The 288,358-nt window shown below is 43.2% G+C and overlaps 9 protein-coding genes across 15 annotated transcripts; 5 read left to right on the plus strand and 4 right to left on the minus strand.

The window, feature by feature from the left end:
* The first annotated feature begins 9,061 nt into the window (after window positions 1-9,061).
* kmt2cb (lysine (K)-specific methyltransferase 2Cb) lies at window positions 9,062-74,369 on the plus strand. 2 transcript variants are annotated; one of them, XM_078287447.1, is made up of 61 exons: window positions 9,062-9,590; window positions 13,019-13,207; window positions 19,812-19,900; window positions 21,759-21,909; window positions 22,718-22,924; window positions 24,437-24,543; window positions 24,745-24,854; window positions 25,500-25,662; window positions 25,815-25,986; window positions 28,632-28,746; window positions 30,322-30,497; window positions 30,816-31,168; window positions 34,203-34,283; window positions 35,600-36,336; window positions 37,843-37,965; window positions 39,591-39,707; window positions 40,143-40,247; window positions 41,390-41,494; window positions 41,615-41,796; window positions 42,671-42,835; window positions 42,963-43,069; window positions 43,227-43,298; window positions 43,477-43,689; window positions 44,268-44,387; window positions 44,755-44,880; window positions 45,070-45,203; window positions 46,505-46,697; window positions 48,288-48,380; window positions 48,694-48,741; window positions 49,979-50,119; window positions 50,249-50,281; window positions 50,792-50,935; window positions 51,043-51,184; window positions 51,313-51,548; window positions 51,938-52,011; window positions 52,480-52,677; window positions 52,887-54,863; window positions 57,189-57,502; window positions 57,659-59,265; window positions 59,403-59,514; window positions 59,831-59,897; window positions 60,006-60,066; window positions 60,194-60,426; window positions 60,758-62,398; window positions 62,679-62,870; window positions 64,685-64,888; window positions 65,008-65,137; window positions 65,409-65,556; window positions 66,000-66,184; window positions 66,405-66,541; window positions 66,959-67,241; window positions 67,887-68,026; window positions 68,877-68,990; window positions 69,199-70,321; window positions 70,414-70,550; window positions 70,640-70,782; window positions 71,043-71,217; window positions 71,813-71,929; window positions 72,084-72,157; window positions 72,361-72,469; window positions 72,576-74,369. In XM_078287447.1, the coding sequence occupies exons 2-61, from the start codon at window positions 13,020-13,022 to the stop codon at window positions 72,666-72,668; spliced, it is 15,036 nt and encodes a 5,011-aa protein (XP_078143573.1). In that variant the 5' UTR covers window positions 9,062-9,590; window position 13,019; the 3' UTR covers window positions 72,669-74,369. The 2 variants fall into 2 exon arrangements, with proteins under 2 accessions (XP_078143573.1, XP_078143574.1); XM_078287448.1 differs by having other exon boundaries at window positions 21,762-21,909; window positions 64,685-64,849.
* A 2,693-nt stretch (window positions 74,370-77,062) lies between these two features.
* On the plus strand, window positions 77,063-100,989 carry LOC139912914 (5'-AMP-activated protein kinase subunit gamma-2-like). 4 transcript variants are annotated; one of them, XR_013507101.1, is made up of 16 exons: window positions 77,063-77,229; window positions 78,852-78,923; window positions 80,555-80,816; window positions 90,160-90,386; window positions 93,018-93,069; window positions 94,019-94,125; window positions 94,763-94,844; window positions 95,560-95,618; window positions 95,724-95,769; window positions 95,876-95,930; window positions 96,081-96,207; window positions 96,497-96,662; window positions 96,767-96,804; window positions 96,932-97,078; window positions 97,183-97,360; window positions 99,306-100,989. XR_013507101.1 is itself a non-coding variant. In XM_071900838.2 (16 exons), the coding sequence occupies exons 1-16, from the start codon at window positions 77,146-77,148 to the stop codon at window positions 99,335-99,337; spliced, it is 1,650 nt and encodes a 549-aa protein (XP_071756939.1). In that variant the 5' UTR covers window positions 77,063-77,145; the 3' UTR covers window positions 99,338-100,989. The 4 variants fall into 4 exon arrangements, 3 of the variants coding, with proteins under 3 accessions (XP_071756939.1, XP_078143612.1, XP_078143611.1); XM_071900838.2 differs by having other exon boundaries at window positions 97,183-97,276; XM_078287485.1 differs by lacking the exons at window positions 77,063-77,229; window positions 78,852-78,923; window positions 80,555-80,816 and adding an exon at window positions 84,285-84,738 and having other exon boundaries at window positions 97,183-97,276.
* Window positions 100,990-103,507: 2,518 nt separating this feature from the next.
* bcl2b (BCL2 apoptosis regulator b) lies at window positions 103,508-125,613 on the minus strand. The gene is made up of 2 exons (XM_071900840.2): window positions 124,556-125,613; window positions 103,508-106,116 (listed from the first exon to the last, which is right to left on the minus strand). The coding sequence occupies exons 1-2, from the start codon at window positions 125,105-125,107 to the stop codon at window positions 105,979-105,981; spliced, it is 690 nt and encodes a 229-aa protein (XP_071756941.1). The 5' UTR covers window positions 125,108-125,613; the 3' UTR covers window positions 103,508-105,978.
* Window positions 125,614-128,084: 2,471 nt separating this feature from the next.
* kdsr (3-ketodihydrosphingosine reductase) lies at window positions 128,085-134,271 on the minus strand. The gene is made up of 10 exons (XM_071900843.2): window positions 133,872-134,271; window positions 133,250-133,339; window positions 132,605-132,661; window positions 132,383-132,448; window positions 132,188-132,283; window positions 131,079-131,270; window positions 130,619-130,702; window positions 130,447-130,530; window positions 130,207-130,308; window positions 128,085-129,422 (listed from the first exon to the last, which is right to left on the minus strand). Exons 1-10 carry the CDS (start codon window positions 134,058-134,060, stop codon window positions 129,303-129,305), a joined length of 1,080 nt encoding a protein of 359 aa, XP_071756944.1. The 5' UTR covers window positions 134,061-134,271; the 3' UTR covers window positions 128,085-129,302.
* A 728-nt stretch (window positions 134,272-134,999) lies between these two features.
* vps4b (vacuolar protein sorting 4 homolog B) lies at window positions 135,000-144,375 on the minus strand. 2 transcript variants are annotated; one of them, XM_071900841.2, is made up of 13 exons: window positions 144,224-144,375; window positions 143,276-143,387; window positions 142,821-142,921; window positions 140,996-141,107; window positions 140,356-140,506; window positions 140,133-140,191; window positions 139,867-139,986; window positions 139,510-139,666; window positions 139,249-139,397; window positions 137,364-137,445; window positions 137,061-137,280; window positions 136,793-136,933; window positions 135,000-136,683 (listed from the first exon to the last, which is right to left on the minus strand). In XM_071900841.2, exons 1-13 carry the CDS (start codon window positions 144,242-144,244, stop codon window positions 136,582-136,584), a joined length of 1,527 nt encoding a protein of 508 aa, XP_071756942.1. In that variant the 5' UTR covers window positions 144,245-144,375; the 3' UTR covers window positions 135,000-136,581. The 2 variants fall into 2 exon arrangements, with proteins under 2 accessions (XP_071756942.1, XP_071756943.1); XM_071900842.2 differs by lacking the exons at window positions 142,821-142,921; window positions 143,276-143,387; window positions 144,224-144,375 and adding an exon at window positions 142,226-142,422.
* A 1,652-nt stretch (window positions 144,376-146,027) lies between these two features.
* On the plus strand, window positions 146,028-205,170 carry LOC139912913 (laminin subunit alpha-3-like). Its single transcript, XM_071900837.2, has 77 exons — window positions 146,028-146,306; window positions 146,928-147,080; window positions 156,481-156,598; window positions 159,696-159,814; window positions 159,935-160,105; window positions 160,842-160,939; window positions 161,758-161,873; window positions 162,648-162,766; window positions 163,252-163,342; window positions 164,431-164,562; window positions 166,787-166,837; window positions 166,975-167,022; window positions 168,196-168,330; window positions 169,069-169,203; window positions 170,749-170,886; window positions 171,248-171,300; window positions 171,883-171,982; window positions 173,415-173,467; window positions 173,723-173,828; window positions 174,111-174,210; window positions 174,346-174,502; window positions 175,161-175,296; window positions 175,674-175,816; window positions 176,056-176,159; window positions 176,358-176,514; window positions 177,113-177,276; window positions 177,430-177,538; window positions 177,621-177,718; window positions 178,747-178,945; window positions 179,623-179,749; window positions 180,094-180,242; window positions 181,178-181,293; window positions 181,639-181,850; window positions 182,035-182,239; window positions 184,099-184,243; window positions 184,361-184,501; window positions 184,918-185,079; window positions 185,323-185,424; window positions 185,525-185,608; window positions 186,581-186,811; window positions 189,710-189,823; window positions 190,909-191,027; window positions 191,127-191,207; window positions 191,370-191,470; window positions 191,618-191,671; window positions 191,757-191,908; window positions 192,488-192,598; window positions 192,694-192,805; window positions 193,048-193,221; window positions 193,324-193,520; window positions 193,722-193,838; window positions 194,144-194,298; window positions 194,710-194,851; window positions 194,979-195,078; window positions 195,159-195,275; window positions 195,420-195,590; window positions 195,722-195,873; window positions 196,018-196,227; window positions 196,342-196,490; window positions 196,688-196,850; window positions 196,991-197,118; window positions 197,388-197,535; window positions 197,661-197,759; window positions 197,910-198,073; window positions 198,204-198,321; window positions 198,441-198,581; window positions 198,754-198,884; window positions 199,085-199,219; window positions 199,368-199,488; window positions 202,044-202,177; window positions 202,354-202,534; window positions 202,694-202,849; window positions 202,946-203,111; window positions 203,420-203,571; window positions 203,963-204,056; window positions 204,176-204,295; window positions 204,702-205,170. The coding sequence occupies exons 1-77, from the start codon at window positions 146,043-146,045 to the stop codon at window positions 204,845-204,847; spliced, it is 10,266 nt and encodes a 3,421-aa protein (XP_071756938.2). The 5' UTR covers window positions 146,028-146,042; the 3' UTR covers window positions 204,848-205,170.
* Window positions 205,171-207,372: 2,202 nt separating this feature from the next.
* On the plus strand, window positions 207,373-216,392 carry LOC139912915 (tetratricopeptide repeat protein 39C-like). Of its 2 annotated transcripts, XM_078287914.1 has the most exons (14): window positions 207,373-207,769; window positions 209,292-209,340; window positions 210,530-210,658; window positions 211,639-211,753; window positions 211,946-212,351; window positions 213,749-213,917; window positions 214,037-214,130; window positions 214,211-214,318; window positions 214,418-214,527; window positions 214,819-214,942; window positions 215,089-215,186; window positions 215,308-215,412; window positions 215,502-215,540; window positions 215,674-216,392. In XM_078287914.1, exons 1-14 carry the CDS (start codon window positions 207,624-207,626, stop codon window positions 215,761-215,763), a joined length of 1,782 nt encoding a protein of 593 aa, XP_078144040.1. In that variant the 5' UTR covers window positions 207,373-207,623; the 3' UTR covers window positions 215,764-216,392. The 2 variants fall into 2 exon arrangements, 1 of the variants encoding a protein (XP_078144040.1); XR_013507124.1 differs by lacking the exons at window positions 215,502-215,540; window positions 215,674-216,392 and having other exon boundaries at window positions 215,064-215,186.
* A 24,489-nt stretch (window positions 216,393-240,881) lies between these two features.
* Window positions 240,882-243,248, minus strand: LOC144542155 (NLR family CARD domain-containing protein 3). The gene is made up of 3 exons (XM_078287872.1): window positions 242,659-243,248; window positions 242,371-242,544; window positions 240,882-241,564 (listed from the first exon to the last, which is right to left on the minus strand). The coding sequence occupies exons 1-3, from the start codon at window positions 243,246-243,248 to the stop codon at window positions 241,552-241,554; spliced, it is 777 nt and encodes a 258-aa protein (XP_078143998.1). The 3' UTR covers window positions 240,882-241,551.
* A 14,983-nt stretch (window positions 243,249-258,231) lies between these two features.
* LOC144542156 (uncharacterized) lies at window positions 258,232-260,313 on the plus strand. The gene is made up of 2 exons (XM_078287873.1): window positions 258,232-258,718; window positions 258,878-260,313. The coding sequence occupies exons 1-2, from the start codon at window positions 258,232-258,234 to the stop codon at window positions 260,311-260,313; spliced, it is 1,923 nt and encodes a 640-aa protein (XP_078143999.1).
* The last annotated feature ends 28,045 nt before the right edge of the window (window positions 260,314-288,358 follow it).

Raw genomic sequence — 288,358 nt, forward strand, 5'->3', positions numbered from 1 at the left:
GATTTGATCAAAATACTGTCACTGATAGCTAACTTGGTTCATCAAGTTATTTGCTTTACCTTTTCATATAGACCACTTCCTGATCAGTAGTCCCACTATGTTTCTGTCTTCACTCTAAAAAAAATGTGTGAGAGGCGGGGGCATTTCAACCCAAACAGTGGTGACAACTGAGCTGAAAGGATAGGAAACTCTAATGTTGGGACGTATAAAAAAAAATGTCCCAAAACTCTCCCTGGTAATGGTTTTTGTGACACATTAATGGTGCATGGAGATGCTATGAACATAAAAAAACAATACATAAAATAATATGTGGTGTTTAGAAATACCACATTATGTGTTTCAAAATCCTTGACAGAGCTATGGTGTTTTTGATCATCTCTAGTTACAACATATGCACTGTATGCTCCATGAGACAGGTTACTGGTCTGTTGCAGGGCCATGTTGCCATTTTATGATACCAAGGGTGATGACAAGCTATCTATCTACTCTGTGGATTGATAGCCTAGTCTTGCAAGACTACTGAGTTATTACTAGGCTAACATAAGTATTAGTTCGCAAGGCTCCTGAGGTGGGTGAACTCTAGCTTGCATATTCCCAAGACAGTGAGGTGGATTGGAGTCTCTAAACTGCCAATAGGTATTAATGTGTCCATCAACAGCTTTGTTTCCTGTCTCCTATCTCCTGTCTTCCTATCTGCTCACTTATTATAAGTCACTCTGGATAAGATCATCAGCTAAATGCCTAAACTCATAGGAATGTGTTAAATTTAGTGCATCAACACCTACACATCTATCTATCTAGCTGGCTAGCTATAGCTATCATGTTCACTGAAACATCATACAGAAAGAGTTGCCACATCTTGTGGTTAATAAATTCTCAGTTAAACATTGCTGCTCAAATGCAGGTTATAGAGAATTTATGGTGTATAACAGGATTCACCCCCTCACACACACACACACACACGCCCCTCCATCCCCCTCTCCCCCCAAACATAGGACTGGGATCTCAGAGCAAAGCCTGCCTTAATCTTCAGTGTCACATTCACTTCACTGCTCGATATGGCTGGAGGACAGAGCATCAGTTCTGGTGTCTCACGGCCTACTACCCGCTCTCCGGGGTTTATATGGGAACTTGAGCCGTATGAATTCATCTACTCTATAGCTGCAGCGGGCTTGAAAAATTCCATAAGGCATCATCTGTGTCAGACAACTGATTTCTGCAGCAACGGGCTGCCTTATGGTGCGGTACAGCTGAGTGAATTTTTCTACAGGAGATGCAGGAGAAAATGCAGACAAAAGGATGGTCTTTGTTGCAGCGTTTCATGAGAAAACAAACAACTTGACATGACAAATAACAACGCTGAAGGCCCACCTGGGACTGTAATCAAAGCTGTGTGGCCCTCTGTATCAAAAACGCAGGTGTAAAATGAAAAAAACAACCTAATATCATATGATGATGCGCAATAATCTCTAAAAACCCGAGTCAGGCGAGTTTGAGGTGTCCTACTGTTCTTCTTTCCCCAGGGTATTCTGGGTAAAAACACGCACCTCACCTTGGCTCATTGTAACCCGCAATTGATTTATTCTAAATGTAAGGATTAATGTACCACTCCTGTACAGTCTGCTTGGTGTCCTGGAGGAGTAAGACTCGAATATCTGCAGCAGAGAATGCTGGATATTAGAGAACGCTCTGAATAGCGGTAGGAAGAGGGAGATAGAGAGGGGAGGGATATAACCTTGGCTTTAATAAGGCCTCCAGGGTGTGCCATGAGGGGAGCCCACTGTCTCCCACTTTTTCAACCCCTTTTCCAAAAGAGGGAGCGGAGAGCGGCCGTGCTCCTCCTCGGTGGAACATAGCATCCGGCGGAGAGTTTGGATGAGGAAGAGAAAAGAAGACAGCGCTAGGAAGATGGGAACGGTGAAGAGCCCGTGTTTAATCAAAAAAACTGACAACAGACAAAAATGTCACATTCCATATTCAGTCGGGATGTTTGTATCCTGTCACATGAATGAGTGACGGCCTGACGTTCCTTCAGTAGAGCAAATTCAAGATATTACATCTGGATCAGAGGCTATTCGAGTTTGTATTATTTTTGAATCCCTGCCTTTAAGTAAATACATTACTGGTTGAGCGGAGGGATGGATGCACTATTTTATCTGAGCTTATGTGACATAAACAACCCCCACTGACGATAATTGAAGTGTAGTGTATTGACCCTCCTGCTCATGCTTGTGTCCTACTTTGTCTGCGTCCCATGCGATTGGATAGTTTTAGTGATTCACAACAAGTCCAGTCTGACCATTTATGCGCAGGGGATGATGGGTTGTCTATATTGACTCGTTGGTGTGCGTCTGCAGTATCATATAATTACATAAACACGAGCGGTTGGCTAATCATTCACATGGGACTGTCACTCTCTGTGCTGATACAGAGTGCTGACAGTATGGTCATGTTTTTGTACAAAGCAGAGAAGAAGAGCCTGTTCTAGGTTGGCAGCTTTGATGATGTAACCGCTGAGTGCAAATCAAGGTTAGACAGAAAGCTGAACGGAACAGAACAGAATTACAATCTTGGGTTTCGTTTTTTTTATATGTGAAAGTATCTTGACATTATCTTATCAAGTGAGTTGGGAGAGTTTGATCATTAAGGGGGCCGGCAAGCTTTACTTCTTCACTTTGTCTTTTTCTCGTCCTCATGAGGAGGGCCTCTCCGCGCGACCCCATGAGAGCTTTACATAAGACTCGACTACTGAACGCTGCTATGAAAACTTCCTGAAACTCGTAGCTTTAAAGTGGTTGCGGAGCTCCTCTCTATCAGTTTGAGTATGCCCTTGTGTTTCTCAAGGGTGGCACGTAAAAAAAAAAAAAAATTTTCCTCCGTCTGCGTGAACTTGTTAATTTTGGTGTTGTCTGGGTCCTTGGACGTGAACATAAGTGATTCTGGTGTTTCTTGGTTGCCATAGTGTGTAGACTGATTTCATGACTACCCCGCACCCCCACCCCCCCCACCCCCACCCCCCTTTACCCCCCTCTCTCTTTCTCTATCCTCTCACTCTCTTAGCTCTTTGGATATATTCCCCCTATGATTATAAATAGTTTCTAATTAGCTCCTCCAGCCATGGGCAACAGAATTGTTCATCAAGTAGGGACTGCACTCAGACGCCTTTACACAGCGAAGCTTGTGTAAAAGTCAGAAGAATTGCAAATCCCCTTGGCCTCGATTTAATTTTTTTTTTTTTTTTTACAAAGAAGGGATTCATTTTCCTATATTTTATCAGTTCAAAAATAATTCTGCTGTGGAATCAATTTACCCTCGTGGTTCAATGGGACTAGGGAAGTGTAACTTGACCTTACCCTATTGCTAAAAGTCAAACAAAATGGGAAAACATTGATGTGGTACAGAGTAATGAAAAACAATTTACAGCTTTAAAAAAATCTATCTAATCAATCAATAAAAAATCAATTGCAGGACTTTTGGGTTGCTTTGCCCCACTGATGACATAACCTTGGCTGTGATATACCTTGGTCCACCCATTGTCTGTTCATGGATTGATGATTGACTGATTGATTGATTTCATCATCTTTCACAGCACATTTGCTGACTTACAATCATACAGAGTTCTACAATCCCTGTTAATACAGCTAAAAGATTCTTTCATGACACATTGGCTGCATTTTCTAATTTCTGTGTGAGCTAAAATTCTCAATTTTCTCTTTTTTTCCCCCGGTAGGAAAACTAAAAGCATGTCATGACAAAAGACTGAGTCCATTTTAATTTTTTCAGAAATGGGCAGAAAAAGAGACGGCGAGAGGTGAATGAAATGCACACTACTCACTCTCTCTCTCTCTCTCTCTCTCACACACACACACACACACACACACAAACACACAGAGAGAGAGAGAATGCAAGATAGGAATGGAGAGAAAACAGCACCTTGTCTACTTTTCTAGTCTACATATAGACTAACCACACATGTACAATTTGGATGAACACACACACACACACACACACACACACACACACACACACACACACACACACACACACACAAGATATTTGGCAATACTAATATTTAGATGAGAAACCCCCTGTATTCAGAGGTAAGGAGCATTCAATCCACAGCCAGAGTGATTTTTAAACTCCCAGCTGTCAAATGAAATGATGACGCAAATGCAGCTCTGTGGAATAATTGAACATTTTATCTCTTTGAAATTAAAGATAAAAGCAGATTGCCTATCCTGAAGCTTTTTGAAGTTAGTGTAGGCCTATACTCTCTGTGGTTTTCAACACATTTCAACATTATTGAGCTTAGCAGATAAGAGTTCTAGTTTTGAAATGTGATCTGCATGTACCTGTGGACAATAATTCTCTGGCTGTGTTGACTTAATTTGAGCTAAATTATATGATACCCATTCTTGAGCACACACAGAGCCCAGCCAGCATCCGGTTTCATGTTTATTCTCCCCTCTATCATATTACTAACTATGATCCATCTGTTCACCTGGCAGTAGTCTGTCTATTATGCATTCAGAAACGCAACTGCCTCTTGTCCTGCCTTCAGCGTCAATGCTTAGTCATATATGCTTAATAGAATATAAAGAATATCCATTCAAGCTGAAAAGTAAGGTAGTTGTTACCCGGCAACTCTGACATTATCAGCAATTATTAATATAGTTTTGTTCTTGTTGCAGCAACAGAATAACGATCTGATCTCTCTTCAGATTCTTACAAATCCGACTAGATGGGCTATATCACATTGCAGTCATGATCGCTTTTATATCTTCTCCAAACTTAGGGTACGGATTGTCCTGCAAAACACATTTCTAAATGTTTTTATAACTCTTGCCCTGTAAATGCATCACATAACTACATTAAGAATTATGTAGTGATAAATAAAATTGTGGGTGTGGCATCAACATAAACAAAAGGCTACTAAGGCACTTCAGCTGTGGACTGACACCCTCATGAAGGCCTGTGTGACCCGCAATGTGTATGTAGCCTTAAAAAAAAAAAAGCCTGTTTTATCTGCAATTTAGAGACTTGGTGTCCTTCTCCTGAAAAGCAGTTCTTAGTCCTGATAGCCAAAAGGCACAGATTAAGTGTAACAGCCAGAAAAGTGTTCCTTGAGCATTTACCCATTCAGCATTTAACTATGTTTTATTTTCTTGAAAAGACAGATTGTCTTGAAACTTCCAGTTATCTTATAATACCTACAAAGATGTATGCTACAATATGAATTTATATGAAGGACTTAGATATCATATCATGTATCATAAGACTTAAATGCACATAAAATGATGCAAGTCTCACATATAAATGAGTAAATAAACTCAGCTCAAGTGAGTTTACCCTCCACTAAATCCCTGAACATAACCAACAAAAGCAATACTCAGTGGGAAATAGTGAGTCTTTGTTAGTTTAATAGGAGGCAGCGTCTGCTCAATAGAGAGATCTTAATACCCTTTGAATTTTTATCCTTTCAGAGGGTTCATTGTTGCACCATTGACATTTACAACCCCGAGATTTCATCAGACTGATTCCTTCGCAGCACCTGTCCTCCTGGTCTTCTGAGGACTGCCTGTCTCGTCTCTGATAGTCACTTGGAGAGTGATAAAAAGTCAAGGGATGATCAGCACCGTGAAGTGGAGGAGAAGCACAGGAGAGATTGTTTTGCTCGCTGACAGGATGGATCTCAGAAGTGAGAGAAACAACACCAACTGGGCACTGTTTTTCATTTTTTGGATGAACAATTCTCCATTTGTGGGCACGGTGCAGAATGGCAAGTTGTAGATATATTTTGTTTTGTGGGTGTGTGTGTGTGTGTGTGTGTGTGAGAGAGAGAGAGAGAGAGAGAGAGAGAGAGAGAGAGAGAGACAGACAGACAGACAGACAGACAGACAGACAGACAGACTGTATTTCCCATGTTGAATAGAAACATCAATTACATCTGATTATTATTCTGTGTTGTACTACCGTATGTAGAGTCATACTGCCCTCTGTCTGTAAAATTCCAAAATAGTTTTTTTTATTCTTCCCTATAAAAAATGGAAGCAAAACTGAACCAGAGAAAATTCACTAACCAATGGTAAATTTTCAGTTTGCTTCCATTTTTTAGTTGTATGGATTAAAGCAGATGGATATATACATTTATTTCATTTGGTAGTAAAACAAGTTCCTTATGAACTATGTAAAAGATGACTCTCTCAATCTACAGTATCAGTAAATACAAAAACAAAGGACTTTTTGTAACATGAAACAAAAAGCATTTACCTATTTCAGGACACATTCATTTAAAGATACAATCAGATTTTTTTTTAACATCAAATGTTCTTGAGACTGACTTCAAGATGGAAAATAAGCTTTTTGTAACTTTCAGGACTCATAACAGAGAAACCATGTCTGTTTTACTCCAGTGCATGCAAACATTACACATTAACAAAGCTTTTACAATATCAAATACATATAAAATTAACTTTTAGCTGTAACATACATGTGTATACAAGAAGCACAGATGACAAATGCCAGAATGAAAAAAAAGTCTTAAATCCAATAAATCACAATGTTAAAAAGCCAATGGTGGCAAAAGTGTTTCAACAATGGGTTTCCTACTGGGGCTTCAGGAGACATTTGGCTCACAAGAATATCCTTGATACACAACTCAACAGTAGCATCACATGTTTCAAGGTAATTAGGGCAATGGTGCCTGGTGGTGTAACTGTACACCAGTTCAAAGGTCATAATTTAGAAAGTGACACCTAGACGCCTGGTGTCTCACACTTCAATGATGTCATGCAACTCTGCTGACCAAGAAACTGGACTTTAGACAAGAGGAATCATTCAACACACAGTCAGGGTTTGGGAGTAACAGATTACACAAAACGAGACTGCAATGATCTCGTAACACAAAAAGGCATCTGTAACTGATTATTCTTACCAACAAAGACACAGTAATTAGATTAAACACACTATATGGATTTTGAGGAAATAAGTGATTTAGCATTTGTGGGATTACTCACATACATATTTGAAGAAGTGAAAGTGCAGAACATATTTGAAGAAGTGAAAGTGCAGAACATATTTGAAGAAGTGAAGAAATGAAATAAACAGCAGACACCAACATATTTTTTTACACAACATGAAATAATGGCTAATGGTTGCTGTAGGTGATGGTAACACCATTCAAACTAAATTGCAATAAACCATTTAAGTGCATATTCTAAGGATTTTTGAGGCAAAGTAACTAGAGAGAATAAATTTAGTTTAATCAGGTGTTCAGTTCACTTTGAAGGGGTAACTTCCCCAACTCTGCATTTAGTATAGACCTATAGCACTGCTTGATTACAAAACACTCAGTTAACCCAACAATAAGGGATTAGTCTTAGTGCCACTTGATGACATCAAAAATCTGAAATCTTGGTTAAAGCTGTTCATGTTAGAGTCCCAAGGCAGAAAATAACAGGATTTCTGTTTGTTTTAGGGTGGATTTTTAACCAGTAAATTTCACTGACTGTTGTTCCTATTAAAATGGAGAACTATTTCACAAAGCAGGATTAGAAAGTTAGCCAGGCAACTGTGAAAAAAAGATTATGCTATTTCCTGGTGATACTGATTTGGATCTGTAACACAAAACCTGAATATTAGGTTTAGGAATATGATTCATGCATGTTGATGACAGCCATCAACATGCATGGCTGCCAATAATAAACATAATTGCAGAAGATGTTTCGTAACACTTTTTAAAGTTATCTGGCTAACTTGCTAATCCTGCTTTGTAAAATACCCTGGGGAGAAGAACTGTTTCTTTTTTTATGGCTTAGAAAGAAAAAAAACCTTTGTGTGTCATGGCTCGTATGGGCCAGCAGAGGGTGCTCATAGTCTGGGAAAGAGCTGTCCTGGTTTACCATTTACAGGAATAGGGCTGCGTTTGTTTTCACAGAATTTTCTGGCTGCTATGCTCATAGAAACCCAGTGAGTTGGGACTAGGGAGCCCAACATATAATTAAAAAGAGATGCACATAGATGTGTAGCACCCACTGGCTCTTGGACCTAATGTATAGCAGCTAGAATGAGACCCCTGGGGGCTCTCCCAAATTTAACCCCTGCATGTACAGTATGTCCGCCACTTTGCTGCCTACGTAACACCCAACCGATGCAATGACGCCTGCATCAGTGTGTGTGTGTGTGTGTGTGTGTGTGTGTGTGTGTGTGTGTGTGTGTTTGTGTGTAAGAGTGAGAGAGAGAGAGAGAGAGAGAGAGAGAGAGAGAGAGAGAGAGAGAGAGAGAGAGAGAGAGAGACGCTGCCCTGGGGTAGCCAGTGGAAATCCATTCGGTCGTGGTCTGTTTGGACGCCGTAGTTAGTTGGCCGAAAATAAAACCACCACAGCGGATATTCAAGTTAATTTATCTTTGTGTTTTCCCCTGCACTGGAGCAGGCTGATGGCTGGTGATGACTGGTGGAGCCACTGCTGCTGCTGCTGGCGAGGATTTGCATGAGCTTGAGCACAAACGGCTGGCAGTCCGCTCCAGTCCAGTGTCACTCCAGGCGCCACAGTTTTGAGCCTTCCCAAGCCATTATTTTATTTACTAAATGCCCATATCCCTCCGCAGGGTCAGAGAGTATTTTGAAGAAATTGCCAAAGGGGTTGTGTATTATTTCTGTCGTTATTTTTCTCCGACGTTATTAAACATTTGTGGCACATTCGAATCATCTACAGCTCGATGAGCCATACCAATTCCCAGAGATTTGTGTGCGGCACTTTTGGTAGGGGAGGTGGGTCTATGTTTTTTGAGGAGCCTAGAGGGTTGTGCGTCGGTGCCACTTAACATTAGATATGGCCACCGTTATAGAGTACACCGAAGCGTTATCTTCAACTTAATTTTTTAATATTCCATAGCCGTTTCGTCGCTCGGCCATTGTGCGCGGACGGAACGTTATTTTTGGCATGCTCCTGTTTGTTTTTACAAGTCTTGGGTGGCGATTGTTGCTGCGTGGCAGGCTGGCTGCGAGAGTCTCGTAACTGGCCGCTTGGTCCCGCAGCTTGTCGCAGCTGAAGAAAATAGAACCAGTTGGCAACCGAGCGATCGAGACCTAACGTTTGCTTGAGCATCTCTACTTTTGCTGAAGATCAAATATAATATTTCATTTTAAGAGAGTGTTGAGTTTGTATCCGCTTGGATTTGGCATTCAAACAATTGGCTACCCGTTAATGGTAAATTTGTTGACCGCAGACTTGGGTGGCTAACGCCAACTAGCTAGATAACCTGAACTGGTTGAAACTAACATTCGTGCGACGACAGCTGTCATTGGAGAAAGGAAAGTGATCCATCAAATGCGTGTCCCAATGAAGCTGTTTTCTGCTGGATTTACATCATCTGTCTTTCCATCAAATGGGCGAAGTTAGGAATAACCTTACAACATTGGATTACTATGTTATGCGTTATGCATTTTTGAGAACTGCGGTGTTCCTTCATTGGAGAGAGGCTAGCTAGCTCAATTAGCTTGCTAGCTAGCTAAGTGATAAAAGTGCGACGTTTCACCCCCCAGTATTTTGGACATGAAGAGAATAATTCGCTATTCATAGGGTTGGAAGGTAAGATATATTGGGAAGTTAATAGAATTTTATTGTAAACTAGATTTGTTTGCTTTGCAGCTTTTTAGTGAAGCTGAGCCAACATTATCCAGCTCTAGTCTAATGTTGGGGTTTTGTCGCCGCCTTGGTTTTCAGGACTCCGACTATTCAACGGAACGGAACATTCAATAGAATGGTTCATGGGCACAATATAATCAGCATTATGTGGGTGTTTGGACACTACTTATGATACTATATCCAGTCTAAATTCACCATTAAACCACAATCGTGGAACCAAAAATCAGAAATCGAAACTGGCCTTAATGAGTAACGTATTATTTTTTACTTTGTGTGTAACGTTATATTTCCACAAAACAGTTCCGTTTCAGTAAATAGGCTGAGCCTTCCTGTGTGTTTGGCCCAAATGATTTTCATTGCCTTGTACCCAGTTGTGAGTTGGCTAACAGATAGCGCAGTTTCCATTGACATTAGTCAATGAGTTTGCCATTATGATTAGGTTATTCTGTTTAACGTTAGCTGCCTGGCATATCAGTCAAGAGGTGGAAAAATGAATGTTTGCCGTTGTTTGTCGTAGGCGTACTAGCAGGCTGAGTTGGCCAACTAACTGCAACCATTGCTAACCTGTTTGCTATCTGAACCAGTTTCAAAGTTGCCTTGCTGGCTAATGTGGCTCAAAGCCGAAACTAATCTACTTTTGCAAGTTAGCAAAAGAGATCGAGAAATATCATCTTTTTACATCTTATGCCACATTCAGCCGATCTCACTGATACTCTCGACTCTGGTTGTTGAGGAAAGACGACATGAGTTCTACACAACAGGCTAGCTATCGTTAGCTGCTCGTAGAGCATGCAATTGCTTTGTGCTCCAGCTTGAGTAACAAAAGCTAACGTTAGCATCTATCCAATTGTACCCTTGACTGTTAGACTGTCCAAGAGTTTCCAAATCGTAACGTTAGAAGTGTAGCATAACCTTAAATGCCAAAACGAGTGCCCTTGTCGGTTTCAGTTGAGGTTTATCTGGTTATTAGGTTGTCTAAACACAGTAAATGTTTGTTACCCCACCACTACCAGAGCTTTGAGGACCAACATAAGCTCCTGTTTCTTACTTGATATTTATGTCCAAGGAACAAATTGTTATCTGAATCAAAAATTGCTCAACTGAATCATTTCAAATGAATTGTACTACTAATCTAACCATTTTGATGACTTTTCATAAGTTACACTGTTGCCTTTCCTGTTAAAAAATATTTCCTGTGGAATAATCTGCTCTCACTGGATCTCCACCTGTCTGACTAAAAGCTTGGAAGAGGCTAATGTAGATGAGGGAGAGAGAGGGAGTAGAATCCCACAAATCAGCAAAAAAAAACATGGTGTCTGTCCAGCACCATCTGATGACAGTACAGAGTGAGACACCTCCAAGAGCACTGATGCAGAATGCGTGATTAATTCATTGTTTTATTGTTGGATCAAAATAGGCCACAGCTACCTCTGCCTCTTACAAGCCACAGCACATAATTGGCTCACAATAGCATTGATTTCACGCAACCAGTTAGCACAACTAAAAGCAATTGTAGTTGAATAACATATAGAGCATGTATACAGTCCATGTGCTACAAGTAAATGTGGTGCCTAATCAACTTATAGTGCAAGTGTTGTGTATTCTCATTATATAAATTGAAAATTGCAATGGCTTCTTGTGGTCCACTTGCAATAACCACATTGTACTACAAAAACTAGCCAATGTGGAAGGCAATTGGTAAACTTTGAATGTGAATATAAGGTGCAAGTACAATATTATTAAGCAGGTACGATAGCTACTTTACATATCTGTGGCAAAATGGACTATTCCTGGTGGCTAAGCAAATTAAGGTGCATGCCATGTACATGAGTCTTCGTGCGTCAGCCTACATTCTGCCGAACAACCTCAGTTGCTTGTCATTCCCTCTCTTTTTATGTTTGATGATGTCTTACAATCACAAACTATTCTAACATGTTACAGTCTCATTAACTGTTCAGACCTACTATGCACAATCAGTTATTAAAATACTTTTATAACAAAGATTGACCCACGCAACTACTCAAGCACGCGTTATCAACCATCCACATTTTTTATCAAGCTTATTTGCAGTAATCATTTCAATGGCATGACATTAGATGAGAATATCAAGCACTAAGCTAGTTTTCACTTGTTCTCGCCAATCTTTCCCATCACTCAATTGTAAATTACAATAAAGATATGTAGAACCACATATCTTTGGCCCTTTTTGTTGTTTGGTGGTGTATTGTTCTTATTCCTATTGATAACTGGCCAAACATAGACAATGTGACATCACGTTGATATTTCCAGCACAGCTACAATGGAGATTGATAGCAGAAAAAACTTCAGCTATCTAAAACATCAATGGTAAACGTCAGGTTTACCTCAGAATCAAAGAGCAAGAGGTTCTTTGTAGACTCACCATTTTGCCCCTAAATTCAACAATCATACACGGAGAAGTCTATTGTAGAAGAGGAAGAGATACCAATTTATGTGTTGCGTTTTGATTAAGTGTTTTGACTCTTCTCGATCCTAAAAACACGTTTTCTTGGTCTTAATATCACTATTGCTCTTTCCACCTGTATGTAAAACCAATGGCTGGATGCAACAAGTTCACGCATGTTCTCTGGGGTTTCTCCAAAGGCATTTTGGGAAATGTAGGAAATCACTAACTGAAATTGACGAGGCAGGCTGAGGGAAAGTGGGTACACCAAAAAAAGTAAATTACAACACTTCATCACAAAATGTTTCCTGGAATGCATCGAACATCGCAAATTGATGATATATAACCATGTAAGAGTATCAGAGGGTGGAATTTTCCTTGTAAACACCTTTTCTTGCAATAGCTTTTGACATTGATTTGGGAGCACCCAATGAACTTGAACATCAGGAAAAACTATGAGCAGGGTGCAGATTTGTGAACAGTTGAGTCTCATTCAGATAGACCTCATTACAAACAATAAGCCATTGAATAAGCTGTATTCCTGAAATGTAATAGCATGCATGGATGTGTTATGGGAAAACCTGACAACTCATTTCATGTAAAAACTGCAATTTGTATCACAAGTCTGTCAGAATGCTTAAAAAATAAATGGGCACCAGGATGGCCTGGTGTCTGTGAGCCAAGGTGCACAGTCACGCCATGTTCTGGCGACGTGGGCTTGAATTTGGCTCATGGCATATATCATCCCCTCCCTCCCATCTTGCCTGTGAAAGCCTATTAATAATCTAAAATTAGATGAGGTGAAAATGAGCACCTCTATGGAAAAGAATCAGATTTTCCCCTATAGTTTCCTAAATGTTGACTCAATTAGACACATTTTTCCGAGTCTGGGTTAGCTGCCATTTAACACCTCATGATTGTCTGTACCTTCCTCTCTCCGTTTGTTCAGAATGTCATCAGAGGATAAGACTGTGGAACCCTCTGAACAGGGACCCTCGCCGCCCTCCAGCAGCGTAGGGGCCACGTCCACAGGAAGCCCAGCCCATGCAGACAAGCGCCCCCGTGGCAGGCCGCGCAAGGATGCTGCTACCATCCCACCCCAGGCGCCACCCTCATCCACATCCAAGACCAGGAAGAAGTACGTTTAATCATTCATGCAATATGGCCTAAATAATCATGGTGTCAGTTTGACATGCGATCATGCTTTTGTTTTAAGACAGGAAAATTCATTCCTTCATTCTCATACTAAAAAATGATGGAGCAATTCACTCATATTTTGAATGCTGAGGCTTATTTCGATTAGATGTAACCTGGTGGTGCTACTAAAGAAAGTCGGGATTAAACCAAGTTTGTTATGAAGACTAATTTTGCAATGATTGCTGGTGCCAGTTCCATTGTACTTCCTCCCCTCAATTAGCCTAGAGTCTACATTTGATGTAAGAGTAGCCAGCGAGATGGAAAAATGCAGCTGACCAGTAGAGATGGCACATTCATGTAGGAGGTCCTTTGAATGATCCCCTGGGAAAGAGATTTGTTTTTAAAAATCTGCATGTATTTTTAAGGGCCTCCATCATAGGAATTGAAATTTTCCTGTATTTATGAACATATGCTTAAATATGTGTAATGAAGACATTGTTAAAATTTACATTTTGTTTGAGCAGTTAAATTTACATTTTGTTGCAGGGAAAGCTTGTCCAGGTAACCTTGATTAGAAGTCCTTTTCATACGGGGTTTTGTAATAGTCATACTCAACAGCAGCATGAATTCAGGTAAAGCCAGCACAAAATATTTCAATCTCTTTCTGTACAAAGTGCCTGGCTTCTTTGTGACTTCCATAGCAACACATAATGCAGCTTAGAGCTGCTGTGTAATATAATGCCCGCAAGGTTCTTAACTCTCTCCTTAGTCTGTCCTCTCAATCAATCTTAATACCCTGTTCCCAATGGATCATTTAATCTGCAAGCATCCAGGCAATGTGTTAATGCCATGGCCTTTGGATGACCTGGGGCAGTCTTGGATTACTTCATGTTGATGTGCTGGTGAAGAAGAATCAGCAATACATTTACCAGAAATATGCCCTTCTGCGTTATCTGTGCTGTAATCGGTTAACGGCCAGTGTTGTCATGGTCAGAATCAGAAACAGTTGCTTGTATTACAAATCAGTTTGTGATACCAAATGTTGGCTGTAGCAAAGGATTGATAATTTTTTTTTATCACATTTACTGTTATGAAGAGAAACATCAGTTTTTATTTACTTAAGAAACTGGAGTTGTTGTATTATTATGTTTTTTTTTTGTTTTTTTTTACATTGCTAGGGCATTTAAAAATTCACAGGATCTGATGTAATTATCTTGTGCTATTTGGGTGAGCACCCATGTGGAAACCTAGCTTGGTGTTAAGAGGAAAGAGGGGTTGGGTGAGCGAGGGTATGTCATTGGAGTTATCAAGTTGGCACCTCCCATGACAGAGGTTTCATTGAATTAGGGCCAGGGCGCCTCCAGAAGGCCCAGCAGTAAGTTCTCGTGTCCCAGAACCACCCCCTCCACCCAACTCTCACTCTACCTGTTTCTACACTTAGTTTACAGCTAGTTCACAACATTACGCCCATTAGTTTCTGGTCTCTACAACAATAGGCTAATGGGGCCGCTGACGCTTTCTGGCTTGAAACGACCCGCTCAGCAGTTCAGAAACCGAGTTGTATAGGCTCATAAATGTGACGCTTCTCTCAATCGCATACCCATTATTGTGCAACAAGTTCACCAAGCTCTGAATCAATCTAGGATCCCAAATTAATCCTGTGTTTAGATTGACTGCATTTCTCTTCTAATGGATATCAACAGTGATAGTGTAAATGATAAAATTGCTGTTTTTAGATGTTAAAAAGCCTATTTGTTTGTGACAAAGGCGGACATATCTGCAATCGCTCGCTCTTGTAGACCTGGTTGTTGGAATTTACTAGATTTGCCCACGCTCCATCTGCTATTCAGTCCATTCCCAAACGGCATAATCCTTGACAGGTTTTCCAGTCTGCTCCCTTAGAGCTGGGACTACTTACCACAGCATTATTTTCACCTTTTCCTTTTTTTCTCTCTCTCCCTGTGGTGGGACTGTGGGGGGGGGGGGGGGGGGGGGGGGATAAGTTGTGCAGGGTATGGGGGTTGGATGTTAGTCTTGAGTGTTTGTCAGTGAAATAAATGGCTGTCTCAACGCTGAAATTCGATACCTTTCCGTGTAGTTATATATAATTACAGTACATGTTCTGCGTAGCAACCTATGTAAATAAGTCACCAACAGCTACTTTGTGTGTGCACATAGGATTGTGCTAGTAGATGAAAATGTCACACACGGCTGATTTCTGCATTTGTGTTTGCCTCAGAGAACTAAGAACCAGCTGAATGACATTGGCTATAGAGCGAAAAAAGTTATGCATTGAGCCTATAAAGTGAAGACTAATGAGGCAGCTGGTGTGGTCATCTGCAGGGGTCTTAAGGCATTTTCTAGTATCAGGTCTTCCCTGATACTAGAAAATGTCCTTTCTTTCTCTCGGACAGCTGGAGAGGTCTGAGGATGAACATTTTTTTTCATTCAGATGTCTGTCTGCGCTCCCCTTTTGTTAAAACAGCTTATTCCCATGGTGGGAGGAGGGTTTGCCCATTTTCTAAGTACAAGCTAGAGCCTCTTAGGCCATACAGTCCATCCCTTTTACTAAGATGAAATGGTTTGTTATTCTGCTGTCATTGTAAACATTTTTAGTAAGCTCCTGGAGTTTAGATGTTTGTAGTTTTAGCATGCCACTGATTACCTCCTTATGCCCAATGCTGATGAAGGGAACAACTAACTCAAACATCCTCTTGTCCAGCTGCAGACTGACAGGGTCCTTCCTGATCATTTCAGTCATGTTTGATGTTAAGGATTGGAATCTGTACAAGCTCCTTGTCTGAAATGATCAGCAGCACATTGAACAAAGACCTTCAATAGTCAATGAGAGTTTATATTAGAAGATTTAGGCCTACGCTCAGCAAATTCATGAATTGGGATAATACCAAATTTGCAAGCTACCATGGCATTAAAACTTTATTATACTGTAACTGTATATTGAATAGTGGCCCTCTGATTCTTTGGTTTGTCAGTATAGGTGCTGAGCATAAGCAAGTTGTTACTGTTGGCCTAACTGATCCTAGATTTCCTAGGTTTTAATTCTGTGCTCTCACATTCTATCACCAATTATTGTGAAAGAGGTATTTTGCCTGATGATAACAGAATTGTATAATTTCAGGCTGTCGTAGATCCCAATGTGTCCGTGTGATCCAATGACAGTCAGATGCCCTATGTTTGCCTCAGCGGTTACTGTGCACACCATTACAACTGCATAAAAATTGTGCGAAATGACCTTTGTTGTTGCAGTCTGTTGAGACTTCAAGTGTCTGGTGGTTTGTTTCCAGCTGAACGTATTCACGTTTGATTCAAGCCTGCAGTTAATTGTCTCTGTAACGGAGGTTTACTAGTGCAGAGGTCTTCACTTTTTTGTCATTCTTAGGTTTTTAGGCTTGTTCCTTATCTTGACATGGAAGTCATTTGGAGGGAGGGGTTGATTTGGCATCCAGCCGATTGTGATTTTTCTCTCCAGTGGCACCGAAAATTACCCCCACCCCCACTCCCCATCTCCTCCCCCACTTCCCACCCCCTGCATCCTCCCGAGTACCCCTGAGACATGCTGCTCTCATTTGGGCTGTGTTTGCTCTCCCCACTTAGCATGCTCACAATGGATGTTGCTGTTTAATTTGTATCCATGACAATTATCCCCTCCACATGGCGCTCCCAGGATTGGGTTAACAGAGCTCCCATTGGAGGAAGCTGACACTAACAGATCTTTCCATACATGAAGGAGGGGTGCGTGCTTGTGTGTGTGCATGTGTAGGAGTTGGCACACTGCCGTATGGTTGCATACATAGATGTGCTCGTTTGATCTGCTGACAGAGCAGATTCAGTAAGATATGCAAAGGGTTACACTGCCTTGGTAATGGCTAGAAGTTTTTTTTGCTTTGGTGCCAGCTAGTGCCAGGGATGCCATCTTCAAAGAGATGGGGAGAGGGGGAGGTGAAGAAAAGGCCAAGATGGCGTGTAAGATGGCACTACAGGGAGAAAATGTTGAGATAGAGAAGAGGTGAGGTGGTTTTGATAGCTCAACAGGAGGGTCATTGCTTAGTCTTACTGTAGCTCAGAACAATTAGGAGTAGATGAGGCAAGAGCCCCTTGTTGACGGTCAAAATGCTCCAGTTGGTTGTGATGATTTTTATCCCTAGACTCTTTGTATTAAATAAAGGGACACTTGGGGTGTGTTTTAAAAATGATGATCAACTGTTTAGTTAGGCAAAAGAAACATTCAAAACAAACAACAGACTCCCTTTCCTGTAGATATGGTAGTGTAGGTGGGATATAAGGCAGAGTAATCAATGCTAATGTCTTTTTTTCATCAGAGGGGGTGATGTCATGTAGTTGTTGATAGTGGATACTAGGGATGGAACGGTATATGTCCAAAAAAATAAAATATCCCAGTCGGCCCAGTCAGAATAATGAATCAATAATAATTACTCTGCAAGCTGTATGCTACATAGCCATCTTAAGTTGATAGGTTGCAGCCAGCTTGGTGGTAGCTAAGCTAACAACCAATGCTAGCCCTCTGCAAGAATTCCATTTCAGAAACAACATCTCAATCAGCTCTGTGAATAGGTGGAAATTAATAAATTACTAAACTAGCAGTTGTGTTAAAAGATATATCGTTTTTACACTCTGATTTATTGCGGGGCTGTGCCGTCGAGTAGCAATGGAGTAACAATTTCCATCATACGCCCGTGCTAGTGGTGTAAAGAGGAAGTAGGCTCCTCTGGTACACTACTGTCTGCATGAAGTCCTTGTATTATCGTCCTCTGGTGGTTGCATTCAAAACTCAGGAGACAAAGACCTTGATGTCCGGGGAATCTTATATTACATTGTTTTTCTATGGAAATAATCTTCCCTTATTGATTGTAATTCATTGTGAGCTGCTACAGACAAAATTTAGTTTTCACTATGTTGTAAGGCAATAAGCTAGTTGGGGTTACAACCCAAGTTAGCGATTTAAAAATGATGGTTAAGGTCATACAGTTAATTTTTCTGGAGGAATTATTTTGTATTTGTCAATGGGGAAAATGAAAAGGGATTTTTTTTTTTCCAGGAATGAACACAACCAGCAGGTATTGACCCTTTTCCCCTGTTTTTCTGAAAACATACCGAACTGTGACCTCAGTACTGATGTAGGCTACATACCCAACTTTATGAATTATTCCGCTAGAGAAGACAAAACAAGGCTTATGTTAGAGGCTCAAAGTGCTTTGTTCTAAGCACAACTTTGCTGCAGTAGCCTTGCTGCCAACAGGTGGCTATTGGCTGCATATGGTAATAAGAGGTTATAGCTGTAGTTAGGCTGACGTGTCCAAATGTGTTGAGAAATTTGTCTAATAGTATGGTCGAACCTTGCTAATCCTATCCCCTTGGGAATGAAGGTTGTTTTTAATACAGTAGAACCTTATTTGTCCCATACTTGGATTTCCTTTAAATGTATGTATTTATCAACTATATAATGTATGTATAAATGTCAAAGTAGAAATCTACAGATTAATTAGCGAATTCTATTGATTTAATTAGTTGTTGTGCATAGCTGTGGGAATTTACTTATTGTTACATTAATAATTTTCTAACGTGGTGAAAAGGTTGGGTGACTGGAAAGTAAGGAAATGCTGGGCTAAAACTTATTCATAGTTTGACACATGCGTGTACACAATAGAAGCTGATTTGCAGTTGCAATGCTTTACATTAGATATACCAGGAAATTTCATGGAAAGGAAATTTCAACAATTGCGCGAAATGTTTTGAATCTTGGTTGTATTGCGCATTCTCTGCGTCATTTTAACTGATGGGTTTGGGCCGAAGCTTCATCGAATAAGGCCCTTTTTATTGGGATGTCATGTACATTACAGATCATAATTAATGCACAATCAACCCTAAGGTTATGTCAGTTCAAGATTCCAGATGTGACTCATTCATATTCATGATTAGATGTTTGTTTGTGGTGTTTAAATTACCAAGTTGTTCTCACTTAATAAGCTAGGCCTGTATTCTGGTTTGAAATTCGGCTAGCGCATGTTCAGCGCTTGCACCTCAATTAGGTTGTAATGAGTCGTCATCCCACTGGGGACTGTAAATGATGAGGCATTGGTTTCCATGTTGTACTGAAGATAAACATGCATCTCAATTTTGATATACAGTAAATTTTGATCTGAGACATCCCAACAAAGGCATACAGTAGATTGGTTATAGCCACGTAGTCCTATATTTATTTGTAGATATGGTTACTTGAGTGCCACAATGCCCAGGCTTTGTCTCTGTATTTTAATTCTCAGTCTTCATATCTGACTTATCAAAGCAGAGCTATCTAGATTCGTCTGGCTCCATCCCTGGACTCCAACACAAGCCCACCACTACTACCACGGCTGTATTGTACACCCCCCCACTACCAGCCCTTCCACCCTGCCGCCCTTCCGCCTTGCCCAGCGGCCTGAGTGCCTCCATTAAAATCAGTGACAGCTGTGACTATATTTAACTAATTCATGACCCCCACCCCCCACCCCCCTCTTGAGGCAAACCCAGTCTCGTTCTCTTTCACTGTCTCTCCTTTATTTGTTTCTGTCTCTTCCTCCCCCTAGGGGTCGCACCAGAGGGAGGGTTGTTGTGGATGAGGAGGACAGCATGGATGGGACCGAGATAACAGAGTCCATAGGCCCTCAGGACACAGGTGAGTCTCTGCGATTCCCTTTTTGATCCATTATGTACGTGGTGGTGCTGTTGAGGGAGTGATATAAAACTTGAACTTGCACATCCAGGCAGCCTCATGCAGAGAGTGCTTCAGAGGATATTTCAGTAGAGGTAGAGGAGACTCCCCTCTCCTGGAGAGGGATGGATGAGAGCTTTTTCTTGGCACCCCATGCTTCTACTTCAGGGCTATAATTGAAAGGGTTTAGCTTGAGCTGTGAAGCTGCAGTGGGGTGTATATTTTTTTTTTCTCCCTTCTCGCTGCTTCCATCTCTCCTCTTCTCCTGCGCCGAGATTGGCATTGAGGTGCAGTGGGAAAGAGCCCAAGGCTAATGCCCTCTAAAAGCTTTTTAAAATCCCATCAGTCTCTCCAGACCCATTTATGTGCTTTTTTATGTGTGTACATCACGTCACGTGACGCGCCTCCCATTCCCATAGATCTCAGTGCTGTCCTGTTGCTGTGGTGGGGATATTGGGGAATGGGATTCTGCCAGTGGGCAGCTTTTCTTGTCTTAGCTCTAGTTTACCTTGTAGCAACACCGGGCAATTTTTAGGCATGTAAAAAAAAAAATCTAACAATAGACGTTTGTTGTTTCTATTTCCAAAGAACAGGTCACACAGTCGGCTTTTTCTTTCAGTCTACTCCCTTGTCCACCAAAGCCCCAATGGTTCCAGCTCTCTCTGTCTCCAGGCTTTTGGCAAAATGGAATTCACAACCATTCTATACAGTCTTGCTCCTAAAGTGCTGTGTGTGCAGCTGAGGTCAAGCACAGTGGATCTGTGCTTTAGAAAGGTCAACACACGGGTTTCAACATGCCCTGTGCTAATCTTGTGTTTAACCCTTGTGCCCTGACAATTGTCTGCCTTGACATGACTGACTTTTTTTCATGCACACCACTATAAAAACTTCTTTAATATATTTGAGAACTTCTCCAACCAAACCCCTTAAAACATTTTGAGAAGAACTTTGTTAATTTTGACACTAAAATGGCTAGCATAGTGACATGCTAAATGCTCATCAGAATAACAAATGCCAAATAGCTTAAAAAAATCAAAGGTGATTTGCAGTTTCCCACATCTCCCTCATATCTCTACACTGTAAATAGTTGTGCACGGGTGTATTTGGTTTGAGAATTAATAGGAGGTAATGAGCTTGGATTCGTCCTTGTGTAATTCCATTGGATGACACTGAATCATTGCGGTATTAGCCTAATTACAGCTCAGTGAAATGTTAATAAAAATTTGCATGGCCCAAAGTCTCAGTGAGGAGTACTGTTGGGAGTTGTTTTATACAGTATGCTTAGCATAGTGAATTGAGCTTTTTTTAGTAATTCAAATCAAAAAACTTTCATGGAAATGACAAAATGGAGTTCAGTTGTATTTCAGGTATAATGCCCCATTTATATTAAACCCCCCTTCTTTAGAAGTTATTTTGGTCTGTGATGGCTTCTGTATGATGTGAGATGTTATGTTTTTTTCCCCTGCCTCCATTGTTATTACTGTTGTGTACGAGGGCCTCTGTGTTCCCTGTGGGTTTACTATAATCAGTGCTTGAGCATATGGTCCCCATATTTTACCATCTATCTCGCTAACAAAGGCTGTGTTTTTGACCTGAAGCAAACTGCCTGGAACACAATCAACCTGCGCTATGACAGCTTGTATCTGTCAGAAGCTTCATGCTGCTTTTACCATCGCAACTGACGCTGAGTTGAAGAGCTCCTAAGGGCGTATAGGCTGTTGTTCAAAGGGCTACGATGCTCACAAATGCACTGGTGGGATTTTATGCTTAGTCATTTCTTACTTCTAACTGATGAACTGATACATTTATTTTTTGTTACCAGCAGAAACGCAAACCCAGCCGGTGGAGACTGTAGAAGTGGTGACCACTGAGGGGCCAGAGGAGGACAAGCCTTCTTCCCCTCTGGCCCAGAGCCCTCCACCCGAGGAATCAGCAGGACCATCTGTCCCAGCGAGTAGAGAAGTCAAAAGCAGGTTAGAGACGCTCTGAACTTCTCCTGAACCAGAGCTGTTGGAGAAATGAAGATCCTTATGTTGTAGAAACTGTTTGTGCATGTGTGTACATGTGCATGCGTTGGTATGTAATTGTGCATCTGTGAGAGTCTGTCTGCCTTGCCTTGTGCAAATGCATGGTGCAGTCTGTTTGTGTCAACAAAATGGAGCCATCAGCTGGTAGCGGCAGCACTCCCTTCCCAGGTGCCACTCTGTTAAAGGTTGTAATCAATCTTCCGGCCTGACTGTGCTATCGATGGTGGTGATGGAGGGCAGGCCAGCAGCATCTCCAGGGATCTTATTAACAGGGCCATCTCCTCCCTTAGAAACCTGATAAATATTTACTGCCTGCTTTATTTCTCTCAACTTTCCAGCTTCTCGGCTTCTCTCTCTCTCTCTCTCTCTCTCTCTCTCTCTCTCTCTCTCTCTCTCTCTCTCTCTCTCTCTCTCTCTCTCTCTCTCTCTCTCTCTCTCTCTCCCTCTCATTCACTGGCCTGCTCCACAGCAAGCCCTATTGGGTTGGTTGGAATGGGTGCAAATTGATTGACATATGTGCTGAGGCCGCTACCTTGTTTACCGTTATGGATTCCACAAGTGATTGTTGCACAACGGCGCAAACAGTGTTTTGTGTGCCTGCCTCACAAATGCAGGCATTATGTATATATGTATGGCTGCGCAGACAATCCCGTTGCAACGAGGAGGCGGCCTTAATTCACGGTGACATGCGTGGCACTGTAACAAGTCACAGTAGGTATGTATAATTAAACACCCCCCTCTCTCTTTGTTTCAGTGAGCGTCTCTGTGCCTTCTGTTACTGTGGTGGCCGTAGCCTGCTGGGTCAGGGGGATCTGCAAGTGTTCAGCACCACGCCTGAGCTTGACACACTCCTCAGCCACAAGGGCAGAGGAGGTTCGATGAGCGACAGCAATGACGGTGACAAAACCACTCAGCCAAATGCGGCCGGAGAGACCACCTCAGGACAGAGGGGCAAGATGAAGTAAGTGGGCCTGGCTGACACCGCTGTCACAAAGGGTTTGGTCGTCAGTGTTGGTCAGGACAGTGAAATCATCTGTGATGGGCCCCTGTAGTCGGTTAATGAGCTGCATGAAATCAAACTCATTGGCTTGCTTTGATGTCACTACCCTCTGTTGGCCTGGTTCCCTGTACAGGCTGGACACTGGTTGAGGAAATAACCAATGTGATGCTGAAATCTAAATGACACAGGAAGTATTACCCTGGTCTAAGTTGGAAACTCTCAAAAGCTAAATTTATAACCCTTATAGAAACTTGTACGATGAATTAATGCCCCACACACTCCCATGCACCTGCGCGTACACACACCTGCATTTTCACTCCTCACAAGCTAAATGGCTTCCCTCAGTTGGCAGGTTGTGGTTGTGTTCTACGCTTGAAGGCTAAATTATCACTTTGCCTTAGCAGCATTTATGTCTGTGTTGGTCCCCAGGCCCAGGGATGCCACATTGGGCAGAGGGTACACGTGAGCCTCTCCTGTGTGTGTGCGTGTGTGTGTGCGTGTGTGTGTGCGTGCGTGCGTATGCATGTGTGCACATGTTTGTGCGTGTGTGTGTGCACACTGTGCCAACAAAGGACCCTCCCTGGACTACTTTGGACAGCTGCCTAATTTGTTTCGGTTCTTTGGAACCAATAGAGCGTCTCTCTGGGGTCCCGGTGACGTAATGTGCAGTGAGAGCAGTACAGGTCTGGCAGCATGCCAAGCCAACCAATCGTTGTTGTGTTGGAGCTGTGTGATTGGTCATCGGGACCAGCCCTCGTTTGTGCCACACAGAGACAGAGGAAGGACCACAGGGTGTAGGGGGGGAAGGAGTGGAAGAGATTATATTGATTTGTGAGAGAAGCAGAGACGATGGACAAAGGAGAAAAAAATGGAAATGTAAGGTGGGAGAAGATGATTACATAATATTGCTGGTGAAACCTAGGCTCTAAACGGTAACCATGTCAAGGCTGTATGTCATGAGTGTGCCATCATGCTCCCAGAAACCAGTTTCTTGGTTTTGGCCGTTGGTTTGTTTACTGGAACTGGGGTCCTTTTTAAATGCTAATTCTCCCTCTCCACATTTTCCGCATGCTCTGCAGCTCAGTAGTTCAAGCCAGGGACTCAGAGAAACACTTCCTTTTCAGCAGATTTTATGAGACAGAACAGCCAGCCTCTTGTGCACATGCCAAATAAGATGGCCCTCTTCCTCCTCCTCCTCCTCCTCCTCTCCCTCCTCCCCCGCAGCTTCTTTGCTCTCTAACATTTTTCCCCCTGCTCATTCCTTCTGTCTTCATCTCTCTGCCTTTGTAAAAATTGCACACCGTCCTCTACGTTAACGTCTCTACTCTTGATTCACTCCCAATTTGCTCCAGACTTTCTTCCCATCTCATGTTTTCTAACTCTTCCATGATATATTTTTTAGTCGTCCTCTTTTTTTTAAAACCTACGTTAACCTCTTGCTTTCTCTCCATTCCTCTTCCTTTGTTCAAGTAGGTCTGAGAGCCACGGGGAAGAACCAGACCCAGCCAGTCGATTTTGGGATGAGCTTTCTCATGTCGGCCTCCCTCAAGATCTTGACGTCCAGTCTCTCTTTGAGTCAGGTAAGAGCAGTGGATATTCAAACCTTTTTCCCCCTTTTGACTAAGCATGGACCTTGTCACATAGAGTTCAGATTTAGTAGTGAATGCACCATCTGTAAATGCAGCATATGCTGATGCCTGTATCTAATATATAATGAAGAATCTGCTTTTTATATTTAATTCCTTCGCTATCTTAACCTATTTTTTGTCTTGAAATTACAGGGCAATGCTGGGCGCATCAGAGTTGTGTCTTGTGGTCCGAGGGTGTTTGCAGGGGCGAGGGACAATCTCTGCTTAATGTGGACAGAGCCATTGACTCAGGGAGCACAAAGGTGAGTCAGGGGAGGACATCCATGGACTAATAGGTGTTAACACTGTCTTAATGTGTTGGGGCAGCAGGGAGGGTCTGCTTCAGTGAGGCACAGCAAAGCTGATGGATCAGGCTGGCTGGTAAAGGTCGGCCTGGCAGCGTGGATCTCTCAGCTGTGAAATGGAAAAGGTCACGCCACTCAACAGGGCTGAGCTCTCATGGCAGCTTAGCTCCTAGCGTTAGCAGTGGCACAGCTCACAGCTCCCTGATTGCGTTTGCACCCCCCCTGGTCCAGTAAACCATCAGCAAGTCTTCCACTTAATCTCCAGAGTGGCTATTAGCTTGCGCTTGTAGAACTGAGAGAGAAAGTGCCTGAACGAGGTGCTAGGAGGAGTGTTATCGTCAGGGGGCTAAAACATGTTGTAATAAAGGGAGCTGAATTTAAACAGGGGGTTTGATCCTGCACTGAGAACTAAGATGAATCTTCTCCAAAGAGACATTAAAGGATACAGGCAATGACTGACTTTGCATAAGCAGCGTTTGTTATGGACATGTTTTGGACTTTGTCCTTGCTTTGGCTTTTGAACTAAAGTTATTCATTTTAGCTGTGGACGAAGACTCAATAGAAGCCATATTTCATTTTTAATCTCTCCCTCTCTTTCTGTAGCACTGTGCATACTGTAAGCGCCTTGGAGCATCCATTAAGTGCTGTGCTGAAGGATGTGCTCAACTCTACCATTACCCTTGTGCGGGGGCAGCTGGGACTTTTCAGGAGATCAGGAGTCTCTCCCTCCTTTGTCCAGAACACATTGAATCGGCCATCCACAGATGTAAGTCCAATTGGATACAATTCATTATATTTGAAGGCTACAATAAAAAAAATGATGATAACTTCAGCGGAAAGCAAAAAATCAGAGTTAATGTCATTGTATTGGCTAAACTGTCTCATTTAAGTCTGTCTCTTTAATTTTCCTTTCCATAGTTGTAGATGATGTGAACTGTGCGCTGTGCGATAGCCCAGGGGACCTGCTGGACCAGCTCTTCTGCACCAGTTGTGGTCAGCACTACCATGGGATATGCCTGGATATGGCTGTGACCCCTCTAAGGAGGGCAGGTTGGCAGTGCCCTGAGTGCAAAATCTGCCAGACGTGCAAGTGAGTCACCTTGCCGCCCACCTACGCAACGTACCCCGATACTGAAAGTTTTTGTCCTCTCTTACCTTTTCTTTCACTTTTCTTCTTGCTAATTTTCTCCATGGCTACCAGGCATGGTGCAGACTTGCTGGTTTGTTTACCTCTGTGGTTTGTGAGGAGCTAACTGGATGTTGTACCCTGAAGCTCGGTCTTCTAACCCCTGACCTTATTTAAGCAGCACATGGGTACTGTTAGCAACCTGGCCTATCTTTGCCTGAAAGCACACATTAGCCGTGTTGAAACTACAAGGCCAAATAGGACGAGCAAAGCCTTACTCATTGTTAACATTGCACATTTTCCCTAGAATAACATCTGTATTTTTTAATTGCATCTTGTTGCCAAAAGTGAACATTATCCACTGAGCTTTTTATTTCATATTTACTTTGAAAACCCAATAATATACCATTACAGCAATATAACGCAATGCAACTAAGTTAACCCAACAGCACTACTAACTGCTAACAGCTATTGTTTTGTTGATCTCAACAAGGCGCAGACTCAAGTATGCACTACTGTGCCTCTGAAAATATCTGGATTAGTAACAGCTAATAGCTGTCCCTATGGATGCAATTTTCAGTGGCAATGATTTTACAGTTTTCATACAAACATAGGTGTGTAAAAATACACTCCGTTTGAAACAATAAATGGCACAGTTCATGATATATTATCACAATATGTGTTCTATAATTGTGTCAGTACAAATTTAACATTACGCCACAATTTCTGACTATTTCCCAAAACTGTTACTGTAGCAGTCACCTTTGGGTTTACGTGGACCTTGGCCCTGCCCAGAGAACCTGAGCGACCCCACAGTGCTATGAAGGCACAACAACTAAGTGACAAGTGTGAGGCTAACCAGGCAATGTGTTGTAGGTGATCAGAAGAATTATAAAATCAATTCTATACTTGACTGATAGCTAAAGAAGGGAGAACGGTATATGCCCATGTGGGATCATCCATCATAAGGAGTGGGATCTTATGTGGGATCTAAATCATTAAAAGACAAAATGGACGTGGAAGAAGCCAGACTAATTTGAAGTTAACTTGTTGCTGGAAATGCATATATGGGTCAAAAATGATCCCTAGATTTTCAGAGGAGGGCTTGATAGTGGATGTACTGGACCAATACTCTACCGATTCTTGCTTGCTGCAGTATGTGGTCTGGGCCAGTGACAAGAATTTATTTTTATTAGAGTTAATTTGGAGGAAATTTTTGTGACATTAGGCACAAATGGCTTGCTGAGATCATTTGGCGTCAGTTGACAGATAAAGCTGTGCATCATCTGCATAGCAACAGTTAAAAAAAACTTGTTGTAAAAAGCTTGCACAATGAAAATAGAATAGCTTAGAATTATCAAATGTCTGGAATTGAGTCACTTAAAATAATTCAACAGCATATTTGGTATACAGTTTAGCACAGATTAGTCAATCAGGTCAAATCATTAATAAATGGTGACAGTGAGACTAAGGTGGCCCTGTGTGTTTAAGTGTGCTGAGCATTGCACAGACACTGTCAGGGTTAGTGTTTCAGAGCTACTTGTAATAAAAATAAATGCGGCCATGGTATTGTAAATTGTTTTGGATTAAAGTGTCCCATAAGTGGCTATTTCCTATCACTCACGTGGGTATTTTTTAGTCATGATAATCTCAAAAAGAGTCAATCACACACAAACAACTAGATTAAAAATAAAAGATAAAGGAGAAAATTTGCCAAAACAGCTATAACTGACAATTAACTCGAAGACCTTTGTCTACCAACTAATATTAACCTGATTTTCAGTCTTGCCTGGATGAACAAATGTCTTTTATAAATTATGACCATCGTAATCATAGTTGCACCTGAGCAGCTGTTTCTATTATTTAGTGCCCAGTCTTATATTGTACGTTAATGCACAATGCTTGTGATGCTATGACGCCCTGTTAATGCACAGCAGGCCAGCCAGGGATTGGAGCCAATAGGCAGAACATTAGTTATGTCCTGATTTTGTAGTGTGGGCATTTTGGAGATAATACAGACAGATTACACAGTAGTATTTAAATTATAGGGCTGGATCAAAAAAAAAAAAACATTCTCCTATGCATCACGATTTTATTTTGTCATATTCAGGATCAGTTTTTCAAATCCTTGCATCAATACTTTTATTGCTGTATAATAATTTTATTATACAGCAATAAAACGAAAGCACATTTAATTTTTTTTTTTTGCTTTGATCTTCGATTCCAGTCCTTTGGTGGCACTATAGCTAAGCTTTGATTAGTACTGTAGCTGTGCAGAAGATGTCTGGGTGCATTTCAGATTTCATAACAAAACGGAGAGAATTGAACTTGATTACAGCCACAGTCAGATTTTGAAGTACTCCCGTGACGCAACAAACTTGCACGCTCACCTGACCAGACGCTACCCAGATGTTGCTGAATGTGTGAAGCAGTCACAACTGGATAAGGCACCTGTAAGCTGCCATCTACTTCAGTCCATGCACAGAAAATGTAGGGACTTGGTGGCGGTGTTTATCTTACTACATGCCCTCATGCAGTAAGAGAAGTATGATATCAAAATCCTTGACTGTTCCATGTCATACACTCATGTCTTCTCTCTCTATGTGCAGAAACCCAGGAGAGGACACTAAGATGTTGGTGTGTGACATGTGTGACAAAGGCTACCACACCTTCTGCCTACAACCTGCCATGGACTCTATTCCCACCAACGGATGGAGATGTAAGGTAGGAAAGGCATCACATGCTGCTGGTTGGCTCATACAATGCAAGATCAAATCAAGTGTTTCCTCGGAGGTCAGAACATAAATTTGGGGCATTCTGGCTGGTTTGCAAACATATATAATATAATATTGGGTTGCGACTTCATGGTTGAGGTACCAGCCTATTGTATGTATTGCCCATGTTATATTTTGTCACCAGCCTTAAGTATGGTTTGAAAAGAAAACGTAAAAAGATTCTGACTGAGTTTTTCCCACTTGTACTGCTAAATTTTCCCATAGACTCTATTGTCTTTCTTTCCTTTTGCACAACAGATTCTTCAGCGTTTGTCGAGACATTCATATTAGCTGTAGCACAGAGCAAAATGTCTACCACCCATGAGAATATGACCTTTTTTGGTGGTTTGCGTCTGCGCTTCCTGTGGTTAAGAAATGACTCACACTGGCTGATCTGTTGTAGGCTGCAGTTCAACCTCGGTGCCATAAGATAAGACTGTGTCCCCCGAGTTTGTGCGCGGGCACACGTATGTTAATCACACGCATCACTCCACTGCTGCCCCGCCCCTCTTCCTCCAGCTGCGCAAGTGGTATGCTTGTCACCCAGGCGGCTGGTTAACGCAACACCCAATCAGCTGCAGCGGTCAGAGGGGACCGCAGCAGCAGAGGCACCAGGTGGTGGAAGGTCTTAACACATAGCTTCTCTATCTGACTCAGCACAGCAGGAACGCAGCCTACACGCGTCCCTCGTGCTCACTTTCGCTTCACCCCCCCCAGCCCCTGTCCCCACTCGCACGGCAGTTTTGTTGCAGCCATCTTGATGACTTGGAAATGAATGAAAAATGAGTCATTGCTCCAGTTTCAGTGCTCTATCATGTGCCCCTAGCCAGCTGGATTGTCGGATCCTCTTTCTTGCAGACATTTCAGTGTTTGTTTACAATGTCTGTGGGTGGAGTCAGAGGGACTGCACTTCATCAGCACAGTATTTTTAAGAGATTGTAGCCTAGCCTTAGCGAAGGGAAGGTGTGCATGGTGTTTGACACTGATATCCTCTACCACACATGAGCATCAGGAAATGGTAGTGTGTGCTTGAGGAAAACCAGCTAAGCTAACGTGAGGTGACTGGCTAGCTATTCTGCTAATCTTTTACGTCACTATTATTACTATTGCTGTGAGAAAGGCAGTGTTGGGTATGATTTTCAGGAACAAAATTTGGGACCATGACCTGTGGAAAATAATTGAAATTGTCCATCACTACACTGAATCTCAACTCATCGATTCTCATATGTGTTCCTTTTACAGTTTTCTAGGCAGCATAAATTTATTTTCATCACACTCCAAAAACGGTCGCACTGGAACCCTGATGTGTTTTTTATTACTTTCTGTGTTGTTGAGCTGCTCTGTCTCTTTGTCTCGTCGGCTAACTGCTAGGCAGCTATGTAGCAGTGGTTTATTTATTTATGGCTGTACTGCTAAATCTGTATAGCAGAATCACTGTATCCATACTGCATTGGTGGGGAAATACTGCGTGGGTCTCAATCACTTTGAATTTCATGCCACTAACAAGGCCTCCCTTCCTCCGCAGAACTGCAGAGTATGCCTCCAGTGTGGAACGCGAACCGGCGGGCAGTGGCACCACACCAGCCTGCTGTGTGAGAACTGTGTCCAAAATCAGGACCCTACTCTGTGCTGTCCTCTGTGTGCCTGCATCCTGGACCCTGAGCACCACAAAGACTTGCTCTCCTGCCACAGCTGCAAGAGGTAATGAACATCTGTTTATCAGGGTGGCAAGAATCGGCACGTGGATTTATTTATTTAGTTATGTATTTATTTATTGCTTTCTTTTATGTGGAACCTTAGCAACTAACCACTGTTATTACAAGCCTACCTAAAAAGGCAACTCCCCATTTTTTTTCCTTTGGGGGAAGTCTCGTTTTTCCTTGCCACTGTATTGAATTCCTGTGGCAAATTGATGTTCTCTGGTAACACTGGGGAAACACTAGGGAAACCACTGTAATAAATAAGTCACATTTTGGGATTGCATTAAAATCCCTTGAATCCTTTTTTGCCTCCTTTCAGATGGCTACACCTGGAGTGCGAGCGTCAGAACTCAGGCCAAGCAGACATCCACCCCAGGGAGGACTATGTTTGTTCCAACTGCAGGTCTCCTGCTGCAGAGCAGGCCTTACAGGCGGAGGATATGGACACCGGCCCAGAGCTCAGCCTGCAGCCAGCCTCAATGCACACGGACTCTGAGGCTGGCCTACAGCTGGCTCAAAAGCACACGGACCTAGAACCTGGCACTCAGCTGCCTCCTGAAATGCACAATGACCCCGAACCGGAATTACTCGCTGTTCCATTGCACTCAGATCCAGAGCCTGTCCAGGCCGCCGTCCAGGAGGAGAGACTGGCCACGTCAGCCCAGAAGCCTGGTGAGTCTTTGTTCCAAGAGGGTTAGATTGTACACAGGAAGATAACTGCTGTGACTCCTTTGCCTTGCCTAGGATAGCTGTGTTTTTTTTTTCTTGAAGTCTTTATTTCCCTGCATGCTCAAGTGTCCCTACTGAGTATTGACAAGTGGATTCGTTGGAGCATGAGCAATTTGTTTTTCAGCTGGCTTATTACCTCTAATTATTACAACATCACAGACAAGTCAAGGAGCGTCACTTTTTTTCCATCATCCAAAATCACACACACACCAGGCCTTGTGATTGACATTGGAAGAGAAACTCTGTAGCTGAGGATTCTCTCTCTGTCACTCACACCTGCATCTGCATGGCTGCTGCGCAACCTGAGGTTGAGCAGTAGTGACAGCGGTGATGAAGTTTTGAAAGTCCCTGTTGTGGCAGATGAAGGGATTGGGGAGAGGGTTGTTTGGACTAAGACCAGAGAGAAGCGCTCTCTCTCATTCTTTGGTAGGACTTTGAGGTCTCACCAATAACCAGATGGTGTCCTACTAGCAGCAGATTAAAGCAATTCCATTGTCTTTGTAATTCTGTGCTTTGAAAATTAAAAGCACTTTGTTTCTCCCTCCTGTCTCCTGGGGAGGTAGTGTTTGCTGCCAGTCTGTGTGAAGAGGATTGATCCTCTGTTTAACCTGAGAGAACACTTATCTTTTAGATTTTTCTGTAGAGCATACCAAAGTTAAACTATACAGCGCAGCTCTGGGCTATTTGGGAGCAGCACGATCCCCCTAGTGTACCCCATCCTTCACAATGCCTATCTGTTATTTCACATTGGTGACAAAGCTTCCTTGCCTCATTGCCATGCATGCTTTGTCAACAGTGTGAATTACATGACCCTGCTCTCGGCTTGTATGAAGCTCAGACCTACATCTCCACTCTGCTCTATGGAAGTCTGCCAGCAGTGGAGCGCAGGATCAGGGAAACGAACGGTGGGCTCGGGACGCTGAGGCTAGCTACCCTGCCCACTCTCTGTCTAGACAGCAGACTCCACAGGCAGGAGAGAATGGATTGGAGTAGCATGATGGTGATGATAACGGATCCCCTGTCTGTGACCTGCCTCGGAGCTACGCTGGCTCATTCATGACTGCTCACAGCAGCTTGCTTGCGCACACATGCTCACATTTGCTCTCACTTTGCTAGCTTAGGTGTGAGGCCTATAATGATAAGTGGATGTGTTGGGACTCATTTTTGTTTTTTAGGTAGTGTTTTGTTTTTTCTGTGGTCATGAGCTGCTCTATCATGGATTTGCCCAACAAGGTTATACCTCCCCCGCTGTGGTTGTAAAGAACTGTTGAGTGTTGGTCTACCACCCGTGATCTGTGTGTTGATTTAAGGGGGGCTTTAGGAGGTTTATGTCAAGCACCTCAGAATACAATTGGGCTGAGCTTACCCATCTTGCCAATACATGAATCATGATGCTCTCTGACCCTCTTAAGTATTGATTGGGATTTTGAGTTGAAGCTTCTTGAATCAGACAGACAGGTGCTATTTTTTGCTGTATGTTTGGTATTCCTGTCCAAACTAAGAAGAGGGAATTCATATTCATTATGTGCAATTTAGATATTAGTCCATATTTTTCTGCTACCTTTCTCATCATGGATATAATATTTTGGCTTGGCTATGTGAGATCATGACACTGCTACCGACCGCCTGCTTGTGTAATGTAATTATAGTCATTAACCAGAGCTGTTGTCACCTGCCAGGATCCTCCTCCGGTCAGGGTTTAACAGCAGGCTTATCATGACTCAACTGACAGACGCTGTTAGCTCCATTTTGGGAGCGCAAATTGGACCTGACATTAGGCCTTAGCTGCATTAATCAAAGCCCTGTGTTTATCTTTACCATCACTGTATTCACTGTGGAAGATATAGGAAGTAGGATGTTGATGTGAATGAGAATGTGTGTTCAGCTTGGTCAATAGTTGAAGGCTGGAGATGGTTTGAGACCCATCTCCTAATTGACTTTCTGGCATCAGCACCGGATGTGCACCTGCAAGCTGCACAGTCATGAGCCCAGAGCGCACAGACCCTGGGATGTTGGTTGTCATGGTTACTCCCTTCCCTGGCAGAGATGCTTAGCAGGTGCATGTGTGTGTCAGGACCAGGGTGACATGGGAACTTGTGGATTGAAATGGTGGGTGCCTCATTAAGACTAGGCTATCTGTACTGTCAGAGGCTGTCTGGCAGAATATTGGCTCGATGTGAGGATGCCTGATAGCCAGGAATGACTAGTGCTATTCATACCAGACCAGTCAAATGCATAGATGGCTTTGATACAGCACCAAATGGAGAGAAGGTAGAAAAAATGGCAGTAGATTAACACCAAAATGTAGCCTATGATTATAGGCTTGGCTCATCTACTTGTTATACATTGTGACTTATTTCGTTGCTCAAATGCCACCCATTTGCAGGAACAGCTCTCAATCATTTGGTTTTCTTGGCTTATGTAACAACTCATCAAACTGGAACAGTAAAATTAATGTTACACCTAAATCTATTGAATAACTGCTGAGCAGGTTTTTCAACCTATGCTAATATTGAACCATATAACCTCCTTTTCCACTGTTGGGTTTAAGAAATGGTTGGAACTTAAGGGTTTATATGATAAATTATTGAGTTCATAATAGATTATTGACTATTTGCACCATTTGGCTAGAAAAATCCCATCAGTGGTTTTATAAAAGTGAAAGGCAATCACAAATTTGCTAAGATTTAGGACTTCAAATCATGACATAACCATGTTTCTTTTGCCATTAGATTTAAGCTATCTGGTGGTTTGGAACTAGCCTAATGCAAGCAGAAAAGTCCCTTTTCTCTCAGCCAGTTAGACTGCAGGGCATCCAGGCCTAACTAGGCCTAATTTCCCCACAGTCTTCTTCCTTTATTACCTTACCACATTCTCTCATAGTGTTCACAGTCTCCCCAGACTTACAGTCTCTTTATATACAAATACAAATATCTATATGTATATAGATGATCAAGTGTTTCTTTTTTTCCCCCAGAAGTCTCAGTGGGAGCTGACATTGTCGAGAGGCAGGTTACTGAACCGTCTGTCAACAAAAACCTGACAGAATTCAAACCAGGTTTGTCCTCAGTTTATTAATTCAGTGCTTGATCAACATTATGCTACCTCCTTTTGATTTGCATAAACATAGCTGTTAACATAGCATGTAACGCTGCTCTTCCATGTCCAGTAGTTGTTGTTATAAGGTTTTGCTATAGAACGCTTAGTGTCTTCACATTGTTTGAAAGTAGCGCAAGTACGCATTGCTTTCAGTCATTATTACACAAGTTTGTTTGTTGTGTCATTGTGCTATTGTGGTTATTGTCATTTCTGTTTCCAATAAATTCTAAATTAAAAAAAATATATATATTACACAAGCCCACTGACATGGAGTTTCCATACCGATATCATGTGAATTTTCGCTATGTGATACTGGTAACGGACCAGGTGCATAAAAGAGGTCTGCTGTTCCCAGTTTGATATACTACCACTGCACAGTTAGCAGTGGTAGTATATCAGCAGTGGGCTAAGTAGCTGGCTGGAGAGTTTGCTATGTATATTACTAGTGTCAAAAGATGCTGAGGGGAAGAGCTAATGTGAAACCAGCTTTGAGATTCTTGACACCGACTAATCGCATCAGAACTAGATATTCATTTCGCCTAGCTCGCTATTTAGCTTGCTGTTGTTATGAAGCCATGCAATTCTTTGTGACACAGGTCTGGAGGACTGATGTCAAATCAGATGGTAGAGATCAAAATGCACATCTGTTTTATAAAGGACTGCAGTTACCTAGGAACATATACATTTTTCTTTTTTAAAGCTGTTTACTGGTGCATATGATTAGAACTAGCAGCAATCAATCCTGAGGTAATGTCATTCAGAATATGCAGATCAAAGACACGATATCCATCTTCATCTTCATACAGAACTTGTTCTTTCACACATTTCTGAACTCCTTGTCAATATCAGAGGCTACATCAATCTCCAACATCCCACTTACTCAGTAAGCTGATGAGCACTATGTTTTCATTCAAGTTAACTTAAGTTTCATGGAAAGAAGTGCAAACTTGTTTTTTTTTTTAAACTCGCTCAAGGTCCTTTGTTCCCTCTGAACTGTTAATTTTGTTTAACAATGTGGCTAAGTAGTAAGTTTCAGTTTCCATGAGCAGTGGATGTTATTGCTAGTTCTGTTTTGATTGTAGGCAAAGCTACTGAGTTGCAAGTACTCTTTTATGTTTCATACAGTATTTACAAGATCCATTTACTTGTTAAAAAAGTGCCCCATCGGCATCATATTGTAGCTTTTCCCACCACTAGCTATTATCATCTGTTCATGATCATGAAGTATAGATATCCATATGTGTTATTGATACACCTGTCTGTTTCCTCTTACAGAAATAAAACCAGCAGCGAGGACCCCTGTAACCCAGCTTACATCTACAGAGAGTCTTGCGTCTCCTGGGTTTACCAGCCAGGAGTCTGAGTCTTTCCCTTCCCAAGTTTCTATGGAGGCACAACAGGCACAGGATACTACATTACCCACCAAGCCAGCAAAGGCAGAGGCCTGCTCTGAGAAGGGCACGGTCAAACCCAGCACAAAGGATTTTAAGGCCATCATCTCACCCACCAAAGAACCAAGTACTGCATCGAAAGCTGTCAAGGACGAACCAATGGAAGTCTCACCATCCCACCCTTCGGGTAGGGATGAAGTTGGGGCTGTTGCCCTGGAAACTGCTCCAAAAGAACTTAGCAAGGAGAGGAAGGAGGGGAATGTTCACAGGCACCCGGCAGAGGCTGTTGAGTCTTCAGCATCTGGCACATTGGAGGAGATGGACACTACCCCAGAGAGCAAGCCTAATCTCTCATTCCTCTGTCCATCCTCAGAAGAGAAGCCTCACAAGGCATCCCTAGACAGACTGGCTGAGATAGTTGTCTCTCCTTCCCACTCCTCCCCTCTGGCACGAGGGACGTCTCCCAGAGAAGCTCCCCAGACCCACACCCTGCCTCCCCTGGGCGACCACAACAGCGTGGTGCCCACCACCACCCTTATACCACTCACCCCTAAGATCGGCATGGGAAAGCCAGCTATCTCCAAGAGGAAGTTCTCCCCTGGGAGGCCACGGGTGAAGCAGGTAGGGATCTGGGCATCACGTCACTGAAGACCGCTGATAGTTTTCAGGACAATATGGCTGGTTCTGCCTTATTCACTGTCTCAGTCTAAGTGATAAATCCCTGGAGTGCAGGCTAATTTTTGGTGATCATATGTAGTGTACTCTTATGTCAAATATGGATTAGTGTCCTGTGGGCCCTGCTCTTGGAAGGTGGATTAGGTTTTCTGGTGCTATTTGGTTGTTTGAAGCAGCTTGCAGGGTTTAGGATATGCTTCTTCCCTAATTCAGTCATGTTGTAGCTTGCAGTAGACTATACGAATATAGTGGGAAGACAGCATGGCGATTGAAGCTCGCTCTCCCACTCCCCTCCCCCTCTGCACACGTTTGTGTTCCACATGACTAGTTAGTCGCAGTGTTCATGTAGAGCTCAGTCGAAGTATGAATTATTACCCCATAGGAATTGCATTTCTTTGGCGTAAATACCTTTTACAAAGAGTCCTCACCATACCCCATCTCAGTGGCATTCCCCATATCATCAATCACTCTGTTCATTTCACGTCCACATTGCAAACATACGATACCTTCTAGTCCTGTAGAGGATGAACTTTCACTACACACAAATAACAGTGGCCATTATCAAGTCCTAGTTATCTCCATATTACTCCATGAACACTTTGACCTCAAGGAAAAAAGGAAAGAACAAAAAACCTTTTAATCTCCTCATTCCAGTGTCCTAGTCTCCTTAAAACACTCTTCATGAATTATAATAGAGACTATCATAGACACTGTATGTAGGCTATCTCAGACAAATAAGAAAGGGAATTGAATCACACCCATGGCTATAATATATTATGAATGATGCTGGTGAGGGTAGACTAATTTAGTTTGCAAAATGTTTTTTTTCTTCCCCAGATATATCCTATTGCTTAAATAAACATTACAAGGCTCAAACTAATTTGTTAGACTAGGCCTGGGGAAATGTATTCCAGAAATTTGAATGTGGCTCCCTTTTAGTCCAGCGCGCTTTTGTCTGATACAGTCATGTGCTGCCGTGCTGACGCAATTCCCCTTGTTTTGTCAACATGCCAGACAGACACACAGTTGCCATGGCGAGAGGTTGCAGGGCCTCTTTCCTGCTGCATGGTGCTGTGATGCCCTGGCAAATGCTGCTGTGTGAAGTGCAACTAACACAATTCTGCTCTCTATTCTTGCCTGTGCAAATAATCTGTAGTTAGGAACATGCCTCTTCAACTCATATGCATGGAAAAGCCTAAGGATTGGCTTTAACATAAAAAGAAACCTATCTTCATATTTTAGTATATGAGAATTATACTCTCTCTTAGCTCCCCTTAGACGGCTGTGTTTTGAATCATTCGCAAATGGCTACATTAGAAACTCACTGCATCTCTCTAACATCTGTCTTTATATGTTTTGTTCCTTCGCTGGCTTTGTTTTTAAGTTGCTGCATTTTGTCGCCCTTCCTCCCTCCCTCTCTCTCACTCTCTCACCCGCCCCTCCTTACCTTAGGGCGCATGGAGCCCCCATAGCAGTGTGAGCTCCCCCTTGTCCTGGTCGCCAGACCAGCCAGAGGGGTGGGACGTCCCAAAGACCAGGCAGTCCTCTGGCAGCCCCGGCTGGAGCATCAGAGTGGTAAATACCGTGGCTCACCAGAGACGCCAGGGCAGCAGCTGCCCTCTGTCAGCCCTCTGTTTACTCTAGGCCTAGTGACGCGCACTGCCAGAGTGTTCCTGAATGTCACTGTGATATATGGTAGCCTACACTAACAATTACTACCACCTTACTACCAAAAGGGGAGATTCAGAGACCCATGGATAAACAGTAGTGACTTCACAGTAGGGGAACGATAAGGATGGCTAAATAGACAACGAATTTTGCTGACTTTGCTGTTGAATTATGAGAAAAAGGGTATGGTGTAATAATGCATCCCACAGAGTATACAAATAATTGGCTAATCATTAACACTAATGAATGAATGTGTCCTGTGTCTGTGTGCTCATTTGCAGCCAGGCGCTGTTGTGGTGCCTTGTCCTCCGTCTTATTTAACTAAGTGTTTATCGGCTTGACTCGTGTTTTTTTGTTTGTTTGTTTTTTCCTGAGTGGGTGGAGGGTTGGGATTTTGAGGGTAAAATACAGGCACTTAGTGAAATGTCTGTGGCAATCTGTTGCCATGGTGACATTTTCGTCACACTTGGCATAGCTGGGTGAGGGTTAATTGGTGCACTGTGGCAGGGGTCCAGCCCAGGTTAACCAGCATCATACTGTATGTCAATCAGGAGGAACACAGGATGGGAGGGGGGCAGGATTTTGGACTAGGGCCAAATGTGGGGTAAATGGGAAGGGATTTTGGGGCAGGTGCTGGGGGGGGGTTCTTGGAAGTGTAGACTTCAGTTAGACAGTCACGATTAGGCAGAGGCCTCTCACGGGAAATGTGCCGACTGCACAGTGGAACTCAAACCGCAAGAACAACAACTGAGAGGCCTTTTATCAGCAGATAACCCTGTCACTTGCTTAATGTCAGAAGGACTGACTGACAGAATCGGTAGGGTACCTCTAAAATTACAGTCATTACCAAGATCTATCAAAATGTCAAGAAAGGGATGATGGGATTGTTTTTGTTTTCTCCCTGTTGAGCATCTGCATACTCTTCAGATAACAGGGATTAGTTTAGCATGAAGTAAGAAATATTTTAAGCCCCTCTTGGAGTTGACCGTTTTCAGTTAGTTTGCTTTTCAAAGCCATAGCAATGGCAACATTTCAATGTGTTTTGTTTTTTTTGTTTTTTTGAAACAGTTGAATGTGTTAAGTTAATCACTTACTTATCATGCAGGCTTTGCTTGCAGCGGCAGCTCGCTTCCATACAAACACCGCCACAGGGAAGTGACATTACCTTTCTAGAACTAGATGAGCACTGCTGTTCCTGTTGTACAGCCTTATCTCACTCATGAGGAGATACCAGCCTAAAAGATCCACAGTGGGTGTGTTGAAAGGTCCCCCATGGCAAACTTTTAAATGAAGCTGACTTCATCTGTCTGTTTAGCAAGCACCGACTTGAATGACTCAGCGTGTGCAAGTGCGCATTTGGGAGAGAGGGAGAGAATTGCAAAGAAAGGAGTTTATGTCTGGCCATTTGCCTATTTAAGATGGTGATAGCGTTTGTTGTCCGTGTGTGTGTGTGTCCCTACAATGTGTCCGTGGGTGCCGCTGAGGTGTGCGGGTCTGTAATTTTTTTTCTTTGTTGTGTCTTGCTTCCACAGGGTCGAGGCTCAGGCTTCCCAGGCCGGAGGAGGCCCCGAGGTGCTGGGCTGTCAGGTAGAGGGGGGCGCGGCAGGGCCAGGGGCAAGAATGGAGCTAGTCCCTGCATCAACCCTGGGGTATGTGTCACTAACTAGATCACATCTTCACACGTCTTCACCAAATACCATACTAACTGATATGCAAAGCAGTGTTTGTTTTTCCCTCCAGCTAAAGTCTTGGACGAATGTGTTGTAGGCAGTAATTATGTTAATGATAGATTAAGCTGTTTGTTGGTTTTGTTGTATGATGCGCATTCCTGAGGGCTAGTTCCTAGATATTTCCTAAGGATGACTCGGCAGTTATGAATGACAAATAGTGATAACTAATGATAGCTAATCCACTATAGTATGTGTAACATGCTAAAAGTCTTATCACTACAGGGTGGTTGTTTATAGTGAAAGACCCAAGGAGGTGTATTAAGTACAGTATTGTTTTGAAGGACAGATGTTTCTGTATATGGCATCACGTAACACTATGTTTGTATTTTTCTTGTATTTTTTCCTAATATGTAGCTCACCACAATCGAAACACCATACCCAGTCAAGGAGGAGGAGGAGAATGCCATGCATAACACAGTGGTCATATTCTCCAGCAATGACAGTTTCACATTGAAACAGGTATGTGTTGTTTGTTTGTTTGTTTGATTGGTTGATCGTGTGTTTGTTTATTTTTACAATATTGTCAGTATACAATATTTCTGTGGCATTTATTTCTAAACTTTCATACAGTAGGCTACTCTTCATTTAGATGCTGAAATTAAATCTCAGCTGAAAGCATTATAGATTCCAATGGAAATAGTGCCAACTGCCAGCAGGAAATGCAGTTCATTTTAGACAGGATCATATTGAAATTTAAAAATTTCTGTTCTTATTTTCTGCCTGTTCGTCAACTGAATAACCTTTTTTCTATGAACAATAAATGGTCAAATTGAAAGCTGTTGACAGCCTTTGTCAAACATTAATCAAGATTTTAGGGACAGTAGTAACCTAGAGGTTAGCAGTACGGGTTTGAGATTGGAAGGTTACTGGATTGAATCCCGGACTGGCTGGGAATATCTGGGTATGGAAAATGAGTGAAAAATGTTCTCTGCTTTCTTAAACAATACATATGGCGTGCTGCTGAGCAAGGCACCTAACCCTCAGTTGCTCCAGTGGAGTTGATCAGTGTCCAACAGTAGAAGACTGTTTGTGCTGGGCAGCTCTCAGTTGTGAGTGTGAAGCAGGGTGTTGCTGAAAAAGAGCTCACTCAACCATCCTAGGTAAATAAAGGTTAAAAAAAAAGGCCAATCCTTGTTGCTTATATGTACATCTGTATTTGAGGATAGAGGAGAAATGCACTAGTCTGTCTTATTTAGGCAGCAGGTTTGGGCTCAGGAAAGGATTTTGTTCCCTTCAGAGCTTCACATAGCAGGCAACCACATAGATAAATGATTGCTATTTACAGCGCCAATGACATTGAAGTAATATGCTGAACCTATGTGATTGGCTGCTGACAAGCAATGTTGGCCAAAAGTTCAGCAGTGGTCAACTTTTCCTTCCTGGCAAACTAGAACTGACATCAGCCAACTTGTTTTTTGGTTTCTCGACACAGAAAATCAATGGTCTTTCAGAAGTTGAACTAGGAAAATAAGAATAGTAGAAATAGGATTCTGTGGGCTTGGTGTTCTTGGTGTTCCAGCTCCGGCCTTAGAATTTCAGAGCGTCTCAGGTGAACTGCCTCAATGAGATGGGGTATCTCATGATGTCCTACTTCCTTTCAGGACATGTGTGTGGTGTGTGGGAGTTTTGGTCTGGGTGCAGAGGGCCGTCTTCTGGCCTGTGCTCAGTGTGGCCAATGCTACCATCCCTTCTGCGTTGGCATAAAGGTAAGCTCATTCTTACGTTTCTTGCGTCTTGTGTTAACAGTACTAAATTACTCTTGTATGCTCACAATATTGGGGCACACAGACACTAGCTACATATAAACTTCTTGTTATTTTCCCCAGATCACCAAGGTGGTGCTGAGTAAAGGCTGGCGCTGTCTGGAGTGTACAGTGTGCGAGGCCTGTGGCCAGGCCACAGACCCTGGGCGCTTGCTGCTGTGTGATGACTGTGACATCAGCTATCACACCTACTGCCTGGACCCTCCACTGCAGAATGTACCCAAGGACAGCTGGAAGTGCAAATGGTGAGTAACTGCCTCTTATTGATTCTTTCTTTCTGTCTTTCTGACTTGAGTTCTTCTATGCAAAAAGTAACGTCTGCTCAGTTTACACATCCTCCATTTGATGTGATTTGATTTTGGTTGTTTTAGATACAATGCCGTTATTTTCATCTCGCAGCTCGGTCAGTGTTGTCAATTTTTCATGTTGCATGGACTGTAACGTAGACCCTCAGTTTTGTGAACATAACATGGGGAAGTAGCCTGCTTCAAGCACTAGTTTTCAAGTTCTCTTCTGCTGTCTTTGTACTCCTGTGATTGTTGTTCAAATGGATTCCTGAAAGAGCCAAAAACACTTTGCTTGATGTGATTTGGACTGGTAGTTTTTGAGAAAATGTTAAACTTCATCTCACTCCTTGCAATCTCACTCTTTGTTGTGAACAGACAATCATTCAAATGGGGCCAGCTGCCCTAACTGAGCTGTTCTATTGTCAAATTCAGAATTCTTGTGTTTATTTCACTCCAAACACCTAATCATTACGTCATTCACTAAGTCATTTAACATCGTAACTGCTTTTTGTTGGGTATTTTTTAATACATAATCAACAAGTTCGAGGCATTTTTAACACATTACAAGTCTGCCAATTCAATATACATTTTACTAGGTGAACGCTTCTCCACCCACCTTGGTTTGAAAATCACTGCAGTAGTAGTAGGAGTAAATTGAACTTAACACACCTATAAAAATTACAGATGAACACATAAGTAATTAATTTCTTATTTGCAATAGAAGGGAACATGTTGACAACATTGTGAGTAGGCTGGGTGTTGGCAACACAGTGAGTGTTGCCCTCTAAAGTAACGAGGGGAGTGTGACCTCTGTCCTCTGTGCCTCCTGCAGGTGTGTGTCCTGTACCCAGTGCGGTGCCACCTCCCCTGGCCTGAGGTGTGAGTGGCAGAATAATTACACCCAGTGTGCCCCCTGTGCCAGTATGGCAACATGCCCCATCTGCCTGCTGGACTACAGTGAAGGCGCCATCATCGTGCAGTGCCGCCAATGCGACAGGTGTGCACTGTTTCTAATGAGACAAACATTTCTGCATATTCACAAAACCTGTCAGCCCAGGAGGACCAGTCTCTGTTACTGTTTTTTTTACATAATTGTCTATTATCTAAATGTTCTTTATCCACAGATGGCTTCATGCCTCCTGTCAGGGTCTCCATTCAGAGGAGGATGTAGAGAAAGCCGCAGACAGCAGCTTTGACTGCACAATGTGCCGAGCTTTCAAGACCACTAAGGGTGGGGAACAAGTGTTGATTCCTCTATATCTGCTTTTTACACAGTGTTTTTTTTTTGTGTCTGCTGTGGAGTGAATAGACTTACTATGATATTTGGCCCTCCTGTTTTCTCCCTTCTGTGTTATTCAATGCCTGTTTTGTATCCTGTGCTGCTGCAGTGGCAGCCAAGGCCAGAGACTCCATTGAGCCTGCAGTTATGACGCAGATTGTTACAAAGGCTAAAGAAATGGGTAAGTCCACAATTTCAAGCCTGATAAATAACCACAGATAGAGAAGATGTTTTTTCACATTAGGTGGTGATTAGTTCTTAGCTCATACATACTTCTGACATTTTTGATAACCCATTACCAGTGCAGTTCATTTAACTTGGTCTAGCCCTTACCATTTTTTTGTGTTTTTGGTTCTCAGACCTGGCAAGGACCTACACCCAGGACGGTGTGTGCCTGACAGAGTCAGGCCTGTGCCAGCTCCAGAGCCTGTCTGCTACTGCGTCACGGCGCAGGAAGCCCAAGCCCAAGCTGAAGCTGAAGATCATCAACCAGAACAGTGTGGCAGTGCTCCAGGCCCCGGTGGACCCCCTCTCAGAGCACTCTCGCGATGAAGACATGGAGGAAAACAGAGGTGCCTGCCTTCACACAGGCTTCTTAGAAACCACTTTAGGGCTCTTGCTTTCATCTCACACTGGTTAATATAGGCCTTCAGTGTAATGGTTGCTTAATGGGGGTTGGGGGGAAGTAAGGGGAGCATTGATATTGATGTCCCCCCCCCCCCTCCACCCTCCTCATTTTAAGCCAAGAGCACAGCTTGGTCAGCTTTTTGAAGAGCAACATCATTAGAAGGCTCTACTGGACACTCTTGTTTTGAACTCTTGGTTGAGGTTTTTATATTGATCTCTTAAAGTTATTAGTTCCTCCCAATCCAAAACTGTTTCGCTGAGTGGGAGATGAGGAGAAATGAGGTAACTGGTATTTCAAAAATGAAATGAAGTAAATCTACAAAAAAAATGGAAAAGTCACACTGGAAATGAAGGTCCTTAATAATGGAACTCATGAACTTAATTTCAATCAGGCTAATGTCCTGCCGCTGAGTGGAGTTGAGATGGAATTGACCCTGGCGCTGTGTGGAGGGAGGGGGGCCGGGGCAGGGTGTTCTGTGCCGCAGGGCTGTCACTCATCATCAATGCTCTCTCCCTCTTGCAGAGGCGGAGCTCCTGGATTGTGAGGGGAAGTCTGACTCGAGCCTGGAGCGAGAGCCAGCAGAAGACGACTCTAAGGGGGCCGACGGCAGCAAGAAGAGGAAGAGGAAGCCGTACCGGCCGGGTAGGGCACCTGATTGAAGGAGACAGCTCCTCTGAAGCGTAAAATGGTGCAGTACGTGCCCGGCGCTGTAGCTGCAGCCAAGCACAGCCATCTCAGGGCCGCTGATGTACAGAGGGCTCTATCTAGTGTTTCCAAAGGGTGTTTTCTAAAAGATGCCTCCATGCTGAAAGGAATACTCCATTAATGCAACCATAAACTCATTAATCTGTCTCTCTTAAATCATATCACCACCGAGACGGTAATCAAAATAGTGTTGTTTAAAAGGTGTAGCCACAGTAGTCAAAATATTCAACCAAAAAAAAGGTTTGAATTGAACCTTGAGTACATTGATTGGTTGATAATTAAATAAATAACCTCTCCCTCCCAGGCATTGGAGGGTTCATGGTGCGCCAGAGGAGCCGTCCAGGACAAGGCCCAGGCAAGGCCAAACGATCCCTCTGCAGGAAGGATTCCTCCGGCTCAGTGTCAGAGAATCCCATTGGAAAAGAGGAAGGTCTGTACACACATCTACATTATAATAGCTTACATTTTCCTCTAATTTTCATGCTTCTGTAATGTTTCCCAGAAAGTATCTTTTTTACTATTAAGCTGTTAGCTTAGGTTTTCATGTCAAATCACAGATAGCTTGAAGACACAGCACAACTAGAGGAGATGAATCTGATGTTATTTTCGAACCCTACAGCAGGATGGACGGAGGCACTACCTGATACCCCTGTGGATGAGACACCCCCTGGACCAGAGGTCCCAGAAAAAATAAAGAAACGCTACCGGAAGAAGAAAACCAAATTAGAGGAGGCCTTTCCTACCTACCTGCAGGTGAGTCACCTTTAATACTACAGCACCTGGTACCCCAAACTCCTAGTTTTTAACATGTCCAGTGAAATAATAAATTTAAAAAAAAGAGAGAGGGGTACAGTATGACATTGTATATGAATGGCTTCATTTCAAAACACTATATATGCATTTTCTAAGGTGAAAAAAAAAACCTAATGTTGAAAAATATAACTGACTTAAGCAGCAATACTGTCTCTATTGTGTATGCTAAGATCTAAAGATAAATAATAACTTGAATAATAATAGTGAATTCTCTTTTGTGTCAGCAATCATTTTGCCATTTTGGAATGAAACATAAGGTGATGGTGAGCAAGGGTGAAATTATTGCATTAGTCAAAACAACTTCTTTTAGTTCTCTGCACACATGTCATCAGTAGTTAATTGGAAAAGTCATTAGCCTAATTGTCTGTTTTTGTTTTATTGTTAATGTGAGCCTCCCATTCCTATGCACTGATTGTCTGGTCATGTCATGCCATATCTTCATAAAAAGCGTTTTACCCTACCCATGGGAAGGTTGAGAATGCAGAGTACATTGCCTGGAAACCACTTACAGATAGACCTTCGGTGCATGGAGCCCCTTCTGTGAGCTGTTTTAAAAGAGGAATAGCCTTAAGGAACTCTCCGTAGAGGATACTCTACTCTGATCATCCTCTCCAAATGGCTCCTGTCTGGGTTGTGAATTGACGTACGAAAGCTTAACTGGAGATGACTTCAAGGCTCCTGTTCTCCAGCCTGTATCTCAGTGTCACCTTGTGTTGGCCAAAACATAGATATGTGATGTGCATTAAGCCACAGGCAGCTGTCAGTACTGCTCTTTATCCCACCACAGTAGGTGGAAGAGGGAGATGTTCAGTCTAACCTAAAGGGTCCAACACAGAGAAGCACATTTGATTAATTATTGAAACAGCAATGCGTTGGGCTTTTAATGTCTTGGCGCAGCGGGGAGCTGCATTCACGTGTCTGGGTTGAGGATGGTAGACGACTTGTGGGTACATGTGGTTGGGTGGGGGGGGGGGGGTGGGGGGGGGGGGTGCTGAGGGGGGGGTAGCTGACACAAGTGCGGACAGCGGCAGCACCACTGTTAGTCTCAATGCTTCTCCCTGTCACTTCGGTCAATTCTCATGGGCCCTTGCTGTGCGTCTGAACAATTCTTATACCTGACAGGGTGGTGTGCTTCCCAAGAAAAGTCTCCTAGGGGTGATGTTGGAAAAGATGGGTTGACAGTTCCTGAAGAACGGTGTCAATACAGAGAAGTGACCCATGTTGTGTGTTGTCATGTTCAGGAGGCATTCTTTGGGAAGGACTTACTGGACAAAAGCAAGCAGAGCAGGCAGCAGGGGGTGGAATCAGGCTTACTGGAGGAGGGGCAAGGCCAGGCGGAGAGGAAGCACCCCACCACCAGCTTCCTGGACCCGTCGTCAGACCCTCTCCTCAGCGCATCAGCCTCTTCCCTCCCGACCAGACCAGCAGGAGCACGTACGTACACACACATCACTGCATTACTGGGGTAAAATGGAGATACCACCAAGTCAGACACGGTCTTATTTTTTTTTTTAGTGTTTGTGGAGTGTTTCTGACTGCAAGTGTACAGTGGAGTTTCATGAGTGGTACTTAACAGTGATTGACAGGACAGAAATTTCTTAAGTACAGATCTCTGATTCTACTCCAAGCAGAATGCTTGACTTTGGCAGATACAAAAGGGAAATGAAAACTTAACCAAACATTTTCTGATTACTTAAGGCAGCAATTTCAGGTCAGCCCATTAGAAAAGCGTTGATTTTACAGATCAGAAAGCGCTGCCTTTTGAATGATGAAGAGACAGCAAATGAAACCTCAGCATAATATTTTAGCATGGAACCTGTGACCTAAACAAATGTGACCTATAGACGGTAATGTAATTTTCAACCAAATAAAGTCCTATTCGAACTGGATTAGTTTTACTGGAGGAGGTCCTGTGAATGTAATTATTGCCAACGGCATCTATATAATAATAATAAAACAATTACCAACCTACTATGTCTGTAATTTTTATAAGTCCGGGAAAGTAAATTTGGAGCATCTTGCATACTATTTTTTGGGGTCACCTGATAATAGCAATCCAGTTTGAATTGGCATCTCCATAATGTAATATTGTGTGATATTTTTGGCCACTGGCATATTGTCATAATACATGTAGACTACTAGCACAAACAGACTGATGGAGTCTGTAACGCAGGAGATTTTTTACCTCTGTGCGAATGTATGAGTTACTAACACAACACTGAGTGCGTTTACGTACACACCGATACCCTGATTACTGGGAGTAATCAGCTTAAGCCAATATTTCATTTACAACATTTACATGGTTCAAAGTAACACGATTTCTCTAATAACCTGGTTTAAATGGATTCATTTAAAAATTGTCCATTGCTTGTCACTGCACTACGGAAGCTGAGAGTGGCCGTGGTTGCCCATATATATTTTTTAATCCTGTTATCTCCAGAACACAACTTATCTTCAGATATCATACTTTATGTGATTACAATTGAATTATGTCAAGGTTTACCGCATATCACTGACAAACTCTTTATACAGAGACAAAGAAGCACCTCACACCTCTACTGGATGAACCACGGCCCAAAGGCATCATGGGTACTGGCTGGTGCATGTGTGTTTCAAAGCACTTAACAGAGATCCCTTTATTGTATTCGAATGGTCCTGTGGAATTACACACATGGATATTACAGAACCTCCGCTAATAGAACTACTCCAGTTTGAATAGTGCTTAAGTTAAGCTAAAAAACAACATTAAAAAAATAAGATATTTGTAATTCTCTAAGCTGTATGGAATATGGATGTCATATGAAAGTTGCATATGTGTATAATTACTCCTGATTGAAGATTTATGGTCTTTCCACCAAGGGCAGTCTCCTCTTTACATTGCTCAAGACCAAGTCCTACATACACATGCGGACATTTGTGTGGCGACCAAAGGAGTGGCACCAAATCCTAGCCTCATGTCCATTTACCATCACCATCTATTATGATTTGTGACGATTTCATTTTCTTTTTTTTTCCCATCTACAGAGACCTCTGAGGAACCATTAGTTGATCTATCTGATGTTCTGAACACTGATGCAGACATCTTGGGAATGCTCGGGAAGCCAAGCAGTGACTCTGGTGCGTCATATATCTCACAGACAGTCACAGCGGCAAGAATTTATAGTCTCGACACCTTTAGCTCTGCGTTTTTTAAAATCTTTTCTTCCCGGGTTGGGAATTTCCTCAGACAGCACATTTCTTTTACTTTCACCACATTGGTAATTTGTTAATGTCACATTCTTTCCACAATGATTTTTTTTTTTTTGGTTCATCTTTGGTGTTTTATTTATTTTATTTTATTTATTTGTTTTTGCATTGTCTGAAGCGTGTTGTGCTTGTTCTGTCTTCACTATTTTTTCACTCATTTTTATCTGGTTTTGGGTTCTTGTAGGTCTTGATTTTTGCCCCTTCCAGGTTGACAGCTCACCTCCTCCTTTTGGTAAGGGTGCCATGGCCTACTAATCCCTTGCTTTAGTGCATTCTTCCTCTCTTATGGTGTGTGTGCAGTTGAGTGTGCATGTATATGAGCTGCTTCCTACTAGTCTTTGCACATATTCACCTCGTGTCCTTCCTAAACCATTTCAGATTGTTTTTAACAGTCATTTAAAACTGCGTAGTTCTTACCTAACCCACTGCACAGTATGTATTCAAATGGGTATGGCGTGTCAATCTTTTCTTGTTGGGGTTTTCTTGGTGACATTTTCAAATAGACTTTGGGCACATATTCAGAGCTAACCAACCAGAGATGTCTTCAAGATGCCACAGAAACAGACTGGCAAGGACATTCTCCCATTCAAACTCCAAAGAAATGATCAATTTAGAAGCAAGCAATTTAGAGAACTGGAGGCCTTGGTGAATGGCCTTCCAGTTTCTGATGCGGTGAAGGTCTTTCGTTTCTCAGCCCAGTAGTTGGATGAAGAAAAGCTCTGCAATTCTACTGAGCTCTGTAATACATGTCCTTCGTTCTTTGTAACTACTACTTTGTTCAATTTAAATGTACTTTGGGCTGATATGTTTTTGTCCTAATACAGGTCTTGCCAACTCACGGTTGCAGCCATCCTCATGTTGGTAGAGAAGTGTTTTGTTTAAGCATGGAAGTAATGGAAAGCAGATTAGAGTGGGAAGAGAATCGTTTCCGATGATAGCCATCTTGTTGCATTTTCCTAAGCTTGCTTCATTGCTCATCATCTTCATTTAATCTGCTGGCAGTGCAGTTACCCAGGTTATTCAAATGGGTTTTGTTTCTTATTAGCTGAATAAATGATTCCAAAAGGTGCTGAAGGTTGCACATTTTAGTCTTCCTTATAAGGAGAGTAATGGATGTTTAGTAAGGAAGACCAATTTAATTGAGGGGTCAGAACAATATTTTCCTGTACAAACATGCAAGTGTTTATGTATCTTTGCTGAGAATTGGTATGGCCTGTCTGCCTCTTCATTGTTCCCAAAGCACTTGTATTACACAACACAGGAACCCCAAAGGAGCTGTGATTTTAGACTGTGCTGTTATGATTGCATTCCACAGGCTGTTTAGACAATAAACATGTTCTCACTTTAAGTCTATTTTTATGCTCATATTTTTGGTTCAGTATTTTGTTTATGTTGCCTTACGTGTACGTGTGTGTGTGTGTGTATGTGTGTTGTGATTTGTTTTTGTACGTCTGTGTGTGTTTCTACAGCTGGTCTGGACATTGGGCCCCTGACAGACAGCTCCCCAGTGGTACCTCAGTCCCAGTCTGGCCGGCGGACACCTCGTGCCCTCCCAGAGGAACCTCTGGACGGCATCCTCAGCCCGGAGCTTGACAAGATGGTCACTGATGGTCAGTGTGAAAGACCAGACATGCAGATCTACCTTGAAGCCCCTTTCATTTTTTTTTAACACTTGTCCTCTGACGACTGAATACAAGTTGGATAATGATCTGTTCTCTCCCACTCTTCCCTTGTTTCAGAATCAATTCTTAGCAAACTCTACAAAATTCCAGGTTTGTAATTTAATCCTTTCTCTCAAAATTGTGAGCTTTGATCCAGTGTCTTTCTATGTGTACTCTCACTACAACATTGTTACAGCTTTTGGGCCATGGTATAATATTTAATATAATATTTATGAAATAATATTTCACTAAAGAATGTTTGGCAATTCAGTGAGATAAATTATTAGGCTATATGATCTACATTTAACGACAGTAAAAAGTTCATGTTCCCTTAAGCAGTAAAATGTCAAAATTATACCTACAATTAAAAAGCCATGAATCAGTTGCTATATGAAATTGCAGACCATTCATACTTTAAAGCACTCTTTAATGAATTGTGCTCATTCACTAATAGACTTGAAATGCTATTTAAACAAAAATCAATAGTTGGCATCAGCATATCAATAGCCTACAGGGGGGAATGAATTCTGATTATTCACTGTGTTAATTTTTCCCACCTTTGCCCCTATCCTAAAAGGTATTATCCCACATTGTACTGACTAGTGTCACATTGTCTTACAGAGCTGGAGGGTAAGGATGTAGAGGATCTCTTCACAGCAGTCCTCAGCCCCAGCACCAGCCAACCACCACCACAGGTGCCTCACCCCCAGGGCCCAGGGCCCCTCCCTGCCACGCCAGGCACCAGTATGCCTCACCCCAACGCAGGTACCTCATCAATCAGTATGTCACTGTCACGTATAGCATTTGATTCTAATGTTTTTGATGATCCAAGCACCACATTCAGCCCTAAAATCTTGTTTTATGCCCTGTAGGGAATCCCATGTTTCCAAGGATGCCGATGATGAATGGCATGATGGGACCAAACCAACGCTTCCCTACAAATCCAGGAGCAGGGCCCTGCATCCCAGAAAATTTCTCCCCCCTCCACCGTATGCCTTTCACTGACAATCCAAGGTAATGTACTGCTACCTTCTTGTAAGATATGAAGTATTAGAAGTTACGTTGTTATTGTTTTTCAACACAGTGACATGGTCGTCGTGATTTCAGCGTAACTAAAGAGTTGCTTTTCTATGTTGCCGCAGGGATAGGAAGTTCAATCAGATCCCTAGAGAGGCGGTAGGCCCATGGCCCTCTCCTGCCCATGGCCCGGGCCCTACCCCTCCTGGATCTCTGCCTGAGGGGGAGACTGAAGCCATGTCCAACGCTCAAAGGAGTACACTCAAATGGGAGAAGGAGGAGACTCTTGGAGAGCTAGCCACTGTAGCGCCCGTCCTCTACACTAATGTCAACTTCCCCAACCTCAAAGAAGAATTCCCAGGTTAGTTTATGTGTCTAAAACTAGAGTACACCAAAAATGAATATATATATGTGTGTGTGTGTGTGTGTGTGTGTATATATATATATGTATGTGTGTGTATATGTACTGTATATATATATTATTTTATTTATTTTATTTTTTTATTCTACGTGTTTTTTCTTTTACCCAGATCTGATTGTTTTTTTCATGTTCAGCCATTGGTTTTTGTGTGTGCCTATTTGTTTTGTTTTGCTGTTATTTTGTTGGTGCTTTGTAATTCCTGCCTTTGTCCGATTATTATTTGGAGCACACCCTCTGCACTGCTTCTGTACAGCACAGTATAAATACATACTTTTGAATGTCCTTCAAGAAGACTGTTGGCATGACAACTCCCCTTATTCTTTCAACAGACTGGTCTACAAGAGTCAAGCAAATTGCAAAACTATGGAGGAAAGCTAGTTCACAAGACAGGGCCCCATATGTGGTAAGATCACTAATATTTCTGAATTTGCCATCATTTCTCCAACTATCTCAAAGCCTGAAACACTTTGAAACATGGCAGACATCAAACTGTGACTATTATTCGCACTGACGTTGTATTAGTATGCAGAAGGCAGACTCCTGTATCGCATCTGGCCCCCTGCCTCTTGCCAATGCAATTTGAAATCCGGCCAGTCACAGATGAACTAATTAACAGAGGAAGCACTGCTCAGTGTTAGAACTCACTATGGTCTCTGTAATTAAGTTCACAAGAAGTAATTTTATCTGGCAGAGGCCAGTTTTAAAGACCTGGTCTTGATTAAAACTAGTCAAATTCACCCTACATTAGTAGTTCCTACGGTTACTTTGGCACTGGTTACAGGTATTTGTCTGCCTTCTCTTATGTTTATGAGGTGTGTATGTCTGATATGTTTTTGTCTTTGTGTGCGTTTGTGATCGATTCGATCTTCAGCAAAAGGCAAGGGATAACCGAGCTGCCCTGCGCATCAACAAAGTCCAGATGTCCAACGAGACAGTCAAGAGGCACCAACCACAGCAGCAGCCCCCTGAGGTGTTTGATCCCAACATACCACTAGACACAGAACTGCTCTTTAAAGACCCTTTGAAACCCAAAGAGTCAGAGCATGAACAAGAATGGAAGTTTAGACAGGTAAGAGTGTATATACTGAAGTCAGGGAATGCAGCGGCAGGTCCACTTATGTTAAGACAACTGAGAGGTGGTTTAGAAAGGCTCCCTAAACAACTGCGCTATCCTCCACATAGAGTCTGTCCGGTTCATCTGATTGTGATATGAGACTGACAATATTTGATTTGTCTCCTTTGAAGTCTAATCTCTCTTTTCATCTGCTCCTACAACAGCAAATGAGGCAGAAAAGCAAACAGCAAGCCAAGATTGAAGCCACTCAGAAACTGGAGCAAGTTAAGAATGAGCAACTCCAGCAGCAGCAACAGCAACAGCAGACTAACAGCCAGTCTGAGGGAGACGGCAACAACAGTGGAAACCAGAGCCCTGCCTCCCAGCCCAGCAATGGCAGCATGTCCCCATTGCAGCAGCTCAACCCTAAAGAGGGCTTTGCCAGGCCACAGCTGCCAGGGACGCCCACCTCGGGGCCACCTGAGGATGTGTTCCTGCGACCCCCTCCTCCCCCTCCATCAGGCCCTTCTTCCCAGCCTCAGTCCCCTCAGGTCTTCTCACCTGGCTCTTCTGGTTCCAGACCTTCTTCTCCATGGGACCCATATGCCAAGATGGTGGGGACCCCAAGACCACCGACTCTAGGACCAAATGCATGTCGCAGAATGTCTATGGAGTCTGGTAAATCCCCCACCTCCTTGATGGAGCAGCAGGACCGAGGGAGGCCCTCTCCTGCTCATGAGTCTTTTGGCTCTCCTACATCCATGAGCAATGACCCTTATGCCAAGCCTCCTGACACCCCAAGGCCAGCTGGGGAAATGGACCCTTTCCTGAAGCCCATGGGTCCCCCCAGGACCAGCCAGGCTGCCCAAGGGAGGCCCCCAATGGGTTCTCCAGGCAGAGACCCATATTCAAGACCTATGATCAGAAATGAGGCCTATCAGCGCATGGCCCAGAACAGGATGATCCTGTCTGACCCTTACTCACGACCTTTACTAGCTCCTATCCCTGGAAGTAATGAGTCTGGTTCAGTCTCTCTGTTCAAAACGCCTATGCCCCCTCCCCAGGCTCAGGACCTATTCAACCGACCAGGGCCACATCCTAATGACAGGTTCTCCCAGAATGACCCCTATGCTCAGCCCCCCCACACTCCAAGACCCTCTGGGAATGACAACTTCACTAGTCCTCCTAGAATGAGCCAGCATCACCCTCAGGTCCACTCGTTTGCTCAGCCAGGACCAATGACACAAATGTCCAGAAATCCTTATGCTCATGCACCCTCCACTCCAAGGCCTGACCACTTTACGTATGACCCCTTTGCCCAACCCTCTGGTCCCACCAAGCCAGCCGCTGACCCTTATGCTCAGTCCCCAGGCACTCCTCGACCCATCAATGAACCCAGTGCCCAACCTCGCCCATTCTTCGAGCCCTATGCTCGACCTCCTGGCACCCCACGCCCACATGACAACTACGGCCAGCCATCAAACACCCCTAGCCCGTCCTCAGACCCTTACGCCCAGGCTCCTGCTACTCCTCGCCCCAGTGGGATGAACCAGTTCATTCACCAGTCGCACCCTGCACAGAGGATGTCTCCTTCCCACTCAGTGGATCCCTATGCCCAGCCGCCTAATACTCCACGGCCCTCTATGGGAGAGAGGTTTTCCAAGTCACCAGGTAGCCAGAGGGTACCTATGGATCCATACGCTAACGCCCCTGGGACACCGAGGCCAGTGAGTGGTGATATGTTTTCTCAGCCAGGAGCCAGACCAATGCTTAATGACCCCTACGCCCAGCCTCCAGGGACCCCACGGCCTGGTCCTGATGTGCTCAGCAGACAGGTGCCAAGGCCAGGACCAATGGGGAACCAGGACCCCTTCTCCCCACCTCAAGGCAGGCTGCAGGAACCCTTCCCTCATCCGGGCTCACAAACACCAAAACACCCGAGTATGCCCGACGATGGATTCACTCAGTCACCCTCCAGAAGACCCAATCAGACGCCTATCCATGACCCTTTTGAGCAGGCCCCCATAACCCCTCGTCCACAGCCAACAGAGAAAATGGAAATGAAGGATCAGTCAAGCGTGGGTAACGGTGGAACTGCCCCCCAAGACCCTGGCCAACTGTCTAACAACCCACAGATGCCTGGTGCTTCCTCTGAGGCTCAGAGTGTTCCTCTCGCTGACAGCGAGGAAAGACTCAGACAGGTACATGTACATTGATGTTTCTGTTCTATTCTAGATCTCACTTAAACATCGCCATTGAATCTAATTTTTGCTCTTGTCTCAACTTCATTTATTGTCATTTCTTACCATCTGGTATTAATTCCTAATATTCATTTGTATCACATCACCAGTAATTTAATAGATTCAAGGCCTGGCAAAAAAAATATTTTTTCTATTTTAAATCTGTTTGGTGAAGCTCTATCAAAACAGGGACCACAATTAAAATTCTGCTATATCTATTATCAGGTGTAAAAGATTATCCTCATCTTTGTTCTGAAAACAGATTAACATAATTTGGCTACTTTTTTATTCGTTTTCTTTTAAATTTGGTTGTACGTTTATATTTACTCAACTCAGTCGTTGTAAAAGCCTCCACTTAAGTCCATTTCTCTCTATGTCATCTTGCCACTAGTCAATTAATGACAAGAACAATTAGGCTTACCCCATCCTCGCTAATCATCTAGTGTATGCATATTTACGACTGAAAGATGCAAAATCTGTGAAATACATTTTGTGTGTAATGAAATATGTACTCAAAATCGGTTAGGATTTTAAAGGTCTTCTAGTGTGGTCCCAGCCTAAGGTGATCCTGAGCCATAATAGGAGGAGCAAGAATTTTCACTTGAAATATCAAAAGAAAAACTTCAGTGTTAAATTTACATAAGGTTTGAAACATTAGTAGAAAATAGCCCATTGAATGTGCAGTTGTGCATTTTATTTCACTTAGCACTTCAAAATAAAATTGAGCACTAGGGATGCACAATTAAAAAGAAAAATCTTGATCGATTTGCACTCAAGTTAATGATCAAATATCGATGTTTGTTAGGCCCAAATATGTTACAACCCCCCCCCCCCAACACACACACACACACAAACGCACACAAAAAAAAAACACACACCCACGCGCCACCACGCTACACTTCTAATCAAAGCATTATCCAGACAACTTGACTCACAATAAGCATACTGAAGCTGAATGGAGGCTATAATCATAAAGAACAAAATAAGAATATTATTATGTTATGTTAAGAGTTATGGCTCGTAAAATCCTGCCGCATTCTCATCTCGCATTCTCATATTTCCATATTAGCCCAACTGAAAGAACTTTTCCAAACTCCAAAGGAAATTAAAAAGGCCTATTGTTGAACAAATCGGCTGGGGTTAACTGTTTTAGGCCTGTTGCCTAAACATTTTATTTATAAAGATCAACATGTCCAAACGCTCCAGAGTAACGCACCACATACGCACCTGTTCACCGTCAGCCCAGCGGCAGAGAAGACGCACTCTGACGGGACAGAGGTCCCAGGATGCAGAGGCTCCGCTGCGTTAGTGTCGTCAACCTCGGGAATCCTACTAGGTTGGCTTTCCACCAGTCCAGCGTAGCCCTTGGGTTTCATGGTCATTTGCGCGGTTGGACCGGCTGCAACAAGGTTAATTGACGTGATACAAAACAAACAATAAATCGATCATCGAGAGCACAAATGTGACAGAGATGGGTCCATGCAGGGATCGTTTGGTGCAGACTTTACAAACTTTTTTCTAAGTTCGGATCATTTTGACAGGTGTGAACAGGCCATGTGAACTATATATATAATATATATATTTTAAGCCTTGAAATCTCACTAGCTAGAGAAAAAACCTACCCAGAGCGGAAATACGTCTGATGCATCACAGAGGACTACATCATCAAATTACTAGAGGGTCGCTCAGTGAAAAGATGTAGCATTATAATGTGAAAACGCTCTCTGAATGACATTCTAATTTGTTTGTTTTTTGTTTGTTTGGGGTTTTTTTGTACTCCACAAAAATATCTGTCCGGTCTGTATTGGTTTGAAACAAACCAAACCAATACAATGTAACAATCTAGCAAACTCTGGTTCAGACTTTAAAAGGTCTATTATAATGTGAAAACGCCCATAAAGCATCTCAAAATTGGGTCACTTGAAAGTGAAAGTTGTCCAAAATAAGATACAGCTGTGGAATAAATACTAGTACCCCCTCCAATGGTCCACGAGTGGCTTATGAGTTGTTGTTTTATTTATTTATTTATTTTTACTACCAGTACAACACTATAGGTGAGACAAGGAGAGAGAATGCTTTGTTTTGCAGAATTAGGAGTATGCACTGGCGAACAATGAAGGAGAGGAACCTTTGACTTGTCTTGTGGAGACTTAGTGGGCCAAAGTGAATTGACAACTAGAATCAGTTTGTGGTCCAGCTGAAAATATATGGCAGGCCATATGTGGCCCGTGGGCCTTGTGTTTAAAAAGTATGACTTAAATATTGATGGCTTGTTGTGTTTTGTAGCGGCAACGAATCAGAGAACTAATCCTCAAGCAGCAGCAACAGAGAAGTGCCATTCGACAGGAGAGGGGCCCCCAGGAGCCTGCTGGCAACATGACCCCAGGAACTCCACGACCCTGGCCCCAGGAGGGCCCTGGGCAGCAGGGCGAAATGTTCAGTAGGCCTCCTCCACCCTATCCTGGACAAGGACCCATGAGAGGGCCTATGAGGTTCCCTGGACCTTTCCCAGGGGATCAGCGTGGCCCTTTCCCTAACGAGGGGCAGATCCCTAGGGGTCAACATCCTGGAGATCATAATCTGAGACATCAGGGACCAAGGTATGTGTTGTCTTTATTATTGCGCTTTTCATTAGTACTTAGAACTATATAAGCTACCGTTTTCAATATTAGGAAATTGATTAAAAAAAAACATGCCGCTGTACTAAGAATATCCTTCATATCTGTTCATATACGTATGTTTTCATCCAATTTCAGGTTTGCATTTCCGCCTGGTGGTCCGGGACCTCATGGAGGCCAGGAATTCTTTCCCCGAGGTCCACACCCAATGCAGGATGTCCCCCCTCAAATGAGACGGTCTATATCTGCAGACATGGCAAAGTCTATGGGTAGCAACCCTATGGGGCTACCCCAGCACTTCCCTCCACGTGGCATGCCAGTGCAGCAGCACAACATAATGGGCCAGCCTTTCATTGAGCTGCGACACAGAGCAGCGGAGAACAGGCTCCGTTTGCCATTTCCCCCTGGTGCCATGCAAGGGAACAACATAGACCCCAACATGCAGGCTCAGAGGCCTCCAAGCTTTCTGGGAGCACCTGAGTTCAGGTTCCCTTCCAACCAGGGACCCAGGATGCTGGACCCCATGGGCAACCAGACTGGCCAAGTCCAGCTATCTGCCAGCATGGACAATCTGAATCAGCAAACCCAGATGCCAGGGAACAACATGCCTAGACAATCTCCTTTGATGAGATCCATGAGCCAACCTGCTTCAAATGAGACCCAGAACATGGCAGCATCGATGATGCTGGCTGCGCCCTCTGCTGGGCAGACTGAGACAGTCTCAGTGGCCAGCAATGAAGCCGTGGAGGAGAAATTGGATGCAGAGGAGTCAGCCGTCAAAGATCTTGAAGATGTGGAGGTGAAAGACTTGGTGGATGCTGATTTGGAGAACCTGAATTTGGATCCAGAAGATGGCAAAGACCTAGACCTAGAGACAAATGACCTACACCTTGATGACTTCCTGAGATCTGGGAAATTTGACATCATTGCTTATACAGATCCTGACCTAGATGACATCAAGAAAGATATGTTCAATGAGGAATTGGACCTCAATGACCCTATGGATGATAATACTGACACCACAGACATCCAGAGGGTTCTGTCTGAGAAAAGAAATTCAAACGCTGGTGTAACTGAGGCCTCGTCCAGTTCAACATCTGTACTGGCAAAGGCCTCAGGTAAGCAGTCTCCTGCTGAAGTCAAACAGGAAGGCACTGGGAGTCAGGGCTCTGCTTCTTTGGCACCTGGGCAGGAGATCAAAACAGAGGTCAAAGACTGTCAGAAGCCCGCTGAGATGATAGACCAGCAAGCCGATGGAAACACCATAACCCCAAACCAGCAGGGTGTGCTCTCTGATTCCACCCCGGTCCTCTCTAGTTTACTCATTAAGCAGCAGCCTGAGGAGCAGCCATTAAACCCAATGGTTGAATCTGTCAATCAAGGCAGCAACCTCATGCCCCAGCCAAACCAAGTCACTGACACTCAGCATACCTCCGGACTTACAATGAGTCAAACAATACCCGACGCCACCGCCGCAGGAGAAGCTTCCATGTCTGGTTTTGGGGCAGATAACCAGGTGGGGCTGACTCCTGGAATAGACCAGAGCAGTCTGACCCAGGCCCAGCAGGCCATGCTGAACCAGGCAATGGGTCAGCAGGGCCAGCAGCACCGTCCTCTGCTGCTGGAGGAACAGCCACTCCTTCTGCAGGACCTCCTGGACCAGGAGAGGCAGGAGCAGCAGCAGCAGAGGCAGATGCAGGCCATGATACGACAGCGCTCCAGTGACTCTTTCTTCCCCAACATTGGTAAATAATTTAGGCTGTAGTTTGATGCCAGTTCAGAAGATTCATGTGATTATTTCAGAGAGGCTGTTAATAGGGTTATCTCAAACTTTCTTTTACAAAGAGATTATTTCTGACAGTACAATATTTGTCATTTGCAGATTTTGATGCCATCACTGATCCTATTATGAAGGCTAAGATGGTTGCCCTGAAAGGCATCAACAAAGTCATGGTTCAGAACAACATGGGAATGACTCCGATGGTCATGAACAGGTAAAAGGCCCACTTTGTCCCCCTCCTCCCCCCCAAATACTCAAATACAGGTTTTCAGCTTAATTGAATAATTGTAAAACTACACAAAATGTTTTGTGTCTTATAATTGGCCATGTTTATTTATTGGTATTTAAAATGTAATACTGATGTTATCAGTCACAAGCAGTACTTGTGGAGCTGTTTTGATGGGTTTGGGTTTGGGTTTGAAAGCAAAATGAATGTCAATTTCATAACCCAACCACTTGGCAGTTGTTTTATTAAACAGTAGGAGGGGTACTGTAATAAATAAATGTTGCATGGCATTGCTCTGTCACAGATTTCCTCCTGGTCCTGTTCCACCTTGTCCTGAAAGCACACCACTTCCTCCACAAGTTGTTGGACAGGTAATTGAACCATTAATCTGCCTAGATGTTTTTTGAAAATTCATGTGCACAAATTGCAAGGAAAATGTAAATATCTAACAATGACCTGTTTGTCAACTTTAACATCAGGACGGCAAATTGACACAAGTAGCAAGGCCTAATCCTCCAAACTTTGGACCAGGTTTTGTCAGTAAGTTCTCAATTTATATGCATCTTCAACTTTTTAGTTTGAAGGTCTGTCAGGCCTGGGAATGTTAAGATGTTTGTTTTTTATGCTGTCAAGATTGATAACAAAGGAGCCTTTTTCTCCTTTTCAGACAACGCTAAGAGAGCTCAGTATGAGGAGTGGCTCCAGGAGACACAGCAACTACTTCAGATGCAGCAGAAGTTTCTGGAAGAGAAGATTGGAGCTCATAGGAAGTCTAAGAAAGCCCTGTCTGCCAAGCAGAGAACGGCTAAGAAGGCAGGGAGAGAGTTCCCTGAGGAGGACGCTGAGCAGCTCAAACATGTCACAGAGCAGCAGGGTGTAGTGCAGAAACAACTGGAGCAGGTAAATGCTCAGCCTGTCAAACTCCACCACAGATTTCTAAACCTGCCCTGCTCTGAACCATGGCTGCCCTAAGCTATTTCCTCTTCATTTGTCCTCTGAGCAAAGTTTCAACAGGACAGATTTTTCACACTTTGGCTTTGAACTTTTAGTTAATACTTGAAAGAGAAATCATTCACTTCTTCCCTCTGATAAATGTGTTTTCATAACTTTGTCTTGTGAATTTGACAAAACAATTTGAAAATAAAGACAGTATGTCATATCCTTGTCAGTTTCTGCAACTAATGGAATCTCAATTACATTGTTTGTGTTTATGCCTCATGTCCTGTTTCAGATCCGTAAGCAGCAGAAGGAACATGCTGAACTGATAGAGGAGTATAGAGTGAAACAGCAACAAAACAACATGCCACCTATAATGCCACCAATGCCACCAATGCCAGGTCCTGCTGGCATGGTACCCAGTGGACCACCAGTTGTCCAGCCTCCTATGAACCCCATGATGCAGATGCAGCTTCATCCAGGCCAGCCAAATGCACCTCCACGCATGCCCAGCGCACCTCCTGGCTGGCATTCCGGTGCTCCCATGCCCATGGGTGGACCTGGCATGCCACCTGTCATGCCCCCCCAGGTGCCTATGGGAAATCCAGGCCAGCCTCATCAGATGCCAATGGGTAACCTACCTCAGCACCCGCAGATGCCTGTGGAGCCCCAACCACCGCTGGCTCCACCGGGCGGGGTAAAGCCTGTGCAGAAGTTTGATGACAACAACCCATTCAGTGAGGGCTTCCAGGAGCGGGAGAGGAGGGAGAGGCTGAGGGAACAGCAGGAGAGGCAGCGGGTGCAGCTCATGCAGGAGGTGGAGCGACAGAGAGCCCTGAAACAACGTATGGAGATGGAGCAGCAAGGCATGATGGGGCCAGATGGGAACATGGCACCGCTTGCTCAGATGCCTTTTTTCAACGCTGAGCTGCCACAGGACTTCATGCAACCTCAGAGGCCTCCACCACAACAACAGCAACAACTTGGACCAATGTTCCCCCAGCAGCAGGGCATGCAGCCTGGTATGGGCTCTCCGCCTGGGGTGTTCATGCAAGGTGACAGGAGGGCCATGATGGGCAATGGGATGATGCCCCAGGACATGGGGCCTGGTTTGGGGCCTGATAATCTTGCCCTACAAGCTGCTGGCTTTCCCCAAGGTCAGCCCAGACCCCGTCGGTTCAGTGGACCAGGAATGATGCCTCAGATGCCAGGTGAAGGTCCACCATTTGGTGCTGACTCGGCTACACCTCTGCCCTCCAATTTCCCAGGCTCAGGCCAATCTCTAATCCAACTCTACTCCAACATCATCCCAGATGAGAAAGGGAAAAAGAAGAGGAACCGCAAGAAGAAGAAAGATGACGACGCAGATTCAGTCAAGACGCCCTCAACTCCACACTCTGACCTCACAGCCCCTCTCACACCCTGTGTCTCAGACACCTCCTCCACTCCAACCAGGAACACACATCTCTTCGGAGACCAGGATCTGTCCAGGTCCCCCTTGCTGGGGTCTTCTACTCCTAGTCACTCTGAGCTGGAGAGGCAGCTGTCTGGAGGGCTAGCTGGACAACCCAGTCTCCCCTCAGACGCAGCAAGGGCCCAGGCTCAGGAGCAAGACAGGATCCTCAACAACATTAAGCTGGAGCAGACTGATGCCAGTGAGTGTCATGGGCCCCCAAGGGAAGGGCCCATCGGCTCAGAAATGGGCTCTGTGAAGGAAGAGGGTAGTAAAGGGGGCATGTCCCCCTTTCCTGCAGGGCAGAGTCCGTCCAACAAGGGCGAGGCTGGCAATGAACTACTGAAACACCTCCTGAAGAACAAGAGTACGCCTCCACCAGGTCTGCCCCACCAGAGATCAGAGGAGAGCCTGCGCTCAGAGGAGGAGGAGCACACAGACTGCAAAGCCCTGCTCAGGCAAAGCTCCATGGACAGCAATGGGGTGAGTTTGTTGTTTGATGAATCACGTGGCTATAGAGCACTGTGGGGGTGATCGACGTAGTGAGTCATAGATGCGCTAAGTGATTCAGATGGGAGGCGCGTCACAGAGTTAAATTGGTATGAGTCATAGCTGTCAGTTTTTGAATGAGTCACTGTTATGTCTTCGAAAATGCCTGTTTTCTCCTGAAAATGAAGCCATAATACTGCTCAAATTTGAGGTTTATTTTATGAGATTACATTGTTTTACTTTTTATACAATAGCATCTTTCTCTCATCTCCAGGCATATTCAGATGGCACCCCTGACTTCCCTGGACCTCTGCTCCCTGAACAGCAGAAGAAGAAAGGGAGGAACAAGAGGGCTCCTAAAGGTGGGGAGAAACCTGCCTCTCGCTACAAGAAGAGGAAGAAGGAAGGGGACGAGAAGAAGCTGCTGCACTCTGGCCCTGACACTGTAATGACCCAAATTAAACAGGTAAGACATGGATCCTAGCACAGTATCACCTGGTCTTCATAAAATAGGAAGAAGCTGCACCAGTGAATTTCTTTGGAAACAACAGAAGAGGCTAATAAGATGCTGTAGATAGGAAAATGTAGCTTGAAATCAGAATGCTTTATTCAGAGTTTTACAGTACTAATTACAGCCAAAATAGAAAAGTGTTTCCACTGAGTGCACAGGCACCATTTCATGTATCATAAGCATATTACTGTAATTATGTACTTGCTGGGTGACAGTTATACACCCAGGCATTAGTAGCTGTTATTATTCAGGAGAATGGAAGGGGAATTATGATTATGTTGTAACCCCCTCTGTGCTGCTTATTGATTTAAACTTTATGGAGCTGCCTCACTTCCTAGAGATGTATTGCAATATAATCCACATCACATTATACAGTTTAACAAAAAATGCTTAATTGAAATACTGTAGTTTACTTGGTTCTCACAAGAATAGCATGGATATATCTAAATTACTGTTATAGATAATTGCTGAATTTTTTTCCGGAAAAAATATGTTAAAGTGAATTTTTAACAAGTCCTGAAATGAGATTTACTTATGTGAGTCCAGTGATCTGAGATAGTCCAGTCAACATTTCTGAACCAAAGTTAGAAAAAACAAAGAACTAGTACATGTGGTTTCATCAATAGACATTTTCTGGAGCTGCTTCATTGACTAAAGCTTTTCAGATGGGATTGGTTTTCAGGACAATGTGCGTAAAGTAATAGTTAACATTTATACGTTGTCATCACACCAAAAATGTACCATGTGTCATACGTAACTTCCGCAATTGACATTGACGTGCTCATCAGTAGCGATACAGCATGGCTGCTAGAGCAAAGAAAAGTGAGGGGGTCGTCACTGCAGTCTGCGTAATGATGATGTATCAAATGTGGGTGGCGCCAAACGTTGACTCGGCAAGAGGCAAATGGTCAATTAATCAAGAACCTTCCCCTTGAGGGTACATCCAAATATTGTAATGGGTATAGGGGATTGTAGAGTAGAATAACTATTATCCCCAAAGGGGAATTTGTCTTCCAGTCAGTAGCCACAGGGTGAAAAACAGCACATACTTAAGTGCCATTATTTAAAGACTGATAATGTATTTTTACAGACATGGCAAGAGGTTTACACATTTCTCCAAGCAGGTAATAGCCCCCTTGTTGGGGACTGTCACCTGTTTTTCAAGTGCAACAAAAGAGGAAATTTGAAGAAATTGACATAGTGAGAATCATGTATAGAAAACATATGCATAGTAATTTATGATTCCTCAGAACATAAGATATAACACCAGAGAAGAACCTGGTACTATACTATACTAGTTTTACTTGAGCTTGTTTTTACTGGGTATTTTACAGGAGGTAAAAGGGCTGGGATTTTTTACTGCCGTGGGCGCATGCAGTCCGTAAAAATTACTGACATGGCAGATTCGGACAGGACTAAAATTAGACATGCTCCAGTAATGATAACATTACCCTACCTCCCCTTGTAAAACTAATCCCATCTGAGTAGAGCTTTAGACATTGACTTTTTGAACTGATAAATGTTTTGTTTGATCTTGTAAATCAAATTGAGTGTCACTGTAATTACTATACAGTTATTAAGAAAGAACATATGAGTAATCCCTCAAGTATGTTTCTTTTTAAGGTATTGTGAAATTTCCATCCACAGATTTAATGATGATTAACTTGCCAGGCAGTTTGTGCTGGAGCATTCATTACACTTAAGGGTACTCTTTCTTGTCATTCTAGCCTCATCCCTTCCTCTCGTTCTGTCTTTCTCTCCCGCCACAGCAGCTCTCCTTGTTGCCCCTGATGGAGCCACTGATTGGAGTCAACTTTGCCCATTTTGCTCCCTACGGCAGCGGCCAGATCAATGGGGAGAACCTCCTGTCTGGGACCTTCGGCAGCGCCTCGCTGGATGGAGTCTCTGACTATTATTCCCAACTGGCCTACAAGGTGAGGCCTGCTTACCTTGCTAAGTTACTGGCTCTCAAGGTAACAGATGAGATGAGCTGAATTTTATTGATCCCCACAGGGTGATTAACAGAGGGTGATGTGTATTAGAATGCCTGCAGTGTGGTGTGATGACATTGCATTGGTCTTGATTCCCAAAGCAGAGTAACCTGAGCAACCCACCAACACCGCCCGCGTCTCTTCCTCCCACCCCACCACCTGTGAACCGACAGAAAATGATCAACGGCTTTGCCACAACAGAGGAGCTGGCCAGCAAAGCTGCAGTCATGGGTAAGCATTCAGGGATGGAGCTTATACCTTATTAACACACTTCAGAAGCCATATACTCTCGTGAATTTTGTTGCCCCATAAAACTTTAGAACATCCGGGTCACGGTGAAAACCCTGCATATCCAATTTCTCCCTCTATCCTGATCTTAAAAAATTAGTTCAGGAAATTGAATTCTAACAGTGTTTTTCCACCATTAGTGCCAAGTATAGTGTGCACTTCCATTATGAGAAAAACATGTATTCTCGTTTCAATGTGCCTATATTTCATACAGTGTCCAAAGGCCTGGTCCCAAAGCCGCTTCACGTCCCATTCAGGACCGAGGAGGATCTGCTGGCCCGGGCCATCGCTCAGGGACCCAAAACCGTGGATGTCCCAGCCTCCCTCCCCACCCCACCCCACAACAACCAGGAGGAGCTCAGGTAACAGACAGATGGTGCAAGACAGTACTGCTTCCCAACTGTCTTTTAGAGTGGCTGTCACACCATGTATGGCTGTCAGCTCTTGTTGTTAGCATTGATGCTTTTATTCATGCAGTGGTATACCAACTAGGGCTGCACAGTAATGACAGAAAGTGGGTCATGTTTAGTTTTTTTTTCTCCCTTGAAAATGGTGATTGTGAAATTGTAATGCTTGTGTGGTTTTTCTACATAATTTCATTTTCAGCACTTTAAAAGGTGCTCAAAGGATGAGATGTTTAAGATTTGAAACACCTTTCCCTCATAGAAAAATCAGTCTCTTATCTCTCTCTATCTAGTCGATATTGCGATATCCTTTTATTTGTTTTTTCTTTTTTCCCCTCAGTTAATTATGAATCCCCGATGCAGACACTAACAGGTCTCTCTTGGCTTCTTCTCTTAAACAGTAACAGAGGACAGGAGCCTTGCAAGGACAGGGACACACCAGACAGTTTTGTTCCGTCCTCGTCTCCTGAGAGCGTGGTTGGCATGGAGATCAGTCGCTACCCAGACCTCTCCCTGGTGAAGGAAGAGCCCCCCTCCCCTTGTCTGTCTCCTGTCCTCCCCATGCTCCCTCCACCTGATGGGAAAGGTAAATGTACACAACTGCAACATAATCAACCCACTTTTAATATTTATTCCTGTGATTACAATCAATAATAATTACATGTCGTTCTATACAATTCTATTTAAATACACAACTCCAGCAGACCTAACCTACTTGTAATTGTAACGACCACATGTTTACTTTGGGAAACAATGTGACTTTTTCTCACTACTGTCTTCCATTTGTCTTACTTTTTATCCTATAGGATCAGAGATCAAGCTGCAGGAGATCAAGACGGAGCCTTCAGGAATGTTCTTTGGCTCACCCTTTGGCCCCATGGCTAACGATTCCAAACAAGGGCTGGTGTCTGTGGCTATCACACTGAGACCAGCCGCAGCAGAGGTGAGAGTACTTCTACTTTTTCAGTTTCTATTTTCATAATCTGTGGCAGTTTTTTTTTTTATTTTCATGGCGCCGTGGTCAACAAGGGGGAGGTCAGTCAGTAAGGGGTGAAATTTGTACTCCTTTAAACCTGTGTGCCGTCAAACTTTATCATAGTTTACAGCACAGAAAATCATTTTATACAAATCACGTGAAAAAAGTCGTAGTGTGAAAATTTAACTTCAGCTACCATAATCCTCTTGTCATATTCAGAAAGACCTGTTCATTATTGCCACAAATGCATCGTGGTACTGCACAGATTATGTTCTTCTTTTCTTTCGCAACAAAATAATGTGATCTCCCTACACCACTGCTGGTGAGATTTTTTTTTTAAATGAAACCTTGTTAACTAGACTGTTGATGTGTTTTTCGTCTCAGAACATCACGGGTGTAGTGGCAGCCATTTCAGACCTCCTGTGTGTGAAGATCCCTAGCAGCTATGAGGTCAGCAGCACCCCAGAGAGGGCGCCCCTGTCTATGCTCAGTGGTCTGAGAGTGGGCCCCCATGGCCTAGAGCCTCGGCCTCCCATGCTCTTCCAGGGACGTGGAGACAGCGGAGGCCCTCAGGGGGTCCCGGGCCAGATGATGAGGCCCGGTGGAGCACAGGGGATGATGCAACAGCAACAGACGCATCACCTCCGCTTCCCACCCGACAGCCCAGGTGAGGGAATAAAACCAAAATTAAACAAGAATATCGCCCACTCCCGCAAGTGCTGTACTGCAGCTTTAATTGAAATGAGTCATGTCTGATTTCACTTAAACTTAATGACACCCTGTGAAAAAGCACAAAGCAGCAGAGCAATCTCAATATGTAATGGGTTCCCCTTTAATGTCCTCAGGTGCAATTAGTTCTCGCTTAACAGTGTTTACAAATGGCCATTTTGTCTTGCACATCATTATTCGTCTGGGGCTGAGGGCAGCGTCTGGCCCAGGTGCTGACGGGCATCCTTATTGATTTCAGACAGCGATTCTCTCAGCTAATGAAACAGAGTAATGATCTTTGGTGAGACCACAGTGGCACACAAAGTCCTGCTTATTGCTGTCAAACCATCAGGCACAAGCCTAATGAATGTTGTCAGTTAGCACAGAAACCTTTGGATAAGAAAGTGGACACTTCATCAAGAGTCCAAGGCTATGGGCATTTGCCTCAAGTGTGTAATTTCCTGTACTTCTGTAATTATGTGTCTATCTTCCAGACTAATGTTTATTTAATCATAAAATCGTGCATCATACCTCAGTAAGGTCATGGTCAGAGGACCTGCTCTGGAATGTATTTCATTTTTTAAAAACATGCTTTGTGCTTCAGGCTCAGCTGTAGCTAGAGGACCTGACCAGAAGAATCCTGGGAGTCCTGGAGCCAAGCCTCAGTGGTGCTGCCACTGCAAGGTGGTGGTTCTGGGAAATGGAGTGCAGAAATCCATCAAAGACCTCCTTGCCCACAAACAGGTACCGAATCATTTAGGCCTATCCACTTTTCGGGGATGCAGGGTGGCGTAGTGTGTTGGCAGACTGCTATTCAACTGGAGCACCTGGGTCCAAGCACCCCATGTCGGCAAGCATTCACCCTGCTGACGTGTTGTTGAGCAAGACACTGAATCCCTCCTAGCTGCAGGGCGTGTTCTGTAGCTCATCCTGCGCTCTGACCTCACTGTAGAGGGGAGGAGGGGCTAAAAGATAATTCCTCTACACTGATCAATATCACGTCACTTTTTTCATGAGGTTGAAATAATTAACTATCCTTAGCTAAGCATTGACATTTTTGTCCACAGCCCCATATAACATAAATGTCCCCAGTTGGCTAGCTAATGGTCCATAGTCTATGTGCTTAAATATATATGACACAATCACGATAGGCCCATTAAAAGTATTTTCTGTCAGACAACCATGAATCATTCTAGTGTTGATTTTCCCAGGAGGCACTGTATAGACGGGTCATGACCGGAGGCCCAGACCTCACTTCACAGAATATATTAATCCACATTCAGCCTGAAGCCCCACTCACTCACATATGCCCACACACACGCATTGCACCATGGTCATGCTACACATATACTCTGATTATGTAAATCCTGCCTGTTGGAGTGAAATCCATCTCGGAGCAATTAGTGGGTTAAGCAGTGTGCCCTATGACTTCAGTCTTTGGGGAGTTTTGGTTATTTAAATATTGTAGCTTTTTGATGTTTATTTCATAAATCCTGTTAATATCAATTAAGCTTGAGCAATTCACATTGGTGAGCCTTTGATTTATTACTTCATTTCTTATTCAGTCTATTAATACTTTGATTTCTCTCATTAGGAGTCTGAAGGGCAGTTGAGGTCTGAGAGAGACTTGGTCTTCTGCAGTCACAGCTGCTTTCTTCTCTATTCTTCCTCCTCATCCTCGCAATCCAGATCAGCCACAGAGACTAAGGTTTGTCCCACAACCCATGCATAAACACCATCATCAATCTTAAGAGTAGATCACTAAGAGCCAGAATAGGTGTGTGTACAGTTTAACACAACAAAAACACTGCATTTCTGACTCTTAGTGATCCATTATATGACCTGGGTTACACAATTCACATGATATTTCTTGTTTTTGCTAGACATCATATTCTGGTCTGATTTCATCCTTTCAGGAATCAGTGGCCCTTCTCCCAGACTCTGAGCAAAAGGAGAGCCTTTCTAAAGCCCAGCACCAGTACAGCAACAACATGTCCTCACTGGATGTTCATTGCCTGGCCCAGCTCCAGCCCAAGCAGTCTCCCCCCTCCACCCCTCCCATCCCCTTCCCCATGGCAAACGAGACACCTAAAACAGAGGCCAAGTCTGATACCATCAAAGTGACAGTGAAGCTGAAGGCCCGGCCAAGAGCCTACCACCATGACGGCTGGCACCAGGGAAAGAGACAGAAGGGCCTCCGCTGGAGGAAGTGGACAGTCCAGGTGGTGGTGCCCAGGGGGAACTCCCAGCTCCCAGATGAGGATAAGATCGATGACCTCCTGAGGAAGTTGGGCGCCTCCTTGCGCCCCCCTGTCTTGCTCCGGGACCAGAGGCGTTGCTGTTTTTGCCACCAGCTTGGAGACGGGATCACCGACGGCCCTGCCAGGCTGCTTAACCTAGATCTCGATGTATGGGTCCACCTCAACTGCGCCCTCTGGTCCACCGAGGTGTATGAGACTCAGGCCGGTGCCCTCATCAACGTGGAGCTGGCACTGCGTCGCGGCCAGTCGGTCCGCTGCGCCTACTGCCAGCAGACAGGTGCCACCAGCGGCTGCCACCGACTGCGCTGCACCAACGTCTACCACTTCACCTGTGCTCTGCAAGCTCACTGCACCTTCTTCAAAGACAAGACCATGCTCTGTCACGCCCACAGGCCCCGGGGCACGGCTGGACAGGCGCTGGAGCACGAGCTGCGCTGCTTCGCCGTCTTCCGACGCGTCTACGTCCAGAGGGACGAAGTGCGGCAGATTGCCACTGCTGTGCGGCAGCCTGAGCTGGGCTACACCTTTCGCGTGGGCAGCCTGGTGTTACATGCCATGGGCCAACTAACCCCCCAGCAAATGGCAGCCTTCCATTCCCCTACGGCCATCTTCCCAGTTGGCTACGAGGCTTGCCGCATCTACTGGAGCATGCGCCATGGCAACCGGCGCTGCCGCTACGTCTGTTCTGTTGAGGAGAGAGAGGAGCAGCCAGAGTTTTCCATCCGAGTCATCGAACAGGGCTACCAGGACCTGGTCCTGACTGACAACACTGCTAAAGGTTTGCCCCCATGTCCTCGCTTGTTCCCAGCCCTGTCAGGAGTACAATATGGTTTGTAACCATCTTGAGTGCTTGTGTTGCTGTTTCTTTAGGAGTGTGGGACAAGGTCCTGGGTCCCGTTGCTGAGAGAAGAACTGAATCAGGCACTCTGAAACTCTTCCCTGTCTACCTGAAAGGAGAGGACCTGTTTGGGCTTACAGTCTCTGCAGTCACCAAAATCTCTGAATCGGTTTGTAGCTGCTTTCAGCGATTTAAAACAAATGAATGTAATGTTCCATACAGGCTGCAGAATATCAACCTGTTTTACTCTTATTTCAGCTCCCAGGAGTGGAGGCTTGTGAGAGGTACTCGTTCCGTTACGGACGCAACCCTCTAGTGGAGTTGCCTCTCATCTTCAACCCTGCTGGTACCGCCCGCGCCCAGCCAAGAACCAACACGCCCTCCGCTGCACTGGTGATAAGGTAACTTTGGGTGAAGTTGACACTACTTCATCCTTGTGGGCGACGGTTATCACAAGACGTATTTGTTTGATATGGGTGGCAGGGTGGCTGAGGGGTTAGAGACACTGTCATTCAAGGCTCTACCAGCTACTGAGGTGTTATTCTGTCGCCTGCTCTGCTCTGACTTCCCTGTACAGACGCAAGCGAAAAGAGAATTCCCCAATGGGCATTAGTAAAGTTTATTATTATTTTTGTTATGTCTGCCACCTCTCAACATACAGGCCACAGCCACAGACTGTATCCAGCAGCAGTGCCAGGTCCAACCAGAATGTGGCTCAAGGAGAGGGTGGCGCCCCCCATAGCAAGCCACCAGTAGTGCACCCCAGGTCCTCTCAGTACCGCTGGATGAAGAGTGAGTGGAGAGCCAATGTCTATCTGGCCCGCTCTCGCATCCAGGTGAGTCTTGAACTAGATATAAGACTTATTTCTCAGCTATGATGGGATAAAATTGATGCTCTTGCCTTCAGTGGTATGGTGGCGCAGTGGTAGCGCTGTCACCTCACAGCAAGAGGGTTCTGGGTTCGATTCCCGCCTGGGTTGCTGTTGGCACTGGGGGTATGTTCTCCCCATGCCTTCGGTGCCTAGTGCCCAGGTGGGTTATCTCGTGAAAAGGGGCCTGTGTGGAGTTTGCATGTTCTCCCCGTGCTCACCTGGTGTTTCCTCCATACGATAAGAACCCCCCACTAAAAACATGCAAGAAGATCGTTGCCTGACCAGCGATGGTCGAAGAAGTTGGTACCCGGGCGCCGCGCTGCAGGCTGCCCACCGCTCCTGGCCTGCCCGAGGAGGAGGACGAGCCAGGATGGGATAAAAGCGGAGAATAAATTTCACGGCGCCATTTCAGCATGTGTGTGTGTGCCGCCGCCGAACACGTGTGTGCATGCGGTAAAGACGGGTTTGTCCGTCCCTGTTTGTTTTTTTTGTTTGTTTTCTGTTTGTTTTCTGTTTCCTGTGGACAGAATGATTCGCTAATTGTTAAATGTATTCACAGGGCCTGGGGCTGTTTGCTGCCAGAGACGTTGAAAAACAAACTATGCTGATTGAGTACAATGGAACAATCCTCCGCAATGAGGTTGCCATCAGAAAAGAGAAGATCTACAGATCTCAGGTATACAGTCTCCTGTTTTTTCTAAACATTCAGTTGATGTTAAATGAAAAATTACATGGCTGCTTTTGATGTATTTGACCTGAAAATTCCTTTTTAGTCTAAAGTTGCTTTTATCAAAAGTTACAGCTGGTAATTTTTCTTCACTCCCTTACAGAACCGAGGAGTGTTCATGTTCCGCATTGACAGTGAACATGTTGTCGATGCCACTCGAACCGGAGGGCTAGCAAGGTAGTGTAGGATTGTATTAGTCATTTTTACATTTTTAGAGAATGTGAACTTGAAATTTTTTTTTTTTACATTGCAAGATGGGACTGATATTGTAGCATATTGTAAACATGTCAAATGTAGTATATTGTAGCTGTGATGTTGTACCTTATAAATGTCATGTGATTTGTAATAATGCCTTTCTCATTTTCTGTTTCGTTATAAAGATATATCAACCACTCTTGTGCCCCGAACTGTGTTGCTGAGGTGGTAACATTCGAAAGGGGTTACAAAATCATCATCAGCTGCAATCGCAGAATTGAGAAAGGAGAGGAGGTGAGTTTTCGTTTTTTGCTTTTTTCTAGACTATTTATCTATTCAGTTGTTTGGATGTTTGTGTGCAACCTTTATCCTCACACGTGTTTATTGCCCTGTTTTTCAGCTGTGCTTTGACTACCAGTTTGACACTGCGGACGGTCAGCACAAGATCGCTTGCCACTGTGGAGCTCCTGAATGCAGGAAGTGGATTAACTGAGCAAAATGAAAACGACAAACACAAATGCATTCCTTGCTATCGAGTGTGGATGCCCTGATCTCTGTACAGAGAAGACTGCTTCACACTAAAGTCATTTTATGAATGAGCAGAAGGCCTGAACCCTTAGAGAGGTGTATGAAGTTCCGTTTTTGGCGAGTCGAGCGCAAGAAAGAATGGGTGGAGGAAGGGAAATGCAAGGCAGTAGCAGGATGTGACTTGTGCCATATGTGAGAGGCTCTGTTTTACTAGATGTCCTCTGTCTGTCTGTGTGTATCTGTGTGTTTGGTGTACATGGGGCGCAAAATCCACCAGCGAATGAGAGAGCACTGTGCGGGGTGCGGCCTTATTGCTTACTAAGGGCAGGCCCTTTTGTTTCATACTGTTAATGTATACCGTATGACTAAATGTAGACATCACTGAATGAGGAATGTACAGCAATGAATACCGCGAAGGGAATATTAACTTGCACTAAAAAAAAAGAAAAAAAAAACACACACACAAAAACTTTTAAGATACTTGATTCCATGAGTCAGTTTTATCATAGGTTTCTGTCATGTGATTTGTGTGGAATTCGAGAGGTTTTGTATTTATTACTGAGTGAATGAATTTTATTCTCAAAATGATGAGATTGATGAGTTAAAGAAGGCTAGACTGCTATTGTTTTTGAAGATTGAAGAAGACATGCTGTTACTTTTGTATAAATGTACATAAAGAAAACTATAGGAATAACCGACCAAATACTACCTTAACCTTCTTGATGTTTGGGTGTTTTTAAATTGTTTTTTGTTCTGTTTGTCGTTGAAATTTATTTAAGATGGACGTTATGATTTCAGTTTGAGAGTATATATTATGATTATTCTGTACAGAATTTGTAATATAACCACAATAATTCACAAAGTATTTTTGTTGTATTAAAAGTAAGGTATTGTAGCGTAGTGTTTTGTGACTTACACGTACTTTGACCACTCGAAAAGAAATATTTTTGTTGACTAACGTGGTAACGAGTTATCAGTTACAGAATCAAAAGAACTCTTCAAATCGTAAGAGATCATTCTGATCTGTTTGCTGTTAATCAGGTTTGATTTTAAAGAACTGTGAATTAGGTTTTAAACTACCCAAAAACAACTTTTAACTTTTTAACACGAATAGGCATAGGAACACCACCATGTTTTCACCTGTTTTTATTTGTTTGTTTTTACATTTGCATTTACAAAAAAAATAGGTGCAAACGTCTAATGATACTGCAAGTTAGACGAAACTAGTCTGTAACAGAAAGAATCATGTGGGGAAACCTTGTTTGGAAAACAGAGATGGCATTCTCCTTAATCAGAAATGTTTCTTATACTGACACTTCACATGTCACATGCTTAGAAATGGAAGAGTTTTGCGTGCACAATTTCAAGTTGACTGTAAAATTTTGGAGACAGTCTTAGAACTTGTAATGTATATGGCATGTATTTTTTTAACTTTCCGAAGACTCAATTGTATATATTTTCTCAATGAATGGTTGTAACAAAATTGTTTCTTGGATATTTTTCTTCTCTTGTATGATATTACATCATCCTGCCAGTGTGTTTGTGCTACATTTTTCTTGGTCCTGTAAAGTAGTCTGAAATGTTTTTTTGAAAAATGCCTTTTGAAGTGTACAGAGTAATATGAGGTTTGGAGTTTGTGGAATTGAATTTAGAAACATTTACAAAAATAAACTATTTTACATCTTAATATCTTGTGTGTATGTGTCATCAATAATTTACAGATTTCAACTGGTAAATATGGACAACGAAGGCTTATTACATATTTTATTAGTGTTGTCAGGGAGGCCTAGTGGTTAAAGAGACTCTTTAAAGTCACACTGACATTTAAAAAAAATACTTTTTTGCTTTTTAGCTCATTCTAACAATCATACCATACACCTATTTGAGAATTTATGTCAAAAATTATTTGATTGTGTTTTTATATCAAAATCTCATTACTTTTAACATAATCTTTAGTGGTGACTTCATTGCCTACCAGGAGGCGTACATAAAAATCCCAACCAATAAAACCATCAGATTTTTCAACAATCCCACCCCTCTATCCCTCTCATCAAATAAAACTGCCTTTCTCTCCGTAACTGATCTCCCATTGGTTTACACTTTTGAATGATCCCTCCCCACATTGTGTCCCGCCCCAACATCCTGTTCCAACAGGAAAATACATCACATTAAGGAAGCAAGATGCTCTCAAAATGCAGTTTCATTGTGACTTTAAACGACCCAGGTTCAAGTCCCATGTTGGCAAAACTCTGCCCAGCTCAGTGTCTTTAAAGAAAAACATTGACTCCCTCCCAGCTGTAGGGGCGCTGCTCTGTAGCTGAGCCTGCACTCTGACCTCTATGGAGGGGGCAAGCGAAAAGAGAATTTCCCCAATAAAGTATAACATTTATTATCAACAGGAAAATGGTAGATAAACTGACTAGAGTGGCCTGATACAATTTAGGGGTAGAGTTTTATTGAGAATAATTATTAAGGACACCTACTAGTACATGGTCAATTCAGAGTTATTTCCTAAACTGAATTGAATCTGTCAAGAAACTGTCCCTGGTGGGAGCTGGCACCTTACTCTGTGTCCTGCACCGGACTGCTGTGTCCTGCACCGGACTGTGAGCATCAGAGGGCAGGGCAGGGTGTGAGCTGGCTGACAGGCATGGGGCATCCTGCTGGAGGAAGACTCTCTCTCACTGGAGACACCTACAGACCAAACACCAGTACTGCAGTTTATTGTGATGAATATGAGTGGGGTCTCCAATGTCTTTCTTTGACATCAGGGCTAGTTCTGTCTTGAAGAGGATTTTTTTTTGGATGATCTTAAAATGAATTACACCCAAAAAAAAAAAGAAGATGCTGCTAAGCCTGACTTTATAAAACCAATGTCCAGTATACAGGCTATTAATGGTCCCATGTCATATGCAAGAAGTGAAGATTTCCCCCAGCAGCCTGATGCTAGATAAAGCCACAAGGGAGAATAAAGCCACTGTTAATGGATGGAGGAGGAGAGACCGAAGTGAGGCAGGGAAGGATGACTCATAAAAAACCCAGCATCATCTGCCTGTAGGCCTACATGATATAAATAAGGCAATGAAGCGAAAAGAAATGCCTTGGTGCCTCAATGAAGGCATTTTGCAATTACACAGAAAAAGAGAGAACCCTCTCCTCTTTACTGAAAGATATATTCCTGTCCTCTCATTGTAATGCTCTATAAATCCCCTCTATTCCTCTCCTTCCCCCTGACTCTTATTTCCCTGCTTCCTTTGCACTCATTATTGGTTGCTTGCAGTTTTGGGTGATCTAGGAATTTAAGCGTATTCTACTGTTTCACTCATTTAAAGTCCTTCTGGACAACTATATCACTTAAAGAAAAACAACATAAACACATATTTTACAGAATTTACTATAGCATAAGTTCAAATAGCCCAAATAATTAATTATGTGGGGAAAGTAATTGATTTGGTTGAAAAAAAAAAAAAAAAAAAAAAAAAAAGAATAGTTAAAACTCAAGTCAAACGTGTTTGCAGTAAGCATATTGCATTAAAATACTACTTACCATCCAAACCAGACTTCCTTACCAAGGCACAACAGTCCAGTCGTATTTCTACTCAACTCCTTCACTGATGCCCAGCCAACCTTTCCAGTGGGCTGGATAGCTAAAAAGCTTGTTTACACTGAGCAGGGGTTACAAATGTCACACTTCATTCATGGTCTCACCCAGTTCATTTCTTAGGAAAATGAAAGGGAGTCGTACTGACATCTGTTGGTGAAGCTGTGCGCATCACGCGTGCTGCCGGTGTTGTGTAAAAATCTGTATCTCCTATCAAATGTTTCCCTGGCGGCGTGTCGTCGTTTTTTCCTCGGTGTGTCTTGTTTTGCCAGTATACAAGGACATTATCATGGGATAAATGTGCTTAATAAATGACAAGTAAAGTAATTCATAGCCCGAGTTCCTTGTAGAATCAGTGTGGTTTGAAATAATAAGATCATTGTTCATTATAGGGCAGCTATAGGCAGGTTACTACTTTAATTTTGTGTGTGAAATGTTTTTAAAACGTTGTTTTACCGTAAAAACCCATCTAAAAAAATATCTATAGAATACTAGCATACCGCAGTATTTTTTCATATGGTATAATCCACACAAAAAATGAAATGATTTTGTTGCTTTCCTTCTTGACGTGAATCGAGGCGACTACACGCGAGGGGAAACACATTTTTCAGGGTGTACCAACCGCGGCACAACACCTGTCCATACTATCAGTGTTGTTGAAATTAATTTGAAGATGCGTGTCCCGTCCTGGCTCTGTCGGAGCCAAGCCTACTTCCTGGTGGATGGGGCAGCGCCTCAGTTGTCGTAGAGCCGAAGTGGAGGTGGGTGTCGCTGGTGTGGATTTAACGCCCCTGGTACAGCAGCTGCACGTTTTCGCTGTTTTGAAGACTAAAGGAAGAAAATGGGAAGTACGGTGATGGAGTCTAGCAAGGACGGCTCAAAGAAAATGCCTAAGAAAAGGAGATGTCTGCGGATAAACATGCCCGTGAGTCGGTGAAGTAACGTTACTTGGCTTGTTACCATGTTTGTTATAAAACACCAACTCGGCGTGCGCCTTGTTATGGCTCACACGTGTTGTAGTTTTCGTGTAAACAGGCTTGTTGCAAGAGACGTTACAACTTTTAGGCATAGGCCATTTTTGTTACATCTCCTTCCCTAGTAGTAAAAAGCGACGTAGAGGAGCGTACGCGTGCATGATTGACAGCTGTCACTGGGTTAGGGTTTCAGTTCATCAGTCTATCATGTGTAATTAATTACTGCAACCACGAGTCTAACTGCAAAAAAATATATTTCATATGTAGTTAAAGGACATGTTTACATATATGTTTCATTTTATACGAAGATTTGCCAAAAAACGTAGCTATTTGTACATGTAAATTACATTCCAAATATACTTTGGACACTGGAAATACATTATCGTCCTATGCTGTTGACAATAAGCAAGCATATCCAACATAAGTATTTCAAATTAGTGTCTCAAATACATACATACCGTTACACAAACATATTTTCAACCAATTTCTGTCTTGATTTGTATGGGATGTGTGAGATAAAGCTCTTTCCATCTTTTGGTTTTGAAAAGTGCTCAGTGAAAAAGAGCTTGTCTTTACTCCTCACTGACAGATCACTATCGACTGTTACAGTCAACTCCCCTGCAGTAACAACAGATTTGTTCATCTGAATGTCTGAAGAAAAGAAAAGTCAAAGAAACATTTGGGAGGAACCGACCAGCTCCAAACCACTGAGTCATGACTCATTATAGTCACTATACTGAAGGCCTTCATTTGCTTAATTTCATTTCACTAGTCGGGCCTCCTTCACAATTCCCTCCATTCACTAATCTTGATGATCTGTGTCTGGAATAGGGTGTTTCTTTCCTTTTAAAGACCAAAAATAGACTGGTTAACTGAACAATATTTGTCTAGGCTCTCATGCTTTATTCAAGCTCTTGGCTTTCAAGGTCAGAAGTATCCCTTGAACAGCGGTGAGCGCAGTTCAGTGACAATGAATTTATTTTGTCTTCTTAGCATAGATAACAACCATGCTACTGGAGCTCAGAGGCATGTTTTTTTTGGACGACCTCCATCAGATCCAGCTACGGCATGCTTTTCCAATTTGGAGTAGTGCATGGACTGTTGTGTCCATACAGCCATGCGAGAGATGTTGGTACAGGTCTGCATGGGCAACCAGTTTTGTCTGCGTAGTTGTACTGCCTTTACTACGGACTGCTAAGTTTTACTTTGTCTCATCATCCATCTACTTGAGTGGAATGTAAAACCCAATCCTTGGTATGAGGAAGGATCATGTCAAGTGTTGCGTCTCTCTGCACAGGCTTCAGTGGTGGTTAAACATGTTTCTCCTCTTTTGGAGGTTACAAACTTTCACTTTTGCTCTAGTGAATTGTCCGTTTTGTTTTAACCCTGGCTGAAGCACTTGGCTGGTGATTCAGCATGCGATTGGCCAAGAACAAGGCATTCATCACATCCCCAGCAGGCCTGTTACCTGTCATAACATGCCACTTTGTTTTTCTGCAGTATTTCCTGGAAGTTGAGCCATTATTTTTAGCAGTAGTGCATCCTTGATGCCAAGATCTCTTGTTATGTGCAGGACTTCAGTGCATTTACTTCCCCGCAAGTGGATTCTGGGACCAGCAGCTCAACCAAAGATGCCACTCAGAAGGTATTTGAATGATGTCATGTATTTTTATCTTTTGTTTTTCCTGAGCTTGCCAAACGTTTGCTTTCCCAAGTTTACTTTGACCAGCACATGATTCCTGATGTCGCCTATTTGGCACTGTTTGCTTAGTTTTCAACACATTTGAACGTGGATTTGGGTGAGCAAAATATTACAATATTACTATTCTGCCAACCCTCACTGGCTTACAGTAACACTCCGCCCACTGTGTCCAGGCATCATATACAGGAAATTGATCCCTCTAAAAGAGAGCGTCCTCTTCCTACTATCTGCGCTAATTGAGTTCAATAGGAATAATCCCTCACCATAAATCAGCAGCTCATGTTGGCCAGAAAATGAATTAAAAAGCTTTAAATTGTTCAAGTTTTTGGCTTAATAATGTAGGTGCGCTGTTTATAAGTTTCATTGTCATGTGTTTTTGAAAGAGCTGATTGATATCTAGACAGAACTCTCTTAGCTGGTTCACTTGCCTTGACACGCTCTTGCACAACGAGAGAGCGAGCGAGAGAGACAGAGTTATTGGCAAACAGAGGAGATGGGTGTGTGCTCTCGCTCCCCCAGATTTGTCACAGGATTGGCTCAAAAGAAATGTGCGTATGGAGTATGGCCAGCCTTAAGCAAATACTGTCCTGAACCATTTGCTAAAGGAGACTAGACAAAAACATCTTTCCCCTTTTGACTTGTTACACATTTAGAGATAAAGACTCTGCTGTCCTTTTTCGTAGCTCTTATTCTTATAGAGCAGTTCTCTTTGCACTCCATATCATCATGCAGCTGATCTGTTTTGCTCAGACTGGTTATTATACAGGCTTTTATCCCCAAATTATGTTATCAAAACTCTCCCGTTGCATTTTACTGTGTTTTCTGTAAATACAACTGGTTGTATATATATATGGTTAAAGGATTTGGTGTTGGCACATCCAGGCAGGCACCAGGCAGTGGTGGGAGGAGGCTCACTCTGTCTCCAGTTAGATTGGCTGGGAAAGAGGGGGGTTTCTCAGTATGTTTACATGATACTGACTATGTGAAGGCAGACTGGTAAACACAGTTCTAGTCATGATGAAAAATATTGTGTCACTGTTCTTTAACTGAGAGAAGTGCTGATTGTGTAATGGTGAGCTTGATGGTGCTGTTATTAACTTCTGAGTTTTACAAGAGTTTTACAGTTTACAAATTGTAGTAGTCAGTATTGCAGTTTTGATATTTTTCAGTTGATTGTGCAGCCCTACTTCATCTAGTCCCATTAACCACTAGGTCCTGAACATCATTGCTTTGCCTCATTGGACTGTGTACTTGATACTCACTTTTGGAGTGCGGCTGTTGTTTGCATGAAGTAAGTAATATGATGAGGCTGACTAAACATGGTTTCATATCTGAGAAAAGGAGAAGTGACTAAAATAGTAAGGTCCCAGAGAAAGTGCAATCAGTGGCTGTCTGTCATTTCACAATAAATCTCTTCTCCTCTTTCAGTGTGGCCATTTGTTTTGGATCTTCTTATGTACAGTTTATTTCACAGCTTTTCTCTTCAACCTCTCATAATCTCATATGACACTATGGGAAAACATTGTACATAAACCAGTGCGGGAAAATAAAACTGCCTGTTTCTTCTCTCTCAGGGAGAACGCCGCGTCCGTTCAGCCAGCCCAACCAAAGGAGTGTTTGTGAGGGGCTCTGCCAGTGCCAGCCTACCCCCTTGTCCCATGTCTGCCCCAGTGCAAACTAAGACCAGCTCAGGTTCACCCAAAACCATCTTCCCCTACCCCTCCCACCAGAACTCCCCACCCAAGTCCCCCCGCCGCCTGAGCTTCAGTGGTATCTTCCGCTCCTCGTCCAACTCGGCACCTGCGAGCATCAAGCTCTTCTCCAGAACCAGGAAAGGTAAGTCCTGACTCTGCCAGCTAAACGCTAACATGACACTGACTGCCCACTCATAGATTCAATAGATTGAATGTATTTCTAGCTCTCAGAATATGAACACTCAACATGTTGATGATGGAAATTGGAAAGGTGGCTGATGTAAAGTCAAGGAGTGGAAGGATCACAACTGTATTTTAATAGTTTTACCAAAGAAAAGAAAGAACATTGTAGAAAAGAAAGAAAACACAATGCATTGTGTAGAGAATGTGTAGAGAAATAGAGTCATGAATGTTTTTCTGTCTTGCCAAGGTTAGTCTATCTTGTCCTTCCGTTCTGTGACTCTTTTGTTTGATGCTAAAACAAAAATCTTTAGGATGCATGTCTGCCTTAAGAAGTTGTCGTGGCGATCAGAAGGACCAGAGATATGCTTACTTGCTTACTTACTTACAATCCTACTAAATTAGTGTGACCTAATCATAACCCAGATCGATACCGAAGTGTTTCTTTTTAGTATTGCTCTTGCATAAAGTAACAAGTGTAAAGGAAGTAAGACACAATAGATGAGGCCGCAATATAAAGACAACTATCTCAAAGGTTATTTGGGTTTCCTGCTCTATGTATGAGCTGAAGCCACATACAGGAACCCGTGTCAGGTTTATCTGATTGAGTCCAGATTCTTGGCAGCTTGTGATAGAACTGATATGAAAACAAGCCATGCAGCATTTTCTCAGTAATGTTTTACTTGGGCATTATTGTGTTGATAGGGAAGTAAAATCCTGGCTTTGCTAATGCAAAAAAAAAAAATCCACTGCTTTATTTCGTGATGCCCTAGTAACATAGGTATGAGCCTTGTCATGTGTGTGGACAGATGTTCCTTCGTAATTACTGACCCTCTTATTAATGTCAGCAACTTCCTCTAGGAAAAGAAAAAAGCGGCATTTTCATAAACAAAGAAAAGTTTTTGTAGCTCACAATTTCTGGCTTTGAGTATTGCACTGCAAAGCCTGTTTGTCAGATTGAGTTACTTGGTTGGCATCTCAGAGGCAGGGAGTCCAGCCATAGCACATTCTCCATAACACCATAAAAATCTCATTATCTCTCAAAAATGACGATAATAATGATAATACCGCTATGCACAACGTTGAGAGGAAATGAGATAGACTAAGCACATCTAATGAAAAAGCTCTTTTTTAAAAACAAGGCTTTACGTTATGAAGAACAGAACTAACAGGCAGAATCTCAGCTCTCATGTCTACGTGTGTTTGGGTGGCTGCTGATTATTATGTAAGAAAAAAAACAGCCTGTTTTGCATGGAAACAGTCTTGCTGGAAGCAGGATCAAACGGCAAAAAGATGAGTCATATTTCTTGGCTCGCACATGCCCATTCTTCTCTGTTTCCTCGCAGAGGGTCAGTTTGGCAGCTGCTGGTGGAATAGCCCGGCTTGGGCCAGACCTCAAGAGTCGGCATGCTCAGTTTCCTAAGGAGATTGTTATTGATGGTAACCAAGCTAAAATACACCAAAACACATCGACTGCTGTGGCCGCCTCTTGCCAGCTGCTCAAGATTCCTAGCGTTTGACGTGTTTTGAGACGTAACAGGCGTCCTCTCTATCGGTTTACAGACTAATGGTGTGGTATTAAACGATCGTCGGCCAGTATAATAATAGGACTGAAGTATTCCTCAAAAAAATGTATCACAGTGTGACAGAGTAGGTACACCAGCTTTTCTTTTTCAGTATGAGTCAGTTGTTTTTGTAGACACCCTAGTTTCGCCACAAGGGGGTGCTGAAGGCCTGATGTTCTCCTGCTCTAGCTGTTCTGCCTCTGACACCAGTGTTGATTTATAGTACAGGTGTCAAATGGCAAATACAGTGTAACAGGAACTTCTTTTTTCATATTACAAGCTGTCATTGTTTACAACCTCTACATTATTATTTTATAGTATTTACAGTAGAGGTACTGGATAATCGGATAATATCTTCTGTATGTCATGTCATTCGTATGTCCTTCATTTGGTAACAGAGTTTGCTCTGATGCATTTCTATCCATATTTGCTGTAAGTATGATCAGAATGTCTTCTCATTCTCAGCTATTCTAAATATGTGTGTTCCCATTGCCTGGACACTGTCAGTCTCTCACTGCTGGAGACAACTGTAGTGCTTTCATAGCCTTATCTGGAAGTGACCAGAGGGGCTCCTCACACTACCAGGCAGTCTCTCTTTTTTCCTCTCTCTCTCTTTCTCCCTCCCTCCCTCTCCCTTTTCTCTGTTGCTACTGTAAGCTGTATGTTGCCAGTAAATAAAGGAACTGGGCAGTTTTGATTTCCCAAATTCACAGAGAGCAAATCCTTACAAGGGAAGGATATTTTTTTGAGTGGGGGCTGAGGGTGAGCTGCACAAAATACACCTAAATGTAAGTGTGTCACCAGATGATACTAGATTAGCAGTTTTATAATGTTTGAGAGCCCCACTGGTTAGTGAGTTAGCTTAAATAGAAACCTCATTGCGCCTTGAACAATACAAATTCCTGTAAATTAATTTTACTAGGATTTAATGAAGGAGCGAAAAGGTATCACAGTTAGTTTTACAGGGTGTTTGAGGTGACTGATCTCATAACAGATACCTCACCCCTAACTTTCATATTGGCCATTAGCCCTTTTGGCTGGAGTGGAGCAGTTGCATAACATGCTAATTGAGATCTGCAGTGGAGAGAGGCAGCAGATAGTGTGAACTGCAAACACTGAGTGGGCCATCTGTTAAGGGGAAGGGTAGTGGTATTGAATGGAAGCTTTCTGATCAGCTGACAGAACATGGGATGTCCCCCTGCTGTCAGCTGATGGGGTCTGGCATCAGCAGTCTTAAAAGGTCAGACCCCCAAAGTTACAGGCTACCGACTGTACACACGGCAATGCTAGAGACTCGCAGCTGAAAGCCACAACCTTTATGTCTATATTTGTAGTCAGAGTGTTACTACCAGTTCAGAGGGATTTATGGTTGAGTTTTGATTGTGTGACCCTGAATATACAGTATATTATACTGTGTGAAGACAGATGTGCCTGTGCTGATTTTACTCTGTGGGAAGGGGGGAGGGCCGTGAAAGGGGGCGGGGAGATGCAGAGGCTGAGCCAATCACTGGTGCATCCCTCACAGCCTGGCCTCCTTTTACAGGCTGCTGACACGCGTGCTATATTAAAGAGACACCACCCACAGCTGCACCTGACAATTTACAGCACTGACGCCACTGCTGCGAGAGCGACACTCTGAGAGGCGGGGGAAGAGGCGCTCCGGTCCCGGTTGCTATTTGCATCACTTGTGAGAGGGACCTTTCTCAGAGGCTGTGTGGAATTTCATGCTCCTCTTGTCTGGATAAGAAAAGTTAGCCTGTATCTGCGACGTGCTGTCGTTATCATTTTCTGCTCCTAACTAGGATATCTGGCTTCAAGAAGGACAGCATCTGAATGAACAGGAATGCACAACTTCATGGAATAGACAAAATTAATTATTTTTCTCTTGAAGATTTACATGAAGTCAGAAGAAAGCCATCGACTATCTTCTTTGTCCATTGACTAAAGGGGACCAGTCTCCTCATCTATGGAATAGAGGACCATCTCTCTGCAAAAAGACGAACCGGAGACTTTCCAAAGACTGATCACAGTCTAAATCTGTGGACTCACATTGGCTAGGATATACCTTTCAACTTAGTTGCTGCACAACTCAGGTTTCTTTACTTGCCTTGTTATTTAACCATATAACAAATGGAGTAACTCTCACTTGGGACTGTTTCGGGCCATCGCTGTGCCCCTGTTGTGACCCGGATGGTCATGGTCAAATTTGGTTTTGAACCCACAACCCACTGCGTTCTATGAAGAGGTTTGGCAGCCTGAGGAGGAGCAAGAAGCGTAAGGAGCAAGATGGGATAGGAGGGAGACATCAGTCCGAGCCTGGTAATGTCCTGTGCTCTTCACCTGAAGCATTACTATCTGTAAATTGTCCTGTAGCTACTGCACAAGGTCCATGATCCAACCCCCAGTAACCCAGTGTCCTTTGATACAGATGTATTATGTTTCCAGTCATACGGCAGCTATAATATCTATTATGTACATCCAGTGAAGGCAGTTACATGCTACTACACTTCCTAAGGATATTCCTGGTTGATAAAATGCATATTAATTACATGGAGGGATTAGGCTGACTGACAGATAATCAATAGATTCAGAATAATTGATTCTAGCCTTTGTGAATGCTGAACAAATATTTTTAAAATTGAGGTTTGTGTTGTAGAAACTGCATACACATCGATCAGCGACAGAAAGATCTTGTGAAAACGGAGCATCTATTTTTTAATTGGTATAAATCTGTTGTCAGCCTGTATTTTTAGTTGCTGAGTGTTGTTGCCTATGGCCTCAGGTGCCACTTGGTTGGTCTCTAGTTTCACAAGTGCACGCAATGCATCCACATACAGGACTGAAGCCAAAGTGGAAAAGCTATGCGTGAGGAGCTGACGTGTGGCCAGAGGTAGAAAATTCATACAAGCAGATGCATCATAATCACTGCACATACAGAGGTGCTATAGGCTTTTTACTTGATTAAAATGACTCCAACAATTTAAAGTGATTACTAAAACGTCTACTACTTGAAGTATGAGAAATACTACAGAGGCTATTTGAAATGATTGATTACATACTGCAGTGTTAGAATGAAGTAGGGCAGCAAAAATGTTTTTACTCTAATTTTATTTGATTTTGGAGTACTGCTGTCATTATGATAAAGTAATTTATAGCCACGCTGCCTCATATAGTGTTAATCCAATGGCTTTATTTCCGTCCCACTTCACTGAGTCCCTTTGGAATAGCTGCTCTATTTTGAAAACGTCAAACTTTATTAAAGTAGACAGAAAGCATTTGAGCTTAACCAAGGATGGTCAGAACAGGCTAAGTTACATTTTTTGGGGCTTGTTCTTACGTGTCGGGGTCAGTCGTTCCTCGTTCAGTATTCCATCAGTTTTTTATGGCAGGAGCCGATGAAGAGTGACAGAAAAGAGAGAGGTGGATGCAAACGAAGAACATGGGCCACCATTACAAACATATGTAGTTCCTGTACAGTGTTACACCAGCTCAGAACGATAGATGATGAACCACTGCGGCACATTTTGCGTGGCCTTCAAGTGGCACTTTATCATGAACTTCACAGCTCCTGATTTAGACCCAGTCTGACCTCAGTGGAGATGGGAGGACAAGGGTCCTGTCATGATGATGTATATCCCCATATGTGGTTGCAGTGGCTCTGTTCATCTGTTCCATCATAAATACATGGTACGGTATATGATGTGGTGACACCTCAGCCTAACCATAAGTCCTGTGATCCTGAGCCCCTCCTCCATGCCGGTTACAATAAAGTTATCACAGTGCGTCACTTTTGACTCACAGCAGCACATAAATCCTTCTGTATTCTTTGGTAAACTGACGTCCACATGAGAAATCACAGCGGCGGTCAATTAGAGGAAGCTTGTGTGCCTCTCAGAAACACTTTGTATGTCGGTTTAAATTGCCACTGCTCATTTACATTTTTTTGCCATGGTGCAGTTTGCACACTGATGTGAGGTAGTGAACTTTCTATTAATGGAGCTGCTGGGAAGTCGCTTTCTTTGTACGGGAAGTCAGTATTATAATCTACCTAGAAGATTGGCTTGAAGCTCTGGTTGCTAATTGGGGTGACTGTATGTTATATGCTTCATAGCGACAAAACACAGCCAGACCAGTACACTATATATGCAAACATAGCCATTCACACACAGAGTCCCTTGGGGCCTGTGGTGGCCCCCATTATTGCTCTGACGTCAACCAGCAGGGATCACGTTGCTCCCGGAGTCGTCTCAGCCCCACGTGGCTGATGACGCCCTCGCCCCCGAGACTCTTCATCAGACTCCTCACACACAGAGACTAGACTGTGAAGATCTGCTTTTATGGGTTTGAGATGAACACTGCATTGTGTTACATTGCAATAGAGCAGTGGTTCTCAACCTGGGGGTCGGGACCCGCCCAGTGGGTCGCAAGATAATTTTGGAGGGTCGCAAGATGATTTATGGGATAGAAAAATAGTATATTTCTACTATACGTATGTATTTTTGTATTTTTTCAGATTTTTCTCTAATTTCTACTTTTTGTTCTTGTGAAATACTAAATAGTTTTCAGCCTCTCAGCCTCCTCTCATAATTAATCAAATGAAACAACCTGAAAAGGGAAAATCATTCTTTGGTTGAACTTGTAACAGGGGTTGCAAGTAGACATTGCTTTGTTTTAAGAGGTCATGGGGAAAAAAGGTCAAGAACCACTGCAATAGAGCAACGGAGAGAGTCGCAGCACGCAATTCAGTGTTGCTTTTTTACCGTTGGACCTGCATAGACAGAGAAGCATTTATTGCATCACTGCATCTTCTCTATTTATATCGGTATGATCGGATATCTTCACTTCATAATATTATATAGGGTACTCGGTGAGGACTTTTTATACACAAATAGTAATGGTCATTAATAAATCAAGCTAATACGACTCGGCATCCATTTCCTGTTTCCCCGATGGTGTCCAGCCTGCCCCCTGTTAACCAGCAGAGGAGGGGGCTCCCAGCCCCTCTGTTATCTGCTCCTGTGGAATGTGCCACAACAGCGGGGCTAAAATAAGAAGGCAACGCGGCGGAAGCGGGGCAGGCCAAAGAGGGCTGGTACAAGCCAGCTAAATGTCAGGAGATAGTGGAGAGTGCACTTGTACGGGTTTGCTTCGCAGACAGGGCCTCGTTTATGAAAAATACTCTTTTGACTTAATCCAAGATTCCATTGTAACACGCATTTCAGAGAATATGTGTGAATAACAGAGAAGAGGCAATGAAGATGATAGTGTCAAGAAGATATCTGTAGTTCTAGTTTTTCATATCACAGGAAATTGGGTAAAATCACTGTAAACTGCAGTTTTTACAACAAGATTAGTTAGGCCCAGTAGACTAGTCCACCTTGCAGAAGGGCAAATTGAGTCTCACTTGCGGCACAGCCAGTGAATTGTGTCCCAGTTGGCATATTTTGATCTAACCACAGTAAGGAGAATTCTATAAATCCTGAGTCATTTAGGAGTTGAACTCTCTAAATGATGATCGTAAAAAGGCTTTATTTCACAGACTCCCTGAGAGTCATTGTATGTTCCTATATAAATGCTTAAAAATGATCAGTGTGTTCAAGCTTGTTTCATCACAGTATACAAGGGACCAATCTAAACAAGTGTGATCATTTACTGAAAACAATTCATGTACTTTTGCATGTCTGTGAATGAATGTGCGACATTTGCATGCTGTTGGCATTGCTTGGCGAGCTCACTCCGCATCCTGAAAAGACAGTCACACTGTAGTCACCAGTGTTGGATGTGTCAACGAGATAAAAGTGAAATGGAAGTCTCATGGTAGAGGCCTTGAAATGCAAACCGTTTTGTCCGCATCACCCGTGTCACTCATAGCCTGGACTTAGAAATATGTCAGCGGGGGCGGAGCCGGGGCAGCGTGAGTGTCGCATGTCACCCTGCGCAAGTCTGAGACGCCTGATGCTTGAGAGCATGTGAGGGCTGTCATGTGACTGACGCCCTCAACCTGACACTGCCAGAAGAGGAGCCTGCTTCACAGACAGCTGACCGCTAAACTGCAGCTCGTTGGTTTTTATGACGTTAATGTTGCCATTCATGCTCTTAGTTGTAATAGAATGGGCCTAGTTATCATGGAGGCATGGAATGGACAACAAACAACCAGCGTGATTCACTGTATTGCCCTCTCCAATAAATCATTGTTGGTCACTTTTCAGCCTGCTCATTTAGTTTAGTTGAGTTCTGGAGTGGGATCAAGGGATTTAAAACTAGTGAGGTGAACACAGTCAGCAAAAGAGTGATGCATGAGTCAGTTCACCACAATGTGTTCACCAAGTAATGACAAAAGGCAAGTTATGATGGAGGGTTTTAGCTCTTTTAGCTGAGTCACTCTGTCGGTCGGTTGGTCCCAAAACCTTTATTGCGCATGTGTCATTGCAAGACTTTAGAGCCTGATGGCTGCATCACTTTGAGTTTAGCTCAGTCGGTAAAGCATAGGTTTGCCACACCAGAGATCTCTGGTTCTATGTCTGAGTGAGTCAATTTAGCACTACCATTTTCTTCATGCATGCTGGCCTCCACCAAGACATGTAGGCCTACACTCTTTTCAACAGTTGCAGCCTAATTCTCTAATGTGCGTGCCGGGGGTGGTGCTGTACAGAGAAGGCATGCCAATTTATAAAATGACCGCCCATTGTTGGGCATTCATCATCATGAAAATGAATACTTGTCAAAACTGAACTGAATAAACTGAATTCTCTTTCTTCTCTTCTCTCTCTGTTCTCTCTCTCTCTCTCCCCCTCTCTCTCTCTCCCTCTCTCTCTCCCTCTGTCTCTCTCTCTCCCTCTCTCTCTCTGTCTCTCTCCCTCTCTTTGTCTCTCTCTCTGTCTCTCTCTCCCTCTCTCTGTCTCTCTCTCCCTCTCTTTGTCTCTCTCTCTGTCTCTCTCTCCCTCTCTCTGTCTCTCCCTCTCTCTCTCTCTCTCTCTCTCTCCCTCTCTCTCTCTCTCCCTCTCTCTCTCTGTCTCTCTCTCCCTCTCTCTGTCTCTCCCTCTCTCTCTCTCTCTGTCTCTCTCTCCCTCTCTCTCTCTCTGTCTCTCTCTCTCTCTCTCTGTCTCTCTCTCTCTCTCTCTGTCTCTCTCTCCCTCTCTCTGTGTCCCTCTCTCTGTCTCTCTGTCTCTCTGTCTCTCTCTCTCTCTCTCTCTCTCTCTCTCTCTCTCTCTCTCTCTCTCTCTCTCTCTCTCTCTCTCTCTCTCTCTCTCTCTCTCTCTCTGTGTATGCGACCAACTGAATAGGAGTTCCTTTCATAAGCACCCCGCCCCCCACCTGATCTGGATTTCCCCTCCAAACGTCCTGGCTGGCCCGGTCCTTCTCAAACCGCCAAGCCGGTCGCAGCTTATCGCAAATTAACGTGCTTGTTTTCCATTCCGCTTACCTTGAGAGAAGTTTAAAAGTTTCTCGTTCTTCTGCACCATCCCCTTGTGTCAGCGACCGGACTGTGGCTGTATCTCTGGTATCTGTGTTTCTCAGTACCCGGGACTCGCTCAGGCCCCGTTGGATCAGATATGCATTCCTTCTCTGTTTCAGTAGCATGCGAAAGCCACGATAGCATCTACAGCAGTAGTCATGACTGCAGCGTCCGGGTCTAGCCAGCCCAGCCTATCAAACGATGTCAATCCATTCTGCATTTCAGTGTCACATTTAGAAACGAGAGATAACTTTTGCTATCTATTCACCTTCATCTGTCCACAGCCTCCGGACTGTCGTCTCCACCCACCACCCCAACCCAGGCGCCCAGCCAGCCTCTGTTCCCCCAGGAGGCCCAGCAGAGCGCCGCCGGCCCCGAGCGCCTGGACTCCTGCTCCCGCTCCCGCTCCCGCTCCTCACCTCCGGACACAGGACAGCGCCTCAGCCTCCCGTCTGCTAAACCCCCCATCCCTTCCTCGAGCCCTGTGCCATCCAACACTACCTCACAACAAGTGAGTCACACTGCAACAACAAAAAGTTATCCAGCTTAAGAAGTCACAAGGAAATGGCATTTCAATGGTGTTTTGCTTCTGTAATTTGCCATGTTTCCAGTTGAGGCAGCCGTTTTCCAAAAAGTAAAAGTAATGACATTTGATTTGCATTTATTGTTAAATATTTGTACATTATGATATGGAAAAGTAGCCAACAAGGTGAAAGTCATTTTTCATTTCGTTGTGACTTTAATCTGATATTGAGTCTTAAAAAGCTGAAAGTGTAAGATAATTTCCCTTGTTATCTAATGCAAAACAACTTATTTCAAGGATTTTTTTAGCCAGGTGTCATTTTCTTGATGCTAGTGGAGTGACCTGCCTTATTCTGCATTGTTTCAAAATAGTGACACCTGCTTTCAGCAAATTCCTGAAACAAGTGAAACTATATTGCAAACATGTATTTATCGGTGGAATGTTTCACTCGTTTTAAGAAAAACAAGACTGCATAGAGACTAAATGCCTTGTTAAGATTTTGCAGCGCAGATGCTGTATCTTTTAAACTACTAATGCATATTTCTTGAAAATACAGATAATATGGATCATGGGACCCTGAAATTGCTAACTATATTTCCTTTGTGGCTATATATTAGTGGCCTGACGCAGCTTCTGTTCATGTCATGCGCTACCTTCCTCAAAGTTATAAGGGTTTTCCATGGAAATTACTGACCAAATAAGCACTTGGGCAACAGCGAACAGAAGCTCAGATGATGGTAATCCATTTGATTCAAGCTCTGATGCTTTCACACGGTGTGTGTCAACAAGACTGTGTTTACACTATCTGCTCTGAGCATCAGTGTCAGAACAAAAGGTGTAAATATTGTTTCTGGAGTGAAGCAATATCTCAAACAGCATTAGGCGTCGGAATAGAGGGGGCTGCCCAATTGACTGATGCAGCGATAACAGCCGAGAACTGGTTTAGGTTTTTGAAGCGAGGCTTTTCATTAGGGATTTTGTTCAGAATTCACCATAATTCACTTACATTCTCGGGTCAGGATGTGATACCAGTATGTCTGATGCTCGGCGAGGAATTGGTTCATGATGCGCTGTACCATTATGATGAATGATTGTCTCAAGCTCTGTCTCAGCCTGTCTGCTCTGAGCGATTGTGGATTCTAGCCAGTGAGGGTAAATCAATATTTCATCACCAGCCTTGTATATCGTTGATGCTAACACCCAAGGCCTCATGATTGTGGTTGGGTAAGAATCCTGAGTCAATGCCTCACTTCGTCTCTCTCTCTCTCTCTCTCTCTCTCTCTCTCTCTCTCTCTCTCTGTCTGTCTGTCTGTCTGTCTCTACATTTCTTGGCGGCTTTCTCTGTGTTCGTTTGTTGTGTCCCCCTCCACACAAAATAATCTTCTGAGGTAGTAGTTTTTGTTTTTGCCAAGTCCAATTTTTTTTTAAAATGATTAATTTAATGGCCCTCCTCTCTGGGGTTATGTGTGTCTGCTTCGTTGGTGTTGTGCTGCGATACCAGCAGCAGGATGCATTCCCACTGTGATGCAGCAGGGCTAGATTTATGAAAGTGCAGAAGTAGTTTTGGCTAGAGAAGCGCTGTGTCACCGTTATAGGGCGAGTCGGGGGATTGTTTGGCATCCCGGAGGAGACATACCAGGGCTTTTTCATACTGCTGCAGTGGGTTGCTGTGCATACTTGCAAATTAGAGACCAGGAAAAAATCATTCATCAACAAAAAGGCTTCGAGTATGCATAATACCTCAGTATGACACAGCATATTTCATATTGGAAGCTTTGTGTATGCCATGAGGCAGATGCAAATAACATCATTTGCAAGCCATTTTCTGGTGAGGTCTAAAGAGTTGTTTTTGTATAACCTGTGCATTAGTTTATCACAAATTGGCATATCGCGTGTTGTTTTCCATTTTGTAAGACTGAATTAGCATTGAGGATGTGACAAGGCATCCTTAGCTTGATGCTGCTAGGCAACATGAGGGATTTCCTAATATGGTGAAGCACCGTGGTTGCTCTGCATGGAGGGGTGTGTCCACAGAGCGTGATGGTGCCTGCATTCTCTCCCCCCCCTCCAAATAATGTGAATGACTTCCCCCGTGGTGAGCAGCACACGGAATTGTTTGGGAGATGCATGTAACAATGAATTTAGCTGTCTCGTGTTGTTTTTAAAGCGGGTGTAATGTGCTATACGGAGTCGCGCGCGCCCGTGTAGTAGTGGTTACTTTGACCAGTCTGTAGGCATTGGTTCCCCCTTACTGCAGCAAATGGATTAGGACTGTTCCACTTTGAGTTTTAAGGGGTGTGCTTAGTCTAATAATAATGTACCAATAAAGTTGCAGCGCAAGGCGCAATGTTTTTGCCATGTATTTGTGTTCCATACAGCGGACCGAGGAGAAGACAGTTTAATTAATCAGCTAATGCCGGTGGCACACGACGTTGTTTCATTCCTCGGGGGTTCCGCGCACTACACGCAGTCTGAATATAGATTATTGGGGCCGGTGGGGAAAGTCGCTTCACCCTGCCTCACTTTAAATTTACAGCAAAGTTTGTCGTGCGCGCCCGTGTCGCGAGGATTTGCTGCCCTCTTCACCGCAAACTTCTGCCTTTTTTTTCTTCCTCTTAGGTCTACGGTTTATTCGAAGGCATGCTGGAGAAACTTGAACTAGATGATGATGGTAAGTGTCCCACTGCTGTGTTTCTCGACCCGGTGTTGTTTTCACTCCCCTCCACGCATACAGTCCACGCTGTGTAATGTAAAGATGACTCCATCATACCAGGATAGCATGTGGCAGTTGTCTTGCGGCATTGCCAACTTAAAATACATATTTAGACGAGGCTCATTAGATCTATTTTAAAGAACCCAATCACAATGCGCCGTATGCAGCGCACGTCTGCACAATCCTATCCAGTGACATCGGGCGATCCATCCGCTCTGCAAGCCTTATGTCAGAAATTGAGGGATTCCCTCTACAGGGTGGTGACTTCATCGCTTCATTATCATAACATAGTTTTTTCAAATGTCTCAGCCCTCAGTAATTTTATTTTTTCTATTTCTTATGAGCGAATTTTACCCATTGCTCTTCATGGATGGTGATAGCTGTCAAGTCTGTGCAATGCTGCAGAAGCTACTTTGCATTTAATGGAGATATTCAACAGGCAATCCACTTAAATTGCATCACTGCGATTAAAGCTTTTGAACATTTTGTTTTAGCAACATGTTGGATGAAATGACAGTCTTCCACATTGGATGATTTGTGTTTTTGCTGGATCTGATAGGCATTGCTACATTTCCCCACTTCTGTAGAATTAAGATTGTGATTTCATGATGAAACGTGACATTTTTCAGCTCTTAGATTTGTTGATGTCAGTCCTAATTCAAGCTCCTACACTGCCTTGGTGTCCATATGTGCTGTTTTCTGTGCTTCTTCTCCATCCTGGTGCTCTGTGGACCAACCCAGAGCTTTAATTGTCAGTCAGCTGGAGCGGAGCAGTAAGTGGTCCTAAGTGGTCCAGACCTGTAATGGTTATTTAGGCTGAGTATCCGCTGTTCTTGAGCTCTCAGTGTTAGTTGCCTGTGAGATCTCTCCTTCCTCTAAATGTATTTTTTCCTGCTGTTCCTTATAGCTGCTGAACCAGAGAGTGATATTTACATGCGCTTTATGAAATCCCACAAGTGCTACGACATTGTCCCCACCAGTTCCAAGCTGGTTGTGTTCGACACGGCGCTCCAAGTAAGCATTGATCCTCTCCATAACACACACACACACACTGATAACACACACACACACACACACACACAGTGTAGTGTGAGTTCACCAAGTCAGAGACACAACAATTAGCCACAGAGGCAAGCTGCTGAAGAATTTGTATATGTATTAAGAACAAACAGTTTTGCCTGCAGAACATTCCTACGATGCTGAAGCGTCCACTTAGCCTGGAGAGCCGAAAGAGAACTGCAAGCTGAGTTAATGTTCCATAAGGGGAAGCAGAAGTATATTTGCCTGGGGCAGTTTCTATGAGAGAGTTGTGAAATTGTCATAAAGCTGTTAAACAATAATCCTGGGGAAGTCTAAGCTCTTTGATGTGTAGAATTTCAACCACTGAATCCACTGAAGCCAACCCTTATCTGAACGAAATGGGAATGCTCAAACCAGAGCAAATCCATTAGCAGTTTAGATTTTTACTTTTTAACACGTCACACAATTTTACTTCATGTCTTTGCCAGCTGATGAGAATTGGGTGGAAAATTCAACAAATGATTAGTGGATTTCTCACTTTTTCTTGTTTGATGAAAAAATTGTTACATATTATTGTAAAGAGAATAGTAAGAGGTGTTTTGCTTTTTAATTTCCAACTGTTCTTTCACAGGTTAAGAAAGCATTCTTTGCCTTGGTGGCGAACGGTGTGCGTGCAGCTCCACTATGGGACACGGAGAAGCAGAGCTTTGTGGGTAAGCATCATGACACCCAGGAAAATGAAATAAATGCCTGCATGCATTAATGAATGACTGAAATCATCATCATGCCTATGGTGTGTAGAATCAGGAATGATAGTTGTCAGTGGTTTCCTTCTCTGAAATACGCTTGGACGTGTTGAGAAACAGCCAGGTGTAAGAATAGGTGTATTAATGCCCCTGGTCATGGCTAGTGGAGCATGATGCTATATCGAGCAGAAGTCGTTTAGAGCTGTCAGAGACCATTAAGCACAGCAATGACTCTTCTGTATTGACCACTGTTTAGATAGCTCAAAGATAATGTTGCAAAGCGGGAAAAAAAAAAATCAATAAGTCGCAGCGTGCAATTATGTAACCTCTGGGTTTGCAAAGTATAAAAGTGTCTATAACCCCAACCACCAGTGGATTGGCTGAGTCATGATGCTTTATACTGCATAGAGTTGATTGCAAGTCAGCCTTTGATGAATAATGAATGCCCAGGCGGCATTAGGATGAAGCTGTACTTAGACATGAGCGCATCCAGTAATGTGTTGTATTGAACCACACCCTTGTTAATGTGTAAGCTCTGTCTCATCTACCCAATGCACAATACCTGCAGGTACAGCGTTGTGTGTTGTTTATGGACTTCAAGAACTGGACATAGGGCAAAAGCACTATGCTGTTCTCAAATCAATGTGTTTACTTTGTGTTTCGATGCTTGTTTGCATTCCAGGAATGCTGACAATCACAGATTTCATCATCATACTACACAGATACTACAAGTCACCAATGGTAGGTCTGCCTGAGTGATGCTGGGTTTGCATGAGGTTTGCTTGTCCCATGGAGGATTTCTCTGTTTTCTTTACACCGATACTGTATCTCTTATTGTGTTTTCAGGTGCAAATATATGAATTAGAGGAACATAAGCTTGAGACGTGGAGAGGTTAGCATCATGTTTATAATGTTATGTTCTTATAGCATGCATTAGGTATTAATTTGATGAACAGAATAGAATCCATTATAATCACCCTTTATTCTTTGCTACACAGAGGTTTACCTGCAAGCGACATTTAAGCCTCTAGTGAACATATCACCTGATGCAAGGTACATTGTTTGACCATAAATAATTAATGAGCCTTTCTGTTTTGATAGTTTCAATACAATTGTGTGTGTGTGTGCGTGCGTGCGTGTGAGCAGATTTCGTTGTGCTTCCTGTAGCTCGTTGTCATTTTAACCACATTGTTGTGTTTGCAGCCTATTTGATGCAGTGTACACCCTCATCAAAAACAAAATTCACCGGCTGCCTGTCATCGACCCTGTAACGGGGAATGCACTTTACATTCTGACACACAAGAGGATCCTCAAGTTCCTCCAGCTCTTTGTGAGTCCAAGACAATCACTGTCGGTCTGTTGGTGAAGGAGTGTTTCGGTTGCATATCCTTTGATGCTGTGATAGATGACTAATGCAATACCTTCTGCTCTGAAACTTCAAAGTCCTTGTCATCTCCTGCCCCACTTTCACTTGTCTGCTGCCCCCTAGTGATCAGCCGTAAAATGAATCTTTCACTGTCTATTAATTCATTAACTGGGTTGAAAGTGATTGCATTGAACGTGTGCCTCCCACCTTCTGTGTGTGTGTGTGTGTGTGTGTGTGTGTGTGTGTTTCCCAGGTGTGTGAAATGCCAAAGCCAGCTTTCATGAAGCAGACCCTTGGGGAGCTGGGCATTGGTACGTACCATGAGATTGCTTTCATCCACCCCGACACGCCCATCATTAAAGCCCTCAACATCTTCGTGGAGAGAAGGGTGTCTGCCTTGCCTGTGGTGGATGAGTCAGGTACGATCACAAACTCCTCATCACAGACTGTTGAAGATGCATGTGTGGTACAATAAGACTGAATGCACTTATTTCCTGGAGTCCTCTGTATTCTCTTCTTGCAGGCAAAGTTGTGGATATTTACTCCAAGTTTGACGTCATAGTAAGTTGGAATTATCTACATTTTTTGTTTATACACAGGCTAAATATAAAATCTCAGGGGCTAAACTCTCCTGTGAATTGAGTTACATTAGACAACAGTATTGCCACGTTTGTGTGTGTTTGTGTAGAACTTGGCTGCTGAGAAGACCTACAACAACCTGGACATCACAGTGACTCAGGCTCTGAAGCATCGCTCCCAGTACTTTGAAGGCGTCATGAAGTGCCATAAGCTGGAAACACTGGAGACCATAGTGGACCGGATAGTTAAAGCTGAAGTGAGATTCTAAATGCATCAAGACCCACTCACTCCGCACATAAAAATAGCTACTCGACTGATGTAATCGTGTGTGTTGGGGTCTATGCTTGTGTGTCTAACCAGGTCCATCGGTTGGTAGTGGTGGACGAGCGCTCCAGCATTGAGGGCATCATCTCCCTGTCAGACATCCTCCAGGCCCTGGTGCTCAGCCCAGCAGGTATAGATGCTCAGCATCGCTAGCCCCAACTCCCCTTCTCTCCTGGACCCCGAGCTCCCTCCCCACCCTGTAACCCTGTCCCAGGTAGGAAGCACACTCACTGTGCCCCCCTGGCTGGCTGTCACCCATAGGAGGCATGGTGCCAGGCTGCCTGTTTGCCCTGCTGGATGCCAGTGTTGCGGCAGTGTGGTGTGTATCAGGATGAAGAAGCTATCATCCTCTGTCAGGATAAAGGCTTCATTAACATAAACCAACACTCTGTCTGCTCTGTCGACATCACTCTGATAAAGTACATGTCTGGTAGTTATTTTACATTATCGTGTTAATATAGATTAGCAAATTGGTATACTGTGTTCCTATTTGATTATGTCAAAGATGGATACAATGAGGGAAATTCAATTCCGCAGCAGCAACAGGCACTTGAGAAACAATAACAACATAACAAACACTATAATGAATCAAATTAAAAATAAAAATACAGTATTTTTAGATTGAATTGCCAATCTGTGTCTTCTCCCCATTACATCAATCAAGAAAGGTATTCCACAAATCTGTATCCACATATTGACATACTGTATACAGCAAGTCAACATCTTGATTTCCCTTATCCAGTTAGCATGTTGACACACTGCTCATATTGACATGTTACACATGACACACTGATATATTGCACATGAACATATAGGGAAAGATAGCATGTTGATTTATCAGCCACCACCTTAAGTGTATTGACAGTTGCCTTCACATGTAGTCAAAAGAGTTAAGGGAAGCGTTTTTAAACATCCTTCTAGTTGGCTAAGAGCGCGTTCACACCAAGCATGTTTGGAGCGGTTTATTCGAACTCTGATGCATTTATTCCTTTTAGTTTGGTTTGTTTGAACATGTGAGAACAATGGTGTTACTGCACCGAGACGCATGAAGGCGCAGGTCTCTGTCCTCTCCCTGTGAACTGCGGTGCGGTGTGTTAGGAGTGAGAATGTAATCTGAACCAAAGGGTTTGTGGCTATAAGGAGACGGATGTTGACATCTGATTGCCAGCAGATACTCGTGCTTAGGAAGCCTCACATAACAAAATGAACCGAGGGCAAACTTGGAGTCAAGATCAGGTGGAATTCTTTGGTTCCCTTTGAATGAAGTCAAGACAGGAGTGACTGGAGTTTGATTTGTTTTGACTCCTCCCCGCCGCAAAGTCTGTCAACCTTATGGGATTTATGACTTAATTTAACTTTTGTTGGTTTGCTAAACGAACCAAATGCAACAAAGTAAACTTTTCCATTATGGTTTGGACCAAAGAAAACCAACTGTAGGTGTGATGGAACCATAAGCCTTATACAGTATATTCTGATGGCAGTGGGGACAGGAACGCCTGGAACGCTCCTTGGCACACCGTGCTGCTACGAGCCAGTTAGGATTAGTTATGACTGGCTTGTAAAAACTGCAATTGCATTTTGCCAGTAGCAACCTGTATTATGTGTTTGCAGTGATGTGAAGGTGTTGAAAAGGTGATTGCAATGTTGTGTTTGTTAAGCAAATAACAGACGCCTGCTCAGTTTCACTGTCAGAAATTGCTGTGTGCCTGGGCCATAACTCCTTCAGATGAGCAAAGTGATGTGAAAGAAACATGACACACACACATACCTCTCCATCTTAACAAGTCCTTTAGTCTATTATTGAGTCTTAAAATCATAATTTTCATAATAAAGTGAAAAAATCTGCCAGTGGGTTGAGATGATTTCACTTGTTTCAAGAATTTTGTAGAATCAAGTTTCACTTTCTTGATAGTAGTGCAGTGATTTTGCCTTGTTCTGACTTGTTTCAAGATAGTGACACTCATTTCTAGAAAATTCCTGAAACAAGTGAAACTGCACTGGAAACAAGTGGAGTTATCTCACCTCACTGGCGGAATTTTTCTCTTGGTTTACGAAAAATACGATTTGAAGGCTCCATATGAGACTAAATGACTCGAAATGGACGTTTTGTCCTCGTTGTTTCCTAATTTGCTCTCATTCCCCCCCCCCCCCCCCCCCAGATGCCTGTAGAGAGGAGACCCTGGCGGAGTGAGAGCATGGAGCGCCACCTGAAGCGGAGACGTGGTGGGAGTAACTGAGGTTGAAGGCTGAGGTAGGGAGCGCGAGGCTGAGCAGAGCCGGTCTGAGGGTCCCGGAGTCGCCTGCAACTCATGCACTATAGAGGCTTGGAAACCAAAGAGCTAGACTGCTTAGTGGAAGTGGAGCTCCTGCACTGGAGGATCAGCTGTCTGAATAGAACTGTTTTTCATTTGAACACTGATCAGATGCGCACACATGTATACACACACACACACACACACACACACACACACACACACACACACACACACACACACACACACACACACACACACACAGATGCATTGGGGTCCTCTGCCCCGGAGAGATGGGAATGTTGAGACGGGTTCTAATGAATTAGGGCTTCAGTGTTTTGGGTTGTGTAGTTTTTATCATGCTGCTCTGTTGTTTAGCAGTTGTTTTAGCCAAGTCACATTTTGTTGTGTGACACCTACCAAGGCGAACATTCTACGCAGAATGGCCACCTATCATCACCTCAAGGAAAACAGACTCTTTCTTAATATTTGGTGTAGAAAGGTGAACATTCACAGATGCAACCTTTTTGTTTTTTTGGTAGCAAAACTACACATCACACGCAATGTGGCCATTTTATGACTGTTGCTGTTAAAAATGCCAATATGGAGGAATTGATGCCCAATCTTTTTTTGTGCCTTTTGCTTGCCCTGGCCACACCACTGAAAAAGGTACAGTATTTGCCTCCTCTGACTTTTTGTTGTGCCACAAAATGAGTGCATTTATTTAGAATTTTTCAAATTGCAGAAATGTGAATGTATAAAATTGAAATAGTTGACAAAGTTCACCTTCTACTTTGAGTTAGTTTTAAATTGCCCTTTCTTCAGTTGTATTTTCTATCATTAAAATTTTGACCTCTCAGAAGTTTCAATAATTTTTGTTCCACTTTTAATACATTTAATTCTGACAAAGAAGTCCCAAATAAATGCATCTTGAAATCATTTTTGGCACAATAACATGCAAATGTCAAGGTGAATACTTACTAAACAACTGTACAGTACAGTAATAAGGTCTCTATCAGCCAAGAACTAAGAGGAGTGAGTTACTTTTCACTCGTTTTACATTGTTAGTGATTCAGAGTCACACGCAGGGGATGCAATTTTTGTAATGGTATGACAAGACCGAAAAGGAAAATGTCATTTTTAGACGTGTAAAAGCGTTTTCCATTTATTTTCAGTGGTGTCCTATTTGGTTTTTTTTCCTGCGTTTATGTATGTGAGCAACACACATCAGATATCTGATACTCCGTTCACAAACATGCAAAACAACATGGCATCTCAGCCGGAGTCGTATGCTGTAGCTTGACAGGACTCATCTCCATCTTTCACTGTAAATAGGATCATTTTCGGGAAACGTGCCAGAGAAAGCTTTATTTTTATGAATGTTTCAGAAGATCATGTTTAAAGAGACTGCAGTTTTAATATTATTTTTGTAAATATATTGTGGCAATATGTTCAATTCAAAGAAACTTTGTATCTGATCAACATGTACTGTAAATGTGCAAGCATGAGAAATTACACTTCAGCAGTTATGAATGTTCTTTGTTTTACTTTTTTCTATTTTTCTGGCTGCAGAAAAATAAATGGACACTGAATGTACTTTAAAGATGTGTTCTAGCTCATTTTTTACTCCATAACCTGGAATAATGCAACGTTTCATTATTATTTTTCATTATGTATAATTAAGTAGTTACTAAAGTGGTTTCACTTGGAGTCGTTTGGTGTTAGGGCTCGCCCAAATTCACCAAACTGGCCTCCTCTGGCTCACCCTGCACTCTGACTCCTCTTAAGAAACATATACATTTACATGTCAAGGAAAAAAATACTATAATTACACAGTGTGTAATGGGGCAAATCCGTGCTCTACATTACTAAATTCCGAACATTTGGTGAACCAGATTTAGACATCAATTTTTGGCAGGCACCCTATTGGCTAATGAAGTCTTTTACCTTGCTTTTTATAGCTTTGAACCTTTTTTATGTTTCTCTATGGTTTTAATACTTGATCACTGACATCATTTGTAGCTGGCGGTTATTTGCTGTGTCTGCTCTCCAGCTGATAACCGCATTATGTGGGGTTGAGATGTTTATGTCTTATGCATTGCTTTTTCGACTTCTTCAAAATTCACTTCCATAGCAAATTGAAGTTGATTTCACAGCAGAGAAATTGATTGGGTTTTTTTTTTTACATTTCTGAGAGAACTAATGCTTCTCCGGGCCGCAGACAGCCGAGCAACCATCATCAAAGCTCTGAGCTGCTGAACTCTCAGCCCTCCAGCGCTGTTTCTCCATGGCGCGCTGCCCTGAGGATATTTTAGACCAGGAATGAGCAACCATGTGCCACGGAGTATCAAGAGTCTGCAGGTTTTCAGCTCAACCACAGACTGCAGCAGCTGATTTCACTGAGTACTTCCTCCTCTCCGGTTGAAAGTGGGCTGTTCAGTGAAATCAGCTGCTGCAGTCTTTGGTTGAAATGAAAACCGGCACACGCTCTCTCCCCTCCACATGGTTTCCTACTCCCGCTTATTGCTGGAACATTGTGCAGCAGCCACAAGGTGACACTATAGTACACAGTTCAGGCAGCACTAACCAAAATGAGTTTCTACAGCAGACAGGCATCCCATCGTAGTCTAATAAATCACGAGCTGTTTCTCATTTCATATTTAGGTTGCAGTAAGAAATGAATGATTTTTGTTTCAGTGCTTTTTTTTTTCTTTCTTAAATCTCTTTGGAGGAAATAGCTGGAGTGCAGTAGGAAGTTTTTGATGCACTTAAGGTTGCCTTTAAATGAGGCAAAGGTACCATCACTGGATCTGATGGACTTCCAAATGAGGGGTAAAGCCGGACCAGACTGACTCCAGACAATCTGCTTTGATCTCCCAATCTCCCCTGTGATATTCAGCACTGGGAAAGCCTCCTCTACACCTTGTAGCCCTACAGCAGGAGAAGCAGGAGGGCTCGGCTGCCCATCTCTCTCTCTCCCTCTCTCTCATTTTTTTTTTACACACATACACATTCACCATCCACACCCACACTGGACTTTCTTTTGAAAGTCTAGGGGCTGATTTAAAATTCTCCTTCTTCAGAGCGTGTCATGCATTTTATATGCATGGTGAGTGAGAGAGAAGGGATTGCGAGGAGCTCCAGCCCAAATGAACTTCCCTCCTCTGTTGCTCTCCTCAGGGACACATCCTCATACACACCACCACTTTCTTTCGCTCTCTTCCCTCATTTTCTTGCACCCACTCACTCTTTCAACATTAGTTTTACTGCATCATGCTTTTCACAAATTCTACGGAGCAGCGGAGGACCGTTGCCTTTGAAGACAAGTGTGATCAGAACAGAGGCAGGCGGTGTAAAAACCTGGCCTCGGGGCATTTGGGTTTTTTACACTCATGTTTAGCAGCACACGGAGCAGAAGAGGGAGGCTGACAAGTGCTGTGTTTGGGGACAGCTTTGATGTCTGATGGGGTGCGGCTGCTCTGTTTCTGCACAGGCCTTCAGAACTAGCTCCTTCGTATCGCAGGCCGTCATGTTGACACAGCCAGCTTTACACACATAGCACTGGATAGATGACACCAAATGGACAGGAGAGCGTTGTTGTAGATATTTGTTCTTAATTGACCTGTCTGGTTAAATAAAGGTTAAATAAAAAATACAAAAAAAAAGATATATTTATATATCTAAAAGTCTCCATCTCTCTCTCTCTCTCTCTCTCTCTCTCTCTCTCACATGCTCAAGAGATCAGGCTGAGAGTGAATTTAAAGCTGATTGACACGTTGTTTTCTGTCTTGAGGCTTACACACAGCAAGGACCTGGACTCAGATTGCTGGAGAAATCTGGTTTATTAGGAACAATATGATCCCGCTAGCTTATCGTGGATATAGCAGTAAACAACAGAAACACAATTCACTTTTTAAGTGCTACAGGTTTGAGATTATAGACATAAAACAGTACAGCAACCATAGTGCCTACATTCATATATGCACAGGGAATATGAAAATTACAGTATATTGCTGTTACACTGTTATTCCTGTTGACGAATTAACCTCTGTATCTCTCTTACATACACATCATTGGGAATATCACACACCATGTGCCATTTTAATGGGACTTGTGTGGTTTGTAATGATAATTGACAGACAAGGCTGAAGTCTGGCAGGTCTATATTTTACAGGTAAGCACTGTGTATCATTGGAGCACAAGGTTGACAAAACTTAAGTTGATATAGTACAGTAACACCAGACAAACCCTTCACAGAGAGGTCGCAAAATCTCACTGAATAGACTTTCACTGAAGTCAAAATGAAGCGACATGTATTCTCTTTAAGCTACTTTAATTAAAAAGATTAATACAAGTTAACTTTGGTTTCCAGCTCTCTAGGACTATACTGTAACTTTGTGGCAGTTTAAGCTGTAAGTGAAAGTTAAATCAGGACTTGACAGTATAGCAGCCTTAAGCCAATATTAATACAACACAGAGATTCACTTTTAAACATTTTTCTTGATACAATAGCAGCCAGAAAATAATGTAGTTACAGTGTGATTCCATAGAATAGAAAAAAGTGAAACACAATTGATTTTCCATCAAAGTATTGTTAAAAATCTGTGATCTGGTACCTCTCAATAAATAGAAAATGCAACTCCTTTGTTGTTATTTGTAACATCTTCTACCCTATTCTATTATAAATATGGTTATACATAGTGAGTATTCATTGTGTGAAGACAATAGTTTTCATCCATGCAACAAAGAAGTTGAAGATTTTCAATGAGAGAAAACAAAAAATCACTTTTCCATGACCAACTTGCTAAGTGTACAACAAAATCTGTTTTGTAGCCGAAGCTTTTCCGAATTTCCTATCAGACTGTAACACAAGACAAACATCAATAAAACAGCCTGAAAATAACAAATCGATGTTGCATTTGCAGACTGGATGCATTGCAGCGAGGGAGAAGGGACATCTCAGGTTCCAGCACACAGGACACAGTGTCTCGGCTGCGAGGTCCAGACAGCTGAAATTCTTGTGCCTCGGTTTTCCACTTACAGTAATCTGTGGCCAGAGAACCAAACTAGGTTTCTGCAGCCCGTGTCAACGACGGTCTTTGTCAGTACGGATTCTAGTGTTACCAAGAGGCTGTGGGGCCTCTTTGTCCCCTCGGCAGCTGGAGGACACATGTTGACAGGGTTTGGCAGGTCGGCTCTGAAACCTGGGTGAGGCAAAAAACACTCTGACCAGAAATGGAGTGAAGGAAGAGAGAGTCCAGCGGAGGTAGAGAATAGAAAAGAAGTGATGCCGTTGAGAATCGGTGGAAAATGCTGTCCCTGGGTGCTGTAGTGAGCCGGTACCGGAGTATTTCTGTCTCCAGATGAAGAATTTTAGCTGTGGAGAGGCCTTGTTCACTTCACTTCACTTCGCCTGAGGAATGCGCACTTAAAGCTCGTCCATTTATGTTGCATGGGCCCACTCCCTTCTTTCCTCACTCTGCTAAATGCAACGCTTTCTTTATTTTACCTCTACCTTACTCTTACCTTACGCTTCTTCCAGAATATTCAGCAAGATGGAACATTTTCCTCACATCTCTGTCAGTAACAACAGGTTTCTCGGTCTACCCTGCATGCTTTTCACTCCTTAAAAAAAATCCATTCTCCTTCTCTCTGGCTATGGTAAAACCACAGGTTCCATGGTTTGGTGTGTCGCAAAAATAAACCAACTTAACATGACAATCAAGGAGCTTTGAAAACTCTGCAAAAGCAAGCTCAGTCAAGCTCAGTCTTCCACTGGCCCTCCCTCTATTGAAGGCCACTGAGAGTATAATGGTGCTGTGTGTTCCAGCTTCATTGGAGCTCTCGGTATTTGAGGAGTGAAAGCAGTCGACACACATCGTGCTGGTTGTAGCGAGCTGTTTCCATTATACATTCTGAGCAGCTGTTATGCGGAGGAAGTCCTTTGAAGGACGGCTGGAGGGGGGTAACCAGAGTCCACAGTTCAAACGGGGTTCTTCACCCTAACAAGCGGGGGGGGGGGGGCTGTGGCCGCTTCCTCTCCGGCGCGGGCGTAGTGATCATCATCGTCCTTCCACCCCCCACCCCCCCCCCTCACTATCAAGTCCTCCAGGGAGGTCCAGTCTCGGATGAGCTTTCTGTAGCCACACCGACACATGCAACGTCTACACTAACACTCAAGGTTCATGCTATAACTAGTACAGGAGCAGGCAGAACAAAAACAAGACGCATGCCATCGAACCTTCCTCCTTTTTTTTTCCTCAAAGTCCCCAGCTGCCCTCAACTTTGTGTGATTACGCTGAAGCTGCCTCTTTTCAAGGCATCCTCTGCTCTGTGCGGGCAGCGCCTCTGCTTCCCTCTGTGATTTCGACTCGTGTCTTTGTTTTTTCACGTGGAGGGGTGAGGAAGAGGGGAGAAGGCTTTGAAGAGAGCCAGGCTTGGGAGAGTGTGAAGGGCGTCTCTGAGGGGGTCAGGGGCGTCTTGTAAAGGAAACCAAAAAAAGGAGAGAGAAACAAGAGGGAGAGCAGGAGGAGGGAGAGAAATACGGTCGAGGAGATAAAAAAAAAAAAAGAGGACTCATTCACTTCTGTGTAAGGTACGCTCCGATGGTGAGGCTGGCCGCCCCGAGCGCAGCCAGGCCGAAGACCGCCTTAATGGAGGGCCAGGAGCAGCTGAACACGGATTCCCTCTGTCTGTCGTACAGCTCCACGAAGGCATCCTGAGAGAGACGGAGGGAGAGACAGACGACAGACAGAGTTAATAGCATGAATAATTGTGCTTGAAAGAATGTGTGCGTGGTGAGGGACAGAGGGAGAGGGGGGGGGTCTCCTAGAAAACGGCTGGAGATGTAAATCCCTTCGGCCGCCACCAAATATGAGTGTTATTACACCCCTGCAGCAAGCAGATCCATTACAATTCATCGGCACTCACACCCTCCCACACACAACCTCTGACGCCCCTCATAAGCATACAGAGACACATCAATAACACACACAGAAACACCATGGGAGCTAAAACCATGGGATTCACTGAAACATCTGATCCCCAAGCGCTTGTCAGCAGATTCAGGGTGGGTTTTTTTTTTTTGGCATACTGACAGGCGCTGCAGCACATATTAAGCACAAACATATTAATGTCGCATACAAAGTCAGCAGGTGTTCTTCTGTTAGGATTTTTTAAGTGAGGTTTGTTAGAAATTGAGTGCATATGTCTGTATGCATGCTTTGTAGAGCAAATACCAAGGCTGTGTCTCACACGAGGAAATACAGACATCCGCTTATAAGCCTTGACAGCAGGAACAGCTGGACAGGAAGTCATGGTGCTAAGACCCCCCCCCTCCCACACACACACACACACACACAAAAGTAGATTATCTTGAATCAAACGGTTCAAATTAGAATGGAACGTATGGTTGTATTTTGGAGAGGTTCAGGACGGTTCCGCCTCAGCTCCTTTGCCACGAAGCTAATCACATTAGCAGTAGTGTAAAGCTATAGATTTGGGCTCCTTTGATGCCAATGCTTAAACTGTAACCTGACCTATCTGTGAACAATAGTGAATTGTTAAGTTTAATTCACTCCGATATTATTGTGTCAGTTCCCATGGGAATATATCTATTTTAATCTGTCTTGATTTAACTCAATTTACCTACAGTAATTATGTTTTGTATAATTCTAACAGGAATACTGCGTGCGTTTATTCGACCTTGATCTAGTAGAAGCAAAACTGGGTCATTATCCTCAATTTAACAAGTGTCACATTTGAATGTAATATTTCCGTCTACCAAACCAAAACCCATACGAGACAAAAAAACAAAACAAAAAAAAACCCGTTCCAAAGTGCTATGGAGAGACAAAAGTATTTCCTGTCTGCCTCTCCTCCCTTCCTTCCCTGTGGCATTCCTGAGGCTGGGGGCCAGTGACACAGAGGAAGGATCAGCGCTTTCTTCCCAGTTTAGACCCTCTGGTATCAAAACACACTGTGCCCTAAAATCAGCCAGCAACATCTTTAACCACCTGGCATTTCCTTTGTTACAGTTAAGCTTTTTAATTATCCGGGGCTGAAAAGCGTTGAATGGAAAAATGGAGAGCAACATGTCAGATAGCTTATTTTGGAGGCCTGTAGCACCCTGAATAGGCCCTTCTTTCAGTGATGATACCCCCCCTCCTTTTCCAGTAAAGCAGTATTCAGGTATTAATTAGGGAACAAGCACTTCAGTCAGACCTCCAGCTGAGAGGAATGTGTTCGCAGTAGGGCTCCGCTGGCAAAAACACAGCCTCCCTCCTTTTTTTTTTTCCACCTACTGCAGGAAAAAAAAAAAACAGTTTGCTGAGGCAACAACAGAAACCAGCAAGTGGGTCCCACAGCAAGTGCATGTGACTGACCACTGCCACGGCACGACAAAATGGCAAACTCATGATGCGTGTCCTCAATATGTCCCAGACAGTAGGCATAAGATTATCATCTATTTGAGTCTCACGTAAACGCGGCTCAATTACGGTAAGAGGTTCGCTAGAGCAGTGATGGATGTTTTAAAAGAATCCCACAAGGGCACGGACAGTAATAACTCCAGATGGACAGTGAGCAGCAGCGGCCTCGCTAACAGGGGAGTGCTGGGGGGGGGGGGGGGGGGGGGGGGGGGTTGGGGGGGTCAGGTGGATATCATGAGACTGAGGCATGCTGCTATCACGCTCCAGCCTCAGCTCCCAGGACTGTTTCACCCACACGTTAGTAAGCAGCACTGCCACGACCATGTGAGCGCTGTGGAAAAACAAACCTCTGGCACTCATTTTTTCCTCGCTCCTTCCTCCACTTCTCCTCTCTGCGTGTCTTTTTTCCCTTCTGTACCTCCAAAATTGATTCTGATTCTGAAAACTACTGTACGCCGTCGAGCCATTGAGGACAATAAGCAGGTGGCGAGGAAGGACGCGGAGAGCTGACCCGAGCAGAAAAGGACAAAACACCTGCATTCATCACATCAACAAAAGACTTCATAATCGTTGAGAACTCTCATCTTCGCCCTTCGGCAAACCATCTGCTATCGGCAGCAGGTGGGGGACTGGGGAATGAAGTCAAGGTTACAGTCCTGTGCCGTATTCAATCTGCTATTCAACAGTGCTTTTTGGATCAATGCCTTTTAAAAGGTCACAGCAGACCAATAGAAGCCAAGACTCCAGTGGGAAAATCCCAGCTACCGTTCTAGCCAGGTTTACAAAATCTCTTTCCTTCATTTTTACAGCGGTACACAATGAATCCCTTGGAGACGCACACACAGAGGAGACGGTCTGTAAAGGAGACGAGGAGAGGAGAGGATCCCACACTAGGCCATGGGGTGGCAACTCGCCGCCCGAGTGTCATGGTTACCCAGTATGGGAGCTTCACACACGATTTGCTTTTCCCACCAGCGGGAGAGAGTCTTACCTCGACCTCTGATTTGTTTTTCACATGATCTGGACCTCTGGGCTGTGCTCAGTGTCTTTCTGATAGACACATAGATGTTTTACACTATCCTCTTCTCTGGACAGGCCCACACTGTCTTAGGGCAACAGGAAATTCCAAACATTTGCTAATTCCTCTGGGTATCCCCAATTATTGGGAATGATCCCTAGCCTTGTGTGGAAGATAATGAGTCATCTTGTGCGCTTGGCTGGCTCCTTTAAAAGCCAAGCAGCGCTTTGCCAAAACAGAAAAATGATTAGGCAGTCATCTCTGTTTCGGGACATTTCTGTGGGTAATTATGGGCAGCCTGAGAGTTCTTCTCATTCAGGGAGAGAGAAAGGGATGTGGGTTAAAGTTCAACCTGTAATTAAAGTCCCTGTTGTGGCTTCACTGCTATATTCACCACTGAACCAAGCTTGTCCCTGCGCTCTGTTTATTTCCTAAGCGTTCACATACAGTACTTATGCTATATTGCGTACACCGCTTCACCTCTCAGCTCTTTGATTTTCTAATGAGGTTCTTGCAGACTTCCCCCCGAAGCTAATTAAACTCGAACAAAACTCCCACTTCACGAGCATGCGGCGGAGCGAAGGGGGAAGTAATGGGAGATCAAAAAACAAAAACAAAAAAGCACGCGGGAAGGGCATTAATGTCCATTGTAATTCATTTGTTTTGATCCAAATATACATTCGCATCTCTCCCTTTCAACTATGTATGTGTGTATATTATAAATGTATATATAAACAGATGCAACAAGCCTCTCCAGACACAGCGGGTGACAGGACGGCGACCTCACGTCTGGCAGTAAGGTCGCGTTCGATCGAGTCTCTGGAGTGTCATCCATCGACCGGCGCGGTGAAAAAGAGATGACGGAGGAGTTTGTCACAATACTCATTACCCAGTGAATCCCCCAGAGTCAGCACAGCCAAACAGCTTGCAGCTAAGGAGCCTGAGCCCCTGGACTTATACTGTGTCAATACTGTAATGCTTGGACACAACAAGGACAAGGGGGATGGAAAGCTGTGCACAAACTGCCTTACACTCAAACTTTTAGTGGGGTATATACTGTATGTCAAGGTCTTAAAGGACGTGAGCAGACAAACAAGAAATTAAAAATCATTCACAAATAAGAAAAAAATCATAATACACACTACTGTATGTATATTATTTGTTAAAATATCTAAAGTGAGGGTAATAACATTTTTTTTCTTGTCAGTAATGAAAATTATGAGCACTAATAATTACCCTTGCCCTGAAAAAGAGCTACAGTTTGATAATTGATTTCATGGTGAATGTTTAAAACAGCATCACCCAGACATATAAAAATGTTTTGAGTGATATAAAAACACCACTGAAAATCACATGAATGAATGAATGCCACCTTTAACACCAAGTCGCCCTGTTTCCTATGGAAAAACAATTTTGGTGGTTACAATAACATCAGCTAAAACAGAATCTTATTTTGAATCAAAATGGTCAGCAAGTGGCACAAATAACATTTGGTTTGTGGTTTCAGAGTTTGCTTTAGAAAAATTCCAGGTTGTGGTGTTGTGTTGACATTCAACATCGTTCCAGACCGACAGGCTTTGTAAATGCTCCTGATTCCACCCAGGGAACGAACAGCCCTTTAAATGGTTGGACAATGTGGTAACTATGGAGCAACATCATTGGTATTGAAAGTAATATTACAGATGACGCAGACAGTCAGATAAAAAGAGCAGAAAGGAAGTCCTGGCTTGAAACAAAGGAAATGGGGAAACCTTCAATTTGCTTCCACTTGACTGTCACTGACTGCTCATGTTTCTTACTTGGCAGACTACTTTCAACAGACAGTCATCACCTTGGACTCAGTGATATAGAAAGAAACAATTTTGCTGTTGGATGCTACCTTTAAGGCTCATAAATATTCAAATGTGTCAGCAGCAGCAGCACTGGTGTGTTTACAAAACAGAGCGCTCTCCCACGGGACTGTGCCTACTCCACTGGAACATGCAACGTGATAGCCAGTAAATCACCCACACTCCTCATGACGCTCCGCGTTTTTATTGTCTCCATTATTCATTGTCTTTTGTCTAAACCGCCAGATTAATGAGAATTGTAACTTTACACATGAGACTTTGGTTTCTTTGGAGATGAAAAGCGCTTCAGTCAATTTGGTTTTATCCGATTAAAAGGAGAGAGTAGGGGAGAACCGCTGGAGTTAAGATTTTGAATTGGAAAACGTTTTCTACCTATTCAACTGACCTTGACTGAACGGTTATACGATCCTTGCAGGCCCTTTATTCTCACTGAGCCCATTGATTATATTAAACAGCTTTGATCCGAGATGAAACAAAGGCCTGGGTGACCTTGCTGGCCCAGGGGAGTCAGGGAGAGCGGATGGATGCAAACAGTGTTTCCCCCTCCTGTTGCTTTTACCTTCCCACCTCCTCTCCTCCTGCACTCGGGGTTTTTATAGGCACCTCTGCACACCTTACTGTAGCCCAGAGTGTATCATTTACAGGCAGTCACTGTGGGACAAACTGCATGCAGAGCCAAGAGACATCAAAGGTAAAGCCGCAGACATGCATGGCGACTCAGACAATCCATTTCTCTCACATTAACTCAGACAATGCCTTTCTTTCACTCTTCTAAATGGGCTGGTCCTGTGATTTTGATCTTGAAACCTATTTCAAGACAGCCTTAATAATCGATCCAGAAACCTACCCAATACAACAATCGCCAACCCCGCAAACTGGCACAATGGCCACTTCAGATAGATACAATGCAACAAAAAGGGGATGTCGGTATTAAGCCCATCCGGTCCTCAGCAGAGGGGGAAGTGATAGAATAGAGTTGAACAGAAGAGTGCGACTGCTGTGCTGCTATAAATATCAAGAGGCTTCGTCCCAGATCCTGGTTCAGGGCCTGCCCAATCTAATAAAACTACTCTCATCACCGCCGCTCAGCCCATTTAAAGGCCGCTGATGACGTGCAAGAGGAGCGGAGAGAATGGAAAAGTGCCGCTGAGTCATCATCCACACTTGGGGGGTGGGGATGGGGGGGGTTGGTGTGTGTGTATGTGTCAGGAGTGCATTAGAACTAGCTTGAGTGGCTTTCCAGTAAAGACAGGATGTCTGCCACTTTGGTGTCTAATAGCTCTGTGTTCTCTCCAAGGAAGGCCGTGCATAGAACATCGCCTGCTGCCGTGACGTCTTTGTGGCTTCGAAAAATCCGCACACCGCGATTCCATGTGAACCATGTGACAGCCAGTAAACTACGCTGTTTTGGCAGAGACGACCCTGGGAAAATCTCCATTCTGGAGTTTGTTTTGTATAATTATTCGTTCAGAAATGCAAGGGTGCTTGTGTACAGAGCCACTTGGTGAATGAAAGTGGTATGTGTGGCATTTAAAGTACGCATTGGGTTGACAATCACCGTGTGGTTTGGGGTTAATGATTAGACACCGAGATAAAACTTTCACCTTTCAAGTTCCATATTCCCTAAAGGTGCTCTATCAGGGACTACTGCATGCAGGAATCCATGTCCAATGAGGAAGGCAGGAACAGTTACTGACACAACCCCCATACCCGAGCCCCTGCATGTCGTTCAGATGGAGTCTTCTGATAGAGGCTCGCGGAGCGTGGGAACCAGCAGATTCCCAGGTGGCCTGTAGCTTCTCTTGTGACAAACACCGCCCATGGGAGAGGTTCATTTCCTGTGACAGGGGCAGCACACTACTCCAAGCCTTAAAAGTCACATCCACTGACCCCCTTAAGACCTTGAGACCACACAGCCACCGTCTCAGCAGGCAGCTCCCGCAGAGCCCAAAATAGCCCGACTGATCCGAGCCCAGACCCACTGACTGACTACTGTATATGGAGTAATAAACGAGATGAATGGGAATACCATCTGCAGGCAGGCATCCGCACTTAATGTCAGTCGCACATGGTGGCCGATTGTTCTGCAGCTGCAATCTGAAGCTGTCATGAAGTCATTGAGACTAATAGAGACATTTGGGTCAGAGTTCCTTGAATTTATGAAATTATTGCATTCAGCTTTTCTGTAAGTGTGGTTTTGTATACTTGTGAGAGAGTCTTTTTGTTTCGAGTTCCTGGTAGAATTACACAATCCTGGAAAAAAAAAAAAAAACAGTGCAGCTTTTCAGAAGGCTCCCTCTGAGTAAAAGCCCTCAATGGTTGAGTTGCTGTTAAGTCACTTCCTGTGCCAGACGCTGTGGGGATGACATCATCGTCTGGTTTTGAGACTATGGCTTCTCTGTGGCCGAGCCAACTATGGTTAAATCACAGAGTCTGTGCCGGTAACTAGGGAAGGACCAGAGGCAAGCCAAACATGTAGTCATACTAATACCATGGAGAAAGGGTGGAGGAGCAGCTGGGGAGCGCTACAGTTGGTTAGACACTGTAGCTAAGAGATTTGTATTTGTTTTGAACCATTAACAGGCTACTAAATCTCAGCCCCAAGTTTAAAGAAAATCAAACCACAACAAAAAAGCCAACTTTTCATGCTCATCAGAAGGAGAATGTTGTGATTTCTTTTGATGAAGCCCCGACTTAACCCTTTAATTTATGAAGTGATGCAAAACAAGTAGACTGCGTAATGCCATCTAATGGAGAATTAAACATGTCAGCGGAGGAGAAAGTATTAGAACATCAAAGCTAGACAGACCCTGCATCACACAGTCTCCCCTTTCATACAGGAGACGTCTTGTAAAGCAGGCCTCTAAATGAAAGCTCGTCAGTTTTGGCAACAAGATAGTGGAGCAGTTTACGTGACGGGCGTACGTGAGGCCTGGTTTCAGGTTCTGCGGCGCTCTCTGTGTACCCATGTAAATGAGAGAGGCCACAGTCTGGAACAGGGTGCTGTGAGCAGAGGAGGCAGAGGATCTCAGATGTCCATTAATGTCGGGGAAAACAATAATCTGTTTGAGGGACAGCTCCCTCAGGAACCTCTTTGAAGTGGGGAGAAGAGGAGCTAATGCTCGCTGAAATGTTTCCACCAAGTCACAGTCAAGACAGTTCCCATCGACTGTTCTCATATTTACATTGGGGAATAAAAACAGTGTCGCCGTTGAAAACAAAGCGCAAGAAACTCGGTGAGGGAAGCAGACTTCCTACAGGCTGGAGACGGAAAATGTGGAATGCGTGACAAAACCTCCCTGTCCTACATGAAGCATGAGGTCATTTTGAAACAGGGGGAAGGGGAAGGAATAATCAATCTTACACAACTCAACTTCAGACTAGAACTATGACTAGAACCTCACAGCCGTCCTCTATAGAGAAATATAGGCACGTATACACTGCCTATATATTGTTTAATCGTCAAAGCCGGCTTTATGAAAAGCAATCTCAGTTCTCGACCGGGAAAAATTCTCCTCCCCCTTTTCTCTTTTCTGGCTGGGAGACTGGGGAAAAGTTCAGTGACCTCTCTCAGGCAACCAGCTGATTTTCATCCAGGCTGGGGGAGAGGAATGAGAGGAATGCATTGATGTGTGGAAACAAACAACGGCCCTGTGCGTCTGAGAGGCCTGATATGAGAAGCATCCAGCCTCAACCAGAGTCCACTGCCGAAGACGAGCCACACACAAGGAGCAGAGCTTGTACACCTCACACTTGCATGATGTAATAAAAAATAACAAGCTACTACACCCTTCTTAGAGATGGGCCGATATTACAAATTTATTTGGCAGTCCTATGCGTTGGCCTAATCAGGCAGCTAAGAGTTGGGCTGGATTTTGTTTCTTTTCCTAGACTTTGTTCCGTTCTTTCGGTCAGCCATGTCTGAGCGCGGTGTGACTCATACAGACCTTGGAAAGAGCTACAGTATGTCGGGGCAGCTAGTTTTAAAGCGCTGATTGTATGAACTATGTGGAACAGGTTGGCTCAATCCGAGCTGTGTGACCTTCCCCCGTCCGCATGCAGAGACAAAACGGAAGCGAGCACAGTCTGCCTGATGAATGATAATAAGTCGCCTATTGTGACACTGAAGGTCTGGTGTGAGAATGTGTGGAAAGCTAATAGGGTAGGTGTCAGTTTCTGAATTGAGGAGGGTTTTTTTGGAGGGGGGGGATTTTTTTTTTTAACATCTCCCTGGAATAATCCATGGAAAATGTCATTAGTGGTATTCAGTAACTGCCTATTGTGTGCTACAGCGACCATATTAACAAGAAGCCTTGATGCTGGTGCACGCTGGAGATTAGAATAGAGCTTCAGACCGAGACTTTAATTCATTTTGGAAAACGTACTGTACATATGTATATTTAGCCGAGACTGCTCAAAATGTTATTTTTATATATTGCTATGTAATGCCCATGCGGAATGCTCGGCGGCTCCACGAGAACGTTCCTCTACTTTCTAGTCAGCAGATGCATCAGCTGAGAATCAGATGATGGTTGAGTCAGATGACTTTTGACATTTCACAGTTTCAAGTTGAACACTACTTTATTCAAGTTTGCTCTCTAAGTTTCTATCTGATGAGCTCATCTGTGGCTACCTCTCTCTAACCTCCCCGGCTCCGCAGCCCATGTGGCAGGCGGAGGGGCTGCTCTCCGCGGGACGCGCTGTGATGTGGCGGGGCTCCTGTTTAGGCTGTGGTCCAAAGGTCTAATTACCCAGGCTGCCCTGCGAAGGTAAACAACAGTAACTATTTTTGTGTTTTTCAAAGGTCAAATGTCATGAGTCAAGTTTAGATTTCATTTTAACAAAAATTAGACCCATGGGAAACAATGTTATCCACCTCTGTACCAAGAATACTTTTGGCAGGACAGGAGATAATGAAGATAAAGAAGTCATTTTTCTCAGTTTCACTCTGTCTTGGTCTTATGCGGTCGCTTCAGCTTCAGCCCTGTAGCTTTGCAGTGCAGCAGTGACTATCTGTGTATATACTTATAAGCGCTCCCCTCCCTGCCCTTCATCTCTCCTCCATCCTCCTCCTCCTCCTCAGCCCGGTTCGCCTCACCTCCTGATCAAAGACACCTAATCAGTTTTGCTGCAGTCCGTCCATTTCATCCAATGATGATTTTTAACCCCGTGCCCTCTTTGTAATGGAGGGGTGTAAGCTCGGTATCCCCCCCACCGTTAATTTGAATAGAGATGAAGGGAGAAGCAGCGAAGGTGTCGGCGGTAGATTGGGTGGTATTGGAAAATCATGACTGTGCAAAGCCAAATGATATTTTTCACTTAGCACAGTGAGAGTCAAAGTTCTTTTCCAGTGTTTTTGGCAGATTGAAATTCTGTTTATTCACAAGAGAACAAATACACACTGCAGATATTGGGCTCTTTCTTCACAAATCTGTTTGATATTTTCTTCTTTACGGCATTGTTCACCACCAAGCACCATGAAATTTCCAAGAAGATGAATGAAGCACTTTATAGGTCTAATTACTGAGTTGATTAACTTCTGGCGGTTAGATTTGTGGATGTAAACCACAAATCTGTCTAGACATGTCACAGAGCTCGCATTTCTCTACAAAGCAAAACGGAGCCTGGCATAACTGAATCCAGGCATCATAAAGATTTTCTCTTTGACACAAGTCACAAGTTGACTACAAATTTACAACACACACAGGCCTCCATCATTACTGTATTGTCAAAAAATACCCAAAATACTTAAAAAAAAATACCCAAGAAGAAAGGGATCCACTGTCAGCTGTGCTTATTTTCAATTCTCCCTATTTTCTTTGAAGTATCTGTCATTATTTGAAGTTATAATGACAGCCCAACAACCAATTAAAGGTAGCGCTTTCACAGTAGAGCCAGTGAAATTGGAAAATAACACTGCTCCAATACTGGGTATGCCCCTGCCGGCATGATATCCCTGTCAGTAGTAGTAGGCAGCAGTAGTTCTCTGAAAGCAACAGGGGTTATCTGTAATAGTGACAAAATGTCTGTTCGCTTTGGCAAGTTGACAGAATTCGCTTGTAGGTATGGGAGGACACGAGCGGTTGAGAATGGCGAGGAGCTTCATGTAAGCAGGGTGTAGTTGATGGCTGCTCTGAAAGCGTATGCAGCAGCGCTCCCTTGGCAAGCTTTTATCTTCCCAGCATCGGGGGCGCATCATTTTCTCCACACTTCAAATCTAATCAGTCGCCATCAAAGGTGACTGCCAATGGGGCGGTGGTGTGCAAGCTCGCCAGGAGTCAAGAGCTGCCTGCTGCAGACACACCAGCTGAAAGCAGTCAGCATAAAAGTGCTAAAACGCCCCGGTCTCACCAAGGTCTTTTCATGGAGACAGATTTTCCTCAGCTGCAGTAGCGTCGCTCTAAAGGAATAAAATAACACTACTAGCAGCATCTATTTTGGTGTCTCACCCGCGTATACAATTTGACAGGTGAATGCCACTGTTTTACTAGGTTAAGTGAATCTTCCTCAAAGATACCAACACAAAGCATCGGAAATGCTCAATCAATAGAACATAGTCAAAGTGATATCTGAGCAACGGCTGACCTCACCCAGCATCCACTGAGGTTGGAACAGATCAGATTTCCTGAGGGCTATTTGGCTCTGCTGCCAAAAAACACATGAGGGGAGAGGGGAGAGGGGGTTAGAGAATTATTTACCCCAGACCTCCATGGGCCTCCATGAACAACACAGAGAAATCTATTTACCATTATCTGGCTATCATCATTTTTGAGAGGGCATGTACTCAGCATTTCAGGGAAGAGACAATAATGGCATGTTGTTTGTTAATGGCCAGTGCTGTGGCTAGTTGCACTGGGAAATCCCAGAGGAGGTGGTGTGTGTGTGTGTGCGTGGGTGTGTGTGTGTGTGTGTGTGTGTGTGTGTGTGCTGACGCTGTATGGCATGGCTAACAGGAAGCAAGACACCCTGGGGCCATCTGCTCCCTGCCATGGCTCACATGTCACCCTGTGACAACACAGCATTATTGATTCACACCACCACATCCGCTTCTGTGTGTATGTGTCTCTGTGTGTATATACTGTATGTGTGTGCGTATATATGTGGGTGTGTCGGTGTGTGTACAGAGCCATTCTGAGGACAGCAGATAATTGATTCACACAACTACATCCGCTCCTGCATCCTCTGTCTGCGTGCATATTAAGTGAATGTGAACTCAATACATCTTAACAACTGTTTAGGTTATGCTATCCATGCGACCGGCTCTCTTTCTGTGAACAGGGAAGTCATTTAAGAAACGCTGCCAGTTGCATCTCGAACAGCAGTGGCCATCGTTGCAGTAAAAATGAATTGAAAATATGGAATCTCCTTTAAAGCCCCTTATGAGGGCTTATCTCAAAATATCTACAGTAGCTAGACAATGGGTGGAACCATTTAACCTTGCCCTATATTGATATGCTGCACAGTTTGCAAGGGTGTGCCCAGTGGCAAAGTCAACTAGTGTCTCAGTAGGCTCCTCATTATCCACTTCCCACCATGACAGGAAAGGTGGAAAACTCTTTTATCTCCCATCTCAAATGGTTCATTAGAACTTTTTTTTTTTTCATACAGATTGGCAGCGGTTTGTGATGAGAATGTGATGATAGTTCAGAGTCAAACAGTGCGGGGATTTATGTGTAGCATGACAATTAAAGACCACATGGGAGCAGTGATGGTAACACTTCTATATTTAGAGGCCTCTCACATGTCCCTGCATTTTTCAAGGATCTACGCTGTTACCTGACACTGAAAGCCAGGTCTCGGGGTAATAGTGTGCGTTTGCGTGTGTGTCGCTTGCGTGGAGTGAGCGTCTGTGCACGTGTGTTTGTGTGTGTGTTTGTGTGAATGAGTGTGTCTGTGTGGTCGCGGAGGGCAGACAGAGGGAGAAAGAGAAGAAAAAGAGAGAGGAAGAAAAGAGAGGTAATCTGTCAATTGCTGCATGGAGGAGCACCGGCGGCCCTTGGGGTTCTACTTGAGGGACATCCATTTAGTGTCCGAGTTTATCTGGCCCATATATTATTCATCAGCATGTGTTCTGACTGGGATACTAGTGCTTTAAAACAGCGCAGGCACATGTCCCTCGTGATGCCCGGACAGGTCGAGCCGACTACTGATTTAAACAACATAATAATAGCGCACAGTCATATAGATGAATTCACCAACCCGACCCTATACACAGAGGCACACAGGCATTCCCCCGGGAGACGCACATAAAGAGAAGCTCACATACTGTATATAGATTTGGGAGGGACAAACACGCACGTCAACAGACGTCAACAGTCTGGTGCAGCGGTTCCTGAATGAAGCAAGAGACGAATGAGACGATTGTCCGCAAAAGAACAAAAACGCCCACACCCTTCACTGGCCACTCAGGAAAGCAACACCCAGGTCGTCTCCATTATTTATTTACAGTCGCTGTTCCCCTGCAGACATTCCTCCGGCTCTCCTGAGGAGACCCAGAAATAAGCAGACAGGACGGGGCGGAGGGCCTATGGGGAGAAGGGAGGCGAGTGCGGCATAGATCATATCCGAAACGTTCGACACAGGGGGGCAGGCACTCACAAAGCAACAGAATTATGTGTATGGAGTAATGTGACTGTATTTATATGCTAATCACGGGTTCAGTTCTTAAAATAGCAGGCTTGCTGAGCACGACGATGGTGCGTGTTTTTGGTGTGTTTCAGTTTCATGAAATGTTTGGCATGTTTGGGATGCTTAAGATGGCGCAAACATGACATAAAAGCAAGGTGTGTTGTGTCAAGCTGAAAGGAAACGAGATCAAACTGAATGTCTGATCTTAGGTTGCTGTCTTCAATGTCTTTTTCTTCAGCGTGCTAAAAAATTATTAATGTGATAAATTTGGTTTTGGAGAGGCAACACTGTCACTGTGATCCTGTTGTTGTTGATAAAACTCTGTCTTTGTGATATGGGCAACTTTTTCTGTAACTATAACTGATAGCCAGTTTAGAGGTTAAGGATCAACCTCATTTTTGGGTCTTTTAAACATCAATTACAATAAAGTGCAGTGCTTCAGACGCAACTGATCCGAGCATCAAAACTGACTGAGGTATTAACATTTTCTTGCCACTCAAACTGCACTGAAAAAAATCTAAAAAGGAGTTACTGTTGCTTTCCAAAGTATTCCACAAGAAAAGATGAACGTCTGGAACAAAGGGCTTGGTGCTGTGAGCGTTTCAGAGACACAGATAGCAGAGAGACTAGAAGTCTCTCCAGGCCTGATCCTGAAAGAAAGTATTCATGTCAGAGTGATTCAGAGAGCCGGAGCCCAGAGCAGGCCGGGTCTGTAGGAAATGTTTCTGAGATTACAGTCGCGGGGCTGATGGGTGTAAACACAGTGGCAGATGGCGAGCGACCGAGGCCTACGCAGCAAAAGGGGTACAGTACAGGGGGAAATCTTGGCTGCTTTTAGCCGCACTAAGCTCTTCTGTGTTTTACAGTCTCCAGTACTGAGCTAGTAGTCCACATCCAGAGATAACATTGTTGCTGAAATGATATAGAAATTAGGCTGGATCACAGAGGGGAATTAAATGAGACATATTTCAGACCATGTTCAGATCCCTTTCGCTTTTGAAATGATGAGACTGTGTTGTTACTTCTGTGTTGTTATGATTGGTGGGAGGAAATAGCTTAAATTCTATTTGCATGAGTAACCATTTATTACTGTCTGATTGCAGGAAACAAGAAAGCAGAGTTCATCCCACATGCTAATTTGTGACGGCAGACTGATAAACAGCTAGGAATTAACAGATGGAAAAAAAGGAAAAACTGATTGCGACACTGTACTGTACTAAGAGTGGAAAGAGTATGTTTTTGCTTCAGAATGGATGACATACAGCTCACTTCACCATCCTCAAAGTTAGTTTTCCTTTCATTATCAATGGAGACTTCTTTTTGCTCAGAAATTTTGATTGAACTGCTCAAAGCTTTGGGAAGCACAGCCTTGAAGAGTTCTTCAATGATGCCTCAGTAAGTATTGTCCCGTGTTAAACAGATTTCATTTGCGTCTGGAAGACACAAATAGGATATAAGTGAGATCTCATCTTGAATCTCGCCTCTCTGCGAGTGGCTGCGCCTCCTTTGTCAGGCAGTTGTTCAGGTTTTCCCTTTTTCTTCTCTGCCGACATGTCACCCATATGGAGATTAATGACTTCCCCACTGTCCCAGATCCACTCAGCCTCAACGAGGGAGGAGAGGGGCGCAGGCAGATGCCCACAATACCATAGTAACATGCAGGTCCCACCCCTCCACTACCAGGTTGTGCTTAGGGAATCCCCCACAGGACGGACCCAACCCAAGCTGTATCCATTGTCTCCTCTTCACACACACCTGTCCTCTGGACACACAGAGAAATAGGCCACCTGGCTAGCAGCATTCCTCAGACAACCTGATCCATGGTGTTTTGCACTGGGCTAAGGGAAGTCTCCTATCTTCCACTCAACTTCAAAATAGCTTTCCAGGTGCACTAACTCCTCCCTCTCCTCCACTTTCATACAGACTCTGACTAAGAAAAACAACACTGAAGATGAGAAACTAATTTCTCAACATCATCTTTGAGTCTGTCTTGAGTTAGCCTTCATATGTTGTGAAATCACTGTTGTTTTATGAAACACATTTTGGCAAGACACTCAGTGCCGCCCCCTCAGCCAGTCAAATGTCTGAGGTCAAGCATGTAATTTCACAAGTCAGACACCGCCTGCCACTTTGTCCAATCACTTGATATTTACTGAAAGAGCCCACAAATAAACACAGGTGTGCCACGCGTGGGTGAGGGTGCAGCCAAATTGCACTTGTCTGGGGACAAGTGCAATTGCTCTCACCACAAAGGACAGGAAAGGATGGATTTATACAGGTGGAGAAAGCTGAGTGTTAGGGACAATGAAAGGACAGTGATTCAGAGCCTGCAGTGTGGGAAGTAATCACTGCAGAACAGGAGCTATTTCAACGAGGGCTGGGTTTTTACAAATAACTGCCGCTTTGTTATTTCTGAGTGGGCAGATAGTTTTGTTTAACTAAAAGTATATTTGTCTCACCGGTGATGCCTAGACTCAACAACGGCAAGTGGGCACTCCTATTTTGAGCTCAAATTGTCTCAAAAACAACAGGAAACAGAGGGTGGCTGATAGAGAGCCGTTTCCACACCATTCAGGCCAACATGTCACTATCAGGTTGATTAGCCTCCACCTCTGTTTTAAGAATGGAGAAAAACAGATAGACTACACACAATACACAATGGTCCCTGCAAGTGACCACACACAACCTGTGTTAGCGCACAAATAGCCATGTGTAGTCAGTCTCTTCATTGATACACGAAATCTATGTAAAGCAGATTAGGAAAAATAGTGTTTCTTGTTCTGGCCTGTGCCCTCGCAAAGCAAAAAGCCCGTCAGAGAGATGCTCAGTGATTGGTTGCATTCAAGCTGTCGATCAAATCACATGCTGGAAGGATTTGATACATGTACGTTTGAAAAATATTTTGTCCTGAGTTTCTAATAACCAGCCTGCAAATGAGTGTTGGATAAAATTAGAGAAATATCTATGACCATATAATCTGAATGGACGTCAAAAATGATGGACCCCAAAGTGAATAAGCAAAGCCCTCGCTGAGCAAATTACATATTGGAGTCTAGCACATTTGCCCTATCTCAAATCTGCTCAAAGCTTTAGCATTATGACAAATTAGTTGGCAAGTAATTTCCAAACAGTGGCAGTCGGTGTCCAGTCAACTCAGGGGGAACGTCAGCCGAACAATGTCAGCAACATGAGCTGTAATTGCATGACTCAAAACAGGGTCAGAACAAAACCAACCAGCTCAGTACAGAGTCGTCATCTACACCAAAGAATCTTCCATGACTCTTTGGTAAACCAGAGCAGCTGGGACCAATGTGGGAAAACAACCTTTTTGGCATATGTTGTATGATTCATTCTATAAAATAGGACACAATAACTTTTATGGTATATTTCAAAGATTGGCCAGTAAATCAATAATAAACAGAAAAACTAGAGTCCAAAAACCCAAACTAGAATCCAGACAAGCCTCTATGCCTGCAGCGTAGGAGAACATCAGTTGATAGTTGTCAGGTAATAACTGAAATACACACATCAGGGAATTTCCCCACCTGACATGCATTCAAATCAACATCAGTGTCTGTTAGACTTTGCCACCTGTCAACTGAAGCTCAAAAATATCCTAGATACAAGTGTGCATGAACCTGTGCTTGTGTTTTCTATCTCTTGATGGAATGAAAATTGTCTCAGAGCCTGGTTTGAGCCAAAATAATTTGGGTGAAGCTTGCTCAGTATTTAGTGCAGAGAAACGTCAAAATGACCCAAATTGGATACATATGCTTTCAAATAATCCTGAATAATCCTGTGGATTAAAAGACTGTGCTCTCTCCAGTGGATGCGGAGCAGCAAAGATACAGTCATCTCCACCCAGCTGGAAAACACAGACTATGATGACCTACATTGTACAGTGGGCACAGGCTCCAGAGACCTCTAGCAGGCAGCACAGCAGCCCAGCCAGCGCCAGCTCCAAGGCACAGGTTTCAACAGCAGACAAAAGAGTTAGATGCACAGAGGATTGCATGTTAAACACAGCGGCTGCAGATTAGCGCTCTGTTTTCCTGGAGGGCCCTCCCTCTGTTGCCTGCCTTTGATATGTGGCACAACCTGCCACCTTCAGGGGCAAGGCAGACTCAAGGGGAATGTTAAACGGTCCTTCCTTTTGAGATGAAATGCTCGATATGAATCATTGATGAACCCCCAATCCTGCCACCTTCCGGCAAGATAACCGAGCAGCACAAATGTTATGTTCTCATTAAGGGCACTTCTGCCAATTAGAGGCTAATTTGTGGCAGTATGGTTGTAATGGCTGGTGGAGGTGTGCAGGGGCGGCTGCTGTGCTCCTCATCGGGAGCAGCGATCGCAGGAAAGGAGAATGGTTACAAAAATGTATATGGCATTGCATGCTGCTTTCAGATGCATGCATCTGTGTTTTCATTTCTCTCTGGGTGTGTGTATGTGTGCTTGTGTGTATATATGTGTGTGCAGGTAGGTAAAGGCAGTGTGTCCTCATTAACACCTGAAGCTTCTATCTGTCATTCAGATCTGTTGACAACGGCCCTGATAGTTGAGCCCTGTCCAGCCATGCCTTGGGGCCTAAACACATTAACTCAATAGTTTTCTGCCCCCTGACATGTGTCTGGCCTACTCCCTCCTGCTGGAATAATGACCATGCTGGGGCATCACAGCAGCTCTATAGCTTCCTGTATAAAACATTAGAGACAGGTAAAATATTGGATCACTGAAATGACCATTCTGCGCTTTCCCGTGCGATAGATCAAACAGTGTTTTCATTATTTTCCGCTTGGATAATGGAGTTCCCTTGACTAGAGGACAGCTGCTCGGCTGCAGCGGCACTACAGTTGAAGGGGCGGGCTTTATGTTAGAGCGTCGGGAGGTGTGACAGAGTAGGCGGTGTCTCATTGGCCCGATAAGCTTGACAGACAACCTGAACACCAAATCAGGGCAGTTCAGAAGTGACGCCGTAGGTCTCGGACGTTCGCTCTATCTCGTGCGTAATGTGCGCATCTAGGGCAATGGGGATTTAATGGTGAACTACAAGCAGTGGTTTTCAATCATGTGCCACCGAGGCCCGACAGAATGCAGGTTTCCACCCCAAACAAACACTTCACCAGCTGATTCCACTGCTTAACACACCTTCAACCAGAGCGAGGGGGGCTAATGCTCTTGCGCCCCCATGGCAGACGATTGAAAACCGCTGAACTACGGAATCACACCTACCCATCCCCCGTTGTCTTGTATCCAGCTGTTAAGAGGTCCATTTAAATACTCCGTCATCCAGTCTGCGATGTGGTCCACTTGCGAAGTCATCTCCTCCTTGCCCGCGCACTCCACGCACACCGTGCCCCCGAACTCGAAGAAAGCGATAATCCGGCCCCAGTTCACCCCGTCCCGGAACAGTTCATCTATCACCTCGGTGAACCTCCTCTGCGCCGTGGTGGACGTGAGATACAATTGATGCGACATCTCCGTGAAGTCGGGCTGGTATAGTCTTTCAAGTTCATCTCCAGCCTCGCGCAATACTCTGTGGATAGCGGCGTGCGCGTCCGACGGGGAGACCCGTTTGGAGAGGTGGGGATCGATGCTCTCGGTCTCGGGCCCGTCGCTGGCTTCACGGCATCGCCGGACCAAAGTCGGTGGAGGGGCAACTATTGACCCATTATTAGCAGCATCCTCCTCACTGACATCATCAAATTCCCACACGTATCCCCGTTTCGAGAGTTTATGAGAAATGTACTTTTCCACAATATTGCGATTACACTCGTTCGCCATAACGGCTTAATTTGGCACTTTGTATAGACAGAGAGCAGTATCCTAAATAAAATGCATCATGACCAAATTCGTGCACTGTACAATGCGATGCATACTCAAAAACTGGGCTATGTTAAAAATGAGCGATGCAGTGCGAAACTCCAGATCGGGAGCAAAATATTTCGTGAATTTTAAACAAGATCCCTTGACCAACTGGACAGAAAAACCCGTTCAAAAGTCCAAAAATACTGAGTCCGCGTTAGAACTGCTCCATGTAGTCTTCATTTCCCGAAGCCTTGGAGGAAAAGTGGCGACCTTCTCTTTGCATAGAAATCCAAGATGCGGAAGAGGCTTTAGAATAATGTTTATCTCTGCCTGTGCACATAACCTAGACATAGACAGCTTACAAAAAACATCAAACAAAGCCAAAGTTGTACGTGCCCTAAATAGGCAATAACGCCGCCAACTATTTTAGCAGCGTTTACGCACAACCAGGCGCGGAACTGTGAGCCAGACAAGGTCGGACTGATTCCTCTCCCACAATTGCTCTTCATATCCTCCTCAGCTCCCTGCCCACCGCCAGTGGGCTGCACTCTGTGGTGAGGTATTCCTTACGTCATCTACGCAAAGTAATTCCTTTGGCGTGCGCTTGGAGACTCCAAGTGCACATTAAGAATTACAACAAAAACACTGTAATATCCATGTTCACGGGGTTGCTTGCTTGCATAAACCATCGTTTTTATGACTGAAAGCGAAATAAATTCTTACAGATATATATATAAAAAGAGATACCTTCAGCTGCTCACCTAGATGTGGACAAAAAGCTTCTGATGCTGCCTGCCTAGTAATTCATGAGCAGCACAGGACCTCCCATTCTGCTGAGGGGCTGCTTTGATGTTGGCCAGCCACCCCCTTGTGGATGGACATCCATCCATGCAGCACAGCACAGCACTGATGTACCTGCATTTCATTTCCCTGTGTTCTTTGATTCTCTCTCTAGTCTCTCCTCTAGCTTCTTATAGCCTGCATGTCTCCATCTTGATCTGGATTCTTACACAGGCTCTGATGGGACAAACAAAGCTTCTAAAATCCCAGTATTCTGCAAATCTGAGCGAGCTGCTGCCCTGGCCGATCCCCTCATGGAAGATTAAAGTCGTCTCCTCAAACAGAATACTTAAGACCCCACAGCTCTCCCAAGCCAACAAAAAACCCAAGCCTGTACATCAAACTTCAGACAGACGATATACTCACTCATACTGAATGAACACTGCTTTCTCAAAGGGGTTGCGTGGTTCCCTCAACTGAAATTCAGCCAAAAAGGCCTAAAGCTACAACAGATAAAACCTACATACAGTCAAGCGAGGTGCAGACTGCCGTTGACCCAGCAGTGTTTTCAATATGAAGCTAAGAGGAACTTGAAAAAGAGATAATGAGGGTCATTTTTAGGTCATAAACATCCATCCAGACCCAAGACTGAAGGCAAAATCAAATCAAAATCAAGACCAGAGAACATTGATGTTTTTTCCCCACAGGTATTTATTTCGTTTATCATGTAAGAAAATAAGACAAAGAAACGTTCCACTTCTCACATTTTCTTTCAATGGCACGCAAGGTGAAGTTCTAACAAGTTTGGCAAAAAAGAAAAGAAAAATAAACCAAAGAAGATGGAAACAGAAGCAGAGTGCATTATGACTTTCATATTCAATACTTATAAACTCTATTATAATCATTTAAATATCTGTTGATGACACCATTAAATGGGGGGAAACTAGCGTGAGCATTATAAAAATCATACATCTTGACTGTATGTTTAAACATATTGTGAGCATAGGCTTGATTTGCATAGCTTAAAAGTGTTAAAACAAAACTGCTTTTACATGGGCTACATGTTCTATCAACTACGTGTTGCTACCTCAAGATCAAAGAGTGATTCAGAAAGCAATAAATGTACATTTATGAAAAGCTATTGAGTGCAGGACAGTATGCCTTGAACCAATATCAAATGAGAACATCATCAAAGATGAGTCATCCATTCTCACTTTCATATCTTGGATTTGAGTAAGGCTTGTCATACAAAAACTAGAACTGACAAAATACACAAAACAGTTGGCATTTTACACTGAAAAGTCAGATTAAATGAAATGGTAAACCACACGTGGGTTAAGCCACATTAATCTGTGGACAGGTCCATTCTTTTAGCATTAGCTTCATCAGTAGTCTCTTCTTAAGGCTTAGAATGGGTCCCCACAACGATAGTGCTCAACGGCATTAACAAACTAGTTCTACGATAAACAGAGCAGCAACATCAAAATAAATCTCAAATAGTTGCATTGCGTCTACAGAAATTGTCTTAATACATTTTGGCATTCAAATATTGGTGTATTTTAAAAAATATTCCTACGTTCTGATTTGTATGCTTTGTATTAAAGTACATTCTCCCCACATGTGATGGACAAAAGGAAGACTTGCATGAATTCACATTGTCATTTTTTTCTCTCCCTCTAAAAGCAAAACATCGAGAAGGTCATATGGTAAATATGAGATTTTCCAAGGCTTGAAAGATATCAGGAGGGAGTTGACATTGTCATTCAGGAAGGTATAAACTCCCAGCTGTGCATGACAGGGTCACACCGGGTCAAAACCAGAGGGACAAGGACAAACTCTTCCCCTGCACACAAAGATGCTAGTCCCTCTACTATTTTGGCCTTCATGTAAAACAAATCTCTAGCGCCCTCACTAGGCCTACAGGGACATTGCTCGAACCAGCAAGCAACGCCCCTCGCCCTGCCCTGACTGACACCACCCCATCAAAACATGGATCCCACTTGGATCTTGACTGGGGCGGCGGAATATGTGCACCGACACATAAAAACACATGTACAGTTGATACGCTTCCATATACACATCTAACGTAAACAGAGAGACAAAAAGTGTAGTGAACCAAGTCAAATTCACAGGTGAAAGGTGACATCACCTGTACTGGTGTTTTTGTCCCCCCCCCCCCCCCCCCAATCCTTTTGACTTCATGGCTTTAACCCATACAAGCTTTCCTATGACTTCTCTCAAATATAAAGAAATGAGTTGGGGTAATGAGAAAATAATTTGGTCTGTTTTATTCTCGAGACATTAAAGTCCAATGTCCAATGGCTTTTCTCTCCCCAGGGGTTGGCTCAGTCACAGCACAAATGTACACCCACATACATGCATACGCGCGCGCAGACACACACACACACACACACACACACGTGCCCACAAACACACACTAATTTTCTAATTTGCCCAAACACAGCCTCTACCTACAAATGCTGAAGCAAATTATGTTTTTGCATTAGTAAAAAAAAAAAAGAATAAATCACACTCTCTCTCTCATATCACTGAAGGTACTGTTATATCACATCTCAGCTTAGCGAATGCACAGAGCACAAGCAAAACATCCCTCAACGAAGACACAACGCTGAGGGTCACAACTGGTTTCGAACACGGAGGTTAGTGAGTCAGAAAGGAAGGTGCTTTGCCTGCAAAGACTTTTGTGACAAAAAGGTAGAGAAGAAGGGACTTATTTGGTGAAAAAGGTAAACGTTTCATAAGGTGAACCTAGCTGTGTGATGCATGCAACAATATGACAAAATGTTAGAGTTACCATTCTGGTTTTCAGTAGCCCCTGGTGGGAAAGAATTTCAGGCCATATTTGGCACAACCAGTCGGACAGGCTATCCATTACTTTTCCTCTCTGCAAGGAAAAAAAACACAACAACATTGGGCGAGTGGAGGCAGGGAGGCCCAATATCTAAAGTGTCAGTTGTTTACAAGGCCTACTTTTATAACAGGCTGTGGGATGTTTAGTCTGCCTTCATCCCCCCTTTAGTAAGGCTGCTCCCACATAAGAAGCAGGTGCACACATTAAACCAAAAAGTCACTGGAATGCTCTGAGAGGGTAGAAAACTCTAAATGGCTGTGAAGTCTATGGAGGACTTACATCACTTGACAAGCGAATCGGAAATATCTGCCATTTTCTTTCGTCCCATTTTGTTGATATTACATGTGCACACAAGGCCTGGCCTTTTTTTCCCCACCCAGGGTTGTGCACTTGTAGGGAAGGAGGGAGGAAAGGGGAAAGGGGGTTGGGGAGGGGGTCTAGGTCCTCCAGTGGCTGTGAAGGAGGGAGGGCAGGGGGTGTGAAGGAGTCAGGTGAGGGTGTTTCCGTGTCGGCATGTTGCTACTCCCTCTTGTCGGCTGCTTTCGACTGCTCTCTCTGGATCATGCAGCGACGCACAATGCTGTCAAAGCTCCCCAGGTAGAACAGGGCGATGGTCCGAAACAGTCCCATGGTCACAATCTGTACAGGGGTCAAATCAGGGTGAGATGCATCACCTACATTATCAGACATACATTACCTTTTCAATCACTTTCAAGGTCTTGTTTGGTAAAATTTAAGGACTCAAAGTTGGCATGTTTTGGGCTTAAAAAAGAGGTACTAGAAGTGTGCACATCCAACCTATATTTAGGTTGCTAGATACAAGAGTCATGAAAATTGGTTCAAAAAGGATTATCCGCACACTGGATTAGAGCTGCTTTCTTAATACTTTATTTAATGCAGTGCAACGTTTGGTCTTCATTTTGTCTGACAAAGACCTTAGGATGGAAACATTGCATTGCATTAAATAAAGTATTAAGAAAGGAGCTCTAATCCAGTGTGCGGATAATCCTTTTGGAACCATTGTCTTGGGGTAAGACATGGCATCGGTCAAAATGAGACATAATGGAGGCCTCATTTTTTACTTATGATCTTGTCAAGTGAATAACTCATGGTGAAATCATTCATTTTAAAACTGCTGCTGTATCAACATAAATCTCCATCACAGGGTTTTCCTCAGGTTGATGCTAAAACAGAGAGAGATCCAGAGAGCTCAGGCACACTGATGAATCTGGGCGCTATATTTTAATTTAAAACCAAAATCAAGAGCTTTGAGGCGATCCATTCATTTTCAGAAACTTTCAAGGCCTTATTTTACTTTTTTCTCAAATCCACAAACTTTCCAGGGTTTTCAAGGCCCATGGGAACCCTGATAGGGAGAACAGTGTGTGGAATAATAATAATTGAGACGGGGAGGAGGCTGTACCTGCTGGAGGCCCTCTGTGATGGAGGTGACAGGTGACATGCCACAGGTGAGTGCTGACAGCATGTAGCCGTCGGGGCCCACAGAGCTGTTAAAGTTCCCCTGCTGTGGGAGAGAAGAGAAAAAAAACGGCAAAGCAATTACCCATCTTCCTCAGTGGGAAAAGAATGGATTCACTAATTAAATTGTTAGAATTGAACAGGAAAGCTGGCGGGTCAGTGGCAGATGGATTGAGTTTCTTACCACCGCATCCCGAACGACGATTTTGGCCACTTGCTCTGGTTGACAAACCCCAGAGGTCTCAGAGATTAACTTGGTCTCCAGAGGCTAGGACAAAGAAGAAGAAATGGCTTCAAATAGGAAGAAAAAAGGGGAAAGAAATTCTGTTCCTCCCTTGTTTTATAGTGAGGTTTACCTTTGTCTTATTCTCCTCAGCTAGTCCTGGAGTGTCGGTGTCGGGGGGGTAGGCCAACGTCACATAGATATTGTATGGCTTCATCTGGAGGAGAACAGCAACAAGAATCAACATCTTATACAGAAAAAGAATAATTTTGTCTTTAAGATGAGAAAAAAATGAAATGCTAATGCTCCCCGTGGGGAAAATGGGAATCCACAAAATCCACAATATGAGTAGATGTGATTAGCATTTTAAGTATCACAATAATTTAGATGCTTTAGCAGTAGAAAAAATGTTTTAATACCTCTTAGTGATAATAATATTCACACCAGTGACATGCACCTCCTTATCATCACTTGCCAGCAAAGTTTTATGGAACAGATAGGTGCGAAAATATTTTAACTAGATGCATTGTGAAGCTGATTCACGCTGGAGTCTGTTTGGAAACTGTGTGAGGCATGACTGGCCAAAATCTCACCTCCATCTGCAGTGACTCTGCTAAGCCGCGAAGGGCAAACTTGGATGGAGAGTAGGCAGTGTAGCCAAACAGGCCAATCTGGCCCGCTTGGGAGGACACAAACATGATACGCCCCATTCTTCGCTCCTTCATGGTAGTTATGACAGCCCGTGTTGGGTAAACACTGCCCAGGTAGTTCACTTCCATCAGCCTCTGTTAAACAAGGCCATGCACACACACACACACACATGCACAAATTATAATGGGCTAGTCCACATTGTGAGGCTGCAAAAGTGTGGCTACAATATTGCACAAGCTGAATACTGATACAAAATCTCTCCAATGTTCTATCAGCTATGAAAGCCAGTCTATAAAAAGGTATTGGATGGGAATTTAACCTCTTCCTAATCTCCTTTGACTGCAACACAATCTTCTACAGAGCCAGACAGCAATCTATCTTCCTGTCTTGGTGCATATTTAATACTTAAAAACACATAAATTTTGAAAGAGCAACGTCTTGGTGCATATTTACAATGTTAGGCTTGCAGGGGACGGGTTCTTATCAAGCAGGTCAGAGTATTAAATTGGTCTAACTGCAAAAAAACATTTTAGTGTGCCTCCTTGCCTGGAAATCCTTCACACAGAAGAATAAAATAAAAGTATCAACGTTGTCTTGATTCTCGTATCGCTGCTTGATAGGTATCTTACCCTTTAGAAGCTAGAAACATATGGTACTTGCAGATGAATTAGCAATATGAAAGGCATGATCAACTCATAAAATTAACTCCTATTAAGACACTTGACAGTTACCGCACTGGTGTAATCTGAGCTGTGAATATGTTTAGTTCAACTTTTTTGGGGATTGTTGAGAGCAACTTTTGATAACCCAGGGTCTTGGTTACGTTCTCATTTATCAGTACACAGGATATGATGTTACCAGCTCTTGTGCCATAATCCAAGGTGAGCATTCATATAGAGGCCCAATTCAGAGATTAACAGAATTATATTCTACCATTCAAATGAGTACCATAGAAAACATCAGGCTATACAGTCATAAATCTACAGCACCATAAGACAGGCAGCTACCTGATCTATCTTTCAGGGTGAATGAGAGTAGGCAAATTACTTACTCTAAAGCGATCCACCTCCACTTCCTCAAACTTTGCAGAAATGGACATTCCAGCACAGTTGACCAGCATATCAACAGGCCCCAGCTTCTCTTGAGCCTGCATGACAGGAAAAAAACACATGGCAATTACCTTAATTCAGTGCTGAATAATTAAAAGAAAGGGAGATGGTCCACTGTGCCAAGTGGGTAAGATTACCTGTTTTATCACACTCTCCACCTGACCATAATCCCGGGAAACGTCCACTGATATGCAGAGCACCACCTGAGTGCAGGAGATTGTACAAAGTCTTATGCAATTTTATTCAAAATGGCATCAGCTGTTGTGCCCTATATGAACAGCAACACAGTCATATTAGGTGCTTCAAAACAATGTCTGAAAGTACGGTCTTTTACTGAAATACACATAGAAGCCCCATACCTGCTTGTCATTTATGGCACATTTCTCCACCTCTTTCTTTGCTTGAAGCAATTTAGCCTGAGGAAAAACCATCATGCATGTTACATCTCCTACACAAAGCTGTGCATACAGTAATAAACATTACCTCCCACAAAAAAATGAAATAAATAAAATCTAGTAGAATTGTTTGACCAAAAACCATAGGGAATTGATGTTGCTTGGTAGAAAAAAATGTTTGGAACTCTTAAATAAACTGAAAATGTGAACCTTTTTTTTGAAAAATATGCTCGCTTACACACAGTAAATGTTTTGAAAATCTTTAAGTTTAAATTCTTAACATGCAGCAACAAGGAGACTCCAACAATTACAGACAAGCATTAGATTATTTGTTCCACTATAACCATTCAATGAGCTTGTCAGTGAAGGAGCCTAACATTCAGATAAATGAAGCTCTACTGTATAAACAGATATTAGGTAAACGCAAAGTAAACTAAATTTTGCACCACAGTGGAGCACCTCTTTCATCTGACAGGGAGTAAATGAAGCTTTAGATTTGGTTGACCACATTTGGCAACAAACGAGTTGGCCATAGCAACAAACAGGTTAGGACTAGGCTAGACACAAAGGAAATGAATGGTTGAAAGTCATTGTGGGGTTTCTGCTGACCTCATCCCGTGCCACCAATGTGATGAAAGCTCCTTGCTTGTAGCACTCCATTGCAATGCACTTCCCAATCCCACTTGATCCTCCTGTCACCTGAAGATTGAGAGGGTGAGCCGATCATTAATCAGAGGTCAAATACAAGGTTCTGGTGAGGCATATCTGAACTAAAACACACAGATTAGGACGGCAGCCAAGCTAACGTTACATTAGTCGTGTTAACACTTTAATAAAAAGAAAATTGTGTTTTAAATTGCACGCAATTAAATAAATGTGCAGTTGTGCAACAGAGTTGTCTCTCCGTTATGACATGGCGATAACCTGTCTGCAAAGTGAAATAACTACAACTTTGTTTTGGAATGAAAGGTAACGGTAATTAATTCATTATGTGGGCGTGTCAGAAGGTTGACAGATGACTATCTTCGCGTTGTGAATTCACTCGGCGCACAGAAAAACATTGCTAATTAAATATAAAAAAAACCTACTGATTTTTAAGTGCTCATACACAGAAACAACGGTATTTTAAAAACGTGGACTAAAGTAGCTAACGCTAGCTATCGCGCTATATGTTAGCTAGCGACCTACCTAGCTAAATTGCACAATTCTTTGGTTTTTCTGGTGCACTTACCACGACGTGGGCCCCGTTCAGTTTCAGAGGTTTGGGACTAATAAGAGGCGATATCATGTATAACAGCAACACGAAGGCAACAATGAATGCAGCAACTACAAGTAGCATAATGAATGGCAAGAGAAGCCACCAGGAATTGATAAAAAGCCAATCCGTGATCGTTGAACTCAACCCTTCTTCAGAGGACATGGGTGAATCTGGCAGTCGTTAGCTTGTTCGCTAACTAGCAGGTTAGCTTCTGGGGGCGAATAACGGAGGCAAGAGGCAGGCGGCCGTGAAAGGGGTGGCGAAATAGAAATGTCGGAGGAGGAGTTTTACCAGTATTTGGCAGTGAGTCAAAGAGGTCTAACACCCAAGATAAATTACCGTGGTGGACCTTGGCTCTCTACGACAAAGCGCACTCTGCATAAACCAAAACAAATCGAACTGTGCACTTTGAACGAATGCTACGCCGCCGCAGTAGGTACTTGTAGTTTTCTAGCCTACAAATTATCTGGGATCCTACGGGGGCATGAGTTTACATGGACATCAATTCCCACAACGCAACGCTTCACTTCCTCATTCGTAGTGTACGAGTTTTGTTTTGCACACCCAACCAGCAGCAGGTTTGTGACAGATTAGAAACCGTGACACCATAAACCCTTCTTTAAATCACAATCCTTCTCCCATCATCATCTGTACAATATCTGATTGTGTATATAATGTGTGTATAAAGTATGTAATGTGTAATAACTCATGTATATAATGTAACCTGTTACACCAACAACTCCATATTTATTCCAGCATCTTTGCACTCTGCACCATTGCACTATTGTCCTAGGGTTGTTTACATATATATATATATATGCATATATATATACATATATAGATATACTTTTTTATATATATGCATATTTGTACATAGTAGTTAAATGTTTAGGTTTACCTCTGTTCATCTTGTTGTCAGCTCTATATTTATTGTGTGTAAGTACAGCAACTATAAACCGGAGTCAAATTCCTTGTATATGTACATACTTGGCCAATAAAGCTGATTCTGATTCTGATCTTGAATTTCTAAATTTCTGATGCAGTTAGTTAAGAGTGATAAGTCGATTTTCTTAAAACCAAAAATAAGTTAACAGCTTCTCGTGACGTATAACTTTTATTTACATTTTATGGAAACGAAAAACAGAAAATCTGATGCACGGGTGACTTCTTCACGAAGAAAAGGCTCAACAGTTGGCTATATCTAAAGACATTTACAGGAAAATGAGAGATGTTTCCTACCAAAACTTGAGACTTGTATCTTGAACACCTTAAGAGCAAAAGAGTACACCTGTATACAATCTCTAAAGGAGTTTACATGAAATGTGCAAGTATTATAGATTTCTTAGTAATGGTGACAAAGCACCCAATATATATAGCAATATGACCAATTTAGAAATAACCCAAAGAAAAATAATCTTGCAACTTTTCTAGAAGGCACATGGTGCACATTGCCACTTATGGCTACATATGCTTAATGCTTGGAGCTGCATTCCAATAAAGTGTACACAATAATGATCTCTCCACCTGAGCCATCAGTGTCCAACTTCAACACCTCAGCCTTGTTTCTTCAAAACCCACACTGTGGCTTTATCTTACTAAGGCTTAGTTTTTTTGTTTTTTTCAGTTTGCATTAGGAGAATCAGCAATACCTTACGCAGGAACGTGATAATGGAAAGATATAGGTTTGTGGAAAGTCTTAATGAGCTGATGAAGAAAGCAATTTCAAAACTATTTTGAGTCCTTGACAATGATAAAATAATGCTGGTCCGGCACCTTTGGTGATCCATCCTAATAGCCTTTTGGAATCCAAATGACAGTAAACAAATATGATTGCCATTTGTTATTAAACTGGATGAAAAACAATTCAAAATTGTCCCAATGCAGCTCTCATCCTGAGTATGTTTGCGTCTCAAGCCCCTATCATGTCCACCACCCTGTGACTACAAAGGCCTATATTTCACCACTAAAAATCATAAGAACTCATGAAAGAGCAATGTCATGCACTGTTAGTTTCACTCTCCCCAGCCCAAGAGTTATACAATTCCACAAAGTATTTACTATAAAATGCTTTTTATCTTATGGATACAAAATAGAGGAGCAATATAGGCATTTCTTACAGTCTAGTGAGATGTACTTTGACTGATGGAAGTTGGCCAGACAGGAAATCCAAATTATAGTTCAGATAATAGGTGAGTTAGGGATATGTGGGCTAGTCCTAACATGAAATAAATTAATCCAAATTTTCATATATCTCTTGATTTCAATACTCATTAGCAGTAATGTTGTGTATATAGTCAGATTTTCCCTAAGTTGCTGAGGCATTCTGCTCAACAATACCTTTAAGTTTTAGTGCATACCCTTAAGTAACCAAAAGAACACTCTTTAATTTACAAGTAGTTATCAATCGATTCTATATCATGTCAGCTGCAGAAATGCTGCAGATCAAAAGTCTTGAATCCTCTTTGGATAACGGAGGACATCAAACAACACAATGTCTTCCATTCCTTGTGTGGCCTTCAGATTGGCTTAAGAGAGCAATCATGTGGACCAATTACGATACACCACTAGGACTGGTGAAAGGTTAGGGTGAGGGAGGGAGAGAGAGAGAGGGAGAAAGACAGAGAGAAAACACTTCACAATCACAATTCCTTTGCTTTGGTTTGGCTTGGCTCAAACATCCCACTTAGCCTTCCTGTCCAAAGTCCTCTGTGAATTTTTTCAGTTTGTCCAGATCTTGTTCATTGACCGTTGGCTTTGTGTTGGACTGAGACCTCAGCATGTCAGACTGAAAAAAACAATTGGAAAAACTGACATTACAAGAAGTTCAACAGTGTTTTTTAATACATTTAGATATATTACCAGTGGAGTGAGGGAATAGTATTTTGTACCCTTACCATGCAAACAACAGGTTCCAATAGCTTTTCCCCAGGAACTTCCATCCATGTCATTTCAACAGCATTGGGATCCCCAGGTGAGCAAGGGGTCAAGAGGTCATCTACAAGAACGTTGGGGTCGTTTCTCGATGGTCCTCGTACCTTACACACCGCAGTTAAATTAAACATAAGAAGGGAAACAGAAAACACAAGTGACGTAACTGAGTCAGCTACTCTACGTTGCGCTGAAGCATGAGATAGTGACATACTGATGTGTTTGGAGACATACCCGTTTGAAGTGGGTAGCTGACTGGACCTTTCTGACAGGCTGCATGAGTGCGTCTCTGACAATGATGCTGACATCTGCCCCGGAGTATCCGTCTGTCTTCTTGCCCAGAGTGACAAAGTCAGATTCGGTGAGACTGTTGGGGGTGGAGCCCAGGTGGAGCTTGAACATGAAGGAGCGGGCATGCTCTTCGGGCAGCGGGATGTAGATCCTCTTCTCAAATCTGATGTGGTATTATGGGTGTACAGTGAGCACAGAAGAATCATGGCATGGTTACAAACAATTTTGCCAAATAATGACAATTACCTTCTTCTGATGGCAGAGTCTAGAGTCCAAGGGATGTTTGTTGCCCCGAGTACCAGCACTCCCTCATTGTCATTCCCCACTCCTGCAAAACAACACAGTCAGAGAAAGAGAAGCTCATTTAAATAGAACAACTACTCAGGCATGATAATGTCTTAACATGTGCAGTGCTCTGACATGTTAAAACAAATATGACCAAGTGGTCCCTCCAGCTTTCTGTAACTCTGTGATTGCAGAAGTTTTTGCATTACTGGGAACCAGCTGTGAAATGTAGAGAGTCCTCAATAGAAACATCTAGCTCACATAGACACACACAGGTCATCCAGGTGCTAGCAAGGTACAGCTAGCCATGCTACCAGCTTGTCATTGTGTTACAATTTATTAATTTGTACAGTTACTGTGTACTGCTTGTTACTGTTACTGTGTGTTGACAGCAGCAGTATCTCTCAAAAAGTTACAAACAGATTTGGCTGAGATTTGGTGGACAGATACCCCTTGGCCCAAGGATCAGTGATTAGATTTTGGTGGTGATCCATACCTGGGATTTCCGCTATTTTTTAGCCATAACTATTACACACATTCATGTGCTGGTGGGAAAGTCTGACATCCAGGACTTCCAAGTCTGCTGCTAAACAGCATTGCATGCATATATTATTTTGCCAGAAAATCAAGCCCGGAAGACAAAGGATAAACAAACGGCTGCAGTGTTGCAAGATGGAGAAATGTTCAGTGTTGGCAGATGTTTGCACTCTACTCAGTGCTTTCTAGTTTGTCAAGTGTACTTTGTTGGTTAGTATATAATGAAGAGTGATAGGGAAAATAGGAGAAAGAAATAGGGAAAGACATACAATATAGGTTAGCTGAACTAAAACCTGCAGCGGGTTCTGTAGCCTATATGGTGTCTGTCCAGGTTTGAATACTTGCACACTATGAATCCCATTACACAAGGATAAAGCATACAGTGTTCCTTTAGTATGCACAGGACATTATTCCTTTGAAGAGGGATTCATTTGCATTGTTTCCTCTATAATAATTTGCTTTCTCTTGGTGCCAACACTTTGAATGTTAGGTAAGACAGCAGCATTACTAAAGTGAAATTTATTTTTAACTGATGAATTATGCTAGACTTACTAACCAGTGTGATATGATTAACTGTTAAACTGCAGACACTGATGTTAGCACTATGAGAGTGCCTCGAGAAAGTTGAGAGCAAAGGGGCGGGGTTATGGTGTGCGTGTCTCCATCTGCTGCCCTACTCTGAAAAGGAGACACTCATCTCAATGTTTTGCCAACCCTTGGGCTTACATAAAGAGTGACCTGACAAACAATACTCAGACCAACATCAATTGTTTATTCCGAGCCACAAACCCTAACCCAGATGTGAGAGCCATAGACTAAATATTTTAAGGTTGCCCACCGGTACCCAACCCACTGCAGCACTAACTCACAGCCATCCAAAACTCAGCTCTGACTCTGTGCAGCTCCTGTGCCTCTTGTGTTTCTATGGCAATACATTTGTCTATCCCACGCAGTGTAACCAAAACAATTCCAGAGAAAATTTAGGCTACAGAAACAGCTGAAACTAATTGGGTTGCTTGACATAATGCATGAACACCCATTTTCAAAATTGCCATTTTAGATCACACAGGCTGCTCTCTCATGCCCACAGAATGCTACAGAATGCTGGCTTTTCCAATAAGTGATGAATAAATAAATCACAGACCTTGAGTTATGTTTTAACACTGAAAGCTGCAGAAACTGTAAAGCAGACAATAATACTGAGACAATCATTTTTATTTTATCCCTCTCTGATCAGGTATGTGATATTAGTTCTGGGTTATCAACCTCCAGTAATCACAAACATTGTTGCGTAGCTTATCAGACTCACCCTGCATCTGAACCAGGAACTCGGTCTTGATACGACGAGCAGCCTCACTCTCATTCTCACTTCTTGAACCACACAGGGAGTCGATCTCATCAATGAAGATGATAGAAGGCTTGTGCTCCCTTGCAAGGGTAAAAAGATTCTTCACCAACCTGGGAAGGAGAAAGGAAGCATTCAAGAAATTCAATAGCAGCGTGCTGCCGGCTAGAACCACATTTATATACACAGCCCATGCTTCTGCAGATTGCTAATAACATGACTCACTTTTCACTCTCTCCCAGCCATTTGGAGACAAGGTCGGAGGAGGAGATGGAGAAGAAGGTTGAGTTGTTGGCCTCCGTGGCAACAGCTTTTGCCAGATAGGACTTTCCTGTACCTGGTGGTCCAAAGAGCAGGATCCCTCTCCATGGTGTTCTCTTTCCTATCAGACAAGCACAAAAGACAATTTGTCTACAATCCCGGTAATGGAATGTGCCCAAAATAGCATCAATTCCTCAGTGATGTATTGTTAATGCCACAGACGGACACACCCCTTGCACAAAACAGATGTTTAGTTTAATTACTTCACAGTTAACTCTTGAGTTGAACTTCCTATCTCAGCCTGTGATGCGATTTAAGTACCTGTGAAGAGGTGGGGGAATTTGATCGGAAGAATAACAGCTTCTTTCAGTGCTTCCTTGGCTCCCTCCAAACCAGCAACATCATTCCATTTGATGTTTGGTTTCTCCATAACAATTGCACCTGGGGAAAGCATATCACATTACCTAGATACCTAAATGATGCTTAAATTATGACATGAATAAAAATACTGCATCAACTGAGGTCATATCAAAACAGTAAAATGGCCACAGCAGGCCTAATTCCACAGAAAGTATAATATTACTAACCTGAGAGCTGATTCTGGAACTTCTTTTTCTCCGGATCATCACCTTCATCACTTTCATTCCTGAATGCACAAACATATGAAATCATATAGCAAAAACATGATTTGTCTCTGCTTCAAGGGACATGTTGTTTAAGTTAATGCCAAGTTAAACAAAAATTTAACTTCACATTCCAGTAGGCTCTGAATGGCAAAACGTGAACCCATAGCCCCACCCATAAACACACCCTTTGTCGTCAGACTGTGACTCTTTGACAGGCTTGGCAGGAGGAGCTTTCTCTTTCTTCTTCAGATACTCTTTCAGCTTCTCTGCTCTGTCCAGGTATTCAGCACACTTCGCCCGGATGCTCTGCTTAGCTTTGTCACCCTGGGCTTCATCTGTCAGGAATGAGAGAAAATAAATGGTACACTCATCTTGTTAAAGGGGAAGAGTCAGGGTTTTTAGAAGCCCATTGTGTTGTACACCTGTTAAGCCCCCTCTTAGGAAATTCATAAAATTTTCAGGCTTTATTTTTTGCTCCTGAAAAATAGACACCGCCCTCCTGGCAGTGCTAGTGCACAACAGTAGGCATATGAAATGATTTGTTCTTAAGATTGCATACAAGAGTTTTCATAAAAATTGTTTACTTATGTTTTATATCACTACTGCTATGACAGTGTATGGAATGGTCTGTATGCTATTTAGAGAGAGACGTGAAGCCACTTTTAATTATAACACATGATCTATCAGAACGCCTTCCATTAGACCCCACAATAGGCTACCATCATGTCAAGGAAGGATGACATGACTATCAGATTATGACAAACAATTTACCAAGGAGCAAAAGGGGAGACAAAACCCTAAAATCCTATGTAGGTATGCCTTACATTTCACCACGTGTAAGAAGTACTGAACAGCATGCTGGTACAGTCGTAGAGCCTCTTCATAGTTCTGAGCTTTATCCTCCTGGGCTGCCTTGCCGGCAAGATCAATGGCTTTCTAAAAAAAAAAAAAAAGGGGGGGACAATGTTAGAGCTACAATGGCAACTGTAGGTAACAACTTCTAGAGAGGCAATGGCCAGCTATGAGAGAAGCTTAATCACTGGCTCTGAATTGTGGAAATGGCACAGCAGACATCAGCCAATCAAAATGACACAGACACAAAATAACAAACCTTTTAGCATAGGAGCAAGAGGGCACTGATAAACACAACAAAGTGTGTAACATTAGGCATTAGGCAACAGTAGGCAACATTCTTATAGGCTGATGCTTATCAGATTTCAGTAAATTTTCAGATTTACACCTGTGTGATATTCAGGGATGCAAACTCATGGATAGTGGAAAAAAGTGACCCGATACCAGGGCAGACACAAAACCACTCAGAAGTCCTTCACTTAAGTGTCCTATTTTGGGATGAAAAAGGTGACTGTCACCTAAAGGTGACTAGTTTGCATCCCTGGATATAACACAATGAAGTTCGCCTGCTTGTGATTATCTGACTTTGAATGCAAAGGACTGTTTCGCTTCCGTATAACGTTAGCTATGAAGTGCAAATTGTAACGTTTGGCTAAGTAGCTATGTCACGTTTGAGTGACACAGTCTGTACAGAATATAACGTTACCCTTTGGAGTGGATGCCTTGGAGGCTAAATAAAACCAGTAATCTTATTAGCTAGCTTGTTGGGTAGCTGGATGACTTTTAGTCATGACAGCTCACGCTATCTGGCAACTGTGATTACAGTCTAGCCATAAGGAATCAAACACTTTTTATCACACCAGGAAACACCCTATATATTTGTAGCTTGCTTTGATCCAATAAACCTCACATTGGACGGGGCCATATTTGGGTTGGTCCTTTAACGTTGCCGTTTGTTAAATTAACTGCTGAACTAACCTTAGCTTAGCTAGCTTAGCTAGCGAAGCTAAATTAGCTGCTAACGGAACATACTCCATGAAAAACATGAGCAAAATAGCTAACGCCAACCAACAACACTTGACCAGACATTTCAGTCGTAAACAACCTGGACGTGTTTTCAGGTTAGCCCTTCGTAGATCTAACTTTGTTAGCTGATTAGCTAATTTAGCTAACGTTAGCGCTGGGTTAGCTCCCCAACTTACCTGTAAATTGTTGTTGGCAGCCATAAGGGCTGGTCACTTGTCCAGTAATCGAAACGAATATAACACCGCGGTAACTAAACAACTTCTAGATACTATGTTTTGGATTTTAGCCCTAGAGGTCGATGGTTCACTTGATAATCAAGCTTAGGTGGCTTGTTTTCTTTCTTGAGCTCGTTGTTGAATAAGACCGAGGAGGAAACTTCCGCATTGAAAAGTCGACACTCGCGTGCACGGAATGTCATTACGTCAAGACGCACCCTCTGTCTGTACGGTCCATTACAAGCTGAGGGCCTTTTGGGATTTTAAGTAATTTTTAAGTAATTTTGAGATTAAAAGATGTTTATGAATCGTTCTAAACTGAAGCTATTAATCTGGCTGGAATATAGGGATGAGGTCCAAACCGTTTAGCAAGTAGTAGTGGGTCTAATCCACTGATGCTGCAGCACATCAGCTGTGTAAAGGCTGTGTGTTATAGGTCAGTGGATTGGATTGTTAAAACACCACTCGGATTTTATCGTCATGGGAAATTAGGTCCACGTTTGTACAAAAAAATGTGTGTTTCGAGAAATATTATGTATTTAATTTCTGTAGCAACCTCTTTATTCACTAGGTACTCCTGTAGTTCTTCCACTCTGTCCAGGTACTGTTTACATTTATCCTTGATCTTCTGGTTGCCATCTTTACCCTGGGGCTCACCTGATGGGAGGGATAGAATTTCTGTAATAGTATTCTGTAATGTTATTGTTGTTTGTAACAGACATTTTGCAGACTATAAATTAAAAGAAAGGGTTATAAAGATGCCACAATTTAAACTTGGCACACACAGAGACACACAGAAGCATTGCTATTGACAGATTCATGAGTGAATTCCCTTGTGGATGCTAAATTATCTACCAATCAGTGACAAACACAGTCATATTTGTATTAAGTCTGTTGAGGAGATGGACACATGTGTACAGACTGCATGGTTGACCTGACATATGTCAATTTATAGGTGTGTTCTTGTAGTATGACAGTAGATCCGGTTCCTCTCCAGGCATGGTAACGTACGTTTCATAATGTGCAGAAAGTACTTGACAGCATGTTGGTAGGAGCGGATAGCCTCCTCGTAGTTCCCAGCCTGATCCTCTTGTGAGGCCTTCTGTGCTACGGCTATAGCTTTCTGAAAGAGCAGGAAGTGAATTAATATTTCAGTCATGTAGTCATGGAATTCATCTGGTAAGGGGTCACCTCACAGAGTCTAGGAACCTCAATACAACTGAATGTTTAAAGGTTCACAAAACACCTCAGTGTCCCATAAATTGTAATAGTGTTCCCTCTGTTGTCATTCTGCAGTGGTGTTGTCATTCTGCACCACAGAAGAAGAAAAAAATCCACTTCTGCTATAACAAATGAAAACTATGAAGCCATTATCATTTAGTTCAGTTTTATTGTTTAGAATAATGCTTTATAATTGGTATTATAACCAAAACTCTGACTCTTTAACCAAAATATTCCCAATTTACTAACCATAAAAACAGGGGAAACACTGTTTAATAGCTAAATCCAAAATCATTAATAAGGACTTTGTTGGCTTGAACTCTATAATTAATCAGTGAGCTACTTTCCCTGCAGTCGATCATGGAATTAATTGTGAATGAATCATATTCACAGACTGCAACTGAATCTGTGGACTTGATGTGAAGCGCTATTTTTGGAGAGATGCAACAATGGAATAAGAGTAGAAATATTGACACACGAGAAGAGAAAATAGGAGACAAGTTGCATTAAGCACTCAACCTTGAGACGTTTATCTAAGAATATTACTGTACCCAAGCAAAAATGAAACCTGTCCGACTACACGCAGTGTACACACTCGGCGGATTTGTTGTCTGAGCTCTCACAGTTATTACACTCCACGGTCTATGTTGAAACACAATAAACAATCTTCCAAAGAAAACACGGGATCGTCAACCTTGAGGGAGTTCAGCTGGACAGTGGAAGTTTTAGTCATCGTACCTGTAGATTTGTGGGCTCCATGTGAAGTCCTGAGAGACGCTCACAGCCAATTCAGCGCAGATCAGATCGTCGCTAGTCCTGTTTTCGTTTACCCACACAGTCAGTTCCTGGTTGCTTATCGCTCCCTCTGACACATGCGTCCCAGAGACCAGCCCGCTCGGAGGAATGGTAACAATGCTGGTACACAGTGACAGCCCTCCTGCCTATGAGTCACTATGCCCAATTGTTGTTATGCAAGTAACAAAGAGAAGAAACACAAGTTACTAAGAGAAAGAACTATGCGCTAATCTCTTAATTATTGTCTTTTTTTTTAAATTATTCAAGTAAGTTAGGTCGACATTGATTCAGAATACGTTTACTTTGCTTTCATTGTGAATCTTTTGGGACAGCAGTAATCAACAACAGGACACAAAAAACCCTCGCTCTAGTTGCAACTCAATATGGGAGCTCTTGTTACATCAAGCCAAGAGACACCGAAGACTGAGACTACACTGTGTGTGTGTGTGTGTGTGTGTGTGTGTGTGTGTGTGTGTGTGTGTGTGTGTGTGTGTGTGGGTGTGTAGTCTACTAAAACCACCCCACTTCACTAATGACGCCCTTGTGATGACTGTCTGAGCCACTAGATGTCCCTCCAGGATCGCTGTAAAATGATTCGTGGTGTTTAGACCCTCATAACTTTCAGGTGGGTTCCCTCTTCTCTCACGGGCCCTTCCTCTGATCCTGCCATACGAGGCAATATTATAATATAGCCTGTAATGGAGGTTAATGTCCCAACCAATTTTCTCAGATCAGGGATGCTGCAAGAAAGACAGCTGTGGATTTACTAAATGTGTGTAGGGTGGCTTAATTTGGCCAAAATCTTGTATTGTGCATAAACCTGATCTATCACCTGATTAGATGTGCTTGTTCAGAGATATTGCCATTTTCAGAGACTGCCAGTATCTGCTATTAAATTAAATACGTAAACTGTGGCTTTCTTAGCCAACCCGCATACCTGCAGTAGGGTCGTTTTGACATTTCCATTGCATTTCATTATCAAAATCTGTAATATTTGTATTTCTAATCATGACTGCACAGAGGACGATATGCTGTTTTTCTGTTTTTCAGTTGTTGCACTGTAGTGACAGCCAGCTCACACTAGATTATGAACCTTGCTTCAGAAATAGGTTTTCTCTCAGTGAGCAGATTGCAATTAATCTGTGGATAATATAATTAATCAGTTTGTTTACATATCAATTTTAAGTGACACACACACCGACAATATCTATGCAATTCATCTGAAGGATGCTAAAATTATGAAATACTATTAAAAAACTGATTTCAGAGGTTTTATGTCCCAGCATCTTCCATAAAAGACATATAACAAAAGACGCTATTGGCCAGTTTTGACCAATATTTAGTGAGTCGTTCTGATAGATTTTAGAAGTTGATACTTTTTGTAAACTGTGCCTGCTGCTGTAAAACGCTGTGTAAACTCCGAGAGGAGACCTTTGGCCCCAGTCGGTGGATTACTCCTTAGTGCTGAGCTCTGACCATTGACAGCCTGACACCTGATCCCCCTGTGTGGCACAGTTTGGTTAAGGAGAACCGGCAGCTGGCTTTATTCATTTGGAAACATGCTTTCGAAACAGCGCACACCGTCAGCTGTAGAAAATCAACTTAAAACTTAGTTTCACTTCGGCGGACGCGCCGTCCTACTGAAAGAGTTTCATGCGTAACGCGCGCAGCCTATTAGGCGCATTTCATGGAGATCTATAGATGACATGATCTGCGGGCGGCGGGTTGCTCTCAGCATCTACAGGGATCTCTAACGCGGAACATGGCGAGAGGGATGAGGGGAGCTCATCTCCTCGCTTTATTTTTTACCTTTTCGATATCACTTTTCAGGGACGTGGATGGACAAGAAGCTAATAACGAAATAACGGGGTTTAATTTGAGTCCCCCGTATTTCAACCTCGCGGAAGGGTCACGGATCTCCGCCACCGCAACTTGCGGTCAGGATGAGGCTGGGAGACCGAGATCTGATTTATACTGTAAGCTTGTCGGAGGACCAACCAATGGACCTCCTACTCAAAACATACAGGTAAGAAAGTGAAGTGGGAGCTTGATGCAGTTTCTCTAAAACTTTCAGGCGAATGCGATGCATGCGCTCTAATGAGTAATTACATGGTTATAAACTCGGGCACACGTAATAAACATGAAGTCCAATTTAACATATATGTTTAAGTGTTTTTATTGCTTTGATTAAGATCTTCCCTTCTGAATGTTCTTTTCTGCGTCTTTTGCCCAAGTTACAAAATGAGTCAGTAGAGGCAGAGACCCCCGGGAAACACTGACAATTCTGCCCGCCCTGACCAAGTTGTACATCTGCCAGAAATAGTTATACACCATTGTAGTTGAGTCCCGAGTTTTCTAAAGGAAAGGCCCTTTCAACAGTGGGCTTGTCCCCTCAGGGCTTATTCTGAAGGGTCCTTATTCCCACAACAGGCTTTTCTACAGTGCTGTTTGAATAGTAGTTTACTGTAAGCTTTTTTTCTTTTAAGTTTAAGATGTGGTATGGGCTTGCATTGGCTCCAGTATTTTTCATGTTTTGTACTTGTGATAGGTTAATTATTTGCCATTATGGCTTCTATGTGATATGTCTTATTTATTCGGGTCTGTGTTTCTGACACTGTACAAATACCAACCGTTTGACCCCCTTTAGGGTCAGTTCTGTGACCACTGCAGCTCCAGTGACCCAAACAAAGCCCACCCAGTGACCAACGCCATCGACGGAACAGAGCGCTGGTGGCAGAGCCCTCCTCTTTCCAGGGGACTGGGCTACAACGAGGTGAACGTCACCCTGGACCTTGGGCAGGTGAGATAACCATACCTAACTCAGCCATTTACCTGCTGCTGCCTGCAGTGCGAATGATGATTGCTCTGTGGTGACAGTAAAATATAACACCTGGATGCTACAGAGGGAATAGAAGGAAACTGTTTGCTGCCTCAGCCCTTGCTCTGCTGCTGTGAGATGCATTATGTCATCTGTGTGAGGTGGCAGAGCGCCTGCACTGGTGTGCAATCCTAAATCGCTGTTTTTGTGCAATTGTTTTTCTCCTTCGATGCTGTGTTTTGGTATTGACTCTTGACCTGCTTATTGATTTTGAATATGCTGGGAAGGTGTTTGTTTGGCTTGAAATGTTCATAAAATGTAATGGTGTTTCATTGACAAATATTTTAAAGGCGTTAGAGGATTATGTTTCAGGTTTGAGCTTCCTCATCTTAGACAGCGGTGGTCATGTGAGTGATGTCCTGCAGTTGGCTGCTTGCCAGGAATCAAATTCACGCCCCTTTGGTTGGTGAATATGCATCCATCATGACCCGTGTCTGTGGCAGGAGTTTGGCTCATGGCCCATGAAATTGCACCTCACGCTCAATTATCCTCTGTGAGGAAAGAGAGGAATTCTGTCTCGGGATTAGGGATCAGAGGGATGTTAAGTCTGATTGGAGGAGTGCAGGTGGAGGCCCGGACCTCTCGGCTGAGGAGGGTTTGGACTCGTTGTGGGGCAGACTTCAAATGGAGAACAACAGAAAAACAAACCTCTCCACACGTGTTACATCTTTGGCTCCCAGTGGGCACTGTGTCAAGAGAATGGGTGTTGGCTTTTCTATCTCTGTTTTTAGACAGGCTGAGCTGAGCAAAGAGCCTCGAAAGGCTAAATATAGGCTACACTTACAAGAGGATGGACACATGCAGGGCCTTTCGGTATGTCTGACTTTAATACGTGGTAATGCTCCGTTTATTTGGGAGCGGGGAAAGTGGCATTATTGCATTATTGCGCGCTATAAAGGGCATGGTTAGATCACTGACTGAGACTACCGACCACACGACAGACACCCCCCTCCCCCCACCGCAACACCACCGCCACAACCATACACACACCTGTCAAATGGCATCTGATGCAACCAGTAAGACTGTAGACACCGTTCACCTGCCAGCCCTGTACTTTAGGTCATATAGTTGTTTTTAGCACGCTATTCTTTTTGCAATAACAACAAAAAATGCTTGTGAATCTGTGTTCGCAGCAATACAATCAAGTCTCTGAGAAAAGCCCTGCTGTGGGTGTGATTTCAGTGGAAAAATGCTTTCAGATATTTTTGATTTGCTAATTAAAACTTTCTGAGTTGGCAGCATCCCAATCTGTTGCTTATGAATTCAGCAAACTCAGCATTGTCAGTCACTGCCAAAAGACAATTTCTTTTGCAAGAACTAAGAAAAAAAAAACTTACATGGAGAGAAAAGGCCCACACAAAGTGTCTAGAATATCACTTAATGATAAAGGCTACATATGTCAAGAGCATTTCATGGGTTTAAGATTTAGGCTTTGATATGAGTTTTTGTTTAGGTCGGTGCCTAAGTTTAAGTTTAGGTTTGTGTTTGTGTCAGTGTTGGTTAGGCCTACCACAGTGCTTTATTTAGTGCTTTAATGCAAGCTCATGCATCAAGTTGTTTGAGAGAGACTGTTCCATGTGAAGCTGTGATAGCTTTGTAGATTTCTTTAATCCCCAGGATAGATGATGCGGTCACTGAAATGTGTGGGCTGGATCCAGTTGAATGGGTTCTGTGGTTTCTTTCAAGACCAGCGCAGGTGCCTCTGCCAGCGTTATCTCCATCGCTCTCAGCGGATATATTAGATAATGGCACAGTCAATGTTTATGTTTAAATGGCGAGGTTCAAAGCTCTTTTTGACAGAGCGGTTTCCGTCGGTTCTGTACAGCAGCTTGTTTGAAGCAAGGTCTGCCTCTGTCAAGCTTTAGCGCAATGCTAGACTAATCTGTCTAAAAGTAAAATAGATTCTCAGAGGGATTAATCTGAAACTGTGAGAAAATATTTTGGAAAGAACACTTTTATTCCAAGTTTTCGCTCAAGGCTTGTCTATCTTACCATAAATCTTGCAGTCACTGTAAAATTAACTAGACTGAGGCTTTGTTTTTCTTGTGACAAGATCACTCTCAAAATAGCCTCCAGCTCAAAAATCACTTCTGGATTAGTCCTGTGTCTCAGAAAGGCACATGCAAGTAGGCTAGCTGCTGCCTGTCTAGCTGCTGCCTGTCTAGCTGCTGCCTGTCTTTGTGACTTCTTGGCTTTTGACCTGTGACCCATGACAAATCCCATCTTGAATCAGGAAATGACCTTGATGGTCTTCAGTTGGGTCCTTTATAACAGATTGAGCCAATGGACTCAGTTTTTGTATATATAGCAATGGCTTGTTTATTTCCAGATTAATCAAGTTTCTCAGTTTGACTCTAAGTTGATATTTACTGGAGCCCAGGCATTATTTTAACTAATTCTACCTACTCCCACCCACTCTATCACATATAGTTTAAACCCCTTCCTTTTTTGTTTTGCTATATAGATTCACATGTCAAGGACCACTCAAACATTCCTTGCCCATCCCAATACAAATTTATGCCGCATCTCTCCCCACTCCCAAAAACACCAGACTACCTTTCCAGGAACATTTGCTCTTGTTAAACTATTTACAGGACACAGGAGGCAATCCATTGTTCTAGTAAACATTTACACCACATATCAGCCTGCCAGTCACTCCTTTTTTCTGGGGAATGTATTTTAGGAGCCCTGACCGCATGTGCTTATCTGCCTGAGTGAGCCCAGAGTGGACCATGTGAGGCAAACATGCCAGGGCTTTACTGCTGTCTGTGTCCCATCTGATGAGACTGAGAGGCTTCTGATTGGTGGGTGGCGGGCGCCGAATGGACATGGGACGTTATTGTTTTAAATGAGGTTCTGATTAGTTCCTGGATTGACCGGATGTGCAAGCGATTGTTTGGGATTTTTTGTTGTTTTGTTGAGAGTTGCCTTATTGTTTTAAAGGTTTAGGCTGCAGATTATTCCTATGGTTGAAGTGTTTTTATTTGGTTGATGTTTAGAGTTCTGTGTGGTGGCTTTTGGGCTGTGACTGGAGCATGCCATGTTGTGTTTATCTATGATAGAGGTGGTTATTTGCTCAACGGGCTATGATTCTGGGTGTGAGGTACAGTACTTGCTCTCCACTCTAAGGGGGTTGATAACAAGCGCAAAATCCTTAACTGTGAAAGCCTCAGTGTGCTTTGTGATAAGGTGGAAAGGTTTCAGACGATTCTGGGTCCGGTTGGCATGATGACTCTGGTTCTGCTTGTGGGTTAAGCAATCTTCAACTCATTATTATTTTATTGTGTCAGACAGGGGGGACAAAGCCTCCAAGAACTCCATTTTGTCTGTAGAAAAATTCCCCTGGAACTTAATCCACTCTCTCTCTGGGGTCCACCTCCCACTGAAGTTGGTTTGAATGTTTTATGTGCACCCGTCGCCCCCTTTTGTGTCAGAATTCTTCCAGGCTGTATTGTGTGACATCCTTTCTGCGCTCTCAGATGCTCACAAAGGTTTGATTCTTTTCAAACCTTGCTGAAAGTGACCTGGCCTTCTCTTTTCACGGCATAAATGGACAGAAATGGAGAGGTGGGGTAATTTGGTGGTGAGAAAGTGCTTAACTAGCACACATACACACACATACACACACATACAATGTCTAAGACTGAAAACATTCCCCTTGCCCCCGACACCAGCCCACCTGCTGAACAGACATTCAGCTACAACCAAGCATGATGCTGTTAAATATGACTGCCAACTTTGCTCCTGTAGCGGGTTTGTGTTTGTCTACTGAGAGAGGAAAGTCTTCACAAATGCACTTGTCTGGGCCACGGTCCAAATTGGCAATAAATGTGTTATTGGACCAACTATGGCGCCCATTTGTTAAAATATCCACATGATATTGTAGATTTTATTTATAGACTGCGGTTTATAGACTTACAATATTTGTGTTGTTGTAAGATGAATAAGGCCTCACTGATTTCTCTGACCTTGCTGGTACAGATTCATTGTATGGTTGCACTCCATAATGTCCAAATCACACACCAGGTGATAATGACATCACAAAGTACCAAAAACAGTATGGACAGACTTAAATCAAGTGTTTTGAATATGTATTTCTCAAAATTTGGAGTGACACAAATTGAGGCCAATGACTGAGGAAATCGTTGAGGAAAAACGGGCCTAGCCTATACCCTATGCTAGGTAATAAACATTTCTTCATATAGTGCAGCTGGCATGGTCCGACTGCAACCCCTAGAGACATGATTGGCTATTAGACGTGTCCCTGGCTATTGCTGTGGTGACGATAGAGGTGATGTAAGTGCCTGTGTTTAGCTGGGCTGCCTGAGGCGCCAGGCCAACCCAGCAGATATTTACAACCCTGCTAGCAGCCTGCCTCGTGCTAGTTAGCAGTAGCAGTCTGGCTTGGAGGCTGTATCACGGGTCGCTGTTGGACTGCAGAGCTTCCTAAATCTGGAGCTCCGCTGTGGAAAAGATTGCGGGGGTTAACTCGGGATCTGTTCACCTTTTCAAGGCCTTTGCCATCAATTCATACATAGAAATGCTAATCAGTGGTCACAGGCCTACTGACGCAGGCGCTGACGCACTCAGGTGCAGAGTTTTCCTAGGTGCATTTTGAAAGGGCTGCTTCACAAACAGTATTAAACCCATCTGCCTGCTTTCATTTGAGGTTGTAGATAGAGGTGGGGAAAATTATTGCTTCAATCTAATATTGCAATACTTTCCCTCACATATTGTATTGATATGTTAATGTCCAACTGTTTTTTTACTGACATCAAATGAAAAAAAGATTGATAAATTGATTGATAAAGAGTGATATATCACTGTATATCACATTATTAAATCAGAATAAGGTGCAGCCTAATTTTAAGAATAGGGTTATTGACAATTTGTGGCTCAAATATCAACCTAATATTGAGAGCTCTCTGGTGATTCCAACATCTACTTGTAAATAATGCAAATCCTAAACACAATGGTTATGAGAAAAAAAAAAAAGAATGCATTTAATTGTCCAATTTGAACTCTGCAACTCGCCATACACTGTAATAGTATTTCATAAATAAGCAAACATGTAGTAGCCTACACAAAAAAGTGTTCATGGAGTAGCAGCTGCACCTCAGGCTTTTACAATAAGAAGATTGGTGACAAGTAGAAACTTGCATTTATGTTTTCTATTATACCTAGAGGTCCCTAGAGGCTTTTAACCAACTCCACTTACTGCTTTTTCTGTCATGGTATCACTAATTCTGTTGTCAGGGGCTTATTTTCCCATGGAGACAGAGAAAAATACACCCCTCCGCCCCGCTCTCCTTCCACCGCCACCTGTTGCACATGGACAAACAGTTGTACATTGCATTGTTTCAAACTGGACTACAACTGCTCCACCCCATTGTGCTGCAATGCGCTCTGTCTGGCAGGGCTGATCCACTCCAACAGAAGGTGATGCCTCCTCTCCTCTGCATTGCATTCCTCCGCTCTAACATCAGACACTCAGGAGCTCACTCAGATGGCTTCTATCTGTCAGGCCTCAGATCTCACAGCAGATTTAGTCCTCTTGGCTCTGTAATGCCCTCTACTTGGAATTTGGGATTAGGACATATCTGCTTCTCAGCTGCACTTGTTGAATATCTACTGATGTGTGTTGGTTTGCTAGCTCACAAAATGCTCTGCCTATTTAATCAAGATATTAGATCCGTCATCTATTTATGCCTATGCCTATTCTAGCATATATACATGCATACAGTAGGCTACTTGCATTTTATTAGCATGTACACATACTGTACATCCAGTACTTGCTATTAGGGAAATACAATATCCTTAGTACAATGAATAAATGTCAAACCAAATACATGGCTGGGAAACAAATGAATAGTACTGGTTGCAGATACCAGAGTTTCTAATAGAAAAGGCTGTGAGAAATACTTAATCAGTCCATTTTACAGTACACTCCATTTGATCAACACAAAGAGATTATGATTGAACAGATCCACGTGGCAGGCGCAGCCACGAGAACAACTGGTAAAGCGTCACGCAATCAGGCCTATTTTTTCCCCCCCAAAGATCTGAGAGTGTGATTTTTCTGCGAGAATGAAACACCGCCTGGCTCCTTTACCTGAGACGCAGGCATGTGTGAACTTAGGGCAGGAATGCTGTGTGGAGGCAGCGGTACTGTAGTTCACGCTTAAGGGCATAAATAGAGCACGCTTGAGCTGTCACACACACACACACACACACACACACTAGGCATGAACCGTCAGAGGTCAATAATCTAGGAGTGATGATATGTGTGTGTGTGTGTGTGCATGCATGTGGTGGGTGCTCGGGTGTGTCTGTGTGGGCACCTGAAAGAGAGAGAGCGGGTTACATTCGGTCAAAATGCAGTTAGCTGGTAAGCATGTATTGAAGGGAGAAATGTTACGATTTGTGTGGTGAAAATGGTGTTGGGTCATCGGGGGCTTGGATGGTTCTGCTGCCCTGTTGTGATAATTGGAGGTTTACAGGGGAGATTTCGATACTTTATACTTTGTATATGTGACACTTTTATTGGGGTCACGGTCAGGAATTTGAGACGGGGGCAGAAGGCAGAGAGAGGGTAGGTGTCAAACAGTTCATACCTGGGACGGCTCAACCCCTGACCTTTTTGACACCCACCCACAGCCCCCTGCACAAACCTGTTGGCACGTCACTCTTTTCTAAAGCCTGAGGCTGCAGATACAGGGAGGGGCCGAGGATGGCTCTGCTCAAGTGCTTTCCAAGTGGTTCTTGCCTCAAGCTTGTCAATCTGTTTCATGTCTGTGTACGCCATCGGAATCCTGCGCTGGTACGCCTAGCATGCCATCACGATATTTCAGGCCCCCTCCAAACAATAGGCGCTGGACATAATTCAAGAGTGTGTGTGTTTAGACTGGCAGGGCAGAGATGGAAAGACAGGCCTGAAATGAAGCAGAGCCGTGCCAGGACAGGCCCTGTCTTCCAGTTCCCGTCGTGTCTCTGTCTGACAGGCTCTGTCTCCGGAGGATTCTTCGCACCGTCACTCAGTTACTGGCATCAAGTCAGTATGAGATACCACAGTAAATGGCACTACCGCAGTCAGGCTAGATGGGTTTTGACTGAGGTTAGATGCATGAGTTTGATGCCAGTCTCTGAGTAACTGAATCTCCAGAGTTTCCGTAGGAGTGAGGCTAAAGCAGAAGAAATGGTTGCATTGTCTGATTCAGTCTTTTCTGATGAGATCATTTAGAATTTAGATGTTATTTTTATGATACTGGGCATGGCCCCACCTGGGAAACTGGAGAATCACTTGCGGTGGAAGGTTTACCATCTTTATCTGTTCTGTATCTACGTTATTAACAGGCGGGGGATTCTCCGGCCGAGACGATTTTCACTGTTGTGTGTTGCTTGTCAGTGACAGGTTCCTGAAGGCAGTGGCATGCTCTGCTATGGGGGCATTAGGGGGGAAGCGGAATGTGACGCTATGTTTGGAATCTGAGACGGGTCCACATGCCAGTCGGCACGTCTCTGGCCGCCCCTAGCCTCTTTACCCCTCCCCCGTCTCTCCCTCCTGCCTCCCTTAACGTCACCGCAGCTCGTGTGAACCAAACTTCCTCCCACTCCTCAGCAGAGCCACTATATTGATAGTAGGCAGCTCAGCTATCTGAGAAAGCCCTGCTTCTGTTTTTAGCAGGATGGCGGCCCACATCTTGTTTGTGTGCTCGCATTTTTTTTTTCTTTGTGCATCCTGTTTCATGTGGGTGGAAGCGTTCTCTGATTAGTTTTAGGACACACCCCATGCAAAGTTGAGGTCAGAAAGAGGTGTCTTAAGCTATCTGACATTTCACTTATCTTATTTATTTAAAGATTAACTTTGTTGCCCAATGATGAAACTGGTTAAAGGATAGTCAAGCTTCCCCTGATCTGCAGGCTAATGATTTTGTTGTTTGTTAACAATTATGTTGACAGCTTTGAGAGGACGAGGCCAGACAGTTCCCCAGCTGCCCCTTGAACTGTCTCACAATCCATCAACCAGAGAGCTACTTGAACTTGTGGCCATTACTTCTCAGGGTTGCAATCCTTCAAGATAATTGCGGAGCCTTGTTGACAAGTCCATGACTCCACAGCAGAGGCTTTGCTTTGCTTTACTTTGCTTTGATATCTGTGTTAGCACAGCTCCCTGCCTCTTGCAAGGAGAGACAGAAACCTGAATGCTCCAAATGCCTGCTGGGGTTTTCAACAAGGCGCTGAGATGCTCGACTAGTGTGGGCCTGCCCTCATCCCTTTCAAACGCTGCATAAGACAAACAGTCTATAGAAGGGTCTTTTATTTAGATAACACACAATATTTTAGGTACAGTATTCATTCAGCACTTCAATCCTGGAGGGTGGTACCTTGTGTTTTGCAAATATGCCTGCTGTATCCCATCTCTCAAACGTTTAACATCAACGTCGTTGATGTTAAATGTTGCTTCAGGATCGGTGCCAGCATAATATTGCTTGGAGATAAAATGTGTTGCAGTTCCTCGCAAAAACAAGACGGGTGTGGTGGTCAGGTGTAGGTGAGGCTTTCTGTTGACACTGCAGGTGTCATGTGCAGGTTGGTGTCACAGGGTGTAAATTCCAAGCCATGCCAACTCCGTGCCAGACCATAACAAAGGGAGCTTTGACTATCGTGAAGTAGCTTTCAGTTGTATTCAGTCAAGCTGAAGTCACCCGCTTTTAGGGCTTGATGATGATGATGAATTGAAATGGAAACATGCTGCAGTAGCTTCATGAGCCTGACAGAATGCTCAGTGTTGGCAGGAGCAATCATTGGCGTAATTTTCTGCCCTTGTATGGCCTGTGTTTTCTGATGGAAGATAGAGATAGAGGGCTCAGAGAACAGACTTGGTTCATATGGGCTTAGATGATATCTTTTCACTAAAGCACCTGCACCATTTTTATTGACTCAATGCGGACAAATGTAATTTTGGTGTGTTGTTTGTACTTTGCTGTGCAATATGGCCGCATGGTAACCCACTGAAGCTAAGCTGCAAGAATGGGATAAAATAGGCAGCGCTGACCTTCACTAAATCCGCATTTAGTTCATTATTTCTATGGCGATCCTTTGCAACGTAGCGGAGATAGATCAACCTAGTTGACGTTGTTGGGCCCCGGCTTTCACAAGAGAGGAAATGGAGTATTGTCAGAGCTGCCGGCCAAGATTCGGGCCCTACTTGATGGTGCAAGTGGAGAACAGGAAACTACAACTTTTTGCCAAAAATCCATTCAGATCAGTTACTGCCCTTTGTTTACCCTGCTCATTGTGCTCTTTGTGCTCTGGTTTTCAGCTCTTCCATGTGGCGTATGTCCTCATCAAGTTTGCTAACTCCCCTCGCCCTGACCTGTGGGTGCTAGAGCGCTCTGTGGACCATGGGAGAACCTACAGCCCCTGGCAGTATTTTGCACGTAAGTTTTGATGTCACATTTTTCATGTCCAACACTTTTGTTTGCCTTGGCTCTGCTGTATCCCCCATTCGATTAGTTGTAAGCTAAACCAAAGCTGTAGCTAAACCGTTGTGACTGCAAACTTGCTAACACAACTTCCCTGTCGCCCATTTGTCAATGAGTGGTAACTCCTAAATCTGGAATGTGTTGGGGTTTTTTTAAGTAATAATCTGCAAAATTTTCATATAAATAAATGTCTGTTTTGCTACTCTCTATTGCTGATTGATACAACACAATAGTGACTCAACCTACAGCCAATTCATAAAAACATTACATTTGCTATTCTATACACCTGGTAGTGCATCTTTCCCAGGAAAAATCTTGCGCTGCATAGGAAGTGATGGATTTTACGTTTCCAGCAACAGCAAGAAGTTTGATTGCTAAGTGAGATCTGGGAAGTGCAGTGCAGAAACACCACAGCAATTAGTGCTTAATCAAGGTTTTTGAGGATTACGACTTTAATGCAATATAACTGGTAGTTATACTGGTACTTAGCACAGCTATCAGTCTGCGCAAGACCGTTCAAGATGGGAAGTCAGTCTGATTTGGTAGAGGGAGTGGGAGTCATGTCAAGGCCATCATGTCATATACAAGACTTGCTCTGAATCTATGCAAAAAAAAATGTACAGTAAAACAAGCTGTGAATCTTGCTAGCCTCTTCTGTACAGATAGCAACACTGAAACAAACAATGCAAATCAAATTTAATTTATCAGACATAGGTGCTTCTGTCTCAAATAAATTAAAAGGGAAATTAAAACTAACTTACAGGACATATAGGGAAGATTACAACTCTTAAATGAATGAATTTCAGAGGAAATATTAGGACTTTTGTTCTGCAGTTCTTTCTCTGAGTTGTTTCTCCAGGTATTTTTACAACTTATTTTTGGCTTAGAATTTTCATAGAAGCTGGCAAGTGGAAACACACAATCAATCAGTCTAAAATTACACTAGTAGGCCCCTAATGCCACACCATTTCTAAATTGCCTAAAGTAACGGAAAAGCTTACACAAAGCTTTTACCCTCTACATTTTTTATTCGAACATATTCTCGTTCCTACTCTCATAGATCTGCCAACTGAGATCTGCTCAGTTGGCAGATCTCAGAGTTATGATTTATCGGCTCTGGGAGGCACCTGTGCACGCTCCCTGCCAGGGGAGACTGTGACTCATCTCCTTTACAATCTCAGGGCGTCTCTTTGCCTTGCTTTCCTCTTGATCTAAGTTAATATTCACCCAGAATAATTTACAGCTTAAGTACACACACTCGCCTCTCTTTATTAAATGACGCTCTTGAGTCATTTAGTTTTGAGTCTTTCTCTTGAAGTCTTTTTTTTTTCTTCTTTCACAAATATGCTAATTGCATACCGGTATTACTGTTCCAAGAATTTCTGCCACCTTTCTTACAGACAAAACACGTTCTCTCTCTCTTGAAAAGTGTCTTATTGTATGGAGGGCTGCTTATGTTCTTTGTTTTTTTCAGTGAATTTTGAAAACTGATGGACATCCTGGACAGTGGTTGTCAACCTTTTTGGTGCTGAAGCACACTTCTCTACAACACAAAAAAGTTCCAAAGCATAACAAATTGTTAATTGCTTAAAAACTCAAAACTGTATATGATCATACAAGAAGGCAAGCAGACAGGCTGAGATTCTGGACATGGAGGCAAAAGGGAGTTTGATTTGATTTGATTTTGATTTATTTAAGTGTCATGCACATCAATACAGCCAACATGGCGACCCATACAACCAACAAACCAAGTTTTGTATCCATATAATTACAATATTTACACATACGTAAGGGTACAAAATACTTTGTCTTCTTTTCCATGCTCTCTCCAGAAATTTAGCCAAAATAAAGACTTCTTTGAAAAGCTTTGAGCTTTTGAAAAGCTTTTGGAAAAGTTTAAATACAAATTCAGTGTGAGCTCATTATATTGAAATTTAGATACAAAAATGTAATAATTTTGTGTGATTTTCTTAACATGGGAGCAAAATCTTGAGGCATGCCTTATTGCACACTACAGCACACCAGTGTGTCTTGCTACATCAACTGAGAAACGCTGACTTAAGTGCTAAAACGCCTTTATAGCCTCAGGCATTGATAGGGCAAAAGTCAAACACTTGATTTATATTGATATTATGAGGATAACTGATAAATAGTCTTATTTTTTTGGCTCAGTATGGACCTTAACCAAAATACAAGTAATAACCAAGGTCCACGATGTCTTTGCCCTATTTAAAAGATCCATTTGTTTAAGGGAACATTCACTGTAAAACATAATCCAGGTGTTATTCCTTGGACAATTGAGCTTGGGTAGTTCAGTCAATATTAAAAATAAAAAATCGGACTGTTGATTTAGTATTTCACAATGTCTGTTAGGACAGTCAGTTTATAGGTCCACTCAAAAAATGTTGCTTGGTGACATCAGAGACATGTCTTATCCCTTTTGTTCCTATTTTTTTGAGAGACTAGTCCAAGTTGTTTTTTGCTTTAAAGTGGTAATGTGGTAATGTTTTTTGGTGACATCTTTGGTGCTAAGCGCTCATTGGTGTGGTGTTTCTACACTGTACCTGCAGATCACCTGTCAATCAAACAGTATCACCAGTACTGTGACGTCTTTTTCCTTGGATTCTATGTTGATGCAGTTTGAGTTTCTGTAGGTGGCGCTCTTTTCTTTATCTGTTCAGTCATGGTGGCTATCACTGCTCATGCTATCTACCCAGTTCTTCTTCTGTTTATTCCAAACAAACCGCTGTTGCTGCTTCTGGTAACATGAAACACATCACTTCTTGTGCACCAGAGGATTTTTCCTGGGAAAGACCTACCAGACACCGGGTGTTCAGAAGAGCAAAATTTGCTCTTCTAAACACCCGGTGTGTGTAAAAGCTTTCATGAACTGGCTCTAGGTTGCATTACTATTGTGTTATATCAATGCAGCGATAGAGAGTAGCAAAACAGAAAGTTATCCATATGAAAATGTCATGGGTTATTGCTATAAATTGCATGATGAACAGAATAAGGATGAGAGTTTGTAAAAGTCTTGTTGTTTTCCTGTCAGATTCTAAGCGTGAGTGCATCGAAAGGTTTGGAAAGCAGCCCAATGCTCGGAAAATCCTAGATGACGACCAGATTTGCACCACAGAATACTCACGGATTGTCCCTTTGGAGAACGGAGAGGTGAAATGTCTTACTCCTTGATTCTGAATTAACAAGTAGTGGGAAAAGCAACCCAAAATTGCTATTCTATGTGGTATCACAGAAAGAATATCTGTGTAAAATGAATTCTGTGTCGTCCAGATTGTGGTGTCTCTGGTCAACGGTCGACCGGGGTCCAAAAACTTCACCTACTCCCCGGTGCTGCGGGACTTCACCAAGGCTACCAACATCCGCCTGCACTTCCTCCGCACCAGCACCCTGCTGGGACACCTCATCTCCAAGGCCCAGAGAGACCCCACCGTCACACGCAGGGTGAGGCACATACTGTACTGCCTCGCACCCAGGTGCCATACTTGCAGTCTCTCGTTTCCCATTTGGGCAAGTCAAATTTACAGCTCTGCTCCAGCTTGTGTCAGCTTTTTCACTGACCTGCGTTCTCCTGCTCGCACACTCATCCTTGCCGAGGCTTTATGCCAGGTCTATCTGTCCAGTCATCATGGTAATTCCCTTTGTACAGACTGGTTGAGACAGCTCCTGCAGGCTGCAGGCACAGGATATGACTTTCCTGAGTATGGGAGAATACATACCAATAAAAATCTGTTGGTCCCCACACTTTATGAGTGAGTGATGAGACTAAAAGTTGTATACTGTAGGTGTAGTCTGAGCGTAGGGGCACAGGATGTTTAGTCACGTAGCTGTGGTGCAAGTTATGTTAAAATTTTACTACTTTATTAAAATGTACATGTACTGTAGAATTAATGCTGGAAATGTATCCTCAGGATTTATGTCTGAGACAGTGGATTTTAGGGTGCTTCTTTTGGATTTGGTTTGACAGACAGAGGCTGAACAGTTGATGTCAGCTATCAATTCTTATCTGATCCCTTTTTATAATATGCACTTCAGGAACTTAGAATCTGGGTCATGGTTAAGGTTTGTACTTATTAAACCCGTGTGACTCACTTCTGCAGTCAAGCCAGGCCGGACTCGGTTTGCTCTGGTGTGGCTGATTCGCTGATAACACAGCAATTACTTCTCTCTTTGTTGACAGTATTACTACAGTATCAAAGACATCAGTATTGGGGGGCGCTGCGTTTGTCACGGACATGCACAGGTGTGTGGTGGGCGTAACTACGGCAACCCAAATAGGTGAGTAATGCTCTTCATTTTTTTACCACTCTGATCCAGTCACTGTAGGCTGTATTCTTGTTATCTGACTTTGTGTGAGCTATAAAGTCTCAAAAGATCAATTTGGGGAATCAATATTTTTATATGGAAAGCTCTAGTAGAAGTATTTTTTTAAAACTCTCATTTATTCATACAGGCTCTGTCTCAGGCTGAACTGGTTTCTTATGAGCATTTCCAAACTAAACTTTAAAGTATATCTTCAACCAGTGAAGCCGTTTCTCTCGTTTATTCATTAACAGAGCTGAATAGTCTTCTTATACAGTGGGCTGTACAGTGCATAGGCAGTGCAGTGAGATGACATAGTGCTGAAAAAGAGGAGGTGAAGACCGCAGTGATTCCGTCAAATCTTGAGATCCCAGTGATAGTGTGGGGTTTCTGAGGAAGGGAAATGACTTCATATGTTTGTTTCCTGACATCACCACTGTGAAAGGCAGCAGATTATTTTAGTCACACTGATTACTGGCTGTGATGATGTCAATGTTTGGTAAAAGGGCGAGATGTGTGATAACATGCTGCTTTGAACCACAGTGGCATTCTGCATTAAGAACAACAAAAAAAATGGAACAGTATACTGATACATGGACGTTTCTTTCTCTTGGATAGTGTTTTTTTAAATGGATGTTGCCATAGCAATATTGCAGCTTAAGGAACATTCTGTGATTTATTGAGTGAGCTGATGCTTTCTAATGACTATGTACCTGATTTCTCATCTTCAATGAAACGCATATGAGGATCTGAACATCTCTAAATCCCGGTGTCTCATCTCCTGTCTCCTTTAGACTCCAGTGCGAGTGCAAACACAACACGTGCGGCGAGTCGTGCGACCGCTGCTGCCCAGGCTTCAACCAGAAGCCGTGGCGCGCCGCTACCACCGACAGCCCCAACGAGTGTCAGGGTAAGTGAACATCTACCGTGACTCCTTCTGATGTGTAAATACACCACGCTCTGCTTGCTGCCCACGCTGCTGGCTTCTTCAGTCGAGACCCCCGGACAGGACTGAAAAGTGTCCTGTTGCCTGTGATATTGTAGCCCGGTAGCAGATGCCCTGATATGGTATTGCAGAGAGCCTCGGTGAAGAGTTAAGAGAGCATTACTCATATGGTATGTCTGATGAGCAGCGGAGTTAGCCCCAGGATCGCTGCTTTTTGTCTGTCCGGCCAGCTATTCAGCCAGCTAGCCAAGCCCAATGTCGGCCTACCAGATAGTCAGCCATGCCAGCTTGTCAGCCAGCCATCCAGTCAGCCAGCAGAGGCTCGTGTCAGCTGGATTCTAATTGCCTTGGACTGTTGACAAGATTCTCCCTTCATAGCTGGAGATGCTGAAATCCGACCTTGTAGCAGCCACAAAAGCACAGAGAGGGGGATGGAGGGGATGTGTAATCCAATCGGTGCACTCATGTAGTGGAAATGCACCCCAACCATTCACGAACATTAACAAGGCGCGGGGGTGGTTTACAGGAAGAGGATGTGCAGTCCTGTTTGGTTTAGATTTTATAGTTTCTCTTAATACTTAACAACCAGACTCATTACCCATTTTTGAGAAGTAGCAGCTTAAGTTGGCTAAATACACAGGGGGAAGTCCTGGATAATTATGCTGCAGCATATAGACAAGGAATAAAAATCTATTGGTGTGTGTGTGTGTGTGTCTGTCTCGGGGGTTTCCTCCTCAGCCTGCCAGTGTTTCTCCCATGCCTTTGACTGTTATTACGACCCAGCGGTGGAGCAGAGGGGAGCAAGTTTAGACACCTTCGGCAGGTACAACGGAGGAGGAGTGTGCATCAACTGCCAGGTATGAAGCACATATCAAGTCTAAACTGATTCCTGTGTGTGTATGTATGTGTGTGTGTATGTGCGTGTGCGTGTGTGTGCAGGGGGAGGAGGAGGGGGTTATAAAAGATGCACAAAAATGTCATGTCATGGGTGTTTTACTTTGTATGGACTTTTCAGTATTGCACACAGCACCATTTACTTTGCAAAGCACCCAAAGCACCGTGCACAAATGGATGTTTTCATTGAATTCTTCCCCGTGTTTAGACATAGAAAATGTTCCAAGCCAAACAAAAAACCCACTATAGTTCATTTTTACAGAAGCTCATTCTTTTTCTCTTCCTTATCTCGCTCCAAGAATGAAATTCATTTTATGTTAGATCAATTTGCAACAAGAAACTTTGGGGATGCTACTGCACAGAGCAAAGAGCACTATTCTTCTACTGGACGCCCATGTTCATCTAGTTCAGTTTTGTGTGAATGAAATATTTTTGTGTGCTTCTTTAGCACAACACTGCTGGAGTGAACTGTGAGCGATGCATTGAAGGCTTCTACAGACCTTATGGAGCACCGCCTGAGTCTCCCTCTGGATGCATACGTGAGTCACTTTTCCTCTGTTTGTCTCCTTGAGTTACTATAACTCAAATGCCCCCATTGCATAAAGGTTAATTCCAGTAAATACATGAGAACTTAATGTGTGTGCAGTGTGACATGCCAGAAAACATTTTGACGTTGAATAAATGTTGATACAACAGTCTGTACCAGCGTTGAAAACCTGTGTAAACATATTGCCAAAATGAAAGTTGAGGCAACGTTTTTTTGGAGCTGCTACCTCCATCGTTGTGAAATCCTGACCAAAATATCTTTCTGATATCAGTTCAAAACAGTTTCCACTGTTGTTTTAATATGAGTATTTACCATGCTATGATAGCACATTGTGTAAATGATGTGCTTGTTTGGGTTGATGTTGAACTTGGCCACTGTCGCCGTCTGTTAAATGCTTGCCAGGGTACAGTAGAGTGACACCACTGATAGTTGGGGAACTGAGTGATGTCTTACCATGTAGGTATTTGACCTATGTAAGACTAAAATGTGAAGCCAAAACAGTACTGTGTTCAAAGCATCCCTATCCCCAGGAGACATCAGTGTCTTGTTTGAGACAGAGACAAATGGCACCATGGCACGAGCGCCACCGGCACCACCGCTCGTATTGTTGCTAAATTGGGCTCCACTCTTGTTTACATTGCTTGAATGGTCCGTGACTGTTCCTCACCATATAAATAGCTGCCAGTTGTGTTTGGACATTAGAAAGCGATGGAATTAAACTGGTTGCCCTAAGCGATTTGAAAAGTGAACCATAGAAGCCACGAACTCAATTAAGTGAGCTTAGCAGCGGAAGGTGTTCACTTGGCAAACATAGTCAGTAAAGGCTCAGTAATCATTATTTACTTTCGAGATCTGTTATTTGTGAGATGTAGGAAGGTAGGAAACGCATTATACTATTTCTGTACCTGTTACTTGTCTTCTGTATGAGTTGGGTGTAAATGTTTTTTGCCTTACAACAAATCATTTTTTGCTCTCTGGATGTACATGCATGTCCATGTAGGTCTAAATGGATGCACGTGTTTGCATGTGTGCACGTTTGTGTGTATATATATTAATTTATTTTACATGTGACCCCACCAGCCTGCAGGTGTGATGGCAGGACAACAGCCGGCTGTGAGATGGGGTCTGGACGCTGTATCTGCAAGCCAGAGTTCACTGGAGAAAACTGCGATCGCTGTGTGGACGGTTACTATGGCTACCCTCAGTGCATTCGTAAGTTTAGTTTCACTTTAACCTGTCACATTACAGAAATCAAGTTTTACCCGATGGGTCGATGGATGGATGAATAGACGGGTGGGAAAAGATATGGGTGAATGGATGTGTTACAGGTATCATTCAGGCGGGCAAAGTCTCACCCAAGTCCTGTGCTTACCAGTAGAGCTGAACAATTAATCGAAAAAAACTTGAAATTGCAAAATGAACTTCTGAACAAGGTGTTTTAGTGCTGCAGGTAATCTTTGGTCCATGAATCAAGTACAATATCGGTGAAAGCCTTTCATCATACTCAAACTCAATAAATCCTGCACACTGACATCTTTTTTTTGTAACAAAATCTTCTTCTTCAAACAATTTTAAAGTTCTAAAAAATTCTGACAAGAAAAATTTGTGATGATATGAATCGCAGTTTAAATCGCAATTGCAATATTCTGTCAAATAATCGCAATTGTATGTGACGTGAATGACACCTGTAATCAGTGGAAATGGGGGTAGAAGTGCCAAAAATAAGGAGCAGTTGAGCGCGTGTTGGTGGCCTTGCCGTTGTCCGTTTGAATCATGGGTGAGGGAGGAAACTTCATCAAGCCTCTTAATTGAGGAAGTCCTGTTTTGGACCTCAAAATAGTGCGTCTGTATTTGGGAGCTCCGTGTGTATTCACGGTCTGACGGTGGCTAACTGAACCCAATCCTTCTGATGGCTGTCTTTGGTTTCATGTTCACTGTTTTTTCAGCCATTTGTGTTTCACTCTCAGAGGCCTGATGGTCTGCTTACTCTGTATGGACAGAAGTCAGAATTTGACTTTTTTTGGAGAAAGCTTATTTGACAGAAGTGTGTAATTGATGCTGCAGGGCCACACGCAGAAGGAGGAATGTTAGTACATGCTACAGTATAGGCTTCCTTTATTGCACATTCCACATGTCATACCTCCCTCTAAGCAAATGGTCGCAGGTACTACACACCCAAATCCCCACCTCGTCTCACTCTGATCCAGCTATAGACCCAAGACTCTGCCAGAGCAAAACGAACCACCTCATCTTTCGTCTTTCATCTATTCAAATCATTCTTGGTGATGCTCTCCTTCTAATGTCTGTTTGCAATCCTCCTAATAGCAGTCTGCAGTCTCTCTGCCTTTCACTGACACAAGCCTCTTTTGGCTCTCCCCGTGAACTTGCCACAGCAATTAACTTCTCTCACACAATGCGAGAGAGCGTGCATGTAATTCACTTCTCATGAGTCCTCTTTTGAACTGTTGAATAAAAGACACTGATTCAGATTCACCTTCCCCCCCCCCCCCCCCCCCTGAGCTTTGATGTTATAATTTGGGCCATTTATGTTTTAATTTTCCTATAGACACTTTGGAATATGGAGGAATCAAGAGAATGCACTGTACCTAAGTCTGGGATTAGTTCCTCTAGTGTTCATGAAGAGTCACATAGAAAAGCGAGACGTGCTGTCCCTGCAACCATTCACATCTGTTTTCCTTCAGCTTCATCATCTAATCAAGCCCTCCACTGTAAAACACTTTGATTGGCCTGTGGTAGACACAAATCATTGACTAAAACTTTCATGTTACGTTTATACAGTCATTATACACAGAAAACAGTAACAAATCTGTAGTCTGCCCCAGGTGGTTTGTATCTCATGTCATATAAACTTGAAATTAAATGTGGACTGATAGAAGGGGGCTTGACATTTTATTACCAGAACAGAGAGATTTATCACTAGATGTAATTATGAAAACTGGGTCTCTCATCTCCAGGCTGTTAGCACTGACGGACTAGTCTAAACACGTAGACAGAATCATTAGGAGGCTGTTTGGGTTTCAGGAGATGCTCCTCCGCTATTTTGTGTCTTTGTATCAAATTTCTATAACTTGTCCTGTAGGTTAGCGTTCATTTAAGCTAATTCATGACACAGTAGTCGGTTTACACTTTAGTTTATTGCACACACCCTTAGGCTTCTTAAATGTTGGTAGAGGGAGGATGATTGTTTAGTGATCATGATGTCGATGACGACGATGTTTGCTTGAAACTGCGTCGACATCTCACATTGGCGACTGACTGTCTGTTGTTTGTTGTTTCAGTCTTATGTTTTTATGTAATGTTTCTTTTAATACTTCCTGCAAAAACCAATTCCTTATTGGGACAAATTATGTTGAAACTTGAACAGCTTGTGGTAGCTGGTGGTCTTGATTTAATGTGTGTTTCCTTTTGTATTCAGGATATCCCATATACCAGACGACCACCAAATTCCCTGCAGGCCATATTGTGGGTGAGTTCAGTAAACAAGGTGTTGCAATGTCATGTACCGCAATGTAATCAGTCATTTAAAAGGCTATTTAACTCTTGATCCTCTCATCTTGTCCTCTCTTTTCTTCTCCATCCTTCTCTCTCTCTCTCTCTCTATAGAGACGACCGCCTGCCCTCCAGGTTATTTCGGATCACCCAGCTGTCAGCGTGAGTGTGACTAGACCTGCTACATTATGCTACTCTAGGGGTGATTACATGGCGATGCTATGCTAACAGCTTTCATTGTTTATTATAACCATTTGCATCTCCTGTATCCTAGAAACACTTTGGCGATATATCCTTTTAAAGAACCTTTTAAAAGGCCAGCGCTTGTCTTTTTGAGTCACTTTAAGTCACAGTCACTCACAAACAGCCCAAGTAGTTAAAGAGAGCGCTGGAAGACCATGTAAGGCATCGCTAAGTCGAACTGGGTTTACTGTGAGGTCAAAGGTTAAGAACATGTGGCCAGGCTCAGTCAAGGAAGGGATTATAAAGGCCTGTTAAAGGTCAGATCATGTTTGTACAGCGTATGAAAACAAAACTGCCAGAATATTATGGTTGGGTTTAATGGGTATAGATTAAATACTGGTTAAAATAGGTTAATACTGGTGTAATTCATTGTCGAAATGAGTAAAAAATGTACTGCTCAATCTTTGACAGCTGCCTGTCTTAAATTATCATGTCTCTCAGTGGGGATTCAAGTTCAAGTGGTCTCTGTCCTCTCATGATAGCAATATTCAGTTGGGATTGTTCAGGGAGAAACAACCAGCCTATTAATAGCTATGCCCCCCTCCTCCTCCCCCTCCCAAATTCCCTTCTCTGTATTCCTTCAAGCTGGGATCAGTTTGGGAAAACTCTGATTAGTAAGATGGCATTTCAGTTGAAAGGAAGACAATCTTGTAGACATTCAGGCCTTGTCTGTTTGTCGGAGAATGTAGGCAAACAATAACTTTTCTTTAGCTCTGGCTCTGACTGAGAAGGAATTTAATCAATAGCCTTTGGAAAGCTGTTTTTAATGTTTGGGAGCTGCTTCGGGGCAAAGTAAACTATAGCAGTATTCTCTGGTGCCTGTCTCAGTGCCAAGTCTATTCACATATCAATGCCAGGCCGGGCTTGGCAAGACACGGGCACCGCTGCACCAGTAAAGCGCCACAATATGAGTATAGTTTAACTGACGGAAGTTTGTCATTTGCTCTTGTTCAGCTGGACCAAAGACCGGGCTCAGAATCATTTGTCCTTGGGAATGACCACGGGGTTCCTCATTTGAATTTCTATGAGTTAGAATTAAATCGGGATTACTTTTGTCATCTAAATGAGCATTTCTTATGTATTTGTGTACAGAGTGTGTGTGCGACTACAGAGGGTCAGTGTACGAGGTGTGTGATACCTGGGGGCGCTGCCTGTGCCGCCAGGGGGTGGAGGGGGAGCGATGTGACCGCTGTCGGCCGGGATACCACTCCTTCCCAAACTGCCAGGGTGAGAGAGAGTCGCTGTACCTCTGAATCAGACCCCTCTAACATCTGCCACCCATTAAACACGACCTCAACACTGTAACATGTCAGCATGATTATTAACATGATCTTCGTTTTGAGTTGACCGAGATGTTAGCACAGAGATGTAAACAAAGGCAATGAAACTAAAAAGGAAATGGAGACGCTTTCCCACAAGGCAACACAACCAATCACATGATATTGTAGGCCAACTGCAGACGGTCACACAGTCGGTGTTGGTGTCCAAACAATTTGACTAGTTTGGCCAGCGAGCTTGTGCACACTGTGGAAACTGTGCTTTGGGTTTTTTTTTGCAAAAGCGTCCCTTTGTCTGTATGAACTTGTCCTGAACCAGGGGCCTTTCTTACCGTTTCAAAGTCTAGGTGTAAGATTTTTTCCATCAGGACCCTTAGGGTCTAAAGCGACCTGCCTGAGGCTAACAGCATCAATATCATCTTTTAAGCCACTTCTTAAAATTATTTTTATAGACTTGCTTTTATGTGATGTCTTTTATCCTATTATTTTTTACTTTTATATTGTTTTTAACCTCTGTTATCTTTTTATCTTGTGGTTCCTTCTTTTAATTTATTTCATGAATATGATGTTTGCTTTTGCTTGATTGTTGATTGAAAAGTTCTATACAGATAAAGAGTAATATGATTATTATTAGAACTATCCAAAAAGGCAAAAGCAGCTCCTCGCTACCCTCTGTCTCTCCCTCCAGTGTGTGTCTGTGATGGGGCCGGTGTGGCTGCCAGTGTCTGCAGTCCAACTGGCCAGTGTAGCTGCCTCACCAACTATGAGGGACAGCAGTGTGACCAATGTGCGCCAGGCTACTATGGATATCCAGACTGCGCTGGTGAGTGGGTTTGCCCCCTCTATTTTCACTGTGGCCACACCCATGTCACGACAATAGAGACACCACTTGGGTCTATGTGACCTTTGCTTATCCTGTTACTGGTGGAAAAAATGATGCTGCTGGTTTCATTGGGCTTAAAGTGGCCTCTTCTCATGACTCTCTGGAGCAGAGCATCCTGATTCTCACACGCTATCCCATAAAACCCTGGGCTGTCATCCACATTGATTTATTTTAATGTATTCCGCATAACATAGCATTTCACAGAGAGCTAGGCTACAGAAATAAATATAGGCTTGCTCTTCCTCTTTATAAGGAGTCACATTTCCAAGATTAGGCCACTGGGAATCTGTTCTGGAAATCCAATTCTGAGAAACAGCAGGATTTAGTAGGAATTATTTCAAACCCATTTGATATCAGAAGCATACTGGCCATGACACCATAGGCTTACGCCGCATTCACATCTAGAACAATAACTATAAAGATAACTGTAACTATATAAAGATTTAAATCGTTCTAAGTAAATACAATGACTGTGTTCCCTCTTCAACAATAAATATAAAAGCATCCAAAACTAGAATTATATTTTTGGTTCGATATCGGAAGCAGAGACGACAATAAAACATTTTCAACCAATCAAATTTAAGTTGTAAGATAGAAAGGGGCGGGAGAATCCACTGCATTCACTCACAGCTTTGTTTGTTGAGACAAAGGCCATCCCCTTGTTGAAAAGAAAAAAGCATTTGATTGTCCCAGCTCCTCTCTCAATTGATGAACCCAAATCCTACAGCTGTGCTGTTTATTTACTTTAGAGAGCGAGTAAAATAAAAGCAAGTCAGTAAAGTAATCAATTCATAAATGAACTCCAGTTCAACTGAGGAATTGGAATTGGTATTTGAAAAAACAGAATTGGAATTGAATTGGAATTTCAGGAAATTTAATTTAATTCAAAGAAATTCTGTGAAATTACATGTTTGTTTGTTTTTTTCTTACCACATATCTGAGATTACACATACTGTTATAGTTACATATACATATACATTTACATATACTATTACATTATATATACAGTATATAATCAATACTGAATGTCATAAAATGTTAAAGGTACCTTTCAGGTGGTATTTGATACATAACATATAATCGTAACACATACATTATGATTGAATGTATTTGATTACATTAACTGTCTTTTATTTGATTCATAATGTTTGATTTATAATGTTTAGCAACTCAAGACAACCTCTAGTGGAATTTTGCGGAATTTAATGGAATTCAGTTCTATTTCCAGTCATTCCAATTCAATTCCAATTCTGTTTCCTTAGAACTGGGTGAAATTCCAATTCCAATTCCAACTCCAGGAACTGAATTGGAATTCACCATGCATTCATGAATTCAATTCATAAAACTTGCGCGCCAAAAAATTAAATGATATCATTGTAATGTGAATCCTTCAGCACTACATGTATCGTTACAGTTTATAGTTATTTTTGTAGTTATGGTTCTAGATGTGAATGGACTTTTTGCTTCTTCTGCTTCTGTCTCCAGCCTGCCGCTGTTCACGGGACGGCTCCTATGGCACTACATGCAACCCACTGTCAGGCCAGTGCCTGTGTCTCCCAGGGGTGGTGGGCCAGCAGTGTGACCGCTGTACCGGCTCAGGACTCAGGTTCCCCCAGTGCTCAGGTAACTGCGCTGGACACACTGATATCCATACTGAGACTGAGTCAACAAGCACCAGGGGTTAACACTTATATCAGTGAGATTTGATGTTTGAAGGTAGGTATTTTGTTCCATGTAAGGTAATATCCTCTCATTGGGGGATTCAAAGCCGTTTAATGTGTTGATTCTTCTTATATCCTTAAATGACACTTCAGGTCAGTCACCCTTGTTATTATCCTTTACAACAGGTAAAGTGCCTTTGGGCCACAGTTGACAGCCCACTGCATAAACCAACCATAAAACTTAATGAGTTACTGATGTGTTTTAATGACTACAATATAATGTGATCATGTCAATTCATTGTGTCTTCATTGCGTGCTTCCAGCTGCCATCAGTCAGTGTAACCCAGCAGGGTCAGAGGTCACAGATCCTCGAACGGTATGCCACTCTCAGTCTATAATTTTCTATCTGTCATAGCCCAGCCCTGATCATGCTTTTTATTAGCCCTGGTAATAGGAGTTGTTACAGTCTAAACCCAGTGCCGCCCCTTTGGGTGTGGATTCACGTGTATTCACATTCCTGTATCTGATAACACCGCTGTGCTGCCAAACCTTCATCCGGCATAGTTTACAAGGAAGTGTGTTTTTTTTCTCCTTGCTCGAAGTGAAACTTTACTGTAATGAAGAAAGGAAAAGAGACTTCCTTCCATTTTGAACAAGAAAAACAGCAACATACAGTAACACAATGTAATTCAGGGTTTCTGGAAGCTGTTTTTTTTTTATTTTGTAATATATTCTATGTTTGAAAGAAAGCACTATTATTGTAAATATCTTAACATCTTACACTAATATTGTATAATCATTCAGAAAGCTGGCACTATATGCAAACCCAGGCAACAGATTTGAATCTATTTGATAGTGAACAATCAGGGCAAATGAAACCAGACTTTCAACAGTAGTTACCAATTTCAGCAGTCCCAACGTAGCAGATATCTCACTGATTCCTCATCTGTTTTCTCAGGGTTTCTGCCGCTGCCTGACAAACGTAGAGGGAACCCTGTGTGACAGCTGCAAACCGCTCTACTGGAACCTGGCTACAGACAACCCTAGTGGCTGTATTGGTAAGTGAGGTGTCACCAAGTCAACTTTGCTCAAGTCCAGTATCAATTTAATATCTTAACGAAAACAAAATATCTAGGACTTTTCAATGCAATATGGATTTAATAGGATAAAAACTCAATAAGAGAATCATGATGGTTTGGTTTCTATAATCAGTTTCAATAAATTCAATCTTTCCATACAAATTCAGAAAACAGAATTTAAATTCAGTCATCTGGTGGAACAAATCTCATCACTTTCAGTCTAAGTCATTTACACAAACACAAGATCTTTTGTCAAGACTTTACAAACCCTTTCAAGTCATCAAAGTACAAGTCAAAGTCAAGTCCCGAGTCGCCAGAACCCAAGTCAAGTCAAGTCTGAAGTCTTCTCTTCATGCATCAAGTCAAGTCTCAAGCAGTTAAAACTGTGACTTGAGTCTGACCCGAGCCCAAGGCATGTGACTCGAGTCCCCGCCTCTGGTAATATGGAGTACATGATAACTTGGATCCATTTACCATTTTCCTGGAGTTGGTGCACCTTACGTAGCACGGCTCTCCAAATGAAAATCATAGCTGCACACCTGTGAGCCGAACATTTTTTCTCCCAGCAGTATTAATCCTGATCAGTAGTCCTCCGGTTTTTTTTTTTGTCAGCAGTATTAAATCACCAGTAGCAATCTGAAGAGGCGCTGATATGGGTCTTGGCCTCTCTTACCCAGGGGATATGTCAACATACCCCTGTCAACATGGCTGGATCTGCCTTCCTGTCCCTCAGAGGGAAGTTGGGGGGAAAAACACGTTAATACATGCAAATTCCTGTTGGCTGCTTTCCATGTGGAACCACCATTGAACTTGTGGGATTTCAGACTGTGAGAGTACAGAAATAAGTAGAAAGTGGCACATCAGAAACACACAATACCTCTGGACCGCCACTCCCCCCTTCTTCCCAAAAACCCCTAAATATATACTAATTCACGAAAAAATACTTAATATAGGAATAATAAAGTGAGGGGTTTTTGGCTCCTATTATACAGCCAGTGAAGGAACAGCTTGGGGCTTTGTCCAGATACCTGTCTAATGTTACAGGTCTGCTCTCCAGCAAGAATGTTATCACTGCCAGGCTGCCAGGAGATACAAGAAGGGGAGAAAAAAAAGAGCTTTTAATATCCTAAGAATGCCTCTGGTTGACTGTGGCCGGACATTAAGGAGAGTCTTTTTTCAGCGGGTTGAAAGCAAGCCGTGGCAGTAAAGCTCCTGTGGGCCTTTGATGTGCAGCCCTCTGAAGATCGGGGGGTTTTGTGCTGTCGTGTTTCACCCATGAAAGTGAGAGAATCCTGTAATCAGAGTCTATTCAGTGTACATCCCCCTCTTCATATCTCATAATGTTTCCTCTCTCTCTCTCTCTCTCTCTCTCTCTCTCTCTCTCTCTGTCTCCCTCTCTCTCTCTTCCCAGAGTGTCGGTGTGATGTAAAAGGGACCCTGAGCGGTGTTGGGGAGTGCCAGCAGGTGAGTCTTTCTTTTCCCGAATTTCCCCCAGGGGATCAATAAAGTGCATCTTATCTTATCTTATCTTACCACCTGTGACTGATACTTGTCTATTAATCAAAGACTATTAATCTAAGGGTGGGCAATTATCTCACAGTTTGTCAGAGTTCCTCAGAGTTTTGACAGCATTGCTCAGTTAGCTCAGCCACAATTTTTGCTACATTTGCATGGACGATACGTTTTGTCTTATATTCTCACTCTTATCCCGTTCTCTAGAAAAGTGGACAGTGTCACTGTAAGCCTAATGCATGTGGACACGCGTGTGACACCTGTAAGGACGGATACTTCCTGCTGCAGAAACGGAACTATTTTGGTTGTCAAGGTAAGTTATCGATCCCGACCAAACCTAAACCACATCGATCTCTCATCTCACTTAAATATACTGAATAGTGTGTTATCTCAATCTCATATCTCATATCTATTCTAAGCTGAGGTACTGCAGGGTAACTCGCTGTCTGAAAAGGGACCTGTGCTGCTCCACTTAACCAAACATAACATGAGCAGTCTTTCATGAATCAATGACCTCTCCAAGACCTTCGGTTAAAAATCAATCGAGGTTAATCTTTAATCCCAAATAATGACTTCTTCTCCTCTCTCCTGATAGGCTGCCAGTGTGATGTAGGCGGTGCCACTGGCAGGGCCTGCGATGAGGTTTCGGGACAATGTCAGTGCCGGAAGAATGTAGTGGGCCGTACATGCACTGAGTAAGATAATACATAAACACACAGCCAGGTTTTTTCTTTTTTTTTTAGATAAAATGTACTATTTTCTACATCCCCGAGCAAATCAAGACCTTTGTGATTACTTGATAACTTACTTTTCAATCTATTCCCCATTAGGCCAGCACCGAGCTACTACTTTCCCACCCTCCACCAGCTGAAGTTTGAGGTGGAGGATGGCACCACTCCCAACGCCAGGCCAGTGCGCTTCAGTTATGACCCCCAAGAGTTCCCACAATTCAGCTGGAGAGGCTACGCTATAATGTCCCCTGCACAGGTTGGTCCATATTCACCACCTCTATGCATCGGCACCTTAAGATACATTGCACATGTTGTTGATGCAATAATCGCAAAAACGTTATGGCTGGGGTACAGTCTATATTTGGGACTACCGCAGTGATTTTCTATATGCCTTTTTCAATCTATTCTAATACCACCACAGTTTCCTTCCCTTGTACCTCTGCACTGGTAGTCCTACCTGAAGCTAATACCTATTTCGTACATTAGGGGCTTATGGAGGGAATGTGGGCACTAGCTCTCCTAGCACTAACCCTATCTCTCCTCAGCCAGAGGTGATCCTAACGCTTGCCCTTGGCTTTCCTGGCCCTTTCCATATTGTAATGCGCTACGCCACCCCCCACCAAAGGGGGACAGCGCGAGTGAGAGCAAGGATCTTGGTGGTGGATGAAGCTGCCTTTCACTCTTGCTGTGACTGTAAGTGAAGGGCCTTTCCTTCCCTCTTTTAGCTTTCTTTTCCTCTCTTGACCTCTTGGCTCTCTGTTGATTAACCTGCTGCATTTGTTTATCCGCTTGGCCTTCTACACATTACCTGCCTCTTAACCGTAGCTCCCCCTCCGCCTACTCAAACGTGTGCCATTCCAGTCAGCTGTGTGCCCCCCCCCCCCCCCCCCCCCCCCCCCTCCCTGTCTCTGCAGAGTGAAGTCAGAGTAACAGTGCATGTTGATGTGAAAGATGCGAGTCAACTCTACCGTGTGGTTCTGCGGTTCACTAACCCCAGCGGTACCAGTGTGACTGGTAGCATCAAGGCTACCAATAACAGGGGCTCCCCAGGTAAGGCTGCCTCTGACGCTGAATCAGCTTTTACATGTCACCATCTTGACGGTTTTAAAGGTATCCACATCCTCAAAGTCAAGTCAGTAGCTATGGGCGCTGTGGTCTGTCACATATTTACATCCTCTTTACTAAAAACACACAGGACTAAACCATTTACTCTACAGTAGCTCTCTGTGTTCGCTGACATTCTGATATCAGTAAAGTGTTACCCATGATGACAAAATGACAAAAATTCATATGCCCTTTATTTGTAAACTAGTGCATGACGTGTCTAATCTCTTACCCAGCTGGTGATACCCCATCTTTCACTTATTACCTGCGCTCTCAACTGTGAACGTGTGACATTACAGCCTGTGTTGCTTGGTGTCCTGCAGGGTCAGATCAGAGTAAGGAGGTAGTTTTCCCTGCCAGTCCCTCCCCCACCTTCCTCACTGTCCCAGGAGAGGGCTTCGCTGAGCCCTTCGCTCTGACTCCTGGGAAATGGATCATCCACATAAGGGCACAGGGGGTTCTGCTGGTGAGTTGAAGGAAGATAATGGTGTAGAAATTATCATCATGTAAAAAGGTAAAAGAACAAGACAAGCTAAAGGAATAATGGTGGTTATGTTTCTTTTTTCTTCCTGATAAATATTGTACCTACATCATGCAACATGTGACATCATTCATTCATTCATTCTCCATTTGAAGGAAAATGGTAAATGTACATTAGACTATAGATTGAATACTGAGTCCATCACTCTTACTCTCACTCCCCAGGATTATTTAGTACTGCTGCCCCGGGATTACTATGAGGCACCTCTGCTGCAGGAGAAGATCACCCAGCCTTGCACATATATACCCACCGGAAACAGGGACACAAAGTAATTCTTGAATTTTACTATTAAATTATCCACTAAACAGCCATCCTTTATGCTAGACCTTAACCTGGTGTTATGCCCAGATTGAGCAAAACAATCATGATAATGTTTATCTCTGTGACCGTTCTTGTTATACCGCTCTTGTTAGTGCTGGATTCTGACCGCTGTTTCTCCCTGTGCCTTCCTGTGTGTCTCTCTCAGCTGTCTGTTGTATAAGCATGTGGCGATGGATGGCTTCAGCTCCACACTGGGCTCGCAGGGTAAGCTCTCCGCCCGCAGCGGGCGCAGGAGGAGGCAGGCTCGTGTGCGGCGGCCCACCCCGGATCACCCTGACATGGCCTCTCTCAATGGGAGACAGGTGGGAAGGCTTGGCTCGCATGCCGACGTACAATATAGAGATTTACAGATGCACATGTAAACACGCACATATGCTCACGTTGGTTACCTACCAGATTCAGAAGTGGTTTTAGGATTGTACAGGTCACTTTTAAGGAAGGGATGGGTCAAGCATCTACCTATTTCACAGACCTTTGAAGCTGATATGGGACAGGTTGGGGTCCTTGGGCAGGTTCCTATCTATTTAATCTGTTCCAAAATCCAAATTAAAAACAAGAAGCATTTGGGCTTTTGCCATCAGGGCTCCTTGACTTTGGAACTACCTGCCCAAGGAGCTCAGGCTGGCTAAATCGGTGTCATCTGTTAAATCACTTCTTAAACCCCATTTTTATAAACTTACTTTGATGCAATAATCTTTTATAAATTGCTTTTCCCTCCCTTTATTCTTTTGTTCTTCATATTATTATTACATGTTACACATAATATACTGTAGTTTCTGTTATGCTCATTGGAGTTCATTTTCATTCTCCTGAAATCCCTGTGTGTTCCAGGTCGGATGAAGCTGTATGAGGATGTCAGGCGGTGATGTGCAGTATGTTTTTGTCATTTGTGTCCTACAGTCTCAGCTCCAGCTCAGTCTGCGTGTGGCTCGCCCTGGTCTGTATGCTCTTGTCCTGGAGTATGCCAGCGAGGTGGACACTGTCCAGAACGTCAACCTGCTCATCAGTGGCCAGTCAGATGGAGAGATCCCAGCCAGGGCCAACATTTACAGTTGTGCCTACAGGTGTGCACTGTATTTCTTGCACCGGCTTTTAAACCAGTGCTTGCATTTTATTGATTTCTATTCTTACATTGTGAAAATATAAATGACGTCCCAGCCCCTGAAAGTCCCAGTATATTTCTGTTTTTCAGCTGTTGTGTGTTGTGACCCCTGCAGCTTTTTGTGTCGGAGTGTGGCGGTGGACAGCAGTAATCGGGTGGCGGTGCTGCAGCTTACCCACAAGGCCGAGCTTCTCCTGCAGACCTCCACAGCCTCATTCCTGCTGGTGAGGCAAAAGCTTCCAGACAGAGAAATTATATTGTGGACAGCAGCATGCATTTTTACATAAACTTGTTTTGTCTCTGTAGTATAAAGTGTATGCGGTGCCTGCAGAGGAGTTTTCCATGGAGCATGTACACCCCAAGGTGCTCTGCGTCTCCACCCACGGCCGCTTCACTGAAGACAGGTGAGTCCACATGGTTTTAATAACAAGGACCGACAGAGACTCCTTCAACACACATTACAGCAGCTATTATTATAGAGATAATACTACTAGACTAGACCTTGGCCTTGTGCTCTTGTTGTGGAGTGTGGAGACACACATCTGTTTTCCAGGTGTGACTGCATGCATTCCTCTGGCTGGGCAGGGTCACTTACCTGAGGCTGTTAGGTATTAGGGTCAAACTCTCTCTCTCTCTCTCTCTCTCTCTCCATACACAGCCATACATGTGCTTTCAGCTGTCAGCATTCAGTCCTGTTATTTACAGGGGCATTCAAATACTTCTGGACACTTTCCCTCATTTTACAAAATGAGCGTTTCCACTCGTATAGCAAACAGGCTATTAGTGAGCTTGTAACTCTTAGAAAGTAAAGAGAAAAACGTTTGGAGAATAATCACTCTCTCCAGTCTCTTGAAATAATTTGACATGGTTCATTATCATTTATTCAAGATGTTAGAGCTTCTTTGCTTCATGCCATTATGCTTTTTGAACCATAAATAGATACATGAGAAAGCATGAGTCCTGAAAAAATATTACTAATAAAAAAAGTGAACATTTGAACAATACGAAGTTCAGGGATATTTTGAAATAAGTTTTGATCCAATATTGGAGTGAAATGGGAAGAAAGCAAGAGGTAGAATTAGACAGCGAGAAGGAGGGGGTCCAGATTAAGCCTGAAGGCAGAGGGAATTGCCAGAGGATCAGAGCGTTAGCCTGTAAAACTGGAGCTTTCACAAGAAGTGTGTGTATATGTAAGTGTGTGATGTGGAGATTTCTGTACATTGATGAGAGAGAATGTGATAGCCAGAGGATGTCAAGATTCAAAAGAGGATTACTGAAGATTAATGTTGTTTCATAGGTCACAACCTCTGGCTGGCCACTGACCCCACTCCTAACAAGTCACATTGTTCCGCTGTATTAGGGCTTGGCAAACACTTCAAACGCCATCAACAGGCTTTAAGCAAAACATCTTGTTGCCCTTTTATGTTTCCAGTCAGTACTGTGTTGCGAGCCAGTTCGGCAGGCCTACCACAGCCTGGGTTTTGGACGCGGCCCGTGACGGACACCCATCCTCCACACCAGCCGTCGCCCCCCAGCGGAGGGAGAGCGAGGAGTGGAGGCGGAGGCGACAGTCCGGGACGCTCCCTCTCAGTGAGCCCCAGAGTGAAGGGGTACTGCTTAAATTCCCCCAGGTATCTGCCCTTGTCTGCCCTAACATTCATTTTCAGTTTTTACCATATCCACTTGACACTGCAGCCTCATGTTTAAGTGATGTTGAACTTTGATAGTACCTTGGGTTGTGTAGCTTCCTGGACATGATACAACCCCAAAATCGGCAATTCTCTGTTATCTGCTGCTTGACGATTGGAGAATTGTATTATTTTTCTCTCTCCATTCACTGCCATTGTATGGCGAAACAGGTCTGAAAATCACACTTCTAGCACATGAATGAACTTGAATAAAGCAGATTCTGACAATATATAAAAAAACTAGTCATTCTGCTGATTTTTTTAAAGTGAATCGCTTTCTTTATGTTATTAAACCAACAAGTGTAACACCGACATCCGGTGAAATCTGGTTGGAAAAATATCGGTGTTACACTTGTTCAACGTGAAAGGTGAGAAAGTGATTCACTTAAAAAAAATCTGCAGAATGCGTTTATGTGCTAGAAGTGTGATTTTCAGAGCTGTTTTGCCATAAAATGGCAGTGAATGGAGAGAGAAAAAAAAGCAATTCTCCAGTCTCTACCGGACCAACAGATAACAGAGAATCTCTGATTTTGGGGTTATATCATGTCCAGGAAGCTACACAACCCATGGTACTACCAAAGTTCAACAGCACTTTAAGCTTCCTCCCCACTTCTTTCCAGACGGAGATCAGCTTCAATCCCAAGGTGCCCCTCCCAGGCAGGTATGTGGTTGTGGTCCATTATCGGCAGCCCGAACATATCTCCTTCCCCGTGGAGGTCCGAGTGGACGCAGGCCGCTCCTGGACTGGTGAGTTTGCTGGAGGAAGAAGAAAGGAGCCCGTCGGATCAAACAGAATAAAAGAGTTTATCGGCTCCCGTAGGATATGAGGGTGTTTATTCTGGCAGTGTCTAGAAAAGCCTGTTGCAAGTGTGTGATGTGGGGATAATTGTTCCTTCTCAGTGAGGGGGCGATTCCCTTCTTAAGAGCAGATTAAGTCCCTGGGCTCATGACAAGATGATCAAAGGCCTCGGACACACTTCCCTTTATGGCTTTAATGGAGGGAAGGATTATTGTGCGGCATGCTGACGTCTCCTCCCCTTTCTCTACTCGTCTTTAACTCCTTCTCCATCGCTCCATCTCTTCTCTTGCAGGTGTGATAAATGCGTCCTTCTGCCCTGCTGTCTCCGGCTGCAGGGAGGTAGTCATCGCTGACGGCCGCATTGCCCTCGACTTTGACCAGCATTCCTGGCGACAGCCCATCATCTCTGTGACCGTCCCGCCCAGGAAGACCCTCATCCTGGTCAGTGGTTTATGTGATAAGTCAATCACTATCCCAGTTATGTTTACAGACCACCAGTTGTCTACTTATCCACTGAAATTGAATTAGTGCCAAGTGACATCAAAGGCGCCCCAGACAAAAAGTAAACATTTCTTTTTGCTGCTGTTTTTAACTTGGTCTTTTGACTTAACACACTAATGTTGTTGTTTTTTTAGAGCAAATGTCTGCTGCTGTTTTACCTGAATTTATATGCACTTTAAATTGTCTATGTCCTCTGCATGTGTGTGTGTGTATGTATGTATGTTTTTATATATGATGACGTTTATGTTCTTATTTAATTTTATTATACATATATTGCTCTTGGCTTTGTGAAGCGCATTGTGTTGCTTTTTGTATGAAATGTGCTATACAAATAAAATTTGACTTGACTTGACTTGAGAAATATGGAAAGAATCAAAGCAATGAATGAAACATACTCTTACTCGTACTACACTTTTGCGTAAAGCCTGCAGGTTTAGTAGCTGGATTGAGGAGCCTGTGTTTTGTATGCATTATTAAAGTTGTTCAGGTTGAGTACTTGGCATGCTGAGGTCCTCTCTCCTCAGTGTTATGCCATATCCCAAACAACAACAATGAAGGGCCTGTATTCTACCTGGCAGCCCCACACAGCTTTATAAGAGCTAAGCTCTCATCCGCTCTAATGCTGGGGCAGGTTGGGCTTTGCTTGCCTTTAGTCTGCCTGCTTCACTTTTCACTCTCCAGATAAGACCAAACAGAAAAATGCCACTGAAACACTTCAAATCCTCAGTTTGTGTTTTTATCTGTTTTATCATTGTCTGCATCTCACTGATAAATATGTTTTAAATCATAATAAGAAACAAAGTGGAGGTTTTTGGTGAGATTGAGCGTTGTTGTGTGCTTTTTATCATTTGTTATGATTTGTGTCTTTTGTATAGGATTATATCTTGGTGGTTCGTGATAGCAGTTACACCCCAAATCTCCTGAAAGCGAAACCACTGGATAAGTCTGCAGACTTTATACAGCATTGCAGAGGAGAAGGGTTCTATATTGAGTAGGTATTCACTGTGTTGGAGGAGAGAAATGGCTCCAGCAAAACAAGCTGGACTGAAAAATGAAATCCAGATCTTTGGTAGTTTTAAGATTAGATCAGCTGTGTTTCTTTATTTTGTTTGATAATCTGATATCTGTTTATATTCTGTGATATGTTATTTATTAGTCTGATTGTTTTCTGGGTGATAATCTAACGTCACAGCAGTAGCAGTACAGTAGTTTTACAACACTAAACTCTGTCCTCAGCACAGTGGATGTTTATGTAAATGGTGCCCTCTAGCTGTGAAGATCAAGTAAAAGGCCACGGCTGTATTTGGATGAACCGCTCTATTTTTTGTCCTTTCAGCCCCAGAAGTTCTTCGCAGTTCTGCAGAGACTCTGCCCGCTCTCTTGTAGCAGCCTATAATGACGGAGCTCTGCCTTGCAACTGTGACAAGTCTGGCTCTACGGGAACCACCTGCAATCCCGTCGGAGGACAGTGTCCCTGCAGGCAGCACGTCATCGGTCGACAGTGCACAAAGTGTGCTACGGGATACTACGGCTTCCCCTACTGCAGACGTGAGTGAACACTGATTTTCAACTTGTCTAGACTTGTGTGAATATGCATGTATATGCTTCATGCACACATACACACAGCAGACTCATATATCTTTACCCAATCTCACACCCACTCTTTAATCCCATTCAGTGTGACATTTTAGTATTTTTTTCACCTAAATGAAATCTCTTCTCCCTCCCGCAGCGTGTGAGTGTGGCCGCCGGCTGTGTGATGAGGTGACAGGACGGTGTATCTGCCCTCCTCAGACAATCAAACCTGCCTGTGATGTGTGTGAGAGTCAGACTTTCAGCTACCACCCTTTGCTGGGCTGCGAGGGCTGTGACTGCTCTCCCAACGGCATCAGGGCCAATGCAGGGTCTGACTGTGACCGTGTAACTGGACAATGCACGTGAGTGGAACCCTATAGGGGACAGAAAACACGGTGCATGCATCAGGATTTGAGTTAAGCATTTATCAATGAGATTAATGAATTAATCATTTTACAGTATATTGTTTTTCTGTGTATTATACCAGTAATGAAGGGTGTGAAGAGAGCTAAAATATCATAGTCAAGTCGAATTATTGTTACTTTGCAGAAATTTTAATTGAGTAAAAGTAAAATTACTAGTGTATAAAAGTACTTAAGTAAAAGTAAAGTAGATCATTTAAAATGTATCAGTTACTGAGTTACTGTTTTGATGAGAGCACGTTTTTCCAAAAACTTTTCCCTTGCAATAGTAAATGGACAAGAATACAGAGTTCATTCTTTCAAATAAAAGACTTGATAAAGAAACAAAATAAAGTGCATAAACAAAGTGATGCATGAATTAACATGATATCGAGGGCTTGGAGCCAAAGGGGCTTAGGTGCGTTACAGTAGATTTTACAGGAGAGCCAAGACAAATTTTGATCAAACTTGGATTAGCTGCCGTTACCACATACTAAGCACAATATTTTAACTTTTTGTGTTATCTGATTGAGCATTACTATAAAAACAATACTGCTACAGTTTAAGTTGAATTATATTTGTTAACTTTTTTTAAAATGGCAAAAGAGTGAAATACGCCTTTTTGGCACAAACATTGTCCCAATACAGCCATGCAGAATATGGGCGTATGTAAGTAAACAGTTGTAAAACACATTCATTTTAATACAAATCTAGCAACTACACTACTGAAATATAAAACAAGATCAGAATGAATATCTTTATCTTGAAGTAATGCTCAGCAACTTTCACCAAGGCCTTTAAAATTGTAGGCTGGAACATATCAAATTGATTGATACATTTTTTTCTGTTAAAAACTTTTAACATTTTTAATAAACCTCTATAGACATAAGAAACTACTTTTGATTCTAAACTACCACTTTTTTTTTCTTTTGCTAGTATAATACATTTTTGTAGATCCTTATTGATGTGTCCTGGGACACATTCAAAGACCTGTAAAACTCCTCATAACACTGAGGGATAACTTCAGCTACCAGCAGTCTTACTATCAGAGCTCATCTTGACCAGTTCACACTCCTAACATTATAAAATAACATTTTGAATCTATAGGCCTAAGTATGTCATGGGAATATTAACATATTTACATTCATCTAATGTTGACCTAGAATATTAATTAGGATATGAATAGGATACTAAAAATGATGTGATCATGCTGCCATGCTAGTATTACTTACGTCAGCATGCATTTTGAGTTGACCTAAGTGCTGTTAGAATCGTCTACCCACAATGCTTGTTCAGTGTCAAAAGTGAGGTTTTGCTTGGTGTCAAAAGGGCGTAAGTGCAGTTACGCCCTTTTGGCAGCAAACAAAACCCTACTTTTACTGTTATGGCTTTCAGTTTTTGTTTAATTAAAACTTATGGGTCATGATTTCAGTTGTGTCCTTTTGGCACTGAAAAGATCTCACTGAGACCTTTCAATTGATGTATAATACTCATATTCGCCCAAAATCGCACTTACGCCCCTTTGGCTCCAAGCCCTCGATATATGCACCACAGTTGTGTTTGCCTAGCTTCTGTTGCAATGTAATGTTACTTTGTAATGGATGTGATTTAAAAGGTACCAAAGAACAATATTTCAATCAAGGCATACTTACGTAGAAGTACTAACTTCACAAACATACTCAAAAGTACAAGTACACAAAAAGGCTACTCAGTCAGATCTAATAAAGTCTCTTTATAAACTTATGAACCAGATGTGAACGTGTTGTAAATCTCATCTAGATTTTCATCAGAGATAACATGTCATGTGCATTTTTGTGCAGCTGCAAGCCTCGGATCGGGGGGCGGCAGTGCGACCGCTGTGCTGCAGGTTATTATCGCTTCCCCGACTGTGTGCCTTGTGACTGTAACCAAGGTGGGGTCACGCCTGACGTGTGTCACCCAGACTCAGGGAAGTGTCTCTGCAAGGTGAGCTGATTTGATTAGAAAAATGTCCTGCTTTCAAAAACTACAATCTTGTTTGTTTTTGTCTTATTCTTCTGGCCTCCTCCTCTGACCTTCTCTCTGTGGCTGCCGCGTTTGCAGAGAAATGTGGCGGGCGTGAGGTGTGATAGCTGTCGGGAGGGCTCCTTCTATTTTGACCCCTCCAACCCTAACGGCTGCACCGGCTGCTTCTGCTTCGGAGCCACTGACCAGTGTCAGAGCTCTAGCAAACGCAGGGGGAAGGTGTGTTTGCTTTCATGCCCCTGCATGTCCACGGATGCCTTTGGAAATTGTATGCCTGTAAAGCTTACTGGGTGATCGCAGTTGTGTGGTGCACAAAGTATTCGTCTATTCAAAGCTGTTCGTACAGTTCATACAGTACAAGTTTAGTAGTTGTTAAGGAAAAATGCATGGCATAGCATACTATACCCTACCATACCATGCCATACCTTACCTTGCCTTACCTTATCTTACCTTACACTGTTAAACAGTTAGTTTTGAAGTTAACCAAATTCTGTAGAGCGTAGGCCTAGAACCTTGTCACATGTGTGGGATATAAACCTTTATCAGGCTTTGCAGTGCATTACATTTTACCAGGGTGTGTGATAAGTAAATAGTTCCATACAGGTCTTAATTCCCCATCTATTCCCTGTTGTTAGTTTGTGGAAATGCGTGGCTGGCGTTTGGAGAGGCTTGACCAGGAGGAGGTTCCCTCTGTGCTGAACACAGCCAGTAACACAGTGGTGGCAGATATCCAGGAGCTTCCTCCTGCAGTTCAAGTTCTCCACTGGGTGGCACCACCTTCCTACCTGGGAGACAGGGTGAGTAGGTGGAGGGGGAGAACGCCAAGGCCATGAGAACACTATTTTTTGCTCTACTGTAGAATAAATCTTCAGTAAATGGTTTAAACTAATTATTTTTTTAGTAATAGATCTATTGCTACATTCATGACTAAGCCAAAACATAAGGTATTTTAGGCTATGCTGTATCCTACTTTCCAATAGTTTCTACTGTCCCTTATTCGGATATACTGACAGATGTTGGGGCTTTCTCCCTTTTCTCAGGTGTCATCCTATGGTGGCTTCCTTACCTACCAGTCCAAATCCTTTGGTATTCCCAGTGAGGGGATGACTCTGATGGACAGACGACCTGATGTCCTGCTTAGTGTGCGTATAGATTCACGCTCTCTCAGACCAAAATGTCTCTCAGTAATCTTGTTTTTTCTGTTTGAATAACACTTGTTTCTTCATCTTGATCTCCCTCCAGGGTCGGGACATGACCCTGATCCACCTGGCTCCACAGCTGCCCTCTCCAGACAGGCTGTTTCAGGGCAGAGTCCACCTTGTGGAGGTAAAGCACACGATAGCCTTTATTCAACATCAGTATGAAGCTCCGTAGATTATAACTAGGGATGGGACAATCTGCTTATCTCATGATACGATTCAATATGCAATATGGGGTTCACGATTCCATACAACCGCAATACGATGTAATAAATTAAAGTTCAATGACAACAAAGTATGACTGAGCAGAATTATGTTTATTTCTGAGCCACAAATTGCTAGAACAATTTAAAAATGTCATTACAAAGTGTAAATAATATAATTTGGATGGAGAGCTTGTGAAATTGTGATGGGGAAGCCATCTCATTTGTGATTACTACAGCAGAATAAAATGGAGCTAATATCGTGATTCATTTTTCTGCCCCATTTTCGTATTGCGATATATTGACTTTCGATATATTGTCCCATTCCTAATTGTAACTCATCTGATTTATGATCTAATCTCCATATAATATGATCCACCTCTCAATTTTTGTATCATATTTTGAAGCCAATGAAATGTTTGAGTCTTTTTGAGTCTCCCTTAAAGTTTTTTCAACATTAGTCCCCGAATATTGACCCACCTCTCTCTGTTTTCTTTTACATTATATTCTATTTTTTCTTTTCTTTTCTTTTTTATTCCTCTTCTCTTGTACAGCACCTTGTAACATTGGTTCTGGCGGGCACTATATAAATAAAGTTTACTTACGTTTACTTACTTACTTACGTACAGTACTACTTAGTCACTAATAACTCCTCTATTGTCTTACTGTAGGGCTTTTCTGGTTCGGTATATGTATTTTAGTTCCTTCCTTTGATTAGACTTGTACTGCTTGCTCTTATCTTTGTTTTATTCCTTTATCTATTATCTGTATTCAGTGTTTCACTGTTTTTATTTAAATTTTTTCCTCTCATTTTCATTGTAAAGCACCTTGTAACCTTGTTAAGAAAGGTGCTATATAAATAAAGTTCATTGTTATCATTATTATTGTCTGTGCAGGGAAACTGGCGCCACGCTGGGACCAACAGGCCCGTGTCCAGAGAGGAGCTGATGATGGTTCTGGCCGGTCTGGTGGGCCTGAGGATCCGAGCCTTATACTTCACTCAGAGCCAGCGCCTCAGTCTGGGGGAGGTGGGCCTGGAGGAGGCCACTAACACAGGAGCCGGAGGTCCTGGCAACACTGTGGAGGACTGTTCCTGCCCCCCGCAGTACTCTGGAGACTCCTGTGAGGTGAGGAAATGCCCCCCTAACCATTCATACTGCCTGGGCTTTAATTCTCCTGAATAAAATGAACAGGTATAAAGATGTGTAGATAAATCCTAGAGGATCAGGTGATTATTTTTTAACAATCTGTATACGCCTATTCTACTCTTCTAGATGTGAAGGTGAGTCAGGCAGGTAGACGAGGGATAGGGAAAAGAACTAGGGAAAGAGAGAGGAGGGGGGTGCTAAAATTGCATCTTGTCATCTTGGAGAAGCCAGACCTCTTCATATTTTTGGGTGTCCTGACACGCCTGAACAAAGAGCCACACCCTTTTCCAAGAGGAAAAATTCATCAGCTGAGGAGCCGTGGGTGGAATGTACTGGAAAATACCGGCCTGTGAGCTGCGCAGCCAAATAGCGTAGCCCCAGGGTGGGATATGATGCACAATCACGCAGACATAATATTAGTGATTATACAGCTACAATCACTGGCATGGTTACAGCCCATACAAATGTAATGTAATGCAAACATTCATGATGTTCTTGCTGAGCAAAGGCTTTACCCAAAATATTTTTTCCTGGGAAAGGTGTGCATGGGTGGGTCCTCATATCCAATTAGAATAGATGTGGTTCCAGCAATTTTGCCCACAGAACCCAATTAAAATGAGCATTTTGTCAGTCAGTTAATGTCGACATTTTTGGGGTCACCCTCAGGGTTTGGTGTCTCATGTTGAAGACGCCTGATGGATTTCTTCATAGAACAGAGACAGGCATTAATTAGTGGAGAAAAACACTAACGTCTGGAAAACTTTATTGAGGTTTTTTTTTCCCCATTTTGTGGGAGTGCTGTTGCCATAGCGGAGTGGTCATCTACCTGTGTGTACATGAACCAGCTTCTACTTGGGTGTGTTCAGAGGAAATTGATAATATGTAGCCAGAGGCATTATGACAAGAAGCCTCCCCTTGACACATAGCAGGGTGTGGCAACTGGCAACTCAGTGTTACTCAACAGCCTGAATGTGATTGTGTGAGTGTGAGTGTGAGTGTGCGCGTGTCTGTGGGCATGGTCGACACACCTAGTTGTGTCTGTTGTGTGTTTGAATAGTGTGATTCAGGTGTGAGTTCTGTGTCTGTGCTGTCTGAAGACGTCTGACTTACCTCTCAGTCACACATGGTCACACTGTAAACCACACACCTGTACACACAGATAGATACAATGAGAGAATATTTTACTTTCTCAGGTATCACAGCCACACCCTGGCAACCTTAAGCACATAAATACTGTATACAGCATTATATTGTGTAGCAATCTTTATTACAAATATATTATGATTTTGTGCACTCAGTTGACTTAATATCTCTGAATGTGTCCCAAGTGTGTGTGTGTGTGTGTGTGTGTGTGTGCGTGAGCGAGAGAGAGAGAGAGAGAGAGAGAGAGAGAACATGTGAACACATGCATGTATGTGCTTGTGTGCCTGCATACCCCCCACCCCCCCACCCCCCCGCTGCCGCAGCAGAACTGACTCAGGTAGGTGAGTGGCGATGGGGCGTGTCCTCTGCGTGAGTGTGTGAGTGTGTGTGTTTAAGAGGCTGAGGCAGGGGAGAGCGAGGCATTATTTCATCCAGACTAAACGTAAGGAATGCCAGATACGTGTATGGATAGACGACGGCGGAGAGGGCTGCTGCTGCAGGCCCTGCTCTGCTGGACTTTGCTGGAACTGTGCTCTGCTGGCCATAGGCCCTATGAGAGAGGGGAGAGACCCCGCTACCCCAGGCAGCATGACAGATGGGCTCAGAGGATACAATACCCTTCACTTCACGACCAGGGAGCTCAGCATGTACAGTACCCATCAGTAAATGACCCAGGTACCCAGAGGGTACGCTACCCCTCGGTACATGACAGAGGACAGACTGTTCAGTATCCCTCTTTTGACGACAGTGATGCCGGTTCTCAGATTCAGGTAAACCCAGGAATGTCAGATGTGGTGTATCTTGTTGGTTTAAAGATTAATCATTATATTGTTGTACCTTAGTTCCAGGTTTTACTGCTCAAACTGTGAGGTGAATCCTGTGGATTATAGGTGACTAAAAGACTGTTATCTCTGAAAGCAAAGGACATGTTTAGGCTCCTCAGTGTTAATGATACTCAGTTCAGGCCAAGTTCATTGCCAGAATTGCAAACTTGATGACACACCTTACTGAAGTGCTGTTTGGGACACTAGGTTTTAATCTCCCTGTGTGAATAGCTGTCTAAATCTTTGGAAACATTGCTGTGTTTGGGCAAAATAAAACTTATGTTGTGTGTAAGGTTTATTTAGTCTGTTAATCACTAGTGTGCAGTAATAATTAGTATTTTGTGTTATACATTAGTACATGTTATCATTATTGTGATATGACCTAATGCTGCTCTTCTCGTTTATCCGTCAGATATACTCCTTCTCCCACACTTTTAGTTATTTTCTGTATCCCAAGGGATATGCTTGTGAACAGTGATTAGGATGTGGGTAATAGTATCCCTGTATTTTTGTGTTTCTTTTTCAGCATACAAGTAGAATAGTCTGCACACCAAGAGAAAAAAAGGCAGAAAAACTAAAAGACTTTTTCAAAAATGCTCTTCTTTTTATTTTGAACAGCACAGAGGAGGAAAAAAGATGGCCTAAGCCTGTCCTGTTGTTGCACACTGATAAAGGCCTCGGCCAAAACATTTGTGCCATCTTTTTTCCGCTCCTGTGCTGCACACAATAAAAAGAAGAGCATTTTTGAAGAATCCTTTTAGTTTTTCTTGTAGCTTTTCTTTCTCTTGGTGTGCACACTACTTTACTTGTATTTTGCAAGTCACTATTGGTCACATGCACCCTACTAAGTCGGAGAAGAGGAGCCTGGTGGAGCACAACGTTTATTTTTGCCTGTGTTTCTGTTTTTCAGAAATGTGCTCCCGGTTTCTACAGAGATGGCAGCGGGCCGTACCTTGGGCGCTGTGTCCCATGTGACTGCAACGGTCTTTCTAATGAGTGTGAAGAGAGGACAGGGAGGTGCCTGGTAAGAAAAACACTTCCAAACACTTTTTTCACTCACTCACTGACCTCATGACCACAGGTATACACACACCTATAACCAACAGCAATTACTTCAGACCTGACTCCAGCGTGAGCCACATCTTAGTCAAGAGTCTAGACCTCTCACCTCCAGGGCACCTCTGTGGGCACCCAGGTGGCACCCAACTCTGCCTGTTTACCCACAGTGTTGTGTTATGCAAACACATTAGAAGTATTATGATATAGTTCCCCTTTATGAGGCCCCTCTCTCTTATTATCCTCCCTGTTCTCCCCCTCTGTCATGGATGGGAGGATGAAACCCTAGGCATCTAAAAGCTCAGCATTCTCTATTGTGTTATGCAAGACACTCAAGACCAGGCCTGTGTGTGTGTCTCATGTGTGGATCCAAGGCCCTGGGAGCGCAGAGCCAAATGGACACACACTGCTGAACACACCCCTCTCTGCTGTGTGCATCAAAAGCACTCTTTGTGATGGACTGGCAGAGAGAAATGTCTGGCATTTTCTCTTTGCCCCCAGACTTTTGCATTCTTCCTTGTACAGTGAAAGCGTCGATGTCTGGTTGTGTTGGTACAGCTTGTCCATAAAAGACTAACTGCAGTGCAGACACAGTACTTGAGTACTGCATCCTGTACTCGTCTTCTCCCCTTCTTCTCTCCTTCACTATTCTGCACAGATACTGTACATACAGGGTGCAAGTACAGTAAAGTGGTTTAATGCAGTGATTCTCAAGCTTTTTCATATTTTCAAGGACCCTAGTTTAGTACACATTAAGGCCACGGACCCTCATTTGATGACATTTTGTCTCGGACCCAAATCTGAGAATATCTTTATTGTTAAATATGATTTTATCCACAATTCCATGGCTATCTGTATTGTAGGTAGAGAGATAACAGTTCAACTATAATCAAAATATTCAATAGTTAACGTCTTGTAAATGAAATAATGGTGATGTTTAATTATTGATCAATTTGCTGGGGGACCCTCTGGAATCCCCTCAAGGACCCCCGGTGGTTCCCGTAACCCACGTTGAGAACCACTGGTTTAATGAATAGATTGTGTCATTTTCAGAACTGTCAGTATAACACAGTTGGGGACCGGTGTGAGCGCTGCAAGGAAGGTTACTATGGAAACCCGGCTCTGAGGACCTGCAGTGTGTGCCCATGCCCATTCAGCACGCCGGCAAACAGGTGGGCGTAAAAGAAAGAACGCGACACCTCTAAACAGATGTAATTAAAAGGGATGTTCTATTCCATGAGTTAAATCATTATCTCTCTATCCCTCTCCAGTTTTGCGGTAGGTTGCAGACAAGTCTCCGGGGGATTCCAGTGTATCTGCAGAACAGGCTACAGTGGAGAGAGGTGTGAGAGGTGAGTGTCTGTATGGACAGATCGTTTCAACAGGCTAGGACATGATGGTCATGCAGATGGAGTGGAATATGGAGTAACTCACTGTAGGACCCAAGAGCCCCTTAGGCTTATTATTATTTCCCCTCTTATTCCATGTTACCCACTCATTTCTGTTTCCCGTAGGTGTGCTCCTGGTTTCTATGGTGATCCACTGACAGCAGGAGGAAGTTGTCGGCCCTGTGATTGCAATGGCAATGGTAACAACTGCGACTCCATGACTGGAGGTGAGTTTGTGCAATCACACTTTGAAACAATACATTAATGCACCATTTAATTTGACTACATTTTTTTTAGTTCAATTCAGCCATATTTAAAATTATATATCTTTCATAAATTACATTTAAATCATGTGTCCTTTACTCTTTTTCTAGTGTGCAAGAACACATTGGAGCCCAAAGACACAAACACAGATGAGCAATGCCAAGGTGAGATAATCTTTGACACTGTAACATGCAGTTTACAATAGATGGGGTATGATCATGTGTCAATCGAATCCTCTTTGTATTCCAGAGTGTGATAATTGCGCCCAGACTTTACTAAATGACCTGGAGAAGCTGGATGATGAGCTGGGAAGGATCAAGACTCAGCTGGACAATGCCTCTGTCAGCGCCTCTTCCCAAGACAGACTACAGAAGCTGGAGAAGGCCATCTCAGACACCAAGGTAGCATGGCAGTCTGCTCTGAAGGCTGCAGACAGGGGTGAAGAGCGCTGAGATGGACAGATATTTACATAGAGTCACAGATTAAGTGTAGACATGAGTGCCAGTGCACACTTCAAAGACGTGCAATTATGACAAATGCATGGCCACATACGCACAACAGTGATATCCATTGTTTTGTGTTATTTATCCATTTCAGACACAGACACAGACACAGACACACACACGCACGGTTTGGCACAGGAAGGGTGTGCTTACGCAAACATTCCAGATTCCTGCTGATAAGCGATCTCAGTGCATTTTATCCCAGAGCCTGTGTGTCAACATGTGTTAGAGACTACACCATTGGGCGCCAGTGGTCACGGTTGTGACTTGTCGTTTCTCATTCTCTCTTTATCTCAGCAATACCGCCACTTCATTTGAGTGTGCGTTAACGTGCATTTATGAGACACGAGTAAACAATTTGCACAGCACTGATTGAAAACAGCCTCCAACAGCCTCAAGCCTCAGTGTACCACCTACAGCATCTGAATTTGACATTATGCAGCTTACTTTACATTTCTGTTATTGTTCTTTCTGCAGATTCTGGTCAACAAATTCAGCTCCACCATCAAAAACCAGACGCCCAAAGTCGACCAGCTGGGGCAGGACATGCGCACTCTCAATGAGGACATCAGCTCTCTCAAAGACAAGGTAGGGTGCTGCAGATATTCCCATGATATTTTTTGACACTAATATTTTTCAGTGTGAGAAGGTATGTGAAATGTAAATGTATACTTTCCATTCAGGCAGATAAAAAGGCTGCTGATGCTGACAAGGCGGTGGCGGATGTGGAAAAAACCCACAAGAGAGCAAAGGATTTGGACTCAGAGGTTCGGAACATGCTCAAGAAAATCCAAGGTAAGGTGATTCAGTAATAAACAGTTAATTCAGTAACAGTACAACTGACTTTCTATTGCAGTCTCAATCTCTCTTGTTTTCAACTCCTTTTTGACCTCCCTATCTAATATTTTATTATTGGTTTATTGGTATGTGTGGTTTTGCAGTAAAGGCTAGTCTGATAGCCACCACACTCTGTTGATTTAATTTAAATTATTTTATTGATTATCAGAACTTAAGTATTTGTCTGTGTGTGTTTGTAGCCCTGTTGGACCAGTTGGGGGAGGCAGGCTCCAGTGCCAGTGGTGACATGCTGCCTAATGAAGACCTGGATATGATGCTGGATGAAGCTCAGCGCATGGTGAAGGAGATGGAGAAAAGGAACTTCACCCCCCAGAAGACTGCTGCCGAGAAGGAAAGAGACGAGGCCAAGAAACGTAAGATCCTTCGTCATTCAGCAGAACCTTCAGTAAATACCTCCAAAACCTTTTCCCCTCTGGAAAGCAAATTGCAAATCTATTCTCTCCCTCTTTCTCCAGTGCTAGAGCACATCAAGGCTAATGTAACTAAGCAGTGTGACCAGAACGAGGCAGCAGCAGAGAAGATTCGGGGTCTGCTGAAGGGCTACGAAGCCAAGCTGAAGGACCTGGACGAGGCTCTGAAGGAGGCTGTCGACACGGTGAAAAAAGCCAACAGCCAGAACGGACTCAACGCACAGGCGGTGAAGGATATGCTGGTAATGACACACAAGTCAAGCAGTTTATCATGTGGGCTTGTCAGTTAATGGTTGGCTACTTTGTATAGACATAACATCATACAAATAATTTTGTTTCTATCAAGATTCTGTGTTGTTTCTTTACAAAAGATAGTATAGTGGTTTATAAAAGTGCATTTCATAGCTGTGCTCTAACAGCAATGATTCATGTGATTCCTACAGAACCGTATTGATGGATTAAAAAAGGAGCGCAAGACAGTCCAGGGCCAAATGGATATGGCAAAGGGCGAGCTGAAGAAAGCGGAGGATCTGCTGAAAATGCTATCCGACAGTAAAACGGTATACTCGACATATTGTAACCTGCACATTCTTTTCCTCAACCAATGTTAGACCAGGGCTATCAAAAATAAACAGTTTAACATATTGTATTTCATTATTTCTTAGAATAAGCCAAAACATTTTTAAGTACCTATGCTATAATGAAAAACAGCCTCAGCTCACCAGTGAGCCGTCAGGTCCTAACATGCCGTCCACTCAGATAATGATCAATGTTTGTGCTCCTTATGCTATGAGGTGAGGTGGATGGCATTTCCTGAGTGCGGTATAACTTGCAGCCATTCACTTGCTGCCCTTCTGCTCTGTAGGAGTACGAACAGCTGGCAGCACAGCTGGATGGTGCCAAGACTGACTTGACCAAGAAGGTTAATGAGATCTCCCAGGCGGCAGCCAAGGAGGACATCGTGGAGAGAGCAGAGGAACATGCAGACAACCTCAGCAAGCTGGCTATGGACCTCCAGGAGTAGGTCTACTGCATATATAAGACTTATCATCTCTAGCTTAAGTTTGGATGGGTGGATTGAGGGAATTTCAAGGAAATACAGTCTCTTGTTTATGCTATTTGTGATTTGCTTGCTGGTTCCTTAACACCTACATTGCTTCATTGGTGATACTGATAACCAGGATTTAGCTCTATTCAAGCATAAACTGCTTAGTTTGCACTTGCTCATTTGAGACTATTTGAGATGTTTATGTTGGGTGCATCCATCCTCCATGTGCCATGGCAGATGGTAGATTGGAACTGATAGGTTTGCCTTGGCTCTCGTGTTTGTTTTCCACTGTTTAGTGACATGTCTGAGAGTCTAGATGCACATGTTTACCTGTGTTCCCTCTCTGTCTGGTGTTTGTTTTCCTCCTTCGTCCTGCATGACAGCGCTGTGAGGGACTCCAGTGGACGTTCTGATGTGCGTGACGCCAAAAATGCTATTGAGGCCTACAGGAACATTACAGATGCAATCAATGCTGCTGAGGCAGCAGCCAATGAGGCAAAAGATGCAGCAGACAACGCCTTGAATGTAAGCCTGACTCCACAGACTATATACTTCATACATGTGCACATTTATTGTATTGGATATAATACTTAAACAACCCTTTTCACTTTCCAAGTCCACTGTAAGAACAATATTTTTTTTCTTCTTTTAGAATGTAAAAAAGGGGGACCTAACAAAAAGAGCAAAAAACCTGAAAGAGAGTGGGAACAACCTGTTGAAGGATGCAAGGGAAGCAGAGAAAGAGCTTCAGGGTATTCAGCTCTATTCTTAAATTCTTCTTCTTAAAACAACCCAAATGCTCAATCACTAATTCCTGTTTTTTCCTTTACAGAGGCTGTTGATGACCTCACTGCCCAAAAGAAGCGTCTGAAGAATGCTGACAAGAAGAAGACAGCTTTGGAGAAGGACCTACTTGAAGCTCAGAGCGAATTAAATAATATAAAGAGAGGTAGGGCAAGTCAAAGCCATTACAGGATTAGTATGATTAGTATGATCAACTGATTGCTGTGTCTGGAAGAGACATTAATGTCCATTACCATAGCTCATATTTCCTTATTTTTATATTTCCTCCTTCCCCATCTCCACCAATCAGATGACATAGGTGGTATGATCGATGAGGCCAAGAGGAAGGCGTCCTCAGCCAATGACTCGGCCAGCAGCACCATGGACAAACTGAATGCCATCAAAGTGGAAATTGACAAGATCAATGTCACTCCCCTGGACTCCAACCTCAGCAGTGTTATGGACGATGTGGACAAGTCAGGTGAGGGTTGTGGGGCGATGTCCTCAGTCACATTAGGCAATCCTTTTCTTTTTTGTATGGTACAGGATAACCATTCTTCATGTTATATGTCATGTCATTTCTGATTTCTGTCTCTCTTGTTCTGTTTGCAGTGAAGAACCTGTTGAAAACCATCCCATCTCTGCATGATAAGATCTCAGAGGTGGAGAACCTCACCTCTCAGCTCTCCCCTATCAGCAACATAACTGAGAACATCAAGAAGATCAAAGAGCTCATCGAACAAGCCCGGGATGCAGCTAACAGGGTAGGTTCCATCTATTTATAGTATGTTTATCCATTTACTCTCCATACTGTATACCTTGAACCCAAAATCGTACAGACTTGTCCACTGTATAACATCTCTCCTCGCTGGGTTTAATGGCTTCCTTTATCCATTTCTTCTCTCCAGATTGTGGTCCCTATGAAGTTCACAGGTGATGGCCATGTGGAGCTGCGTCCCCCAAAGAATATGGAGGATCTGAAGGCCTACACAGCCATGTCTCTGATGCTGCAGAGACCTAAGGATCCTACTGATCCTAACAGAGGAGATGGAGGCCGCAGACGCAGACAGAGTGCAGACAAGGGAGACATGTTTGTGCTCTACCTTGGCAATGAAGATGTGAGTGAATGCAAACGCAGCGTTCAGAATTGACGGTTACAAGACTATTTTGGTTGAAAATGTACACAAGTTTGTGTTTGTGCACAAGGTGATAACAAACTCTCTCTCTTATAGTCCTCTAAAGACTTCATAGGTATGGCTCTCAGGAAGAATGTGCTGTACTGTGTGTACAAGCTCAATGGAGCTGAGCATGAGATCAAAACAGACTATATCACCGCATCTGCGTCTGAGCCAGCCTTCTTTGACAAAGTGGACCTATACAGGTAACTTTTTCATCTTCAGTTTACAATTGTTGTATCTTTGAACTGGCACCATAATTCTATTGAAATGTTTCAAAAATGTCTTAGTAACATTAATATTCAAGGTGAAAACAACTGAGGCTATTTGTAAGAAATTTGAAGGTTCCAAATTTGATGAAAGATTGGATATTTTATAACATACAGTGTGTGTCATGATTTAGAATTTACCAAGACGCAGAGGTGGTCCTCACCAAACTCTTCACAACCAACAAACCTGACGCTCCAAAGCCGAGCACCAAGCAAGGAGAGGAGACCAAGAACCTTCTGAACCTCAGCCCCAGTGATGTGGTCTTCTACGTTGGAGGCTATCCCACCAACTTCACTGTAAGCTCCCAAAGACATCATCAGCCAGCTTGATATTCTGAGTACAGGAAACAAGCACTGCAGTTCTGAGATGTTTGTAACTAGTATGCATTTTGATTAATATAAAATACCATACTTTTCTCTATTTTGTTTCTCCTCAGCCACCAGCATCTCTCAACTACCCCATGTACAAGGGCTGCATCGAGTTCTCCTCCTTCAACGACAGATTCATCAGTCTCTATAATTTCCAAAAGGCTGTGAAGATCAATTTGGAGACTCCGTGCAAGAGGTAGGCCCTGAGCATGATTAGTGTTAAAGCCACTCTGGTAGCATTTTTGAAGTTGTAAAATGCTTTGCAATTTCAAGAGAACAAACACAGACTTGTATCAGTAGTAGAGTCTTTAAAACGCACACATGCAGTTAGTTGTTTTCTCAAAGCACAACTAAATGTACTAAGGTGGAGACTTGATGGGAAGACATTAATTCCATGGAGCAAGCAAATTTCTTAGATGTGAATTTTCTGACAGAATTTTCTGACTGAATCCATCTTCTACGCAGGTATGTACCTCCAATAGATTTTGACTTCTTTGAAGGCACTGGATATGCCAAGCTGACTATAGATAAACCAACGGTCAGCTTAATCAGGACTCAGTACACAGTCTCCACTCGTGCTGAGAATGGACTGCTCTTCTACATAGGAAATGAGGTAAATCATTGTTTATAAATTTGCAGTTATTTTATTAATTTTGATGTCTTTGATGTATTTTTCAATAGAACTAAAAGTGTTGTTGGCATGAATTTCATCATTATTCTATTTCCTCTACTACATAGGAGAAATACTACAGTGTGACAACTGAGAGGGGCTATGTTGTTGTACATAGTAACTTGCTCCCATCACCAGTTCGAAGTAACAGCAAAGTGTTCCCAGTGGTAAGGAGCTCTAATTTTATTCTCTGCAATCAATCAAGCTCCTTCTTGACAGTCACCTTTACTCAACCAGATGACATCCCACATGGGTAACCTGCGATGAAATTAGAATTATTAATTCAACGACATCTTGCTCCTCTTTCCTCTCTTCAGATGGCTGATTTGGCAGAAATCTACATTATTATAGAGGGAATTGGAAGAAAGGAGATCAAAGTCCGCGTGGCAAATCAAGAGGCGGTCAAAGCCAATGTTCAGTATACCATAGGAGAATTTACAGAATGCTACATTGGTGGTGTACCACAAGACTTGAGGGAAAAGTATGTGATTATCGACTTTCATCAAAATCAAATCATTATGTTGATTGTGCTACTGCATGTGCATGTGCTTAGACAGTGAACTGCTTCCCACTTCAGAGAGAATAACTTGATTTCCTGTTCATTTTCACAGAAATAACATCACCGCACAACCCCTCAAAGGATGCTTGAGGAATGTGAAGCTGAATAACGAGTTCAAAACCTTTGCAGAGAAAGTAGGCATCAGCCGTGGTTGTCCCAGAGATGTCTTGGTAAGATGTTAACCTCAACGTGCCAAAACTGTTCCCAATTTGTCCTGTCCTATCATATAACTGCCCAAAACACAGTTTAGTTTATGTGCTAACCCAGTCATGTCCTTGTTCTTGTCCAGGTTCCTCGTAAAGCAGAGTTCAGCTTGGGGAGCTCCCTGTCAACTGACCTCAGCGGCTTTAGCCTGGCTAATGATGTTACTGTCTCACTCGGCTTCAAGAGCACAGAGAACCAGGGTCTCCTTCTGCAGAACAAAGAGTCGGTCAGTCCTTCACTTACTCTGTCTTTCTGTCTCTTTATTCCTTGTATTGCACGGTAAGGTTTGAAATGTGATTTTGTGATTTGCCTGAGACAACAGGCAGAACCAACCAGGTCAGACTTTTCTCTCACAATTAAACTCTTTATCTTATTTTTCTGTTTTCTCTATTTTCCAGGCCACTGGGATTGAACTGGCTTTGGTAAATGGCTATGTGGTTCTCAAGTTCAAAGACAAGGCCTGGAAATCTAACAAAAAATACCAGGATGGCCAGTGGCATTATTTGACTGTAGCCAAAAGAGCTGACAGGTATAGTGACCCTTATTTTGTGCAAATATCCATAATAGATATAAAGAAGTAATGATTTTACATTCAAATCTCTAATAAATTAATGTGACTATCCATAGATATTTGACATTATTTTGACAACCTTCTGGTCTGACTATAGCAATTAATGATCGGTGCTACAGCTAATATACAATAAATGCTACGATCGTGTTTCCAAACAGGATTGAGTTCCTTATCGATGATGAGGATGCTGGCCAGCTGCAGGCTTCCAGCACTGCCATAGCTGACACAGGCGCCGCTGTGTTCCTCGGAAAAGACACTTTCAAAGGCTGCCTTTCCAACCTCTACACCAGACGGTAATCTTTCTTAACTGCGTATTATAAAGAGATTTGTTATCGTTGTAGTCACACTAGCCGCTGCAGTGATAGTTTGCATAGTGTATAAGGTTTAACTTCATTTGGTGTTTGTCGTCTGAGCCATGCGGTGTGCTTGTTCTTCTTGCAGGCCACAAAATCTGTACAGAGCTGAGGACTTGAGCCAGTTTGCCGCCTCTGGAAACGTGCTGCTGGATGTGTGTACCACTGACAGACCCCCCCAACTGATGCTGGACCGCAACACTAACAAGGTGAGGATTTGTCTTACATGCACACACACACACACTGCAAAAATATCCATCTTAATAAGTCATTTATTCTAGCTTTATAGTTTTCTAACTTTGTTTTTGTTAAAACAAGTGAAGAATCTGCCATTTGGGTGAAATACTTTTACTTTTTTCCAAGCAAATCAACTAGATTAAAACATTTTCTTGAAGCAAATTACATTATTGTGATACTAGTGGAACAATCCACCTTATTTCAAGATATAGAAAAATATTGTGATGATTGTCAGAACTAGCCAGTGTACCGTATAACCATGATAACTTGATTGATTCCACTCACTAGCAGGAAGACATAAACAGCTTTATTTTCCCCTTTGTAACTTTCATAAATTAGCACTGTGAAAGAATCTTTTACCATTGCTGAATGTGAATGAATGGTTAGTCCCATATCGCATCCACAGTGTCTCTGTGTTTTGTTGACATTGTTTACATTGTGTTTTGCTGCCTCATTTCCAGAGATGAAGAAGGAGAAGGATGCCCTAAGACCTGCTGATATTGACAAGAATCTGATATTGACATGAAATAACTGGAAGCTTGCACTTTTCAATGTTCTGTTGTTTTTGCACATGCTCATTCATTTCCAATGTACTTCATTGACAAAAAAAAGACTGTTGCATGAACATTCCAATTATCATAACTATTATTAAATGTATTCTATTTCACCATAATTGTCTATTCTATTGAAAAATTCCAGTTCTCACAAACAAAAACAGTGTTATGTGAATAACAATCCTAAAATCATCTCATGTCTGTTCTCTTTTTTTCATGTAAATCAGTAATAAGCCATCTTTCTAACCGGTCATTCGCAAGCATGGTCCCTCTAATTCAGTATTATCACACCTAAGGGCCACACTCAAACACAAACATTCCTGATTATGAGCACAAATGGTAATTTCACTGCCTGATAAAATTACTAATCATCCTGACCGAGCACAGTAGCTTTCACTATTAAAACTGTTACCATTCAATGCACACAAGGACCTACATTATGATGTGTAATGAATTACGATCCTGGATTGAAATAGTAAATAGTAAATAAATAGTACTGGTATTTCATGAGATATGTGACTAGAAACAGTGCAATATTTCAGGCCCAGCTGCATTGTCATTCAGTTATCATTCTCATCCCATGTTCTCATAAGCATGACCACACCACCTTCAAATCACTGGCACCCCTTCATACCCAGATTCATTTGCCAGGCTCAGTAAATGTGTCATTTGGAATTAGTGCCACTGAATGAGGGGGGCATATCATGACTACAATCATCTATCCTCATAGTACCCCCACCCACAACAGATCGCCTGAATAATACATTAATTCATGAATAATACATTAATTCAAAAAGGTGAATTGCAATAATCAGTTGACACTAAAGGCCAAACCTCAATGCAAATGCAACCAAAGGGGTAGAGATAACACAGAAAGTCAAAATATAGGAATTGAGGTAATTATGCTCTGAAATTCATTAATGATTGATGGGTTTATCATATATTAGGGAGATGTACTAAGAAACAAATCTCTAATCACCCTGTGTATAATATGGTGATTTTTTGGTGTAACCCTACCCTCATCCAGAAATGGTATTTTCTATAATATTAAGATTACACGATCCATTTCAGAAAAGTCCTCATGTCTATCTGTTTACAATCTTACAATCTATTGCAACCCATAGACAATCTCAGGTGCATCTGTTATCTGCAGCTGTATCCCAAAACTCAAATCGCTTATATTTGTTAATATTATCAAGATTACTACACTCATTCTCCTCCTCATATCAAACACCTACCAAACACACCTAGTAAGGATGAGGGTTGTGCTATGATTTCATACGAAGCATAATCTAATCTAGTAGAAAACTTTCTGAAATCAAAAAGAAGCATTTAGGATTTTATTGTAGCAATTTGTAGCTGTAATTACAGTGTCCCCATCAAACAGAAAACTCATGATTGATATTAATGCTTGATCATGTTTCCTGGCCTTTGACCCATATTGACCACCACAATAATAGTTATAAGTGACGCCATCTAGATCATCAGGCTATGATTTGCTATCGTCATATTGATTGTCATTTTTCAATTTCAATATCTTCAATATCTTTCATTTTTCAATATCAGTTTTCTCAAAACTACCACATTCTGTCTGTTGACCCTAAGTGAGAGACATCTAATTGTGTACAGCATCATAGAAGATGCCACAAAGACTAAGATGAGAGCAGGCACATACATTTTCTCAGTGTCGAACATGTTCTTAATGTTCTCACCTGTGGATAAGGCTGAGCGTAGGAAGCCTGGCACCTGATTTCTTTTCACTTTCATGTCTGTGGAGCATCAATCCATTTTTTTCTGTCTATTAAATAAGTTTGTCATTATTGTACGCCTTCTTGTACATTCCCATCCTCATTCACTGACAGAGTGGAACCCAGCTGGAGACAGAGAGGTGTGAGCTAGCAACGACGTAGAATCAAGTTTGTACCTTTTACTGAGTATTTCTCTGCTGTTTATATTTGTCTGTGCTGTGGTAGGATGGTGTTACGGAGGCAGTAAATGACAGTCTATCTGCGTGTTCACTGCCAGCCCTGGTCCAACATGCCTATCACATGGGGGGTCCTGTCAGCAGCCTGAGCTACAGCCTTCCACCACAGGCCCTGCAGCCAAAGTGAGTAGACCATCTCACTGCTGCTGCACCATTTCATAGCACAAACACACACATACACACACACACACACACACTCTCCTTTCAGTGGAAGATCCTTCCAAAGCAAAGTGTGCTTGGCTGTATCCACAATTTCAAGATGAATGCCACACTTGAATACCTTTCTTTATCCTCCCAAGGCCCCACTTCTCTCTAGATGTCAGGACCCGGTCTGCTGAGGGCCTGCTGTTCTTTGCTGCCACCACAGGAGGGCGCTCTCACCTGGCTCTTTACATGTCCAAGGGCAGGATCAGACTGTCTGTAGGCAAACACAAGGAGATCTTCAACCGGGAGAAGTACAACGATGGGAAGTGGCACTCGGTCAGTGGTCTGCTTCATATAATAATAACGTACTGTGTTTTGAGACGAAACCAAAGCACCATTTTACACTGTTGCCACAAAACCAATGAAGCCACATTGCAGTATTTCATGAAACGCTTTGTCATTAGTTTTTTTGTATGGTGACTCTACTGCCTGCAGGTCATATTCAGCTTGGAGAGGAAGAGGTTCCGGCTGGTTGTAGATGGAATCAGGGCCCAGGACGGTCAGCTGACAAATGATGAGGTGGCGTCCATGGAGTTCATGTCACCTCTGTCCCTTGGCAGCGCCCCTGACTCCCTTCACAAAGAATTAAAGGTGAACAATCCACAGTGGCCAATGCACACAAGCAGCCTCAGTCACAAATTATAGTTTCTAGTATTTTTTATTATTATTATTTGTTTTTACTTTCAGTGGAAGAACCTTCCAAAGCAAAGTGTGTTGGGCTGTGTCCGCAGTTTCAAGATGAATGGCACACCACTGCCAGAACCAACCGCCAATCGTGGCGCTGGCCCTTGCTTTGAGGGGCAGACACAGAGCGGGGCTTATTTCTCAGGGAAAGGAGCACATGTCATTATCAGTGAGTACACTACTCTGATAATACTGGCAGAGGATATTATTGATTTGAGAACTTAAAGGGGCATCAAGAAATGTCTTCAATTAAAATGGGTGGGACTAATCGTTGAGTATTTTTTATTTATTAACAAACCTATCGAATCCCCACAGACATGATTATAATGTGCAATGGGGCAGAAAAATCTTACTTATTTCCCCTTCAACGTTATTCCTTCTACCGATGGTGTTGATAGTTATAGTCATGGATTATAATGTTGACAACGATTACAATGATGACAATGTTGATGATGACATCACTTTCCCGTATTTCAGATGACTCCTATGTTGTGGGCTCTAGCTTTGAGCTGCTGTTTGACATCCGCCCAAGGAGTCTGACTGGAATGCTGCTTCATGTTGACTCCAGCAGGACCCGGCATGGACCCACTATGGGCCACTATCTCAGCATCTACATGCTCAGAGGAGAGGTGAGGCCTCGTAAGGCTGGGACATCATGTGCTTTTTCTTGCCAGCTACTAATTTAAAGCCCCAAACACAATCAGTTTTTGGAAAACACTGGCTCTTGGACTTCAGTAGGACTTGCTGAAAAACATCTCTAAATGTCTGTGCTTGCATCAAGAGCTCATTCAGTCAATTTGAGAGTGAAATAAATGTCTACATTCCTATGTAATAAACATAGTCAGTAGTTATTTGCAGTAGCAATTGTGACTTATGTGCTTGTTGGGCCTTTATAATAACACATACAAATATGTTGTAAATTCATACTTGACTTAAATGAACAGGTGATTTTACTTGTATTGCAAACCCTATACATCTCATTAGATCCACTGTGTTTGGACAAACTCTCATAATCTGCAGGTAGTGGCACAGGTGAACAATGGAGAAGGGGAATTCAGGGTGTCAGTCCTGCCCAAGACTACCTTGTGTGACGGAACGTTCCATAAAATTTCAGGTAAAACGCATGCAGTCACTTTTAACAGGATCATCAGCACAAACTGAGATTGTTGCCTAAGCACCAAAGACACTGATTTATCTTACTTTGTAATAAGTGACTGTCCGTGTCTCTTCTAGTGATCAAGAGGAAAAATGTTGTGCAACTGCATGTGGACACATTGGGCAATTACAAGATCGGGCCACCATCTTCCCCCACCACTTTGACCAAAGACCCCCTGTATGTGGGTGGCATTCCTGGTGAGTGCTAAGGGGAAATTGGCAGATGCTGAACTGACCTATCATTTAGTTGGTTAGTTGGCCCGTTATGTATCTATCTAGTTAGTTCATGCCAGATAACAGGCACTCAGACAACTGCACAAGAATAAAATACATTTGTAAAAAAAGATAGATAGATAGATAGATAGATGTCTGTTTTGTGAGCAAACATTAACATGGAAATTAATAAAACCAGTGAATTTGACATGAGTCCTAGAAAAGTGATGAATCAGCAAAATATGGCTACCAAATATCTCAGTAAAGATCGATAGACAGACAGACAGACAGACAGGCAGACAGACAGACAGACAGAATAATAAAATGCAGTCAAATGAGCTGGAACGATGAAATCACTCACAAGTTCACCACATGTAACTTTCTGCTGCAGAGACGTCCATGCACCACACCCTCCCTGTCACATCATCCTTTGTGGGATGCATCCAGGACATGAGGATCAACGGCGACCCGGTCTCCTTCGACAGGCTGCCGGGGGTGTTTGGTCCCGTCAACCTCAGAGAGTGTCCAGCAGGCTGACCCAAAGCATCTCACTACATCCTCACCAAACCTTGGGACCATGTCCACTGGCAACCATGTGCAATCTGTTACCAAGACAGAGAATGTGTATATGTGTAAGAATGTATATATTATGAGTGCGTTTGAATGTGAGTATGTACAGTAAGAGTGTGTGTATGTGTGTGTGTGTGTGTGTGTGTATACAATGGAGATATGAGCAGCGGCTTACAGAATCATAATATTTGTTGCTCTGTTAAACATTTCTATATTTATTTTGTGATAAAAAATCATGTATTGCGTCACCATTTTATGAATGCATATTCTAATAGATGTTTTACAATCTGGTTTGTAGATGTGTCGGTGCATTTATTCTCTATCTACAATCAAATGCTACTGAATATGGTTGTGATAGGTCAGGGCTGCATTATCACCACCCTGCAGTATGAGCAACCCCGCACTTTAAGAAAACCAATTATATGCCATTTGTGATGGTGCTTTAATGGTGATCGGCATTATTAGTTGACATCTTTCTTCAACTCATTCTTTGGACTCAAAAGTTTGTGTTAGAATAATTTGCAGTTTAAATCCATGGTGCTCAAGTCAGAGTCTTTATGTGAGCATGTATACTTCTGCATGTTAACTGGTTTGAGTAGACATGGACTCTTCACACAGGCTTTGAAATCACATGGTTTTACACGTGTTGTATTGCCATTGTCATTAACTCATATTCCATTTTGCATTCCTATGCATGCATAGAGATGTTGTGTGTGGTTGTGAATGTTGGTTACAACAGAAAAAAATATGTATTTAATTTTCTGGAGCATTGTCTGTCAAATTTTGCCAAATTTTATTTATAGTTAGCATTAGTCTCAAAGTTCTGACCGGTCATGTTTGGGACCATTTAGCCCATATTACTAGAATATGTTTTTTAGTAAAATAAGAAAAACAAAATGGTTTTATTTTGATTCCCCAGCAAGTGTATACCTCAGTGCTTTGTACATTTGTGCTAAAATTTGTGAAAGAAAAAAAAAAACATGCATGATTATTGGACATATTCTTTACATGCATTCCTGTATAGTTTATAGTGTATATTCATGTGTGAACCCTTTTATAACCTGTGCTTTATAAATATTGTATGCCATGAGTAGATCTTGAGAAAGGTCTTTATGAAACACGACATACTAAATCTGATTTATTTTGCTGTTGCATCCCTCTGTTTACATTAAATACAATGTTCATTGTTGCCTTGTGATCATGGTGACAAGTAACAGATTTCATGCAATGGGACATTTAGGGTATTTTATAGAAGTCCGTGAATAATTGTTGAATAACTTTTGAGATTTCATATAGACGAATATAATTTGCAATTCTGTGAGTAGGTCTCATATTTAATGCTATGCTGATTCAAATCCCCGGGTGTAAATTTAAATAGTGTCGATTTATCTTCATATTTTATAGGCCTACATTTCGGAGACAGAGTAGCCTAATCAAAAAGTAATTAATCAAAAGTTTGAATTAGAGTAGGTTGAGGTAAAAGTGGTTCACTGGTTAAGGCTGTCAGCAGGTGTAACTTTCTCAACGCTGCTTAAACCCTTGTTAGCTCAAATACACTGGCCGTGCCTAATAACATCGCTATAATTTGACAAGGTGGAACATCCTACTATCCTACTATAAAATGAGGAAAACTCTGTCTGCATCCATTTTGCTCCTCAATGGGTTGGCCAATCAGTCTGAAACTGCACATGGGCATTGAGCATTGGCATAGGCAGGGACTGATGAAGCTGATTTTTCCATTTTCCCAAATTTATGCTGTTTATGCGCATTTTTGGCAAGTCTGCGCGGAGTTGTGGCGCGCGCATCCCCGAGTATGGACTAGTGGTTATAAACTTGGAGCCTCCTTGGTTTCGATGACAGGCATTTCTCAAACCTGCTCAACACCATCACGCCCACACTATTGCTGCCTTCAAGGGCTCTTCGTAAGCTCCTACTTCCTAGATGAAAAGTGGCATTCAAGTACTTTTGGTCGGAAATAATAATTAATGCACCCTGTGACCAAACTATTTTTTGGTGGTGGTTTTGTTTTAGAAATCAAGCGGCGTGTAGATGTAGCTACTTTGTGCTGCAGCTGCAGAATGAAGAGGAGAGAATCAGGCTGTAATTACTGATTTAAATTAATTAATAAAAAACAATAAGCATGACAACTAAAAGTTAAAGAAAAAGTGAAATGGACACAACAACTAACTACTTACACAGAATTCCAAACAACAATAGATTCTAATAATATATACACAAAAAACATTTACCATCAGTTGGTGACATGGCTTCAATGCCTTCTGTCCCCTAAATGCCACATCTCGGCAACCCGGGTTTTTTTTTTTTTAATTCCTACCTTCCCAGTCATCAGTTTTGATAGGTCGTTCGTTCATGTCCAAACTAATCGGAATAATGATAATTCCGAGAGCATTTGAAGGCAGCGTATTTCCCTTCAGAACAAGAGAAGAACGCCCCACCACAGCGCGCGCGCTCTCTCTCTGCGCACGAACCAACGCTCCGGCGGCAGAATACGGAACAACGATCAGCTGGGGGGGCAAGGCAAACCGAAACACATTGACATTAGTGTTATTATGTGGACCAGGTCGCTTATTCTGGCCATGTAAGACTATGGATGTAATACCACTTTGTGTATGCTCAAAACTGCGCCACTGGCTGAGACTATTCTGTCTGCAAGTCAACTAACCAGACGTCCCCTCCCTCCCCGGCCGCGTTCAGTTCCTCGCCTTCGGTATCGGACATCTCAATGGCGGGCACAACAGAACCAACCCGGCGAAGTGTTGAGGAGGAGAAGACGAATTGTATCGACGACGCAGAATTGGCACTGAGGGGAATCAATATGCTTCTCAACAATGGATTCAAGGAGAGCGACGAGCTCTTCAGAGCATACAGGTCTGTGTGGCTTTTCCAGAGACAATAACAACATCCTGATCCTGCATTTTATTTTTCTACTGTTGTCTGGGAAACCCACGTGTAACATTTATATGACGGAAGGCTGCAGTGTTTATCGTCGCTGTTTCTAGCCCTGTATTGTAGCAGCGGATTTTGAAATATTATGACAATTTTAAGATTTGCTGTAACGTTTCAGAACAGCAGGTCACAGACAGACAAGTAAAATGCAGAAAGACATTCCAGTATCCTCACTGTCTGTGCTTTGCATAAACAGACAAAACCTCAACATCATTGTCATGCTCATCTGGTAGCACCATATGAAAAGGTGACAAGGAGTAGGCAAGTTAATCTTGTTCAACCCCCTTAACATATTCACACTCCACCACTCACCCTCAGACATTGTCTCTGCCTTGAGGCTCTCATGATACTGTAACATACCTGTCAGCCAGCTGGCCCATTTTTGACTCTATTGTTTATAACAATTCTCTCACAAGAGTGCTTTATGACACACAAGCTGCAACACATTGTAACCATGAATCTGAATGAACAAAATTTTCAGAGCTGTGGAAGAGGCAGTAGTTCAATATGCTTAACAGCATTCCTGCCATGCCACAGAAATTGGCTTTCAGCTACTTTAAACCAGCTTGTGTTGCTAAAAGCTGTTCATCTTGGCCCCGTTACATTCCTCATGTCTTCTGCAACCACATGTGAATGGTTGGATCTCTGTACCTGTCAAAGCTTGTTGTGTGAAACTAAGATATATTTATTGGATTTTCAGTGTTAAGAGATCAAGGTTCAACCTCAAAAATACCTTCTAATCCACACTCAATCCACACACATTTTCAGAGGAGATAGGGCAATTTATCAATCACAACATGTTACTTTAAGGTTGTCTATTGGGGGTGACTGCTTTCAAGTTTAATAATTGGTTTGACTTAATGACACAGAAGGGCAGCCTGTGTGTGTCCTGACTCCTGGTGAAGCCTAAATGTCACCTCTCCCACTAATTACATGTAGCACTGGGTGTCATACTGTGGTTGTTGCATCATCAAGGGAGACGGAGGGAACTCGGCGACACATGACAGAAACTGAGAGTGAACTTGTGACTAGCTGTATTAACTTGGCTGCTGCTAAGTCTCCCTGGTCCGGTTGTACTTGTAATGTGTGCTGCGTTATAAGCCTGGAGATTAGGTAAGCAGTTCAGTGTTATGTTAAATCAAGACCAACACTATGAAGGGATATTTGTCCCCTCAGAAATCACATTGCCTTTGAACCAAATTGCTTTTCTCTGACTGTGGCACTTTTGACCTCAACCTATTCATGTTTTCACAGTGAACCAATTCAGAGGAAATTGCTAGAGGATAGATTATTGCTTGATATGTGAAACAGGCTTAACACATTTTTTTTTCTCCTTCTCCTTTTTTTTTTTTTTTTTTTTTCAGCTCTGTTAGTTAACTGTTTATACGGCATGTCTCTGTTGTCATGCCACTTAACCATTTCTCTGTATGTCCCTCTCTTTCAGAAACCATAGTCCTTTGATGAGTTTTGGGGCCAGTTTTGTTAGTTTTCTGGTGAGTAGAGATGCAACATCCTGTAGCAGCACACTGCTATTTTAGTTAGATAATGGCACTTAAGGAATTTCCCTTGTGTTCCTGCCAGGCACAAAGCCAGCATATTTATGTCGGCTGGCACAAAAACAAACATGTTGCTGACTAATTTGGATTACCTGTTTTGTTTTTTTTCTTTTACATAAATCTTAATAACCTCAAAACCTAAATATGAATCAAATCACATTACAACACGGTATCAGTGTTCCCAAGAGTGTCTGTCTCTGTCCGACACCAGCCTTATTGTGTACATAAGTCTGCAATAAGGAGAGCCACCTGTTCAAAGTGCTGAGAAAAATAAAAGTGACAAAGCATAATATGACAAAGCTGGTAGGACAAGAGGAGGGACACCTCTATGCTACTGGAATCAATACAACTAACAGTTGCAAATGATCCTGCATCAGTCATCATGAGGTGAGAGATGATTTTAAAATTTAGATCATCTTCAACTTTATCCACCAGATGGCCCAAGGTGACACTTTAATATTTTGGCCATCTTAAAATCACCTTCCAAAATTAGCCCCTCTTACTTGTTGAAGTGGCATTGAGACTTTCAATAGGTAATTTAACAGGTTGACATAGCGTAGTCTGGAGAACTTGGGCTTGGTGTGTAATTAGTTACACTGATTCATTAACCTGCTCGTGCCACAAAGGAGATAGTAGAGAAGGATGATTTATGCAATAGCTGACTTGAATTGAATGATGAATTTGTGAATTCAATGAGTCCTACAGTGCTAAAAATAGGTGGAGAGTTTCCCATTTCCAGAATATAAGGATGTGTATTGAATTTGATAATAATTTATTGCTTGATGATGGATTACGTTTTTAGTGACCGAACTTTATATTAGATGGGCAATTGTCATTGGCCTCCTTGATCAAATTGTGCCCATGCACCTGGTTCCTGCTGTATGTTGTCTTCATCTGTTCCACAAGTTTATCATCAATGCTTCACAATCTGAAGCATTGATTCTATGAAATCTGAACCAGTATTAGACTGACTTGTCCAATTTGGTTTTGTTTTCCTGCTTTGGTGACTTTTGTCAGTCATGGATTGGGATTTTTGTTCTAAATCTAAGATGTGTGGCTTGCTAGCAGTTGTTTTGCTACACTTGTTTGTGTTGAACAGGTTTGTTTATCTGGCTACCTTTTGTAGAATGCCATGATGACGTTTGAAGAGGAGAAAATGCAGATGGCCTTTGAGGACCTCAAGGCCACAGAGAGACTGTGTGAGAGTGAGAACACTGGAGTCATTGAAACAATCAAAAACAAGATCAAGAGGAGTGTGAGTAACATTAACCACTTGAAAACACACTGCAAATATACTGGCATTAAGTGTAGGCAAACATGCCTGTTGACTTTACCCTTCTCCTCCCTCTATCACACAACACAAATTTATGCTAGTTAAGAGATGAACAGAAATTAAACACACTTGACAGTAGGGCTGCACGATATTGGAAAAAACTGACATTGCAATATTTTTTTTTTCTGCGATATATATTGCGATATGAAAAAATACAGGAATTTTCACCAAATGACTTGAATAGCTCTATCAAGCATTGCCCCTTTAAGAAGGTGGCCTTGTGGGTAAGCTGTGCGGGTGACAGTAGGAAGTGAGTGTGTTTTGTTTTTAGCCGCAGCCAGAGTGAGTTGCAGGATGCTAAGTGAGTAAAGTTATCATAGTTAGCGGGAAAAGAGCTTAGAACGTCACCGAGAGGCCGTGCATTATGTTCGCTGCTGTACAGAAATAAAGTGCCAGTTCTCCACTGCAGAGTTGGTCCGGACTCTTAGTAAAAAGCTTGTTACCAGCTACGAGCCAGGCTAAGCTAAAATAGGCTAGCACAACACCAGAGGCTTCCCAACTACGGTTCGGAGCCGCGAAAGCTGTAAAGGTAACATACACTACTCTTATAACAAACCCTTAAATCAGAGTAAATTATGTTATATTAGACAGACTTCTCTTGTAGATTAGTCATGGAAAATGAGAACCATGCGAGTTTTCCTTTTGTATCAAGCAGCAAAAAAGTTCTAGCATGACATGTTTGAGTTAATTTGCCTTACTTGACATCGCACGTCCTGCGATGTGACTATTGCGCATGCGCACATCGCGATGACGATGCTGAAACGATATATCGTGCAGCCCTACTTGACAGTCTGCATGAAATGTAGCAGTTTATACTGTACAGAAATTCCCAGGTCTGCCATTTGTTAGCTTGCCTTCCTGTCTGCCTGTCATACCAATCTGTGTGGCCTTTGTGTGGGCAGATGGACTCCCAGAGGTCAGGGGTGGCTGCAGTGGATCGCCTACAGAGGCAGATCATCATTGCAGACTGCCAGGTTTACCTTGCAGTGCTGTCTTTCATCAAACAAGAGCTGTCAGGTAAGACTCTGCAGTCTTTGTGAACCATTGAAGACTTTTCACTTGATGTGAAGTGAAATGAATGAGTTGTGCAGTACGCTAATCTGAGTTATAATATTAATAGTTGTGTTTTTGTTCTTTGTTTTAGCCAGCATGCCATTACAAAAGATAATACCATTTAGTGACTTAATCTCCAATCCGATCCCCTAACAGCATACATCAAAGGAGGCTGGATCCTCCGTAAAGCCTGGAAGATGTACAACAAGTGCTACAGTGATATCACTCAGCTGCAGGAGGGCAGCAAACGGAGGGCCTCTGAACAACAAGGGTTGCCATCTCCATCTCTGTCGTCCTCCTCTGACCAGTCCAACCACAACCACGCAGCTCCACCTGGGCCAAGCCCCTCCCAGCGCCTGGACGGGATCAGCCCTGAGGCTCTGGATAGGCTGAAGGGTTCGGTCAGCTTTGGTTATGGCCTCTTCCACCTCTGTATCTCCATGGTGCCGCCGCACCTGTTGAAGATCGTCAACCTGCTGGGCTTCCCTGGCGACCGTCTCCAAGGCCTGTCAGCCCTCACGTATGCCAGTGAAAGTAAGGACATGAAGGCCCCCTTAGCTACGTGAGTAGGTGTGCCACATGTCCCTGCAGAGAGCAGTAGGGTGTCATAACTTGCTTTCATCTCGTTACTATTTGGGTTTGAACTGTGATTTCGGTTGTTATTGAAATATGATCTAACTCGTTCAGTTGTAAAGGGTGTCACAAAGTAATGGCAACATAAATGCTACAGGGTTCCCACAGGCCTTGGAAATCCTTGAAGGTTTGTGGATTTGAGAAAAATAAAATAAATTAGAAAGTACTTGATTTTTTAAAATGAAAATATAGCACCTAAATTCATCAATATGCCTCAGCTCTCTGGATCTCTACTTTCTAGGGTCAACATTTCACATCCCAAGGAAAACCCTATACTCAGAAAAAGGTACAGAGTTGTATCATGGGTATTTCTGTTGATGTAGCAGAGTAAAAAAAAAACGAGGCCTCTAAAATTTCTAATTCTGACCAATGCCGTGTCTTACTCCAAAACAAGACAATGTCAAGTCCTTGAATTTCACCAAACAATACCTTGAAAGTAATAGGCCCTTTTCACATTCTGTTTCTCAATGCTTCTCTATTGAGAAACCGGTGCATTACAACTTCCTGTTGCCAGCTCTGTCCTTCACTAAATCGCTCCTCAACCTGCCCAAAATTTTAATTTCTTACATTATGTATCTAGTGCTAGTAGCCATTACAATTCTGTTTTTTTTTTTTTAATTGGTTTGTCAGTAAGCCATGACGATATGAAAAGGGCCTATTGGAAAGTCCTTGAATTTGATGCCCAAGTGAATGTGGGAACCCTGTTACAAGAGTGAAGGAAGGTACGTCTTCCTTGTGAGATGATATGCTAGCTTGTGTTGTTGGTTTGTGTGTGATTGGAAATGGAAATCAGTGATCCTAAATTACCAGGATATTACACAATGAGTAAACATTTTTTCAGCCATATGGAATTGGGTGAATATTAATGCCACCCACACATCCACAGCAGAATCCAAAAGCAATGAAATGCATTAAAGCCCTGTCAGGTCTAAAAGTGAACAACTTTAATAATAGAGATGCTGGCTCCTGGCTAAATAAATTCCCCAACCATTGCCATGGCAATGAATAAGTCTTAATTCCTAAATACACACGTGTCGGCTCCTTGGCTCCTCTCTTTAAAGTCAACAGAAGAAACTTGGTCATATCAACTAAGTTTAGGGTTTGTCAGTTCAATAATGATAATGCTATATATACATTTTGAAATAAATAAAAAACTGAAATATTTCAACTATACTACTATATTTTAAATAAAGTGAAAATATGGTGGGTAAAAGTGTTATCATTTGTCAGCCAAAGACTTAAAAAGCACCATAAATTGTTGTGATTTTGTAAAAGCTCTCATTTTGTACATTCCCACTCATTCCAGTGTCTGTGCTTCCTATGCAGGCTGGCCCTCCTGTGGTATCACACGGTAGTGCAGCCCTTTTTTGCTCTGGATGGCACAGACACACAGGCAGGGCTGATGGAGGCCAAATCCATTCTTCAACAGAGGGAGGCTGTCTATCCCAACTCCTCCCTCTTCATGTTTTTTAAAGGCAGAGTACAGCGCCTAGAGGTATGTACATGTTAAGAATATATCTTAGTATCTGCTGCTATGTGGCCTATTGTCCAGACTTGGGGAAAGTACAATATTGTGTCAGTCTGTAATTCACACCACAGAGTTCCCTTTTCTAGTGCCAGATCACCAGTGCCTTGACGTCCTTCAATGATGCCTTAGACCTGGCCACAGACCAGAGGGAGATTCAGCACGTGTGTTTATATGAAATAGGTACTGTTTCCTCTCAGATTCCAAACCATCTGACTTGCACTTGTCTGCACCATAATAATGTCTGATGGCTGATCTTTTAGGTTGGTGCAGCATGATTGAGCTGAGCTTCAGAGATGCCTACAGGGCTTTTGAGCGACTGAAGACTGAGTCTCGCTGGTCCCAGTGCTACTACGCCTATTTAACTGGAGGTAGTAGCAGTACAGTACATATGAATTAGGCTTTAAGCGTAGCTCTTGTGAGTCCTGTATTGGCTCTAAAGCCTTATTATATTTTGTGGTGCTTTGCAGTGTGCCAAGGAGCCACAGGTGACCTGGAGGGAGCTGCAGCTGTCTTCAAGGACGTCCAGAGACTTTTCAAACGCAAGAATAATCAGATAGAGCTGTTTTCTATGAAGAGGGTGAGTATGTCCCCAGTTGATTCTCTACTGCAAATTCTTGGTGCAAAATACAAGTGAAAGTCAATAGAATAGAATAGCAACTTTATTTTCCCCATGGGGAAATTTGGGTTGCAGTGTGACACATTTGAGTTGTTCACAGTAAGTATAAAAAGAACACAAAGAGCAACAACAATAAAAAGAATAAAAAATAAAATAACCTAACAAAATGACAATGACAATGGACATTGTCAACATACAATACACTGCATAATATGCAAGTATTATATTGTGCGTGTATACACATTTTGACAGGCTGAGAAGCTAAGGAATCCCAGTCCATCCAAGGAACTGTGTATCCTGGCTGTGATTGAGATTCTTTACCTGTGGAAAGCTCTGCCCAACTGCTCCACCTCCAAGCTGCAGACCATGACACAAGGTACTGCACTGTCAGATGTTACAAACACACAGATGAAGGGTTATCGTGTAACACTCAAATCACTGTTTCAGAGTTTTTGTTTATCTTGTTGCCTTGTTTGGTCTTGTGTCATTGGATGCAGCCACACTGTTATTATCTTGTTTCAGTTCTGCAGGGAATTGATGACGCCTCATGTGCCGGCCTGAAAAACCTGCTTCTTGGTGCCATAAACAAATGTCTTCATAACATCAAAGATGCCATTCAGGTGCACTCACGCCTCAGAACAATATACTAATATAACACTGAGAGCATCACAAAGTAGTCAATACTGTGGCGATTACGGTTGGTACTCGTTTTATCTAGTGTCTCATGATTGATTCTTACAGCATTTCCATCTGGCTGCAAGAGATGAGGTGGGCCGTCTGAGCAACTCTTATGTGCAGCCCTACTCCTGCTATGAACTGGGCTGTGTGTTACTGGACATCCCAGAGGTAAGTCATCTGTGTGTGAAAAACTGTTTGTCTTATCTGAGATTTTGGGGAAGTCATGTAGTCTAAATGTTTCATTCTGTTTGTCTCAGTCTGCAGGGAAGGGTCAAATGCTAATGCTTCAGGCCAAGGTACAGTAGGTCTCTTTATTGGATTGCCTTTTGCATGCAGATTTCTAAACATTTACACTTTGCAATTGCTAAAATTATCACAAAGTTTTGATTGATAATTTGCATTATGTTTTTCTTTTTATGGATTATGCAGGAGGACTATGCTGGCTATGACTTTGAGAACAGGCTCCATGTTCGTATTCATTCTGCTCTTGCCTCTGTGAGGGCCGCAGCCCAACCTTGACCAAGCTTTACATAAACCTCAGAAAAAAGAGGAAGAAAATCTCTTTGGAAAAGCCACAACAACATCCCAGACACCGATGTATCACTGATGTTTCACTGATGTTTCAGTTGATTAATTTTTACTTTTCACATACCGAGCCAATGCATCATTTTAAAATGTGCACAGTATATAGGCTTTTTGTGGAAGAACAGTTACAATAAGTGTTTTACAGTTGTCAGTTGTGACACCCAAGGTCTAGCTTGGTCAGGTCGCCTATCAGGTTGTAACTGACAAAGCAATTAAAATGAGTGACTCACAGCCTATGACTTTGAGAGCCTGACAATCTATCTATCTCAGTGTTGATCAATGACTTTGAGATTTGTGACTGTTAAGGCTTCGCTAGTCTATATGGGCACGAGTAGTCTACCAACCACTGTAATAGTTTTTTAACATGTTGAAGCCCTTGGTTTTCAAGCAGATATGTATTTATATAAGTGTAAATACACCTTTCCACAGGGGATTTTAAGAGATGTGGGAACATATTGTCCTGTCACTTTTGAGTAGCCTAGTTGCACAGTGCTACTTTGCTGTAAACTGGTTCTCCTTTTTTGGTGATTCCGTTTTAAGATAATAAATATCTTTAAACTGTGGAGCATTGTATTTTATCAGACACATTTGATTATGCATCATAATGTACAGAGGCACGATTTTGCATGATGATGCCCCACCAGAGTGGTTCTCTCTCCAGGGTTCGGGGATTTACTAAAGGGATTAAAATGGGCTGTGGGGAAGTAACCACAGGTTGTGGCACTTGCTACTTCAATGTGCTTGCCAGGTTCAGAGCAGATGTCTATGGTGGAGATTTTGTTCAGATAACACAAAGACATTTGGGGTCACAAACCAAGAAAACAATTATTGCAACCCAAAACTATGCACATTGCAAAATGAGCTAAAACATGCAAGGCAAAGAAATCAGATTTATATTCAAAATCATAATCGTTGCAAACTAAATTGAATTTTTTTTATTTGAACTAGTGCAATTAAATTTGATATTTTCATTGCTTCAATCTCTCAGATTGCAATTTAATTCTCCATGAGACCACAGGTCATCGTTTTTTGTTTGAACAGCAGATGGCGCTGAAGCATGACTACATTCCTGGGATTTGTCTTTGCTTTTCTGGGTTATGAGCTTTGTGTTCCTTAAACAAGAGTTATTTGGGACGGTGAAACACCCAGGATGTTTCACGCAAGATGCATAGCCTCTTCTTGACTTCAACCAGGAAAGCTCTGTCAATCAATGTTAGACTCTTTACCACCTTATCCATGGATGTGTTGTCTAAGCCTCCATTAAATGACTTAGCATATATCAAAAGAGCTGGCCCAGTGCAAGTGTTGTTTTTGCCAATCATTTAGTCAACCCCTGATCTCTCTAGGAAATGCCTGAACATAATTGATTAAATAAATACTTCCCAATTAGCTTCTATTTGAAACTACGTAAAATGGTTAAAACCACCACCTGGGCGAACTCCCCTGAGCCTTGCCTACATTTCCATGATTATTCTCTTTGTATCTTATTGTCTTTTTGACCTATGACATCATAAATTCAAAATGGCAGACGGAAGTGGAGATACACCAAGTACCCTGGAAATATCTGTGAAATAATTTTATTTTAAGGAAATTGTTTTTTTTGTTGAATTGTTTTTTCAATTAAAGGAATAAAGGAGTATGTTTATCCAGATTTTAATAACATTTTGGCTGTTTTTTTGTTCACTGTAGTAGATGTCACGTATTAACAGGTATATTTTGTATATTATGCATTATTTGATTTATAGAATGGTTTATATAAAATAATGATATAATTTTGACATATGTTAATACACAACAATATGGAAAATCATCAGACTGATTTTCATTTGAATGGTTACACTCTAGGTAATACAACAGTCATACTAGTTATATATAACATTACCAAAATATAGGCCTATATGAGGATAAGGAGTTTGTGTGTGCTCAAAGCACTTGCCTTTAGACTACGTTTACATGCGCACAATAATGCGAAGTATTGTCAATACTGCGACTAAGGCAATAGTCTGATTATGCCGTTTACATGATTGCATAAACTGACAACTCCCCATAATAATCCCGTTTACATGACTGAAGTAGCCAACTTAGTTTGATTATAGGAGAGAATTATGGAAATGGAACATTTCTTTTTTGATAAAAAAAAAAAATAAAAATAAAAAATAGCCTAACGCGTTTCCTGTCCCACCACTTTCAAATGTAAACAACCACAGCCATAATTCTGCTCTACCACATCATGTTGTTCTCTATTACAATTACAAAATGGCATGCTCCAGGCTCTACTATTGGGAAACCTGGAAGTTGTTGCGGTGTGTTTGGATGGAGAATGTGAACCGCTGTGTCCGGCGCGTCTCCAGGATGTCACCATCCCTCTCCTGTATTCCTGATGATTTGCACTGTAGAAATTGGAATCTGTGCGGAATAACCTACCAGTTTGGTGTGCACAAAAACACAGACGTTTGTGTACCTATTCGGCAAGAGCCTGATGCTTGTTGTGCAATATTTAATCAAGGTACATTGGTTGAGGTGTGTGTAATTGCAGCAACCAAAACGGCTCCCACCTACCTGAACTCCCTCATTCAGGTCTACGCTCCCTCCTGCTCACTACGGTCTGCCAATGAGCGGTGACTGATACTGCCACCACAACAAGGCCCTAAGTCTCTATCCAGACTCTTCTCTTCTGTGGTTCCTCGGTGGTGGAATGAGTTACCAAACTTCATTCGATCCACAGAGTCCCTCTCAATCTTTAAGAAAAGGCTAAAGACCCAGCTCTTTCGCGAACACCTTCTCACCTGATGGACTGTGTAATTACATTAAAAAAAAATCTTATTATGCACTCTATGCACTGCCTCTATGCACTGCCTCTTGGCACCTATGTCCTGTCGAACTAGAACTTAGCTTTATGGCACTTACTCTCGTTGTTCTCTCCTGACTAGATCCTTGCTTGTGTTGTATTAAAATCTCACGCGTACATGTACAGTTAACGTTTACCTTCACATGGTGAGCTGGACACATGCGCAACTTGGTTCCAGTTTAAGAAATGCGACTATTGTGTATACATGTCCTATTAATCTGATTAAGATCGGAGTAGGCTACTCCACATATCTTTCTGCGATTACGCTTAGGCTACTTCGACTATGAGCATAAGCGCATTATCATAATCAGAGCATGGTGTTGGTGCCTTACTCGCACTATTGCCTTAATCGCATTATTGGTAAATGTCGCCTATAGCCTACACATAGCCAGGCCACTGCGGTTCGCATTATCTTGAGCGAAGAGGAACTCCATAGTAAACTAGCAATTAAAACTGTTGAACCAATTAAATAAAGTATAAACACAACATATGCTGTAGCGTAGGCTATACTCATAAAATACGACATAGGCTATTTAATTAATAAAAATATATGCTGTCAGTAAATTGCACATACTAATTAATGTGTGCATATGCAGTGTTAGGCGTATACACACTCACACTGAAGCAATATCACACGAGAGGGAATGCTGTTATACTGTACATCAGCACGGCATTATCTTCGGCATCGGAACGCTCTTTCAGCCCTGTGTAGGCTGAAGACCTGGCTGCGCAACACCATGACGCAAGAGACTCGCTCACCTTGCCATAATGAATGCTCACAGTGACATTGTGGATGTCAGCGGTGTTCCTACACTGATGAAAGCCAATTTTTGGCAATGTATAAGACTAGAATACCAGTAAAGATGCGTTGTGAAAACAGTTGTATAAATCTCACATTTTAAAAGGCAGTCCAGTGCATTCAGCACCGCTGTGTTGGACAGCGCTGTCGAAAGGTGAAGTATATTCTGGGGAGTGTACATATAGATGTAATTGAAATCTAGCTGTCACACTACATGCATGTACACCGCTTTATGCAAGCATTACCTAGTACAGTCAAGCACTGAAAACATTCTTTTCGCATGCTATGAGTAGCTGCTATAGATTGTTGTTGTTTTTTTAAATTACTGGAATGATTATGTAAAATACAGTACACTGGACAAGGCCTGCAGTAGGGCCTGCTCTAAATCCACAGTTTTATCAGTTATTATTCTTTGTGTATATTTCAAAATAAAATAAATTATTTTGTTAATAGAATATAGTAATATAACATTAATTCAACATGCTTTGTCTTGATCTTGTTATTGGCTTAAATTTTAAGAAAAAGTTACACTGCATTAGCTGAGATTCCAAAATGGGTCATGTTCTATTGCAGAATGAATGAAACATCAAAACACCTCATTAAATTTATTATATATTTTTATTGAATTTAATTGACTTGCATTGAATTGAATTTATGGAAAACCACGGCCATCTCATCAGTGGTTTCCTGGTTAATTAGTTGTTGCAATGAGGAAATATAGGTGGAAGTACCAGCTTCTCCATTCTATGACGGGTGGTTCTCGCTGGTGTTGGAGATGCTCTCTGCACTAGGGGTGGGAGCCGCAGTCTTGCAGTGGTACTTGTTGAGGACCTCTCTCCTGGAGACATCAAGGCTGAATGCAGTATGTACGCAGCTTCATCAGTCTCTGCCTCACATGGAGCTCTAACTGTAATGTTAACTCCTGATGATTTAGCTGAGACAGCTTGTGAGGCATTAGCATTACTCTGTACAGAGACACTGGGAGTTCGTTGTCTCTCTGGTGTCAAAGATGTCTGCCCATTTTCTTCCTTAATACCATGGAAGACTAAACGAAATAGCTCCATTGTTTCTGTCTCTGTTGTAGACAGAGCTTCTCTTTTCATTATTGTCCTTCTACAGGGCGTCCAGGACAGACTGAATGGTGATGAACTGTCAGATGGAGATGGTCTTGGAGATGCATGTCTATCTGTTCTTCTAGTCACAATCTCCTCTTGACTGGGGATCCTTACAGAAGACACTCTATGTGTCTTTACAATCCTTTGAATCGCTATCCCAGATGGCGCTCCTCCTGTAATGTCAACTCCTGATGTTTTAGCTGAGACAGCATCAGAAGCAGTACTGCTCAGGCTGGACTCACCTAAACATGCTGGTGGAGATGGGCTTGGAGATATGTGTCGATCTGGTGTATCGGCCACAACCTCCTGCCTACTAGGTATCCTTACAGAAGACACACAGGGAGGTGACATCAATTTTGTGTCACTGTCCTCAGTGGAAACCCCGGTTAGGCTGGATTCCCTTACAAATGCTGGTGGAGTTGGTGTGTGATATAATACCAGCTTTGTTTCACTGGGAGATCCACAAGGTGTGCTGGACAGACTGGATGGTGATGAACTCTCAGGTGGAGATGGTCTTGGAGTTGCTTGTCTGACTGTTCTTCTAGCCACAATCTCCTCTCTACTGGGGATCCTTACAAAAGACACTCTACGTGTCTTTAACACCCTTTCACCGGAAGGTGATACCACTTTTGTGTCACTTCCAACTGCTGGTGGAGATGGTATGAGAGATAATGCCAGCTTTGCTTCACTGGGAGATGCAGAGGGGGTGCTGCACAGACTGGATGGTGAACTCTCATTGGTTGATTCAGGAGATGTCTGTGCCGAGACCGTGGGAGATGGTTGTCTTTCCCGTGTCTCTTTTGGCAGCCTGACGTTTTCCTCAACATGAGACATTATGTCTGAAAACACCGCAAGTATGGTTTCTTCAATCTCTGCCTCAGATGGAGCTCCTCCTGTAATGTCAACTCCTGATGATTTAGCTGAGACAGCTTGTGAAGCAGTAGGAGAGACAGCATCAGAAGCATTACTGCTCAGGCTGGACTCACCTAAAAATGCTGGTGGAGATGGGCTTGGAGATATGTGTCGATCTGGTGCATCGGCCACAATCTCCTGCCTACTAGGTATCCTTACAGAAGACACACAGGGAGGTGACATCAATTTTGTGTCACTGTCCTCAGTGGAAACCCCGGTTAGGCTGGATTCCCTTACAAGTGCTGGTGGAGATGATGTTTGAGATAACACCAGCTTTGCTTCACTGGGAGATGCAGAGGGGGTGCTGGACAGACTGGATGGTGAACTCTCATTGGTTGATTCAGGAGGTGTCTGTGCCGAGACCGTGGGAGATGGTTGTCTTTCCGGTGTCTCTTTTGACAGCCCGACATTTTCCTCAGTATGAGACATCATGTCTGAAGATAGCGCAAAGATGGCTTCTTCAATCTCTGTCTCAGATGGAGCTCCTCCTGTAATGTCAACTCCTGATGATTTAGCTGAGACAGCTTGTGAAGCAGTAGGAGAGACAGTATCAGAAGCATTACTGCTCAGGCTGGACTCACCTAAAAATGCTGGTGGAGATGGGCTTGGAGATATGTGTCGATCTGGTGTATCGGCCACAATCTCCTGCCTACTAGGGATCCTAACAGAAGACACACAGGGAGGTGACATCAATTTTGTGTCACTGTCCTCAGTGGAAACCCCGGTTAGGCTGGATTCCCTTACAAATGCTGGTGGAGTTGGTGTTTGATATAATACCAGCTTTGTTTCACTGGGAGATTCACAAGGTGTGCTGGACAGACTGGATGGTGATGAACTCTCAGGTGGAGATGGTCTTGGAGTTGCTTGTCTGACTGTTCTTCTAGCCACAATCTCCTCTCTACTGGGGATCCTTACAAAAGACACTCTACGTGTCTTTAACACCCTTTCACCGGAAGGTGATACCACTTTTGTGTCACTTCCAACTGCTGGTGGAGATGGTATGAGAGATAATGCCAGCTTTGCTTCACTGGGAGATGCAGAGGGGGTGCTGCACAGACTGGATGGTGAACTCTCATTGGTTGATTCAGGAGATGTCTGTGCCGAGACCGTGGGAGATGGTTGTCTTTCCTGTGTCTCTTTTGGCAGCCTGACGTTTTCCTCAACATGAGACATCATGTCTGAAAACACCGCAAGTATGGTTTCTTCAATCTCTGCCTCAGATGGAGCTCCTCCTGTAATGTCAACTCCTGATGATTTAGCTGAGACAGCTTGTGAAGCAGTAGGAGAGACAGCATCAGAAGCATTACTGCTCAGGCTGGACTCACCTAAAAATGCTGGTGGAGATGGGCTTGGAGATATGTGTCGATCTGGTGCATCGGCCACAATCTCCTGCCTACTAGGTATCCTTACAGAAGACACACAGGGAGGTGACATCAATTTTGTGTCACTGTCCTCAGTGGAAACCCCGGTTAGGCTGGATTCCCTTACAAGTGCTGGTGGAGATGATGTTTGAGATAACACCAGCTTTGCTTCACTGGGAGATGCAGAGGGGGTGCTGGACAGACTGGATGGTGAACTCTCATTGGTTGATTCAGGAGGTGTCTGTGCCGAGACCGTGGGAGATGGTTGTCTTTCCGGTGTCTCTTTTGACAGCCCGACATTTTCCTCAGCATGAGACATCATGTCTGAAGACAGCGCAAAGATGGCTTCTTCAATCTCTGTCTCAGATGGAGCTCCTCCTGTAATGTCAACTCCTGATGATTTAGCTGAGACAGCTTGTGAAGCACTAGGAGAGACAGTATCAGAAGCATTACTGCTCAGGCTGGACTCACCTAAAAATGCTGGTGGAGATGGGCTTGGAGATATGTGTCGATCTGGTGTATCGGCCACAATCTCCTGCCTACTAGGGATCCTTACAGAAGACACACAGGGAGGTGACATCAATTTTGTGTCACTGTCCTCAGTGGAAACCCCGGTTAGGCTGGGTTCCCTTACAAATGCTGGTGGAGTTGGTGTTTGAGATAATACCAGCTTTGTTTCACTGGGAGATCCACAAGGTGTGCTGGACAGACTGGATGGTGATGAACTCTCAGGTGGAGATGGTCTTGGAGTTGCTTGTCTGACTGTTCTTCTAGCCACAATCTCCTCTCTACTGGGGATCCTTACAAAAGACACTCTACGTGTCTTTAACACCCTTTCACCGGGAGGTGATACCACTTTTGTGTCACTTCCAACTGCTGGTGGAGATGGTCTGAGAGATAATACCAGCTTTGCTTCACTGGGAGATGCAGAGGGGGTGCTGCACAGACTGGATGGTGAACTCTCATTGGTTGATTCAGGAGATGTCTGTGCCGAGACCGTGGGAGATGGTTGTCTTTCCCGTGTCTCTTTTGGCAGCCCGACGTTTTCCTCAACATGAGACATCATGTCTGAAAACACCGCAAGTATGGTTTCTTCAATCTCTGCCTCAGATGGAGCTCCTCCTGTAATGTCAACTCCTGATGATTTAGCTGAGACAGCTTGTGAAGCAGTAGGAGAGACAGCATCAGAAGCATTACTGCTCAGGCTGGACTCACCTAAAAATGCTGGTGGAGATGGGCTTGGAGATATGTGTCGATCTGGTGCATCGGCCACAATCTCCTGCCTACTAGGTATCCTTACAGAAGACACACAGGGAGGTGACATCAATTTTGTGTCACTGTCCTCAGTGGAAACCCCGGTTAGGCTGGATTCCCTTACAAGTGCTGGTGGAGATGATGTTTGAGATAACACCAGCTTTGCTTCACTGTGAGATGCAGAGGGGGTGCTGGACAGACTGGATGGTGAACTCTCATTGGTTGATTCAGGAGGTGTCTGTGCCGAGACCGTGGGAGATGGTTGTCTTTCCGGTGTCTCTTTTGACAGCCCGACATTTTCCTCAGCATGAGACATCATGTCTGAAGACAGCGCAAAGATGGCTTCTTCAATCTCTGTCTCAGATGGAGCTCCTCCTGTAATGTCAACTCCTGATGATTTAGCTGAGACAGCTTGTGAAGCACTAGGAGAGACAGTATCAGAAGCATTACTGCTCAGGCTGGACTCACCTAAAAATGCTGGTGGAGATGGGCTTGGAGATATGTGTCGATCTGGTGTATCGGCCACAATCTCCTGCCTACTAGGGATCCTTACAGAAGACACACAGGGAGGTGACATCAATTTTGTGTCACTGTCCTCAGTGGAAACCCCGGTTAGGCTGGGTTCCCTTACAAATGCTGGTGGAGTTGGTGTTTGAGATAATACCAGCTTTGTTTCACTGGGAGATCCACAAGGTGTGCTGGACAGACTGGATGGTGATGAACTCTCAGGTGGAGATGGTCTTGGAGTTGCTTGTCTGACTGTTCTTCTAGCCACAATCTCCTCTCTACTGGGGATCCTTACAAAAGACACTCTACGTGTCTTTAACACCCTTTCACCGGGAGGTGATACCACTTTTGTGTCACTTCCAACTGCTGGTGGAGATGGTCTGAGAGATAATACCAGCTTTGCTTCACTGGGAGATGCAGAGGGGGTGCTGCACAGACTGGATGGTGAACTCTCATTGGTTGATTCAGGAGATGTCTGTGCCGAGACCGTGGGAGATGGTTGTCTTTCCCGTGTCTCTTTTGGCAGCCTGACGTTTTCCTCAACATGAGACATCATGTCTGAAAACACCGCAAGTATGGTTTCTTCAATCTCTGCCTCAGATGGAGCTCCTCCTGTAATGTCAACTCCTGATGATTTAGCTGAGACAGCTTGTGAAGCAGTAGGAGAGACAGCATCAGAAGCATTACTGCTCAAGCTGGACTCACCTAAAAATGCTGGTGGAGATGGGCTTGGAGATATGTGTCGATCTGGTGCATCGGCCACAATCTCCTGCCTACTAGGGATCCTTACAGAAGACACACAGGGAGGTGACATCAATTTTGTGTCACTGTCCTCAGTGGAAACCCCGGTTAGGCTGGATTCCCTTACAAGTGCTGGTGGAGATGATGTTTGAGATAACACCAGCTTTGCTTCACTGGGAGATGCAGAGGGGGTGCTGGACAGACTGGATGGTGAACTCTCATTGGTTGATTCAGGAGGTGTCTGTGCCGAGACCGTGGGAGATGGTTGTCTTTCCGGTGTCTCTTTTGACAGCCCAACATTTTCCTCAGCATGAGACATCATGTCTGAAAACAGAGTAAGGATTGCTTCTTTAATCTCTGTCTCAGATGGAGCTCCTCCTGTAATGTCAACTCCTGATGATTTAGCTGAGACAGCTTGTGAAGCACTAGGAGAGACAGTATCAGAAGCATTACTGCTCAGGCTGGACTCACCTAAAAATGCTGGTGGAGATGGGCTTGGAGATATGTGTCGATCTGGTGTATCGGCCACAATCTCCTGCCTACTAGGGATCCTTACAGAAGACACACAGGGAGGTGACATCAATTTTGTGTCACTGTCCTCAGTGGAAACCCCGGTTAGGCTGGGTTCCCTTACAAATGCTGGTGGAGTTGGTGTTTGAGATAATACCAGCTTTGTTTCACTGGGAGATCCACAAGGTGTGCTGGACAGACTGGATGGTGATGAACTCTCAGGTGGAGATGGTCTTGGAGTTGCTTGTCTGACTGTTCTTCTAGCCACAATCTCCTCTCTACTGGGGATCCTTACAAAAGACACTCTACGTGTCTTTAACACCCTTTCACCGGTAGGTGTTACCACTTTTGTGTCACTTCTAACTGCTGGTGGAGATGGTCTGAGAGATAATACCAGCTTTGCTTCACTGGGAGATGCAGAGGGGGTGCTGCACAGACTGGATGGTGAACTCTCATTGGTTGATTCAGGAGATGTCTGTGCCAAGACCGTGGGAGATGGTTGTCTTTCCCGTGTCTCTTTTGGCAGCCTGACGTTTTCCTCAACATGAGACATCATGTCTGAAAACACCGCAAGTATGGTTTCTTCAATCTCTGCCTCAGATGGAGCTCCTCCTGTAATGTCAACTCCTGATGATTTAGCTGAGACAGCTTGTGAAGCAGTAGGAGAGACAGCATCAGAAGCATTACTGCTCAGGCTGGACTCACCTAAAAATGCTGGTGGAGATGGGCTTGGAGATATGTGTCGATCTGGTGTATCGGCCACAATCTCCTGCCTACTAGGTATCCTTACAGAAGACACACAGGGAGGTGACATCAATTTTGTGTCACTGTCCTCAGTGGAAACCCCGGTTAGGCTGGATTCCCTTACAAATGCTGGTGGAGATGATGTTTGAGATAATACCGGCTTTGCTTCACTAGGAGATGCAGAGGGGGTGCTGCACAGACTGGATGGTGAACTCTCATTGGTTGATTCAGGAGATGTCTGTGCCGAGACCGTTGGAGATAGTTGTCTTTCCCGTGTCTCTTTTGGCAGCCCGACATTTTCCTCAGCATAAGACATCATGTCTGAAAACAGCGCAAAGATGGCTTCTTCAATCTCTGTCTCAGATGGAGCTCCTCCTGTAATGTCAACTCCTGATGATTTAGCTGAGACAGCTTGTGAAGCAGTAGGAGAGACAGCATCAGAAGCAGTACTGCTCAGACTGGACTCACCTAAAAATGCTGGTGGAGATGGGCTTGGAGATATGTGTCGATCTGGTGTATCGGCCACAATCTCCTGCCTACTAGGGATCCTTACAGAAGACACACAGGGAGGTGACATCAATTTTGTGTCACTGTCCTCAGTGGAAACCCCGGTTAGGCTGGGTTCCCTTACAAATGCTGGTGGAGTTGGTGTTTGAGATAATACCAGCTTTGTTTCACTGGGAGATCCACAAGGTGTGCTGGACAGACTGGATGGTGATGAACTCTCAGGTGGAGATGGTCTTGGAGTTGCTTGTCTGACTGTTCTTCTAGCCACAATCTCCTCTCTACTGGGGATCCTTACAAAAGACACTCTACGTGTCTTTAACACCCTTTCACCAGAAGGTGTTACCACTTTTGTGTCACTTCTAACTGCTGGTGGAGATGGTCTGAGAGATAACACCAGCTTTGCTTCACTGGGAGATGCAGAGGGGGTGCTGGACAGACTGGATGGTGAACTCTCATTGGTTGATTCAGGAGATGTCTGTGCCGAGACCGTTGGAGATGGTTGTCTTTCCCGTATCTCTTTTGGCAGCCCGACGTTTTCCTCAGCATGAGACATCATGTCTGAAAACAGCGCAAAGATGGCTTCTTCAATCTCTGTCTCAGATGGAGCTCCTCCTGTAATGTCAACTCCTGATGATTTAGCTGAGACAGCTTGTGAAGCAGTAGGAGAGACAGCATCAGAAGCAGTACTGCTCAGACTGGACTCACCTAAAAATGCTGGTGGAGATGGGCTTGGAGATATGTGTCGATCTGGTGTATCGGCCACAATCTCCTGCCTACTAGGTATCCTTACGGAAGACACACAGGGAGGTGACATCAATTTTGTGTCACTGTCCTCAGTGGAAACCCCGGTTAGGCTGGGTTCCCTTACAAATGCTGGTGGAGTTAGTGTTTTAGATAATACCAGCTTTGTTTCACTGGGAGATCCACAAGGTGTGCTGGACAGACTGGATGGTGATGAACTCTCAGGTGGAGATGGTCTTGGAGTTGCTTGTCTGACTGTTCTTCTAGCCACAATCTCCTCTCTACTGGGGATCCTTACAAAAGACACTCTACGTGTCTTTAACACCCTTTCACCGGAAGGTGTTACCACTTTTGTGTCACTTCTAACTGCTGGTGGAGATGGTCTGAGAGATAATACCAGCTTTGCTTCACTGGGAGATGCAGAGGGGGTGCTGCACAGACTGGATGGTGAACTCTCATTGGTTGATTCAGGAGGTGTCTGTGCCGAGACCGTGGGAGATGGTTGTCTTTCCCGTGTCTCTTTTGGCAGCCCGACATTTTCCTCAACATGAGACATCATGTCTGAAAACACCGCAAGTATGGTTTCTTCAACCTCTGCCTCAGATGGAGCTCCTCCTGTAATGTCAACTCCTGATGATTTAGCTGAGACAGCTTGTGAAGCAGTAGGAGAGACAGCATCAGAAGCATTACTGCTCAGGCTGGACTCACCTAAAAATGCTGGTGGAGATGGGCTTGGAGATATGTGTCGATCTGGTGCATCGGCCACAATCTTCTGACTACTAGGTATCCTTACAGAAGACACACAGGGAGGTGACATCAATTTTGTGTCACTGTCCTCAGTGGAAACCCCAGTTAGGCTGGATTCCCTTACAAGTGCTGGTGGAGATGATGTTTGAGATAACACCAGCTTTGCTTCACTGGGAGATGCAGAGGGGGTGCTGCACAGACTGGATGGTGAACTCTCATTGGTTGATTCAGGAGATGTCTGTGCCGAGACAGTTGGAGATAGTTGTCTTTCCCGTGTCTCTTTTGGCAGCCCGACATTTTCCTCAGCATGAGACATCATGTCTGAAAACAGCGCAAAGATGGCTTCTTCAATCTCTGTCTCAGATGGAGCTCCTCCTGTAATGTCAACTCCTGATGATTTAGCTGAGACAGCTTGTGAAGCAGTAGGAGAGACAGCATCAGAAGCAGTACTGCTCAGACTGGACTCACCTAAAAATGCTGGTGGAGATGGGCTTGGAGATATGTGTCGATCTGGTGTATCGGCCACAATCTCCTGCCTACTAGGTATGCTTACAGAAGACACACAGGGAGGTGACATCAATTTTGTGTCACTGTCCTCAGTGGAAACCCCGGTTAGGCTGGGTTCCCTTACAAATGCTGGTGGAGTTAGTGTTTGAGATAATACCAGCTTTGTTTCACTGGGAGATCCACAAGGTGTGCTGGACAGACTGGATGGTGATGAACTCTCAGGTGGAGATGGTCTTGGAGTTGCTTGTCTGACTGTTCTTCTAGCCACAATCTCCTCTCTACTGGGGATCCTTACAAAAGACACTCTACGTGTCTTTAACACCCTTTCACCAGAAGGTGTTACCACTTTTGTGTCACTTCTAACTGCTGGTGGAGATGGTCTGAGAGATAATACCAGCTTTGCTTCACTGGGAGATGCAGAGGGGGTGCTGCACAGACTGGATGGTGAACTCTCATTGGTTGATTCAGGAGGTGTCTGTGCCGAGACCGTGGGAGATGGTTGTCTTTCCCGTGTCTCTTTTGGCAGTCCGACATTTTCCTCAACATGAGACATCATGTCTGAAAACACCGCAAGTATGGTTTCTTCAACCTCTGCCTCAGATGGAGCTCCTCCTGTAATGTCAACTCCTGATGATTTAGCTGAGACAGCTTGTGAAGCAGTAGGAGAGACAGCATCAGAAGCATTACTGCTCAGGCTGGACTCACCTAAAAATGCTGGTGGAGATGGGCTTGGAGATATGTGTCGATCTGGTGTATCGGCCACAATCTCCTGCCTACTAGGGATCCTTTCAGAAGACAGACAGGGAGGTGATATCAATTTTGTGTCACTGTCCTCAGTGGAAACCCTGGTTAGGCTGGATTCCCTTACAAGTGCTGGTGGAGATGATGCTTGAGATAACACCAGCTTTGCTTCACTGGGAGATGCAGAGCTGGACAGACTGGATGGTGAACTCTCATTGGTTGATTCAGAAGGTGTCTGTGCCGAGACCGTGGGAGATAGTTGTCTTTCCCGTGTCTCTTTTGGCAGCCCGACGTTTTCCTCAACATGAGACATCATGTCTGAAGACATCGTAAGGATGGTTTCTTCAACCTCTGCCTCAGATGGAGCTCCTCCTGTAATGTGAACTCCTGATGATTTAGCTGAGACAGCTTGTGAAGCAGTAGGAGAGACAGCATCAGAAGCAGTACTGCTCAGGCTGGACTCACCTAAAAATGCTGGTGGAGATGGGATTGGAGATATGTGTCGATCTGGTGTATCAGCCACAATCTCCTCTTCACTGTGGATCCTCACAGAAGACACTCTACGTGTCTTTACCACCTTTTCACCGGGACGTGATACCAGTCTTGTGTCACTTACAACTGCTGGACATGTTGTTGGAGATAACACCAGCTTCGTTTTACTGCCACATCCAGAGGGCATGCTGGACAGACTGGATGGTGAACTGTCAATGTTTGATTCAGGAGATGTCTGCGCCGAGACTGTGGGAGATAGTTGTCTCTCCGGTGTCTCTTTTGGCAGCCCGAAATTTTCCTCAGCATGAGCTTGGGGGCTTGGAGATATGTGTCTATCTGGTGTATCAGCCACAATCTCCTCTTGACTGGGGTTCCTCACAGAAGACACTCTATGTGTCTCAACCATGCTTTCACAAGGAGGTGATTCCAATGTTTTGTCACTGGCCTCAGATGAAAACCGGGCTACTTCTCTTTGCTCTTGGAACAGAAAAGTCACATGTTTTGGATCCATTTCATTCTGACTGTCTCTAAACTTCAGCAACTCATTGCAGTATGAGGCTAAGAAGTTAGAGATGTCACTTGGCTGATCTAGGACTGTGGCTCTGGTGAAACACTCCAGTAAACTCTTCAGGCCGTATGGCATCTGCCCTGTTTGGCTGCTGTCAGCCATATTGATGAGATTGACCAGCTATGACCAGTCTGAGGGCTGGTCACACTGGTCTAAACTGCTCTAGCTGGTAAGCTGTTCTTTACAGCAGGGGTCTGAAAACCAAGCTAGTATTTGGATGCTGGCAATCACAAGGATATTTGAGTCACTAGTTTCTCTCTATCACTTAGCTGCTATTCTTTTCACAGCTCAATCAAAGGGGTGTCTACACAGAGACACCCTTAGAGATCAAATAAAGTGTTAAGTGGTTTCATAGGCCTTTATATTGCCGAAAACCGCGTCATGATTCTTGTATGACGTCACAATGGTTCACAAACGTTCCAGCTGAAGCGCGCGCGCACCCAGACAAGATAGCACACTGTTGTTGGTCCCCAGTGTTGCCAACTTGTTTCCAAGGTAAGTAGCTATTGGCTGCTCAAAAAGTCGCTAGAAGTCGCCGGATGACGTAATATGCTAATTGTCATATCAATATATAACCTACAGTCTCCGCTCGCAGCGGAGGGAGGGGGGCTACGCTGTGTGGGGGAAGCGCTGTGATCATTAGACCTCTCTGGATGACAAGCAAGTAGAGCAAACCGGCATCAGCCGTGCATTGGCAAATGCTTTGGGATTCAACACTTTAACATTGTTCCCCATGGTCAGAAAAAGTCGCCAGATTTGTCGCTAGTCACTTTTCAGAAATAAAGTCGCCAGGGGGTTCTGAAAAGTCGCTAAATCTAGTGACAAAGTCGCCAAGTTGGCAACACTGCCACTAGCTTTTTTTGCACGGCACGTTGCTGAATGGTTAACCTCTGTCGGACGTCCGGCGGGGAGTCGTCTGCAAGCCGATGGAAAGAGAGAGAAGGGTATCTGTGGCCTCTGATTGGCTGATGCTGCCGGATCGCACGCGCATCATGTTTTAAATCCAACAGCATATTAAACAACCGTTAAAAATGTTGCAGCAGGATCACAGTTGGTAAGTGTTTTCGCTTGTTTTAATGTTTTAAATTGGACACGTTTCCTACCAAAAGGCAAGTCATGCAAATTCATACATATTTGAGGAGCTAAATATCAAATTTCATGTGGATATTATACATACAAAGACCGTCAGTTATGAATTTACACCTTGGGTCACATCTTCATGTGAGCTAGTTGAGGATTAGTTGACAGTAATGAATATCTAGCACGATGTGAAGAGTGTTACAAAAACGATCAAGTGTGTGGCGATATTGGCTGAAAAGTCAGCGTCTCGAATATGTTAGTCCACAAGTGAAGGTACAGGTACGGGAAGGGTTAACTAAGATCTAAGCCTACATCGGTTGAATTCATCGCTAACTAGACTACGTGCACTGGCGTCCATTTACAGGGAGCGACTGTTAAGAAAACGGATTACAATATAAGGTAAAAGTGACATTCAACTTCAAAAAGGACAAACGGAGCATGATAAATTTAAATGGAAACAGTACAGGGCTGATTATATTTGTCAACTGTGAATTTTTGGTCATGCGTTCAAAGGCATAGTTATGGTAGCAGCTAATACGGACGTTAGTTAACATTTGAACCTTGGTTAATTAGCGTTAGTTAGAAGGTGCGCAACACCTCGATTCAGCAAACATGACTGCTAGACAGTTATCTGGAGAATTTTGTAGCTCAGCCTGTCAGGTCAGAAACATCCATCCGTTTGTGTTACTAGCTTAACGTTACCTGTAAATGTGGTTGGGACTAGGGTAGCCCATTCTCTGTTGGAGAAAATGTATCAGAATAGGCTGCCATCTGTATAAATATAGAGAAGTGAATGCATTGCAAACTTTTGGCTGACAAGCTCAATATTGATTTAGGTAGTCTACACCAGTCCACTAGCTACCTTCATTAATAGCAGTTTCAGAAGCTGTAGAGCTATTTGATAGTTTTGGTCATTAACTGAACAGCTAGTTGAAGTAAATTACAGTGTAAGTGCAGATGCACTCCTCTACCCACCTATTATACCCACCTGAGAGAGGGATGTACATAAGCAAGTCAAATATCTATACTGGTTGTCAAGTGTGTTATTTTTCTGGACTTGTTCTCTCAAACTACTGGAGAATTCAGTGAGGTACCTTGGTGTCAATTATGATATGTAAACAGTCTAAGTTGCTCAGATTTTTACTTAATTGAACAGTGAATTGATCTGTGCTTCTGTTTTTGTGTTTTCAGGTTAACTTTTAGTTGTGCGACAACTTTTTAGCTGTGGTTCCTCAGACGTGGTGCACCAGTAAGACCTGTTATTGGCCACCATATAAAACCACTGAAAGGGTGAAGAAAGCTGCCATAAACTGTGAGACTCCAGACATCTATTCATGAACTACTCTCTCCATCCAGATTTCAAAAAGGTGTCAAAAGGTGAGTATATTTATTTGAATCAGAATTCATTTTATATATTCAATCTAAAAATGAAAGGTGCCAGACATTTTTATACGCTTGTATCCACTGTGGAACCAGCTGCTCTGTCTTCCAGTTATTTTGCCCTGCCGTACTTAACATACTTATTCAACTCATCATTTGCCATCATGTCATTAATGGAGTGCACACCAAGTGAGGCTACATGCATAAGCCTCCTATACGGCCATTCACTTTGTTTTTCAAACTTCAAATTATGTTTTTTATTCTTTCATCCTATGTATTGGCTGTAGAATCAAGAATCCTCCCCTCACTGCATCCTCCCATGGTGTCTGCAGCTGAACAACCTGGAATTTAAAGCCTGACCTACTGCCCTTCCAGCCAAATCAACACCTCTGCTGCTGCTCATCAGTCTGGAGGTATGTATTTAAGCAACTGAACATGTAACATCACAACTGTGATTTGCTCACAGCCACAAGCCGTAGGCATGAGCTAGTCTAGTCTAGTCATGTTTATTTAGCCCTTTTTCACAAGCAAGTCTCAAAAGGGCTTAACGTACCATCATATACATGTCATATACCATACTGCATCATATATGCATACTAAAAATACATCATATACATACTACACACAAATACCTACGGGCAATTTAGAGTCTTCAATTCACCTGACCACCGTGCCATTGATCATCATGGCTGTGATGCCACTGACCACAACATTATTGCATCTATACAACATCTTATAGTTGAGTTTGACAGGCGCATCAGAGAGGACTTCATGACTTGTGAGGATATCCATCTCTCAAGTTAAGGGCTCCAGTAAGACTTCAGTGAACTCTCAGACCTGTAAGTCATATAAGCATGGCCTTAGCAGACTACAAAAAGAAGCCACTGCAAACCCGGTACATTAGCCATTCATTAGAATAGGGTGGTTGAATTATGGATTTGAATATTTTCAGCCAGTTACAAATTGGGATGTCAGTTTGTATAGATTTTTTTCAGTTGCATAGAAAGCCCTTCTTGCCTATTCCCTCTGTTTGTTCACAGCCATTTTGCAATTCCCTGTAGAGCTGATGTTTAATCCCTATTATGTATATGAATGTACATATTTGATTTTATTGGAGCTTAGTGTAAATCTAAATTGATTTCCCTAACATCTGGAGCTTTTCTGGACTGTTGTGGTTTTTGTCTTCTTCATTTTCACTGTCAGGGTCTGACAGACCTGTTGCAGATGACCCAGCTGCTGCTGCAGGCATTCTGCAGAGTCCGACAGCACCACCAGGTCATCTGCAAACAGGAAGCACTTAAGCATTTACTTGTCTGTATTTTGTAGGGTGAGGCCAGGGCCTTATTCTTGGGTGGGTATCAGGGCAGTGGGATGAGGATACTAGGTGTATTTTTTTGTTATCATTTCTTAAGACAGATTCCATGTAACAGTAGCAAAAGATATTCTTGGACATTAAGAACACCAAAGATCTCTAAAATGTATCAGCTTTAAAGCCAAGCACTTGTAAAGTCATACTGTGAGAAACGCAACAGTGGTGTCACTGGCTCAGTGTGTATGTCAACTGCCGTTGGAGGCAAGGGTTGTCAGTGTACCTTGAGGTGTTCAAATGACAGAGAGTGACTTTGTGAGCACACAATGTTTCAGATTTTACATCCAAATGAGTTCTATGTCATTGTGCCTGTATTCCCATAAAAAGAAAGTCACTGTGTCCAAGTCAGCCTTATTGCCAAGGATATGAGACCTGCGAAGTCTGGAGTCACTTGGTCACATGATGCCACTATTCTCTGCAAGCTCACAATAATATCATTAATAGTATGGTCAACTAATCATGATGTCTTGTGTTTCTCATCTTTGGACAAATTAGCATATTGTGCTTGGACCCCGTTCATTGCCGCATGCGGCTATATTTTTAAGATGTTGGCCTTTCTTGCAAAAGAGAGTTTTAATCTCAATGAGACTTATCAGGTTAAATGAAGGTTAAATAAAATACATAACATTTCTTGTAGAATCTCTTCTCTTCAGATTTAGCTGATCTTTAACTTTTTGAATCACTACATTTATATGTTGCCGTTGTGAAGTTATTCTCTCTCTCTGTCTCTCTCTCTCTGGTATGGAATTTGTATTCAGGTGAAGTTTGTTTATTGTGATTTCAGGAGCTGTTAGGAAGAATCCTGCTACCAGGGACACGGCTGAAGAAGGCCTTCAGAAAGAAGTCACAAGATTCCTGAAGGGGGCCTGTGACAGAGGGGGGAGGAGACAGCGACTAAATCGAGCAGAGAGAAGAATTGAAGAATAGACTGTACAGGTAGCTGATAAAATAAATATATATATTTTTGTTTTTGTTTTTTCAGAATGAATTTATTTAGGATTTTTTTCTGTCTTTTTATGTCACTGTTGTTGGTTGAAAACCAAACCTTGTATCTCCAAAATGTCAAAATATAGGAACTAAGAAAAACAGCCTTGTTGACCACCACACATTTTAGAGTTTATCCAATGGGTTTTGAAAGGGTTTCATAAGACCAAGAATTGTAGAATTCTCTCAACCCAGAGAGGAGCATGTGACCCTTCAATTGACGTTAAAACACAAAAATCACCTCAATTGGAGTTATAAGGTTTTCATCCCATAGCAATGATATGTAAAATATTGTACTGTATAAGTATTCTCGGTGTGAAAAGGAAGTTATCTGTATTATGAATTCAAATAACATACAATTCTGGTTTGCTTAATTACTCATTCCCTTCACATAGCCTACAATGTTGCACCTCTAAAAATGTGTTCAACATTTCATATGATGTTTGTAAGACATCATATGATATCATATCATATTCTTTATTTAAGGGTATTGATCAATATGTTGCATTTTAATTAGTTTTGATTCTGTCTTTCTTGCTAAAGCTGCCAAGACTAGGTCTGTACACAACCTCTTAATGGGTCCTAAGGCCCTGACACACCAATGTCGGGCCGTCGGTAAGCGTCGGTGTCCCTAGTTTTTGCGGTGTGTCCCGCACCGTCGGCACTAGTCGGAATCTGTCGGCGGCTTTTCGGCCGATTGAGCGTGTTGAATCGGCGTCGGAGCCCGTCGGTGAGAGAGATCACTCTGATTGATAGTTCGTTGTTTTGCCTCTGGATGATTGGACTGATAAATTCCTTCAACACGTGGAACTGAACAGGAAAGAGCCGAGCAAAATTTTTTAAATCGGAGGTTTCATTTATCTCCAGCTCTCGACGCAGGTTCGGGAAAGCCCCTTGAGCCTGTCGCTGGAGTATTCATGATTTCACCCATTTAGTGCGGTTTCTCCTTATTTTTCGCCTTCGCCTCTTCCTTTCTTCTTCCACAACCAAAAGACCAAGGGCTGACAACGCCAGTGCCATTTGCAACTTCTTATCAGACATATGGTTATTTCCCCTCACGCAGGCGCAGAACGTACGTGCTAGTTGGCCGTCGGCTGTAGTCTTTGCGGTGTGTTCAAGTGCAACTTTTTGGACCAGACGCAGGCGACGTGAGGCGACGCAACAGTCGGCCTTCGTCGCCGCTGGTTCTTTGACGTCGGTTTGGTGTGTCAGGGCCTTTAGACTGAAAGGGGGCGGGGCCACAATCCCTTATTTGGGCTGAAAAATCACACTGGAGAGACAATTTGACAATGTAAATCAATGATGTCATACATTACATCTCCCTTCTGAGATGTAATAACTCACAACTTATAAAACAACAGAACAACAAATTAGTTTATTTTATACTAATTATTATCCGATATAAAAAAATCCTGTTTGAAACTGCTTGTTGGAAAAGATGAAGACCAAACAATGTTCATTTAGGCAAAACTTTATTTCTGAGAAACAATTATAGAAAACTAGATAAATGTTTAGCTTGGAATGATGAGATGAGATGAGAATAAAATACCAAATAAAACAAAGTTGCAAAAGAAAGATATTTTAACCTGTCAATCATCAACAACAGACTTTCATTTCATTTCTCATTCATTTCATTTACACAATATAATGTTCATGTTCTTGTTCGTGTGTGTTATTAAAACCCTGTTCAGTTTCCCAACACACAGAATACACTCTGTTTACACTGACTGATGTATCATGTTTGTTTACAGTAATCACATGAAAATACAAACATTACTATTCTCACATTAAGGTGTGTGTGTGTGATCCTGTCCAGAGTGAACTATCTTTTCAGCAGCTGTCTTTGGTCAGCGGTGTGAGTGTTTCTCTCTCGCTCCTCTATCTGACAAGAGCCACTGAGGAACCAAACCTAAACCCAACCCCAAACCCAAACCCAGGACAGAGTGGTTCAGTGAATGTGGAGTGGAAGGTGTGGAGGTGGATCAGTGTGTCAGAGGAAACTCTGTAGAAGGACAGAGAGCCAGCAGGCCAGTCCAGATACACTGCTACTCTGTTAAAGACAAAGGAGGAGGGAAAGGTATGACTGTTTTTCTGTTATTGTGCCAGGCAAAGTAACTGTTACCAGAGCAGAACAGACTCCAGGAGTTTTCATTCCCTCCAAGCCTGCAGTCAACACCGTCTCCGCTCCTTCTGACTCCTCTGTAACTCACGCCTATAGAAACCAGTCCTTCCCACTCGACGTCCCAGTAACAGCGACCAGTCAGACCATTTCTACACAGCAGCTGTCTCCAGCAGTGAAATCTCTCTGGGAGATAAGGATATGGCTGCTTCTCTCTCACCACTGTCATCTTTCTGTTGTCTTCAGACAGGAAGCGGTCTCTGTTTGCTGTGTTTGGGTCCAGTGTGAGTTCACAGGCATCTGATGGAGAGAACAAGACACAATACAGCAGCAGTTTCTCATCTAAAAACAACAACAGGTCTATTAGATCATCTAATAGACATGTTGTTTTTATTATTTGTTCACTTGTTAATAGACTGACATTTTGTTAGCCATCTTTTTTCAGAGTAGGATTTGAATAAATAGATGTCACATACATGAGCTTTCTATTTAAATAGAAATTGAATGTGTGGTGATTTGTTTTCATGAATATAAAACTAAATACACACTTACACTTCCTCAGACCTGGTTTCAACCTCTGCACTCCACCATGGTCCACACTTTGGGGTTAAATAAAATCAGATCAGCATAACCTCTTCATAATGGAAACAAATAACCTTCACATCCTTGAAAAGTGATTTTCTGATTTTCCATACAACATCACTCATATCCACCATTAAACATTAAACAGTACTTGTAAGAGACATTTCTTGTTAAAATATATATAGATTATATAGATTTGATTGTTTTGATTAATATCGCTAATATTTAACATTTACTTGTGTAACATATAGTTTATATTGCCTTAGATTAATGCTCGTCTCTCTTTAGCTAATTACTGTCAGCAGAGAAGCATCAGGTGGATTGTGCATTTACATTTTCCTTCAATAGAGAGAAGCTGTTGAGCTACAGCACAAATTAGTTTTGACCGTGGCTTTGAACATGTCCTTTACTGTGCCTTTTTTCCTATCCCTTTGTTTGATTAAGTAAACGGTAAAACAAAGAATGTGGAGTGAAGGGCCTTTTTTAGAGTCACGAATCAACAGTTTAAGTGAGCTTGATACATCAAGAATCAAGAAAGCTGAACTTTCAGTGTTTCTCATCTTCTCAGTGTGACAGAAAATGTGTGTGACTCTCAGCCTTCTAGCAGACGTTGCCTCTCCATACCTGAGAGTCCAGTCTCCAGTGTGGATCCTCCAGTCCAGCAGAGAACAGCTTCACTCCTGAGGCTCCTGGATGGTTGTAGCTCTCAGGTGGGAGGGGTTGGAGCTCAGAGCTGAGGCCAGAGAAGCACAGCCTTCCTCTGTGAGCAGACAGCCTGACAGCCTGCACACACACACACACACACACACACACACACACACACACCAAGGTACATAGGTAGATGTTTGTTAGTATACATCTGTGAAAATAGTTGTGACAATGCAGTCAAATTCTGGCAAAAAGTGTAACTGTCTCAAATGCAAACAGTTGACCCAGTTATCCGCTCCATAGGCGGATTATGAGACAAAGGGCCCCTGGGCACCAGTGTTGGGTGGTAACGCGTTAGGCTACTCAGTGACGCGTTACAGTAATGTGATTACTTTTTTCAGTAATGAGTAGTGTAAGGGATTACAATTTAATTACATTACAGTTTCTAATCCCAGTAACGCTCGTTACTGCGTTACTTAAACCTGAACCTCCGTCAACTTTTTCTGTTCTCTCTCTCGGTTTTTTTTTTTTTCAAATCCCTGTTGGTTTTTTTCTTCATATCTTCAGGACATGCAGCAGGTTTATGTCGCTACTATCTAAAGAAGCAAAACAAAAGCTGGAGGGTGAGGGAGAGACGCAGACTTTCAGCAGCTGGAAGTTTTCCCATTACTTTGAATTTATCTCAGTCAAGGATGCAAAGAACATTACCGTCCGTTGTAAACTTTGTGTGGCAGCAAAACTCTTTCCACAGCGAAAAACACAACATCCAGTTTATCAAAGCATCTGATACGCAACACAGCAATGTGAAACTCAGGGAAAAACAACCCGACAAGGAGCCTCCACTGCTAACGACAAACACACTCCGACTAAACAACAGATCTGGATTTCAGAGCAGGACGCTGGTGGACAAACAGCTACTCAGCAGAAGAAGTGATGGATTATTTGAGGTCAGGAGGATCTGGGATTGAGACCCTCAACCAGTTCTCAAACATCAAAAACATTTACATGAACTACAAAACCCCGACCCCATCTAGCGCCTGTGGAGCGGCTGTTCAGTTCAGGAAGTTTGCTGCTCACCTCCAGAAGGAACAGACTGTCTGACAACAGGTTAGAGAAGCTTCTCCTTATGAGACACAATCGTTGTTTCACTTCTGAACAGCAGGCCTGGCTGTGGTCAGGAGCTGCTCTTACAAGTTTTTTCCTCAGTGTTTCAATAAAGGGGATCCGTTTTAAAAAGATTTTAGATTTTTTATTGGGGGGGTAACGGAAAGTGATGTAACTAATTACTGTTCCTGTAGAGTAATAAGTAAAGTAATGTGATTACTTTTTAACAAAGTAATAAGTAAAGAGTAATGCATTACATTTTCCAAGTGACTTGCCCAACACTGCTGGGCACAGATACCTACTAAGCCCCCCTCCCCCCCCCTCAGGATTTACAGCTCAGAATTTACACACTCAAAGCCAACAGCATGTTAGAAAGACACCTATCTGAATATACTGTAGTTTTGGAATCCGTTTAAATCTCTAACAACTGAATGCAAGTCATGTTGCAAATGAAATAGCAACAACAGGTAGACCTCTGAAGGCTAAACAAATCATGAAATAGTCTTACCTAACACACCTGTTAATCTAGTGAGGATGGACATGAAAGTGCAAGCCTCTAAGCTTATCTTTTTTGAAAGATGATGATAATATATGTAGGATACTAGGCTATTAAAGACCGATTCAAATTTATATTCAAAACAGTTTTTGAAATGCAAAAGTGAGATGAACATAAAAAACTATTGAATGCTCTCATTGCGTATATAGTATTGCTATGCCTATTATCTTTTTTTGTTATTGCACTTATGGGAGAGAAAACTAAATAAGCAATTACAACGGAATTACAAGGTGCAAACACATATTATTCTAGGCCTAAAAAACATATTTTAAAGTGCAAAATGCCTCTGATTGCCTGCAATGCCCCAAAATCTACTGTCTGGCCACACAGCAGCTGCATGGCATATGAGTCAGTGGGCCCTACTGACAGATCAGGAGTGGAAAACAACATTTTGGGGTCTTCGTAAACCATGACTTTACATTACAAGGCCTTTGGACAATAATGCAGCGCTTTACTGCTAAAGCGCTATAGATAAACTGAGGGGAACACTCACTGTGACAGAGCCATGTTGACACCTTCAAAACAAATGTTTAGGTTATTATAGAGGGACTTTTGGGGCTTTGGTGTTGATATAAATGACTATGCCCTTTGACTGCAGGGCAGTAAATGTAAAGTTAATGACAGCATCATCATGTATCAGGCTCTGGCTTAGGGGCCCCCCTAAGCTCTTGGGCCCCTGGGCCTGTGCCCGGTTGGCCCGTTCAGTAATCCATCCATGATCGGCTCTGTGGCTTCAGTTGGTTCAGTTTGAGAGTTTGTCTCAGTTTGTGACAGAATCTTAGAAGTCCTTTCTGCTATTTTAGGTTTCAGCAACTGATGCTGCAAGGAGAGGAAATAGTGAAATATCTCCAAGCTGATCCATGCATTCATCTCCAGCAGAGTTTGTTGACCGTCCCCAGAGGCAGAACAAAACATGGGGAGGCAGCACTTTCTTATCACGCTACACAAAATTGGAATAAACTCCCAGATAATATTAGACATGCCCCTAATCTGACCATTTTCAAATCTAGGCTAAAAACGTACATGTTCTGTGTTGCCTATAGCTAAATCTCCTGCTATTTTGGTATTTTATTTTCATTTTATTTTCTTCCATTTTATATCTTTTATTACTTTTAATGTTACGCACTTCAAATTGAAAGAGGGATTCCTAATGATTCCTATCGATTATTGGAATTATTAATGGTGTATTGTATTTCTATTTAAATGTAAAGCACTTTAAATTGCCTGTGTACCCTTTTTATGCACTTTTCCTATGCACTTTTAATGTTTATCTTATGCTATCTTTTTTCCTTTCTTTTGTAAAGTACTTTGAATTGCATTCAATGTATGTAAAATGTGCTGTATAAATAAACTTGCTTGCTGCTTGCTTGCTTCATGGAAAGTAATTCAGAGGCTACAAAACAGTGCTAAACGTTGGCATCACAACTGGTTTAAAAATCATGTGAGCAGAGAAAATCCTCCACAGGTCAGGTGTTTATTTACTGACATTAACTTGCATGTAAAGCAGGATTTAAATCTGTTGAACAGATTGAAGAATCCTGACCTGAGAGTCTGTTTTGAGAGCACAGACCTTAGATTGGAGAAATATGTCAAATCAATTGAAAAAAACTGTAAATGGATCTTACCCGAGAGTCTCCAGTCTACAGTGTGGACTCTCCAGTCCAGCAGAGAGCAGCTTCACTCCTGAATCCTGCAGGTCGTTGTTACTCAGGTCCAGCTCTCTCAGACTAGAGGACTGGGAGCTGAGAACTGAGGCCAGAGCTTCACAGCTTCTCTCTGAGAGATTACAGACACTCAGCCTGAAGGATCATCAGTGATAAAGATGAACAATAACTTTGAAAATATATATGTTTTTCCTCTGTATAAATATTAGATTTAGTATATTGAATCTATCCAGTTTTCTATGCACTTACAAAGATTTATTGGAGGCTTTGACCACTGGCAGCAGCCTCAGAAGAGCCTCCTCTGAAGCAGAGTATTTCTTCAGGTCAAACACGTCCAGCTCTTTTTCTGATGACAGTAAGATGAAGACCAGAGCTGACCACTGAGCAGGGGAGAGTCTGTCTGTGGAGAGACTTCCTGATCTCAGGTACTGTTGGATCTCCTCCAGTAGAGAACGGTCATTCATCTCATTCAGACAGTGGAACAGATTGATGCTTCTCTCTGGAGAGGGATTCTCCCTGATCTTCTTCTTGATGTACTGGACTGTTTCCTGATTGGTCTGTGAGCTACTTCCTGTCTGTGTCAGCAGGCCTCGTAGGAGAGTCTGATTGGTCTCCAGTGAAAGACCCAGGAGGAAGCGGAGGAACAAGTCCAGGTGTCCATTTGGACTCTGTAAGGCCTTGTCCACAGCACTCTGGTAGAGCTGATTTACCTGAGATTTGTCTCTGGAGGTTGATTGTGGTTCTGACAGCAGATTGACACCAGAGTCGATGAATGAAACGATGACATAAGCAGCAGCCAGAAACTCCTGCATGCTCAGATGGACAAAGCAGAACACCATGTCCTGGTACAGCCCACGCTCCTCTTTAAAAATCTGTGTGAACACTCCTGAGTACACTGAGGCTGCTCTGATATCAATGCCACACTCTGTCAGGTCGGCTTCATAGAAGATCAGGTTGCCTTTCTCCAGCTGCTCAAAAGCCAGTTTTCCCAGAGATAGAATCATCTCCCTGTTCTCTGTGGATCTGTCTCAGCTCTCCCATGATACTTGACATTCCCCAGTTTGGACTGAACCACCAGGAAGTGGATGTACATCTCAGTCAGGGTCTTGGGCAGGTCTCCTCTCTCACTGGTTTTCGACACATGGTCCAGAACTGTAGCAGTTATCCAGCAGAAGACTGAGATGTGGCACATGATGTGGAGGCTTGGTGAAGTCTTGATGTGGGAGATGATTCTGCTGGCCTGCTCCTCATCTCTGAATCTCTTCCTGTAGTAGTACTCCTCCTTCTGTGGGTCAGTGAAGCCTCTCACCTCTGTCACCACGTCAACACACTCAGGAGGGATTTGATATTTGCTGCTGGTCGTGTGGTTATCCAGAGGCGAGCAGAGGGAAGCAATTTGCCCTTGATGAGGTTTGTCAGCAGCACGTCCACTGAGGTTGACACTTTAACATCAGTCAGGATCTTGTTGTTCAGGAAGTCTAGAGGAAGTCGACACTCATCCAGACCGTCAAAGATGAACACAACCTGATTCCTGATTCTTTGGTCTCATTAAAGAAGTGATGAAGAAGTTTCACCAAGCTGTACTTTTTCCCTTTCAGCAGATTCAGCTCTCGGAAAGTCAGCGGAAATATGAACTGTATATTGTGGTTGGCTTTCTCTTCAGCCCAGTCCAGAGTGAACTTTTGTGTTAAGACTGTTTTCCCAATGCCAGCCACTCCCTTTGTCATCAGTGTTCTGATTGGTTTATCTCTTCCAGGTAAGGGTTTAAAGCTATCTTCACATTTGATTGGTGTTTCTGGTCTCACTGGTTTCCTGGATGCTGCTTCAATCTGTCTGACCTCATGTTCATCATTGACCTCTCCACTCCCTCCCTCTGTGATGTAAAGCTCTGTGTAGATCTGATTCAGAAGTGTTGGGTTTCCTGCTTTAGCAATCCCCTCAAACACACACTGAAACTTCTGCTTCAGATTAGATTTGAGTTGATGTTGGCAGTTGAGAGCAAAAGTTTCTGAATGAACAAATCAATGAGTGGATTTCAGTGTGGATGTATATATTTTCCCACTCCATGATATCTATTCAGCTCATCAGTAGTGGACAAGCATGTTCTGACTGTGTCAGGGGCAGATCTAGAGAAATATTCATGGGGTGGCAAGAGGGTGGCATGGAGATTTTAAGGGGTGGCAGAAATATATATATGCTGATTTAATCGCAAACAATCACATATATCAATATTTGCTTGGAAAAGCCCCCAAATGAAGATATTTTAACTCAAAAACATTACATTATTGTGGCACATGAGTAAAGCATTGAATAGAAATATCTAAAGGTGGCATTAGAAATAAATAGTTTTATTTCCAAATCTTCAGACATTTTTCCAACTACATGTCTTTTTTCATTGAACATAAGCCCATCACTTAGCCTAAAATGTGGCCATAACTGATCATTAAATTAAATGCATTAATTTACGTTTTTTAACGCGTTGTTTTTCAAATTAATCTAAATGAATGCGTTAAATTTGACAGCCCTAATATATATATATGTATATATATACATATAGATAGATAGATAGATAGATAGATCAATTTGAGTGCAATAATGAGTTTATTCACAGTTAGACATTTCATTCACTTACATTCAGTTTCTATTCCCTACTTCCACAGCTAGGCTACAATATATCAAAAAGTGGCTCCACTATACACAACTGTGAGGTCAACTAACAAGTTACTTTCATAGAAAATAGGGCTGAACAAGTAATCAAAATACTATCAAAATCACAATATGGCCAAGTGGAACACCCAAAAAAAATCACAGGAGCTTCAGTTGTTTGATAAAGGTAAAATGCAGACAGAAGAATACTATTATAACTCAAGTATTGTGGTGCTACAGAGATGCCCTGGCCTACAAATCGTATTCTTCAGACTTAAGACACAACTTAAAACATGTTTGTTTGGGGCAGACCCCAACAAAAAAAAAAAAAATCACATCATCATTTTAACAGTTTTTTTTTAGTGAACATGAAAATCATGATGCAAAAATCAGGCCTATCATTTCCATTCACTTCCATCCAGTTGCAATTTCTGTCAAAAATTGCAATATGATTTTTTTGACCATATCATTCTATTATTATTTATAAAGCCCTTAATGGCAACTTGCCATCATATATTACTTCTTTATTAAATTGGTCCTATAGTCACTATTCAACTCGTTCAAGTGATTGGCTACCGCGTACAAACACTGAATTTGGGAAAACTGCCTTTAGTTTCTGTGCTGCACACATCTGGAACACTTTGCAACATACATTGAAACTGGACACAATTGTACATTTGGGTCAATTTAAAACCATAATTGCAAACTGCACCACTCATGAATGTAACTGTTTTTAACTGTGTTTGGCTGTGTTCTGTTGTTTGTTTATTTGTTTTGTCGTTGGTTGTTTTTTATGTGTATTTTACTCTGTACTCTCGGCTCATTGTAAATGAGGGTATACCCTCAATGATCTCCGAGAGCTAAATAAAGGTTGAATGAATGAATGAATGAATTCTGCCCAAATAGAAAGGATACAAGGATGTATATTACACATATCCATGACTTTGGTGTAATATTCTTTCCAGAAAAAAGGCTTATATTAGTGAGCAGAGCCAGTGCAGCATGAAGTTGGCATGAACCTATAAGAGCTGAATGCGGCGATTACCATGTTGTTCAGCAAAACGCCTCACAAACTTATTTAGATCCAAAGCTTTAGTGCGTTTTGATTCAATGCTGATTATAGCCAAACTTGATCATCTATTCTCTGTCATAGTAGACCGCAAATAATTCTTTATGATCCTAAGAGTTGAAAAACTCCGTTCACACGCTGCACTGCTCACTGGTACTACAGCTATTTTGCTCATCAACCTCATGCCTTCACCGTATAGTCTGCCGACTGGACTGCCGCTATCTTCTTCTTCTTCTTGCCGTTATTGTGTCACAGACGGCCACAGATGAAGTCGCTCTGAATGCACGCGAACAGCTCCTGTTGTGGAGTGGTAGGAGTCTACGGGGAGCGTCATCTCTTGCTGCATTCACTTGCACTCGGACATCGGAGTTTCGCTGTTGTAAATTTCCGACCAGCCACAACATTTCATATATATATTTTTGAATTAGATTGTCCAAAACTGGGGTGGCAAGGCATTTTTTAGGGGTGGCAGCTGCCACCCCATGCCACCCCGGTAGTTCCGCCACTGATTATTATTTAAATATAGCACAACAAAACATATAACAACAACACAGCAACTTAAATATAAATACAATAAATAGTATAAATTATAAATGAGTATTACAGTAATATAAATACTACGACACTCATACTAATAACAAATACTATCAATAATCGTAGTATACATTATAACATACAGCATATAGTATATATATTAAAAGTATACAGATAACACAGTGTGATATACACAGAGTGACAGACAGTGGCTTTATCAATGGCACAATTTATCCATCATACAAAGCATAATAGGGTGAGGAACTTACTGGTTCTGTGCTGCTTATGCAGTCTTTACATCAGAGGGCCTATGTAAACAATGCATGGATAAGCAGGGTAACTGTGTGTGTGCATGTGTGTACATACGTGCTGTATGCGTGTGTATATACAACAGCCAGACAAGTCCAGTGAAGTCAAATAAATCTAAAAAAGGATCGTGTGCTTAAGAGAAAAGGACTAAGGACATAGAAAGTAGAAAATGTATGTCACAGACTGCAAGAAATGTGAACAGAGTTTTGCACGAGTGTGTGTGGTATGTGTGTGTGTTGAGGGGATTCATTTCTCTGATGACCTCCTCACTGCCTGACCTTATTGTACTACATAGTACGCATTTCAAAAAACATTTCTTTGGCCTTTATTTTATTTGAATGCGTGTACCTTCATATCAATCATTTTACTCATTTAAATGCAATAAATAAAAAGGCGATTTTACTGCCGTTTTGCTTTTGCATTTGAAAAAACACCACAGAAAAGTAAAGAGTGATGTGCATTTTTCCTTTTTGCTTTTAGTTTGTCAATGTAGAAAAGGAGTTAAGTGTTGCAGACAGGTGGACAGGACCAATCTGACTTCCAGGCAGGACGGACCTCCATTTCAGAGTAAAAGCCTTACTTTTACCGGTCTTAACTTTCTAACTTGTCTGACCGTAGGTTTGAATAAGCTACGTTATAATGTTTTTTAAGCTTCACAGCTTGATTTCTATCGTGAGTAGCCGTAGCTAATGTTAGCCTAGACAGGTAACAAGCTAATGGTCGTTACATTACGCCCAGACGTCAAGGAGCAAGCCAAGCACAACAAACTAGAATAGGTTAGGATGAAGACAACGATGGATGAACCAACGCTGAATAAAATACATTGAAGCTCCATGATCAGTGATGTCTTCATTTGTAGGACATTGAAGATTAATTCCATTGTATTGATGGCAAGGTCTGTAAAAATAATATTTGATCTTATTTTCACTTTTCTGGAGGATGACATTAACTGAGTGGAAACCACAACCCAGCAAGTCAAGGTCAACAGGAGAAACCAGAACACCAAGCCGTTTAAACGGTAATGTATAGGACTAGGTAGATTTTGTTTTACTCTTGTTTATCTGTTACAGAATGTTATAATCTTTATTTGCAGAGATCTGCCAGTTAAAACACTGAGCCAGTGACTTGGCTTTGTGTGGTTGGACTGTCATTTTGTTATTTGTAACAAATCTTTGTTATTTATAAGAAATCTGATCCCTGACATCCAAATATATAGGTAAAATGTTCATAGTCCTAAATTATACATATAGGGTACATTTACTGAAGACTGTGTCCATGGTACTGTGCAAGTTATTTTTTAAACTTGATTATATTCTTGAAACAATTTACAGTTTACTAGCACACAAGCTGACCTTGACATTTCTTTTATTTAGGCCCACATGGCTCTACTGTTGACTTTAATTAGCATAAATAATATGGCCCTATTTAATAATTCCACAACTTTATAGAAAAAATTGCTTACATTGCTTTGCCTGTATACTGGGTGCTGTATGGCCACTAGGGCACAGCAACAATCCAGTCTACTGGAAACAGGAATAAATAAATAAATACAAATTCAAGTAAAGATTTCTACGGAGCCCCTCTGGTGACATCTCATGTTAATAAAATAATGCATGGCCACGACTTATTAAGGCGTGGGAACGAGATCCTTATGTTTGGTACTGAGAAGTAGCCGCTGCGCTACAAGTCCGCATACAGCGCTGTGCGCCCTTTCAGCACCATGGAGGCCTGGAGAATGAGACACAGAAACTGGGGGCAAGAGCGGGGCACTGTGTAATCCAATAATAATACTAGTAAACTATATTTCTGATAGAAAATATGTGCAAAGACCATTTTACTAATCGAAAGTCTGTGTGTGTGTGTGTGTGTTTAAAATTAAAGAAATGATGTATTAATTAGCCTACTATGGCCTTAGATAAAAAAAAACAGCGCACATTATAGCTTAGTCCTGAAGAACACTCATATTAACACTAGTAACATCTGTTACTGACAAACACTCTGAAATGGAGGTCCGTCCTGTCCGGAAGTCACAGCTGTCCTGTTCACTCCTCCGCGACACTTAACTCCTTTTCTGCATTGACAAACTAAAAGCAAAAAGGAAAAATGCACATCGCTCTTTCCTTTTCCGTGGTGTCAACTCAAATGCAAAAAGCAAAAAGCAGTAAAATCGCTTTTTTATTTATTGCACTTAAATGAGTACGATTGATACGAAGGTACACGCATTTATTTGGGATTTTAGCTCTATGCAAAGTATTCTACATTAACAATGTGAAAGATATATAAAAAAGATGTATGTGAAAATATAAAATTCAAATAACAGAAATCTAGTTTGCAATAGTTGCCCCCTTTGCTTGATATATTAAATTGCCACATCTGCAGAAATAATTTCAAATGCTATTCAGGTGTTGACTCAATTTAGAGATATTGTACAATATGGTCCTTTCAGATATGTTTTGATTCTGTCTTTACTGATAATGATGACATCCTTTAATGTTTTTAGGAAATTGGATTTAGGGTGTAGGGTGGAGTTTCCATCAAGAATATGGAATATGTGAATTACTTGTGGATTGCATGTGGATCTGAACCTTGAGGTGTCACAGAAAGTATAAATCCTCCTCGAATTATATGCATGAAAGATCCAATTTCAGTAAATGTTTCATGTCCAATTTCTGTATTGTCACAAATAGTAACAGAAGGGGAGGATTTATATTTTCTTTGAAACATCAAGGACTGGACTTGAATGCCATCCATAAGTGAAGCACCCATGTGCTTGAATATTTTGATGAAGAGTCTGCCCTACACTCTAAAATCACATTAAAGGCCCTGACACACCAAACCGACGTCAAAGAACCAGCGGCGACGAAGGCCGACTGTTGCGTCGCCTCACGTCGCATTGCGTCTGGTCCAAAAAGTTGCACTTGAACACACCGCAAAGACTACAGCCGACGGCCAACTAGCACGTACGTTCTGCGCCTGCGTGAGGGGAAATAACCATATGTCTGATAAGAAGTTGCAAATGGCACTGGCGTTGTCAGCCCTTGGTCTTTTGGTTGTGGAAGAAGAAAGGAAGAGGCGAAGGCGAAAAATAAGGAGAAACCGCACTAAATGGGTGAAATCATGAATACTCCAGCGACAGGCTCAAGGGGCTTTCCCGAACCTGCGTCGAGAGCTGGAGATAAATGAAACCTCCGATTTTAAAAATTTTGCTCGGCTCTTTCCTGTTCAGTTCCACGTGTTGAAGGAATTTATCAGTCCAATCATCCAGAGGCAAAACAACGAACTATCAATCAGAGTGATCTCTCTCACCGACGGGCTCCGACGCCGATTCAACACGCTCAATCGGCCGAAAAGCCGCCGACAGGGTCCGACTAGTGCCGACGGTGCGGGACACACCGCAAAAACTAGGGACACCGACGCTTACCGACGGCCCGACATTGGTGTGTCAGGGCCTTAGGACCCATTAAGAGGTTGTGTACAGACCTAGTCTTGGCAGCTTTAGCAAGAAAGACAGAATCAAAACTAATTAAAATGCAACATATTGATCAATACCCTTAAATAAAGAACCCTAAAGTTGATGTCTTACAAACATCATATGAAATGTTGAACACATTTTTAGAGGTGCAACATTGTAGGCTATGTGAAGGGAATGAGTAATTAAGCAAACCAGAATTGTATGTTATTTGAATTCATAATACAGATAACTTCCTTTTCACACCGAGAATACTTATACAGTACAATATTTTACATATCATTGCTATGGGATGAAAACCTTATAACTCCAATTGAGGTGATTTTTGTGTTTTAACGTCAATTGAAGGGTCACATGCTCCTCTCTGGGTTGAGAGAATTCTACAATTCTTGGTCTTATGAAACCCTTTCAAAACCCATTGGATAAACTCTAAAATGTGTGGTGGTCAACAAGGCTGTTTTTCTTAGTTCCTATATTTTGACATTTTGGAGATACAAGGTTTGGTTTTCAACCAACAACAGTGACATAAAAAGACAGAAAAAAATCCTAAATAAATTCATTCTGAAAAAACAAAAACAAAAATATATATATTTATTTTATCAGCTACCTGTACAGTCTATTCTTCAATTCTTCTCTCTGCTCGATTTAGTCGCTGTCTCCTCCCCCCTCTGTCACAGGCCCCCTTCAGGAATCTTGTGACTTCTTTCTGAAGGCCTTCTTCAGCCGTGTCCCTGGTAGCAGGATTCTTCCTAACAGCTCCTGAAATCACAATAAACAAACTTCACCTGAATACAAATTCCATACCAGAGAGAGAGAGACAGAGAGAGAGAATAACTTCACAACGGCAACATATAAATGTAGTGATTCAAAAAGTTAAAGATCAGCTAAATCTGAAGAGAAGAGATTCTACAAGAAATGTTATGTATTTTATTTAACCTTCATTTAACCTGATAAGTCTCATTGAGATTAAAACTCTCTTTTGCAAGAAAGGCCAACATCTTAAAAATATAGCCGCATGCGGCAATGAACGGGGTCCAAGCACAATATGCTAATTTGTCCAAAGATGAGAAACACAAGACATCATGATTAGTTGACCATACTATTAATGATATTATTGTGAGCTTGCAGAGAATAGTGGCATCATGTGACCAAGTGACTCCAGACTTCGCAGGTCTCATATCCTTGGCAATAAGGCTGACTTGGACACAGTGACTTTCTTTTTATGGGAATACAGGCACAATGACATAGAACTCATTTGGATGTAAAATCTGAAACATTGTGTGCTCACAAAGTCACTCTCTGTCATTTGAACACCTCAAGGTACACTGACAACCCTTGCCTCCAACGGCAGTTGACATACACACTGAGCCAGTGACACCACTGTTGCGTTTCTCACAGTATGACTTTACAAGTGCTTGGCTTTAAAGCTGATACATTTTAGAGATCTTTGGTGTTCTTAATGTCCAAGAATATCTTTTGCTACTGTTACATGGAATCTGTCTTAAGAAATGATAACAAAAAAATACACCTAGTATCCTCATCCCACTGCCCTGATACCCACCCAAGAATAAGGCCCTGGCCTCACCCTACAAAATACAGACAAGTAAATGCTTAAGTGCTTCCTGTTTGCAGATGACCTGGTGGTGCTGTCGGACTCTGCAGAATGCCTGCAGCAGCAGCTGGGTCATCTGCAACAGGTCTGTCAGACCCTGACAGTGAAAATGAAGAAGACAAAAACCACAACAGTCCAGAAAAGCTCCAGATGTTAGGGAAATCAATTTAGATTTACACTAAGCTCCAATAAAATCAAATATGTACATTCATATACATAATAGGGATTAAACATCAGCTCTACAGGGAATTGCAAAATGGCTGTGAACAAACAGAGGGAATAGGCAAGAAGGGCTTTCTATGCAACTGAAAAAAATCTATACAAACTGACATCCCAATTTGTAACTGGCTGAAAATATTCAAATCCATAATTCAACCACCCTATTCTAATGAATGGCTAATGTACCGGGTTTGCAGTGGCTTCTTTTTGTAGTCTGCTAAGGCCATGCTTATATGACTTACAGGTCTGAGAGTTCACTGAAGTCTTACTGGAGCCCTTAACTTGAGAGATGGATATCCTCACAAGTCATGAAGTCCTCTCTGATGCGCCTGTCAAACTCAACTATAAGATGTTGTATAGATGCAATAATGTTGTGGTCAGTGGCATCACAGCCATGATGATCAATGGCACGGTGGTCAGGTGAATTGAAGACTCTAAATTGCCCGTAGGTATTTGTGTGTAGTATGTATATGATGTATTTTTAGTATGCATATATGATGCAGTATGGTATATGACATGTATATGATGGTACGTTAAGCCCTTTTGAGACTTGCTTGTGAAAAAGGGCTAAATAAACATGACTAGACTAGACTAGCTCATGCCTACGGCTTGTGGCTGTGAGCAAATCACAGTTGTGATGTTACATGTTCAGTTGCTTAAATACATACCTCCAGACTGATGAGCAGCAGCAGAGGTGTTGATTTGGCTGGAAGGGCAGTAGGTCAGGCTTTAAATTCCAGGTTGTTCAGCTGCAGACACCATGGGAGGATGCAGTGAGGGGAGGATTCTTGATTCTACAGCCAATACATAGGATGAAAGAATAAAAAACATAATTTGAAGTTTGAAAAACAAAGTGAATGGCCGTATAGGAGGCTTATGCATGTAGCCTCACTTGGTGTGCACTCCATTAATGACATGATGGCAAATGATGAGTTGAATAAGTATGTTAAGTACGGCAGGGCAAAATAACTGGAAGACAGAGCAGCTGGTTCCACAGTGGATACAAGCGTATAAAAATGTCTGGCACCTTTCATTTTTAGATTGAATATATAAAATGAATTCTGATTCAAATAAATATACTCACCTTTTGACACCTTTTTGAAATCTGGATGGAGAGAGTAGTTCATGAATAGATGTCTGGAGTCTCACAGTTTATGGCAGCTTTCTTCACCCTTTCAGTGGTTTTATATGGTGGCCAATAACAGGTCTTACTGGTGCACCACGTCTGAGGAACCACAGCTAAAAAGTTGTCGCACAACTAAAAGTTAACCTGAAAACACAAAAACAGAAGCACAGATCAATTCACTGTTCAATTAAGTAAAAATCTGAGCAACTTAGACTGTTTACATATCATAATTGACACCAAGGTACCTCACTGAATTCTCCAGTAGTTTGAGAGAACAAGTCCAGAAAAATAACACACTTGACAACCAGTATAGATATTTGACTTGCTTATGTACATCCCTCTCTCAGGTGGGTATAATAGGTGGGTAGAGGAGTGCATCTGCACTTACACTGTAATTTACTTCAACTAGCTGTTCAGTTAATGACCAAAACTATCAAATAGCTCTACAGCTTCTGAAACTGCTATTAATGAAGGTAGCTAGTGGACTGGTGTAGACTACCTAAATCAATATTGAGCTTGTCAGCCAAAAGTTTGCAATGCATTCACTTCTCTATATTTATACAGATGGCAGCCTATTCTGATACATTTTCTCCAACAGAGAATGGGCTACCCTAGTCCCAACCACATTTACAGGTAACGTTAAGCTAGTAACACAAACGGATGGATGTTTCTGACCTGACAGGCTGAGCTACAAAATTCTCCAGATAACTGTCTAGCAGTCATGTTTGCTGAATCGAGGTGTTGCGCACCTTCTAACTAACGCTAATTAACCAAGGTTCAAATGTTAACTAACGTCCGTATTAGCTGCTACCATAACTATGCCTTTGAACGCATGACCAAAAATTCACAGTTGACAAATATAATCAGCCCTGTACTGTTTCCATTTAAATTTATCATGCTCCGTTTGTCCTTTTTGAAGTTGAATGTCACTTTTACCTTATATTGTAATCCGTTTTCTTAACAGTCGCTCCCTGTAAATGGACGCCAGTGCACGTAGTCTAGTTAGCGATGAATTCAACCGATGTAGGCTTAGATCTTAGTTAACCCTTCCCGTACCTGTACCTTCACTTGTGGACTAACATATTCGAGACGCTGACTTTTCAGCCAATATCGCCACACACTTGATCGTTTTTGTAACACTCTTCACATCGTGCTAGATGTTCATTACTGTCAACTAATCCTCAACTAGCTCACATGAAGATGTGACCCAAGGTGTAAATTCATAACTGACGGTCTTTGTATGTATAATATCCACATGAAATTTGATATTTAGCTCCTCAAATATGTATGAATTTGCATGACTTGCCTTTTGGTAGGAAACGTGTCCAATTTAAAACATTAAAACAAGCGAAAACACTTACCAACTGTGATCCTGCTGCAACATTTTTAACGGTTGTTTAATATGCTGTTGGATTTAAAACATGATGCGCGTGCGATCCGGCAGCATCAGCCAATCAGAGGCCACAGATACCCTTCTCTCTCTTTCCATCGGCTTGCAGACGACTCCCCGCCGGACGTCCGACAGAGGTTAACCATTCAGCAACGTGCTGTGCAAAAAAAGCTAGTGGCAGTGTTGCCAACTTGGCGACTTTGTCACTAGATTTAGCGACTTTTCAGAACCCCCTGGCGACTTTATTTCTGAAAAGTGACTGGCGACTTTTTCAGACCATGGGGAACAATGTTAAAGTGTTGAATCACCATCCAGTCTGTCCAGCTCTGCATCTCCCAGTGAAGCAAAGCTGGTGTTATCTCAAACATCATCTCCACCAGCACTTGTAAGGGAATCCAGCCTAACCGGGGTTTCCACTGAGGACAGTGACACAAAATTGATGTCACCTCCCTCTGTGTCTTCTGTAAGGATACCTAGTAGGCAGGAGATTGTGGCCGATACACCAGATCGACACATATCTCCAAGCCCATCTCCATCAGCATTTTTAGGTGAGTCCAGGCTGAGCAGTACTGCTTCTGATGCTGTCTCTCCTACTGCTTCACAAGCTGCCTCAGCTAAATCATCAGGAGTTGACATTACAGGAGGAGCTCCATCTGAGGCAGAGATTGAAGAAACCATCCTTGCGATGTTTTCAGACATGATGTCTCATGTTGAGGAAAATGTCGGGCTGCCAAAAGAGACACGGGAAAGACAACTATCTCCCACGGTCTCGGCACAGACACCTCCTGAATCAACCAATGAGAGTTCACCATCCAGTCTGTCCAGCTCTGCATCTCCCAGTGAAGCAAAGCTGGTGTTATCTCAAGCATCATCTCCACCAGCACTTGTAAGGGAATCCAGCCTAACCAGGGTTTCCACTGAGGACAGTGACACAAAATTGATATCACCTCCCTGTCTGTCTTCTGTAAGGATCCCTAGTAGGCAGGAGGTTGTGGCCGATACACCAGATCGACACATATCTCCAAGCCCATCTCCACTACCATTTTTAGGTGAGTCCAGCTTGAGCAGTAATGCTTCTGATGCTGTCTCTCCTACTGCTTCACAAGCTGTCTCAGCTAAATCATCAGGAGTTGACATTACAAGAGGAGCTCCATCTGAGACAGAGATTGAAGAAGCCATCTTTGCGCTGTCTTCAGACATGATGTCTCATGTTGAGGAAAATGTCGGGCTGCCAAAAGAGACACGGGAAAGACAACTATCTCCAACGGTCTCGGCACAGACACCTCCTGAATCAACCAATGAGAGTTCACCATCCAGTCTGTGCAGCACCCCCTCTGCATCTCCCAGTGAAGCAAAGCTGGTATTATGTCAAACACCAACTCCACCAGCACTTGTAAGGGAACCCAGCCTAACCGGGGTTTCCACTGAGGACAGTGACACAAAATTGATGTCACCTCCCTGTGTGTCTTCTGTAAGGATACCTAGTAGGCAGGAGATTGTGGCCGATGCACCAGATCGACACATATCTCCAAGCCCATCTCCACCAGCATTTTTAGGTGAGTCCAGCCTGAGCAGTAATGCTTCTGATGCTGTCTCTCCTACTGCTTCACAAGCTGCCTCAGCTAAATCATCAGGAGTTGACATTACAGGAGGAGCTCCATCTGAGGCAGAGGTTGAAGAAACCATCCTTACTCTGTTTTCAGACATGATGTCTCATGTTGAGGAAAACGTCGGGCTGCCAAAAGAGACACCGGAAAGACAACCATCTCCCACGGTCTCGGCACAGACATCTCCTGAATCAACCAATGAGAGTTCACCATCCAGTCTGTGCAGCACCCCCTCTGCATCTCCTAGTGAAGCAAAATTAAGTTAATTAGTTAACTTAGGTTCGGGAGCAGGGCCACGCCTCAACCACACCTCTAATCACCTGCCTAATCTACTTATACCTGGTCAACCCATCCTGCCTCATTTGTCTCAGATCTCTCGACAACAGACAGACTGTGCATCGCTCCTAAACGCTCGACAGCATTACTAAATCGATTTCAAACAGTCAACTCACCATGGATCCCGAACTGCGGCTCAATCCACCCGATTCAGAGGACGATGATGACTTGTTCGGAGCCGGTTATCCTCCACCAGACATGCCACAGCAACCAGACCACAGCCAAGCGCCCCAGCGGAGTCGCCTGCGCTCAGTGGTTAACGTACCACGGCCCCGTCGGCTTCTCCACTCAAGCTCCACCAACGAGATCTCTCCGACTCCCAGCAGATCTCAGGCCTCCTCTCCTCCTTCAGCGAGGGCCGAAAACCATGGACGTAGCAGGCATGGTCGCAGGAGCCGGCTCCAACCCTCTTCTCATCGGCAGCAGCCCCCCTCACGTAGGCCTACAGTCCTCGGCGATCCACCACGACGCACTCGCGGTGCGCCCTCATCTTCCACTCGGCAGTCTCCTCGTCCACAAACAGAGCCCGACATCAGAGAGTGGACCGTCGCCCGCCTCCAACGTTTCCTGAGAGGGAAAGGCATTCCCTTCCACCGCGGCGACAATAAAGCTACACTGTTTAAACTATATTCAGCCTCCATCAATACAGCAACAACAAACACCGTACCTCCCACGCTTCCGGCTTCCTCGCCAGAGCCAACCACCGCCCGTGCCGTCAGGCGTGACGTCACAGAGCCTCCGCCGCCACAGCCTCCGCCTGCATCATCAGCCCCCCCTAGTGGGAGGCAGGTCATATGTCCCCCTGTGCCTGCTCCCTCTGTTTCAGACTTCTCTCAGCTGATCTCAGCTTTCTTTTCATCCCTGTCTTCGCAGGCTTCACAAAATCCCTGTGCACATACATCCTTTCATCCCATCATCCCTTCCTCTACCCTTCCTTCAGCCGCTCACAGCAACATGGCTTCCGCTCCCCCCTTTTCTTTCACAGCCAACACGGCAGCATGAGAGCCCCTTCCAGCAACTCAAGGGGCCCCACCACAGGCTAATCAAGTCGCTTATTCCCAGCCTCCTCCTTCATTTCCAACTGGTCTGTCCTCCCCCCCCCCCCCCCCTTCTCCATCCCCACCCCCTCCCTTCCCCAACACCCAAATGTTTTTTATCCCTGTGCCAATAATTACACTCTAGCCACAGCAGCTCCACCCACCCAGCCAGCTTCGTCAGTTTGTCGCCCTTCTCCTGTCTCTCCTGCATTACGTCAGCAGATACTCACCGGTAACTACGTAGATTTAGCCCAGCTCCTTCAGCCTTCCATTGTTGACACTAGCCAGCCCTGGGAAATGCAGACTAACTTCGGTTCAGTGCAGCTCCGCCACCCATTACCTTCAAGGTCAAAGGATTTAACTCCTGCAGAATTCGCCCTTGCACTTTCACTTTACCGCGACATTATCTGCTCAGCCTTTCCCGCACGGAGATCCGAGCTAGATGATTATCTATCTATCGTGCTTGACATGGCCTTATGTTTCGGAGGGACCGGTTTTTACAGCTACCACGTCCACTTTGCTAACCAGGCAGCTGGCCGGATACAGCAATTTAATCAGGGAACATACTGGGGCGCCCTCGACTCCGAGCTTTACTGCCGCATCTTCGCAGCCCGCACGTCCCTCTCCTGCGAGTTATGCGGAGCCCCTTCCCACCCCGCCACAGCATGCACAGTCAGTGCTCCACCACCTCGCTCGTGTCCCTCTTCCTCGCGCAACGCCCCAGTCTTCAACCGCCTATCACAAGCCGCACCCCCACCTCCCATCATCCCCAGGCCCGCGGACATACGTCCTTCAGTCAATGTCCCTGTGCTGAAGGGAGTCGACAAACGGGGAAGGCCAATCCTCTACCAGGGAGGCAGGATGGTGTGCAACAACTTCAACCACCTGGGCTGCACTCTTTCCAACTGCCGCCTCCTGCACGTCTGCTCCTTCTGCGGAGGCGCTCACGCCAGGAGTACCTGCCCCCACAATCCAACCACACCTGCAGACTGACTAGCACGGCATCTCGGCACACCCATTAAGGTACATGTCCTTGCCACTGCTCTACTAAACCATCCAGATAGACAGTTCGTTCACTTTCTCATCAATGGCTTCACACATGGTTTCCATCCAGGTATAGAAGTACTTCCCGATACTTCCCACGTCTCTCACAACCTTCAGTCCGCTCTTGCGGAACCTCACACTGTCGACACCCTATTGGCCAAGGAAGTCAAGGAAGGATTCATGATAGGCCCATTCGACAATCCTCCTTTTCCGGTATTCCGCATCAGCCCAATAGGCGTCGCCACTCGGAAATACTCTGGAAAAAAGAGGTTGATAATAGACCTGTCTTCCCCGCATGGCTCACACATTCCGAGCATCAACAGTGTCATTCCTAGTCCCGATTTCTCTATGCAATATGCAACCATCGACCATGCCATCACCCTCATCCGTTTGGCAGGACGCGGAGCTTGGCTTTCTAAAGCAGACATCACCAGCGCATTCAAAGTCTTGCCAATCCATCCAGACTTCTGGCATTTTTTCGGTGTTTGCTGGAAAGGTGCATATTATTTTTCTGTGCGCCTTACCTTTGGCTGCAGAAGCAGTCCTAGGATCTTCGACTCTCTTTCAGAAGCCCTGTGCTGGATCCTGACTAACAACCACAGACTCCCTTACATACTCCATCTTCTCGACGATTTCCTCGTCGTCACTCCACCAGCCTCACCTCCTCACCTCGCGCTCACTACTCTCACAAAAGTTTTCTCAGAACTTGGTGTCCCTCTTTCTGAGGAGAAAACCTCAGGGCCGAGCACATCCATCGAGTTCTTAGGCATCACCCTGGACTCAATTTCCTTCCAGGCATCTCTGCCCTCAGAGAAAATACAGCGCATCACTCTGCTCCTGTCGAACTATCTCCTGGCAGACAGATGCACCAAACGCCAGCTACTAGCCCTCCTTGGCCATCTCAATTATGCAGCCGTCCCCTCTCTCAGAGTCGATCTGGACGATGCCTGCAAAATGGAAATACGTATGTGGCAACATTTCCTGTCTTCTTGGAATGGCATTTCCTTCTTCTACGACGACTTCATCACCCAGCCCGAGGACATCCAACTTTACACGGACGCAGCTCCCTCCATAGGTTTCGGTGGCTACTATGGAGGGAGATGGTTCGCTTCTGCTTGGCCCTCAGAGTTCAAATCTCTCGACTCCGAGTCCCGCTCTCCTTCATCCGCGCTTCACGAGCTATACCCCATTGTCATAGCTGCCATTCTTTGCGGGCATGAATGGTCTAGGAAGTCCATACTCATCCACTCCGATAACACCGCGGTCGTAGAGATCCTAAACAAAGGTCGATCCCGTTCTCCAGCCATCATGCAGTTCCTGCGCAGACTCACGTTAATCTCGGCTCAACACCAGTTCATCCTCCGGGCAGCCCACATTCCTGGTCACCACAACAGCATCGCTGATTCATTGTCTCGTTTCTCATTCCAGAAATTCAGACACTTGGCCCCAGAATCGGATTTTCATCCCATACCAATCCCACCGTTTTCAGCCACAACATTCAACTAGCTCCACAGCTGGGAAACCTCTCTAACGCTTCACAAGAAGCTATCCTCAACAGCCTCGCCCCAAGCACTCTCTCAGCCTACCTAACTGGCTGGAATTGTTTCAAGGCATACCACGCCACCTACCAGCTGTCATTTCCCTCTCTGGACGTCATGTCTATCTGCAATTTTATCACCCATGCTCATTCTGTCCAAAAAATCCGGTCCTCCACCATCCAGACCTACTTAGCAAGAATCAACTTCTTCTTCAAACTAGTCACTGGCCTCCATTGTCCTCCTACCTCCCATTCCCATGTTACCATGTTAATTAAAGGCTTGCGCAAACAGGAACCTGCTCTCCCGGTCAGACGCTTGCCACTCACTTCTGACCTTCTCAGCCTCTGCATCCGTTCTCTACGTTCAGGCTACATATCCCCCATGGTCGACTTGACCCTAGAATCCATGTTCCTGCTGGCTTTTTTCGGCTTCCTGAGGTGCTCCGAATTTGCCCCGACTTCATCTGCCTATAATCCTTCTCGTCATCCCAGTCTATCTGACATAACCATCCACACTTCCGACTCTCTCATATTCACGCTCCGAAGGAGTAAAACAGATCAGCTGGGAATTTCTTTCCCTATCTACATTTTCCACCTCGACTCCTATCTCAGCCCATACGAGCCACTGGCCAAATACATCAACTCTAGGTATGCCACCAAGGCATCACCTCAACACCCGCTCTTTCTCACCGAGACAGGAAAAATGGCCACTCGATTCTGGTTCCAGAAGCATTTACACAGAGTCCTCCACATTTCAGGCATATCTTCAGAACACTATTCGAGCCATTCCTTCCGCATCGGCGCAGCATCCACAGCAGCCAGACTGGGCATCTCGGATCAAACCATCCAGGTCCTTGGCCGCTGGTCATCTCAGGCATATCGCTCCTATATCCGCAACAATCTTAACGATCTCCGTCAAGCTCACACTCAACTCAGCTCAATCTAGATCTGACTCTTTTGGGGGCCTGTTATCAGCTCGGGTGGGATCTTGCCTGAGATGGAACCCCCACACTGAGTCTCCCTCTGCCCGGTCTCCAGTACGTCCTCCCAGACCAGCCTAACACACGACATCCTCCTTCCACCTTCACCCCTCCCCTTACATCCATTCACTTGTCCTCAACATCCAATACCTCTGAATTTCCATTAAACCTTTAAAATGACATATTGTTGTGGCGTGGTCCCTGCTAGTGAAATGAAGTTAATTAGTTAACTTAGGTTCGGGAGCAGGGCCACGCCTCAACCACACCTCTAATCACCTGCCTAGTCTACTTATACCTGGTCAACCCATCCTGCCTCGTTTGTCTCAGATCTCTCGACCCACCCTCCCTTTCCCTTCCCTTCATCCATCCACCTTCCTACCTCATCCCTACCCCATCCCTCCCTCCGCTCATCCCTACCCACATCCCTTCATCCTCTCTTCCCTCCTCCCCTCATCCCTTCTTACTCAATCCGTGCATACCTCTCCCACGTGTCATTCTAGGTACTGTCTGGGGGCCTGTTATCAGCTCGGGTGGGATCTTGCCTGAGATGGAACCCCCACACTGAGTCTCCCTCCGCCCGGTCTCCAGTACGTCCTCCCAGACCAGCCTAACACACGACATCCTCCTTCCACCTTCACCCCTCCCCTTACATCCATTCACTTGTCCTCAACATCCAATACCTCTGAATTTCCATTAAACCTTTATAATGACATATTGTTGTGGCGTGGTCCCTGCTAGTGAAGCCGGTATTATCTCAAACATCATCTCCACCAGCACTTGTAAGGGAACCCAGCCTAACCAGGGTTTCCACTGAGGACAGTGACATAAAATTGATGTCACCTCCCTGTGTGTCTTCTGTAAGGATACCTAGTAGGCAGGAGATTGTGGCCGATACATCAGATCGACACATATCTCCAAGCCCATCTCCACCAGCATTTTTAGGTGAGTCCAGCCTGAGCAGTAATGCTTCTGATGCTGTCCCTCCTACTGCTTCACAGGCTGTCTCAGCTAAATCATCAGGAGTTGACATTACAGGAGGAGCTCCATCTGAGGCAGAGATTGAAGAAGCCATCCTTACTCTGTTTTCAGACATGATGTCTCATGTTGAGGAAAACGTCGGGCTGCCAAAAGAGACACCGGAAAGACAACCATCTCCCACGGTCTCGGCACAGACACCTCCTGAATCAACCAATGAGAGTTCACCATCCAGTCTGTGCAGCACCCCCTCTGCATCTCCCAGTGAAGCAAAGCTGGTGTTATCTCAAACATCATCTCCACCAGCACTTGTAAGGGAATCCAGCCTAACCGGGGTTTCCACTGAGGACAGTGACACAAAATTGATGTCACCTCCCTGTGTGTCTTCTGTAAGGATACCTAGTAGGCAGGAGATTGTGGCCGATACACCAGATCGACACATATCTCCAAGCCCATCTCCACCAGCATTTTTAGGTGAGTCCAGTCTGAGCAGTACTGCTTCTGATGCTGTCTCTCCTACTGCTTCACAAGCTGTCTCAGCTAAATCATCAGGAGTTGACATTACAGGAGGAGCTCCATCTGAGACAGAGATTAAAGAAGCCATCCTTACTCTGTTTTCAGACATGATGTCTCATGTTGAGGAAAACGTCGGGCTGCCAAAAGAGACACCGGAAAGACAACCATCTCCGCCGCTCAGTTCGTGTTGTGGGTAATTGTGGAGAACCGCCGTCAACGCCGTTGTAGTGGTGCCTTGCTCTGGATATTAGTTATTAACTTCTCGCTTGGCCAACAAATCAAAACTCTGATTAGATATCTACTAAACTGGATGCATCGTATTCATCAGAGTCAATTGAGGCTCTGGAAAGTTTCATTGATAGACGATATCAAGCCGCGAGGAAAATGAAGCCGTCTTCGAATAGTCATGGAGCTCCCCGACCCAAAAAGTCCCGAAATCGGTCGACATCTTCCGAAAGTGCGGGGGAACAAACCATGGAAGTGGAGATATCCCTGATGCAATCAATAAATGAGAGACTTGGCAAGTTGGATATACTGGTCGAGCTGCAGAAAGATCTCCGCGACCTGAGGATAAGTTTGGAATTCAGCCAAGCTCAAATTGATGATCTGAGGAAGGAGAATGACTCATTGAAAGGTACTGTGGCTACTATTCAGAGAACAATGGGGAATGTCATGAAAGAAAACAAACAGCTTAAGGAAACGTTGCTTGACGTGCAGAGTAGATCGATGCGGGATAATCTGATTTTTTCGGGGATTCCTGAGAGAGACAATGACGACTCAGAGCAAACCATACGGGATTTCATGTGCCAACAACTGAAATTATCCCAGGAATCAGTACAAGACATCTCCTTCTCGAGGGTCCATAGGCTGGGTAAGAAGGAGAGGAATAAAACTCGCCCCATCATCGCTCGGTTCGAGCATTTCAAACAAAAGGAGCTAGTGAAGACCCGAGGCAAGGCCCTTAAGGGTACAAACTTTTGGATGAATGATCAATTCCCAATGGAGATTAATGAGAGGCGGCGAAAACTTACTCCCATCTTTAGGGAACATAGGATTAAAAACCATAAAGTTTCCTTAGTTGTGGACAAATTATATATTGATGGGCAGTTGTACAGAGATTCAGAGATCACTCCGTGGCTGTTTTAAAGTTTTGACTGCCTTGTCTGTCTGTTTTATCTTTTAGAATGAAAACGCGACCTAGTCATACTGACTCTATTAATTTACACTTGTCAAAGAAAGGTTTACATATCGCTCATGCGAATGTGAACAGTTTGGTAAATAAGGTGGATGAGATACTAAATGTTGTCCAGAAGAATAATCTGCATGTGCTTGCTATTACTGAGACTCATCTTGACCAAACCATAACAAATGGACAAATTGATTTGAAAGGATACAATATTATAAGGAAGGACAGGAACAGAAGAGGAGGAGGTGTTGCCCTATATATTCAAGAGCATCTGCTGTTCAAAGTGCGGGATGATCTATGTGTGAATGGACTAGAGATCCTGTGGATTCAAATTCACCTCCCTTTCCAACAACCAACGTTAATTGGATGTGTTTATAGGCCCCCAAAATCAAACACATTATACCTGGATAAAATATGTGAAAGTATTGATCTTGCTCTGGATGAAAGGAAGGAATTATTTATGCTTGGGGACTATAATATTGACTGGAAAAGTAGTCACTCTGATGGGAACAAGACTAAGTTTACTCAATATATAGAGAGTCGTAATTTATTTCAAATGGTACAGGATATCACAAGGTCCTCAAGAAACAAATTTGGGCACAGAACTGAAAGTATTATTGATCTGATATTCTGTAATGCTCCGAATAAATGCTCAAATGTTAAATCTGTCCCGTTATCGTGGACAGATCATAATATTGTGTGCATTACTAAATACACCAAAGTGCCAAAAAGACCTCCTAGAGTGACTATAAGACGGAGTTTTAAAAATTTTAACTTAGAAGACTACCAGACAGATTTGGCCGCTGTTCCATGGGACCTTGTGTATCTTGAGGATGATTTGGATTGTGCTGTTGATTGTTTTACGAAATTGTTTACTGATGTTGTTGAGTACCATGCTCCTATAAGGAAAAGTACAATTAAAGCCAAATCATCCCCCTGGATTGACCAACAACTAAGAGAAGCAATATCTCAGAGGGATGAGGCAAAAACTGTAGCATCTAGGTCAAGATTAGATTCAGATATTATGCTATATAGAAAATGCAGAAATTTTGTTGTAAAATTGAATCGTCAGAAAAAGACCCTATATTATAAAACAGCTTTTGAGGGATGCAGAAACAATTCAAAACAGATATGGCATACAGTGAATGGTTTGCTTGGTAGGTCAAATAGTACAAGTCCTGTTAGTGTGGAGGTTGATGGAAAGATTAGAACAAAACCAGTAGACATTGCCAATTACTTTGCTGACTATTTTGAATCAAAGATAAATGATCTCAGGTCCAATATGAATAACAATGCCTCAAATGAATTACTGGTAGGTGAAGTAGACAAAAAGATTATGAAGGGGAAAAATTTCAGTTTTGTATTACCAGATATATCATTAGATGACATTGAGAAAATCTTGATTTCACTTCCTGATAATAAATCCCCAGGGTACGATCTTATTGACAACAAATTGTTGAAATCTGCAGCCCCATATATTGCTAGACCTGTAAAGTATCTATTTGATCTTTCTTTGCAACAAGGAAAGTTTCCCACAGAATGGAAACATGCAAAAATCTGCCCCATTCCTAAGGATGCTAAAATAACTTTTACTGCACCCAACAGTCGCCCAATTAGCTTACTCTCCTCCTTAAGCAAAATTTTGGAAAGAGTAGTAAGTGATCACATTTGGAAATATATGGAAACTAATAACCTTCTAACCCATGCTCAACATGCATATCGTAAAAATCATTCTACTGAAACCGCTCTGTTACATATGACGGATGAGTGGCTAAGTGCCCTGGATCAAGGTAAACTTGTGTCGTTACTTCTTCTTGATTTCACTGCAGCGTTCGATTTGATAGATCACACAATTCTACTTAAAAAATTAATTAATTATGGCTTCAGTAAGAATGCTATTAATTGGATGAAATCTTATTTAAACGGTAGAAAGCAATCTATTTATGTTAATGGCTCCTTTTCTTCTCCACGTATGATTACCTGTGGCATCCCACAAGGGAGTTGCCTCGGACCATTGTTATTTATTATATACACAAATGATCTTCCCTTAGTGTTAGCCAACTCAAATGCACATATGTTTGCAGATGATACAACCATCACTGCAGTGGCAGATTCACAAACTCAGTTGCATGAATATTTATCAAATGATTTTAAATGTGTCATCAAATGGGTGGAAAACAATAAATTGGCATTAAATGTAAATAAAACGAAAAATATGATTATATGTACTACAAGAAAGAGGAAGAAATTGAAGCCATGGTATTTAACATATGGCAGTGTTCAAATTAAAGAGGTTACAGAAGTCAAATTATTGGGAGTTAAAATACAAAACAATCTCTCATGGACGGCTCATATTACAGATCTTTCTAAAAGAGTGATGAAAATGGCAGGAATGGTTGGACGAATTGCAAAGTTTTTATCTAAAGACATTCTAAAGGTAATATCTCATAGTCTAATCTATAGTCACATTAATTATTGCTGTGCAGTGTGGGGCAATGCAGCTCAGAGAGATATGAGGAGACTGCAGATCACACTTAACAAGGCAGCAAGAATGGTCTTAAGGTGTGGGTTTGAAAAAGGAGTGAGTGAACTACATATTACAATGGGATGGCCCACAGTAGTAGAGCATGTGAGACAACATTCTATAGTACTAATTTCAAAAATTCAAAAGTTTAAAAAGCCAGTTAGTATTAAGGACAAACTGCTATTAGTACGTGATAAACATCAAGTTAACATAAGAATAAGAGATAAAAATCATTATGTACTACCAAAAATAAAAACTGAAATGGGAAGACGGACTTTTATTTTCAGAACTGTTAAATTATGGAATTCATTACAATAACTCACTCAAGAACAGTACGGCAGCTGGATTGTTGATTGCAAGATTTCAAGATTTAAATGTAGTTATCATCACACTATTGTATTGCACTGTCAGTAGGTTTGTAGAGTGAACACATGTAGATTAATATGTGTATATATGTAGGTCCATACGGGATAAGTGTCAATGTATGTAGGTTATAGGTGCCATGCATGTATGTATATGATATATGTGTGTCAATAATTATGTGTTGTATAATATGAATTATTGTATGCTTAAATGTTTTTAATGTGGACTCTTGGAAGATTAGCCAATAGGCTAAAAGAGATCCAAATAAAATCAAAATCAAATCTCCCACGGTCTCGGCACAGACACCTCCTGAATCAACCAATGAGAGTTCACCATCCAGTCTGTGCAGCACCCCCTCTGCATCTCCCAGTGAAGCAAAGCTGGTGTTATCTCAAACATCATCTCCACCAGCACTTGTAAGGGAATCCAGCCTAACCGGGGTTTCCACTGAGGACAGTGACACAAAATTGATGTCACCTCCCTGTGTGTCCTCTGTAAGGATACCTAGTAGGCAGGAGATTGTGGCCGATACACCAGATCGACACATATCTCCAAGCCCATCTCCACCAGCATTTTTAGGTGAGTCCAGTCTGAGCAGTACTGCTTCTGATGCTGTCTCTCCTACTGCTTCACAAGCTGTCTCAGCTAAATCCTCAGGAGTTGACATTACAGGAGGAGCTCCATCTGAGACAGAGATTAAAGAAGCCATCCTTACTCTGTTTTCAGACATGATGTCTCATGTTGAGGAAAACGTCGGGCTGCCAAAAGAGACACCGGAAAGACAACCATCTCCCACGGTCTCGGCACAGACACCTCCTGAATCAACCAATGAGAGTTCACCATCCAGTCTGTGCAGCACCCCCTCTGCATCTCCCAGTGAAGCAAAGCTGGTGTTATCTCAAACATCATCTCCACCAGCACTTGTAAGGGAATCCAGCCTAACCGGGGTTTCCACTGAGGACAGTGACACAAAATTGATGTCACCTCCCTGTGTGTCCTCTGTAAGGATACCTAGTAGGCAGGAGATTGTGGCCGATACACCAGATCGACACATATCTCCAAGCCCATCTCCACCAGCATTTTTAGGTGAGTCCAGTCTGAGCAGTACTGCTTCTGATGCTGTCTCTCCTACTGCTTCACAAGCTGTCTCAGCTAAATCCTCAGGAGTTGACATTACAGGAGGAGCTCCATCTGAGACAGAGATTAAAGAAGCCATCCTTACTCTGTTTTCAGACATGATGTCTCATGTTGAGGAAAACGTCGGGCTGCCAAAAGAGACACCGGAAAGACAACCATCTCCCACGGTCTCGGCACAGACACCTCCTGAATCAACCAATGAGAGTTCACCATCCAGTCTGTGCAGCACCCCCTCTGCATCTCCCAGTGAAGCAAAGCTGGTGTTATCTCAAACATCATCTCCACCAGCACTTGTAAGGGAATCCAGCCTAACCGGGGTTTCCACTGAGGACAGTGACACAAAATTGATGTCACCTCCCTGTGTGTCCTCTGTAAGGATACCTAGTAGGCAGGAGATTGTGGCCGATACACCAGATCGACACATATCTCCAAGCCCATCTCCACCAGCATTTTTAGGTGAGTCCAGTCTGAGCAGTACTGCTTCTGATGCTGTCTCTCCTACTGCTTCACAAGCTGTCTCAGCTAAATCCTCAGGAGTTGACATTACAGGAGGAGCTCCATCTGAGACAGAGATTAAAGAAGCCATCCTTACTCTGTTTTCAGACATGATGTCTCATGTTGAGGAAAACGTCGGGCTGCCAAAAGAGACACCGGAAAGACAACCATCTCCCACGGTCTCGGCACAGACACCTCCTGAATCAACCAATGAGAGTTCACCATCCAGTCTGTGCAGCACCCCCTCTGCATCTCCCAGTGAAGCAAAGCTGGTGTTATCTCAAACATCATCTCCACCAGCACTTGTAAGGGAATCCAGCCTAACCGGGGTTTCCACTGAGGACAGTGACACAAAATTGATGTCACCTCCCTGTGTGTCCTCTGTAAGGATACCTAGTAGGCAGGAGATTGTGGCCGATACACCAGATCGACACATATCTCCAAGCCCATCTCCACCAGCATCTTTAGGTGAGTCCAGTCTGAGCAGTACTGCTTCTGATGCTGTCTCTCCTACTGCTTCACAAGCTGTCTCAGCTAAATCCTCAGGAGTTGACATTACAGGAGGAGCTCCATCTGAGACAGAGATTAAAGAAGCCATCCTTACTCTGTTTTCAGACATGATGTCTCATGTTGAGGAAAACGTCGGGCTGCCAAAAGAGACACCGGAAAGACAACCATCTCCCACGGTCTCGGCACAGACACCTCCTGAATCAACCAATGAGAGTTCACCATCCAGTCTGTGCAGCACCCCCTCTGCATCTCCCAGTGAAGCAAAGCTGGTGTTATCTCAAACATCATCTCCACCAGCACTTGTAAGGGAATCCAGCCTAACCGGGGTTTCCACTGAGGACAGTGACACAAAATTGATGTCACCTCCCTGTGTGTCCTCTGTAAGGATACCTAGTAGGCAGGAGATTGTGGCCGATACACCAGATCGACACATATCTCCAAGCCCATCTCCACCAGCATTTTTAGGTGAGTCCAGTCTGAGCAGTACTGCTTCTGATGCTGTCTCTCCTACTGCTTCACAAGCTGTCTCAGCTAAATCATCAGGAGTTGACATTACAGGAGGAGCTCCATCTGAGACAGAGATTAAAGAAGCCATCCTTACTCTGTTTTCAGACATGATGTCTCATGTTGAGGAAAACGTCGGGCTGCCAAAAGAGACACCGGAAAGACAACCATCTCCCACGGTCTCGGCACAGACACCTCCTGAATCAACCAATGAGAGTTCACCATCCAGTCTGTGCAGCACCCCCTCTGCATCTCCCAGTGAAGCAAAGCTGGTGTTATCTCAAACATCATCTCCACCAGCACTTGTAAGGGAATCCAGCCTAACCGGGGTTTCCACTGAGGACAGTGACACAAAATTGATGTCACCTCCCTGTGTGTCCTCTGTAAGGATACCTAGTAGGCAGGAGATTGTGGCCGATACACCAGATCGACACATATCTCCAAGCCCATCTCCACCAGCATCTTTAGGTGAGTCCAGTCTGAGCAGTACTGCTTCTGATGCTGTCTCTCCTACTGCTTCACAAGCTGTCTCAGCTAAATCCTCAGGAGTTGACATTACAGGAGGAGCTCCATCTGAGACAGAGATTAAAGAAGCCATCCTTACTCTGTTTTCAGACATGATGTCTCATGTTGAGGAAAACGTCGGGCTGCCAAAAGAGACACCGGAAAGACAACCATCTCCCACGGTCTCGGCACAGACACCTCCTGAATCAACCAATGAGAGTTCACCATCCAGTCTGTGCAGCACCCCCTCTGCATCTCCCAGTGAAGCAAAGCTGGTGTTATCTCAAACATCATCTCCACCAGCACTTGTAAGGGAATCCAGCCTAACCGGGGTTTCCACTGAGGACAGTGACACAAAATTGATGTCACCTCCCTGTGTGTCCTCTGTAAGGATACCTAGTAGGCAGGAGATTGTGGCCGATACACCAGATCGACACATATCTCCAAGCCCATCTCCACCAGCATTTTTAGGTGAGTCCAGTCTGAGCAGTACTGCTTCTGATGCTGTCTCTCCTACTGCTTCACAAGCTGTCTCAGCTAAATCCTCAGGAGTTGACATTACAGGAGGAGCTCCATCTGAGACAGAGATTAAAGAAGCCATCCTTACTCTGTTTTCAGACATGATGTCTCATGTTGAGGAAAACGTCGGGCTGCCAAAAGAGACACCGGAAAGACAACCATCTCCCACGGTCTCGGCACAGACACCTCCTGAATCAACCAATGAGAGTTCACCATCCAGTCTGTGCAGCACCCCCTCTGCATCTCCCAGTGAAGCAAAGCTGGTGTTATCTCAAACATCATCTTCACCAGCACTTGTAAGGGAATCCAGCCTAACCGGGGTTTCCACTGAGGACAGTGACACAAAATTGATGTCACCTCCCTGTGTGTCCTCTGTAAGGATACCTAGTAGGCAGGAGATTGTGGCCGATACACCAGATCGACACATATCTCCAAGCCCATCTCCACCAGCATTTTTAGGTGAGTCCAGTCTGAGCAGTACTGCTTCTGATGCTGTCTCTCCTACTGCTTCACAAGCTGTCTCAGCTAAATCATCAGGAGTTGACATTACAGGAGGAGCTCCATCTGAGACAGAGATTAAAGAAGCCATCCTTACTCTGTTTTCAGACATGATGTCTCATGTTGAGGAAAACGTCGGGCTGCCAAAAGAGACACCGGAAAGACAACCATCTCCCACGGTCTCGGCACAGACACCTCCTGAATCAACCAATGAGAGTTCACCATCCAGTCTGTGCAGCACCCCCTCTGCATCTCCCAGTGAAGCAAAGCTGGTGTTATCTCAAACATCATCTCCACCAGCACTTGTAAGGGAATCCAGCCTAACCGGGGTTTCCACTGAGGACAGTGACACAAAATTGATGTCACCTCCCTGTGTGTCCTCTGTAAGGATACCTAGTAGGCAGGAGATTGTGGCCGATACACCAGATCGACACATATCTCCAAGCCCATCTCCACCAGCATTTTTAGGTGAGTCCAGTCTGAGCAGTACTGCTTCTGATGCTGTCTCTCCTACTGCTTCACAAGCTGTCTCAGCTAAATCATCAGGAGTTGACATTACAGGAGGAGCTCCATCTGAGACAGAGATTAAAGAAGCCATCCTTACTCTGTTTTCAGACATGATGTCTCATGTTGAGGAAAACGTCGGGCTGCCAAAAGAGACACCGGAAAGACAACCATCTCCCACGGTCTCGGCACAGACACCTCCTGAATCAACCAATGAGAGTTCACCATCCAGTCTGTGCAGCACCCCCTCTGCATCTCCCAGTGAAGCAAAGCTGGTGTTATCTCAAACATCATCTCCACCAGCACTTGTAAGGGAATCCAGCCTAACCGGGGTTTCCACTGAGGACAGTGACACAAAATTGATGTCACCTCCCTGTGTGTCCTCTGTAAGGATACCTAGTAGGCAGGAGATTGTGGCCGATACACCAGATCGACACATATCTCCAAGCCCATCTCCACCAGCATTTTTAGGTGAGTCCAGTCTGAGCAGTACTGCTTCTGATGCTGTCTCTCCTACTGCTTCACAAGCTGTCTCAGCTAAATCCTCAGGAGTTGACATTACAGGAGGAGCTCCATCTGAGACAGAGATTAAAGAAGCCATCCTTACTCTGTTTTCAGACATGATGTCTCATGTTGAGGAAAACGTCGGGCTGCCAAAAGAGACACCGGAAAGACAACCATCTCCCACGGTCTCGGCACAGACACCTCCTGAATCAACCAATGAGAGTTCACCATCCAGTCTGTGCAGCACCCCCTCTGCATCTCCCAGTGAAGCAAAGCTGGTGTTATCTCAAACATCATCTCCACCAGCACTTGTAAGGGAATCCAGCCTAACCGGGGTTTCCACTGAGGACAGTGACACAAAATTGATGTCACCTCCCTGTGTGTCCTCTGTAAGGATACCTAGTAGGCAGGAGATTGTGGCCGATACACCAGATCGACACATATCTCCAAGCCCATCTCCACCAGCATTTTTAGGTGAGTCCAGTCTGAGCAGTACTGCTTCTGATGCTGTCTCTCCTACTGCTTCACAAGCTGTCTCAGCTAAATCCTCAGGAGTTGACATTACAGGAGGAGCTCCATCTGAGACAGAGATTAAAGAAGCCATCCTTACTCTGTTTTCAGACATGATGTCTCATGTTGAGGAAAACGTCGGGCTGCCAAAAGAGACACCGGAAAGACAACCATCTCCCACGGTCTCGGCACAGACACCTCCTGAATCAACCAATGAGAGTTCACCATCCAGTCTGTGCAGCACCCCCTCTGCATCTCCCAGTGAAGCAAAGCTGGTGTTATCTCAAACATCATCTCCACCAGCACTTGTAAGGGAATCCAGCCTAACCGGGGTTTCCACTGAGGACAGTGACACAAAATTGATGTCACCTCCCTGTGTGTCCTCTGTAAGGATACCTAGTAGGCAGGAGATTGTGGCCGATACACCAGATCGACACATATCTCCAAGCCCATCTCCACCAGCATTTTTAGGTGAGTCCAGTCTGAGCAGTACTGCTTCTGATGCTGTCTCTCCTACTGCTTCACAAGCTGTCTCAGCTAAATCCTCAGGAGTTGACATTACAGGAGGAGCTCCATCTGAGACAGAGATTAAAGAAGCCATCCTTACTCTGTTTTCAGACATGATGTCTCATGTTGAGGAAAACGTCGGGCTGCCAAAAGAGACACCGGAAAGACAACCATCTCCCACGGTCTCGGCACAGACACCTCCTGAATCAACCAATGAGAGTTCACCATCCAGTCTGTGCAGCACCCCCTCTGCATCTCCCAGTGAAGCAAAGCTGGTGTTATCTCAAACATCATCTCCACCAGCACTTGTAAGGGAATCCAGCCTAACCGGGGTTTCCACTGAGGACAGTGACACAAAATTGATGTCACCTCCCTGTGTGTCCTCTGTAAGGATACCTAGTAGGCAGGAGATTGTGGCCGATACACCAGATCGACACATATCTCCAAGCCCATCTCCACCAGCATTTTTAGGTGAGTCCAGTCTGAGCAGTACTGCTTCTGATGCTGTCTCTCCTACTGCTTCACAAGCTGTCTCAGCTAAATCCTCAGGAGTTGACATTACAGGAGGAGCTCCATCTGAGACAGAGATTAAAGAAGCCATCCTTACTCTGTTTTCAGACATGATGTCTCATGTTGAGGAAAACGTCGGGCTGCCAAAAGAGACACCGGAAAGACAACCATCTCCCACGGTCTCGGCACAGACACCTCCTGAATCAACCAATGAGAGTTCACCATCCAGTCTGTGCAGCACCCCCTCTGCATCTCCCAGTGAAGCAAAGCTGGTGTTATCTCAAACATCATCTCCACCAGCACTTGTAAGGGAATCCAGCCTAACCGGGGTTTCCACTGAGGACAGTGACACAAAATTGATGTCACCTCCCTGTGTGTCCTCTGTAAGGATACCTAGTAGGCAGGAGATTGTGGCCGATACACCAGATCGACACATATCTCCAAGCCCATCTCCACCAGCATTTTTAGGTGAGTCCAGTCTGAGCAGTACTGCTTCTGATGCTGTCTCTCCTACTGCTTCACAAGCTGTCTCAGCTAAATCATCAGGAGTTGACATTACAGGAGGAGCTCCATCTGAGACAGAGATTAAAGAAGCCATCCTTACTCTGTTTTCAGACATGATGTCTCATGTTGAGGAAAACGTCGGGCTGCCAAAAGAGACACCGGAAAGACAACCATCTCCCACGGTCTCGGCACAGACACCTCCTGAATCAACCAATGAGAGTTCACCATCCAGTCTGTGCAGCACCCCCTCTGCATCTCCCAGTGAAGCAAAGCTGGTGTTATCTCAAACATCATCTCCACCAGCACTTGTAAGGGAATCCAGCCTAACCGGGGTTTCCACTGAGGACAGTGACACAAAATTGATGTCACCTCCCTGTGTGTCCTCTGTAAGGATACCTAGTAGGCAGGAGATTGTGGCCGATACACCAGATCGACACATATCTCCAAGCCCATCTCCACCAGCATTTTTAGGTGAGTCCAGTCTGAGCAGTACTGCTTCTGATGCTGTCTCTCCTACTGCTTCACAAGCTGTCTCAGCTAAATCATCAGGAGTTGACATTACAGGAGGAGCTCCATCTGAGACAGAGATTAAAGAAGCCATCCTTACTCTGTTTTCAGACATGATGTCTCATGTTGAGGAAAACGTCGGGCTGCCAAAAGAGACACCGGAAAGACAACCATCTCCCACGGTCTCGGCACAGACACCTCCTGAATCAACCAATGAGAGTTCACCATCCAGTCTGTGCAGCACCCCCTCTGCATCTCCCAGTGAAGCAAAGCTGGTGTTATCTCAAACATCATCTCCACCAGCACTTGTAAGGGAATCCAGCCTAACCGGGGTTTCCACTGAGGACAGTGACACAAAATTGATGTCACCTCCCTGTGTGTCCTCTGTAAGGATACCTAGTAGGCAGGAGATTGTGGCCGATACACCAGATCGACACATATCTCCAAGCCCATCTCCACCAGCATTTTTAGGTGAGTCCAGTCTGAGCAGTACTGCTTCTGATGCTGTCTCTCCTACTGCTTCACAAGCTGTCTCAGCTAAATCATCAGGAGTTGACATTACAGGAGGAGCTCCATCTGAGACAGAGATTAAAGAAGCCATCCTTACTCTGTTTTCAGACATGATGTCTCATGTTGAGGAAAACGTCGGGCTGCCAAAAGAGACACCGGAAAGACAACCATCTCCCACGGTCTCGGCACAGACACCTCCTGAATCAACCAATGAGAGTTCACCATCCAGTCTGTGCAGCACCCCCTCTGCATCTCCCAGTGAAGCAAAGCTGGTGTTATCTCAAACATCATCTCCACCAGCACTTGTAAGGGAATCCAGCCTAACCGGGGTTTCCACTGAGGACAGTGACACAAAATTGATGTCACCTCCCTGTGTGTCCTCTGTAAGGATACCTAGTAGGCAGGAGATTGTGGCCGATACACCAGATCGACACATATCTCCAAGCCCATCTCCACCAGCATTTTTAGGTGAGTCCAGTCTGAGCAGTACTGCTTCTGATGCTGTCTCTCCTACTGCTTCACAAGCTGTCTCAGCTAAATCCTCAGGAGTTGACATTACAGGAGGAGCTCCATCTGAGACAGAGATTAAAGAAGCCATCCTTACTCTGTTTTCAGACATGATGTCTCATGTTGAGGAAAACGTCGGGCTGCCAAAAGAGACACCGGAAAGACAACCATCTCCCACGGTCTCGGCACAGACACCTCCTGAATCAACCAATGAGAGTTCACCATCCAGTCTGTGCAGCACCCCCTCTGCATCTCCCAGTGAAGCAAAGCTGGTGTTATCTCAAACATCATCTCCACCAGCACTTGTAAGGGAATCCAGCCTAACCGGGGTTTCCACTGAGGACAGTGACACAAAATTGATGTCACCTCCCTGTGTGTCCTCTGTAAGGATACCTAGTAGGCAGGAGATTGTGGCCGATACACCAGATCGACACATATCTCCAAGCCCATCTCCACCAGCATCTTTAGGTGAGTCCAGTCTGAGCAGTACTGCTTCTGATGCTGTCTCTCCTACTGCTTCACAAGCTGTCTCAGCTAAATCCTCAGGAGTTGACATTACAGGAGGAGCTCCATCTGAGACAGAGATTAAAGAAGCCATCCTTACTCTGTTTTCAGACATGATGTCTCATGTTGAGGAAAACGTCGGGCTGCCAAAAGAGACACCGGAAAGACAACCATCTCCCACGGTCTCGGCACAGACACCTCCTGAATCAACCAATGAGAGTTCACCATCCAGTCTGTGCAGCACCCCCTCTGCATCTCCCAGTGAAGCAAAGCTGGTGTTATCTCAAACATCATCTCCACCAGCACTTGTAAGGGAATCCAGCCTAACCGGGGTTTCCACTGAGGACAGTGACACAAAATTGATGTCACCTCCCTGTGTGTCCTCTGTAAGGATACCTAGTAGGCAGGAGATTGTGGCCGATACACCAGATCGACACATATCTCCAAGCCCATCTCCACCAGCATCTTTAGGTGAGTCCAGTCTGAGCAGTACTGCTTCTGATGCTGTCTCTCCTACTGCTTCACAAGCTGTCTCAGCTAAATCCTCAGGAGTTGACATTACAGGAGGAGCTCCATCTGAGACAGAGATTAAAGAAGCCATCCTTACTCTGTTTTCAGACATGATGTCTCATGTTGAGGAAAACGTCGGGCTGCCAAAAGAGACACCGGAAAGACAACCATCTCCCACGGTCTCGGCACAGACACCTCCTGAATCAACCAATGAGAGTTCACCATCCAGTCTGTGCAGCACCCCCTCTGCATCTCCCAGTGAAGCAAAGCTGGTGTTATCTCAAACATCATCTCCACCAGCACTTGTAAGGGAATCCAGCCTAACCGGGGTTTCCACTGAGGACAGTGACACAAAATTGATGTCACCTCCCTGTGTGTCCTCTGTAAGGATACCTAGTAGGCAGGAGATTGTGGCCGATACACCAGATCGACACATATCTCCAAGCCCATCTCCACCAGCATTTTTAGGTGAGTCCAGTCTGAGCAGTACTGCTTCTGATGCTGTCTCTCCTACTGCTTCACAAGCTGTCTCAGCTAAATCATCAGGAGTTGACATTACAGGAGGAGCTCCATCTGAGACAGAGATTAAAGAAGCCATCCTTACTCTGTTTTCAGACATGATGTCTCATGTTGAGGAAAACGTCGGGCTGCCAAAAGAGACACCGGAAAGACAACCATCTCCCACGGTCTCGGCACAGACACCTCCTGAATCAACCAATGAGAGTTCACCATCCAGTCTGTGCAGCACCCCCTCTGCATCTCCCAGTGAAGCAAAGCTGGTGTTATCTCAAACATCATCTCCACCAGCACTTGTAAGGGAATCCAGCCTAACCGGGGTTTCCACTGAGGACAGTGACACAAAATTGATGTCACCTCCCTGTGTGTCCTCTGTAAGGATACCTAGTAGGCAGGAGATTGTGGCCGATGCACCAGATCGACACATATCTCCAAGCCCATCTCCACCAGCATTTTTAGGTGAGTCCAGTCTGAGCAGTACTGCTTCTGATGCTGTCTCTCCTACTGCTTCACAAGCTGTCTCAGCTAAATCATCAGGAGTTGACATTACAGGAGGAGCTCCATCTGAGACAGAGATTAAAGAAGCCATCCTTACTCTGTTTTCAGACATGATGTCTCATGTTGAGGAAAACGTCGGGCTGCCAAAAGAGACACCGGAAAGACAACCATCTCCCACGGTCTCGGCACAGACACCTCCTGAATCAACCAATGAGAGTTCACCATCCAGTCTGTGCAGCACCCCCTCTGCATCTCCCAGTGAAGCAAAGCTGGTGTTATCTCAAACATCATCTCCACCAGCACTTGTAAGGGAATCCAGCCTAACCGGGGTTTCCACTGAGGACAGTGACACAAAATTGATGTCACCTCCCTGTGTGTCTTCTGTAAGGATACCTAGTAGGCAAGAGATTGTGGCCGATACACCAGATCGACACATATCTCCAAGCCCATCTCCACCAGCATTTTTAGGTGAGTCCAGTCTGAGCAGTACTGCTTCTGATGCTGTCTCTCCTACTGCTTCACAAGCTGTCTCAGCTAAATCATCAGGAGTTGACATTACAGGAGGAGCTCCATCTGAGACAGAGATTAAAGAAGCCATCCTTACTCTGTTTTCAGACATGATGTCTCAAAGACACGTAGAGTGTCTTTTGTAAGGATCCCCAGTCAAGAGGAGATTGTGGCTAGAAGAACAGTCAGACAAACAACTCCAAGACCATCTCCACCTGAGAGTTCATCACCATCCAGTCTGTCCAGGACGCCCTGTAGAAGGACAATAATGAAAACAGAAACAGAAACTATGGAGCTATTTCGTTTAGTCTACCATGGTATTAAGGAAGAAAATGGGCAGACATCTTTGACACCAGAGAGACAACGAACTCCCAGTGTCTCTGTACAGAGTAATGCTAATGCCTCACATGCTGTCTCAGCTACATCATCAGGAGTTAACATTACAGTTAGAGCTCCATGTGAGGCAGAGACTGAAGAAGCTGCGTACATACTGCATTCAGCCTTGATGTCTCCAGGAGAGAGGTCCTCAACAAGTACCACTGCAAGACTGCGGCTCCCACCCCTAGTGCAGAGAGCATCTCCAACACCAGCGAGAACCACCCGTCATAGAATGGAGAAGCTGGTACTTCCACCTATATTTCCTCATTGCAACAACTAATTAACCAGGAAACCACTGATGAGATGGCTATGGTTTTCCATAAATTCAATTCAATTCAATTCAATTCAATAAAAATATATAATAAATTTAATGAGGTGTTTTGATGTTTCATTCATTCTGCAATAGAACATGACCCATTTTGGAATCTCAGCTAATGCAGTGTAACTTTTTCTTAAAATTTAAGCCAATAACAAGATCAAGACAAAGCATGTTGAATTAATGTTATATTATTATATTCTATTAACAAAATTATTTTATTTTATTCTGAAATATACACAAAGAGTAATAACTGATAAAACTGGATTTAGAGCAGGCCCTACTGCAGGCCTTGTCCAGTGTACTGTATTTTACATAATCATTCCAGTAATTAAAAAAAAAAAACAATCTATAGCAGCTACTCATAGCATGCAAAAAGAATGTTTTCAGTTCTTGACTGTACTACAGGTAATGCTTGCATAAAGCGATGCACATGCATGTAGTGTGACAGCTAGATTTCAATTACATCTATATGTACACTCCCCAGAATATATGAAGTTAGCAACTTACATTTTTGTTTCATTCATGAAATGTGTTAAGAAGTTAATTTTGTGAAAACTGATGGAGCTTTTTAAATGAACATAGAAGTAAAGCCAATACAGGTCAACTATTTGGCATCTGATAAGTCAAATGCTCTGCCCACAATTAAATCATGGTGAGCAGTTATGGTAGGCGTAAATACTGTAATTTATTTTATCTGGAGATTATGCTAATTTGACCCCGATTCCATCAGAAACTACATCTATTGTAATAAATTTAACAAGAGTATAGTGATTACACTCAATTTTATCATAACCTGTTATGATAGTGAAGATATTGGCTGGCATACTCAGTTGCCTACATTATTCTTTAAGGTCATCATGTCCAGGATATCCAAATTTCAATACTGGGAACTATCTTTGTGTTTTATAGGCCTATGTCATATTTTTCACTTGCACTTGACACAACACGTGAGGTGTGGTGAGGTGACTGCACAGCGCTCTGTTGTCCTCAAAGGCATTCCCATTGCCATTCCCAAAGTGAATTCTACAAGACATGCTTTGTAAGTACTTGCACACAAAAAAACAGTTTGGTCTGCATTTATTGAAAAATCATATCCAGTACTCATACAGACGTAGAACAAAGATGTAACTCTGTCTGCACAATATACAGTGAGGTCTGTAAGTTTTTGTACAGTGACACGTGTTTTGTGCTCCAATTCCTCCACAATTCATCTGATAGGTATGTAAACACCCTGTAATTAAAATTGAAAGTTGCCACTTAAACCTTATAGTCATTAATTCATTTCAAATCTCAGGAGCAGGAGTCTAGAGTGAAAAGTCAGTGTCACTGTTCAAAAATGTATGGACCTCGTTGTATATGCTTCCATAGATTTAGTTTATTCATACCATGTATATTTCTTTGGCTACAGTGTTACAATGCAGCGTGAATGTGTATTTAGAGCTCTATTCTCTAGCAAATACTTTAACACCAAAAATGAATGTTCATAAGAAGAGCAAATCCAATGGGTAGCAAACATAACTTGCTATTCTAAAGAACATGTGTGTTTCTTTGCAGGATACGGCGAGAGATGAGGCCCTAGCATCCGTCACAGTTGGTGTGCTGACTGTTCTCAGTGAAGATAGTCCTCAGCAGGGTCCAAACGCAATGCACCTCCAGCCCATCTCCAATGCTATCATACTTGAGGGAGGTATTGTCATGGACAATATTAGAGACTTGCCTCAGGCAGTTTGCTTGTTATTTGGGCTTACATATGCTTTGCATTTGGATTACCCAAAATGCATGGCAAATACACTCAAATTCATCCAAACAGTAATGCTTGGATTGGGAAACAAAACCCTCTCACCAAAACTGCTAACTCTACTGGGTTAGACCAGTGAAGAGTCATCAGCTATCAGATAGCACTTGGTAACCTTTGCAATCATTATTGTACTGTTAATTGTTATGAGAGAAAAGTTATATACTTTTGTGAAACGGTACTGCTAATTGTTATGAGAGAAAAGTTATATACTTTTGTGAAACAGTACTGTTAATTGTTATGAGAGAAGTTAGATACTTTTGTGAAACGGTACTCGCTTATTTGCTGTCCAGCTATTGCTACAATCTTCAATTCACATTCAAATCTGTACCATGGAATGCTCTTACAGTGGTGGCAATAGCGCCCCCTTGTGACTGCAAGAGTTGATCGCTCAGTGTTTAAAAAAAAGCAAAACAAAGGAGGCTAGGATAATGTGGCCAGAAAAGAATCAAGCAAAGGTTGTGCATTGTTTACATTTATGCTTTGAAAACGTTTAATGGAGTTCTAATATGTCATACAAATACTTAAAGGGGGGGTATCGTTTGCTTTTTCAGCAATTTTATATAATTACCTGGTGTCTATAAAATACATCTGTTTTTTTCAGTAAAAATCGTTTAGCTATATCTTTAGCTATTCACTTTCCAGTGCTTGTTTCCCACCTACAAGAGAATAGGTCGTTTTACACAAGCAGATTCTTATGCTAATGAGCTACTGCTCTGATTGGCTGGGTGTTCTGGAAGGCCCGCCCCCTCCTCCTTTGGAGAGAGCATAACAAACAAGAAGACATTAGCACAATGGCTACCGCTCCAAGACCGTACATGTTCGAGCCTGAATCCGATCCAGAGAATGAAGACATTTTGGAGGAACAAATTCAACAGCACAGGTCACAGCAGGATGTTTCAGAATGGTAAGTTGATGCCATGTTGGTTAACTGTAAACTGTCGCGCCTTCGTACGTTAGCTTTATGATGAGGCTAATGTGAATTAGCATACATAGTTACCAATTGTTTGCTAATATGAATTAGCATAGCTACATAGTTATGTATGCTAAGGTATAGGCAATCTAAAGTTAGTAATTTGTTTGAATGAATAATGCTGTATCTATATTTACTGACTATAGTGGCTGGCAGATCCATAAGTAGCTATGGCAACATACATTGGAACTGGCTTTATGGACCAAGTTTCTTTAATCCTGTCACTTGTAACTCAACCTCCTAGGCCTTACCCTGCTTATAGCAATCCAAGTTTACAAGGAATCGCTGTTGTGGATGGAGACTGATCACATTTTAATAGTCTGTGCACTATTCTGACAGGTGTACTTGTGGCAACTGCCAGAAGATGCCCACAGAAGCAGAGAACGTTTGCTGCAGAGATTCCAAAGGTGCAGTTGCTGTGCAGGTTGAGAAGTATCAGCTATAGATATGTAATGTTTAAACAAGCTTTCAAGATAAAAATGTGTCCAGGTATCCACATAAAAACACAGTAGGTTAAGGTCTTCCCAGATAACTAAAAAATAAACAAGTACCTTGAATACAAAACCGTAAGTTTATTAATGCTACATAAGCGCAGAAGTGCTCACTTATGCACTTTTGTTCATTTGTGTCCTTACGAGTAGCATTAGTAAACGTTCACTTCTTGCATTCCACATAAATCATGCTTATTTTTCAGACAAAAATGTGATTGTTTTATCCTTCATGTAATCCTACCTTCTGCATCCAATAGGTCATGAGGAGGTGTAACCAGCTCCCTGAGCCACCAACCTGTATGGTGGACCACCCTGGCCTTCATCCTGTCTGCCTTAATCCCTATTCTCTGCAAATGCCCTAAATATTTATAGAGCAGACTATGGTCCCTTGCATCTCGGGAGAATGGAAAAGTAAGTCCAATTTTTTAACAGCTAACACAGTGACTTGTAATGTGTGAAATTTGTGCAGTTGAATAAACAAATCAGGCTGCCATAAATGCAGTGGTTTTTTTTATGATCAACAACAAAAACATACAGTATCAAAATAGGTAACAAAAGGCTTGAAACACTGCCAACCATACAAATTACTCAATCATGAAATGTCTTATTTGTCTATTTACATGTTTCACTTGCTCCTGCAGCCAATCCTCATAGAGGGAAGCAGAATTAGGTGGTAAAAAGGGTAATGTTTGATTTGCTGTACATAAAACCATTTCTCTCCCTTGTGTCATAGTCTTTGGTATTTCTCCATCGCTGCATGCCTCCCTCCGTCTCATACTCCTCTGTACATATACCTCTCTAGCTAAACAGATAATTATGCGCCTCTTGCAGTTTTATTGCCAACTAACCATTTCTTCAAAAATGAGGTGAAATTAATAGGAAAAAAAAAAGTCTTGGACAATAGTTCCATCAATCTAGACTTGATTTTAGAATTGGAATAATGATGCTGTGGAAGGTGGATTATTTTATTTTCATCTTATTTTTGGTTAAATAATGCAGTAATTATTATGTTTAATGGTCAATGTTATCTACAAGTTGCTATGAAAATAGTGATAAGATTAATTTTGAAATTGGGTAACTGGAATGACTGCATTTAGAGTGCAATATGGAAGCACTCACAGAAAAGAGACAGAGCACACAATCAGGTAGTTGCTGCCAGTATAACAATAAAAAAAAAAATAGAAAAAATAGCTATGTACACATTTCCTTCCAGTGATAATTATTGGTAGTGACACCAACATCTCAGCATCAAGCCTGCATCATGGTGGATCTGTGTGAATGCTATGCACTTCCTTCAATACAGAGTTGCATTCTGTGACCACTAATATGATCCAAAGTAATAGGTTACCACAGTGGTAACCTATTACTTTCCTAGGAATTACTGTTTTATATTCAGGCCGATACATTTTTTTCAAATTTGGCACATGGATAGTCCTGGTCATTAACTACTTGGAAACAAAGAATGGTACCGATTGGCCCAAAGGGGACACTATATCTAATTATATGGTCACAATAAATTTGTAATCATTTCCAACAGTATCCCATATCAATAATGCTCAAACTTAATTTCATCATGGGTTGGTAAGTTATTGGAATGCTATTGGTTATGTCAGGAATACTTCTGGAAATGATTACAAATGCATTGTGATCAATATTCTACATTTTTTAAGTATTATACAGTAAGTAAATATTGTATATATATAGAATAAGCGTTTCCAAATTGAATCTGCTTGGATCATATTATTGGTTAAAACTAACCAACATAACAATACATCTCAAATCTTAGACATGTTGGAAAACTGAGGATTAGTAGCGGTTGGAAAAGGGGGTTAGTTCGGTTGCTACTTTAATATGTTTTAAATGGAAGAAATCAACAACAATAAATCATAAAGGACTTTTTCCGATATTTATATATCATGGTATATGTTCATGTATGCAAAATCACATTAAAAAGGTGTTTGTTCATCTCTGCATGCCTCTAACCACAAACAACAAAGCTGTAAATTGTGTGTGTATTTGTGTCTGTGTCCCATCTCCAGCCATTACAGGTTCCTGGCTTACAGGATTTTTGTGAGCTGGTGTTGGGGCTTGCTGGGCCGGAGGATCAGGGTCGTTATACCCTCCTGTGTCGTCCTCCACATCCGCCAGGAGTACCCAGATGTGGAGGGTGCCTACACTGGCTTCAGACCCCCCTCGACTGAAGCGGGACACAAATCTGGCGAGGGCCTCCTCTTTGGTTGGTCGCTGGAACTGGGCGCACAGGTCATCAGGGATGGGGATTTTGAGGACCTCTTCCACATAGGGTGCAGGGTCCGGGAAAACGCTCTCAAAGAGCAGCTCCAGTAGTTCATCTACATAGTCTAAAATGCCACAGTAGTACAAATGTTCATTTTGTTTTTTATTGCCATTGTGCTGCATGTATGTTTTGCATTTCAAATTTATATTCAGATTACTAATAAATCTGCGTTTGTAACTTACGGAATGTTGGCTCTGTTTTGACGGGTTTGACACTGTATCCCCCCTTCTTGGCCTTGGGAAAGGTGATCTCAATGGCTGGTGCAGCAGTGGAGGATGTGGCCTGGAGGCGGTCTGCATTCTCATTGTAATGCATCGTAGACAGGTACAGCCTGAAAACCGCCGCTGCAATTTTTACCTAGATGCAATTGATTGAAGAATGTCCCTTTTTGCACTATTGATAACAAGTATGAACCAATCCTAATCATCCTCTTATGTAGTATGAACAGGATTTCATTAAGTAGATCATGATGCCAACAACCACGATTAAAGGGTTGGTTTACTTTTTTGGAACCTCAACCCTATTTAAAGGGTCTGGCATGATGCAGACTAGTACAGGACATAATCATCTCATCTCTTTAGTATTGAGCAACTTACCGTTCTGCTACATTCTCTCACCAATCATTTTAGCCTTCAAAACTTATGAAACATAATTTATTTAAATTCAAAGTATAGTCTGATGGTTCGACACGTTTTGGTTTCAAACTGTACATCCTATTGTTATATTGACTTTCATACGCTTGTGTGGAAGTTGTCAGAATTACTCATTTGCTCAGGACCAATGACACTATGTTTGATACGATGTACAGTTTGTGACTCTACTGCAAGCTTCCCATTTACGAAAAGGAAACGCATGATTTTTGAAGGCTAAAACAACTGTCCCATTGGAGTGTGTTGGAGCATGGTGAGAGGATGTAGCACAGCAGTAGGTTGCACAATACTTGTGTGATGGGTGAAATTATGGCTTGTACGTCATGCCACACAAAGTTTATACAGGGTCTGGGTGCAAAATAAGTTAACCTATCCTTTAATTTTTATCTTTCTGCAGATGCCAGACATCATAGAAATGTTGGATGTCCTTGTCCCTCAGGAACTTCTGTATCTGTGGGTGCCGGTCTGTGACAATGCTGTCCAGTTTCACCCCCCGGTCCTCCAGAAGTGCAAGGCTTCTTTTGAGGCCTTCTTTCTCCATGTGGTAGCTCCCACCGACCTCGTTGCTCTATTTGAAACACAAAAACAAAAAGTGAAAACATGTTGGAGAATCATTACCACATGTCTGTTTGAAACAAAGCACTAGTCTGACTGATCAAACTTTGGTCATCAATAAGACCAGTGCGCTGGTTTTAGTCCACAAACGCCGATTACTAACCTGCACAAGCTGAAGATCAATGATTTTGTGTGTCTCAAGATTCATAACAGAATAACAGCCGTACTTAGCGGAGTGGCCTAAGAAGGTACAGAGTTCCCAGCATGAGTTCAGTACAACACCACCAAAGAAATCTGGGCATATATCACAGACATGAAATTGAATTCACAACTTAATTATCAATAGATTGTAGAATTTTAAGTTTCACTTTTGTTTTCGTGACTGACTTTGATAGCGGTTAGACCACCCTCTAGTGGGGAAAGGCGGTATAAACGGGGTTGAGGAGGGAAGCACCACTGGTGAAAAAAAATAGCACCACCGTGACAACTCTAGGTGACACGCTGCGCAACATTTTTATGCCAGCTCTAATAAATATAATATGATATAACGATAATGCAATGTTTAAGGATAATGTAAAATATAATATATACTGTATTTGGAAAAAATGAAACAGAGTTCAAGGGTTTAGTAGGATGCATTTATGACACAAAACCACACAAACTTCACATTCTGCATAGGTGGCTATTCAAATCAAACCAAATACCTTCTCCAGTTGAATGAATGATGAGCCAGTGAAGTACACAGCAGCTGAAAGTTGGAGGTTTCCCGCAGGAGTACTACCAATTATGGGCTGGCTTGTCCACTTCCTGCTGTACTGGCAATGGGGGCACAACTGGTCCACAGCCAGAAATGTCCCTCGCCTCCTTGTTTGCAAGTCACACACCCTTTGGCATACTGGACAGAGCTCAAACAGCTGAAGGAGACAGTCCTCGAACACAATATATTTCGGGACGTCATAAATGGACCTTGAGTCTTGCCTTTACAAAGAAATATAAAGAACAGATTTTGTAGATAAGAGATATTGTTATTGTTAGCCTCCAAGTACACAGAAGAAATAAGATTTAAGTAGCTTGTGACAGCACCTTACTGTGAAAGCCAGTGTGTGTTTTTGGGTGTCAAGCTGACACTGATAATGGAGCAATACAGCACTAAAGGAACAATTTCTGATGAGGTGTGGAGCATTTGAAAATAACTTACGATGGGTTTGTTGACTGAGTCAAGATGGTGGCAGAGTCACTCGGATTGTATGTTGAGTCGTCAGGTTCAGTGGACTCGACATCATCCTCAAGATCTTCTAGGAGCAGAAAATAACACGGAGACAAGCAGAGTTGTAATGGTGGATGTAAACAAATTGATGAGACCAGTGGCATCCTCTGATATGGAAGGTTAACAATGGGAACTAATGATTGCAGTTTAGAGATCAATAGCAAAGGTAGATGTTATTGAACCATTCCAACTTGCTGAATAGTAGCAGACTAGTTACATTATGAGTCATTGGAGGTGTGGGTTTCTTTGCAATTTGATGTCAGATTTTCTGCATTAGAATCATTGACTAACATTTCAACCACAATTCTAGTCCCACCATGTAGAGAACACATTTCAGATCCAAGCAAGAAGTTATGTACAAGGCAATTGTTGACCCTGCCTTGTTCATTTAATTACCTTCAAAATCAAAGTCCAGGCGCGGCCTTTTGGCAGGACGAATGGGCTTCAGAGGTGTGGGTGAGAACAGTGGTGATGCAGACTCCAGGCGGCCAGTGGTGCCTACTCCAACAGTTACAGTGGGAACACTTGCTTGTGAAGCTATTTTGGAGACAATATATTGACTGATGACTGAAGAGTATACATCCATAAGCACATGCACAATGACACATTGGAAGTCATGAGACGTGATGTCAACAGTTTCCCATAAAACTAATTTATATTCACAAAAGAATAAATTGTGTATTTTCTTGCAATATCACAAAGCAAATTATTTGGAAATAACCTTTACATGTGGCTAACATGTAGCATAACTAACCTCGGCTTCTTATATGACTTTGCAATGTTCTCCTGGAAAGCTGTGTCCCAACAGATCTCTTACAGGAGTCTGTCTGGCAGCCTACGTCCTTTTTAGAAGGGACTGGCAAACAGGATGCAACCTAAGGAAGATAGAATTGATATCAGGAAAGTTAGTATAAATCAGTGACCTGATCAAATTAAGTGACATGTCCAGCAACTCAATACCTAACTGGATAACCTAACAACTGTCAAAGAAAATGCAACTTGTGGTTACATGTTAGCCAACTGATGGGCATCTTATTAAGCAAGTTGCATTTAATTCATAGTATTCTGTTACATCACCACACAGCCATCTTGGTAGGAAAATAACAGCCGATTGCAATACATTAACAGGTGATTATAATCAAATGACAGCCACAGCTGATGAGCTGTGTATGTGGTAAAGCACCATATTGGTAGGAAATGCATGTGACATGGAAGAGACAACTTAGCAGCATGGTAAATACACCACACACATACTAGTAGCAAGACCACACCCACATGCGCACATTTTTTCTGTACAGATTTGCGGGTTAGAGCACTTGTCTCACACACATATACTCAGTGTGTTGCATGTTTTGGCTAGGCTATTGGTAGCTAGCGCTAGCTAGCGCCGTCTAGCCAAGCTAATTTCAGTACTACAGCTGAACTGCGGCTATAACTAACAAAATAATAGATTTATCTCGCCACACAGGCTACTTACACAC

This window comes from Centroberyx gerrardi, chromosome 13, assembly GCF_048128805.1.
Source record: "Centroberyx gerrardi isolate f3 chromosome 13, fCenGer3.hap1.cur.20231027, whole genome shotgun sequence".
Taxonomy (NCBI): Eukaryota; Metazoa; Chordata; class Actinopteri; order Beryciformes; family Berycidae; genus Centroberyx; species Centroberyx gerrardi.

Bases quoted from the DNA above. Each gene is read 5' to 3' on its own strand.
- kmt2cb (XM_078287447.1), top strand. From the start codon at position 13,020: ATGTCATCAGAGGATAAGACTGTGGAACCCTCTGAACAGGGACCCTCG. The intron at 48,742-49,978 runs GTAAGGGTGCCA...GTGTTTCTACAG, and splicing joins CAGCTCACCTCCTCCTTTTG to CTGGTCTGGACATTGGGCCC. The intron at 71,930-72,083 runs GTATACAGTCTC...ACTCCCTTACAG, and splicing joins AGAAGATCTACAGATCTCAG to AACCGAGGAGTGTTCATGTT.
- LOC139912914 (XM_071900838.2), top strand. From the start codon at position 77,146: ATGGGAAGTACGGTGATGGAGTCTAGCAAGGACGGCTCAAAGAAAATG. The intron at 96,663-96,766 runs GTACGATCACAA...CTCTTCTTGCAG, and splicing joins GCCTGTGGTGGATGAGTCAG to GCAAAGTTGTGGATATTTAC. The intron at 97,277-99,305 runs GTATAGATGCTC...CCCCCCCCCCAG, and splicing joins CCTGGTGCTCAGCCCAGCAG to ATGCCTGTAGAGAGGAGACC.
- bcl2b (XM_071900840.2), bottom strand. From the start codon at position 125,107: ATGGCGAACGAGTGTAATCGCAATATTGTGGAAAAGTACATTTCTCAT. The intron at 106,117-124,555 runs GTAGGTGTGATT...CGTCTCTCTCAG, and splicing joins TACAAGACAACGGGGGATGG to GATGCCTTCGTGGAGCTGTA.
- kdsr (XM_071900843.2), bottom strand. From the start codon at position 134,060: ATGTCCTCTGAAGAAGGGTTGAGTTCAACGATCACGGATTGGCTTTTT. The intron at 132,662-133,249 runs GTCAGCAGAAAC...GTTTTTCCTCAG, and splicing joins CATTGGTGGCACGGGATGAG to GCTAAATTGCTTCAAGCAAA. The intron at 130,531-130,618 runs GTAAACCTCACT...TCTTTGTCCTAG, and splicing joins CTGAGGAGAATAAGACAAAG to CCTCTGGAGACCAAGTTAAT.
- vps4b (XM_071900841.2), bottom strand. From the start codon at position 144,244: ATGGAGCCCACAAATCTACAG. The intron at 143,388-144,223 runs GTACGATGACTA...CTGCTCTTTCAG, and splicing joins TGGAGCCCACAAATCTACAG to AAAGCTATAGCCGTAGCACA. The intron at 141,108-142,820 runs GTTGCTACAGAA...TTTTTTTTTTAG, and splicing joins AGTACCTAGTGAATAAAGAG to AAAGCCATTGATCTTGCCGG.
- LOC139912913 (XM_071900837.2), top strand. From the start codon at position 146,043: ATGGCGAGAGGGATGAGGGGAGCTCATCTCCTCGCTTTATTTTTTACC. The intron at 180,243-181,177 runs GTCAGTGGTTTA...TCTTTTGTATAG, and splicing joins CCAGGAAGACCCTCATCCTG to GATTATATCTTGGTGGTTCG. The intron at 185,425-185,524 runs GTGCGTATAGAT...ATCTCCCTCCAG, and splicing joins GACCTGATGTCCTGCTTAGT to GGTCGGGACATGACCCTGAT.
- LOC139912915 (XM_078287914.1), top strand. From the start codon at position 207,624: ATGGCGGGCACAACAGAACCAACCCGGCGAAGTGTTGAGGAGGAGAAG. The intron at 215,187-215,307 runs GTGCACTCACGC...TGATTCTTACAG, and splicing joins ACATCAAAGATGCCATTCAG to CATTTCCATCTGGCTGCAAG. The intron at 215,541-215,673 runs GTACAGTAGGTC...TGGATTATGCAG, and splicing joins TGCTAATGCTTCAGGCCAAG to GAGGACTATGCTGGCTATGA.
- LOC144542155 (XM_078287872.1), bottom strand. From the start codon at position 243,248: ATGGTGTTCTGCTTTGTCCATCTGAGCATGCAGGAGTTTCTGGCTGCT. The intron at 242,545-242,658 runs GTAAGTGCATAG...ATGATCCTTCAG, and splicing joins AAAGCCTCCAATAAATCTTT to GCTGAGTGTCTGTAATCTCT.
- LOC144542156 (XM_078287873.1), top strand. From the start codon at position 258,232: ATGGCCTTATGTTTCGGAGGGACCGGTTTTTACAGCTACCACGTCCAC. The intron at 258,719-258,877 runs GTACCTGCCCCC...GTTTCCATCCAG, and splicing joins CGGAGGCGCTCACGCCAGGA to GTATAGAAGTACTTCCCGAT.